General features: G+C 37.4%; 1 protein-coding gene across 4 annotated transcripts; it reads right to left on the bottom strand.

The window, feature by feature from the left end:
- Positions 1-58,577: 58,577 nt before the first annotated feature.
- EPS8 (EGFR pathway substrate 8, signaling adaptor) lies at positions 58,578-246,487 on the bottom strand. 4 transcript variants are annotated; one of them, XM_066355181.1, is made up of 22 exons: positions 169,178-169,234; positions 164,877-164,964; positions 134,821-134,900; positions 132,863-132,930; positions 121,435-121,502; positions 118,202-118,363; positions 115,979-116,128; positions 113,049-113,131; positions 112,356-112,492; positions 109,065-109,138; positions 106,918-107,044; positions 105,360-105,448; positions 104,907-104,981; positions 97,950-98,098; positions 94,390-94,573; positions 88,717-88,853; positions 83,754-83,862; positions 82,720-82,863; positions 71,003-71,225; positions 63,116-63,296; positions 61,492-61,621; positions 58,578-59,846 (listed from the first exon to the last, which is right to left on the bottom strand). In XM_066355181.1, the coding sequence occupies exons 3-22, from the start codon at positions 134,877-134,879 to the stop codon at positions 59,733-59,735; spliced, it is 2,463 nt and encodes an 820-aa protein (XP_066211278.1). In that variant the 5' UTR covers positions 134,880-134,900; positions 164,877-164,964; positions 169,178-169,234; the 3' UTR covers positions 58,578-59,732. The 4 variants fall into 4 exon arrangements, with proteins under 4 accessions (XP_066211278.1, XP_066211271.1, XP_066211263.1 ...); XM_066355174.1 differs by lacking the exons at positions 164,877-164,964; positions 169,178-169,234 and adding an exon at positions 246,231-246,487; XM_066355166.1 differs by lacking the exon at positions 164,877-164,964 and having other exon boundaries at positions 169,178-169,279.
- Positions 246,488-288,358: the final 41,871 nt, after the last annotated feature.

Genomic DNA, 288,358 nt, shown 5'->3' with positions numbered 1-288,358 from the left:
CATCAGAAAGAGCAATATAAAAATAATGGATATTTCAGAAGAAGAAGTGAAGGAGAAAGGAATGGAGAGCCTATTCAAACAAATAATTGATAAGAATGCCCCAAGCCTATGGAAAGAGTTAGATCCTCGAATCCAAAAAGTAAACAGAACACCTAGTTACCTCAACCGAAACAGACCTTCTCCAAGGCACGCTGTAATAAAAATGTCAAAAATTAATGACAAAGAAAGAATCCTCAAGGCAGTTAAAGAAAAGAAGAAGGCCCATCAAGTTGTCATCATACTGCTAAGCAAAAACTCTGCAAGCCAGAAAACAGTGGACCCAAACATTCAAAGTATTGAAGAGACAAATTACCAACCAAGTATACTATATATAGCCATCAAAGTTGTCCTTCAAATATAAAGGAGAAATAAAAACTTTTCCAGACATACAGAAGCTGAGGGAATTTACCACCAGAAAACCTCCATTGCAGGAAATACTCAAGGGGATCATTCTACTGGATATAAAGAACAAAACAACACAAAACTACAAGTAAAAGCTACAAGTTTACAATATAAACAAAGATAATCTGTGACAATAAAAACATAAAAGGAGAGAGAATAAAGATCTGCAGTAGCAAAGGAGGATGGAGTACAGAAGCACTCATAAGACAAAGGACTCTTGTATATTTGAAGTTTTTTTCCTCAACAACCTAACACTCATGAAAAAAACAACTAAAATATATCACGTAAAAAAAGAAGAAATGGAGGGGAAAGCATGGAATACCACCAAACAAAAACAACTGACAGAAACAAAAGAAAAGAACCAAAGCAGATACAGAGCTACCAGAAAGCAAAACATATAATGGCTACAGGAAATCCTTGTGTGCCAATAATTACCTTAAATGTAAATGGACTGAACTCACCAATAAAGAGACACAGAGTAGCAGATTGGATCAAAAAAAACAAAATCCAACCATATGCTGCCTTCAGGAGACTCATCTAAGCTGCAGGGATAAATGTACACTCAAAGTGAAAGGTTGGAAAACAATTCTCCAAGCAAATAAGTACCAAAAGAAAAGTAGGTATAGCCATACTTATACCTGACAATACTGACTTCAAGACAAGAAAGGTAACAGGAGATAAAAATGAACATTTCATAATGATAAAGGGGCACTATATCAAGAAGATCTAACACTTCTTAATATATTTGCACCAAATCAGGAAGCACCAAAATATATATGGCGTCTACTAACAGATCTAAAAATAGAAACAGACAAACACACAATCACATTTGGAGATCTCAAGACACCATTGTCGGCATTAGATAGATCATCCAAACAGAAAATCAGTAAAGAAATATTGGCTTTAAATGACACATTAAACATAATGGACATAATAGACATTTGCAGAACATTTCTTCCCAGAACATCAGATCATACATTCTTTTCCAGTGTGCATAAAGCATTCTCAAGGATAGATCATATGTTGGGCCACAACACCAACCTCAACAAATTTAAGAAGATTTAAATTATACCAAGCATATTCTCTGACCATAAGTCTTTGAAATTAGAATTCAACTGCAAAAAGGAAGTAAATCTACAAAACTGTGGAAATTAAACAACATACTTATAAAAAAAAAATGACTGTGTCAAAGAAGAAATAATAGCAGAGGTCAAAAGATATATACAGACAAGTGAGAATGACAATACCACATATCAAAACTTCTGGGATGCAGCAAAAGCAGTAATAAAAGGGAAGTTTATATCATTACAGATTTATATCAAGAAACAAGAGAGATCCCAAGTAAACCCAAAAGTCAGCAGAAGAAATAGTAAAAATTAGAGCAGAACTAAATGAAATAGAGAACAAAAAAGGTATAGAGAAAAATAATACAGCAAGGAGCTAGTTCTTTGAAAAGATCAATAAAATTGACACACTCCTGGCTAGACTCACAAAGGAAAGAAGAGTAAGGACTCATATAAACAAAATCTGAGATAAAAGAAGAGAAATTACCACAGACATCATAGATATACAAAGGATCATACTAGAATACTATGAAAGACTATATGCCACCAAATTCAACAATTTGGAAGAAGTGGATAAATTCCTAGAATTATACAATCTTCCTATGCTAAGTTATGAAGAAGTGGAAAACCTAAATAGAACTACTAGCAGAGAAGAAATAAAAACAGCTACCTTCCCAAGCCCTGGCCAAATAGCTCGGTTGATTAGAGCATGGTCCCAAAGTTCATAAGTTGCTGGTTTAATTCCCTGTCAGGGCACATACAGGAGCAACTCGATATTACTCTCTCTCTCTCCCTCTCTCTCTTCCCCCCTTCTCTCTTGCTAAAATCAATAAATAAAAATTAAAAAAAAAAACTGTTCCAAAATAAAAGTCCAAGACCAGATAGCTACACTAGTGAATTCCACCAAACATTTAAAAAGTATTTGGTACCTATCCTTCTCAAAGACTTCCAAAAAATTGAAGAAGAAGCAATATTCCCTAACATATTTTATGAGGCCAACATAGCCCTGATATCAAAACCTGGCTAGGACATTACAAAAAAGAAAACTACAGGCTAATATCTTTAATGAATACAGATGCAAAAATCCTAAACAAAATTCTAGCAAATTGAATACAATAACACATTAAAAAAAATAACATCACAATCAAGTGGGATTCACTCTAGGAGCACAAGGATGGTTTGGCCTACACAAATCAATCAACGTAATACACCACATCAAAGAACAGAAATCATAATTTTTTCAATAGATGCAGAAAAAGCATTAGATAAGATACAACATTCATTTATGTGTAAAATAAAATGGGTATAGAAGGTATCTCAACATAATAAATGTCATATATGACAAACTGTCAGCCAATATCATACTAAATGATGAAAAACTGAAAGCTTTTCCTCTGAAATCAGGAACAAGACAAAGATGCCCACTCCACTCTTATTCATTATAGTTCTGGAAGTCCTAGCCAGAGCAATCAGGCAAGAAAAAGAAATAAAAGGCATACATATTGGTAAAGAAGAAGTAAAAATATCACTTTTTAGAGATGGCATAATCTTATATATAAAAAACCCCAAAGACTCCACCAAAAAACTATTAGAAACATTAAACAAATACAGTGAAGTCACAGAATACAAGATAAATATAAAAAAGTCTATGACTTCCCTATACACCAACAATGAAACTTCAGAAAATGAATCGAAAAAACAATTCCTTTTACAAGCACAACAACAAAATAAAATAAAATACCTAGAGATAAACTTAACAAAGGATGTGAAGGATCTATATACTGAAAACATAAAGCATTATTAAAATAAATTGAAAAAGATACAATGAAATGGAAAAATATCCTATGTTTATAGTTAAAAACTATGAACATAGTTAAATCAACATAGTTAAAATGGCCATATTACTCAAAGTAATATATTCAATACAAATTTGATTCAATCCCCATTAAAATCCCAATGACATTGTTTAAAGAAATAGAACCAAAAAAATCCCCAAATCTGTATGAAACCATAAAAGACCTTGAATAGCCAAAGCAATCCTGAGAAAAAAGAATGGAGGCAAAGGTATCACACTACCTGACTTCAAATTATACTATAGAGCCACAATAATCAAAACAAAAACAGCATGGTATTGGCAGAAAAACAGATATACAGAGCAATGGAACAGCATCAAGGCCCAGAAATAAAACCACAGATATAATAAACTTTGGACAAATAAACTTTGACAAAGGAACCAAAAACACACAATGGAGAAAAGAAAGACTCTTTAATAAATGGCGCTGAGAAATTTGGAAACCAGATGGAAAAGAATGAAATGACTACATCTTGTTCCCCTGCACAAAAATAAATTCAAAATGGATCAAAGACCTAAATATAAGATCTGAAACAATAAATTTCACAGAAGAAAATGTAGGTACTGAACTCTTGGACCTTGGCCGCAGAGAACATTTTATGAATTTGACCCCAAAGGCAAAGGAAGTAAAGACAACAATTAATGAATGGGACTATATCAAACTAAAAAAACTTCTGCACAGCAAAAGAAACTGACAACAAAACAGACAACCAACCAAATGGGAGTTACATTCACAAACAACAGCTTTGATAAGGGGGTTAATATACAAAATACATAAAGAACTCAACAAACAAGCAAACAATCCAATTAAAAAATGGACAGAGGACCTGAACAGACACTTCTCCCAAGAAGAGAGATGATGTTAGATGATATTGATCGACACTGGCCAGACCTTCCATGGGGAATCACAAAATATTCTTCTTCCCCCAAACTAATCAAATCTTCATGCCAGGACTTGCTATTTTCAAAATTTGAAGTTATTTGTTCTCTAGGGGAAAATATCATGTATTTCTCACTTGATCATAGAGCTGAAATAGGTTATATTCCTGCTCTGAAAAATACTTGAACAGTTTTGACAGATCTGTTGTATTATTATTTGCTACTTTTCACACATGAGAAAAGGATGTAAAGAGAAGTTAAACAATGTCTATCAATTTAAGTAAATGATAAACAGAGAATAAAACTTAGAACTTCTGCTCCCATTAAGAGAGGAGGCGAAAGGGGGGACTAGATGAAAGAAGCTGAAGGGATTAGTCAAAAAGCATATACACAAAACACATAGACACAGGTAACAGTGCTGTGATAGTCAGAGGGAAAGGGGTGAGGACTAGGTAAAGGTGGGCGGAAATGGGGACTGAAAGAGACATTGCTTGGTGCACGATGCAGCGTCCAGATTATGTTTTGTTGATCTGTATACTTGAAACTTGTATGGTTTTGCAAACCAATGTCATTCCAATAAATTCAATTTAAAAAAAGAATGGAGGTGTTCACAGCAGACCAATGGTCCTAGTGCTTTGTAAATAAAGTTGAGGACATCTATCAGGCCATCACTGATGTCAAGCAAGTATCCTGGAGAACATTCCTGCCTGCCAGATCCTGGTCACCTGCACCCTGCTACGTGACTAACTGCATGCTCAATAATAAATCACTAACCTCCCCAAAGATATATAACTGGCCAGTCAGCTGAGAGAGACTGTTAAGGCAATTTTTCAGACCTGAGATCCCCTGCCTTCTCAGGTTTCTGACAATTTGTTTGCTTAGTTTTTTAATTTTTTCTGCATTGGTTGGAGAGAGAAAGGGAAAGAGTGAGAGAGAAACAAGAAATTGATCTCTTTCTGTTTATGTCCTGATGGGGGATCAAACTGACAACCTCTGTGCTTCAGGACTATGCTTCAGCCAACTGAGCTATCCAGCCTGGGTTAAAAGACACTCTTATAACAGGGGTCCCCAAACTACGGCCCGCGGGCCACATGCGGCCCCCTGAGGCCATTTATCCGGCCCCCGCTGCACTTCCGGAAGGGGCACCTCTTTCATTGATGGTCAGTGAGAGGAGCACATTGACCATCTCATTAGCCAAAAGCAGGTCCATAGTTCCCGTTGAAATACTGGTCAGTTTGTTGATTTAAATTTACTTGTTCTTCATTTTAAATATTGTATTTGTTCCCGTTTTGTTTTTTTTTTTATTTTAAAATAAGATATGTGCAGTGTGCATAGGGATTTGTTCATAGTTTTTTTTATAGTCCGGCCCTCCAACGGTCTGAAGGACAGTGAACTGGCCCCCTGTGTAAAAAGTTTGGGGACCCCTGCTCTTATACATACTTGGTTGGTCCCTGTCTCTCATGAATTGGGCTTGAAGGGCGACAGGCAACACAAATTCCAACTTGTTTGAGTAACAATATCACAGAGAATTTTTTGCCCCCAAGACAACCATAATCAGAACAAACCCTTCACCTAGGAATAATTGTAGTTTCCTGAAACATCGTGGGAGTACAGATTATAAATTAGTTTAAAAATTAATCCTCATTTTGTAATGCAGCAATCTGCACCTGACAGTCCAGTCTTGATAGTCTTGATAGTTAGAAAGTGCATGCCCTCCTACTCTTGGGTCCTCTTTCCAACATTTCTGTTCCTATGCCTTCCCTTTGGTTTATTTTCATAAAAACCAGTTAGTCGGCCCTGGCCGGTTGGCTCAGCGGTAGAGCATCGGCCTAGCGTGCGGAGGACCCGGGTTCGATTCCCGGCCAGGGCACACAGGAGAAGCGCCCATTTGCTTCTCCACCCCTCCGCCTCGCTTTCCTCTCTGTCTCTCTCTTCCCCTCCTGCAGCCAAGGCTCCATTGGAGCAAACATGGCCCGGGCGCTGGGGATGGCTCTGTGGCCTCTCCCCCAGGCGCTGGAGTGGCTCTGGTCGCAACATGGCGACGCCCAGGATGGGCAGAGCATCGCCCCCTGGTGGGCAGAGCGTCACCCCATGGTGGGCGAGCTGGGTGGATCCCGGTCGGGCGCATGCAGGAGTCTGTCTGACTGTCTCTCCCTGTTTCCAGCTTCAGAAAAATGAAAAAAAAAACCAGTTAGTCCACCTTCACATTCTTTTCAGGCCTCTTCAAATAAATAAGGTGAATCTTATTACAATGTTTGATAATGGAATCAATTTTACACAAATTGATTATCTCACCATTGATAGCAATAAAACAAGTACTGTTATCACTTCAAAATATTTTTAAGATATAATTGATACTTAACACTATGTAAATTTAAGGTATACAATATACTGATTTGATATATTTATATATTGTAAAATGATTACCACCATAGCATTAACTAACACCTCTATCATATCACGTAATTGTTGTTTCTTTTTTTGTGGTGGGAAAATTTAAGATGTAATCTCTTAGCAACTTTGAGGTTTATAATACATTATTGTTGTCTCTAATCTCTATGCTGTGAATTAGATGTCCAGGATTTATTTATCTACTGGCTGCAAGTTTGTTCCTTTACCCAATTCACCCAGCCTAGCCCTTGGTAACTGTCACTCTGGTTTCTGTTTTGAGGGGATTTTTTGTTTGCTTGTTTTTTATTTCATATATAAGTGGTACTGTATAGTATTTGTCTTTCTCTGTCTGACTTATCTCATCTAGCATAATGCCCACTTAACATTTCATCTCACTTGTTAATTTTTGCATTTGTTGTTTGGGTTTTTGGTGTCATATCCAAAAAATTATTTATTTCCAACACAAATGCCAATGAACTTTTCTCTATTTTTCTTCTAGGATATTTATGGTGTCAGGTCTTATGTTCAAGTTTTTAATTTATTTTGAGTTGATTTAAAATAAGAGGTCCAAATTCAGTTTTCAACATGTGATTATCCAATATTTCCAATATTTTTGGAAGTGACTATTCTTTTTCCTTTAAATATTCTTGGCTCTCTTGTCATACTAGTCAACCATATATGTGAGGGTTAACTTCTGGGTTTTCTATTCTGTTCCATTGATCTATGTGTCCATTTTTATGCTGGTACCATACTGTTTTAATTACTACACCATTTTATTTATTTTTAATATTTTATTTATTTATTTTAGAGACAGAAGTGGGGGAGGAATGAGAAGCAGTTGCTTCCCGCATGTGCCTTGACCAGAGCAAGCCCAGGGTTTAGAACGGCGACCTCAGCATTCCAGGTTTGGAATCCGGAAGTATAAAGCATCTGGCTTTGTTCTTTTTTTTATAATTGCTTTGTCTATTAGATTTTTGTGTGTGTGTGGTTCTATATAAAATTTAAGACTTTTTTTTCTATTTCTGGGAAACATACCATTGCGATTTTGATAAACATTGTGTTGAAACTAAGATGCTTTGGGTAGAATGGACATTTAAACAATATTAGTTCTTTTAATACATGAACATTGGATATTTTATTACTTGTTGTTTTTGTTTTTTTACAAAATTCTTGTAGCTTTTATTGTAGAGATATAATTTTGATTCATTTAAACCGTGCAGTGGTTTTTGTGTTAGCTGTTGTCATTTTTATAATTTGACAGTCTAAGGGAAAAGAGGTCAATGTCCCTGACTAAATAGTCGGTTTGCATGTTTTAAATATTTTTGCAGCACACTGGTTGAAAGTTGTTGGTCTAATATGTGGTTTAAGTCTAACATTTCCATTTTGATTTTCTTTCCAGATGATCTCTCCATTGCTGAAAGAGGGGAATGAAGTTTTCTTACTGTTGTTGTACTGCCTATTTCCCCTTTCAGATCTGTGAGTATTTGCTTAATATATTTAGTTGCTCCAGTGTTAGGTGTGTGTATTAATGGTCACTATATCTTCTTAATAATCTGAGCTCTTCATTCTGTATAATGACCTTTTTTGTCTCTTGTCGCTGCTTTAGCTTAAAGTTAATTTTTTTGTGTGTAAGTACAGCTACCCTGCTCTCTTTTGATTTGCACTTGATTGAAATATCTTTTTCTATTTCTTTCAATTTGGACAATATATGTCCTTAAAGATTAAATGAGTCTCTTGTAGGCAGCATAATTTGGGTTTTTCTTTCTTTCTTTTTCTTTTAATCCATTGAGCTACTATGTGCCTTTTGATTGGCAAATTCAATTTATTTACATTTAGAGTAATTACTGATATGTAAAGAATTACTAATGCTATCTTATTGTTTACTAGTTATTTTATATTTTTTATGGTTTCTTTTCTCTTTTTTTCTGCCCACCTGTTAAAATTAATGATTTTCTGTGTTAGTATGCTCTCTTCTTTTAAACACATTTTGTGAATCTACTCTAGAATTGTGCTTTGTGGTTACCATTAGGCCTACATAAACCATTTCAGTGATGACAGTCATTTTAAATCTATAACAACTTACCTTTGTTTGCCTATTAAGACTGCATGCTTTCATTCTCTATTTATATTTTTGATGTCATAATTTACCTCTTTTTAAATTGTGTATTTGTTAAAAATTTTTAGTAGCTATACGTATTTTTAATAATAATTTTCTTTAACCTGTATACTATAGCTAAGTGGTTAACAAACCATTTTATTACAGAGTTAGAGTTTTCTAAGTCAAACTGCATATTTACCTTTACCAGTGTGTTATATACTGTCATATATTTTTATGTTGCTGATTAGCATTTTTTCACTTCAACTTGAAGAATTCCTTATAGCATTTCTTGCAAGGCAGGTCTAGTGGTGATGAACTTCCTCAGTTTTGTTTGCTTAAAAAATAATTTCTTTTCCTTCATGTGTGAAAGTTAACTTTGCTGTAATCTTGACTGATTTTATTTTTCTTTTAACCCTTTGGATATGTTTCTCCTGGCCTGTAGAGTGTCTCTTATTAGTTACAATCCTTTTTCCCGATTGCTTTTAGTATTCTCTTTACTTTTTATTTTGACAGTCTCATAATGTGTTTTGAATAAATTCTCTCTTTTTTTGCATTGAGGTAATAGGGTGATTTGTTAGCTTTGTGAACTTGGATGTTGAAGTATCTTCCCAGGTTTGGGAAATATTCAGCTATTAATTCTTGAAATAAATTTTCTGCCTCCTTCTCCCTTTCTTCTTTTTCTGGAAACCTAATTATATCAATATTAGTTCTTTTGATCAAATTTCATAAATCATGTAAGCTTTTATTCACTTTTATAAATCTTTAATATAATGTTTCTTCTCCTTTGACTTAGTATTTCAAAATTCCTGGCCTCCAGATCACTTATTCTATCTTTCACTTGCAGAGTACTGTTGCAGATACTCTTTATTACATTTTTCATTTTGTTTATTGAATTCTTCAGTTAAATTCTATGTAATACATAAATTCTATTAATTTACTATGTAATACAATTACATAGTAAAATTTTATGACTTTGAACTTGAGTACTGAAGAATTATTGTTATCTTTTGCTGCTGATGTTTCTTTGATTTCTTCTCTCTTCTTTCTTTTTTCTTTTGCTTTTTGTATTGATGTTTATTCATTTGAAGTAGTGGCAGACACTTCCTTAAATCTTTACCAGTTCTCTTCAGATAGGTTATACTGTTTGTTGATGCTATTTTATTTGGGATATTCTTCACCTGTATGGACATAGTGCTCCACTTTTCTGTACTCTCTTGTGGCAGATTTCTTAAACTTTTATGTCTTCTCTTCTTACAACTCACCAGGCTGGTACTGGAAAGTCTCATTTCTTTTTCTGCTGACATCCCAGGCACAGTATCAGGAATTATGTCCCTTAACACTCTCTGTTATTCGTAACTATCTCTTTCTTAATCTTTCCACCCCCGCCAGAAAGGATGACCCTGCATAAGTATTTTAGGTGTTTCTGAAGAGAAATGCGTTTCTTTAACTGTGTCTTGTTCAACTGGGGTAGCTGGACACTCACTCACTGCTCACCTTTTCCCCAATGGGAGGGGTTGCTGCTGATGAATAGTTCAGGTTTGTGCAGTGTCTTCTTGCAATGTTTGTGGTGCTTGCAATGTTTGTCTTACCATCCTCATTGCTTCCAAATGGGCACACCAACTCAAACTGTCTTTCGATTATACCGCATATAATTATGTTGAGAAAAACAAAGTTCCAGAGCTGCAGAAGTTTTCCCAGAAATGTAATGGTGTGTTCATCCACCTGAAATGAAGCCTGCCTGAGCAAATGCCTTACTGGACCACCATGGCTCTGATGGGGCGGGGGTACCATCTACCGCCTGATTGCCCTTTATGTGGTTTCACAGCCCAGAAGCAAATGAGTTAAGCTGTAAAGGCTGGTTTGCTTTTTGGCATAAACCCTTTGAAATTTTGTTTCTGTAAAATAATTTTTTTAAATTGGGTGGCTAACTTAACATTTTGAAAGGAAAAATAAAAAAATAATAGGACACTATTTTGGTTTCTTTATGAAGTGCATATGGCCTATCAGAGCTCATTTGACAGTTAAAACTCTTGTTCAAAGAATTAATTTCCCTGGAGGTTCTGGGTGAAGGTTGCAGACAAACTCATTAATGACAGTCTGCTCTGAAGTCCTTGGGTCTTAAGGTGGCACTTTTGAGCATGAGGTGCAGAAACCTTTCTGGATTTGGATGTGTCTGAGGAAGAAAGACAAAAGTCAAGATCAGGTGCATAAAATGATGAGTTTGAGTTAGATTTTTATCATCTTGCAATAAAGTGTTAAAAATAAATTATCTGTAGCATGCCACTATTTATTGGGCAGTTACTTTCCAAGGAGTTTTTGTTGTTTGTTTTGCTTCATCTTAGACCTTTACTGAAATGTTATGTGTAAATGTTATGTATTTATTGCATCACAGAAGCAGAACACTTGTTTAGTTTTGCATTTTAGGTCTATGTCTGTTTTATTAATACAACTGTGACACAGACTCATTTACTTTTTAAAATGTTATTGCTTTTAAATTATGATTTATTTTGATTGTGGAATAAACACTTGAAGGAAATACTGAAAGAAAGAAAAAGAAAGAAAGAAAGAAAGAAAGAAAGAAAGAAAGAAAGAAAGAAAGAAAGAAAGAAAGAAAGAAAGAAAGAAAGAAAGAAAGAAAGAAAGAGAGAGAGGCCCTGGCCAGTTGGCTCAGTGGTAGAGCGTCGGCCTGGCGTGCGGGGGACCCGGGTTCGATTCCCGGCCAGGGCACATAGGAGAAGCGCCCATTTGCTTCTCCACCCCCCCCCCCTTCCTCTCTGTCTCTCTCTTCCCCTCCCGCAGCCAAGGCTCCATTGGAGCAAAGATGGCTCGGGCACTGGGGATGGCTCCTTGGCCTCTGCCCCAGGCGCTAGAGGCCTGACCCCCAGGAGGGGCAGAGCATCGCCCCCTGGTGGGCAGAGCATCGCCCCTGGTGGGCGTGCCGGGTGGATCCCGGTCGGGCGCATGCAGGAGTCTGTCTGACTGTTTCTCCCGGTGTCCAGCTTCAGAAAAATGGGAAGGAAGGAAGGAAGGAAGGAAGGAAGGAAGGAAGGAAGGAAGGAAGGAAGGAAGGAAGGAAGGAAGGAACCCAACTGCAATGACTGACAAGATCTGTAGCTCGTTTTACTAACCTTCTTCCTGCAAGTTTCCTCAGACTAAGGAGTGTGTAAGAGTCCAACCAAAATAAGCTATCAGAACTTAATGAATAATGTATACTTAACATATAAAGTAAATGAATCAGAGGGGAACCAAGAGTGGCCATGGAAAATGCCATGGTGTGACCCTCTTTCTGACTAAAACACTCATTTCTCAGCTGCTACAGGTGTTGATGGCTGTCCCCTCCTTGGGGATAGTTTCTATCTAATGACTCTAGTACATGGGTATCTAGGCCCAACCCATTTGTCTTCATTTTGGACAACTAGGAAGGGCCATGCTAGTGTGAGACCAACTGAGGCTTTGTTGTGACTGTTTGCATAGTTCCACTCATCCCTCTCTCCAATTTGCATTTTTTAGTCTCTGAAGAGAGTATTTCTCATTAAACTTTCTGTTCTCAAATCATCGTTGCAGGGGTAGATCACTCGTCATGCACATGGGTGCCATTCCTTTAGGGGAAATTCTTATCCTGAATGGGAACCCTCTGAGCTTTCTCCCTGCTCTGATGTGGGTAAGCCCTATCCCTGGAAAGAGGGCTGAACATGATGCTTCTGAACCAGTTGTGAAACTTCCTGACATTACTTACAATGGTCTTATGTAAACTTTTCAGAGTAGTATAGGATGGGGCTGAGGTCTGCAAAGGACAGGGACCGAGCCCTGCCAGGCTCTCACAATCTCCCATTGTGCTTGAAGCTATGACTTCACTATTCTGAGCACCCAACTGGTGACAGTAGGGGGCAGGATTCCCCCATGTTTTTTTCTATCCTGAGAATATGTTTTCTTCAGGGACCCATTCAGACTCAAATCTTAACCATGGGTTCTTATTTGTGACAGGTATCCTCAGTTTCATCTTGGGACCCTGCCTGTTTCTTTGTCTCCTTATCTTGGCAGTTCGGCTGTGCAGAAAGAAAAAGTGCAAAGGTAGGCTCCGAGGAGGACTTGAGGGTGAGGGAAGCCTGTGGGCAGTGAAGGAGAAGGGAGTCCATTGTGATGAGGGATAAATCGGCAGCTTATATTTCTGGAAAATGATACCTTTACTTCTGTGGAATCTAAGCCTCAGTAACTTTGGATGAGGAGTGCCAAGAAAACCTATTGTACATGACAGCAGTAACTTCAGCACCAGGGATGGGGACACATGACCAGGTCAGAAATTCTGGGTATATTCACGAAGGGATAAGGGTTCTGATGAGCTGAAAGCAGCCCTGGAGACTTCGAAGGTGGTTCTATATAAAGGTGTTTCAAGATGTGAGTTTCAGATTCAGATTTTTGTGTCTACCTTTGCCTCCATGTAAATATCTATGTGAGGACATAGATGATGACCATGAGGCTGAGAAGGAGAAACAGCTGGAGTCAGATGGAGGCCGCTCACCTTGCTCACATATTCTGACCATTAACCATCCTCTGGGGTGATTTTGCAGCATCTGCAGGCACAGCAGCTATTTACAGCACTACTGTGTCCCACTTTGGAACCATAGCTCTCTGCTGATATCAGCATATCTCTCTGGGCCCCAGTGAACACCGAGTCTTCTCTTCAGAAAGAAAATATTTTAATTCTGAGATTCTGTTCTAAGGGTTTATTTAGTTTTCACTTGTTCAAATTTCTCTTTTCATGTCTGTTTTTAGAATATTTCTTACTTGTCAAATGATTCTGTGGCCAAGGTGTCACTGTGCTCCAAGGAATGTGAAGACAAAGTTGGTTTTGGACATGGCCCAGCCAAGGCAGGCCAATCTGCTCTTGGGAATGGGGATGAGGGTAGGAAGGTCTTGTGTGGAGAAAACAATGAAGGGACTCGAGCTTTGGGAAACTGAAGCCTCAGTCCTCTGAAAAGGAAGGTCTGGTTTTCTAAGGACCATTGTCTGAAAATCAAAGGACCATTTCTCCAGCTGGCTTCAGGTCTGCTTTTTTCCTGACATCTCATTGATTGCCTCGTGACTTCAAATAGACTGAGTTCTCCATGTGCATAGCTGCTGTAACAGTTTCAGATATGTGTTTATATATAGATAATGTAATTGTATTTTCCAAACCAAGATATCTGGTTAGGCAAAAAAAATGTAAAACTTTTAAAAATAATTTTTAATTATCGTTTTCAATTAGAATTGATATACAATATTAGTTTCAGGTGTACAATATAGTGATTAAGCATTTATATAACTTATGAAATGATTACCCCAATAACTGTAGTACCCATCTGACACCATACATAGTTACTACAATACTATTGACTACATTCCCTATGCTGTACTTTACATCCCCATGACTGTTTTCATAACAGACGATTTGTATATCTTAATTCCTCCTTTAAAAATTCCTTTAGGGTGGGAGAAATATTATCTTACTGAAATATGTTGAGATTTGGTGAACATTTTCACATTTTATGGGCATGATGTTACCAATTACCCAGAATACCTTTAATTATAGATTCTAGGATTTGGTACTTGAAGGGATCAAAGGGATTATATGGCCAAATACTACTCCATAAATAAAATAACAGAAAGTAGATAACATGTGACTTTTTTGAAGTCACACAAAAAAGTCACTGTTAGGTCCAGGATGACACTTTTTCTCATTCTTAGGGATAGGTCTGCTTTACCTACATACTTTCTATCTGAGAAAGATATTGCTGTTACAGGCAGAAGACAGGTGATCTAGAATGCAATTACAAAATGGAGGGTTTTCTGTGCCTAAAAGTCTTCCTGAAGCCGTTTGTATGTGAAATGGATGAGATGGAGATGCTGAGGGCCACCTTCATGGGAAGGAGACCTGTGCAGTTGCAACAGGTCATCATGCTAATAGGACCCAACTTCATACTTGGTTTATTGCTCTCCTGCCGCATCTTTAACTTCTTGATAGTTTTTGAACAAGAAACTCTGCATTTTATTTTGCACTGGACTCCATAAATTGTTTTTTAGCCCACAAGTAGAGAGCTTTAATCTCTTGTAGTCTTATTCTTATTTCCTGGGAAATAATAATATTTATTATATATTATATTTATTTTTATATATGATATCTAAAATTTTTATGTATATTTTAAAATTTTTATTTTATATATAATTACATATAAGAAAATATTATTTCCTGAAAATCCTCCCTGCAAAGAAAGTTTTTGAGTGGGTCTATAGTTCTTAATTACAACCAGTTACCTTCTGGTTTCTACAGAAATGTAAAAAAAAATCCTTTTTGTCATTTTTTGGGTATCTTTAGGGAGAGTGCGAATAACTAGATTTTGTGATGGGTACATTACTGCAGTTACAGCCACACATGTTTTTTTGATGCTGTGGTTGTATTTTCACAATCACTAAACATACAGAATTGAGAGATTTTGGGAGGTTACTTTAAGGTGCAACAAAGTGAGAAATACAGTTAAGATGGCAGAACATTAATACTAGGCTATATTTTGATACTGTATAGTTATTAATATATTAAATTACTCTGATAAGTATGTTCTCATGGGGGCAGGTTTGGGATGAAGGGTGAGAATTATTTCTTATATCCTTAAGATCCATAGCAGAATAAATTTCATAATTTTCAGGGGCCAATGCAAAATGAAAACATGGGATTCCTTGCCCAAAAATTATTAAGACTTTGAAGAAGACAGTGACAGCATGAGTGTTTGCACAACTGCATAGGTTGCATGTCCATGAAACTGGCTCTAATCTACAGAATTTTGGAGCTGGAAGGCCCAATAAAGCATCTGCTGCAATAGACCATGTAAGGGGTGTGGGTCCCTTGGAGGAGAAAAATTACAAACTGAAGCAGCTATATCCACTTGAGGACTTTCAGAACAGGCTGGGATTACTGTGTGAAACATCTGAGAAGTCAGGATCTGGTTCTTAAGTGTCCTTATGGAAAAGATACTAATGGAATTATATCTTCCTGTTACCAAATTCTTATAATTAGGCCCAATCTTACTGGGGAAAATAGGATGTTCACAATTATTTTTTCCTCCAATTTTATGTCTCTGCTGCTTAAATAGACTACAAAATAGCTCTTCACAGAGGTTTTTAGTTTTTATTTTAGGTATTTCTTAGACAATCATTATGAGACCAACAGTTTGTATCTAAAAAAGATTTTCCTGATATGTTTTCTGCTGTGCAGAAATTATCTCAATCTGGGGCCCCAGAAATGCTGTTTTCTCCTTGCTCAGCATTATGATGCTTCTAGAGCAGCAGTTCTCAACCTGTGGGTCGCGACCCCGGGGCGGGGGGGTCGAACGACCAAAACACAGGGGTCGCCTAAAGCCATCGGAAAATACATATTTATTATTCAATACATTTTTTAAAATACATATTTATTATACAATACATTTTTAAAAATACATATTTATTATACAATACATTTTTCAATAAAATATGTATTTCCGATGGCTTTAGGCGACCCCTGTGTTTTGGTCGTTTGACCCCCGCTGGGGTCGCGACCCACAGGTTGAGAACTGCTGTCCTAGAGGACACTGATTCATCTTCAAGTTATAACCAGGCCCTGAATTTTCTACTGCAGGTTGGTTTTCACATTCTTCAAGGAAAGAAGATCTTGGAAAGGAGAAACTTCTGAAAGAAGAAGATGAGGTTGACTGTGGGGATACTGAGCTTGGGGACAGTGGGATGTCCTATGAACAAATATGCTTCCACTGAAACTCCTGTTACATTTTGGTTCATACTAGAGTTTCAGAAAATATCATTGTCTATATTCTTGTGTTACATTTTCATACAAATTGTTCAACAATAAATACTTTGGCTCTTTAAGACCAAATCTGTGTTATTGAGAAATCTTTGTGACTTTCTAGAGAATTTAACACAACTGCTTCTACAGTAGTCATAACCTAGACATTTTAACTCAGAGTATATATTTTCTTCACCTGGGTGAAACTTTAGGTGAGTGATCTAAAGTCAGACTGAGAGAGATGCTGAGTCTAGATCCAGAGTTGAGATGCCTTTCCTTCTAAGATGACCTCACAGTAAAAACACTTGAATATTCCAGAAATGTTCTTTCCTACCTACATCATCTTTTTTACATAATTTTGTCTCTTTTTCCTATACACTCAGGAATTTGATTTCATTAACATAGATGTAAATGTGACAGAACTTCCATTTTATTATTATTATTATTAATTTTAATGGGGTGACATTGATTATTTAATTAAATTAATTTTACCTAGTTTAACTCATTAAAATATTAAACTGATTATATATTTAATTTTTTTTTAATTAATTTTAATAGGGTGACATTAATCAAATCAGGGTATATAGGTTCAGAAAAAACATTTCCAGGTTGTTTTCACATTTGATTATGCTGCATACCCCTCACCCAAAGTAAAATTGTCTTCCGTCACCTTCTATCTGGTTTTCTTTGTGCCCCTCCTCTCCCTACCCCCTCCCTTCCCCTCCACACTGCCGGTAACCACTACACTTTTGTTTATGTCCCTGAGTCTCATTTTTTAAGTCCCACCTATGTATGAAATCATATAATTCTTAGTTTTTTCTGATTTACTTATTTCACTCAGTATAATGTTATCAAGATCCATCCATTTTGTTGTAAATGATCCGATGTCATCATTACTTATGACTTAGTAGTATTCCATAGTATATATGTGCCACATCTTCTTTATCCAATCATCTATTGAAGGGTTTTTTGGTTGTTTCCATATCTTGGCCACTGTGAACAATGCTGCAATGAACATGGGGCTGCATGTGTCTTTACGTATCAATGTCTCTGAGTTTTAGGGGTATATACCCAGTAGAGGGATTGCTGGGTCATATGGTAGTTCTATTTTTAGTTTTTTGAGGAACCACCATACTTTCTTCCATAATGGTTGTATTACTTTCCATTCCCACAAACAGTGGGTGAGGGTTCCTTTTTCTTCACAGCCTCTCCAACACTTATTATTACCTGTCTTGTTGATAATAACTAATCTAACAGATGTGAGGTGGTATCTCATTGTAGTTTTGATTTGCATTTCTCTAATAGCTAATGAAGATGAGCATCTTTTCATATATCTGTTGGTCATTTGTATTTCTTCCTGGGAGAAGTGTCTGTTCATGTCCTCTTCCTATTTTTTATTGGATTGTTTGCTTGTTTATTGTTGAGTTTTGTGAGTTCTTTGTAAATTTTGGATATTAGGCCCTTATCTGAGCTGTTGTTTGAAAATATCAGTTCCCATTTAGTTGGCTGTCTGTTTGTTTTGTTGTCAGTTTCTTTTGCTGTGCAAAAGCTTCTTAGTCTGATGTGGTCCCATTCATTTATCTTTGCCTTCACTTCCCTTGCCTTTGGAGTCAAATTTATAAAGTGTACTTTATGGCGAAGGTCCATGAGTTTAGTACTTATGTTTTCTTCTATGTAATTTATTGTTTCAGGTCTTATATTTAAGTCTTTGATCCATTTTGAATTTTAGTACAAGGAGACAAACTGTAATAGAGCTTCATTCTTTTGCATGTGGATTTCCAGTTTTCCCATGCCATTTTCTCCATTGTGTGTTGTTGGCTCCTTTATCAAAGATTATTTGACCATATATATGTGGTTTTATTTCTGGGCTCTCTATTCTGTTGCATTGGTCTCAGTGTCTATTTTTCTTCCAATTCCATGCTGTTTTGATTGTCCTGGTTCTATAATATAATTTGAAGTCAGGTATTTAAATGCCCCCAGCTTCGTTTTGTTTCCTTAGGATTACTTTGGCTATTCAAGGTTTTTTTTTTATAGTTCCATATAAACCTGATGATTTTTTGTTCCATTTCTTTAAAAAATGACATTAGAATTTTGATGGGAATTGCATTAAATTTGTATATTGCTTTGGATAATATAGTCATTTTGATTATATTTATTCTTCCTATGCAAGAACAAGGAATATTTTTCCATTTCATTGTATCTTTCTCGATTTCCATTAACAATGTTTTGTAATTTCATTATATATGTCCTTTACATTCTTTGTTATGTTTATTCCTAGATATTTTATTTTTTTTTGTTGCAACCATGAAGGGGATTATTTTTTAAGTTCGTTTTCAGATGTTTTATTGTTGGCATATAGGACAGCAATAGACTTTTGTATATTAATTTGTATCCTGTGACCTTACTGTATTGGCTTATTGTTTCTAGTAGTCTTTTTGTGGATTCTTTGGGGTTTTTGATGTATAGGATTATATCATCTGCAAAAAGTGAAACCTTTACTTCTTCTTTTCCAATATAAGTGCCTTTTATTTCTTTCTCTTGTCTGATTGCTCTAGCTAGAACTTCCAGCACTACAGTGAATAAGAGTGGAGAGAGTGGAAACCTTATCTTGTTCCTGATTTTAGAGGAAAAGTCCTCAGTTTTATGCCATTTAGAATAATGTTAGTTGATGGTTTATCATAAATGGTCTTTATTATGTTGAGATATTTTCCTTCTATACCCATTTTATTGAGTGTTTTAAACATAAAATGGTGTTGTACTTTATCAAATGCCTTTTCTGCATCTATTGATAGGATATAGTTTTTGTTTCTTGTTTTGTTGATATGGTGTATTACATTAACCGTTTTATGTATGTTGAACCATCTTTGTGATTCTGGGATGAATCTCACTTGATCATGATGAATTATTTTTTAATGTGTTGTTGTATTTGATTTGCTAGTATTTTGTTCAGTATTTTAGCATCTATATTCATTAGTGATATTGGTCTGTAGTTTTCTTTCTTTATGTTGTCCTTGCCAGGTTTTGGTATGAGGGTTATATTGGCCTCATAAAATGTGTTTGGAAGTATTGCTTCTTTTTCAATTTTTTGGAAGACTTTGAGTAGAATAGGAACCAAGTCTTCTTTGAATGTTTGATAGAATTCATTAGTATAGCCGTCTTACCCTGGACTTTAATTTTTGGGGAGGTTTTTGATAGTTGTTTCTCTTTCCTCCCTATTTTGGGGTCTGTTTAGGCTTTCTACTTCTTCATGACTCAGTCTAAGAAGATTGTATTGTTCTAAGAATTTATCCATTTCTTCTAGATTGTTAAATTTGGTGGCATATAGTTTTTCATAGTATTCTACAATAATTCTTTGTATATCTATGATATTTGTGGTGATTTCTCCTCTTTCATTTTGGATTTTGTTTATATGAGTCCTTTCTCTTTTTTCTTTAGTGAATCTTGCCAAGGGTTTGTCAATTTTGTTGATCTTTTCAGAGAACCAGCTCCTTGTTTCATTGATTTTTTTCTATAGTTTTTCTGTTCTTTATTTCATTTATTTCTGCTCTGATTTTTATTATTTCCTTTCTTCTGCTGTTTTGGGTTGCCTTTGTTCTTCTTTTTCTAGTTCATTAAGATGTGAAGTTAAGTTGTTTACTTGGGCTCTCTCTTGTTTGTTCATATGGGCCTGTAGTGATATGAACTTCCTTCTTATTACTGCTTTTGCTGCATCCCAGAGATTCTTATATATTGTATTGTTATTTTCGTTTGTCTGTATGTATCTTTTAATCTCTGCACTTATTTCTTCTTAGACCCATTCATTTTTTAAAAGCATTTTGTTTAATTTCCACATTTTTGTGGGTTTATTTACTTCCTTTTTGCAGTTGAATTCTTGTTTCAAAGCTCTATGGTCAGAGAATATGCTTGGTATAATTTCAATCTTTCTGAATTTGTTGATGTTATTTTTGTGGCCCAACATATGGTCAATTCTTGTAAATCTTTTATGTACACTGGAGAAAAATGTATACTCTGGAGCTTTGGGATGAAATGTCCTGTAGATGTCTATCATATCCAATTGTTTTAGGGTTTCATTTAAGGCCAATATTTCTTTATTAATTTTCTGTTTGGATGAATAATCTAGAGCTGTCAGTGGTATATTGAGGTCTCCAACTATGCTTGTATATTTTTCAGTTTTTGGTTTTAGGTCAGTCAGTAGCTGTCTTATACATTTTGGTGCTCCTTGGTTTGGTGCATATATATTAAGAATTGTTTGCCTGACCAGGCGGTGGCACAGTGGATAGAGTGTTGGACTGGGATGTGGAAGAAGTGTTATGTCTTCTTGATTCAATGTCCCCTTAATCATTATGTAATGACCATTTTTGTCTCTGATTACCTTTGCTGTCTTGTAGTCAGCATTGTTAGACATAAGTATGGCTATACCTGCTTTTCTTTGGATGTTATTTGTTTGGAGAATCATTTTCCAAACTTTCACTTTTAATTTGTTTTTATCCTTATAGCTTAGTTGTGTTTCTTAAAGGCAGCATACATTTGGATTTTCTTTTTTAATTCATTCTGCTACTCTGTGTCTTTTTATTGGTGAATTCAATTCATTTACATTTAGTGTAATTATTGACACTTGAGGGTTTCCTATTGCCATTTTATATATTGCTTTCTGATAGCTTTGTATCTTGTTTGGCTCTTCTCTTTTGTTTTTTTATCATTTGTTTTTGTTTGGTTGTATTCCATACTTTTTCCTCTATTTCTTCTTTTTTTAAGCCATGTGTTTCTGTGGTGATTTTTTCAGGGGTGGTTACCATTAAATAATAGAAAGGATACATTTCATGTTCATTGTAGTACATTATCTCATGAGTGCTTCTGCACTCCATCCTCCTATGCTACTGTTAATCTTTGTCCTCTCCCCTTTTTTGTCACAAATATTAATCCTGTTTTTATTGTGATCTTGATGGAGCTTTTACTTGCAGTTTTGGGTTTTTTTGTTCTTTGTGTCTGGTTGGAAAACCCCCTTTAGTATTTCCTGAAGTGGGTGTTTTCTAGTGATAAATTCCCTCATCTTTTTGAATCTGTGAATGTTTTTATTTCTCCTTTTGAAGGAGAAATAACATCCAAAGAAAAGCAGGTATAGCCATACTTATGTCTACATAAGTATGAAGGGTGGCTTTGATGGATATAGTATTCTTGGCTGGAAGTTCCTCTCTTTCAGAATTTTAAATATTGGGTTCCACTCTCTTCTAGCTTGTAGAGTTTCTGCTGAGAAATCTGATGATAATTTAATGAGCCTTCCTTTATATGTTGTATTCTTCTTTTCCCTGGCTGCCTTGAGAATTTTTTCTTTGTCATTGGTTTGTGATAATTTCATTATGATGTGCCTTGGAGTAGGTTTGTTACAGATGAGACTAAGTGTTCTGTTTGCTTCTGAATTCAAGGCTCTAATTATTTCCACAGGCTTGGGAAATTCTTGTCTATTATTTGTTTGAATATGTTCTCCATTCCATTTTTTTCTCTCTTTTCCTTCTGATATATCCATTATTCTTATGTTGCTCTTTCTGATGGAGTCTGACAATTCCTGTAGGGCTTTCTCATTTTTTTTTAATTCAAGAGTCTCTTTTTCTCTCTGTAGTTGCTCTAGTTGCCTGTCTTCTATGTCACTAATTCTCTCCTCTATCTGGCCTGTTCTATTAGCTTGTTACCTCATTTTTCAGTTTATGAATTGAGTTTTTCATCTCTGTTTGATTCATTTTCATAGGTTCAGTTTCCTTGGTGATGTGTTTTTTCTGTTCATTGAATTGTTTTTTGAACTCCTTAAATTGCCTTTCTCTGCTTTCTTGTATTTCCTTGAATATTTTTAGGACTTCAATTTTAAACTCTCTGTAATTTAACTCCAAGGTTTCCAAGCAATTGAAATTTTTTTCTATAAATTTTTCCTCATCTAGCTGAGCTACATCTCTGTCTTTTGTAGCCATGATATATGATTTATTTTTCCTTAATGGCATTTGAAAGTGGTGTTGTTAATAACACTAATAAGAGATGATAAAAAAAATTAAGAGAATACTGTGAAAAAATAAAAATTCTATTGTGCTAAGTGGATCAAAAACTATATAGAATGAAGAGCCTCAGTTGGGGAGAAATGACAAAGATGCAAAAAACAAAGTAAAAACACACAAAATGCCACAAAGAAAGAAATTTGAATCAAGAATAAAATAATTTGTTTGTAAGTGATGATTGAGTGAGAGAAAAAGTGAAAGAAAAATGAAGAAAAAAGAAAAAAATGAAAAAATACAATGAAAAATGAAAATTCTATTGTAAGTGGAACAAAAACTACATAGAATGGAGAGCCAGAGTTGTGGGGAAATGATAAAGAGATAATAAAAAAACAAAGTAAAAAACACACAAAATGCCACAAAAAGTTTGAATCCAGAATAAAATAATTTGTTTGTGAATGACAACTGAATGGGAGAAAAAGTGAAAGAGAAAAGAAGAAACAAGAAGAGAAGGGAAAAAAATAAAAAGAAAACAAAAACCAAAAAAAAGAGTTAAAGTTTTTGGAAGGCAATTCTCATAGGAAAAAAAAAAACAATGAAAAATGTAACACCTATGGGTAATGAAGTTTAAAGTGAAAAGGAAAGAATAAAACAGAAAGAGGATAAAATGACCAAGGTGGGAAAAAAAAGATAAAAAATACAAGAAAAAAATGAAAAAAGTTATAAAAAATGTGAGGGTTTTTTGGTTTTGAGAGCTTTTCTTCTTTTTCTTTTTGGCTGGTGGCACTGTACCTTAGGTTCTGCCCCTGTGACACTCTTGAGTAGAGATTTGCAGTTAATGTGTTGCTATGGTGATGACATAAGCTAGGCCCCAGTCTTGTTGGTAGGCAGGGCTTGTTAGCATTGGCAGGCTCTGACAATAGGAGAGTCAGTTTTCCCGGTGCCTCTCCCCACATCTCTCCTTCCTGAGCAAGAAGCCTGGGGACCCAGCTGTGAAGTTGCTTGCAGAGCAAGAGGCTCTAAGAGCTGCCAAGTCCTTCCTCCAGCCCCGCTCAAATCACAATGCTGGCTAAGGTTTTTCCAGCCAGAACTGCCAGTGTATGCAGGCAGGACTGGGAGCCAATTGCTTTTCAGGTGTCTTTCTATAACCTGTATTGGCTGGCAGAAAGATGCCCCAGCCACTGCCTGCAGAGCAAGAGGCCCCAAAGCTGCTAAGTCCCTCTTTCAGGTCCACTCAAAGCACAGTTCTGGGTAAGGCTTTGTCAACCACAGCCACCAGTGTAAGCAGGCATGGCAGTGAGCTGACTTCTGGTCAGGCTCCTTTCTAAGGGTATGTCTAGTACATTTCAGCACTCCATGGGTCTGATCTCCACAGGCTTCTCCCTTATGCCCTGTTTGGGAAGCCCACAGCCCAGCCTGCCCAACTTTCGCAGTGCTATCTGAGGTCTGCTCCATGGGAATGTGCTCTGTAACCTGTATCAGCTGGCGGGAAGTTGCCCCAGCCACTGCCTGCAGAGCCAAGAGGCCCTAAGAACTGCCAAGTCCCTCCTCCTGGTTCACTCCAAGCACAACTCTGGGTAAGGTTTTGTCAACCAGAACCATCAGTGTAAGCAGGCAGGGAAGTGAGCTGACTTCTGGTCAGGCTCCTTTCTAAGGGACCCCAGGTATGATTAGTATGTCTCAGCACTCCACGGGTCTTCAGGCTTCTCCTTTGTGCCATTTGGTAGCCTGCAGCAAGCTGCTTGTATGCCCAGCCCCCTACGAATTCCACAGGTCTGCTCCACAGGAATGTGCTTTGTAACCTATATCTGCTGGTGGAGGCACCCTGCCCGGACAGGTCCAGGCATAGGGAACCTCACCCTTGCGCACTTCCTGCCCTGTTGCTTGGGGATCGGGATCACACAGAAACTCTGGCTACAGCTCATGCAGAAGGCCACTGCTAACAGTCTCCAGCCCAGCCCCTCCATCCGTGAATGCGCACATCCACACCAGAAGCGCCAGGTGGAACCACTGGCACACCGCCCGCGATCGCAGACTAGGAATAAACATAGCCCAAAGCCACTCTGGTGCTGGCCTCTGCAGGCAACCCGCTTGCCCACCTCTGCCAAGGTCTGCCGCTTGCACTAGCTCCACAACAGCTTCTTCCCTCACCCCCCAGCCCTCCCTTCCTCTCAGTTCCAAGTGAAAGCAGCCCTTCCTCAAGTCAGTGAGGAAAGCGGAATACTCCGTTCTCCATCTTATTTCCTTCGTAGTGGATTATATATGCAGCCATCTTTTTGCCCAATCATACCTATGTTTGATATATGTGTATTTCAGATGCTATTGAGATTGTTTTTCTGTCTCTAGTTGTTGAATCTTGAAATATCAGGGGGAGATATCGCAAGCGCTCCTCATGGTGCCATTTCTCTGACATCACTTAGAACTTTCTTAAAACTTTTCAGAGGCACAGTCAGAATAGGGAAGTACAAAGTTACTTGGAAGCAGAATGATTTCATGTTAACTTTGTGGCTTTGGCTGTGAAGATTCTTAATCTTCAACTTATTTCAAAATCCAATTCTGTCTTTTCATGGTTGAGTTACTGGTGTGGCACATAATGTATGCTGTATGGTTACTTAATATGAAGATAATTTCTTATATCTTCAAGTACAGTGATCTTTTAAAATGTAAATCATTTCGAGTTACCCTATATTATGGCTAGATTTTATTGGGAAAATAATTTTCAGTTTCTTGTTCTCCCTTGCTCTGGCTATAAAAAAAGATCAGAAACCATGTGTCTCTTGGACGGTGAGAGGAGTGCTGGAAGCTGGATCAGGATCAGGGTTCATGATGTCCCTTTAGGAGTTGGGCCATTCTTGTTCCCTCAGCATGGCCATGATGAATTTGAATGGTCTTCTCAATTCAGAACCCGGAAGACACTGCTGCATGACATGTTAGGAAATAGCTCTATTATAAGTATTAATACTCTCTCTCTAAAATTATTCTCTATTCCAATATCTCTGAGTAGCTCACTTATTTTGAAGAAATGAAGTAGCTCCCTAGATCCAAGGTAGGAATATAGGAAAGTCAAATGATAAACTCTTACAGGCAAAACGTTCCTACACTTATCTCCAAATTCCATCCTAATATGTGCCTGTCATTGGAAAAGGGAGGAAATGAGGTCTTTTTATTTCTGAGCTATTGTGTTAGGGTAAATAGGATCCCATATTAGACAGACTAGGGTCCGACTTGCTAAATTTCTGAGCTTCCTGGGAAAATTATTAGAGTTCACATATCTGATGGGAACAAATATATCATCTATTATACATATAACATGTCTAAGTTCTCAAGTCTTTTGAGTAATAAGAACTATAAAAAATGTGATTTGAATCATTAGCTGTGCATACTATTCCTACTATTTCTAATAATTCTTGAGTGTGTTTGGGCTACCATACTTCTATTGCCTCCTGAAAGTGTGGTTTTTTTGAATCCTCTGTATTCTTCCTTTTCCCCTATACGTCTCCTATCAACTCTCTGCCCCATCACCATTTAACGTGTGAATGTTTTGTTGCTTCTTCCTCCTTCAAAACATTGCTATCAAAAAATTATGTTATGTAGTCAACATTTATTGAAGTCCAGTGTTAAAGGGAGGGGTGTGGAGAAAATATAGCTTGGCACAATATATAAATAGAAAATCTGACTTAATCTTGATATCTCACTATTGTTCTCTCTTCTACTTTGCTCAAGGGAATTTTTCTTTCCTTTTTAACCCCAACTGTCACCATGACTTAGCCCACATGCTCTGTCTCTCTATTGACCTTTCCTAATTTCTCTCTCTCACATGTTTTGAAATGCCTCCCACAGGTCTCTTGAAATTGAGCATCTTGCCTCAGGGAGGTAAGGGGAGAGTAAGTCAATAAAACATTCCTCCTCCAACTGAGACAAAGTAGAAGATTTTTGTCCACTTGATACTGTATGTTTGATTTACGGGCAAGGAATCAGAGAAAGGCTTTATTTTTCTAGCACTCACTGCCTGGCCAGCTTTTGGTTCCCTGATTCTCATATTTGAGGTATTTTTGTGCACAAGCCGTCCCCACTAAACAGGATTCGCTCATTTTGCCTATTTGGAGTTTAAGCCAGCTTTGTGCTTTGGTCTAGCAGGGATTGCCTAAATTTGTGTATAAGAACATGACAGAGTTTTAACATATAAACAGATTATTCCAGTTAGTAGGTACTCATAGAAATGTTGTCCACATAGCAGATTTATTATAAAAAATCTAAGTCCAATTATAATCTTTGGACACTAGGCAGACCTCCTATAATAAAATACACATATATTAATAGAACATAAACTTTTACTACTATTACCCAACACCTACCCGTTTTCCTGAATTGGAACACAGCTGCTGATTTTGTTTTGTTTTGTTTTGATATAGCAAAATTTTTCTTCCTGTTACGTACCACAATGGTTATACACACAAATAGGCCTAATGATGAGCAGAAAAACATCCTGCATCTTTGGTAATATTTGATTAATAGTAATGTCAGAGGTCTTGCTGATTTCTACCTGGCAGAAATTTGTGCGTTTTGTATATCTTTGAGCACTCTTAGAGATTTATAGTTATCTATAGATTTTCCTAAAATAGCATTTTAACCATTGATCCATCATAGATATAAGGGGTAATTAAAAGATTTGAATTTGATGTATTATTTGCTAATATTTTTGTAGTTTGGGTCAAACATGGTAAATATTTATGTTATTCTTAAAATATTTCTTCTTCAATGGGATAATATTTTATATATGTAATGACAACCTTTTCTTACCAAAATGGTGAATCAACAGGGACTGTCAATTCCCAAAACCAACTCTGAAGATACAACAGAGAGAAAGGGGAAATAAATAATTTAAAGAATAAACCATATCAGAATGAGACCATTTCCTGAAACCTAGATTGAACTGGAGAGTGGAGAGTGGTGGCCGGCAGAGGTTGATGAAGGGCAGCCACCTGGGAAGGGAGCTGAAAGGGGAGAAGATGAAAGTCTAGACTGGAGGCAATTGCTGATCTTGCATTTCCTCCAATTAATTTTATCATATATTTTATAGTCACAGAAATCTGTGGTAGCAATCTGAGCTACTTGCTGTATCCATGAGTAATACAAGGCAAATAGTGCTACCAAGCTAAGAATTAAAAAATAATAAGAAATAAATAGCAGCATAAGTGTAGCTGATGAACAAATTAGTGAGTTGGAATATTAATTTGATTAATTTTCCAGGAAAGTAAGAGAAAAGAATAAAGGTATAGAAAATGTAAAATGCTAAAGAATATGGAGGACAGAAACAAGGCACCAGCAGATACTTAGCAATCATCCCAGAAGTAAGAGACATAAAGCTGGAGAGGAAGAAAAAGCTGAAGAACCAATAAATAGAAATTGAACAGAATTTAAAAAAGAATATATATGGCCTACAAGTCATTGGGAAAGACTTGTAGGTTGCCACTTAAGTAAGGTAAGAAAAAATAATCACACCCAGAAATACTATAAATATTAACAAAAATTCCAAGTATCCAGAAAAAGGAACATATTCTCTATTACAAAAGAAGAATCAGATTGACTCTAAACTTCTCAGTGGCAACATTTTTTTCTTTAAATTGAACTTTTTGGGATGACATGGGTTAATAAAATTATGCAGGTTTCGAGTGTACATGTCTATAAGGCATTATCCATATATTGTATTGTGTGTTCATTTCTTATAAGAAGACAAATAATATCTTAAAAAGAACCAAGAACATTGTATTTGGAATTGCATGTAGAGCAAAAATATCATTTCTAAGTGAGAGGAAAATATGTGATATAAGCCAAAATTTCATAATGCTGTTGTCACTTAAGAAGAAACAGTGAAACTAAATTCAACAGTAAGAGTAATGGAATTTCAGTGTTATTCAAACATCGATCTTATTAAAATAAAGTCCTAGATGGTTTTCTTGGTAAATTTCATCAAACTATTAAGCAATAATTACTATTTTGTACAAAATAAGTTACACCTCAGAAAATAAGAGTCCCAGTTTCATTTAAAAAACCTAATGTAATACTAATTATATTTTTTATAGAGTTATAACCTTACATAGAGTCAACTTCACAGAGACTAAGTGTATAATTCAAGAATTGTTACACATCTATAGACCCATACATATATATTCTAGATAAAGAATATTTTCTGTGCCACTGAAGGCTTTCTCATGTCTGCCTCCCCTATCAGGACATTGAACTCATATTATCCTAGATTAGTTCTGCCTTTTTTTGAGCTGTTTAGACAGTGAGAATTCTTTCTCGCCCGGCTTCTTTTACAACATAGTCTATGTCTATGAGATTCCAGTATGTTGTTACATGCAGCAGTCTTTCTTTTAAATTGCTATCTAATATTCTAATGCAGGACTATATCACAATTTATTTATTCTATTATGTTTTTGACATTAAATTATTTTCATTTTTTGGTTATTTTATGTATAGTTGATGTTAGAGGTAATAAGGAAGCAAAACAATAATTTTCTCTATTTACTAGAATATATATACAGATATTCATATCAACCAAATATTACCCAAAGTTGATCACAGCTTTTTCTAGGAGTACACTTAGAAGAGGAACTGCTGGGTTATAGGTTATAATTATAGTATGTGTACATTTTGTAGACCTCAACAAAATGTACAGGTTCTACACTGACATGCTATTTGGCCTTCTATGTTCATTCTATTACAAGTGTCGAAAGGAGTTTTCCAGAAGGTCCATGATGTGTGAGATCATAATTGACTGAAGGGAAAAGAAAATATGGCAATTTAGCTGTCTTTTATTAGACCAGATAATAAATTTGTCAAAATGTTAATGCCATTCATAACTTTGGCTTTGAAGAATATGCTTACTTTAAAATTGATATATGCCGTTTATATCAACATGTAATGGGATTACTATTATTTTTAAATGAATTAAAAATTAAATATTTAAAATTTTATGCAAATATTTAATTAATTTTTTTTTTTTTTTTTTTTTTTTTACAGAGACAGAGAGAGAGTCAGAGAGAGGAGAGAGGGATAGACAGGGACGGAGAGATGAGAAGCATCAATCATTAGTTTTTCTTGCGCATTGCGACACCTTAGTTGTTCATTGATTGCTTTCTCATATGTGCCTTGACCGTGAGGCTACAGCAGACCGAGTAACCCCTTGCTCGAGCCAGTGACCTTGGGTCCAAACCAGATGAGCCCGCGCTCAAGCTGGTGACCCCGGGATCTCGAACCTGGGTCCTCGGCATTGTAGTCCGACGCTCTATCCACTGCACCACCACCTGGTCAGGCTGCAAATATTTAATTTAATATAAAATTTTAATATAAATATTGACAGATATATAACCTATACTAATAAACCTTTTGGTCTGTTCTCCATAATTTTTAAGCATGTAAAGGGGTCCTGAGGCCAAACATTTGAGAATGCTGTTTCATATAATGTTGGAATCTCAATTTATTTATTTTTTGAAAAGAATAAAGTGACTTTTTAGTAGGCTTTATTTTGTAGAGTAGTTATAGCAAAGTTTAGTGGGAAGTATGGACATTGATTGAATTTTCAAATGTTAAATCATCCTTGCATTCTTGCAATAAAATTTTACTTAGTTTACTCTTCATGAATACTACTGGATTCAGTTAGTGAATATTTTGCTTAGCCTTTTATAACTATGCTCATGAAAGGGTTTGATAGTATTCTTTTCTTATAAAATATTTTTCAAGTTTTGTATCAAGGTAATAATGATGGCCTCATAAAACATGTTGTATACCATGAAAGTGTTTATTTAAAAGAACTTTAATTCCTGATTTAAATAATTGGGAAAATAGTTGATAAAGTTATGTGAGCCTAGAGATGTTTTTAACAATGGATTCAATTTTTAAAATACATATAAAACAATTCAGCTTTTCTCTTCCTGTTTCTCTGCCAGTTTTGGTAATGTTTTTTTCTCTTTTCTTCTCTCTCTCTCTCTTTTTTTTTTTTTTTTGGAGAAATTTCCCATTGCATCTATACTGATATAATGTTCTTCTGTCTTCATTTTAACATCTGTAAAAATTTGTAGTGGTGTACTCTCTTTCATTCCTGATAGTAGCAATTTGTGCTTTCTTATATCCTATAACAGTCTTACTAGAGACTTTTCAATTTCATTAATCTTTACAAAGAACCAGTGTTTAGCTTTAACAAATACCTTCATAAGAGCTAAGGATTGCAAGTGAGGGATTACAGTACCTGGTTGGAGCACAGATATAAAAAAGACATATTGAAGAGGATAAGGAATATATTTTCACATTAGCCTTGTCACCCTTCACCCATGGCAGGCAGTCAAACAAGGAATGAGACAATTCCCTCCATGGAGGACAGAGAGTAAAGTGTATTCTTGGAGATGGTATTCGTCAAATCTTGGGAGCTGGCAGACTATGGGGGCATATTGGCATCTTGTCATTGGGTCTGCATTGGTCACCTTAGAAAGGTTGAGTTCCAACCAGGAATTGAGGTCATTGTGTGCACTAAGTGTTCCCTGTGGCAGTGGGCTGGGCATTCCTCGTGCAAATGACTTGAAGCATTAGACAACTTCTGCTGTCAGGTGCTCTTTTGAATGGGGAAGACTCTATTGGTCTGAATTCTTTTAAAAATGTTGGATAGGTTTGTGTAGTAGTTTAGAAATAAGGAGTTATTCAGGCAATAGCGATATCCAGAGCAACTCTACTGCTTTAAGTTTTGCTTAGTGCAGAGGACAACATAACCCCCATTCTTGAAAAGAAACTGTTCCTTCCTCATTGACACATGTGACTAGGGAGATACTCCAGGATCTAGAATATATATTCCTGACATGACTACAAAGACAAGGTTTTCCAGAGCTTTTAGGGAAAGATTTAAAATATTTTTTTTTATTTATTTTTGGTGACAGAGAGAGAGAGAGAGAGAGAGAGAGGAGAGAGAGAGAGATAGGGACAGGCAGAAAGTGAGAGAGATGAGAAGCATCAATTCTTTGTTATGGCTCCTTATTCTCCTTAGTTGTTCATTGATTGCTTTCTTATATATACCTTGACTGGGGGGCTACAGCAGAGTGAGTGACCTCTTGCTCAAGCTAGCAACCTTGGGCTCAAACCAGCGACCACAGGGTCATGTCTATGATCCCACGCTCAAACCTGTGATCCCATGCTCAAGCCCGCGGCCCCGAACTCAAGCCCGATGAGCCTGTGCTCAAACCAGTGACCTCAGGACTTTGAATCTGGGTCCTCTGCATCCCAGTTTGATGCTCTATCCACTGCACCACCTCCTGGTCAGGTTGATTTGAAATCTTTCCTCAGGAAAATCTGTCCTTTAATTTAGGTATCTTTTTGTTTAATAAGATTGGCCCCAGGACTGTGAAGTTTAGGGAAGTAGTTCTTTCATTTTGTGCATGGATATGATTCTGATGCAGTGAAATGCACACTCTAAAGAGCAGTGTAGTAATATATTTACTACACAGTCTGGTATGTTGGTTTAGTACTTTTGGTTCAATGGAGCTGTGACAGAAGTAAAGCTCCCTGTGATTATTTGTTCTTATATAGCATATATGGAATGAGGTTTGGCCAATCCCCACCCAGACCTTCATCACTCCTATTGTGCCTGAAGCTGTGACTTAATCACTCTGATCACCTAGGTGACCAAGGAGCTGGGGCAGAGAATTCCACATCCTGTCTTAGTTCTCAATGGCAAAGTTTAAATCAGGGGTCAGTTTATTCCCATATGGTGCTCCTTGGCTCTCTGCCCTCTTTGCTATGCTCTTTTTATTTTTTATTTTTGTCATGTTCTCTCCCTTTTTACTTGAGATGGACCAACATATAAAGAAATGTAAGTGCTATGGTGGCCATTAGGGCTCAGGGGACCTATAGTGAGAGAATGGGTCTAAAGAGGAGGAAGATAGTATGAAGTGGGGAACATGTGAACAATGTTTGCCCTTTTCTGATCTCTAAGGTTTTGATCCAGGGATAAAAGGTCTTAGAAATCATAATCTTATATATGATAGAAATCCCTGGGGGACACAGGTCAGAACTGGGTTGGGGAGCCCAATCCTGGTATACCGTGGAGCATAAAGAAGTATCTGGAGCCCTGCCTGAGCTGACACAATGTCCAGTTATAAGGATAAATGGAAACCTGTAGAATCTGGGAATAGATGAAGAAATTTCTAGATGACTATCTCTGACCTAGTATGTTTTGTCTTAGTCTTGATTAGATGCAGATCACTTCTGCGTAACACTGTGCATAAGAATAAAGAAAACAATATACAGGTGGACCACCTGGGAAGGCCCTGTGAGTATTCTTTGCCCTTCACCTCTGGTTCATATAGCCATAAGCTGGCAGCCCAGTTACTCAGATGGTCCACATGCAAGATCGCCGAGAACCCCATACTAAATCTGGTCTCAGTGACACAGCCTCCTCAGGCTCTGTTTAGCCCAAGACCTCTGAGTCTTCTAAGGAGAACATTTTCAAGCAGAAGTTTGTGGAATCCTTTATAAACTCCATCATAAATGCAGGTTTATTATCCAGGGTCTCCTATAGCTGGAAAAGTGTCTCTTTTTTCATCTATATATGAGATGTTTCTCTTCCAATCAAGGTTCCCTCTCAAGTGACTCAGTGACTAAACTACAAATTTTTCATTCTAGACAATGAAAAAATAAGGCAGTTCTTCTCCAGGCACTTGTAATGTTGCCTTTGTGATAGGGATACATGCAAAAGGACTTTGTAGAGACATCATCATATAAACAGCCTGGGGAGACTCAAAGCCCATTTTCCTAGGGAACATTCTGACCATAATCTGTTGACTGTAATCCCTGCAGATTGTGTTTGTGAAGTGACTTGCCTCTCCAGTTAAGGTCAGCTCTGCTCTCCCTTATATTATTCTATGGCTCCCTTGTGACATCACAGGGGGGGACACACAAGAATTCTTGTGTCCTCTGTGCCCACAACATTGTCTTTGTGAATATATGCTACAAATTGTCTGACCAGGTTTCCCTCACACAAAATTGAAGTGCCTGGTCTCTAAAAGGTTGTTATTGGGTTGATTTCAGGTAAGTAAAATAAAGTGTGTGTGGTTTTATTGTAAGCAACCAAAATGTCTAGCTCAACACTGCCATTATAGAAATAAGAATATGTAATTTAAAATGAGAATAATTTATTACTATAGTTGGAAAAATTAAGCAAATTGCCCCAAATTTCACATGAGGTCACTCTCTCAGTCAATATGTACAAATGTCTCTACTTCCTCAATTTATGTTATATTTCACCTCTGCTACTGCTCTTGAGACCCTTGTTTGCCCTTAGAGCCTGAAGTCACAACAACAAAACCCTAAGTGATGATTTCTAAGGGGTCAAATGGGTGGCTTTGTCTGAAACCTTTCTTATGCCAGCAATGAATACCTCCCTCATGAAGTGTAAAGAGACACAGGGTTATCACCTAGGCCCTTGTAAGTGGCCAAGAAAGTTGATTTTTTCTGAGAGTTAGGAATCTCAGTGGGCTCCTATCTCCCTCCTATATCACTTTTGCCCTTTTTAAGGCTTTTTTTTTTTGTCATTTCTCTGTATACTTTTGGAGGCTGGGTAAATCTTGGGTTCTGTGATTATCCATTCCTCCCACTCCCATTCTTGGTTACTGATGCACAGATATTGTGCTACTATGACTATATTTGTCAAATTTGAATAATCGTCAAGTGATCTTTGCACTAATTCTGCATGTGCACCAAAGTGTAGGGAGTCTGGCAAGATCTAAAATATAAAAATTGTTGTGACATTTCTTACCTTATAATGACCATTATCCCTAATATACTATCCAGGCGTCCCCAAACTACGGCCCGCGGGCCGCAATGCGACCCCCTGAGGCCATTTATCCAGCCCCTACTGCACTTCTGGAAGGGGCACCTCTTTCATTGGTGGTCAGTGAGAGGACCACTGTATTTGGCAGCCCTCCAATGGTCTGAGGGACAGTGAACTGGCCCCCTGTGTAAAAAGTTTGGAGACCCCTGCAGGGAGAGCCTTATTTTAGATTTTCTTATAAACTCATAGAAGTGTAGAGCTAGAAGAAGGATTAGTGCTGATGTGGGAAATACCAGTTAAAATATTTTTGACTGGTAAATGAGAACACTTGTTTCTCTTTACTGTATAAGGTGAAAGTTGTGGGCTCTTTGATGAAGACTGACTTTTATAGCTCACGTAACAGCTCCCATGATACAACAACTGTTATAAAAGTTGGGATTATCTGCCCAGATATTTTGGGAATTAGGACAAAGTCACAAAGGAAAGATTGGTCTGTCACTGAAAAATGAGTGTTTTAAAGTTTAAAACATTTCTTGCATATTCATCTTAAGAAATAGTAATCTCTTGTGACAAGTATTTCCCAGACTGTGAGTCGATAGTCATATAGTCTTGTTCTAATGGGATTGTTCTCTTTAATGATGTACAGAAATTTTTTTTTTATCTGTATCTCTTCCATTGTTTCTGCTGCTTAAAACCAGAGTTGTCATTCTGCTAAGTCACAGGAATAATCAAGCACTTTTCTTCTTATTTCAGCCTGTCCATTGGAGTCACCAAGAAGAGAAGTTCTGGGAGGGAAGGAAGATGGGATGGGAGAAGATCCCTCACTATTTGTGAGGGTAGCAAGAGAACCCAAGGATTCTGAAATCTGTACCCTTGGGTCATCAGTTTGAGAGCAGTTTAGGCTGTAAGCTGTTACCTGTGACATCGTATCCCAGCAGAGGGCTTTTGAGACCCTTATTCTTCATGTTTATACAGAAAAAATAAAGATAATAAATACTTTGAGCCTCAGAAAAATTGTGTTACCAGAAATCTTTTGTTTATAGTTTCTTATACATAATTGCTTCTATTTAATTATTCAATTATAGTTGACATTTAATGATATTTCATATTATTTTGAGGCTAGATGACCATGTAATTTAAGAAGTAATAACTCCAATAAGTCTAACACCCACCTGGCAACATACATAATTATTCCAGTATTATTGTAAACTCAGTTGCTTTTAATAAATCCAAATCTGAAACTTCTTGCTTCCAGATGTAATCCTAGGGAATGACTAATTTTCTCTCATTCTCCTAAAGCAACATGTTATAGTCACTTTTACACAGGAGTAAATGCTCATGGTCCCTATAAATCTAAGAAAATATTTAATCCAGGACCACAGCCGAGCCTTTTCTGTCTTCACCCCAGATGATCACACAACAAAATCATCTGTACATTCTCAAAGGTTCTATCCAGATGGCACTATTTTTATATAAGTGCCATGCTCCTTTCTCATCCCAGGGTAAAATGTGGTTTCATGGAGACAGATGCACAGGGAAGGAATTACTGTGGATTCTTTTCTACCCAAAACTTCATGGCCCCTCTTCAATATTACTTCTTTACCATCAAGTGAAACTATTTTATTATCTCCTCTCTTCCACATTAGATTTTCTTTCCTTTTCCAGGCTTGTTTTTATTATTTATTTATTTAATTTTAATTTATTGTGTTTTAGATTTTCTTTACTTACGTTCTTGCACAGTTCACCCTCATCTTTTCCTCCCTCATCTACCTTGCATACCAATTTACCTGCTCTTTCTCTTTCTCTCTCTGTTCACCTCTTTTAACAAAGTGCAATATCTTCATCGAATAGAGTCACTAATGAGTCCAAGTGGAAACCTCTAGCTGCAGAGATATGTAAGAGATGGTGAGAAGAAGGAGTAATAATATGACGCAGAGAACAAGTATTTGGTCTTTTCTTTTTGAAGATGTCCATTTAATGTTCCTTGTAATACTAGTTTAGTGGTGATAAACAGTTTAAGCTTTTTCTTGTCTGGGAAACGATCTCACCTTCAATCCAAAGTAATAGTTTAGCTAGATAGAGTAAGCTTTATTATAGGTCTTGCCTTTAATTGCTTTGAATATTTTGTGCCATTTCCTTCTAGAAGGTCTCAGAGTTTCTGTTAAGGAATCAGATGATAGTTTAATGTGTGCTCCCTTGTACATACCTAACTACTTTTCTCTTTCTACTTTCAAGATTGTTTTTTTTTCTTTAACTTTTGGCATTTAATTATGATATCTTTTAGTGTGGGCTTCTTTGGGTTCATCTTGTTTTAGACTCTGTACTTCCTGGACTTGTATGTCTATTTCCTTCACCAGGTTATGAAAGTTTTTAGTCATTATTTTTTTAATTGATTTTTTTTTTTCTTAAGTGAGAAGCGGGGAGACAAAGGGACAGACTGTCGCATGCACCCTGACTGAATCTACCAGGCAAGTCCCCTACCAGGTGATGCTCTGCCCACCTGAGGCTGTTGCTTTGTTGCTCAGCAACCAAGCTATTCTAGCGCCTGAGGCAAGGCCATGGAGCCATACTTAGTGCTTGGGGCCAACTTGTTTCAACTGAGCCATGGCTGCAGCAGGAGAAGAGAGAGAGTGAGAAAAATAAGAGAGGGAGGGGTAGAGAAGCAGATGGTCACTTCTCCTGTGTGCCCTAGCCAGGAATCAAACCCTGGATGCCCATATGCCAGCCAGCACTCTAACACTGAGCCAACTGGCCAGGGCCCAAATTGGGTCAATTCTTTGTTTTCTCACTTCTTAAAATACCCTTATGATGCAAATGTTGGTATGCTTGATGTTTGTCCCAGAAGTGCTTTAAACCATTTTAAAATTTCTTTTTCTTTTAGCTGTTTCCATTGGACTTTTTCATTACTTTGTCTTACAGATTGCTGATTCAACTAATGTGCTGTTGATTTCCTCTAATGTTTTGTTCTTTTTGGTTATTATATTCTTGATTTCTGTCAAGTTCTTTTTATGTTTCTCTCTTTTTACATTGTTTTTAAAAATTTCTTTGTTGAAGTTTTCACTGAGTTCATTTATCCTTTCCTTAAGTTCATTGAGCATCCTTATAAGCAGTGTTTTGAACAGGAAAGTTGCTTGTCTCCATTTTATTGTTCTTTTTCTAGAGTTTGGTCTGTTCTTTCATTGGTATATGTTAATTAGTTTCCTTATTTTGACCAACTCCCTGTGTTTGTTTTTATATATTATGTAGGTCTGTTACATCTCTTAGTCTTTAGAGATGGATTTACCTAGAAAGTGTTCTATGGGGCCCAGCGTGCTACACTATCTCCCAGTTCACTTGAGCCAGGTTTTTCAGAGGTGTACCCTGTGGGTTGTGTGTGCCTTTCTGTGCAGTTGAGCCTTGATTGATATTGGCATGCTCATGGGTAGGGTTGACTCTCAGACTGAGCAGCTGTGAAGGCTGGCTATGATTACAAAAGAAAAGTTTTTGTGTGGGGGCTGACCCTATGGAGTAGCAGCAGTCAGTTTAGTGGGGCTGTGGTGTTAGCTGAAGCTATCCTTAAGGTGTGTCTTTTGTGAAGTCAGTTGCATGGTGTGCTGGTGTGGTCTAAAGCTGGCCAGTGGGTGTGTTGTTTCTGGAGACTCTTGGGGCAAGCTCTGGTGCAGGCCAAGGTAAGTTTGTTCCAGTTTGGAGCCTCTTGATGGAGCTACAAAGTGAGCTGAGGTTGTTTGCCACTTATGCTGCCTTAGAGGTGTTTGGGAGAAGCAACACTGAAAACAGGCCAGTCGCCACTTGTGCCAAGTTTGAGACTCTAGTGAGAATTACGTTCCAGGCAAAGACTGGCTGCCACCTATGTCAGGCTTGGGGCCACACAATGGGAATTACAATGCAAGTTGAGAATGGTTGCCACTTGTTTTGGGTTTGGGGCCACTTAGCAAGAGCTACAAGTCATGCTGAGGCTAGCTGCTGCTTTTGGAGTTTGTGAACCTTTGAGAGATTTTGGAAGTCTGCAGCACAAACTAGGTAGGCTGCTTTTGCAGACGAGTTGTCGGAAGAAGCTCCTTCCCAGAGAGTAGGTGGGTGGGGCAAGGTCTCAGGTTATTATTAAGGAGGGTTGAATGATGTTAGCCAGGTGAATAGAGTACCAATTTGGTGTCTGCCTGTGCCATGCCAGCTGGATGGGAGCAGAGCTCAACATTGCCAGTACTTTCACCCCTGGAGAGAGTTGCTTCAATCCCTCTCCCACCAGCCCGTATCCTAAGTTTAGTTAATTTAGTTCCTCTCCATATGTCCATTCTGCTTTTCAAGCTGCTTCCCCTGCACTGAAGCTTAGAGTGAGTCAATGAGAGTGAATCTGTGTGCAGGACCTTTCAGAGGAGCACCTAGGTCTCTGGGAGACTGTTGTCTTTCTTGGCTGCAATCCCTTCTGGTTTTCAGCCAGATGTTATGGGGACTTCTCTTGTTGGCATTGATATCCCAGGTTGGGGAGCTCGGTATGGGTCTAGGACCCATAAAGGAGATCTCTGCAACTAGGTATCCACCCTGATTTTTAATCAACCCACTGTTTGTGTGGGACTTTCCCCTTCCACATCTTTGACCCTCCTACCAGTATTGGTGTAGCTGCTTCTTTATATCTTCTGTTCAGCTAGTCGTCAGGTAGTTTTCAATGATGGCTGTTTGCTAATTTAGTTGTAATTTTGATTTGATTGTGTGAGGAGGTGAGCAGAGACTTTATTCTGCTATCTTGACCAAAAGTCTGTATCAAATTATGACATAAATTTAAGAAGACCCAAAGAACGAAGGAAATGTATCTAATGGACTTAGGACCTAGCACGAGGGGGCTTCTACTAGTCAAATGTAAGACACTTTGTGTACCAATGCTAATAATGTTAGTAATAGACTATAATCCTTCAATAAAAAGAAACTCGTGTATTCATATTGAAAATTTTTTAAAGAAATGGGGAAAAGAAAAAGCTTTTCTTTACTGTAGAATTTTAACAAATAAACAAGATAGAACTAAACATTTAAATGTGAATGTTTAGTAATCATCATAGTAATAATTGATTCAGGCAAGATAATGATGAATGCTAATATTAGTAAGAGAGACATCATGGAGTGAGAAGCTTGTCAAATTCTGCTCTCCAAAGAAACTATAAACTAAATATAGTAGTTAGAAAATACTATTTCAGAACTCTGGAAACTAACCAAAGGCTAACGCCAATCTGAGAACTGTCTACTCATGTCCTTCGGGTTAAAACAGTGGGAATCTGCCCCCAATATTGCTGCTACTCTAAGCTCCACAGAACTTCTGATATTGTATTTCTAATTTCTTTCAACTTTGGTCCTTACTGCATAATACTTATATCTACTCCTACTGTGTCTGCCCTCTCCCAAATAACAGAGCAAAATAAAAGCAAACCTTACCAATATGCCAAGAGTTCTGAGGCAGCATCATTACAAGACTATACTTCCCTGCCCTAAAAAATAATTCCTGGATCCTGTTTTATATGTCCCCATATGTGTACTCATGATGGGAAAACAGATTTTTCATTGGAAATAAGAAGTCTATAAAATAGAGTTCCTGGTATTTGAAAGAAGTGATTATAAAAGCTAGTGTTTTTTATCCTGGTTACTTCTTTATCACATTTGGATATGTGACAACAAAGGAAGTTTTTATCTGCAACTTATGTACTCTTATTGATCAATGTCACCCCACTAAATTTAATTTTTTTTTTAATAAATTTTTATTAATGGTAATGGGATGACATTAATAAATCAGGGTACATATATTCAAAGAAAACATGTCTAGGTTATTTTGTCATTAAATTATGTTGCATACCCCTCGCCCAAAGTCAGATTGTCCTTCGCCACCCTCTATCTAGTTCTCTGTGCCCCTCCCCCTCCCCCTAACTCTCCCCCTGTCCTCCCTCCCCCCACCCCTGGTAACCACCACACTCTTGTCCATGTCTCTTAGTCTCATTTTTATGTTCCACCAATGTATGGAATTATGTAGTTCTTGTTTTTTTCTGATTTACTTATTTCACTCCTTATAATGTTATCAAGATCCCACCATTTTGCTGTAAATGATCTGATGTCATCGTTTCTTATGGCTGAGTAGTATTCCATAGTGTATATGTGCCACATCTTCTTTATCCAGTCTTCTATTGAAGGGCTTTTTGGTTGTTTCCATGTCTTGGCCACTGTGAACAGTGCTGCAATGAACATGGGGCTACATGTGTCTTCACGTATCAATGTTTCTGAGGTTTTGGGGTATATACCCAGTAGAGGGATTGCTGAGTCATAAGGTAGTTCTATTTGCAGTTTTTTGAGGAACCACCATACTTTCCTCCATAATGGTTGTACTACTTTACAGTCCCACCAACAGTGAATGAGGGTTCCTTTTTCTCCACAGCCTGCCAACATTTGCTATTACCCGTCTTGTTGATCATAGCTAATCTAACAGGGGTGAGGTGGTATCTCATTGTAGTTTTGATTTGCATTTCCCTAATAACTAATGAAGCTGAGCATTTTTTCATATATCTGTTGGCCATTTGTATCTCTTCCTGGGAGAAGTGTCTATTCATGTCTTCTTCCCATTTTTTTATTGGATTGTTTGTTTGTTGTTGAGTTTTATGAGTTCTTTGTAAATTTTGGATATTAGGCCCTTATCTGAGCTGTTGTTTGAAAATATCATTTCCCATTTAGTTGGCTGTCTGTTTATTTTTATATCAGTTTCTCTTGCTGAGCAAAAACTTTTTATTCTGATGTAGTCCCATTCATTTATCTTTGCCTTCACTTCTCTTGCCATTGGAGTCAAGTTCATAAAATGTTCTTTAAAACCCAGGTCCATGAGTTTAGTACCTATGTCTTCTTCTATGTACTTTATTGTTTCAGGTCTTATATTTAGGTCTTTGATCCATTTTGAATTAATTTTAGTACACGGGGACAGGCTGTAGTCGAGTTTCATTCTTTTGCATGTGGCTTTCCAGTTTTCCCAACATCATTTGTTGAAGAGGCTTTCTTTTCTCCATTGTGTGTTGTTGGCCCCTTTATCAAAGATTATTTGACCATATATATGTGGTTTTATTTCTGGGCTTTCTATTCTGTTCCATTGGTCTGAGTGTCTATTTTTCTGCCAATACCATGCTGTTTTGATTATTGTGGCCCTATAATATAGTTTAAAGTCAGGTATTGTAATGCCCCCAGCTTCATTCTTTTTCTTTAGGATTGTTTTGGCTATTCGGGGTTTTTTATAGTTCCATATAAATCTGATGATTTTTTGTTCCATTTCTTTAAAAAATCTCATAGGAATTTTGATGGGAATTGCATTAAATTTGTATATTGCTTTGGGTAATATGGCCATTTTGATTATATTTATTCTTCCTATCCAAGAACAAGGAATATTTTTCCATCTCATTGTATCTTTTTCAATTTCCCTTAACAATGCTTTGTAATTTTCATTATATAGGTCCTTTACATTCTTTGTTATGTTTATTCCTAGGTATTTTATTTTTTTTTGTTGCAATCGTGAAGGGGATTATTTTTTTGAGTTCGTTTTCTAATATTTCATTGTTGGCATAGAGAAAGGCTATGGACTTCTGTATGTTAATTTTGTATCCTGCGACCTTACTGTATTGGCTTATTGTTTCTAGTAGTCTTTTTGTGGAGTCCTTCGGGTTTTCGATGTATAGGATCATATCATCAGCAAAAAGTGATACCTTTACTTCTTCTTTTCCAATATGGATGCCTTTTATTTCTTTGTCTTGTCTGATTGCTCTGGCCAGAACTTCTAGCACCACGTTAAATAAGAGTGGAGAGAGTGGACAACCCTGTCTTGTTCCTGATTTAAGGGGGAAAGCCTTCAGTTTAGTGCCATTTAATATGATGTTAGCTGATGGTTTCTCATATATGGCCTTTATCATGTTGAGATATTTTCCTTCTATACCCATTTTGTTGAGAGTCTTAAACATAAAATTGTGTTGTATTTTATCAAAAGCCTTTTCTGCATCTATTGATAAGATCATGTGGTTTTTGTTCTTTGTTTTGTTGATATGGTGTATTACGTTAACCGTTTTGCGTATGTTGAACCATCCTTGAGATTCTGGGATGAATCCCACTTGATCATGATGTATTATTTTTTTAATATGTTGTTGTATTCGGTTTGCCAGTATTTTGTTTAGAATTTTAGCATCTGTATTCATTAGAGATATTGGTCTGTAGTTTTCTTTCTTTGTGCCATCCTTGCCAGGTTTTGGTATGAGGGTTATGTTGGCCTCATAAAATGTGTTCGGAAGTATTGCTTCTTCTTCAATTTTTTGGAAGACTTTGAGTAGAATAGGAACCAAGTCTTCTTTGAATGTTTGATAGAATTCACTAGTATAACCGTCTGGGCCTGGACTTTTATTTTTGGGGAGGTTTTTAATAGTTTTTTCTATTTCCTCCCTGCTGATTGGTCTGTTTAGGCTTTCTGCTTCTTCATGACTCAGTCTAGGAAGGTTGTATTGTTCTAGGAATTTATCCATTTCTTCTAGATTGTTGTATTTGGTGGCATATAATTTTTCATAGTATTCTACAATAATTCTTTGTATATCTATGATGTCTGTGGTGATCTCTCCTCTTTCATTTTGGATTTTATTTATTTGAGTCCTGTGCCTTTTTTCCTTGGTGAGTCTTGCCAAGGGTTTGTCAATTTTGTTGACCTTTTCAAAGAACCAGCTCCTTGTTTTATTGATTTTTTCTATAGTTTTTCTGTTCTCTATTTCATTTATTTCTGCTCTGATTTTTATTATCTCCTTTCTTCGGCTGGTTTTGGGTTGTCTTTGTTCTTCTTTTTCTAGTTCCTTAAGGTGTGAAGTTAAGTGGTTTACTTCGGCTCTCTCTTGTTTGTTCATATAGGCCTGAAGTGATATGAACTTTCCTCTTATTACTGCTTTTGCTGCATCCCAGAGATTCTGATATGTCGTATTTTCATTTTCATTTGTCTGTATGTATCTTTTGATCTCTGCGCTTATTTGTTCTTTGACCCATTCATTTTTTAGAAGTATGTTGTTTAGTTTCCACATTTTTGTGGGTTTTTCCCCCTCTTTTTTACAGTTGAATTCTAGTTTCAAGGCTTTATGATCAGAAAATATGCTTGGTACAATTTCAATTTTTCTAAATTTGCTGATATTGTCTTTGTGGCCCAACATATGGTCAATTCTTGAGAATGTTCCATGTACACTAGAGAAAAATGTATACTCTGTCGCTTTGGGATGAAGTGTCCTGTAGATGTCTATCATATCCAGGTGTTCTAGTATTTCGTTCAAGTCCACTATATCTTTATTGATTCTCTGTTTGGATGACCGATCTAGAGCCGTCAGCGGAGTATTGAGGTCTCCAAGTATGATTGTATTTTTGTTAGTTTTTGTTTTAAGGTCAATAAGTAGCTGTCTTATATATTTTGGTGCTCCTTGGTTTGGTGCATATATATTAAGGATTGTTATGTCTTCTTGATTCAGTGTCCCCTTAATCATTATGAAGTGACCATTTTTGTCTCTGAGTACTTTTTCTGTCTTGTAGTCAGCATTATCAGATATGAGTATTGCTACATCTGCTTTTTTTTGGGTGTTGTTTGCTTGGAGTATTGTTTTCCAGCCTTTCACTTTGAATTTGTTTTTATCCTTGTTGCTTAGATGTGTTTCTTGTAGGCAGCATATAGTTGGATTTTCTTTTTTAATCCATTCTGCTACTCTGTGTCTTTTTATTGGTAAGTTTAATCCATTTACATTTAGTGTAATTATTGACACTTGTGGGTTCCCTACTGCCATTTTATAAATTGCTTTCTGTTAGTTTTGTATCTAGTTTGATTCTTCTCTTTTGTTTTTCTATCATTTGTTTCTGTTTGTTTGTGTTCCATACTTCTTTCCTCTGTTGCTACCTTTTTTAAGTCATGTGTTTTTGTGGTGGTTTTTTCTAGGGTGGTTACCATTAAGTAATGAAAAGGGTACCTACCATATTCATTGTAGTACCCTATCTTATAAGTATTTCTGCACTTCATCGTCCTTTGCTACTGTTAATCTCCATTCTCTCCCCCCCTTTTTTTTTTCCTTTGTTGTCACAGTTTAAGTTTGGTTTTATTGTGTTCTTGGTGGAGCTGTTACTTGTGGTGTTGTTTTCTTTTGTTCTTTGAATCTGGTTGGAAAACCCCCTTTAGTATTTCCTGGAGTGGGGGCTTTCTCGTGATAAATTCTCTCATCTTTTCTGTATTTGTGAATGTTTTTATATCTCCTTCATACTTGAAGGATAGCTTTGATGGGTATAGTATTCTTGGCTGAAAGTTCCTCTCTTTCAGGGCTTTAAATATTGGGGTCCACTCTCTTCTAGCTTGTAGAGTTTCTGCTGAGAAATCTGATGATAATCTAATAGGCCTTCCTTTATATGTTGTACTCTTCTTTTCCCTGGCTGCCTTGAGAATTTTTTCTTTGTCATTGGTTTGTGTCATCTTTATTATGATGTGCCTTGGAGTGGGTTTGTTGGGGTTAAGAAAACTCGGTGTTCTGTTTGCTTCTTGAATTTGAGGCTTTAGTTCTTTCCACAGGCTTGGGAAGTTCTCGTCTATTATTTGTTTGAGTATATTCTCCATTCCATTTTCTTTCTCTTCTCCCTCTGATATACCTATTATTCTTATGTTATTCTTTCTGATGGAGTCAGATAATTCCTGTAGGGCTTTCTCGTTTTTTATTATTTTTGAGTCTCTTTCTTCTTCTCTCTGTTGTGCCTCAAGTTGTTTGTCTTCTATTTCACTAATCCTATCTTCAATCTGGGTTGTTCTGCTAGCTAAGCTTGTTACCTCGTTTTTCAGTTCGTGAATTGAGTTTTTCATTTCTGTTTGATTTGTTTTTATAGTTTCAATTTCCTTGGTAATATATTCTTTGTGTTCATTGAGTTGTTTTCTGATCTCCCTATATTGCCTTTCTGTGTTTTCTTGTATATCTCTGAGTATTTTTAAGATTTCTATTTTAAATTCTCTGTCATTTAGCTCCAAGGCTTCCAATATGTTAAGTCTTTTCTCCATAGATTTTTCCACATCTATTTGTGTTACCTCTCTTTCTTTTGTATCCATAATATTTGATTTCCTCTTTCTTATTGGCATCTGAGGGTGGTCTTGTTGATAGCACTAATTCGAATTAATAAAGAGTAAAAAGTAAAAAACAAAAAAAAAACACAAAAAAAAACACACAAAAAAAACAACAACAACAACAACAAAAAAACAAAGGGTAAAACACCCCACAAAAAAAAGCAGTAATAATTTATTATTTCCCCCTTTTTTTTTTCTTTGTTCTCCTTCCCTCCTCTCCCCTCCTCAGGGAAATATCGTGCCTATAATGGAGGGCCTGGTTTGCGGTGAAGAGTTCAAGGGGGCAAAAAATTAAAAAAAAAAAAAATAAAAAAAATAATATAAAATAAAAAAAAATAATAAAAAAAAAAAAAAGGAAGAAAATCTTAGACAAGCATAAGTTGATCTGCCTGCGGGTGACGGTCAACCAAGAGATATAATGAGAGGGACAAGAGGGAACCAGAAAAAAGGACAAAAAAAGGAATAATCAAGAAGAAAAAATAAAAATAATAAGTAAAAATACGTTGTATTAAGTGGAGCAAAGACCAAATACAATGGAGACCTTGGGTTGGGAGGACCCAAAATGCCACAAAAACAAACCAACCAGAAAAAAACAAAAACAAAACCGAAAAAGAAAAACAAAGCCAAAAAAAACCTTGAGTCCCAAATTAACTAATTTGTTCGTGATTGAGGATTAAATGGGAGGAAAGTAAAACGAGAAAAGAAAAAACGAATAGAAAGGAAAAAATAAGAAAAAGAGAAAAACGAAGGAAGAAATAAAAAAGGAAGAGAAAAAGACAAAATAAGGCAAAAAAAAACAAAAGAGGAGAGAGTGAGAATTAAGTGTCCTGGAGTATAACCCCAAAGGAGGGTGAGGATGAAGAAGAGAAATAAAATGTAACACTTATGGGTAGTGTAGTTCAAGAAAAGGGAAGCATAAGATGGGCAGAGAATAGAAGGACTGAGGTGGAGGAAATAAAGGCAATAAGATAGAAGGAACAAACAACAACAACAACAACAACAAAAAAAAAAAACAAAAACCAACAAACAGTGGAACAAGCTGCAAAGTCTGTGGATTTTTCCTGATTTTGAGATGTCAACCTCTTCCTCCTTCTCCTCTCTCCCTCTTCCCGGTCGGCGACTCTGCACCCCAGGCCCTGCCCCTGCGCCACACCCAGGCAGGGACTTGCAGTTGATGGGGTTCTATGGCAATGTCACACAATTGGCTTTAGTCTTGTTGGTAGTCAAGGCCTGCCGGCGTCTGCAGGGTCTAACGACGAGAGAGTTCGCCTTCGTGGATTCTCTCTCCCAGTCCCCCCCTCCCAAACCAGCAGCCTGGCGATCCAGCCACAAGGCTGCCACTGCTTCTGCCTGGGGAGTAAGAGACTCAAAGAGCTGGGAAATCCCCACTCTATCCCCACTCAGTGCAAGGCTCTGGGAAGGGCTCTGACAGTCAGGGCCTCCAGTGTAATCAGGCGGGGGTGGGAGTCAATTGTTGTCAAGGTGATTGTTCAGCGCCTAGCATTCCGTTGGACCTCTCAACCCAGGCTTTCCACTCTTTGTAGCCTGTTTTGGCCGGTAAGAAGAGGCACTAGTCTCTGCTTGCGACTAGTGTGGTATAGATCTTATTATCTGCCAAGTCCTTCTTGTTAGCGTTTATCCCTGAATATGGAGGCTCTATCAATCAGAAGTTGCCCCCGCCCCTTTAGCGAGAGGCACCAAAAAATATCACGCCTCTTGTCTTGGGTCGGTGAACTGAGAGAGATCTTATCAATTAGAACCGAGGGTGCGCAGATTTCACGGGTTAAGTTAATTTTAGTAATTGGGTCGCAGCTGTGCTCCCGAAGGTATTTCAGGCTGTCTGCGCGCGCCCCTCCCCCAACGCTTGATTGTTAGCTTGAATGGCTGGGTGAGGTGCCCCGCCCGCGGAGAGAATCTCCCAAGTAGGGAATACCGCCCTGGGGCTTCTCCCACTCCCCGTGCGCGGGCCGCTGGGAACGTTAGCGGTGCTCGGTCTGCAATGCTCGGTCTGCAACCAGACCGGGAGCACGCCAGCGGCTGCTTGCCGCTCGCCCTGCAACCGACCCGGGCGCTGCTCGCGGCGGCTGGCGGCGGCGGCGGCGGCTTCCGAGTGCGGGATGACTTACCACAGGCGCACTTTCTCGCGGCTTGAATGAACGTCCCTGCGGTAGCTTCCTCCACACCCTCGTCTCTCAGATTCGAGTGATAACAGTCCTTTTGCTTTCAGTTTGCTCCGAAGATAAATTTTCCTGTTTCTAGTTGATAAATTTGTTGTGATTTTGGGGAGATCTGTCGGACGCGCTGCTCACGGCGCCATTTCCGTGACGTCACTCGGAATTTAATTTTTTTTAAAAAAGGAAAAAGCTCTGCCTGCACACTACAACACAATAAAGGGAATTCTAAACTGCCACCCTGTGCTGTCAGAGATTCACAATCAGCAGCAGTAAAAGATTTATATGAATTTTACTTGAAAGACAAAATATGTGACCAGGTTTGTTAATTTTCACATATATATTACAACAACCTATGTTAAAGGAATCAGAGAGAAATTACAGTGCTTAAAAAATGGATTTTAAATGAAATTTTTGTTGATGTCAACATGTACCTGGATGTTTTAAAATATTCTGTAACCCTATGAATATATATAGAATGGAGTTCTTGGAAAATCAGTGTTTAGTATTAACGATAATGTGAAAGAAGAAAGTTTAGTTCTCAAACAACAGCATAGATGGACCTGGAGAGTATTATGCTAAGTGAAATAAGGCAGTCAAGGAAAGACAAGCCCCGTATGATTTTACTCATTGTGGAATCTGATGAACAAAATACACTCACCAAATAGAAACAGACTCACAGACACGAAGAACAGACTGAGAGCTGTCAGAGGGGAAAGAGGGTAGAGGGCTGGGTGGAAAAGGTGAAGGGATTAAGCAAAGAACAAAAACCTTTTAGACACAAACAACAGTTTGGGGATCACAAGAGTTTAAAAAGGGGGTGGAAGGAGGTGGAGGAAGGTACTGGGGGACAGATGGTGATGGGGGGAGACTTGGGGTGGTGAACACACAGTGCAATATACAGATGATGTATTGTAGAATGGTGCACCTGAAACCTATATATTTTTATTAACCAGTGTCACCCCAATAAATTTAATAAAAATTTTTAAATATGTAAACACAATAAAAAAGAAAACATTGACTTAACAATTTGAAACTTTTGGTAGAAAATCAGAAGTGGCTTCTCAGCTTACAGTGATTGTTCTATGTTCTAATGGACCTATAAATCTTACCCAGCCTATTTGGGAAAACTTTTTCTCCTTGATGTTGATATATTAATAATTAGAGTTCACATCTTACAAGCCCTAATTATAGCACTAGGGTCTAAGGGAAAGCCAGTAACTCCATCAGGGTGCTTATCCAGATCTTCTTCCATGCTTCCATACAGAGAAGGCTGATTAATAAAAATGAAGCTATCATACACAAATTAAAATGAGATGTAAAAAACAACAAAAAAACACTTTAGCTAAATAAGATAGCCATACGCGGTGCAGCGCACAGATGATGTGTTATGGAACAGCACACCTGAAACCTATGGAATGTTATTAAACAATGTCACTCCAATGAAGTCAATTTTAAAATAAACAAAAAAATAATGACTAACTAATTTTAGTATATTTAAGACAAGAAAAATATCCACTGCTTAATTCAAGACCATGTTTTTATTGTCTTTTCCTTGTTAACCTGAATACATGGCAGACCACAAAACAAAGGTTAAAGTAAAATTATGCTCAATTAACACCAAATGTATTATGAAAAAGACCAATTAAATCACAGGGCTTGCTTGATATGAGCTAGCTGTGCCTCTGACAGTCTCTTTCTGTTTTATCAGAGCAGAGGTAAATGCCCCAAATCAGAAACAATCTGAAGAACAGGGAAAACTTTTTCTAGAAAAAGTTATATATAAATCATGCATCACAGAAATGTACACTTAAAATCTATATAACCATATTAATCAATGTCACTCCAATAAATTTAATAAAAATAAAAAACATTTTAAATTACAAAAAAAAAAACACCCCAAAACTAAAAAGCAAAACAGGTCAGGGACAAATCTGATTTATTATCCAGAAAAAGGTCGTATGATTGAGAAAATAAGGGAGACAAAGAGAGGGTACTGAAACTTGTTCAAGTACCTAGCTTCTCAGGCAAAACATCCTGAAATTTTCAAATTACAGAATGGCTAAAAATATTTTTACTTCTTAGACATTTTCCTGCTGACACAGTCCAGAACCAATGCTGATAAATGTTGGAACTTTGACCTCACAGAAGTTAGAACTAAAAACACGAACCGCCACAAAAACCTGATTATTGATACCCTTTGGCAGAACATTTTTATCAACATCTGTCTACAACAAATCCACTTGTTTGGGGATTCTTCCATTTATATAGTCTCCAAAGTTATCTTCCTCAGACACTTGACAGCAGATCTTAATCTAAAAATTTAAGTCTCTTTCTTACATTTATAATAGGCAAGGACGATGAATATAATAACTTGCTATTTTGGAGAGTAGTTGGGTATTCTGCTTCGAGGTCTCTCATAAGGTTGTAATCAAGTTGTAAACTGGGGCTTTGAATTTACTTGAAGACTAGAATGAAAAAGGATCTGCTTTCATGATTACTTTTATGGACAAATTGTAGCCCCCTAGTTGAAGATCTAACCCCCAATGTGACCTAGTTGGAGACAGAACATATAGGAAGGTTATTAAGGTTAAATGAGGTTTTAAGGTTGGGGCCCAAATCCAATAGAATTGATGTCCTTATAAGGAGAGGAGGAGACACTAGTGAGCTCTCTCTCTTTACTTATGCAGATGTGAGAACTTGGTGAGAAGGTGGCGATTTGTAAGCCAAGAAGAGAGCTCTTTCTACATAGTAAATTTGCCAACACCTTGATCACAAACTTTTAGTCTCCTGAACTGTGGTATAATACATTCAGTTGTATAATTCACCTAATCTGTGGTATTTTGTTATGGTAGTTCAAGCAGGCTAATATAGTTACTTGTGAAATTGTTGGCAGGATTCAGTTACTAATGGGGCGTTGCACTGAGGGACTCTGTTTCTTGCTGAGTTAGACAGAGGCTGTGTTTAGTTCCTTGCCATAATGACCTCTGCACAGGGTAGAGAGAATGTAAACTCTTGCAGCAAGAGAGAAAGTCCTAGAAATATGAAATTATAGTCATTTATAATCTGATCTTTAAAGTGACATCTCAACAAGCTTGCCATACTCTATTCCTTGGAAGCAAGTCACTACTTCCAACCCACAAGGGGAGGGAATTACACAGGCATAAATTCCCATAGACAGTACTGAAGAAATATTTAAAGACATTGGTAATCATTTTGAGAATAATAAAAAATGAAGTGAGAATAAAATTGAACAGGACATTTGAAGCATATAGTACAATATGTAACAGTGTAACATATCTGTAATTGGAAATATCAGAAGGAAAATGGTGATAGAATGGAGCAGAAGAAATAGTTGGAAAATGATAGTAAGAATTAATGACAGACTCAGTGGTAGAGCGTCGGCCCAGTGTGTGGAAGTCCCAGGTTCAATTCTCAGCCAGGGCACACAGGAGAAGCGTCCATCTGTTTTTACACCCCTCCCCCTCTCCTTCCTCTCTGTCTCTCTCTTCCCCTCCCGCAGCCAAGGCTCCATTGGAGCAAAGTTGGCCTGGGCACTGAGGATGGCTCCATGGGCTCCGCCTCAGGCGCTAGAATGGCTCCAGTTGCAATGGAGCAATGTCCCAGATGGGCAGAGTATCGCTCCCTAGTGGTCATGCTGGGTGGATCCCAGTCTGGCATATGTGGGAGTCTATCTCTCTGCCTCCCTGCTTCTCACTTCAGAAAAAAAAAATTAATGACAGACACCAAACCACCAGTCCAACATACTTAAAAAAACCCCACAAACAAACAAGGAAAGAAATGCACACAAAATTTCTACTTAGTTATCACTTATTCAATTGAGAAAGAAAGGAGTGAATGTTGAAATTAGCCAGAGAAAAAAAAGACACATTACAAGAGGAACAAAAATAATAATTACAGTATGCCTTTTGTAAAAATTATGCAGGCACGAAGGCAGTGAAGATGACACCTATTAAGAGCCAAAAGAAAGATAACCTGCCAACACAAAATTCTATGCACAGTGAAAATATATTTTAAAGTTTAAGGAGAAATTTAAAAATTCGTCAAAAAAAATCGATAGAATTAACTACCAGTAGACCTCCATTAGGCTTAGTGACTTATTTCTAAAGACTAAAGTATGGAAAAGGGAGAATAACTATGGTGGATAAATAAAAAAAAGAACACACCTCAACCAAATGATCAAAGGTTATATCCCCAGGGATGACATGCATATATCATGTATTCACATTATGTCATGATAAGTAGAGCTAGTCACTTTTGTGGTATTCTTTCAAAACTCCATTATCTTAGTCTATTCATGAGAAAAACATTAGAAAAATCCCAAAAGAGGGAAATTCTAATAATACCTGACTAGGAGGACTTCTCAAAACTGTTAAGGTCATAAGACACAAAGAAAGACTGAGAAACTGTCACAGACCAGAGAAGACTAGGGAGATAGGACAACCAAATGCATTGTGATATTCTAGATGGGATCCTGGAACAGAAAAGAGACATTAATGAAAAAAATCGGTAAAATCCAAATAATGTCTGGAATGTATTTCATAGTGATTATATTAGTTTCTTAGGGCTGCCATATCAAGGTATCACAAAATGGATGGTTGCTGGAACCTTAGGCATTTCTTGTCTTTTGGAGTCATTATTCCAATTCCTACCTCTATCATCCATCACATGGCATTCTCTCTGTATATACCTGTGTCTAAATTTTTCTCTTCTTACAAAGCTACTTACTAGTCCTTAGATAAGAACACAAAGTGATACACTATAATCTTATCTTGATTACATCTCAAAGACTATGTATTTCCAAATGAAGTCATAGTCACAAGTACCTGCAATTAGGACTTGAACATACCTCTTGTGGGGGACACAACTCAACCCACAACAGTAATGTGTCAATGCTGGTTTCTTAGTTCTGGCAAATGTTCCATAGTAATGGAAGGTGATAACATCAGGGGCAATTGAAAATGCATAAGGAGAAAATGAAAACTCTTCAATGTCTTTCCAATTTTTTTGTAAACTTCAAATAATTCTAAAATAAAAAAATTATTTAAAAATGAGAAGTGTACCTTTGCGGACAGAGGGAAAGGGGATGATAGGATGGGATCGGAGAAGGGAAAAAGATTGGTGAAATAATATGGACATAACACAGCATTATAGAGAGCAGAAAAGCAAATCCTGGAGGGAAAAGGGGGAGGTCATTGGAGGGAGGGGAGCAAGGGGGATGTTGAGGGAAACACAGGGGAGGAGGGGATGCATTCGAGGGGACACTGGAATCTATGTAAACACAATAAATTTAAAAAATGAGAGTGTACCTTTGTGAAAGCTATGCTTATAAAATGTTTGAGAAAATAAGCAAATGGGCAAATTCTTTTAGATCTGTGAGTGCAAACAGTGTAGTGAGAGGATTTATGCTATTACTACAAATCAAAGAAGTATGTATAACAAAAGTTTCTTAAGTCATAATATAATCCTCTTTATAAGGATATTTATAAGAAGTTTTTATAGTCCAGTTTAGTCACAAGTCAAAATTTATTTAGGGTAGATGAGAAGTTCTCTTTCCTTTCCCTCTAATTTATGTAGCATTGTGATAGATGGCATTGCAGAAATTTAGGGTAAGCTATATTGTGGTGAGAAGAAACGAGGAAGATATAAAATGCCAGAGATATAAAAAATATTTTTCAGGTTTTAGAACTTTTCTCCCTAACTGGCAGATGTTTAGCGGAGAATAGGACAAATATATAAATAAGGTTGTGAACAGGAGGACTATTTACAACTTTTTGGGGTACCAGTAGTACACAAATTAGACATATATGTATGTATAATGTATATATTTATGTTCTCTATATGCATATATGTGTATATACACATAAATCAAATATATACATGTGTATATACATATATGTGTGTATATATTTGTACACATATATATTTAGTATCTGATATATAATTGAGTAGTAGAAAGGGCCAGACTAGAGGGTGTGGCTCAGTGGGGAGGATATGGCATTTGCTTCTGATTTGAGATGTTGAGGACAGATTGCAGAAGAGAAGGAAGGAGCTAGAGCAGCAGTTCTCAACCTGTGGGTCGCGACCCTGGCGGGGGTCGAACGACCAAAACACAGGGGTCGCCTACAAAACAAAACAAAACAAAACCCTTTTGGCGTGAAAGTCCTCCCCCAACACACATTAGCATAACCACAACCCTCCCTAAGCAAGAAGGCAATCAGCTGCCCCACTTGGGCAGTGGCCATCTTTAACAGGGTCAGCAAAATATATCATATCTGCCTGACAGGCGCATACTGGATTCTGTCTCTCTTACCTCCCAGCTTCTCACTTCAGAAAAATACAATATATATATAAAGTAAAAAGAAAAATTCTCTAGATTGTCTTAATAGCATATTAGAAAACAGATCAGAGGAGAGGGGGAAAAAATCTGGTGAATTTGAATAGATATCAAAAATTTTCCAATCTGAAGAATGGGGAAAAATATTTAAAAAAATTACAGAGGTTCAAGAATCATTTTTTTTTTTTTTGTATTTTTCTGAAGTTGTTAATGGGGAGGCAGTCAGACAGACTCCCACATGCGCCCGACCAGGATCCACCTGGCATGCCCACCAGGGGGTGATGCTCCGCCCATCTGGGGCATTGCTCTGTTGCAACCAGGGCCATTCTAGTGCCTGAGGCAGAGGTCATGGAGCTATCCTCAGCGCCTGGGCCAACTTTGCTCCAATGGAGCCTTGGCTGCAGGAGGGGAAGAGAGAGACAGAGAGGAAGGAGAGGGGGAGGGGTGGAGAAGCAGATGGGCACTTCTCCTGTGTGCTGTGGCCGGGAATCGAACCCAGGACTTCTGCACGCCAGGCTGACACTCTACCACTGAGCCAACCGGCCAGGGCCTCAAGAATCTTTAGAATGATTATCAGTGGCCTAACATACATGCAATAGGAGGCTGAGAAGAGTAAAAAAGAAAGGAGCAGAAAAAAATTTTGGAAGAAATAAGAGCTTCCAATAATGGCACTAAACTCACTGAATGCCACATAGAATAAACAAGCTGCTAAAAATAAAAGACACAGAAAAGAATCTTATAAGCAGCTAAAGGAAAAAACCATGAATGATGACTAACATCAAAAACAATAGAAGCCAAAAAGTCAGTGGAATGACATTTTTGGACATTTTTAATTCCTAGAATTAATATGGGCAACCTAGATTTCTATAGTCAGTAAAAAATATATACATTAAAAAGGAAACTGACTTCAAAAAAATAAAAAATAAAAAGAATAAAAAGGAAGCTGACTTCAAGTGTGGGCTCAGATAAAGTCAGAGAGACTGGATTTATCTCCTAGCCAAAAACAATTTTTAAAAGTGCACAAAATAAATGAAAGAACAGTTTTCAAGATAGTGAACACTGGGCACGAATGACAGTGATCACTGAAAAGTGAAAATTAAATGAGAAAAATTGGCCCTGGCCGGTTGGCTAGGTGGTATAGCGTCGGCCTGGCGTGTTGAAGTCCTGGGTTCGATTTCCGGCCAGGGCACACAGGAGAAGCGCCCATCTGCTTCTCCACCCCTCCCCCTCTCCTTCCTCTCTGTCTCTCTCTTCCCCTCCTGCAGCCAAGGCTCCATTGGAGCAAAGATGGCCCCGGCGCTGAGGATGGCTCTGTGGCCTCTGCCTCAGGCGCTAGAGTGGCTCTGGTCGCAACAGAGCGACGCCCTGGATGGGCAGAGCATCGCCCCCTGGTGGGTGTGCTGGGTGGATCCCGGGCAGGTCGGGTGCATGCAGGAGTCTGTCTGACTGCCTCCCCGTTTCCAGCTTCAGAAAAATACAAAAAAAAAAAAGAGAGAGAGAAAAGTCCTACAACTGCTCCAGGTTTTTGCCTAGAGATGGTTCCCAAGCTTCAGTGCAGATACATAGAACCCCTGTGGAATTAGCAGACTCCTTGTGGTGAAGGCACAAAACTTCAAGTATGGCAATAGGAGGAGAGCTAAAGATCACAGTACAGGGTAATAGAAGGCTGCATAAAGAGAGCTCTGGGGATCTGAATAAGGTCCCCACAGAGTCTTATGCTGAGTATGGATCAGTGCTTGTATGTGAGAAAATTGCTCAACTTAGGAAAGAACCACCTGCAAGGATTAGAGGAATAATTCTCAGAGCTCACATAAGACCAAGAATAGTTCTTATCACCACCTGCAAGGGTGGAAAACATGTTAATTCATGGAACAATAGGTTGAGTATTCAGAAGGTTTTGCCTCAATAGTGGGATAAAATTAGCTCTAATGTAAATGCTGCTCTGGTGTCAATTAACAAAGTTTAAAGGCAAGATCAGAAAGAATCAAACTATTTCCTGGTAACTTCATAGCATTCTAAAACAAAGAACAATGATATTTTATGGGCATACAAAGTACCCAGCACTTAACAAGGGAAAATGAACAATGTCAGGCAGCCAATTAAAAATGACCAGACATACAAAAAAAGCAACAAAATAAGTCTCATAATAAAGAAAACTATCAAAATCTACCTAGAAGGTATGATGATGATAATTTAATAAATAATACATTAAGACAGATATTTTAAATGTATTTGAAATGGTTGAGGAAAGTAAAAAATCGAGCAACTTGAGACATGAAAGGTATTTTAAAAAATTAAGTTAAACTTTTATAGATGAAAATGCTAGAATGATATTAAAAAAATACAATGGAAAACATTAAAAGTAAATTAGAAACTACAGAAGAAAAAAGCAGTGACCTTGAAGAGAGAAACTACCCAAAATGAATTACAGAAAAAAGATTGTAAAATTTACAGAGCATTGACAAGCTAGGGCAGTGGTCGGCAAACTTATTAGTCAACAGAGCCAAATATCAACTGTACAATGATTGAAATCTTTTAAACTTAAACTATATAGATAGGTACACTCCTTATTGAGGTAGCGCCCGCACGTGGTTATTTTGTGGAAGAGCCATACTCAAGGGGCCAAAGAGCCGCGTGTGGCTCACGAGCCATAGTTTGTTGACCAGGGAGCTAGGGAAAGCTTCAAATGGTGTCATACCCATGAAATTGGAATTGCCCAAGGCTAGAAGGCTGGAAGTAGGGACAGAAATATAAATGAAGTTGCTAAAATTTTGCCAAGTTTAACAAAAGCTATAATCTCACAGTTCCAACAAGCTTAATAAACACTAAGAACAAGAAACAAGAAGGCCACAGCATAATCAGATGGCTCACCAACAGTGAGAGATGTCCATTTCGCTGGCAGCAGTTGATTCCAGGAGCAGTAGGTGATTCTAGTTTCTAGGTCTTTTCTTTTACATTTTCAGAACCAACATCATTGCACACCTTAGAGATGTAAGCATGAACTGTCCAGAATCCTGCTGTCAAGGCTCTCTGTCCCAGCACTACAGGGGTCTCCCCCATGTGTTCCTCAGGCATCAACACCAACACTAGACATGCCTCCTCCAAAGGGTCTGAGTCCAAGTTTCACAGGGACCTCCTCCAGGCTTCCAAATGCTGAGAAACTCAACCCTTTCCCTTTGGTCTCCTAGCTCAAGGAGTAGAAATTGCTATTATTACTACCTCTTGGTGTTCTCTTCTTCCTTGTTTAACCTATTCTTTACATTATTTGCTGTTTAAATAACAGAGAACAATGATTGCATCCTGTTAGGAAAAGGCATATATATTTCTTTATTGTTTTATGTAATTAATACGCATTGAAAAGTATAGAGGCTAAGTAGCTAGAGTTGGAATGGGTTAGTCATTGCACTTTTCTCTCTTTCAAATCCATCCTTTTATTCTCATCTTTATGATTTGGGGCTTTGAGTGGTGTGTGCCAAACAGAGCCTGCCACAGAGAAATAGGAAGCCAGAGGGAGATGAGGGACTTGATCCTTTTTGTTCTACTTCCTGTTCCCATCATTATCATCATCGTAATTCATTCTGTAAGTTGCAATTGATTCCCAGTTAGTTCCAGTTACCAGTTGGGTTGGTGTTCCCCAGTTCCCAGAAGCAGACTTATTGTGCCCTCTCAGAAATCTGAGTACCAGCTGGCTGGAATGCTCTACCCAGAGGTCCAAGTCTCAGTTCTGAAGATCTGTAAATTCTTTCCTCAATTCCTGAGGCAACAGCACCAGTTAGGCTGTGCCCTCTTCTCAGAGGTTTATTTGCCAGCTGTGGGGTAAATCTTTTCTTCAAACCAGTGACCAAACTCCTCAGATGTCTGGGTCCACATACTGTAGGACCTCTCCTTCAAGAGTCTAAATTGCATCAAACCCAACTCTTTTCTTTGTTCCCATGGCCCTGTGACACTTTCCTTTGGAATTTTATAGCATAAAGACATAATTATAAATTATACTAATTATTTTAGTTAGTATAGTACATTACACTCAGTTTATTTTAACTTTTCTATCTTACTTTGTTTTATCCTTATATCTTCAGACATCTTCAATAAGGACTAAGTGATAAATGTGTATCAGTGCTTACAAAATAGAAAAGATCTACAATAATTCTTCATCATTGTCATGTTTTTTTCACTTTCTCTGAGGGGCAATGTTATGGGGAGAGTGAGAAATGAAAAATGGGAGACTCCCATATCCCTTGTAATTTGGGGGAGAATTTTTTTGTCTATAAAATACAGCTCGCTCACAGAGTTACTGTAGATATCTAATAAAGCATTCCTGTGAAACACTATGATCATAAGTGCTGTGTAAATTTGTTTTTACTACCGTGACCAACTGTGACTAGACAACAGAAGGAAAAGTTGATAAAATAAGAGAGATGAAAAGAAGAGAAACAATTGAAGAAAGTACTCTAGACTGGTTTCTATCCACTGAAAAATATGCTGAAAGAAAATCACCTTTTAAAAACCTAATATAAAAGGGTGAGCCTCTGTTTTTCCTATTCCATTCAACCTTGATACCCCGTCTACATACCAAAGAACCCTGCTACCAATGATGCAGAAGCCACTGATTAACATACAGCAAATACTGTTTATTGCAGACTTTCTAGCTGACTCATGTGAAAAAGGCACTATGAAAATTAATGAATCTAGATAATTTCTCTAAATGAATTTAGGTTAAAATATACAACATTCTTACATAACATCTGTTTTATATACGTGAAATAATATAACATTTAATGACAAAAATTGTGTTTTCAAAAATAACATTTGTTGAAGGTTAAGTATCTTTCTTTTCTATATCTAGAATCTTTCACAGGATTAACATATGTGTAAATTAAGTGTTTCTTTAATTCCAGAAAAACTTGACACAGATAAACACATAAAATGGCCCCAATTTCCTCTTAACTACTAATATCAATATTCATAACAGAGATCTTCATTAAGCAAAATACTGTAACTCACACCAAGGCAGGCTACATCCTGTGACATATTTTGAATATATATGACCTCTTTTCCACTTGTGCTTTCTCATAGATAAGAACACAGAATAGATAATAAGCAGAATATAAGCTAAATCAAAATACAAGCTATACAAGTAATTGCAATCAACAAAGCCACGACAGATAAAATGCTTGGGAATGCTCCATGGGTTCCTATTTGCATGTCCAAGGCCTTGCTGTATTTTACAGCTCAGTAAATGTTTTAATTTTTTAAAAAAAGTGTTGGCATTAAGAACTTTAAATAAGTTGAAATATTCTATCATTAAGTGTGTCAAAAAGAGACTCAAGTAAGCAGAGGTTAGCCTAAAATAACTATACCCTGAATGACAGACACCATAGTCACAGGCAAGTCTGGAACTGTTTAGATTTTGAATCATGGGCAATTATCTTTGTTTTGCTGCAATACATAAATTCACCACGTCAAAAATGCCAGCTTATACACTGAGATGAGGATGAAACGATCAATCCAATAAAGAAAACCTCACCTCAGTAAACAAAATATTTCCAAAGGTCAAAAATTTCTATTAAAAATTTTTCAGTTTTAATAAAAATAATGGGCCCAGAAGCAAGTCCTCTACTTACTTATGTTTGCATTATTACTTTATGGCGATAAATAAAGTATACAAGAGATAAAAATGTGACATTCCCTTCATGGCTTCTTAAAACAAAGCACGTTGGAATAATGCCAAAAATTTAAATGGAGTTTAATGACAAACAAAGAAATTAGTGACTGCTTCCCTCATCGAAAGACTCCACTCCTGAATCACTAGCAGCAGCACTGATTTTTTCCTGTCGCCTTCTCATGATTTCTTGCAATTCGGAGCTGCCGCTGCTATCCTGAAAAATAAACATGGTTTGGACAAGATGGTTACTGGTGTGTTCGTAGGCTGCAGGTCACATAATTAAAGAGCCTGGGGTAAAAGTCCTTTGTGTTTTTCTTCTAATATCTCTTGGAGGAAAAGCTCAAGGCTGCCCTGGGAGAAGGAAAGCATGTGCACAACAAGCATACTAAGATGGAAAATTAACAACGAAGCCTGGTTAGCTCAAGGAAGATACTCATCGCCTTTAGGGGAGTCTAAATTGAGCCAAAGACTGGGCTCAAAATACCTCATTTCCCTCCGTATGGTCCTGACTCTCTGACAGCAAGTTAGGTTTTCTCCTTTCCAAGCCATCCTAAATCCCTGTGCATCCTCCTTATCCTGCTCTTATCAATGAAAGTACCCGCAAACACAGTGAAGTAATCTAGGAAATGAACTAGATGCAAGAGAAGGGCCTGGTGGGAAGGTGGCCCCAGAAGGGAAGGAAGCTCAGGCAGTCAGTCTCTGCCTCAGCTCTCAGCCAGAGGCCCAGGAGCGGAGGCCAGGAGGACGTGCACAGTGGGGGCAAGTGACAATGACAAGGAGCCTGCACTAGCAGAGTCCAGAGATGCTAGGAGGTGAAACTTCTCATAATACCCCTAGGAAGTCCTTTATACATATAAAATTTTCCTCCAAGAGATATTAGAAGAAAGACACAAAGGACTTTTATCCCAGGCTCAATAAAACTAGAATGCATTATAATGGTAAATTGGTTCAGAAAAGATATAATTCCTTATTCAGATTCAATATGTAGAGAACCTAATTACAGATCAATGTTGCAGGGAAACTTACCAAGGGAAATAGAATTCTCCTACTGAGAATAGTGGCAGGCAGGGTTGTATGCATGAAGCTGCTTTATTCTGAGTGGATTACTGAATTTATATAATATACCTGCTAGAGAGAATTATGTACCAATTTCACATCAAAGCCTGTACCCTTCCATGAGTCCCAGTAAAACGTCCATGAAAGCTATTAGAGATGTGAGACATAACAATTGAAAACCACTACCCCTACGAAGCCCACTTTAAGTAGAGAAGGATATTAGAAGCTTAAGTATGTCCAATCTAGAAAACATTTACTTTTCTGTTTCCCAACGAGCAACTCTAAGTAATTACTCTTCAGGGCTCCCTATATTCATGAACCCTACCTAATATTTTCCCTCTGACTATTCATATGTATAACCAGGACTAAGACACACAGCTAGGTTTTAAGACCTTATAACCTCTAAACCTACTAGAATTTCTAAACTAAATATAAAGAACAGGAAAAGAGTGCCAGCTTCTTAAGGCATTAACTCATTCAAGAAGTCCATTACTGTGTCAAAATAAAAATTTCTACAGAAATAGCTAATGCATATAAAATGAGAACATTATGTTTTCATTAAATGTCCAAAACCATATGCTAGAGCTGCATGTTACATGAGCATTTATAACGCATTAATCTCCCTGCAAATGGTCACTGATGGTCTACAGTGACAAATTACAACAGCTAACTCAAATTTAATTCAGCGCCATATGAAAGGGAAACTGACCAATATGGACACAAACAGATGACTCCAGAGCTTTCAATTAGCAGTCTACACTTCTGACAAATGCAGACCACCACCCTAGGTTGACAAGTCATACCTCTAATGCAGCTTTTTGCACGGTGATTTGGTTAAAGACTCTGGCCCCTTCAGGACAGACTGTCTTCAGCTCATCTTTATTGAGAGAGAAAAGTTGTGCACCATTTAATACTCCAAGGCTGTTGACAGTCCTGGAAAAAAAAAAGAGAAAAAATAAGTAGAGCATTAGAAATACTGTCTAGAAAAAAGAAAAGAGAAAAATTTCTGGGCCTGCTATAACCTCTTTTCTAAGTGTTCCATACATCGGAACTCATAAAATGGTATTACAGTGCTCAGTCAGGACAATGACAAGGGATGTTCATGATGGTGACCCTGAGGTTAGATGATTATGAAGGAACAGAAAAGGGCCAATTAGGTTTAGTATCATTATTGTTTAGGACCAATTTCTTAAAATTTGATGCTTCATGTGAGGAAGAGATAACTTTCTAGTACTCAGGTAATTGACTAACCAGTGTATCTTGCTTTTCAGTTACTATAATATTCAAGTTCTCTTGAAGATGTATTAGTCAAACAATTCACTGTAGCAAAACACATAAGCTAAAGGAGTTCATCACCACCAAACCAGTATCCCAGAAAATGTTAAAGGGTCTTCTTTAAGAAGAAGAGAGAAGACCAAAGATATGAGTAATAAATGACCGTAAAAAGAATGAAATCTTACCATTTGCAACAGTGTGGATAGACCTAGAGAGTATTATGCTCAGTGAAATAAGTCAGTCATGAAAAGACAAATACCATATAATTCCACTTATATGTGGAATCTAACAATATAAATGCACAAACAAAACAGGGAAAGACTCATAGACACAGAGAATAGTCTGGTGGTGGCCAGAGGGGAGGAGGTTGGGGGACTGGGTGAAAAAATGAAGGGATTGAGAAGTACAGATCGGTAGTTTCAGAATAGTCATGGGGATGTGAAGCACAGCATAGGGAATATAGTCAATAATATTGCAGTAACTGGAAATACCATGGGGAACAACTTTGTAAAGAATATGATTGTCTAACCACTGAATATGATTGTCTAACCACTATGCTGTACACCTCAAATTAATATACAACAATATTGAATGTAAACTGTAATAATTTTTTTTTAATTTAGGAGGCTGTACAAAGATTCAAAATCAGGTAAAGTAAGTTTTAAAAAATGCATAAGTTGTTAACAAATTATAGGTAAATTAGAAACTTCACCATGGGTTTACTAATGGAAAAGCCCTATATGATCTATGATAGGTAGTAAAGTTATCTATTTTTATTTGCCTGGAATCTATAATCTGCAGCAGAAGCAAAGATTCTGCTCTATGCCCTGTGTGGTCTGGGGAGTCCAGCTAAGCCCAGTCCTCTGCTGTGTAACTGAGGAGAAAGCCACCAGCCTCAAAGCTGCTGACAGATTACTAATAGGATGGGTGATGAACAGATACCACCATTTAGAAAATGGGGTGCCATCAAAAGATAGTTATTGCGTCTTCTTCCACTTCTTTGTTTGGCTGTAAACAGCTAGTCATTTCCTGAGCATGAAACAAAGGCAGATTGGGCCTCACATTCCTACAGTCATTTGTGACATCTTAGTGACTAAATTGAAAACAATCATGTTTATACACAAAGTGTAAAGTACTCCCAAAGAGACTTACACAGGGCTGAACCCCTTTGACTGTAACCATGTCTTCACATCTTCCGGTGTGGAGTCGTAAGTGATGTTGACAACTGGCACACTCTGCCGTGGCACATGGAACTTCTTCTGGGCGGCACTCCGGCCAATGGTCAGTCTGTGGATGAGCTCGTCCTGCACCTCCTCCATCTGAGATTTCCTCCCTGCACACCAACATGGAGTAGGTTACTTGTGAAAACTCCTAACATAGCTCACCCCCTCCAGAACACCAATGCCAATAAGCTTTCCACTCCATAAGACTTATATGAATGGAAGTATTCTTAGAACTAGTGTTCTAGCCGTCATTCAGTATAAATTCCATGATCAATTATTAAAACCACTCCCTAGCTTTTCTCTCTTCATTGTACTCATTTGGCAAAACACCAACCCTTGTTAAGTCTAACTTTCTGCTTATTCTGCATCTGCACCTGCATACCGAGTTTAACACATCAGTGCTGAAGGATCTCATGTTAAATTCATGAATATGAACCTCAGCCGGGTTGTTAATGCTCTGACAGTCGTACCACATTTCCTTAGGCCAGTGGTCTCCACTGGGAAAATTCTGACCCCATGACACTTCTAGCAATGGCTAGGGAGACTTCTGGATGTCACAATCTGGGGTGGGGGGAGGATGCTACCATTATATAGTAGGCAGAGACCTGGAGTACACAGAACACTCAACAATGCACAGGTTAGCCTCCTGCATAGAATTATCCAGTCCCAAATGTTAGGAAGGGTCAGGTTAAAAAATCCTGTCCTTGGCCCTGACCGGTTGGCTCAGTGGTAGAGCATCAGCCTGGCGTGCGGGAGTCCTGGGTTCGATTCCTGGCCAGGGCACACAGGAGAAGCGCCCATCTGCTTCTCCACCCCTCCCCCTCTCCTTCCTCTCTGTCTCTCTCTTCCCCTACTGCAGCCGAGATGGCCCGGGCGCTGAGGATGGCTCTGTGGCCTCTGCCTCAGGCGCTAGAATGGCTCTGGATGCGACAGCAACACCAGGAGATGCTCTGGAGGGGCAGAGCATCGCCCCCTGATGGGCATGCGGGTGGATCCGGGTCGGGCGCATGCGGGAGTCTGACTGCCTCCTTGTTTCCAGCTTCGGAAAAATGAAAAAAAAAAAAAAAAAAATCCTGTCCTTGACCATACAATTGAGCACTGTTACACAAATATTTAATATTGCCTTTCTCTGTAAACCTCCTAACACCTATTCTCCAATCCTTACCCTAAATTGATGATCTCACCTTCCTAATTTCTGAAAAACATAAAGTTAGACTATCTCTGTAAATTTCCCTAGCATCTGTCTTCCCCTGCCAGCACATTCCCTATACACACTGCCTGCCTGCCTTCCTATTACATTATAGATAAGCTGTCTCCATGCTCCTAAGCAAGCTTCTTAACATGTGCACTAGACCCCAATGTCCTCTATTTAAATACTTGGACAATAATGTCTCCCCTACTTGTGCTGTTATCAATTTTCCTCTTTTACTGAATCATTTCATCAGCATACAAACACGCTATTATTTTGTTATTATTTCTTTTGCCTTTAAATAAGCCCATGCCCCCTTTCAGCTACTGCTCATTTCTCTGCTCCTCTTTTAGCAAAACTTTGTGAAAAGCTGTCTACACGAGGGAATTCCTGTTCTCCAATTTTTTCTTAATACTGTTGTAATCAGGCTTTTTGGCCTCCTTCCTCTAAGACACTGTGCTAAATTTCAGAGGTCAAGCCCAGTCCTTGTCTCACTTAGCCTATCAGCAACGTGGACGGTGATCCCTCCCAGAAGCACTTGTCTCAGCCTATCAGCAACGTGGACGGCGATCTCTCCCAGAAACACTTGTCTCAGCCTATCAGCAACGTGGGTGGCGATCCCTCCCAGAAGCACTTGTCTCAGCCTATCAGCAACGTGGACGGCGATCCCTCCCAGAAGCACTTGTCTCAGCCTATCAGCAACGTGGACGGCGATCCCTCCCAGAAACACTTGTCTCAGCCTATCAGCAACGTGGACGGTGATCCCTCCCAGAAGCACTTGGAGCTTTCAGGGTGCCATTCTCCTGACTGTCCTCCTATCTGCCAGCTTCGCGTGCTCAGTATCCTGTCCTGAATATTCTCACACCCCGTCTAGGTAACATTAAAGTGCTCCAGAACACACACAATCCCGGGACCTCTTCCGTGCCGCATTCACTTCTTAAGTGACCTTCTTAGTCTCTTGCCTTTCAATGCCACTTAAAAGTTAATGACTAATTTCTCCGTCCAGACTGTCCCTCAGAACTTTAGATCCACATGTGCCACCTGTCTCCTTGACATGTTCATCAGGTGTCTCGAATATAATGTCGAAATCTGTACTGCTTGTCTTCTTCCTGAAGCTCACTTTTATGCCAGACTTCCCAACTTAAGTTAATGATAATTCTGTTTTTCCAGTTCTTATGGCAAAATAACCTGGAGCTATGATGAGTCCCCTCTGTCCTCAGTGACATCCAATCCATCGGCAAATCCTGTTCATTCTATCATCGAAATATACTGAAAATCCAACCACTCCACTCCATTTCTTTCTGTTGCCAGCTTGGTCTAAGCCACCAGCCTATTCACAGGTCTCCCTGCTGCTCCTCAACCACTCGAGCCCTCGCTCCTCACTCTCTTCTCGCTGTAACAGCTGTAACGAATCCCTTAGAATCTAAGTCATATATTGCAACTCTTCTCTTCCAGACCTTCCCAGATGATTCAAATTACTCCCAGGAAAAGGCCATACATGGCCTCCAACTACACTGCCCTCTTCCTGCACACCTCTCCTGTCGCTCGTAATGGCTTCCTTGGTGCACTTCACATTTAAGAGCCTTTGCAGGAATCCTTCCCCCCAACATAGCCACGTGGTTCAAGCTTCCCTTCCTCTAGAATTCCCCATTTAAAACTGCAAACTCCTCCCTGCCAGCACTCCTAGTTCATAGGTTTCATTCTCCAGAATATTTAGCACAGTCTAAGGTTTGCTATCAACTATTTATCTATCTTCTTTCATTAAAATATATGCCTGAGGTGAAAAGAAAGTTTTGCCTGTTTTATTTGCTTTATCTGGAACAGTAGGGAGTCAAATGACCTCTGAATATATGAATGAATGAGGCATTCTGCTGACTTTTTCACTAAGAGCCTTTGAAAAGCATTATTAAGAAAGCCCTGAAAATAATTAGACAAGAAAATAAAGGCCAAAGAAGGAGAAATGAAGTGTCGAAAATCACATTGTTAATTAGTAGCAGAATTTAGCTGGAACTGGTTTTCCTGACTTTGATTCATAGCCATATTATGGCCATAGTCATTGAAACGACTTTTGTTTGACTCACCTGCTATATCTCTCCCTTACTTATTTCATGCATAAGGAAAAAAATGCATATAAACAGATCTTTATGAGAAAAATGGGAAAGAAATAAATGTATAGAGAGGAGTCTAATACGATTCTGTTTTTAAAAAATACACACACACATACACACACACACACACAGATACATTAACTGTATATCACTTTCAAGGATTAAGTACAAAGATCTGCTATAATAATCCATTTAATTAACTTTGCATGTGGCAAAGACCAGGTCACTAAAGCAGCTTTTTTGACCATTATACTATAATCCCCCCTCCCCAAGTATTTTAGAAAGGGCTTGGTGTCTCTGGAAAATAAATGTGAAAAAAATCATGTATTGTTATTCCAGTTCAATTTTTTTAATGCTTCAAGATTTCAGGAAGCTTTCTGAAGAAGTCATCAAAAGAAAATAAGAGAAAGGAAGGAGGAGGGGGTGGAGGGAGGGAGTGAGGGAGGAAGAAAGAGAGAGAGTGAGGGGGGGAAGAAGGAAGGAAGGGACAAGAGAGGGAGGAAAGAAGCTAAAGAAAGTGAAAGAGAGGTTGCCAGTTCAAAACCCTGGGCTTGCCTGGTCAAGGCACATATGGGAGTTGATGCTTCCTGCTCCTTCCCCCCTTCCTCTCTCTCTCTCTCTCTCTTCCCTCTCTATAATGAATAAATAAAATCTTTAAAAAAATAAAGTGAAAGAAACTATTATTAATTACAGCATTTAAATAAATAAATAGCCCTTTTTGTTTAAATTAAAATTTTTTAGCCTGACCAGGCAGTGGCACAGTGGGTAGAACATTGAACTGGGATGCGGAGGACTCAGGTTCGAGACCCTGAGGTCGCCAGCTTGAGCACAGGTCATCTGGTTTGAACAAAGCTCACCAGCTTGGACTCAAGGTCGCTGGCTCGAGCAAGGGGTTACTCAGTCTGCTGAAGGCCCGCGGTCAAGGCACAGATGCGAAAGCAATCAATGAACAACTAAGATGTCACAATGAAAAACTAATGATTGATGCTTCTCATCTCTCTCTGTTCCTGTCTGTCTGTCCCTATCTATCCCTCTCTCTGACTCTCCGTTTCTGTAAAAAAAAAAAAAAATTAATTAATTAATTTAAAAAAATTTAAATACTATTTTGTTAACTCTTTTAAAACACTACATCATATACGGCCATATAGCATATGAGTAATCTCTAAGGAATAAAAAAGAAAAATTATCACCACACTAAGATTTATTTTCTTATCTACTGACTGAGCTACTGCATAATCACCTGCTGTCCACAGTATAATCACCGTCCAGGGAGTACAAAAACCTCTTGTAATGTGTTCCTAGCTTTTGGTTTCCATTTGCAATGTTCTAGTACATAACAACAAACCAGACTAACTTTACACCTCTTTCTAAAGTAACACTTCTGATTACGAAAGATTAAACTCAAATAATAAGGTCTAACATTTCAAAGGAAATGGAAGAAATGCAAAACAACTAAAGCATTGATATCTTCAAAAGTGATGAAAGGAAAACCTTTTGAATCCCTGCAATAAATCAATCTGAAAAGCTTATATGACACATGGCTCCAAGCAGATATTTTGAATGGGCAACATAGCTACACTTCTGTAAAAAGAGTCTGGCTCTTGCTACTTGTTACATTTTAAAAACAATCATGTTGACTTTTTTCCTTGTTCCTGGCTACTTGGTAATGTTTTATGAGAAAGTATTCACTTCATAGTTCTTTTTTATTTTTATCACAAGTCTAGGCTGTAAGCAGAGAATATAGGTATAAGGCCTATTTCAAGAGAAATCTGGCTGTTAATGAATATCTAAAAGACTGCTGAGAAGCCCCAACATTTATTCAGAAAATACTATGTTCTCCAAAAGTGCTCAAGAAAAAGCTATAAAAAAACTTTTATAAAAGAAAATTTATTTACTTAATGTCAAACTATACTTTTGAGATATCTTTAAAAGAAACTTTATATAAGTAAAAGTAAGTTTTTATTATTTTAAGAAACAAGTACATGGGTTAATTTTGGGAGAGAGGTTATGTTTTCTATACCAATGTGACTCTTTTATTTATGAAAAACAGACTTGAAAATGATGAGTCACAATTATCAGGAGAGTTCTCTATCTTTAAAGTATTCTAACTATGTCTCTTTCCCATTAGGTTATTCTTAGTTTCTTAGACTAGGACAAAGAACAAACTGTCTCAGCCCACAGACTGTCCAAATGGGGGCTGGATGCCTATGAACTCTGATCCTACGCCTGGGAAGAGCGCCACAGTGTCCAAGATTATTGTCCTGACATATCAGCAGAGGGAAATGGTACAAACTTGTGGTAAGAATGAAGAAGGAACAATAATTTCTAACAGGAAATTTTTTTTCCGTAGGGAAATCAATAAAAACATCTTTCTCATCACAAAACTATGTCTTTAGTATCTTTGAAAAAAACATAAACATCTCTAAAAAATATACAAATATTTTTTTAATTTAATAGCATATACTTATACACACAGAGACACACACACAGTGGTTTTTCCTGCAAAGAGTTGAATGTTTTTCCCTAAACTTCATTTTTCCATTAGTGTTTTTGGTAAGGTCAAGATGTAGATAAGAAGGTGATTTTAACTTGGCTACCCCGCGGGAGAGATAGTAATGTATAAAATAGGCTTATGCTTCATGCATTTAATGAGGATTTCTAGAACAATTAAATAGTAATAGTATTAGTGTTCTCTTTTTTCTTTTTTAATCTATCAAAAATAACCACAACTGAATGTGGCTAGGATTTGCAGCAGTGAGAAAAACAATAGGATAAAATGAGAGTGAAAGATTCAATGATTTGGTTTTGAACTTGAATCTTAAGCATTAAATCTCAGCTATAACATTAATAGTTGAATACATACATCTGGATGTCGGATGAGATTTGATATGAAGATAACTTTGGGAGTCATTCCTTTTCTTTCAGTACAGATGGCATGGCAGGAAAGGGGAACGGAGGGATCACCTCCAGTAAAGTATGTTTATAGAGAAAAGAACCCAGGACTGAGCCCTAGGAGAGACCATATTGAAAGAATGAAAACTGTCTCTTACACACATGCATGCGCACATGCACACACACACCCTTTATTTACTTTTATTATATTAAAGAAATGCCTTTCTGTCTTTAGTTTTCCAAGAATTTTCATATATCAAGTACAGGTAAGGCAAAGTAATTTTATAATATGTTTTAAAACAACAAAGATTAAATACACCAGCTCTATGCAGTAAGGAAAAACCGGATATAAAACTGAGACACATGGACACAGATAAAAGTGAAGTGGTTACTAGAGGGCAGGGGACATCGGGGAGGGGAATGTGGGGAAGGGTGTGAAGAGGGACAAATATAAAGTGATGGAAAATGATTTGACTTTGGGTGATGGGTATTCAACAGTTCAAATGCTGTAGAAATGTTTACCTGAAACCTATGTACTCTTATTGATTAATGTCACTCTGTTAAATTTAATTTTCTAAATAAAATTAAAAACAAAATAAAGCAGAAAACCTTAAAAAAAATAGAATTAGATTCAGTTTCAAATGATCTACACTGCTGTTCCCAGTACTAACAAGGATGATCCCAGGTTAGCCACAGTATCTTTTCTTTTTATTTAAATCTGGTTTTCATGGAAACCATTCAAATAAAAATTCAAATTTAAATTTATGAAAGAATAAAGCTGAAATCTAAATTCCATGAAATCTGGATTTGGAGAGCACATTTGAAACTGCTATTGGCAGCGTGATTATATTAAGCTAGTGCGCCTGCGTGTGTATATATGTCAGAATAGCAAAGACAAGGAAAAGGGGCAGGAAAACTATGATGATACAGATAAAGAGACCAGCAAATACTTATTGACTACTTACAATATGTCTTATTGGTCAAAATCAGTCAGGGCTTTTCAACCTTAGCACCACTGGCATTGTGGGATAGATAATTCTGTTGGGAGTTTGGGGGTGTCCTGTTAACTGAAAGACATTGCTAAACCTCCCTGGATTCTACCTATTAGATGCCAATAAGCATCTACTCAACTGTGATCAACATATGTGTCCAGACAATAGCAAATGTCCCTGTAGAAAGAGGTTAAATCATCCCTGACTGAGAACAACTGATCTAAATGCTTTACATGCATTATCTCATTGAATCTTCATCCTATGAAGTAGAAACCATTATTTCCCCCACTTTTCAGACACTGAAGTAGCAAGGATTACTGAATTGTTGACGGTCACACAGCCAGTAAGTGATGTGTCACTCTGCACCCTAAAGTTGTCTGGCTCCAGTTTTCATTCAATGACTACAATACTTAGAATATGTATAGAAATGCACACGTCGGAGAACAGAGAGAACTTCCTGTTTCTCAGAATTATTTGAAGAATAAAAAAACTAGGTGAAAAGCTTTGCAGTCTATCAAATATGCAAATATAAAAGACATTTATATTTGATAATAGATAATAAATAACATTTCACTAAGTGGTACTTTTAATTTTCAGAATGCATTGTGTATGTTCTGCCTCCCTGTGAAACTTACGGTCCACAGGAAGTTGTTTGTGTCTCTGGCTATCCCGCACAATGCTGCCACCACTGTCACTGGAGCTGCTGTTCTGGCGGGTAACGTTCGCCGGGACCTTTGACACAGGAACAGGTGCTGGAGTGGTTGGTGGGAGGGGGACAGGAACAGGAGCTGGTGTTGGAGGAGGTGATGGAGCAGAGGGGGGATCAGTTGTTCTTGGACCATACTCCATCCTTTGTTTCTATAAAACAAACAAACATTTCCTTTGAAATCATAAAACTGTAAACTTGGCCTAGGAAAACAAATTATACTTTGATAGGACATTTTTGGCGATTTATTTGTAAACTTACTTGCAATCCATAGCAAATTTATGTATATATGTGTACACATACACATGTATACATCTCCAGTATACTAATCATTAAAAATCATCTTTGAAACACTTGACGTATTTGTTCAAAATCAAAATATAAATTGAGTCAAACAAAAATACCCATAGGAAAGAGGAGTACTAATAATCATTAAAAAAATGTCTAGAAAACTAAATATGAACTGGGAATCACATACCACCTGGGTAGGTGAAAAATTTCTAATTATTTTATAATTTCCACTAATAAAACTTCTAATTGCACTGGAAGCCTAAATATCCATAACATAAAGCACTATTTATTCCTTATTTAAATATGTTATATTAAAAAATGTTTAATTTTGTTTCTAAGTAATTTGTTAAGAGGGGCAATATTTCAGTAGATAAAAGAACTTTTTGCTTTAAACTAAACAAGTAATTTAAAAATGTTAATGTAGTCAAGTCAGACCATTGTACTGTCATCTTAATGCTAATTTATTAAAATTAAATGTTTTCCACCCTACCAGGCGGTGGCACAGTAGATAGAGCACTGGACTGGGACGCAGACGCAGAGCACCCAGGTTCAAAACCCTGACGTCGCTGGCTTGAGCACAAGCTCATCTGGCTTGTGCACAGGGCCACTGGCTTGAGTGAGGGATCACAGGCATGACCCCATGGTTGCTGCTGGCTTGAGCCCATAGGTCACTAGCTTGAAGCCCAAGGTTGCTGGCTTGAGCCCAAGGTCGCTGACTTGAGCAAGGGGTCACTTGCTCCACGGTAGTCCCCCATGGTCAAGGCACATATGAGAAAGGAATCAATGAACTAAAGAGACTAAGGAGTTGCAATGAAGAACTGATGCCTCTCTTCTCTCTCCTTTTCTGTCTGTCTTTAGCTGTCCCTCTGTCTCTATCACACAAAGAAAAAAATTAGATATTTTCCTTGTTAAAATGGGAATGCTGTGGGACGGATACTGGTGAAAGGAATCGTGTGGTCGAATTAAATAATGATGACTGAAATTCAGAAACATATATTAAAAAAAAGGCCACGTGAGAATTTGTATTAAAAAAGGTAGATGTGATAGCATACAATAACTTTCAGTAACTTGCAAATCATTATGGTTATTATAAAACAGTATTTATGTTTATTCTCTCTTGAACTACACACAATAGTTAAAACTTTAAATAAAATAATTTTAACAAACAGAAAGCTGCATTATAACAAATTCCAAATTCTCAAAAGGCGCCATATATCATATAATATATATACACACATGTGTGTGTGTATATATATATATATATATACACACATACATATATATTTGGTACAACAATACAGAGAAATGGACTTATAATTTGAGTAAAGTTTAGATATTGCAGTCACACAATTTTAGTTACATATTCTCAATCTAGGATCAGAAGATAAAATGCAAAAATCAGGCCTTTTGGTAATCTGGTGCTTTGGGTAGAACAGTACTACTAACTCTTAATTTCTAAATTGGCCCAAATATAAGGTAATGGCAATTTTAAAAGAGGCCTCCCCAATTTCCACAGAGATCAAAAACATAAAAACACACACCACACAAAATATCACTTTTAATTAAATCATTATTCAAAAAACAACACACCAACCATCCTCATAGTCGCCTTCACAGCAAATGAGGAACACCTGTGGAAACCAGCGTGGGCAGGATCCTGGTTCTGTTCTACTGTTTCTTTAAAAGCTACTACTCAACAGCCGGTGGGTGGAGATGGTAGGAAGAGTAGAAAGCAAGGATGAAAGCAGAAATGATAGAAGGGTTTACAATGTTGTGAGACTTAGGAAGGGGAAGGAGAGAGGCGGTGGGGAAGGGAAGGAATAGGGCTTGAGAGCATTGAGCAAGCCACAGCGTCCAGTGGGGGAGAAGCAGAAAGTGCTGACTCCCTCAGCAGCCAAGGCCTAGAATCATTTTTAATATATTAAAGAGTTTATTTTATTATGATGATAATTCCCCCACAAAACAACATTCCTATATTTGGGCCAATGAAATACTTAAAGCAATCAAAATACAGCAAACATTACCAAAATGTAATACTTAGCACACACCAAAGTCATCTGATAAAAATATATGCAATGCTCTCTTGACAGGAATGTCCTTTGCACATAATTACATGAAGGGTTAGTGAATTCTCACAATAGGATTTCAAAAATGTCAGAGTTTAAATTGCTGTTTTTAAAGCTTAAACAAACAAACAAAATGCTATTAGCTCTGCATTCCATGCTATGATTCATATTTTCTTCTTTCATAAAAACAAGAACAGCTAGCTTTGCTATCCATCAAATAATGCTGTGAGAACTGAGCCCTCCGTGTGTTACTGTCCCAGTCAAGCCTGGAGACAGGCTCACTGGGTCTCCTGTGCCTCATTCCGTTCTGCTGCCATTGCTGGACGTGACACTCTATCAATACAACCCAACAGAATCACGGCTTAAATAGTACATATGCACGTATGTTGGATGAAGATACAGAAAAACCATATGAAATTTTTTCATAAATTACACTGTAATTTTATTTACTTGCATATTTTCCCCTTTCCTTGGTCCTGTTTTCCTGCCTTGGGCTTCCAACCCCTGAAATGAAAAGGGGGAAAAGTGCCTTCCTCAAATCCTTGCACCCTCTTCTGAAGTAGCAATCTGTCAGCTTTACTTTGGAAACTGACTTGTCATTCCTGGTGTGGAGGAAACAGAATCAGTATTGGCCCTTGAAGTCACTTTCCTGTGTCCTTCCCTGTCTTCTCCCCTCCCCTTCACCAACCATTTAGTGTGTATCTGTTGGCTATTTTTTGGTTGGTGGTAGAAAACTGATGACTCCAATGTACCCACAACTTATTGAAAGTTTTGGAGAGAACTGCACCCTTTACTTTCCTCTCCTGAACCAAGGGTGTTGAAACTTCAAAGATAAAAAAGAAATCCTGACCAATTTTCTGTTTCCCCCCAAATTTCTCACTGTTAACACCGAGAGGCCCATGTCTCTGCAAACCCCTCAGTTATGAGCATACTGGGTGACTGATTACCTTAGTGTTGATCTACTTTTACATCACAACTGTCACTTCCCAACTCTTGCCTTTTATTTCCCACAAATATATTTAAATTTCTGTTTAAAACAAACTCTGTCTTTTCTCTTTCTCTGAAATAAGTCAGAATTACTACACTCCATGGAAAATTTACTTTCTTATTGATCATTAAGTCAGAATGAGTCACTTTTCTTCAGTTACTAAAGCTGAGTAGAAATTCTCCAGGATTAAAGAAAGTTATTTAGAGATAAGCTCTGATTCATGCAAGCCACTGTTTCACAGGGGAAATTATGCAAGCAAGTCCGACAAAGCTATTAAAATTGAACTGTTCTTAAAATTTTAACCTACACATTTTTCTTCTAAATTTAGTCTCTTTGGAACTCTGTGGTGAAAGCTAGGCACAGCTGGAACATTTGGAGGGTGTTAAGTCCAGAGATTGAATCCAGAAAATTATATTAAAAAGAAGTGCCATGAGGGAACAAATGTGGTTACCTCTGACAGCTCGCCGAGTAACTGCTACTAGGAAAATGGAGCAGATCACGTCAAAAGAGTGAATGAACACGGGAGACGGAACTAAACTAATATCAACTATAAGTCACATCAAATATCAGAAAATGTTAGCAAATTAGGCTTTGACAGTAAAACTACCTGCCCACAAATCAACCAGTGCAGGAGCCTCTAAATATATAATTAACTTCCTTCACTCTTATCTAGTCATGGAAAACTAATTATACAGACTCACTTGACAGTGTAAACATTATTAAGTATTTCAGTAATTATTTGCGTACTAGAGTATTGTGGTTTTAAAATATGAAAATATCAGTTCAACTTATTCTTATAGCTTATAAAGAATACACACAGAGTACATTAAATGTAAGACTAATTCTTTTATAAAGCTGATTTTACAAAAGGAAACATGTATCTATGTTTTAATGAGCTTTAGTTTTGAACTTGTAAGTAGTCTAAACAGGAAATTTTATAATTTTGTACAGGTGCATGCTAGGCAGTAATTTATATACATATTTATATACAGGGGTGGGCAAAAGTAGGTTTACAGTGATAATACAAATAAATAATAAAAAATAACATGAGAATAAACTTTTCACATACAACTATGAACCTACTTTTGCTCACCCCTGAATAGACAAATAGAATTTATTCTTGAAAATGTCAACATATAAGACAAAATAAAAGTAATCATCCTTGCCTAAAAACCATACCTCCAATAAAAGATGAATAGAATGCTCTGAGCTTAATTTAAAATGTTTTAAAATAACTGAACATTATCAGTTGATCTGTTGGAATAAATATGAAAGCATTTTACTAAAATGGTAACTCTCTGGCCAGTAGTATCTGAATGTGTAGATTAAGCTTGAAAAAAAAAGCATTCGAAACATTCATAACTTGTAGAGCTAGTGGCTAAATTGCTACCTGTAGAAAATATTTCCATTTTTAATTTAGGGCTATTTATATATTATGTAGAAAATAACAAGATATTTATATTTGGACTGGATTGTAGAAATCATGAAACTTGATGTCTTCCATTTCACAGCTGAGCAAACCGGAGCACATAAGAATATAGTGCTTCCATTAAGGTCACACAGTTAGTTAGCGGCACAAGTGGGATTAGAATTCTTGTCTACTAATACTTAGGTTGGGGCTTTTCCCACAGTGTCATAATATCTTTTGCTAAGAAATAGAGAAGACAAGAAAATTTCTACTGAATTCACAGGACCATAATGACCAGAAATTCATCGTTATTTGTATCTTGATAGAGTCAGAATTTCTATAATAATAATAAGCACATAGACTTAATAATGAATAGTAAATATAAGACTTCTTTATGAAACCTTTGAGCTTATTAGAAATAACTGAGGGGAAGGGTTGGTTTCTGCTCTTGGCATATAGCATGAAAGTCTATATAGGCAAAAGGGTAATTCTAGCAGAGCTAGAGATCTGGGATTCAAGTCAAAAGATATGTGAGAAATTTTATGTAGTATGTAGACTTCAAGTGGGGACAAAGTACCGTGATGTCCATCTGTTGTACAGCTAAAACAAAGGGCCACAATGCTCTACAACGGAATTTTTATCAAAAGAAAGATATGCCTTTAACCTTCATTTCTTCATAATCTTTATTATATGCGGCTTAAGTGTCTGTCGCCGATAGCTTATTGGTTGCATGCGTAACTGTACTAGCCAATGGTGTGAAGTTGCCACGGTTGAATGCAAATTGAGCAGGTCAGGGGGAAGGTGAACATTTGTTTGCATTGGCAATCATCTGCTTTTGAAACAATTTAAGGCTGAACGCAAACTGAGCATGTCAAGGGGAAGGTGAACATTTGTTTGCATTGGCAATCATCTGTTTTACATAAAAACTACGTCTTAACGTAATTTCTTTTAAGAATGCCTCCTAGAGAATACAGCACTGAAGAGGAGAGAAAAGGAACTAAAGCTGCACAAAAACGGCTTTCTCGACAAAAAGAAACCACTGAGCAGAGAAAGACAAGGCTTGCTTCAGTCGCAGAGCAAATGTGTCTTTCTCGGCAAAATGAGACTGATGAGCATAGAGAAACAAAGCTTGTCTCAGATGCAAGACAAAAAAGCCTGTCTCGACAAAATGAGTCCCTTGAACAAAGGCAGGAGAGAAATGCAAAAAAATGACAGAGTAATGCTGACTGAAACGCAAAAAGGATTAAAACAGTTTCAAACGGAGAAACTTTAATTTTTGAGCATTCCTCTGGTGACATGAATATTAAATGTGAACACTGTCAGTCCTTAAACTTCAAGTTAGAAACTAATCGATTTGACCGTGGCAAGAAAGGATTTTCTCAATGTTGCAAGTACGGAAACATTGTAGTTCCACTAATTGAGAATTATCCACCACTCTTGAATAAATTATTGACTAATCAGCATCCAAATAGCAAACAGTACATGGATAGCATTCGATCCATTAATAGTTCATTTGCTTTTGCGTCCATGGGAAACAAACCAATTGACTTGCCTGGACCAGGACTTTATTGCTTTTGACTTCATGGTCAAGTTTACCATCAAACTGGAACTTTGCATCCTTCTGACGGGAAAAGAAAGTTTTCTCAATTATATATACTTGATCCCTCAGAAGCCAGTTCGGCACGTTTAGATAGTCTGTCGCCTTCTGGCATGCCACCTCACAAATTGAGGTTAAAGATTGGAGCAATTATTATGCTGTTAAGAAATCTTAACACCAGAAGGGGTCTTTGCAATAGTACAAGACTAGAGGTTCTCCAATTGAAAAATAATGTCATAATAGCTAAGTCTTTGACTGGCTCCTCTAAAGGTGAAATACATGTCATTCCAAGAATTGATTTGGCTCCATCTCAAACAGGGTTGCCATTTCAATTGAGACGTAGACATTTTCCTGTAAAACTTGCCTTTGCTATGACCATCAATAAGTCTCAGGGCCAAATGCTTAAGCATGTTGTTATTTTTTTACCTGAGCCTGCATTTAGACATGGTCAACTTTATGTTGCCTGTTCAAGAGTTCGTGAAAAAACGGACATAAAATTAAAAATAATTGATGGTCCTCTGCAAGGTGAGCTTAAACATGATGGAAAGATCTACACAAGAAATGTTGTGTACAAAGAGATCTTTGACATGTGAATTAACATTTTATTATTTAAATCACTTTTATTTATTGAGCTAGCGGTGGCTCTTAAGAAATATACCGCCAGTGGTTTCCTTCATTGCACTCTACCTTAAGCAATTAAGCAAGTAGAAGGGGGAAACCCCGTGGGGCACTAAGCAAAGGGGCGTCCTCGCCGTCTGCCCTGGGTAATACAGTTTGAATTAGCAGACACCTTTGCACAAATCATTTTAATTACAATTTATAATATCTAGAACAGCGGTCATTTCGTATGACTGCAGGGCTTTCTAGTCTCTCATAAGCATTTACTATCTTGTCCCTAGTTTCACTTAATCATTTTTTATGTTCCATATGCTTCATACATGCTTTATCACCACCTCTCTTTTATTTTTAAAACTTTGTTAAAGTCATGAGGGAAATAAATTAGGTGGGAACTGTTATCTTTCCAGAGCTGTTAAAAATCACTCCAAAAGTGAGGATATTAAATAGGATGATTCTCAGGGATATCAGGTGGCAATTCACACCTATCCACCACTGGTGCCAGGGACTAGCATCCCTGCCATCAGAAGACAAGCTTTAACTGAAAGTGTGAACAACAGGAAGGGCTGCTCTTGTGCCCTTCCCCTAGGAGCTGTCATTATTTATATATACATACTTCACTTTTACACAAGACAAGCTTTAACTGAAAGTGTGAACAATAGGAAGGGCTGCTCTTGTGCCCTTCCCCTAGGGGCTGCCATTATTCATATATACATACTTCACTTTTTCCAAGGGCAACATAAGGGTAAGAAAATAGACACCACTGCATGTACCCCCAGAACACTGGGTGACCTATAGATACTCCACAGAAATAATTTATATTTAATTCCCTTATTTCCACCATTCATTCACTACACTCTACATAAGTGTTATAATTTGGATTATTTTCTCAAATTAAAAGAAAAATAAAAAACATATGCATAAGGTAAAAATCCAATTTCAAGGATGGTGACAGATGAGATCAACTTTTATCACAGTACAATGCATGGTAAAGCTATGCTAAGTGCCCTTTAAGCAATCACACAGCAATAAACTATACCTATACAAAATGAGATGATAATCTTTTCTATGCACTATTCCCCATACGAGCTGTGTACATCAGAGCATGGCTGTTGGAGCATTCCACAGTCCTGGGTCCCGATCCTGGCTTCACACAGCTGCGTAGCTATGGGCAAGTTAGTTCTCTATGTCTTAGTTTCCTCATATGTTAAATGTGCCTACTTCTGAAGGGTGTAGTGGGAATTAAATGAATTAGTATTTGTGAAGTGTTTTTAAACCATGCCAAGCATACTGCATGAGCAGCTATCACTGGACTATCTACCTTGCAGTATATCACTGCTCTCTGTGAGTATGAAGGAAGCTTAAGCAATGAATTATAAGGCCCTTCTGTGCAGTCCAGCATAGGAACATAAAATGCTATTTAGAAAAGAATCTTTTTTAAACTTCTTCAAAATTTTGATATCTTTGGAAGGAAGAGACAGGGAAAAAGTGTGTCAGCCATTTCTGAGGAAGAGGCAGGTCACTGCTCCTAACACTCAGCACAAAGTGAGGATAGCAAGCTTTCATGGAAGATTTGCTCAGTGCCAGGCTTTCAGTCTTCCCTTCTATCAAGTGCAAGATGCTGGTATCCGCCCTGGCTGGTTAGCTCAGTGGTAGAGCGTCAGCTGGCGTGTGCATGTCCTGGGTTCAATTCTCAGTCAGGGCACACAGAAGGAGTGCCCATCTGCTTCTCCACTTTTCCACCCACCCCCTCTCACTTCTCTCACTTCCCTCTCTCTCTCTCTCTCTCTCTCTCTCTCTGCAGTGAGTTGGCCCCAGGCGCTGAGGATGGATCCATGGCCTCTGCCTCAGGTGTTAAGAAGAGCTTGGTTGCTGAGCAACAAAGCAATGCCCCAGATGTGCAGAGCACTGCCCCCTAGTGGGCTTTCTGGGTGGATCCCAGTCAGGGTACATGCAAGAGTCTGTATCTCTGCCTCCCTCCTCTCATTGAATTAAAAAAAAATGATGCCAGCATTCAATTAATATTTGTGGCACAAATGAATGAGAAGATGAATGTAACATAGAATTGCTTTGGATTTGTTTGTAATCCAGTGGAGTTTATGAGGTTAGGGTGTTAGAATCACTGGAATCTACTTAAATCTTTATTGTCAATCTGAAGTAAGATGCAGGAATTTTTGTTAGATATTTTAGATAAATATATCTGGTAACACTGTTGTAGAGATATCAAATGACTGACACATATTTCCAAAAGCGCTTTTTTCTTTTCCTTCTTACTCTATCTAATCAGTGTGTGTGTTATACCGGCTTTTAGAATAAACATCTTTTTAGAGTAGTATTTATGCCAGATAGCAGAAGGCAGATTGTCAAGCTTGCTTATTAAAATTTTATAAGATTCTGGTGGTTTTGTTAGGCTCAGCCCCAAAATTTTCAGAAAGTGTTAAAAAAATAGATTGTTTTTAATACCAGGGCCCTCAACCTACACCCCCTGCACACACACACAGAGCTTCTATACACATTTCCACATACATCACTGAACTCAGAGTTGCATCCAGAAATTTTCAGAAGACAGTCAAACACTGTTAAAAAGTTTAAAAGGGAGCGGACCAAACAGGCAATCCCCACCATTTCTATTTACATAAAGTAGCAAAATAAACTGCTGAAAGTTGTGAGCACTTAAAAAACCTTCCTAGTTGTGCCAAAGTTGACACAAATATAAGATGAGGCTCTGTTCAGAAAAAGAGGGACAGAATTTACGTGCTCAAAAAGTACTCTCTCTACCTCTAATATGTATTTATAGATTGGGTTCAATTTTAGACAGAAGCAACCTTTAAACAGAAAAGTCAACTATGGCTCAAGCCAGGAATCAAAATTCATGAAGAAGACAAGCCTAAACAGCAAACAGGAAAAAGTAAGAGGATAAACTCCTTAGGAAATCTCAGGGCACGGGAAATACTTAGAATTTACTTTATTTGCAAGTTTTGGATATTTTATCAGTTTGCCCATTCCTAGCCACCATGCACACAAATGGAAATAAATTTGGATAATTGTTTTTAACACCTAAAATATAAACTCTTGCCTTTCGCTCACATACAGCAACTAGCGATATCCTTCGTGAATAGTGTCTTTTATAGTCCATCATGAGTTAAATATTAAAAATGTTCCATAGAGCTCAAAGAGGATACACTCTATCACTGTTTTTGGCCTACATTTCAAGCCTACACACTTTAATACTTTTTAAGGAATTCAGTTAAAACCTCTATAGGAAAGAACATGAAGAATTAACATTTATACACCAGACAGAAGCCTCTACTATGTCAGGAAACCACATCTCAAAATCAGAAAAGTAAGAACGCAGAAAAGAAAAAAGTATTAAAACCAAGTTAGAAAATCCACTTCAAAAATCCATGCAAAATGGAGTAAACCATACCTTGAATAACTCAAACTCCTTCTTTGGCATCAACAGCTAATGATAAATAATGAACATAAAATAAGTACATAATATGGATGCACATCGGGCCAGTCAAAACATAAGCACAGCAAACAGAATTTCCATTGCCATCCCTTTACGTGATTGATATATAAACTGTACAGTAAGTCTTTATTTTAGATGTTTGTTTGATTCTTGGATTCAAGTAAGGCCAAAATCAATCTGGGTAAGTGCAGGTCCTTACTAGGCTCTAATGCCATCAGGAGCCAGAAGTACTCAAATGCGTGGTCAAGCAGCACAGGACCACAGTTCCAAGTTTGGACTTTCTGTACTTATCTAAGCCGAGGCATGAAAACTATTTCACAGCAAATTCTATGTAGCTTCTTCTCAAATTTATAATATTAATATGTGGCCAGGTATACTCTTTTGCTCAAGGTTCTGAAGATTACAAGAATCCTTCCTGGGGACATGACAGAGGAGCCTCCACAGGTTCAGGAGCTATATACATGGGACAGTCCATCCATTCTGTCTCAGTTGGCAGATCTGACTCTGGAGATCCAGTCACACCAAATCCTCCAGTACCAATTCAGATGTTAGGGTAACTGAGATAACCAGGATCACTTAAATTATGGAAATGTGGCACAGGACTCAGATCAAAAAGAGAAAAACTGACCCATGAGACCTGGTATCATATGTATATTTTATTCTTAATTAAAATCAATAGAGAAAATATAAATAAATACTCAGGTAAAAGGTGAGAAAAGTGCAAGTTCAAGTTGGTCAGTGGCTGAACATTTAAGAGAATGAAAGCAGAGGATGGTGTAGATGAACCACTGGGTCCTCCGGCCACCCGCCCAGCACCGTCGTCTAACAAGAGGAAGCCACTGCACAGGAAGGCGATGGGTAAGAGCAAAAAGGCAGAAATACTATTTCTTCAAATGTCAGGAACTTTGTAGAATGAAAAAAAAATAACGCAGTCAGAGAAACAGTCATTTACTGGTAAATATTTTGAGGCTTATCCTAAATATTTAAAACATAAAACATATATATATATATATATATAAAATTCTTCTCTGGCTCTCACCATTGTCCCTGAAAATGCCCTAGAAAAAAAATTGTATAAATTGACAGATTTGAGACCAGTTAAGTCTCAAAATGATCAACACACAAAAAAAGTGTTTAAATTTTATTTAAGAGTGAACAACTTCAAATTTGTTAAAGTTAAATTTTGCTAAAAAAAAAAATCCTAATTACCTGTATGGTGTGCGTGTACGGTGGGTCCACGCGTCCCAGCCCAGACTCTGTAGGTCTCACAATATCCAGAATGTTATTTGGCACAAATCCAGAGTCTCCACTTGCATTTCGAACTTTCCACCACTGCTTTCTGTCATCAAGGATCTGTCATTAGGCAAGAAAACAAAAATGTCATTTCTGTACCACAACCAATCTACGAAGGAAGGTCAATTTTTACTCCTAGACCAAGAAACTTTTTAAACATCTATTAAGTTGACTTAGCATAAACATGTTGTAAAATAAATGATTCCTAGAATTTACACTATTACAACTATTAGTGAAAAACAGGTATGGGACCACAATCGTAAATCTATCCAAGGCTTTTATTACCTCTCAAAAATGTTTATTTGCAATATATCTGAAGTACTTATAGATAACTAAGATGATTTGTTTGGAAAAGTCTACATGTTGTCTCCATCCTTGAAATAGAAAGGAAAAGTATAAAAACCTCATTTATTTATTTATTTATTTATTTTTACAAAATCTGCTGTGATTATCCTACCTTATAATTATAAAAGATGGACACTCAGCTATAAACTAAGAATAAAAACTTGGGAGTCATGGTAGATTATCCCTACAACCTAGAATTCACTCAGTGCTAGAGATTTTTGTGCCAAGGATGCTAGGATAGTAAGAAGAACAATGTTTTCTCTTAGTAAAATATTATGGTACATCTACATTTGAATTGATAACTAGTCTTTATTCTACAATGAATAAAGCCCAGAAGGAGAAAGACAGCAAAGTAAGCCAAGAAATACAACCCAGCCCAACCTCCCTAAAAGAAACAAATTGACCAATAAACAGATAAAGAAGCTTCCCCCCTAAATAGATACAGGTTATCTGTGACATGCTCTAGGCTTGGTAAAATAAAATAATACTACAGAATAACTTCTTGACTTCATCATTTCTTTGAGAAAGATTTAAGTATATACCAAAAGAGGAATATAATAAATCCACTTTATTAAGAGTAGATAATGATGATAAAATTCTATTACCTCTAAAATATCATCCTTTAGAACTGAGAGTTCACTGTTGTTCCTTGCCACAAAGTCATACTTGGATTTGGCATATTTTTTGGGTTGTGTTATGAGGGAATCATAATTTCTACAAAAGGAAAGGAGAAAGATTATTCTGCCAGCTCTTTTTAAAGGCTGAACACAGAAGTAAAACACTAAGGTCAATTCCTACCAGAAAACATTCTGACAAGTTATTTTGACAGTAGTTTAGTTTTATTATATTTTAGAGAATATAAAAACTAAAAGAAACTTTGTAGTTTTTACTATTAAAATGAATAAATTATGGCTAGGGCAAAAATAAACAATGCAAAATCACATGGCTAGCCAAATCTAGAATGCAAGTCTATGAACTTTTTAACCACTAAATACACACTCTGGATATTGCTTTGTTAATTAGCTTCTCCACCATGAATAAATAAAATAAAGATTAATGTATTTTACATATTAAAGAAGACTGAAAATAGTTCTCATGGTGGTAACTTAACACATATATTGATTTCACTAATTCAAGCATTATGTTCAATTTATTAACCAAATATATATTTTAAAATTATGGTTATCAATGTTAGGAAATCTTCATCCAGTTATCTAAATTGCAAAGGAAGGTATGGATTAAGTATAAACCAATAATACCTACTAATTTATTAATACTATAAACTTAGTTTAACAGGAAGAATATGTCAAAGGGTTCAATATTTCAAGAATAAAACTTTCTTAAAAAATCAAATATTTTTATCAATCATTAAATTACCATTATATTTAACTGTATAAGTGTTTATATATAATAAATACAATTAACCTGATGTATATCAACAATGAACAAATATTATTTTCTTCTTTTAATAACAAAATAACTTTAACTGTTTTTAATTAATTTTATTCCCCAATTTTCTCCTCCACTTACATTCCACATTTTCTCACACATCTCTACAAAATAAAAGCAAAAGGACAACAGATGTTTGGTTGTCCTTCTCCGATTAAAGTGGCCATTCTTTCTGCTGCCCACCAAGATCCTCTGGACTACTGAGTAACAACAGCAGCACCTTCAGGACAACTGTGGAGTCAATGTATCCTGTCACCATAGCTAAATGGTTATTTCTTAGATAGTAGCTCCAGAGCAAGATGTTCAGGGACAAAGAAAAGAAATGAACTGTAAGATACGCTACCTATTGGCTATTCTTGGTATATTTTAAAAATGAGAAAAACTGGCAAAAGTGAAACTATGGCCAAGTAAATCTTACATATTATTAAGAAGAAATTTAAACTTTATAAAATCTCATTCTATTAAGATTTCATTGGGGTAGCGGTGGAGCGATAAAGGATTTGCTCACTCCAAAACTTACAAAAGTAGTCATTTCATTTTCTTTTTCCTCCCTGTTATTCCCTTCCATGATCTAGAAAATAATCACTACTAACAATGGAGAGTTGAGTACCATAACACAGGGTGGGTGGAACAATTCTCTGCCACTGTGTATCTGAATTAGTGGGTTAAAAGAAAACTAAGTTGCATTTTCTCTGTAGTCTTTTCTATTTTGCCTTTCTCAGAAGTGACTGCACAGCATCCACTTAAAAGTACTTGAGAATTTACAAATCTTTAGTTTCTCACTTTTTATAGATTAAACCTGGATATCACACTGATCATAGCTATCAATCTGAAAAATCACAACTTTTAATTCTTCAGATGCACCAAAGTTTCTTAAAAGACCTAGAATGTATAAAAAGGATATGATCTCTGTTTCTGATTTGGAATGATATACACTGATATAGAGTAGATATGGACTGATCAATAATCTGAGACTTCTCTAAAACACGAATTGCTTTGGAAGAGCAGTAATCCATAATCCCTCGTGTGAGGGCACTCAATTCAACAGGTGATTTCTCTAACAACAGCAATTTCACTGAAGAGTGACTGTACCTCATATGGTATTTATTGCATTCTGGCATATAACAGAGATTAAGATTAACAATACTTATTATAAAAAAAACTCCAAACCTGTGTGTATTTCATATCAGACACTTTCAGATTTTGCAATAATGATGACTAATTTTCTTAGCAACACAGATAATCAATGATCCAGGTGTCTGTCAATTATCTCGCTCCTATTATAACAGCCCAACTAAGGCATGGGATCCAGAAAGACACTGAGTTATACCATCCACCTACCATTTGGTGGGTTTTTAAAAATCTTTCTCTGGCTAAATTTTGGTAACTCCAAAATCAATACACTTGAATATACTTTCATGGAATTTCCACCACTTAATCCCACTTAAATTTTTTATTCATCAAAGATTACTAAAAAAAACTTTATGAAATTCACCACAACATTCTCTGAATAAGGTAAAAATATATAATATCTTCAAAATAATGTCCTTTACGTCATCTCTCACAGCTTATAAAAAGTTCTTTGAGAAAAACATTTGAGGAACAGGTTGAAACCTCAAAGACAAATTAGAAATTCAATCACTGTCAATCTATACTTCAAAAATTTTAATTCTCATTCTCTCTACTCAATTTTTATCTTGTCATTTAATTTTAACATTAATATTACTTTAAATGTATGTAATTTAAGTTAGCAGCCTGAGTCCATTTTGAAAGTAGATGAGGCACAGAGATATAACTAAATCAATGAGTCAAAGGTAAATTCCCCTGATATTCTATAAAGATCAGGGTAAACATTTAAAAGACTCCGTGTTAAGCTGCCCCAAATAAATGGCTGAGGTTTTTCACCAGTAATGCTGCAGACCTTACAGATTTGCGAGTGAAGGACAGAGAGATAGTGACTCTGCAGTGTTGGATAGGCTATTCCATACTCATTCAGTCATTCAATAAATCAGTCAAATAAATCTACATTTACTGAATGACAATGTGACTGATGTGGTCTTAAAGTGGAACGTGATAAAAGTTTTCTAGTATACATAGGTATTACAACTCAACACTCTGTACATGAGACATGTACTGAGTTTTCTAGTTACCTAGCTGTGAATACCATCTCGATTTACTGGAGTTACGAAACCAAAAACAAGGTAAGAATCGCTGCTCTGAAATAACTTCTCAATTGTTGACAACTATGATAGAAGAAAAGGAAGGAGAAATTATTAGGATGAGTAATAAGTTAGTCAAAAAAGAATTTCAATGAAATCATTTTTAAAACTTCAAAATTGATTTTCACCTATATCTACTAAAAATTGAACCTATAATTAAAAGGTTTCATATGTTACCATTTTCAAAATGTATTATTCATTGCATACTTTTTTTGGTACTCTATTTTATATGTTTATTGTCCACAGAATAAACCTGTAAAATTTCCACATCATTTTAGTTAAGTATTAACTCTGTCATCACTTCCAACAGAAAACAAAAATTTTAAATCCCATCTTCTTTAGATTCTATTAAGAAAAGAGCAAACTGAAAAAAATAAAGGTATGCAAAACTCTGGTGAGAGAGGCTCTGAGGCAGGAAAGTTCCAGAACAAGTTCTCTCCCCCATTTCATCTGAGTGATCATTTTCTAACATCCTCAATACCAATATTTCATCTTCTCTTTGTCTTATGTATACAGATTGGCCTGTACTTCAACCTCTCTTTCAGTGGCTGGAAAACAAAATTGAAAAAGTGAACTGCCTGACCGGGCAGTGGCGCAGTGGATAGGGCGTCGGACTAGGATGTAGAGGACACAGGTTTGACACCCCAAGGTCGCCAGCTTGAGTGCAGGCTCATCTGGTTTGAGCAAGGCTCACCAGCTTGAGCCCAACCAAGGTCACTGACTCGAGCAAGGGGTCACTTGGTCTGCTGTAGCTCCCCGGTCAAGGCACATATGAGAAAGCAATCAATGAACAACTAAGGAACCGCAAAGAAAAATAGATATTTCTCGTCTGTCTCCCTTCTCTCTCTCTCTTTTTTTTACAGAGACAGAGAGAGAGAGTCAGAGAGAGGGACAGATAAAGAGAGACAGGCAGGAGAGAAGAGAGATGAGAAGCATCAATCATCAGTTTTTCATCGCAACACCTTAGTTGTTCATTGAATGCTTTCTCATGTGTGCCTTGACCATGGGCTTCAGCAGACCAAGTAACCCCTTGCTCAAGCCAGCAACCTTGGTTCCAAGCTGGTGAGCTTTTTTTTTTTCTTCTCAAACCAGATGAGCCCGCGCTCAAACTGGTGACCTCGGGGTCTTGAACCTGGGTCCTCCACATCCTGGTCCGATGCTCTATCCACTGTGCCACCACCCGGTCAGGTTCGTCTCTCTCCCTTCTTGTCTGTCTGTCCCTATCTGTCTCTTTCTCTGACTCTCTCTGTCTCTGCCACACAAAAAAAAAAAAGAAAAAAGAAAAAGTGAACTATTCCAACTCCTTTATTTTGGCCCAGTCTAAATTCCCCACCTCTACCTACATTAAATCTTTTAAGAGAGAAAATATGGGAAAATTAATGAAATCTAAAACTGGAAAGTGAGAATAAAATACAAAAATGAAATGGCAAAAATGGCATTGACTCCATTTAAATATTTAGTTTATCTTTAGTTCAAATATTTCTATCTGAAGGAAGGTTTGTTTGTTTTTGCTAGGGGAAAGGAAAAATTGAAATTATTTTCTTTAAAAGTTAGAGAGCTGGCGAAATCCTTAGAGACCATCTGATACAAACTAGCTAAGAATTACAAAACAATTCTTTCTTCTTAATTCACAGATTTTGTCAGAAGTATCTTCTTTAAAAGGGAAAGTCATCCAAAGGCAGTTGCACTTAGTTAGAATTATAGTCTGGCGGTCCTCCAGTTAGAATGAGAAACTGAAGGCTCTGTTCATCAAAACCCATTCTATAAAGGAGAAACTGAAACTTTTTCAAACGATTGACAGGAAGTTTAAAGGAGTGAACAATGCATACACCGGCACCTCCTTTTGCAGTAAATTAGACAGTTATTCTCAAGTCTCCAAATGATGCCCATGAAATATTACCTGTCTACATGGCGATTAGGAGTTGGCTTAAAAGCAACAGCAGCTTCCCCTTGGTCCAGATGGGTTCCTCTTGTATAAATGTTATTGAATGCATAGCCATCAGGTGGAGGTGGAAGATATTCTGATACACTGGATTGCTGCAAGACAGAGAAATAAAGACTAAAGAATCACCAACATCAATTAACTGAATGAGCACTGACCTCAATCAGTAAGAACACTCTGCTATACCGTGATCAGCTTTATTTTCAAATGACTGACCATTAAGTTAATAAATTATAAATGGGGTTCAATTATAAATTATACATTTTGTCCATAACCCACTTGTAATAAGAAAAGAAATTAGAGCAAAGGCTAAATCTTAATTCTGGAAATACCCAGGTATAAATTGGAGATATTATGGGTGCGGTTCCAGACCCACAATAAAGCCAGTATCACAACAAAACAAATAGTAATATTTTTGCTGGTAAAGAGTCTGGCCTTAAACTTGTAAAATATGCAACATCTGTGAGGAGCAATACTGTGAGGCACAATGAAATGAGATATGTCTATAAATTCTTTCCTCAGGAATTTTATATTATTATTATTATTATTATTATTATTATTTACAGGGACAGACAGAGTCAGAGAGAGGGATAGATAGGGACAGACAGACAGGAACAAAGAGAGAAATGAGAAGCATCAATCATCAGTTTTTCGTTGCGACAACTTAGTTGTTCATTGATTGCTTTCTCATATGGGCCTTGACCGCGGGCCTTCAGCAGACGGAATAACTCTTTGCTCGAGCCAGCAACCTTGGGTCCAAGCTGGTGAGCTTTTTGCTCAAGCTGGAGACCTCGAGGTCTCAAACCTGGGTCCTCCACATCCCAGTCCGACGCTATATCCACTGCGCCACTGCCTGGTCAGGCTCCTCAGGAATTTTAGTAACAGGTGATTTGAGTATTAGGCTGACTTTAATAGCTTGCATAAAACAAAACTGGTTTAAAAACAACAACAAAATCTTAATTCCTGCTTTCTATGTTTAAAAAACTATCCTTTACACAACTCTAACAAGGTAAATATTGTCACATGAAAATCATCTGAACTCTATGCATTAAAATTATACCACTCTTTCATTCTTCCTTTTTAAAATATGCTAAGACACTTTTTGTTTAATTTTTTTTTAAATTTATTCTTTTTAGAGAGGAGGGGGGGAGAGAGAGAGCGAGAGAGAAAAGGGGGAGGAGCAGGAAGCATCAACTCCCATACGTGCCTTGACCAGGCAAGCCAGGGTTTTGAACCGGCAACCTTAGTTGCCGACACGACTGCTCCGTGTTTGGCAGTGCAAGCGTTGCCCAGCTGGGCGTTCAACAGTGCGGACCAGCTTCCGGCAGCACTACCATCTCCGTGTGCACCATTTCAACTGTTATCCCAGACTTGGTACAGCAATTTGTGTTTTGTGTCTTGGATATTTTTCATCAAACCCCTCCCAAGATGTCTACCAAGAGGAAATTGTCTTTTGCAAATATTAAACCAGTTGTACTGGTAATGCAGTGTTTTACGTAAACCTGACGAATGTAAAAATAAGAAACAAAATGGTGTAGAGATGATAGAAATGGCATAAAATGAACAAAGAAAATTATGATATATAACAATAATGAAAGAAAATTATGATAAAATATGACTTAAAGACTTTTATAACATCATTTCACAGTACTGTACATATAGCCTACTCAACTTACGACCAAATCATGTTATGACTGGTCTGTCGGAACCAATCGTGGTCGTAAGTCGAGCACTAGCTGTATCTATGCAGTTCCTCCACTCATTTTTTAATTAGGTTGTTTGTGGTTTTTTGTTATCGAGTTGTATGAGTTTTTCATATATTTTGGACATTAAACCCTATAGATATATGATTTGCAATTATTTTCTCCCATTCCATAGATTGTCTTTTAACTTTGTTGAAGGTTCACCAAGGTAATTAAGTGGTGAAACTGTTTATATTTATTTGTGTGTTAAGTGCAGTATCCTGATAACCTAGTTATCAGTAATATAATTTGGTATTCAACGTCAACACTGGTCCATGGGGACACCTAATCTACTCTGTCTATGGATAAACTCAGTCCTACTCCTGCCAACTTTGCCATTAGAATTAGCTATAGTAAACATGTGTCCAATCATTTTCTAAGACACTCCCAACTCCAAGTATGTTGTGTGAGTAAATGCATAAACAGTTGAAAGAGCCCAGGAATTCCAGTGCTTCAGGGTCTATCATGCATTCCCCCATCCTTCATCTTGTGTAGGTAACAACACAAAACCTTAAGTGAATGTTTTTTGCTTCTTTGTTTTTTCCCGTAGCTTCAGAACCATGCTGCTCAGTGAGAACCACAGACCTCAGTTCTCTTGGTTAGCCCAGTAAGCTCAGGCCGAGTTGTGCTAACTACAAAAGGAAGTAACTCCAGCATCGCCTTTTTCTGGACTATTTACTGTTGAGATCAAATATGTTTCTGCCTTTTTGTGTTTTCCTTAACAGTAAATCTGATAATAGTGCTGTCATTAAAAAAAAAGTGTCTTGGCCTGACCTGTGGTGGTGCAGTGGATAAAGCGTCAACCTGGAAATACATATTTTATTTAAATAGGAAAGCCGATGGCTTTAGGCAACCCCTGTGTTTTTGTCATTCGACCCCCGCCGGGGTCGTGACCCACAGGTTGAGAACCGCTGATGTAGACAAAAGAACTCTTGTGCTGTTAGTGGGAATATAAACTGGCATAGTCATTATGGAAAACAGTATGAAGGTTCCTCAAAAATTAAAAATAAAACTAATACACAGTTCAGCAGTACCACTACTGGGTATACTACTGAAGAAAATAAAATTAGGATCCTGAAGAGATATATGCACTCCAATATTCATTTCAGCATTATTCATAATAGCTAAGATATGAAAATAGCCTAGGTATCCATCAATAGATGAGTAGATGAGGAAGATGTGATATATATATTCCATTGCAGTATATGTGTGTGTGTGTGTGTGTGTGTGTGTACACACACACTGGAATATTACTCAGCTGTGAAAAATAAGGAAATCCTACCATCTGAAACAACATGGATGAAGGGACCTTATTTCACTTATGCTAAGTGAAATAAACCAGGCAGCAAATTCTGCATGGTATCACTTATATGCAGAAACTTAGAAAACAGTCACAGAGAAACAGTAGGAAAGTGGCCGCAAGGGGCGGGGGACACCGGGAGAAGCTGGTGAAAGGGTATCAATTTTCAGTTGTGAACTACTAGGTCTGAGGATCTGATATGAAACAAGGCAACTGTAATTTATGACACTGTATTACATAATTAAAATTTGCTAAAAGAGTAGAACTTACATGTTCTTAACAACAAGAAGAAAGATAAATAAATATAGTATGTGGGGTGATGTATTAATATAATGTGTTAATTAACTAGATGGGGATGCCTTTCACTGTATATCAAATCACTTTAAAACACTGTGATGATACTTTATGTAAAGATAGTTTAAATGTGTTAGTTTTTTTGTAAACTAACCTAAAAAATGAAATAAAATAAAAACCAAATGGCTTAATTAATTCAGTTTATCAATTCCCTAGGAGAGAGTAGAGGAAATAGATGATTAGGTAATTTTTTATTAAAGGATGTTATAAAGGGAGGAGTTCAAAAACTGTTAGAATCACCCACACCTTTTTCCAGGCTTAGACTGTAATGGCGTGAGGTCAGCCAGTATGAAATCACTGGGCCCTGAGGGTGACCGGGAATATTAGAAGGGAGGAGAGACACGACGCCAAATGACTATGATGACTACTTAACCTTGTTTGCACTGCTGCTGGTTCAGAGGAAGTTAAGGAACTGAGTATTGCCACCATATCTGAAACAAAACTTGAATCATCCAAGTCTTGTCCTGAGTATATTTACAATAGTAGCAATAAAGTATAATAAAATCTCTCCTCTGGGGACGATTGCATTTTTTATGCATTTTAAATCACCACTACTTGGCTTCTTTTCCAACAAAATCTTAGGGTGTAAAATGTCCTAGAACTGCTGGCAGGCACCCTTAATTTTATTTTTTTAAACCTCTGAATAAGTTCTTAAGCATAAAATGGAAAAAATTTACAACAGGAAAATGATAACTCATTATAAGAAAGAAGTCTCAATAATTCTTTTACAATTACACATTCAGTAAGAGTAGACAAAAGACTTTTACACTGGAAGGCCTGAATACATTACCCTCTCTTAAAACACACAAACTGAAAACGAGAACTCACAAAAGCAAATTTCTGAGGCATGATTTTAGAGTAGATATATTTTCTTATTTAAGATATGACTACTGCAAGCTGGAAATTTCTATAATTTGAAAATAGCTATAACTATAGCAACAGCAAGTTTATCATAATTTCATGTTTGATTACAGTTTTTCCTCTAAAAACATTGCCCTTGATGAGGAAAACAAATTTATAGTGATGAGGTCTGAGCTATAAAATTACAGATAGGAACATTAGGCCTGCCAACCAATGTCTAGAGCTATGAGATCATCTTCTTAATCACACAATTAAGAGAAAAGGACAGTTATGAAATCCACCTATACTCTAAATGCAGCCAGAGGGGGAAAAAAGGTTACATTAGAAAAAAATTATTTTCAAAGCAAAATGTTTGTTTTATTTTGAAAGTTTCAGAATTTAACCAGTCTTCCATAATATTATGGTTAATGTCCACGGGAAATATCTTAAGAAATTTAATTTACATATGGTAAATGTTTCCTTTAAAAGTAAGAATTTATTCTGGTTAATTCATTCATTAATATCATATCTGCCACATTATAAATACCCACAGTAGTTCAAGAAATTAAATAAAGGAAACTAGCTTCAAAGAGGATCATTTCCTGCTCCTCCTTCAAACTAGACCTCATTCATATAATTCCTTAGTTCTGATTATCCTATTTGGTTTGGTTCAACGTTAAGCAATATTTAATTTTATTTTTGGATAGAACAAGAAAAGTCATGGAAAAATCATTTTTAAGGCATGTAAAGATATAACGTACCCAATTTCAACCTATTAATTGCTCCCCAAATAGGTTAACTCTGAAACTTACTAAATACATAAAATTTACAATAAATTTTATCACCTCCTCAAGGTTTAGTAGTGTTATAAATAATTATTTGAAGCTGGGACTTCCTCCTAATCAGGCTGATAGGACGCCAGAGATGTAAAACTATGCCTAAATAAATACATAAAGAGAAAGAAGGAAGGAAGAAGGGAGGGAGAAAAAAAAATGGGGCATTCAAGAAAGAGCTGCTTGGGACAGGCATCGAGAACTTGGGTTCTGGGAAATGTCTTGAGGGTCTGATGATGGGCGAGGACAACAGAAAGAATAATCCCGTGGCAGTGGGGCAGTTCCTTGACAAGGAGAGAAAGGCACCCACATTAAGAAGACAGGATCCCTGGGGCCTGGGGAGGGCTGGCAGTCTGGAGGGAATGAAACGGGCTCATGCTGGGCTTCGCAGGGAAACGACAATGACAAAAAGGTGAGAGCAAGAGGTAACTAAGGGCAGCAGAACATTTCATCATTGATTCTAGAATAATCTTTAGATAAAATGCTAACTCACAATCAGAATTTTAAGAAAATGCGCAGATCGTTGCATTTTCTGCAAAAGATATGTCATAAAAAACTTTACCTCCGTGGAGTATCTTTTTGTTTCATGTCTGTGTTGATGCTCTGCTACATTCGCCACAGTCCCAGCCAACTGATAAAGGTCTTGTTCCATTGGAGCTCCCATGAAGTTCAGCATTGGAGGCTCCCAACCATTGCGGAACCGGGGAACATATGGTGGGATAAATTGTTCTTTTGGCCACTCTGCTCTGTAGAAGGACATTAACACACATAAAAAGTAAAATTAAGAAATGTATTCATGCTCAAGATTATGTTTTGTAAGACTAGCCATAAAACACAAAAACAAATGCTTAAAATAACAAAAACAATGCACACTTAATCTGTTCTCTCTCCACCAAAAAGGGAAAGTAAACATGTTATACTCATATATAACATATAGATGAAAGGAAGGTTGAATGCTGCTTCATTACCTCTTTTTACCACCACACCTCAATTCCCCATTAATTAAACTTTCAACACAAATATAAGTTTTTGAAAATTTGGGAAGGGAATGTGAAGCTAGAAATGTGCTAAATATTTAGAAATAAGTTCTCCAGCACCTCCAGATTGTCATCTCGTCATTCATTATCCCCAACATCATGAAACCTCCTGATATAGACATAATTTCCAAAAGAGAAACAGCAGAAAATACTCTTAACATTTGTGATTTTTTAAGTTATAAAGTCTCCTCATATTAAACATTACTTGTTTTATAAATTAAATATATCAAGTACATTTTAATCAATATAATAAAGTTAGGAATAATCTGTAACCATCATCACTACCTATTTGTTATTTAAAAACTATTTTAAAGAACTTTTTATTAAACTTATTGGGGTGACATCAGTTAATAAAATTATACAGGTTTCAGGTGTATAATCCTACAATGCATCCTCTGTATGCTGTGTTGTGTGTTCACCACCCCAAGTCAAGTGTCCTTCCATCACCATCTGAGTCACACTTATTTCTATAAGCTCCTAATCACTCATGAACCATAAAAATGACTAAGACAGAAATTTTAGTTTTCTTTCTGCTAAAATAATAGGTTGTTTCATCTTTCACACATAATAATTCTTTATACAGTATCATACTTCTACTATGATGAAATTAGCCATTTACATTCAGATTATTATGCACCTTCAAGATTATTTTTAACTTAATGAGTTTTTAAGTGGGTATTTTCATTTCTTAATACTTTTTTTTAAATTGATATTTAGAAAGAGTGAAAGGGGGGTGAGGAGCAGGAAGCACCAACTTGTAGTAGTTGCTTCCAGTATGTGCTTTGACCAGGCAAACCCAGGGTTACAAAGCTGTGACCTCAGCATTCCAGATCAATACTCTATCCCCTGTGCCACCACATGTCAGGCCATTTCCTAATACCCCTAAAAATTAAAATATCTTACTTAGGTTTATCATAAAATCACAGTCTACATAAACCTAATAGATTTAAGAAATCTAATCATTTTTACATGATATACAAGTTATATTAATATGTAAGTATCAAATAATATTTTCAATATAAAATAATTACAGTGTTTTAAAGAGTTTCATGCTTGGTAAGCCATTCAATGTGCAAATCATATTCTAACACAAGCAGTTGCCAAAGCCCAAAATATCAGTAGAAATGGCTTATATGTTTCAATAGAAGAAAAGGAGAAATAAAAACATGTGAACTGGCCATTACTTTTAGGTTAGCTCTTTCAAAAGCATTAGGAAGAAAAGCTTCTCAGTGATCATAGTGAATGAGATTCTACCCTAAGTATTGAGAGAAAGAAAAAGATTTAGAAAAATGAGGAAAGTAAAAATTATGTATTAACATTTGATAAAAAGAGAAACACCTTTTTTTGTGTGACAGAGACAGAGAGAGAGATAGAGCGAGGGGCAGATAGGGACAGACTGACAGAAAGGGAGAGAGATGAGAAGCATCAATTCTTTGTTGCAGCACCTTAGTTGTTCACTGATTGCTTTCTCATATGTGCCTTGACTGGGGGGCTACAACAGAGCGAGTGACCCCTTGCTCAAGCCAGTGACCTTGGGTTCAAGCTGGTAAACTGTGCTCAAACCAGATGAGCCTGTGTTCAACCTTGGGATTTTGAACCTGGGTCTTCTGCATCCCAGTCCAATGCTCTATCCACTGCACCATCACTTGGTCAGGCTTTAACACTGAAATAATTATTGATTTGTTTTCCACAATCACTTCATTGAGAAGATACAATTCTTAAAATTACCCATTCCTCATTTCCATTCCCACTGCCACAATTCTAGTCCAGGATCTGACTTGGGGTGGTGAATACACATTGCAATATGCAGATGATATATCACAGAATTGTACACCTTAAAACTATGTAACTTTATTAACCAATATCATTCCAATAAATTTAATTTAAAATTTAAAAAATAATGAACCTCTACTAAAGCATTATCATTCCAAGGGGCCTCTGCCTCTAGCTACCTCTGTCCTTGTCCTTACTAGACTCCACTACCAGAATGATCTTTCTCAAACGTGTATGTGTTTATGTCACATTCTTCTTCACCAAGTTATTGGTCCTCTGCAGCCTACAGACCCTTGCTCCAACTCCAGAGCGTGGCATCAAGAGCCTTCACAGCCCAGCCTGCTGCTCTCTGGATAGCATGTTTACCACCGTTCCTCCTTCCCATTCCCACAATCACCCACTACCTAAAGCCGTGATGGCGAACCTTTTTATAAAAACCAACCACTTTTGCAGTGCTGGTCAACCTGGTCCCTCCCACCCACTAGTGGGCATTCCATGTTTCATGGTAGGCGGTAGCGGAGCAACCAAAGATCGTGGCACTGGCCCACCATGAAAGCTGGAATGCCCACTAGTGGGCGGGAGGGACCAGGTTGACCAGCACTGCAAAAATGGGTGGTTTTTATAAAAAAGGTTCGCCATGGACCTAAAGTCTACATTCGGGTTAAACCCATATCCATACTCCAATCTCCTGACTTAGTGCTTTCATGCCTTCCTCTGAGCTTCTCTGTCCCCTGGGAAAGCCCTTTCCAGGCTATGTATTTGTGGAAATCCTACTCTCATCCTGCTGAGAGGCAGCTTAGCCAAAAAATTGTGAACACTGACTATAGGGCCAAATTACATCCCAGCTCTGCCTCTTACGAGCCGAGCCGTGTGGCTTTGGGCAAATTACTGTAAAACAGGAATAATAACATACCTGTGTAAAGTGAATGAAAGCGTGACTAGCAAACTATATATTTACATATGTACGTATAGAAACATATATACCTAGGTAATGTTATCTGTTGATTTTAAATGCCACCTAGTCTTTGAAAGTTAACTGCCCTCCTTTCTCAATCTTCTTCCAGACTGTTCCACCTTATCAAGCAGTAGCAGTTTGTGAGTCACCCTGGCACTTATCCTGCCTTCTATTCCGAAAAATGATAGCTCCTCCATTAGCCTCTCAGCCTTTTTTTGCGTTTAGGCTTTTTCTTCTATAACACCAAGTACTTCATCCATAGAAGGTTAAATAAATGTCTTGTTAGATCCATGCAATAAACAAAGAATAATGCTTAAAGTATTATAAGTATTAAATGCTAAACTCATACATGTTTACCTGGCTTTCATCCAAGTTTCTCCCAATGACATCCACAGCTGCCTTTCATCGGTAGTGACAGTATAATTTAAGAAATCAATTGTGTCCTTAGTCAATAGGGGACTGAGTACTGAACTGGCTAGTTCAGAACCTCCTGTTGCCTGCACCACCTAAAATGACAATAAATAATTTTTTAGCAAGATGATGACTACTTACATATTTTCAAAAGCCATACCAAAAACAAGCCCTAGTTTCATACACTCAAATTAAACATTGACGTTGTGCCATGCACTACTGTATGAAAAACAGCTTGCCAAATAATTTTGTCCAGCCCAATAGTGTCTAATAATCTAAAATAAAAAGTTAATAGTTTAACAGCTTTCACAGGATGTATTTCATATGACTGTAGCTTACTTGGAAAATACTAATGTCTATCCAGAGAATTCTAAGTCAGACGATTTAACTAACTCGGCTTTTTGTTGTTGTTGTTTTAAATAGATGTACCCCTACTGAAAATCTATTATGCCAAACTTGAAAAATACGGTTCTAGAAATGAAGACTATGGAAAGAAATATGCTCAAGTTAACAGCCTGTGGCTATAAACATACAAAAATAAAAGGGTCACAAGAGAAAGGTGAAAGAATGGGAACTGATACTCTGAATCTAAGTATTTATCCCCACAATTTAATTCCAGGAAAGTGTCCTGATTTGCAACTGACAAGTTAACAACTAGCGGAAACTGACAGGTATAACTCTGTGATAAACGAAGTGATGATAAATGGATATCCAAAACTGCTCCAAATTTACTTCTCAGGGGTTATTTCCTGGCTAAAGAATGGTAGTTATCTTTGAGAGCAGAAACCAGAGCCCTTTTATACAAATCTCACCTTCCCAGAGATATGGCACAAGAAGAAACAAAGTTTTTTGAATGGTGCCAGACCAAGAGTCAATTTCCCTGTGGTCACCCAGGTGTTCTGAGCCTGCCCACTTCTGTGTATTTGTACAGGCTGTTCCCAACTTCCAGAGGCCCTCCTCCATCACTGAGAACTCGACTCAGTTACCACATCTAGGAAGACCTTATGAACACCACAGTATAATTCTGATGCACCTCAGTGTCCCCAAAATCATTTACACATTTTAGTAACAAATTACATTGTAACTTATGGCTTATTTTTCAGTTCCTCCTCCCTTGGGGACTTGGACCAGGATTTATTTGACTTTGAACTGCAGAAGACACAGCATTAAGGAAATGAATGAGAATAAGCAAAAGAAAAAATAAAGGATAAGCGAGGTACGCTCTTATTTAGAAACAAAATCTACCTTGACAGCTCAGCACAGTAATTTTTTACTTCCAAGCCCTTTAAGCAATTCCAGTAAATATGCAGAATGACTATGTAGAAGAAGGAAAAGAGTAAAAGGAGTAGAGGAATATTAAAATTTTCCTTCTAACAGAGGGAAGAGGGAATAAAACAGAAGAAGGTACATAAAAGGCTATGGGCCATAGTTCCCTCTTGAGGAGGTGAGCAGCCACGTGCTGGCATGTGCACCGTGGGGATGCTTGCTTAGTGATGCCTAGGGGAGGAAGAGGGACGCACAGGATTAAAACCGCTAAATGTTGTCTGGCTAGTAGTCAGCCCTGAATAAATGTTCCTTCTCATGTCAAAGTAAAATGCCTGGGGCTCTATAGGCAGAACATTAAAACGGAACAAAAGAAGTATTATGATTGGGGAGACCATTAATAAGGAGTTGTTTTTAAGAAATAAAAATAAAATCAATGTTTTCAGATTCATAGCAGACTAAATTTTGTATGTCATGGAAACAAGTCCCATTATTTTATGTTTCTACTCTATGTAAAGGCTAGTTATCTATTTACGATCTATGACAGTGTGAATGAATGAGAGGAGGTGGCAAAAGTACTTTATGAACAATATACTTCCTAATACTCAGACTAAGATTGTATCAAATGTGCTAAAGACTAAAGAATATAAATTTTGTTAATGAACTAGTATCAGTTTTCTGTATATGAATGGCCTTGACCTAATTTTTGAAAAGAGTTTAGACAGCAGGAATTATTCAACACTAATTAGACGAGTAGAAATCTGGTGTTCTATATATAGCAGCAATAATGGAAGCATTCATAATTGCTGATGTGGTCTTGGACTTTCATCTTCTAATCTCTTATTGCCTGGTTCTGACATTCACGCTGATAAGGTTTCTTACTGTCCTACGTTTGTACAGCAAGATCCACTTTGTATTCTACTTCAGTTCTTGTCTAGTTACCATTGGTGAAAAAGAATGAGATTTATTGCCTTTTATTACTTGGATTCTCTTTTTCCCCCCCATTTTTGATATTCAAGTAAAAGCTATGAGAAATACTGAATTTCCTCCATTGTTGATGAAGATTCAATAACTAAATGATCATAGTTTTCATATGCTCTAAATCAAAAAGTGAAATTTATGTTTCATGGTTACTATTCTTACTCTTTAGAAAAATCACAGAAATAATACCTAGAACAATGCTTACAGTTGTTATTATTGCTTTTGTCATTTTATACAGTAATCATTTGCTCTTTTGACAGCGTGACTCACTCATAATCACGCCACACATTTCTACCTTGTCCCCAAAAAAGGAAACTTTGCCCTCCTGGAAGTTTCTAAAAGAAAGAAGTTCTGCCTTCCTTCCACTTCTCTCTCTTGCCCTCCCCACAAAAAAAACGGAAAAGCAGGCACAATACTGTGCCCATTTCGTTAAATGTATAATATAAGGAAAGAGCATAGCTGTTAAAAATCTAGGAAATAAAGATTTGTATCTTGGATCCTGGCCTATGAGAAAAGCGGTATGACCTTTTGTTGGATAACACTCCAACTTTTTCACAAAGGGAACTGTTCCCAACACACCATTTGTTAACTCTAAAAATTATACCTTATGCAAAAACAGACATGTAACAGAAGGAAGTTTTCGGGGGGGGGGGGTGTTACATGCGTATTACCCTACCAGGAACAATGTGTGCAGACCAAAGACTGCTAATTGCTCCCTAGTGTCCTTTCTCTTCTTCATTCTAGAAAGAGAAGCTTTTGCATTTCAGATGGACACACAGCCACTCAGGTGGAAACTATAATCCTTTACTGTTAGGTGTGGCCCTATGAGGAAGTTCAGGCCACCTAGATAATGGCAGAAAGTACCTGTTTAAATTCATTTACCTCTTTAAGGACAAGGCTGTCTTTCTTTGCCTTTGTAAGGCTGTTAAAAGAACATGAAGGTAAATGAGCTTCTATCCTTGATATTTAACATAATTGCTCAATTCTTCCTCTTAGAAACATTTTCTTCATTTGGCTTCTAGAATACCACAATGTTGTTGTGTTTCTTCTCCTGACTTATTTCTTGTCAATCTTCTTTGCTGGTCCTATCCATTCTCCTGACACTGAAACTGCCTTGAGCTCCATCAGTCCTCACTCTTCTTTATTTATAATCACTCCCTTGGTGCCATCATCCAATTTCATGACTTGAAATGCCTTCTTGTGGGTCAAATAAGTTTGCAAATATGATGTATATGTTTGCTCGCTTATAGTTTGCATTGGTTGTGGGGGACAAACTGTAAGCAGACAGGATCCTTATAGCCTAAGGCTTAGTTTTAAGACTAAGCCTTTCCCACTCTTTTGTACTAAGATCTTCTCAACACTAAGCTTTTCCCCACACCCTTACCTGTTGCATGACGTGGGGTGATGCACTCTTATGAGGAATTCCACTTATGCCTCAGAGAAGTGACTTTGTATCAGAGACTTCTTTATTTGTATACTGGCTTAAAGCCTTTAATTTCTACACTATAAAATAAGGGAGACCAGGGGCTCACTCTCTCAGTTCCTGAAATTAGCATTGCAGAGGAGAAGCAGCCAAGATGGCAGAGTGCTGAAAAAGAAGCCAGTTTGTGCAGAGAGAAGGAGAAGAGGAACAGAGGTGAATAAGGCTGGTGAGGTAGAAACCTTTGATTCTAGGAATACTCAGATGAGTCAGTGGCTTTGGGAGCCCTGAATGGAAAGGGAAGTGTTTTCCTGCTGTGTATATTTTCTCATCCGCTGGGTGTGAGCTAGGATTAAAAGTAATGGCCTGCCAGTTCTTGGCTCCTTCATCACTGTATGTCTGAATCGAATGCGAACCTGCATGGGCCAGGCAGCTGTGATAGTAGCCATGGCTACTGGCTTTATACTTCTATAAGTAGAAAATCCTCAAATTTGTATCTTTAAGCCCAATTTAACCATTGAACTCCAAATTCAAATATTCAACTACCAATTCCAGTTTTTCCATCTGAATTCCTTATCTTCCTCCAAAAATCTATTTACAGCTAGTGCTTGACTTATGACCACGATTGGTTCTGACAGACCAGTCGTAACACAATTTGGTCATAAGTTGAGTAGGCTATATGTACAGTACTGTGAAATGATGTTATAAAAATCTTTTAGTCATATTTTATCATAATTTTCTTTCATTATTATTATATATCATAATTTTCTTTGTTCATTTTATGCTATTTCTATCATCTCTACACCATTTTGTTTCTTATTTTTACATTCATCAGGTTTAACTAAAACACTGCATTACCAGTACAAATGGTTTAATACTTGCTAAACATACAACATTACAAAATACAGGTGCATACAAAAAATACAAGTTTAAAAAATACCATAGGAAACATTTTCCGAATTGCAAAACATATCAAAATATATAAACATGTATGAAACATTTCATTGGCCGCTGGAGCTTGGCTACGGATCGTTGATGTCATCATCTGAGGCAGCAGTTGGGGTTACCGGAGTTGGATTTTTCATAAACATGTGCGATCACATTCACTTTCTTTCTTTCTTCGTACTTGTTCATTGATTGCTTTCTCGTATGTGCCTTGACCAGGGGGTTACAGCAGAGCAAGTGGCCCCTTGCTCAAGCCAGTGACCTTGGGCTCAAACCAGCAACCATGGGGTCATGTCTATGATCCCATACTCAAGCCAGCGCCCCTGCCTCAAGCTGGTGAACCCATGCTCAAGTCGGATGAGCCCATGCTCATTTTCGTGTTGAGATCGATGGCTTTCTTTCCTTCTTGGCAGGCTGAGGCATAGACAAAGACAATTTCCCCTTGGTAGACATCTTGGGAGGGGTTTGATGAAAATTATCCAAGACACAAAACACAAATTGCTGTACCAAGTCTGGGATAACAGTTGAAATGGTGCACGCGGAGATGGTAGTGCCGGGAGCTGGTCCGCACTGTCATACACCCAGCTGGACAACGTTTGCACCACCAGACATGGAGCAGTTGTGGCTAGTGATTGTGGTCATGAAGTTGAATGGTCGTAAATTGCATAGGTCGTAAATCGATCAATATCTATAATCCATCTTCACCATCTCAGTTAATAATCAGTCCATAAGAGCCCTGGCCGGTTGGCTCAGTGGTAGAGCGTCGGGCTGGCGTGCAAGGGGTCTCGGGTTCAATTCCTGGCCAGGGCACACAGGAGAAGCGCCCATCTGCTTCTCCACCCCTCCCCCTCTCCTTCCTCTCTGTCTCTCTCTTCCCCTCCCACAGCGAGGCTCCATTGGAGCAAAGATGGCCCAGGCGCTGGGAATGGCTCCTTGGCCTCTGCCCCAGACGCTAGAGTGGCTCTGGTTGCGACAGAGCGACGCCCCGGAGGGGCAGAGCATCGCCCCCTGGTGGGCGTGCCGGGTGGATCCCGGTCGGGCGCATGCGGGAGTCTGTCTGACTGTCTCTCCCCATTTCCAGCTTTATAAAAAAATAATAATAATAATCAGTCCATAAGGCCAAAACCTTTGGTGATATCCTTGGCTCTTGTACAGCACATCTAATCTACCAGCAAATCTTGTTACTTCTATGCTTGAGAACCAGAAACTGACTTCCCATCACCTCCAATGTTACTGGGCCAAACACCATAATCTCTCATTTGGATTATTTTAATAGTCACCTCAGTCTCTTCTTTCCCCAAATTTCTAAATATTGCAGCCTTTTTTCCCCCAAAAAAGTGTCAAAGGTTTCACAATCACCTATAAGGATCAGCAAAGTATGTCTTATCTGTTAATTTGCCAACCTCGTTTTCTTCTAATTGCGATTTCCTCCCTTACTCTGTTCAAGTCACAATACCTATTTATTCCAAGAACCTGATTTGCATGTTGTCATCTAAGAACATTACTTTAGCTGTTCTTTGTCTGGAATTTTCTTTCGCAGAAACCCACATGATTCATTCCTTACTTTGTTGCCTCAAATGACACCTTTTCAGTGCCTTTTCCTTTAACCAACCCTATTCAAAAATTGTAACATATACACATACACCTGAAACACTCCCTTGTTCACCTTCCCTGATGTATTTTATCTCATAGCATTTATTTTTAGTGAACTGTATTAGTTATGAATTTATTCAGGTTACTGTTTGTTTTTCCATTCTAAAATATGAGAAAGAAAGAATTTATGTCTGTTTTGCTCCTAGTGAGCTACTAATAATGCCAAGCACATAGCAGGCTGTCAAATATTTGTTGAATAAATAAGTAAATGAACAGATGACTGGATCAGAGACAGCTCAGGGAATGGAGGAACACCTCAATGGAAAAAATCTGGGTCTCTGAATACTATCCTGGAGCAGAGCCATCTATCCAGCTCCGGACTCCGCATGCCTAGCCCCTGCTGTGAGAAAGAGAAAAACTTCTCTATCAGTCAAGCCATGTATACTACACTGATACCAACTGAAACATTAGTATCCAATAAATTTTTATTTCTTTGCTTTTCCCTAGCTCTATCAGAAACATCAGTTTCCTCAGATACAAAGTAAGGTGTTCGAAATATATAATTTCTAAGGTTCTTTTAAACTCTCAAATTTCACATTCTCAGTGTTTATACAAATGGCAAGGCAAGAAATAATCTAAACAGACACATGGGGTTAAAAACATACTAAGATGATTACTTTCTTAAATTAATAAAATCTTACCATATTTAATGGAGTAAATAAAAAATGAACCAAATCTGCAGCACTAGGATTCTGAATATGAGACTTCAATTTGGCCTGTAATATTAAGAAAGTAGATAAACATATTACTATGGTATAATTGAACAAAAGGCAGACATTAAAAAAAAATGTCCAAAATAGACTCACATGAAAATTTCTTTACTTCTAGATTCACTTTCAGTATATTTATTAGCATGGGTAAGTCAGATTAGGAAAACTAAGTTTTTTTTTAAAAAAAGAAGTATTTCTTTGTTGCTCAAGTCTCTCAGATATACATGATTTATTATGTTGTCTTAATTAAAGGTAAATAATAACATACATACAAAAAAATTTACAAGAACAACTTTCTCTCTTAATTTAATCAGGATCATCCTGGCTAGACATTGATCTCTTTCATTTGTTTCTTTTCATTACATATAAATAGATTTGACTTACCAGAAGGTTAAATGCATGCTTAAACTTTTGAAAACAATCAATAAATTCATCAGGAGGAGGAGGTTTTGCCCGCAGTGTTAAAACACCCTCTAAAGAAATAAGTAGGAGGAGGGGTAGATGAGAACCAATTGCCAAAAAAATATATATTAAAAAAAGTTTAAAGAAAACCACATGTATGTCTGTAAAATTTGATGATCACACCAGGTAACAGGCTCCCCAGTTACTCGACTACATCTCATACTCTGACTGTAACAAATTAAGATGATCCAATATTTGAAATGGATTCCTCTACCTTTAGGTACCAAGCCTTCATTTCATTCCATAAATATATATTGTCGTCATTCTAAATGCCAGTCATTGTGCTTATCATTGTGAAGACTATAAAAATGTGTAAGTTACCAACCCTATTCTCAAGGGCGTTAAAATCTAAGAGAAGATATGAATTAGATAAGTAACAAAGATAGACCAACTGAGATGTACAAAAAGATGTACAAACTAGAAAGGCACTGCACCTGGTTGGGAGATAGAGGAATATGTACCTAAAAGATATTTCATGGGAAAAGCAGTTTTAAAGATGGGATCTGAAAGTTTGTTCCAGGGCAGTCAGTTAAGTTATGCATAAAAACAGCATAAGCAAAAACATGAAAAAAGGAAACTGCGCGTACATAAAATAACAACATTAAAGCAAAGAAACATGAGAATGGAAAAGTACATTAAGGGTAGACTGAGGATGACCTTGATGGGCAGGGTGAGTGAAGAGTGGACTTATGCAACAGAACAGGAATTAACATGCCTTTTAGCAGTAGAATGAAGTGACTGCCCCAGAGCTTTAAGACAACCATCCTCACATAATAAGACAGGCGGCTTGAAAACTGCTTAGAAAGCTGGGCAAAAAAATTGATGCTAGCTTGAAACACATTCTGGTATGACAATAAAAAGGAAAACAGCTGAATAAAAGAAACATTGAAAGGTTAAGTCAATGTTGGCTACAAACTAGAGAATGGAGTCATAGAAGAACTATGGTTTCAAAACTCAGTGACCATGAGCATAGTATACCCTTCAAAAAGAAGCACTAAGTTTGAAATATTAGGAAGCAATAATACTTAATTTCAGAATATATAAAGGTGAGGTATATCCAGATATACACATCTGGAAGACAACTCTACAGCTCATATGCTTATGATGTAGACATTTAACAAAATAATGAGGTTCTATATTTACAATAAAACAAACCAAATATGAGAAAAATAAAGGTATGACTTTCTTTAACAGACATTAACTTTATAATCACTAAAAACACATAGCCTCTACCTGAATCTCAGATCTCTGTGATTGAGGTAAAGTATCCTAGAGGCTTTCTTTAAAGTTAGCCAACTAGGAACGAAAATGGACTGTTCCCTGGGCCCGTCTTCGTCTCTGCCTAAATCTCTGGTGCTTTCCCAAAACTGGAAAAGAGACCTTGATTCACAATAGAGTTTTGCTAGGCAGTTCACAGGGCAGAAACGGCCTGCCACTGGGTTCAGAGTAATCTTGAGAAGATAGAGAGTATCAAACTTACCTCCTGGTCCTTTCCTTTTACTCTTCTTAGTTTTCTTCCTTTTAGAAAGCTCAGAAAATGCTTCAGCTGCTTTTTGGAGTTTTGTGATAAAAAATTCAATGTCATCCAAAATGTGGTTTAAGATTTGCTGAAATTAGAAATTACAGAATTAAATATAAAACAAAGTTATTTTTGCTTTGGCTATATACAGTAAAAAAAAAGTCAGAAAGTTAATAAAAAAGGAAGAAAAATACTTTCTACATGCATATTTCAAGTTTTCTAATTTTAAGAATTGAACTAAATAGACTTGTAGCCAAAGTCTGATATTTACATTTTTCTTTATTTTTATTTTGCTCTGTTTAAAGTGCCACCAAGAAAGTATCTACAATGTATATTCAGATCAGAATTATTTTCAATTATTCTAATTATCTCATAGTGTTCTGCCACATAAAATTAGGGGAAAATAATTCTAAGAAGCATTTCATGGCTCCAGCCAGTTGGCTCAGTGGTAGAGCACTGGCCCAGCATGTGAATGTCCCAGTTTCAATTCCTGGTCAAGGCACACAGGAGAAGCACCCATCTGCTTCTCCACCCCACCCCCCCTCATTTTTCTCCCTCTATCTATCTCTCTCTCTTCCCCTCCTGCAGCCATGGCTCAATTAGAGCAAGTTGGCCCTGGGTGCTGAGGATGGCTCTATGGCCTTGCCTCAGGCGCTACAAAGAGCTGGGTTGCTGAGCAACAGAACAATGCCCAAGATGGGCAGCGCATAGCTCCCTAGTGGACTTGCTGGGTGGATCCTGGTCAGGGCGCATGTGGGAGTCTTTCTCTGCCTCCCCTCCCTCCTCTCACTGAATAAAAAAATTAAAACATAAAAATATTTCATTAGAAAAGTACTGAGCATTTTTGTTTTTCTATTAAGTGTTCCAATAAAGCACCAACAATATTGATTTATGAAATTAAAGGTATGTTGTGATTGCCTAATAAAGAGATAGGTCATCTACAATAATAGGCATTAAGAAGAGTTTCTACATGGTAAAATAAAGGTAATGATGAACTGTGCTTTCAGGATCATCAAATTAATTTTGATTATCTCATATACTCTAAGTCTTAGTTGACTTTCTCTAATATGTGTGAAATTCGACATTTTTCTAAAAACTAGAAACTAGGATTAAATGAACATTTAAAGCATAATCAGTGTGTAATATAAAATTAAACTCCAAACTTCAAATTCCTCTAAGTCTGTTTCCAAATTAAACATGAGTATAGTATAAAAAATAATTGTACTAATATATTTTGTGATTACATCTCAGGGCATTGTCATTCAGCAAGTAGATTTACTATAGAGGAATAAAAATAAATAAAGCCTTATCCTTTACAAAAATTAAAATTTACATCTCCATCCTTAAAATGCCACTTAACTTTATCTTTAGGCATTATAAAATATTTTAAATAAATGTCAGTAAGACATATCTTAAAATATTTCAATTATGAATTACAAACTATAAAAAAGAAAAAATGCCTTAAAATTGAAAATTCTGTTCAAATTCCTTTGCAAACTAGTTAATATGTTAAATTCTTCTATCACTAATTAAAGTTTTGCATAAAGTATATTAGTTCAATATTGTCATAAAGGCAAAAATCATTAAGAAAAAAAATTCAGGCCTTGGCCGGTTGGCTCAGGAGTAGAGCATTGGCTTAGCATGTGGAAGTCCCGGGTTTGATTCCCAGTCAGGGCACACAGAAGAAGCGACCATCTGCTTCTCCACCCCTTCCCCTCCCCCGTCTCTATCTCTATCTCTCTCTATTCCTCTCCCACAGCCATGGCTGAATGGTTCGAGCAAAGTTAACCCCAGGTGCTGAGGATGGCTCCATGGCCTCACCTCAGGTGCTAAAATAGCTTGGTTGCCAAAAAAAACAGAGCACCAGCCCAAACAGGCAGAGTATCACCTGGTAGGGGGCTTGCACGGTGGATCCAGGTTGGGTGCATGCAGGAATCTATCTCTGCCTCTCACTTAATTTAGAAAACAAAAATTCAAAGGGCATACTACTAGACAGAGAAAATATAATTTCCACAAAACATCTTTATTAAATCAACTTCATTTTCTCTGTAAATAATGTTTCCTCTTTTAAAATAAAGCTGATGACCTAAGGAGAACGCTGTACATACCACGTCTCTGTCAATCCGGGCTGCCATCATCTCGGGTGTTTCTTCATGCCCATGGTACTGCCTTAGCTTCTCAACTAAAAAACAAGAATCAGAACACTTTCAACCTGTTGCTTAAGTAATACAAATATAGCTACTCAAAGATTGGATAGAAAACAGGCTAGAAAAGAGTGCCATTGCAAAAGGGAACACCTCCACGGGATACAAAACCAAAACTCTGCTCATCGACTATGGTGTGCCTCCTAGCCGCCACTAACAGAAGCGCCTGAAAGAGCTGAAGTACTTACTTTCCACCTTCATGTGGATGTACCCTGTAGTTCCCCTTTTGTCTCCCTCTTCCCTATGTCAGCTGCCTATAAAACCAACCCTAAAAGAGCACTCTGTAATTTGTGAATGGTAGTCAGTTAATTCTAATGCAATGAAGCTTCTAATTTTTACATATTTCAACACTGTGATTACAATAAGCTTTGAGGGTTCTAATAGTAAAGAGTTTCTTAAAGTTCTTGTTGTCATTAAACTTAAAATTTACAATGTTGGGCTCATTGATTTTAAGCCATATACTTTAAAAAGTATAAATATTGACAAATTTGGAAATTGAAGAATAAATGTCTTAAGAGCATTTAAGATGTTAAGTTAGCTGATCTGGTTAAAGCAGGGTGTTAACCATGAGGTCATTATCATAAACTCCTTCCTGGTATGAACAGATTAAATCTACCACTAAACACAGATACAGTACTTGTATTTCACAGTAGATAAACTATTTCACTACAGATAAAATGAAAAAAAAAAAAACCCCAAAAAACTATGTATGGAACAGGAAAAATGTGTCATCACTAATGGAAACACACCTCTTGATACATAATTATGACTCATGATGTTCAATATAGAGAACTGTAAAAAAACTGAAAATGCTGTATTGCTATGTCTATTTTACACCTGACATTCACCATAAATGGAAAGAAAACCCTAAGTCTTATGAATCTTTATTAGTGGCTATTACGTAGTTTAAGATAATTAGAATATATATGTACAAAATCTTGCCTGTTAACTGCTATTTTACCTGTAGGTCAATATTATCTTGGGTATAGTATATACTACAGAAAGCAGCAAGCTGAACTCGAAATATGACTTTTAGGAACTCCCAGATTGGTGTGGTGTGGTGTGGTGTGGTGTGTGGTGTGGTGTGGTGTGTGGTGTGATGTGTGGTGTGGTGTGTGGTGTGTGATGTGTGGTGTTATGTGTGGTGTGGTGTGGTGTGGTGTGTGGTGTGGTGTGTGGTGTGGTGTGGTGTGGGGTGGGGTGTGGTGTGGTGTAGTGTGTGGTGTGGTGTGTGGTGTGGTGTGTGGTGTGTGGTGTGGTGTGTGGTGTGTGGTGTGTGGTGTGGTGTGGTGTGGTGTGGTGTGGTGTGTGGTGTGGTGTGGTGTGGTGTGGTGTGGTGTGGTGTGGTATGGTGTGGTGTGGTGTGGTAAGGTAAGATGAGGTGGGGTGGGATGAGAGGCTGAGGTAAGGAGCAGATGTGATACGTCTCAGACTTTCTCAGAGTCTGGGGCATGACTAGCAACTCCACCGCCATTGTCACATTCTACAGATTACTTTTGGCTGTCCAGGTAGAGGTAGCTCAAGGATTCAAAGGAGCTGTTCAGCCTGAGTCAGCCAGAGCCTTCAGAGGGACCAAAAAGATACCCCTTTGGGGGATCTTTCCAACTAAAGCTGGCCTGGATCCAGACAGAACCTCACGTGATAAGTATTGTGGACTGTTTGGTTTAGTGGTATATTAATTCTGAAAACCTTGCCTTACACAGATGAGGTTGCACAGAGTAATTTAGACAAAATCTAATGAGAGCCAAGAACCCTGGGGGTAAATATTCTCTTTGTTGTAAATTATATTAGGTTTTACAGATGTTTTTCCAAGTTTATTCCTCCACGAAAACAACAGCAACAAAAATACCATAACTACTCAAGAAGTAGAGAACAATATAAACCCCTAACTATTTGCAAACAAAATTTATAGACAACGTGGAATAATATAAATTTATATAACTCTTAAAAATAGGAACTGCTATAAAGTTAAAATAAGTAATAATTCTGTTCCTTTAGTTTTGAAAAATGTTTCAAAAATGTCTTTCCTTCATCTGTTTGGTAGCTGGGCTTACGTGTAAACCTCTGATAATAATTTAAAGGATATGAGAAATTTAAATTAAATGGAAACCATTTCAGAATTAAAATGATCTCAATTTGTTTAAAAAAATAAAGAGAGAGAGAGAGAACCACCACAAATTATGCTTGCTATCCCGTATCAGGTACTGTTATAAACATTATTTGCTTTCGGATTCACAACAACCCATGAGTTATTATTGCCATTTATTATCTGTGAGGTAGAAACACAGGTAGATAAACTGTCCAAGGTCACTCAGATTCCAGTCTTGCTCCCAAGCCCAACTCCTGACTCACTAGACTGAAAGTACAGTCCAATGTCACTCATTTGGGCAATCAAGCTCTATTGTTTAACTACACTGCTGGGTTTCCTGTATGAATAATTCTTTATTCAATAGAGGATAAGTATTTTAAGAAGTCTCGCTGAACTAGGAGACCTAAGAGTGAGGCTCTATTCCTCATCAAATTCAAACTTTCTGGGTTACAATTTATTCAACCTTAAAATCAAGAGATTAAACCAAGCATATTTTAAGGTATTTTCCAATCACAGAAATTACAGATTTGGTAAAGCAATCTGACATATAAAAAACTATACTAAGTTCTATGCTTACGATTATGTTTCTACATAAAGACTGTCAAGTTAAAATAACAGTGCACACAAAGGGCTCATCTGACAAGGTTAGCCAGATGGAGGATGCCTCTTACCCCTTTTCTACTGTCTTACCACCAACCTGACATCCTTTCCTTGTGACAACTAATTTGTCCAAAAGAAAACAATGATAAGATAATAATAATGGAAAGAATTTGAAGTATGATCTTAAATTAGAAAAACCTCAGAGTTTTTTGTTTCATATATATGCTATTCCCATCCTATTGTTAGTCAACTCAAACTTCCTACCTTTGATTACACCGGGAAAAAAAAGACTCTATTTTTCACGACCGTATTTATTAAATGATTGGTCTGAACTCATACACAATAATCTTACAGTGTTTAAGCTTACCTTTCATTTATCTAAGATTTAAATTTTTAAAGCTAACCTCAAGCTTCAGCTCCGAAATTAGCACCAGAATTTGAAAGCAAGAACTACGTCACAATCCTAAGTAAAATGTTCATTAAGTATTGATTTCTAAAATACTTACAGTCCCCTTGGTCAGCTGCCCATGCGGACCAGGCTGCCACCCGACTTCTAACATCCACCTGTGTAACAGTCCCAGGGGGCACAGGGGCAGGTGCTCTGGGTGGAGGTGGAATACCAGGGTCTGCTTTGGAAATCATCCTAAGAACAATGAAAACAAATTGAATTTTTACCATCTCTATTTCCATTACATCAATTCTCTCAGTTTACGGTATTAGTTCTCCAACCTCATGAAGAACTATGTCAAACAGTAGAGAAGTAAGGGTTTCCTAACTATTCCTTACTACATATATTTATACATGTAGGAGAAACACAAAAAATTTAAAATCATCTGAAAACTAGGTTTAATCAGTTTCTGGGTCTCCTGCGATACAGAAAGGCTGTGAACCAACTCTACTCCTAATATTTACTTGTATTCCCTTAGACCACCTTCCCTTGAAACACCACTTATCCTGCATGACTCTATGACAACACAGGAGGCAGAGCCTTGTCAGAGAAAGACCAGGAACGTGGAGAGAAATGGTGCACGCATGCACGCACACACATGCATGCGCACACGTGCACACATACACACACACACACGTTAACCTGAGAGACTACAGGTAGTAACTGTAAACTACTTCTTCACGGAAAGTAATTTTTACAAATATTTAGAGGGAAAACAAAACTACCCTTTAATTTCTTTCATTGTTTTTACCTGAGGGCATCGGGCCGCCTCTTCTGTTTCCCTCCTTTGCTGTCGCTGATTGCACTTTCGATATCTTCAGTAATTAGGTTTGCCTGTGACGAAAGACAAGTTAGCTTGGAGGTTATAGATTTTCTTATCTTGATATGTAGGTTAAAACAGAAAAGGAGATTATGTTCCCTGTCTGAATCTATAAGTGTCTTGATGCAAAAGAAAAAAAAAATTTTTTAATGTGCTTTCAAAACATTTTTTGATGCTAAAGTTTATAATAACAAGAATTTTAAAATATTGTTTAATCTGATTCTACTCTCCTCTTAGAAAGTCAAATAGAAAAAGGATTTGCATATGCTAAAAATATAATCAAATGCTGAAAATGGCACTAGGTAAATGTGTCTTCTTCAAGACAGGCACACGTATGGAGGGTGGATTCCCTCCCTTTCTCCTCCTCAGGATCCACTGGGCACCCGTGTACCCACTGAAACAAATCCATCGGTCCAGGCAGAGCTACTTTCAGTGCAGAATAAAGCCACTATAATCATGGAAGGGACCCCAATACTAGGTTGCAACCTCTTACATAAGTACTTTATTTTGTCATTTCAGGTAAAAAATTAACATTCTCTAAACAACTCTTCCCACAAGAACATTTGATTCAGTTTTCTTGGGAATCGATGTGCGATTAGCAGAAAAGAGGTTTATTTTGTTTAACTGAAGTTTCTTTATAGCCAATGATTAATATTACAAATAATATTCTTGATGAGATGCAGTCATCTGTTTTTTGTTCCACCTTGTTCTCTGCAATTATGTTTTTTCTCTATATATATTCTTTTACCATAAGGACAGGAAGTCATAAAATTTTAGAGCTGAAAGGACAAAAAGATTATCTTATCTGTTCTCATTTTATAATTAAGGAAACTAAGGGATACTCATGATAGCCTGGTCAAGGTCACATTGCCAGTTAAATGAGAGGGCTAATGCAACCCAGCCCAGTATTATTTCCATAAGAACATCCTAATTTCAGGGAGACGCTACTACACACATCCTGTCAAAGGCTTTCTGTTATTTGGGAGATTAAAACTGAAGATGCCTAGAAACCTTGAACCCTGCTATTGGGGGCGTATGTCTAAGAAACATTTTACTACCAATGTGGGCAGGAACATTGTAAAAATGCCAAAATAAACTTTAAAAGTCAAAAGTGACATTGAAAGGTGATCCATGTAAAAGAAACCACAGCATATTTCATTACAGGGGGGTCCTCAGGTTACAAGTCTCGACATATGACATTTTGAGTTTATGATGCTTCCATAAAAACTTTTAAAAATTGAGACGTGAATGTTTCGGCTTACACCGTTGACCGTTAGCGTCATACATACAGACTATGTGGGGAACTAGTTTGCACGCAGCAAAAGAATATGCAGTAATGCGGTATAGGAGTGAGAAGCTAGCATCCCCAGTGCATTCCCTACGACACTGTTAAAACCGCAAGTGTACCATTTGTGTTAGGCTACGGTGTGTTTCGACTTACATCAAAATTAAGGTTACGTCATTGTCATAAGAACGAAACTGTGTCGTCCTATCTTGAGGAACCCTGTATATTTATATTTTCAATAGGGCTAGAAAAAAGTCTCAGGTGTGAAATATGGCATCAATGAGTAAATGCATAAAGTTACACAGAGTGATACTTGAGTTTTTAATGAGGATGAAACAGTATTCAGTAAATCAGTTTTGAACCCATCAATATCACTGTCCCCTATCAAATCAAGCAAGCCCTTTATTCTCAAAATTGAAATCCAAAAAATTAATAAGGTTCCAAAGGGATTTGGGGGATAATGAAGCAAATCCCAGATTTCAAATGTCTTTTAGCTTAGTCCCCTGTTTTTAAAATGTTTAACTTTCACTATTTCTTCAAAGTTAAATATTCACTTTAATATTTACTGATTTAAATCTAAACTTGCAAAATTCTTAATATACTTTATAACTTTCAAAAGGCACTACACAAAAACCTGGTGAAACATTTCATATACAAATTACCTAAGTGCCATAGTTCTTTTCAAGTAAGATTTCTATAAAGTCATCTATGACATAAATTGAAAAAAGAATAAAATTATTAAATATACTATTTACAGTCAGTCTTAATTTATCTTATCCAATTTTAAAGTCAAAGAAATACAGAGAAGATCAAGTGACACTTTCTGCTAATCTCCCAGTATTTCTTTATAAGGTAAAAATTACCTGTATATTTTATAATATTCAGTGATACATCACTACTTTTGTAAAACACAACCAACTAAACCCAACATGATTTCCCTTTTAGAGAAATCAACTCATGAAATAAAGATATTCAAGGTTGAAAGAAACTTAATGTCCAATAAAGCATCACAAATTATAATCGCTTAAAAATTATGGTGTACTTCAAAACACAAACCTTCAGGATATAGCATGTTTTTACTGGTAACTTGCTCAACCATTTTCACATTATCACTTAAGAAATTACAAATATTGAGTGATTATTCAAGTTAATTATTCACATAATTAAATGGTGAACTTTAAATCAATATCCTGAAAAATCTCTAAGTGCTCCAATAAACCCAGCTTTGTGACTGGTATAGAATAAAATAATATTGCGTGATTATTTGTTGCCCATGAAGCATGATTTCTGCAAAATCAATTTTTAATTATAAGTCCAAGTCATTAAATAAAAAATTTAATATATTATCGACACTTTCTTAAATAAACAGACTGCATCTGATTTTGTTAATACCATTCTGTCTCCTCTTTATTTACTTGGCCTGAAAACCCTAAGGAAGACACTAAGGGATTTGTTTTCCTTTCAAAATTCTAAGAAACTAAAAATCTGGTTCCTATTAGCCACATGATTGAGGCAAATAATTTAAAAGCTGCCAGAACATCTGCTTAAAGGGAAAGAAAGTTCACCCTTCTTTTACCTTAATTTCATCACACTGGAAAAGATGCAGATCGGGCTTGTTCTGAGTTGGCTCCTTGCACACCAGGGCAAGGACGGAATCATAGTTACAGGAGTGCATCACAGCTTGGCAGTGCTGGATTGTGCCTAAAGGGAAGTTCTCCAGTTCATTCTATAAAGTAAAAATATAATTAGCCTTACTTTTTACTCTATATATAAAATCAATTCCACAAAGAGCTCTGGGCATTGTACAAATAATTTTTAAGGTGTACAAATCATATTGACAATGAATACTAGTAAACACTTGTAGACATGGAGGATAAATAGGTACAAGGCTGGGCTAGATGGTAGATGGGAGAAAGAGCAACAAAAATAGAGATAATTAGCAGAGAAATGCAGTTACGTTCTTAATAAATATTGAATTTAGCATTACTGATTTCCTCTGATTATGAGGTTGAGATAACAACGCCTTTAACAGCAAAAAAAGTAAACTGAGGGCTCTTTCCAAAATTATTCACCATCTCACATGGTATTCTTTTCCCTCTGGCTATGAATGTCAGATTTTTTTTACTTGAACACTGTATAGTCATATATACAAATATGTGTACATATAGACATATACATATGTATATACAAATGTTAGGCTAAGAATAATATATCATTTATACATTTTCTATTTAAGTGAATCTCTTAAAAGCAAAAATTTGCTATATAGACAGAATCAAGCCAAAAAATGTAAAAGAGCAGGGTCATAGGATCTCTGTAAGAAATTCTCCAAAATCATTAAGGTATTTGGTGATACAAAAGTGGATACTCTATAACCTATAAAGAATCCTACAAATAAAATACCAACAGATTAGAATAATCACAGTACTTCTTAAAATAAACTTTCTGCTCACAATTAGAATTCTGTACTTAATGAGATATTTAAGGTGTTTATCCTTACACAAAGGCTTTACATAAATTTTGAGTGGTGTCATGATATGATTGAGAGGAGAAATCATGATTTTTCTTTTAAATACATAAAATACAATATCCCTGGTAACTGGAACATAAAAACCAACAGCTTGTATTATGGACACCTACAGATATTCATCACACCACAAATTTAGTTTAACTCCTAATGCCTGAGGTCCAGCAGAGGTGAAACAAGAAAAGCTGATTCCGTTAAAACAGAATGTTATTTCTAAGCCATACCACAGAGATAATACATTTTCTTTTTTTCTTAAAGCAAATTAAATAACATCCTTTCTCTGTAATTACTTGAAGCCACGAGGATCAGGGAAGCACTCAGTTGCTCTTCTATAGCACATGTGGATGAGACTACACAATGGATGAGATGAAAGAGCAAATTTTATCAAATAATGTGATTACAATACTTATTTTCTTTACCTCAGGAGCTCAAATGTTAGTAGATGTCAGGGCTCAGAAAGTCCTCTTTTAAGAGCTCCAGCATCGTACCTGCCAGTGCTCATGTGAAAAAGAGGTGCTTCCCACAGAGCTGATGAGATGTTCCCACACACAACTCCTTCCTTCCCGATTCCCTCATTTACGGGCATACAGCTCGGCCTAGCACGTAACTGATTTCTGTCATAGAGTACTATGCCCTACTGGGGCTTTATTTCAGTATTTTATTCCCTCCGTTCTTCCATCTAGCATGTGTGGTTAAAAAAAGTCTCTATCTCTAGCTTAAAAACTGATTTTCTACATATAATGTATATACAGTATTTTTAAAAAAAAAAATTGACAAAAATATTTTATTTGATCATTCACTCATTTGCCAACAATCAGATCTAATTATAAATATAAATATTTGTGGAACTTTCTTAAAAATAAAAAGTATAACTCTGGCCGGTTGGCTCAGTGGTAGAGCGTCGGCCTGGCGTGCAGGAGTCCCAGGTTCGATTCCCGGCCAGGGCACACAGGAGAAGCGCCCATCTGCTTCTCCACCCCTCTCCCTTTCCTTCCTCTCTGTCTCTCTCTTCCCCTCCCACAGCCAAGGCTCCATTGGAGCAAAGTTGGCACAGGCGCTGAGGATGGCTCCGTGGCCTCTGCCTCAGGCGCTAGAATGGCTCTGGTTGCAGCAGAGCGATGCCCCAGATGGGCAGAGCATTGCCCCCTAATGGGCATGCCGGGTGGATCCCGGTGGGGCGCATGCGGGAGTCTGTCTGACTTACTCCCGTTTCCAACTTCAGAAAAATACAAAAAAATAAAAAAATAAAAAGTATAAATTTTACAGACTTGCCTTTGATTCTAAATCAATCAGGCTCACGGCTCGGTCATCCACTTGAAGAATCATATCTTGAGTCCACACTTTGCCCTTGGCATCAAGCAATTTCAGCTTCCTTATTCCATCATCAACAGTTATCATAGCATCTTTCCGATCCAGAACAAAGGTAGTCAAGTGCTTATGATTGGCAAAAAGAAAAAATATTTGTAACATACACCGTCTCTTAGTACACATTTTTCAAAAGAGAACAAAGTTAACTTTAGTGAAGTCAACTAGCAAAGAGGTGAGGGCCAGGTTGCTCTAGCATTTCACGGTTACCTTACTGAAATAAAGTCAAGCAGGTTTTGCTGAATTGAGGAAATGATACCTTGAATCATAAAATAACTAATGTGTTTAATACTGAGTGATCCTAAACCACATAAACATGTGATAAAAACAAATTCTAAACAGCTTAACTAACATTCTCTGAACCTCCCCCCTTTTATTCCACTGCCGTGATTGGAAAGCTGAACAACAATGGGTAATCTACCCAGCAGTTTGAAAAGTCTACACCAGTGGTCCCCAACCTTTTTTGGGCCACGGACTGGTTTAATGTCAGAATATATTTTCACAGAACAGCCTTTAGGGTGGGACGGATAAATGCACAAAATAAAATTATGCGACCGGCGTAAAAACTGTGGTATCTTTAAATATAATTGTCGAACTTACGAGACAAGCATCAAGAGTGAGTCTTAGACAGATGTAACAGAGGGAATCTGGTCATTTCTTAAAAATAAAACATCATTCAGACTTAAATATAAATAAAACGGAAATAAGGTAAGTTATTCTTTCTCTGCAGACAGGTACCAAATGGCCCAAGGACTGGTACCGGTCCGCGGCCTGGGGGTTGGGGACCACTGCTCTACACAGGTAACTGAGAGCAGCAACAGCAAGTCTAGTCTGCAACAACTGTCAAACTTTTTACTCTCCTAAAACCATTTAATTAAGCAAGCTTGAAAAAGGTAAAAAACTGAAAATAAGAGCAATTTAAAAATTATCACACTTCCCCATCGTACAATGTCGTGGGAGTGGGATTAAAATTTGGCACAGCCACTATGTAAAACAGTATGGAGGCTCCTCAAAAACTTAAGAATAAAACTAAAATATGACCCAGCTGTTTTACTTCTGGGTGTTTATCTGAAGATATAAAAACACTAATTCAAAAGGTACGTGTACCCCTATGTTTACTGCAGCATTATTTATAATAGCCAAAATATGGAAACATATAACTGATTTCCTCAAATTATATGTGTGTGTGTATACAGAGAGAGAGAATGTATGTGTGCATGTATACACACACATACATATACACATATACATATATACACTACTGGATATATATAACCAATACTACACCGTCATTAAAAAAAGATGAAATACTGACATTGCAACATGAATGAACCCTGAGGATATTATGCTCAATGAAATAAATCAGCCAGAAAAGGACAAAAATGGTATGTTTTCAATCACATGTAGGATATAAAACAAAAAAGAAAACAAGACTCATATAGGCAACAGGTTGGCGGTAACCAGAGGGTCAGGGGTTGGGGGGGAGGTTGAGATATATGGTGGCAAAAAGAAAATAGACTTTTGGTAGTGAGCACGTTGTAGTATATACAGATGTCCATGACCAATGTAACCTCGATTTAAAAAAATAAAACTGCTTTCCTACTTAAATATTTCCTATTATAAGAAAGGACATCTAGATTCTAATTAAGAGCAAATATCTTAAAAGATAACAACAAAGGAATGAATACATTTTTAAAACACTGCTTAAATAGATCCAATAATGACAATACAAAACTAAAAATAAAACAACTCACCGAAACTATCAAAGGCTTAATTCAAAGAAAATGTTCTAATAAAAAACAGGAGCTTTTGACTGGTCTTTAACAGAAATAAGGCTGACAGTGAAAAATGAGTAGTTATTTTAATTACTCTCTATGAAAATAGAACCCAGACCAACAAAATACTTTCATATTTAACATCTGTTTTCCAAAAATCAAAAAGAAAAAGGTTAACACAATATAGAATAATACATCATAGGAATGAAATAAAAACAATTATGAATTTGACTTCCCTTCCAAAGGCAAGGGAAGTGAAGGCAAAGATAAATGAATGGGACTACATCAGACTAAGAAGCTTTTGCTCAGCAAGAGAAACTGACAACAAAACAGACAGTCAACTAAATGGGAAATGATATTTTCAAACAACAGCTCAGATAAGGGCCTAATATCCAAAATATACAAAAACTCATAAAACTCAACAACAAACAAACAAACAATCCAATAAAAAAATGGAAGAGGACATGAACAGACACTTCTCCCAGGAAGAAATACAGATGGCCAACAGATATATGAAAAGATGCTCATCTTCATTAGCTATGAGAAAAATGCTAATAAAAACTGCAATAAGATACCACCTCACACCTGTTAGATTAGCTATTATCAACAAGACAGGTAATAGCAAGTGTTGGAGAGGCTGTGGAGAAAAAGGAACCCTCATCCACTGTTGGTGGGAATGTAAAGTAGTACAAACATTATGGAAGAAAGTATGGTTGTTCCTCAAAAAAACTAAAAATAGAACTACCATATGACCCAGGAATCCCTCTACTGGGTATATACCCCCAAAACTCAAAAACATTGGTACATAAAGACACACGCAGCCCCATGTTCATTGCAGCATTGTTCACAGTGGCCAAGACATGGAAACAACCAAAAGCCCTTCAATAGATGACTGGATAAAGAAGATGTGGTACATATATACTATGGAATACTACTCGGCCATAAGAAATGATGACATTGGATCATTTACAACAACATAGATGGATCTTGATAACATTATACTGAGTGAAATAAATAAATCAGAAAAAATTAAGATTTATATGATTCCATACATAGATGGGGCATAAAAATGAGACTAAGAGACATGGACAAAAGTGTGGTGGTTACGGGGGGTGGGGGTGGGGTGGGGAAAGGCACAAAGAAAACCAGATAGAAGGTGATGGAAGACAGTTTGACTTTGGGTGATGGGTATGCAACATAATTAAATGTCAAAATAACCTGGAGATGTTTTCTCTGAACATATGTATCCTGATTTATTAATGTCACCCCATTAAAATTAATAATAAAAAATAAACAATTTTATTGGTGGTAAAGTGAACCCTTCAAGAGCCATTCTAAATTTTAGCAAATGTTAAAGCATCTTACTTCAACACGGTACTGGGATATATCTGACACGCTGCTGATACTGTCACGTGCATAATTCTTCCTTTGTTCTGAAAGAGAAGTTTAAAAAGACATTATTTACCCATCAATGAGCTGAAGTTTTACGTCAGGGTCTTGTGGTCATCTCTAAAATTAGTCCATCTCACATGTAAATACAGTATAAGACAAGTCACCATTGTGTTGTGTCTCTGAAAACACTCATTATTCACTTAAAAAAAAACTACCAGAAAGCTTAAATGAAATGTACAATTTGACCTAATATAAAATTTCACAATCCCAAAGGTTAACAAGAATATTATAGTTATAAGGAAAAAAGTTATTTTGTCTAAAGGTTTTATTAATCCGGGACCTATGATTTAGAAAAAGGATAAAAACTGGCTTATAAATTTCATCTTTTAGTACACTGAGAACAAGTTAGAATTATAAATACTGTCATAGATACTGTATTATATGAGTTAGACTATTAAAATAATAGGCACTGCAAGAAACATCTCCTTTTACAATATCCAAACTATGGAGAGTGTTAGAGGAGATTGAAACCATGATTCAGTCATACTGATTGCCTTTAAACTATAATAATTTTCACATGTCTATAGAACACAAGAATGATACTCAGACTTGTAAATATAAGCTGTCAGAAAAAAGAATAAGGAAGGTACGTAGAAAGTTACTGCACCAAACTATTTTAAAAGCAAAACAAACCTTTAATTTTCTTTTGTAAAATGCTGCAAAACCAAAATAAAATATAAAATATGTGGAGGTAACATTTTGCATTTGTTCTTTCTAAACAAGCAAGTTGCTTATTTGTAAATTAAGAGAAGCCTACTTCTTCTAAGCAGAATGCAATGATAAACTCTAAGTGGGCACTGTCACTTAACTGATAAACTCTAGCCTTGGATCTTTCACTGAGCAGGAGACTAAGTTTGGGTAAGACAGTTAACTCTGGGCCTTCCACCGTTATTGTAAAATAAAAGGATTAAAAATGATCAAACTTTGCCCTGGCCGGTTGGCTCAGTGGTAGAGCGTCGGCCTGGCGTGTAAAAGTCCCGGGTTCGATTCTCGGCCAGGGCACACAGGAGAAGCGCCCATCTGCTTCTCCACCCCTCCCCCTCTCCTTCCTCTCTGTCTCTCTCTTCCCCTCCCGTAGCCAAGGCTCCATTGGAGCAAAATTGGCCCGGGCGCTGGGGATGGCTCCTTGGCCTCTGCCCCAGGCGCTAGAGTGGCTCTGGTCGCGGCAGAGCATCGCCCCCTGGTGGGCGTGCCGGGTGGATCCCGGTCCGGCGCATGCGGGAGTCTGTCTAACTGTCTCTCCCCATTTCTAGCTTCAGAAAAAATACAAAAAAAAAAGATCAAACTACAAGACCCTCCAGTACTAAGAGTCACTCCACAAACATACACGTGTGCCAGCGCTTGCGCACACATGGTCCTTAGCTTTCCTAACAACAAATTTTTTGAAATAAAAACATGTTCTTTCAGTTAATATAGAAACCTTTACCTCTTCATGCAACAGTTCAAAGTTGTGCCAAACATAAAAGCAAATCAAGTACGAAGATATAAAGTACCTATACAAACTCAGAATGGTAACACATTTAACTAAGAATGTCAATATATTTTTGTTTCATAATGCATATAAAAGGAATTATTGTTTCATTTATATTTACCTTAAAACTGAGATAAAAATATATGCATGCCTTATATTACATCACTCTGATATTATTCCAATATATTCTATTTTTGCTTTTGCAGCATTAAAGTTACTTAATAAAAACACACACACTACAAAATTCATTATCTTCTACCTTTCTTTTTTTGTTTGGATGATGACCTGAAGAAGTATGATCCATCTGTTCCTACCAAAATAATGTAATCAAAAAGAAAGACCTGGTTTCACCTTAAATTTTCTGTTCCAATATGACAAAAACATAAACCTTCACTTACATGACTACATTGTACATATTTTAAAAAATGAACAAGTATGATTTTTTTCTCACTGTTAGTTAAGAATTAACCAATGTGAGATATTAACAAATGGATAACCATTGTTGGAGAAACCATTATAAATTTTGAAAAACAATATATAACTCAGGGATATATCTAACAAAAGTACTTTTAGAAATAATCACTATTTCAGAAACACTGGTTCATCAACTTCTAAGACAATTCTCTATGGTAGACTTAGAACATTAAGAAAGTTCTATTCCCTTTGGTGTGACCTGAGGATAGCAAAAGAAATGGCAATGGTTGCCAGGGTATTTAGTTATAATATGGCAGCTCTGAGATGTTCAAATCTGAGTCTTTTAGATAAGTGATAAGCAAATAATTGAAGGTCAAAACTACTATATTTTTTGTAAATAAATATTCTCATTATGACGTAGTAAGAATCCCCCCCCAAATTTCCTAACACAGTTTCTCAATCCTACAGAGATATTCTTTACAGAAATAGAAGACACCGATTATTTGACCGTATCTGTAATTAGTATAATGCTAACTGAACACTCAGATTGCCTAAAAGACATGGTGGCATTTCAATATTCCAGACTCAGAATCCACTGCTCTCTCTCTGATGTTATACAATAAAATGAGAAAAGCATCCTAAAAATGTAGATATGCCATAAAACAGATTAAAAAATAAACAAGTAGTTCCAGTGATTTAAGTCAATGAATAAATGAAGGTTGAACGTTTTAATAGAAAATTTTGAAAGAAAACTTTTAAAAGGCCATTAGTGCATCTTTTTTATGAGAATCATATGTACTCTCAAGTATAGTTTTAAATAGCAGTTATGCTCTTAAGTTATCTTACCAAAAGCTTTAAAATAGTGTAAAAATCCTAAATAAAGTCTCGATAATACTCAAGATAAAGCCTCTAATGATGTTGACTACTTTCTCTAACAAAGATGCTCAATCCTGGGCCCTGGCCTGGTGGTGCAGTGGATAGAGCGTCGTCCCAGTGCACTGAGGTCATGGGTTTGATCACTGGTCAGGGCACATAGGAAAAGCAACCAATGAGTACACAACTAAATGGAACAACGAGTTGATGCTCCTTCCTTCCTTCCTTCCTTCCTTCCTTCCTTCCTTCCTTCCTTCCTTCCTTCCTTCCTTCCTTCCTTCCTTCCTTCCTCCCTCCCTCCCTCCCTCCCTCCCTCCCTCCCTCCCTCCCTCCCTCCTTCCTTCCTCCCTCCCTCCCTCCCTCCCTCCCTCCTTCCCTCCCTCCCTCTCATCCGTCCTCCCTCCCTCCCTCCCTTCCTCCCTCCCTCCCTCCCTCCCTTCCTCCCTCCCGTCCTCCCTCCTGTCCTTCCCTCCTTCCCTCCCTTCTTTCCTCGCTCTCTCTCTTCCTCAAATCAATGGGTAAAAAAAAAAAAGATGTTCAACCTTGGCTTCACATTGAAATAAACTTTAAAAAATACTGCCAAGGTGCCACTGTCTAGTGGTTCTAATGTAATTAGTCTGGGCACAGGGTTTATAAAAGCCCCCAGGCAATTTTTATGTACAGCCAGAGTTGAAAACCACTGCTGTAGAACCAGTGCAAATGCCAATACATCTACGATATCATACTTCTTTAAATAGAAAAGTTTTCTTTCCAAATTAATAGTGTACATAATAGTCCAGTAATGTATTACATAGTAACAATGAATTGGGCAGTAGAGTTTTGGGTTTCTAGTGTTATAAGATGCTCAGCTCCCAATAAAAGAGCAATCTTGGCTTCTGTTTCTCTTCCTCTCTCTCTGAATCAATCAGAACCAGATTACTTGATTATAGTACCACAGGTTATGTTTTACTATTCTTCCTAATAGCTTTTATCCACTGGACCAGAATATACAGACTCAAAAACATGAACTTAGGTGAATTCAGTAACCAAGGATGAAAATTCTTTACATATTTTAACATTATTGAGTTGATAGGCTGCCACAAAAATTGATATTCAACTTCCAGATCAGAAACATTAATTTAGTTTTCAATGGACTTTGGGTGATTATGATATACATCAATGTAGGTTCATTAATTATAACATATATACCACTCAGGTGGGGGAATGTTGATGGTGGAAGAGGCTATTCATATGCAAGGGGATATACGAGAAATCTCTGTATCTTCCCCATAATTTTTTTGTAAACCTGAAACTGCTCAAAAAAAATTAAGTCTTAATAAAAAAATTAGGTCTCATTTAACTTTTCAATTAATACAATGATATCTACAATATGCAAATCTCAGTATTTTAACTTAATTTCCTTTTGCCTGTATTGCTGTAGATCTGAAACAGCTAATAGTCAGAATATGTTTACTTTATATATTTTTCTCTGGAAAAAAAATAAAGAATTGCTTAGAAAGTAAGGATTTGGTAATTAAAAAAGGGGAAAATTAACATGAGGCTGCTTTCTCTCTCAGAAAGCAGCTGCTGAGTATTTCTCTCTTTAAATAAGACAGGGGTCTACAGCTCATATTACTTTTCATTAAAAAACTTTCAACCAGCCGGACCAGGCAGTAGCGCAGTGGAAAGAGCATTGAACTGGGATGTGGAGAACCCAGGTTCAAGACCCCAAGGTCGCCAGCTTGAGCGTGGGCTCATCTGGTTTGAGCAAAGCTCACCAGCTTGGACCCAAGGTCGCTGGCTCAAGCAAGGGGTTACTCGGTCTGCTGTAGCCCCACGGTCAAGGCACATATGAGAAAGCAATCAATGAACAACTAAGGTGCTGCAACGAAGATTTGATGCTTCTCATCTCTCTCCCTTTCTGTCTGTCCGTATCTGTCCCTCTCTCTGACTCTCTCTGTCTCTGCCACAAAAACAAACAAACAAACAAAAAAAACAAAAAAACCCTTTCAACCACCAGAGAAAGAGAAGTCCTTTCCCACCCTCTTAGGGAATCACTCCCATGAAGGAGAGATGCTTGTGGGAATCGGGAAGGAGTGCTGAATAGGAATGAAAGGCTCTCATTATCTAGGTTACTACAATTGCAGTTTGACAAATCAGCATCTGAACCAAGATACTGCTGTTAAAAGCAAGTTCAATTTTACAAAACTACATTATTTCAGAATTTTACTTGCCTGTTCAACAAATTGTTAAAATAGCCTATTCCATGAGGAGAAAAGAAGCTTCAGAATTTTCAGATGAGTTGGGAAAATTACCAGACTATCCCTCTGAGACGCAGGCTCTGGCCCTCTCTGTGACGCTGAACTGTGACTGTATCATTGCACAACTTCCTAAAAATAAAAAATTCAGGGCCAGTTTTCTTAAGAATTTCAAAAAAAATATTTGTTTAAGAAATATATTGCGGCCCTGGCTGGTTGGCTCAGCGGTAGAGCGTCGGCCTGGCGTGCGGGGAACTCGGGTTCGATTCCCGGCCAGGGCACACAGGAGAAGCACCCATTTGCTTCTCCACCCCCTCTCCTTCCTCTCTGTCTCTCTCTTCCCCTCCCGCAGCCAAGGCTCCATTGGAGCAAAGATGGCTCGGGCACTGGGGATGGCTCCTTGGCCACTGCCCCAGGCGCTAGAATGGCTCTGGGAGCGAAGCCCCGGAGAGGCAGAGCATCGCCCCCTGGTGGGCAGAGCATCGCCCCCTGGTGGGCGTGCCGGGTGGATCCCGGTCGGGCGTATGCAGGAGTCTGTCTGACTGTTTCTCCCCATTTCCAGCTTCAGAAAAATACAAAAAAAAAGAAAAAAAAGAAAAAGAAATATATTGCCTGACCAGGCAGTGGCGCAGTGGATAGAGCATCGGACTGGGATGCAAAGGACCCAAGTTCGAGACCCGGAGGTCTCCAGCTTGAGCAAAGGCTCACCAGCTTGGACCCAAGCTCGCTGGCTTGAGCAAGGGGTTACTCAGTCTGCTGAAGGCCTGCGGTCAAGGCACATATGAAAAAGCAATCAATGAACAACTAAGGTGTCGCAACGAAAAACTGATGATTGATGCTTCTCATCTCTCTCCGTTCCTGTCTGTCCCTATCTATCCCTCTCTCTGACTCTCTCTCTGACTCTGTAAAAAAAGAAAAAAAAATTTTTTTAACTGTTTTCTCCACGTACAATACATATTGTAAATAATGAGTATAGAGAAAAGAGAAATGGATTTTAACTCTCCAGTGCCACGTATTGTGCAAGAGATTGCTTGGGCTTCAGTTATGACAATTAGACTCTCTCACAACGAAGATCAGGAGAATGAGAGGGACACAAGGAGAAAGAGAGATACATATCTGTGGGGTAGATATCTGTTATAAACAGTGGTATATTCAGGAATTTTGTTCTGAGAAAGGTGAGTTAAATACTGTGTACAAATACAGTGAAGTTTATAGTCAAGCCCATTATTCAGAAATTGTGCAGTTCATAGTTTACTTATACTCAGTTCTTATCTGTAGCTCCCTGAGAAGAAAAATAGCAGGAAAAACACAAATGTATTTTCCTACTTGTTAACATCACAAAAATGTTCAAACCTTAAGGGTAATAAGTGAGGCTTGAGAGAGCGCCTGTCCATCCTTTTTATCCATTAGTACTTGGCTCCAACAATATAATCTCAAAGTTACTATAAAGATTGGTAAAGACAACAAAGTATTATTAATTGGTTATTCTGAAACATGAGTTTTTCTGGAGCTAGGATGAATATGACTTTAAACAGCTAATTACTAATGGTAAATGGTCATTCCAAATTCAGCAATAACTAATTTAAAGGGAAGTTACTTTCCTAAGAAGTTCAGCTAATCAGAACACAGTAAAGATTACACATTTAAATTAGTTCTCTGAATGACAGATTGAGATGTCACAATGTCTATACACTAAAAATCGTATGTTTGAATGTATAGGCTGTAATGAGAAAGATCCTTAATTCCTCACGCAGAATCTATTTACTAACAGAAGTTTCAATCTAATTTCTGAGCCCTTACATATCAGAAGCAATACTAGAAGCAGGCAAGTTAACAACAGGGAAAAGTGACAGGCTTGGGACCCAATAACATGAAAGAAGCAGACCCAAATATTCAAAAGTGAAAAGATTCTGAACTTGTTATAAAGGTAAGGGATATAGCCTGTGAGCACATCAAAGTACACAAGTTAGCGTGCACACCGATCACCCTCCCTATGAGTCATTAACAAGAGGTAACAGGGTCCACACTCTGATGGGAAGGCATGTTTAAGGCATTTTACAAGTATTTCCCTTAAAAACAAATTAAGTTTTAGGGCTTAAATACTTTAATAGGCTAGCCAGAAAAAATATACAAAAGTTTCAACTCCCGGGACAGAGTAGCCAAATGATATGTTTCCATCATAAGTAGAGAAGAAAAAATTAATATTTATCTTCCTAAGCAAAAAGCCCCTATGTTGTCAGGGACTTCAGTGATGCAGAGCCTCTCACATGCTGGCTTTGGAATTTCTTGTATAATAACGAAGAAATGACAAAATAGGTTATTAAAACTGCAGCATATTTCAACTGTTTTTCTTTAATAAACTAGATTAATACACATCCAAAGAAAGAAAATTTGTCATAACTGTATTACTTAACATACAGTTATAGATTTATAAAAATAATTTGTGGAACATAAATTTAAAAATATATCATGAAGATGACCTCTTGATCCTATCAAAGTATCACTGTGATTAGATATACAACATCATCTGGATGTATTAAAATATTAAATTTGAGAGCCTTGATTACTCTGAGAAGCCAGGATTAAAAGTGACTTCTATATCAATCCCCACTGCCATGATAGGCTCATTACTTCTATTTTCTCATATAAACTTATCACAATCATATTATCATTTTCTATTTTATAGATGAGATAACCAGGTTAATCTTCTGCTCAAAACGGCAGCCCTCTAGCCATGTGCCATGATTCACCATGATCACATGGCATCCAAAACCCACGCTGCCTCTCTGATCAAGTCACTGACATGCTGTCAGATTTGAGAAGTGTTTTCATAAAAAAAGACAAAGTACATGAGACTCTTGATACAGTATCTAGCCTGTGGTCAGTGTGTAAAAACAGTGGCCATTATTGTGAAACTCATGGTCCAGTAAACTGAATAGGATCCTCATATCCCAAAGAAGACAATATACCATCTATGAAGGCAATTAAGTCTTGAAAGTGTTATTCACTTAGTTTAATAATTATAAAAGGAGAAATTTTAAAGAAAATGTATACATTGTGACAAAGTAAACATTATAAATTCTCCTTCCCAAACTTTCTAGTTACAAAAAGGATGTTAAAACTATGCAGAACAGGAGGCTAAACACTCCCAATATTGACTAAATATAGTTAAAATTTCAACTAGAATTTGTTTATTGCAAAGATTTCTTCAAAACATGTATACATTTCACTATTGCCATAATCTACTTATCCATTCATTCAATAGCTGCTTACTGAGAGTGTTGGAGGGAAAGTGTGTGTGAGTTTGTGCATGCATGTGTAAATACAGTGTGTTGGGAAGGAGTAGTAGGTAGCAGATACAAAGACAGGAAAACATTGTCTGTAACTTCAAGGAACTTAAAACTCTATTACTTGTCAGCCCAATACATTGCTAAGTCTTCTTTTTTCTTTATAAATGCTATTTGCTTTTGGCTCTATCTCTCTCTTTTTATGCTCTGTTTTGCCTAAACACTGCTTTTTCATCAGGACACAAAATTGTTTCTTACAATCAAGATGTTCCAAGTTACGTGACTTTGAGAAATCACCTCACTTTAAAAAGAAAACAGCTTGCTTTATATGTAAAAAGATGAAAATAAAAATTTACTTCTTAAAAGCTAAAGATTTTCAATCCTTGAATCCATGATTTTATGAAGTTGCTGTTAATAGAACACAAACATTAAAATTTGCAGATGAGTCCTACCATTTTATCCCTTATTCCTTTCTTAGCTCTCTGAAAACAGATTTTGGATGTATGTTATTTGTGAGAAGATTAATACTCTTTACACTTAACAAGTCTTAGGGCTATTACATAGATGTCTGATTCACCTATTTCTACCCATATGCACCAAATCTATACTCAGTACTGTTACTAAAGGAACCCAAGACAAATGTGACCTATTATTCCCCTGATTATAACACTTCAGTGGCTGGTCATTCCCTGTAATCAATGTCCAATTCATTAGTATGATTCTTCCTAATAAGGATCACGTGTATTTTTCCAATCTTATTTCTCAGTGCACCACCTTGTACCCTCCAGTTAACACCAAGCTATTGTAATCATATGCTAAACTTAGGGAATCCTGAAGTAAACATGGCAAATATGGCCCTTCTTCATAGAATTTACAGTCAAGTTTTACAAGAGTCTGTGCTGCTGTTTACAGCACCTCCTGTCCCCCCCACCCACCCACCCACCGCCCCATGTCTGGAAAACACTCCTTAACTCTCCGAGTTCACTTCAAGGCTGAACTCTTTCACAAAATCCCACCTGACTACCTCCCCCCCAACCCATGTAGAAGAACTTGAACACCCCAGTGCACCTCATACACACTCCCATCCAAGCTTATCTAGCTCTTTATTATGACAATATATTTACTAATCTACTTCCTTACCAAAATGGTGTACTAGCAGTGACTATCTCTGTTTCCTCTTTGAAATGAATGAAAGAACATGGAAACAGAGACTGTAACGATCAAGGTATAGCACACAGAAGCACTTAAAATAAATACTTATCTAGAAATTGAGATACTGAAGAAAATATTTTTACAAAAGAGATTCCTTTTCCATTTTCTTTAAGTTATTCTTTAGACAGCAAGTACCGTAAAGTAAGGGACTATGTATCACTGGCCCTGTTTTAAGCATATATTAATCACAAAGTAAGTGTTTGCTGAATATATTCTTTAGCTCTACAATTCATGGCTACTGGACCATAGTAAGGATGTCACAATATAGTACCCAAGAAAACTAAAATCAACACAAATCAGCCTGACAAAGCCTGAAGAAAATATCTTCATTTATGGTATAAAATCCATTGTCTCAATGTATCATTTGAGTACTAAAGCACAGTACTCACTGAATATATAGGCAGAAAAGAATCACAACACCTTAGAGTTGTTCATTCTTACCACACATAGTCAAGGAACTGTAGATCTAGATAATATTTTTAAAAATTCAAATTTAGAAGATGCTGTTTGTTCCCAGATGATAATAATAATAATGATAATGTCAATAATAATAAATAATAGTTATAGAAATATATAGTGTTTTCAACTAGTTGGGCACTGTTCTAACCATTTAATATGTAGTAATTTATTTAGTTCTCATATCAACCCTATGAGATAGCCCCATTATACAGATAAGCAAAACTGAGGTACAGACAGGCAAAGTTATCTGTCTAAGATCATTCAGCTAATAAATAGTAGAAATGGTTTTGAACCCCGGAAGGCTGGTTCCAGAGTCTTTGCAACTAATCACATCATATTCTGATTCTTGATGTAACCTAAAGACCCTATAAAAACAAATGCCTTCCAAACCACACGTGTCCTCAACTTTTTTTTAGTTACAAGTTTTATAACTGACATACTCAGTTTCAATTATTATTTTTAGCCTTCAACTTCTTTTTTGTAATAACTTCTAAAATTAAAATGTAAAACACATTGTTTTTAATGTAAGAACCATCTAAAGAAAACAATGGAAGTTACAGAACATGCAGAGAGAAAGCCTGCTTGTTCTGCAGTGCAGAATGGAATTATATAAATGCTATTGGTCATACTGTAATACTACCTAAAATGGTCAAGACTGACATAGAAGTTCCGTCAACTGTCTTCCCACAATCAACTAAATCAGTCATGAAGATCAACAAGCATACCCTAAATAATTAGATGGGAAAATCCACCAAGCACATTGGTGCAATGCAGAAGACTCCTTGCAAAGTACTGTGATGCATTTCATCTGTAACTCTAAATCACACGCCAACAAGCAGAGGTCATAGCTTTGATAGTTTTTGTAAAAACACTTTTTAAAATAATTCTGATCTATCACTTCATTCCAAAAAATACAAAACAAAGCACGGGATAAAACTATGACTCTGAAATTTTAATTTGTCAACAAAAAGAAAAAATTGGTTAAAATAGACCATAGACCAGGGGTAGTCAACCTTTTTATACCTACCACCCACTTTTGTATCTCTGTTAGTAGTAAAATTTTCTAACCGCCCACTGGTTCCACAGTAATGGTGATTTATAAAGTAGGGAAGTAATTTTACTTTATAAAATTTATAAAGCAGAGTTACAGCAAGTTAAAGTATATAATAATAATTACTTACCAAGTACTTTATGTTGAATTTTCACTAAGTTTGGCAGAATAAATTTTTATAAAACAACTTACTATATTTAAATCAATCTTTTTATTTATACTTTGGTTGCTCTGCTACTGCCCACCATGAAAGCTGGAACGCCCACTAGTGGACAGTAGGGACCAGGTTGACTACCACTGAAATAGACTGATACCCATATCAAATAAATAAACATACCATAAAGGGCCTTTGCACTTGTTTTTGAATTTTGTTCTCTGTCCATCTGGGAAAAGGATCCGTAGCCACTGTAATAAAAATGGTCATTGTGTCATTGTACTGGGTTAAAGTCCAAAGTAAGTAATAAAAATTCAAAACTGCAAATAAAAATTCCAATGCACCACAATCATCATGTGCTTTAAATAAACAATTGAATTAATGTTACCTAGATTGCTAAAATAAGACAGAGCTTGCTGTGGTGAGTGGTCAGGAAATAGAACATAAACCACACTGCCCAAATGAGGTCTCAGGCTGGTGCAAATCAAAGCATCCTCTCAAATGCCAAGTTAGAACTATAGTCAAAGAGATTCATAAAGGTTGAAAGTATCTTACAATAGTTTAAATTTACCATATTAAATCGAGTTCAGAGCAGTGATCAGGTAATAAAGGGCTCTTTATGATTCAAGCTATAATGGACTAATCATTATTTTCACACGTACTTAAATGCAGATAACACTTTTTCATTAAATTTCATCAAGTATTACTTTATATCTCATCTCCCATTACTAATACGTTATATGAAGTAAAGATAACATTATTTAAATTTTTAATGTTCGTCCCATTTATTCAGTAAATATTTATTGAGCCCTAAAGTAGAAGAATAAGTAGTATGAGGATTAAGGAAACTGGGTACTATTAATGAAACAAGTCGGATAGTTACAATAGAATGCAATATCTGGGTAGAAGTAACAGCTATAACATGTAGGATCAAAGAAAGGCTAACTTTTTATCCGGGTGCCCAAGAATTTACAGCCAAGTTGACATTTAAGCAGAGACTAAAAGATTGGAAAGAAGACCTTTGGGCAAGTGGAGAATTAAGTGAAGAAAAGGCACTGGAACCAGCTCAAGAACAAGCATGGTGTCTGAGGAAAAGGCACCTACTGCACGTGCCCGGTCAGAGGAGTGACTCGAAGAGAGAAGGCAAATAGAGGGCTTTATAATTAAATGTTTAACTCTAGATACAGCACACATGTTTATACAAGGAAGTAACATCATCAAATTTTTTTAAAAGAAGACAGTTGAGTTAGAAAGATGAGGTAAAAAATCAGGTAGGAGAAAATGGCCATAAATAGGGCTAGAATAGAAGAAAGGGATAGGAACAAGAGTCCTTTAATAGGAGAAATTCTTATAAATTCATTATTAAATGGATATCTGTTGTAAGGAAAAGGAAAAGGAAAAAATCAAGGGTGTGGCCAAAACCTTCTGGCCTGAATAACTGATGAACAAGGAAAGATGGCCCCTGACACAGCCCTCCCCACCCCGTACTGCGTTTCTTAACTGATCAACACTGAAGAGATTTGCAACTATCTTTGTAAAAAGAAATGGGGAAGCATAACTCTTTACAATGTGAATAATGTGGTTTTGGAAAATGATAAGCAAACTATATACCGCAATGGCCAATATAAAATAACAACAATATTAACCACAATATGTAAGACAATGGCCACCCAAGTCAGGCTGGTAATTTCAAGTTATACCTGGAGCCATAGAGATTGCTTTGTTTGTGTGCCTGATCTTGTTTGTTTTACACAATGGTAAGTATGTTTATAAACTGGACTAGATGACATTTAACTCTCCTCAATGTCAATATTTTATGAACAGCATTAACAGAATACGCCAGAGGTGCTGAAAGCTCTGAAGTAGAAATATACTCAGCTATAGAAAGCAATAATACTTAAATTACCAGAACAAAACACCTAGTAAATCACTATTACTGGAGTTGGTATTACCTAACCATTCTTTTCTTACCAGAAACAAACTTATCATAAGACATGTTAATGTTACAAACACATTACACATATACTAATGAGGAATGAATTACATAAATAAAACTAATATTTTCATTAAAATATAAAACAAAAACAACCCAATCAAATTTTTTAAAAAACAACAAAATAAATATAAACCTTCCAACTTACTTCATTTGAGAGGTATACATTCCAGAACCACTGGGATGATTAGAAATATGACCATTCATCGTGGCTTTCACTCATATGTTCTAAAAAATGAAAGGTACAAAGATTGAAGGCAATAGAAGAGTCAAGATACCCCAGTTTCGAGGTTATTCATTCAGCAAGCACCAGCCACTGCTAGGATGATGCTACAAATACAAAGACAAATATCTCCACCCTTACAGAGCCCAGGCACAAGAAGTACGAATGGACATACAAAGATCCAGCTGACATTTAACATTATCATACTAAAATGTTAGCAAATTTAGGCAAGTAAAAATATCTAAAATACAGTTCTGAATTCTCTAAATATACAGGCACAATTCTATATTCTGCTCAAACTTATAATCAAACATTTTGTGAAATTGTATTTTGTTTATTGTTTCATTATAACAATATAGATTAATTCAATTTAAAGACTTGAGAAATACAGGAAAGTGTACATAAAAGTGCAAAGGGGAAATATATCACCCTGAGTCCTATTATTTAAAGACAATTATTTAACAGTCCTGTCAATTTCTTTAGTCTTTTTCCCTGCATCTAACTTTCTTTTCTTCCTCCCTCCCTCCTTCTCTTCCTTCCTCCAAAGCACATTAAACAATATCTTATACATACACTCTTGGATACATCATTTTTAGAAAATATGTTCATTTACACATTTGTTTTATATTTCACAAGAAAAATTTTTTTTAAATAATACTAGATATTTAACTTCAGAAATATTTTTTAATGTTTTACAAAATGAATAAATTTCCTTCAAACAAGATACTGGTAAATAAATAAAACTTCCTTATCTCCATATCCAATGGCTTTTTCTTTTTTAGACAATACTGCTAATGAACTGATATAAATCAATACCTGCATAGCTGGTGTCCCCTGAGTTCTGTAGCATTAAACTATTTTGGATTTTGTCTTATTTTTCTGACTTTCATATATAGAATGGGGCAAAAGTAGGTTTACAGTTATGAGTACACAAAACAAATGTTTATTCTTGTATTATTATCTATTAATTATTGTATTATATTCTATATGAACAACTGTAAATCCCACCACATATATTACTATGTCTTCTCAATAAATGAGGGGTAGGTAGGACATATTCCAGCTTTTTTATAAGACACTAGAAAAGGGAGTAGGAGTATTAACAACTACCAAGTGACTACTATGTGTCAGGTACTAGCAAGGTGAACAAAACAGACATAGTCCCAGCTTTGGAAAAATACACTAATGGAAAAAAACATTTAGTGAATAAATATAAAAATAAAAATTGTTGCTACTTTTAACAGGGAAAATTCAGAATGATATGGACGCCATATAATTAGGAAACAATTCATATTGGGAAGGCGTAAAAGTCTATATTAAGAAATGATATTCAAAGACCTAGTAACTTCACAATTAATTCTTTCTCACTCTTCAGATATCAGTTCAATCACAGAGTCCTCAGAGAAGCTTTTACTGACCTCCATGAACAGATAAAAACCCACTATCAGACACCCTCAACACTATAAACAATTTATCAAAGTATTTACCACAGTTATGTTTTTCATTTGTTTAATTTCATAGACAAAAGTGAAGTGGTTACTGGGGAGGGGGGTGTGGGGGCAGGAATGGGGGAAAGGGAGTAAAGAGGGACAAATATACGGTGACAGAAAATGATTTGACTTCGGGTGATGGGCACACAACATAATCAACAGTTCAAATGATATAGAGATGTTTGCCTGAAACCTATGTACTCTTACTGATCAATGTCACCCTGTTAAATTTAATTTTCTAAATAAAATTTTTAAAAAATTAATTCCTTACTTGCACTAGACTATAAACAGCATAAGAGCATAGACTTTAGTTTGACCACAGGTGTTTCTCAAGCAGGAAGAATAGCAGCAGGCATAAAATAGGTGTTCATTAAATATTTATTTGAAAAAAGAAAGAAGGAAGGAAAGTCCATGTCTTGCTCTTCAAGTTTACTGTATTCTCAAGGAGACAAATTGATCCACATGAAACACACAATGTACGAGGCTCTATTGAGGTTCAGAAAAGGGAAAAGCCATACCAACTGCTGTAATTTCTGCAAGGACTAGAACTTGATCTGAATCTTAAAAAATGGTTAGGATTTTTAAACATTCAAGTTTAATTAAAGCTTCCCTGATAGTCTTGCCTGTGTTTATTTGCTGCTTAAAAGCAAATTTCTAAATTAAGGAACACAGAAATATTGATCTACCCTAGATAAGAACGGCATTTATAAAATTATATTTATACTAAATTGATCTATTCTGTTTTTCTTCTTCTACGGAGTTATACAGGTAAGCCATTTCTCAGAGGAAAACAAAACCCTGATTTGTAGTGCTTACTAATTTCCATAGTATTAAAATTTTACCATGGTCCATTTCAAGCTATTAATAGTTTAACAGTAGCTTACACAATTCCTAAATGTTTTACAATTAGATCTCATAAGCCTATAGAATCCAGAGAGAACATATCGCTATTACATTCTAGAAGTTTGGCCAGGACAGAGGATTGTGATAATGGTATGTGAATCTAGAGCTAATGATTAAGACACAGGCATTCACAGTTGAAAGGCCGCAATTCTAACACTATTTCTGGCACAGACTAGCCTACCCAAGTCAATTCAACCTCTGTCTAAATTTTCTTATCAGTAAAATAGAGATAATTTCTGGTCTTCTTAGCTCACAGGGCTAGTGAAAGATCAAATGAAATATATGTATGGGCAAGTAAGTTTCTTCTAAAGTGAAAAAAAAAAAAAGCAAAAGTACTCTTTCAAAACAGGCTAGTCCATTCAGAATTCACCCTGGCAGAGTTTGTAACAATTTTGCTGGTTTGCATTTTAAAACCACAGTGGCTAGTTTTAATGAGAAGTGATAACCACAGTATCTTGTATTGTTTATGTTTAATTCTTTATGACAATCTAATAAATGCATGGTTTGCATTTTGTTTCTTTAATAATGATCTGTCTGAATAGAATAGCATTAGAAAAGGGAATAGAAAATGTTGATTTGCTAAACTGAATTTAAATATAGAAACTTTGTCATTTGGCAATCACAGTTTCACTTGTGACAATACACATGTAACACTATGGAGATTTTCAAATATTTAAACACAGCAATTACAATGCACGCCTTCCAAAGGAAACTCCTACAAGTATGTGTTTGCTTTCCTTCAAGCTTTTAAAAGACACATCCAATTTATACCTCTATGGACCATACACATACTTTAGAACCATCAACTTACTGAAAAATTAAGTTTGATTTTTCATTAACTGTTAAAACAACTTAAAAGCCAAGGAGACAAATCTTATCTTTATCACATTAAGTTTAAGGACTCACAAAATCAGTTAACTCTACTAAATTATCTACTTAATTCTGCTAAAAGTGCACACTATACTATCATAACAGTTTCCAAAAGGTTTAAAATAGAGCACTAATTTCTTTATGAAAACACTTTTTATAAGTCATAGTTACTATAATTTTCATCTTAACTTCTATAGAATATTATTTGGTAGTTACAAGATAAAAATAAAAAATATAAGATCTAAGTTAAGCACACCAAAAATGTTAAACACTGACATTTTAAAAGGAAATAGAACATATAAAAATCACTATGACAAGAAATAAATGAGGTTATAATAAGCTAAATCAGTAAGTTAAATCTGTATTAGAAAATTTTAAAATCCCAACAGATAGATAAATAACAGATAGATAGAAAAGTAATTCAGACTTCCTTTTCTTTACTCTTGCTTGCATCTGATATAAATTTTCAAACTGATGGCTGTGTCATCATGACTCAGTGTTAGAACACCTGACCTACCCAATTTGGCTAACACAAAATTAGTAGCTCTTTGTGTACTGAGTTGTCCTTAAAAATAACTTGTTCTTTGAAAAAACATCAGAGACTTTTTTTTGTTTATTATAGGATTTGTTTGCTTGTTTGTCTGTTTGGATTTGACAAAGTATCTTGAACTATGTATAATACTTCAGTTTCAATTTAATTTAATTCACGTCTCTCAGTCTAAGCTATAACCAAGATGGGAGTGATTATCATCATCATTTAAGGTATTAACTAAAAGGCCATTTGATTTTCATTTTTTAAGCAATACATTGTGACACTGTCTTCCAATGATTGTGCTTAAAACATAAAAATACAAAGAATCTGCTTTAAACCTTCTGAATCATTATATACTGTCTCCTACAGGGTCTTACAGAATGACTATTTTTCAATACTTCTTACCAGTAGTATCAGTAGAGATGTTACTATCTACTTCTCTCTGTCATTTGGCCTAAGACTTAGAAAAAAAAAATCTGTGTATAAATAAACTTGGGAAACAAATAAAAATTAAACTGTTATAATAATAGTAATAGTGATAATAATGTTAATAGTGGCTAACACTTGTGAAGGCATTACAATAACTTCTAGGCCACATAGAAACAGTATTTTCTCAAGGCCAAGAAAGAGTAATTTTATGTCTTTAAATCAACACACCGTAATCAGTTAAAATAATTATCTATGTTCCCCCTTTTTATATAATTATAAGAAAATTCTTAGATTGTTTCTAAGTTAGAACATAATTTGAGACTTGACCAGGCAGTGGCACAGTAGATAGAGTGAAGGACTAGGAAGCAGAGGACCCAGGTTTGAAACCCTGTGGTCACCGCTTGAGCACAGGGTTGCTGGCTTGAGCAACGCATCACTTGCTCTGCTGTAGCCCCCCACCCCCACCCTGGTCAAGGCACAATGAACAACTAAGATGCCACAGCAAAGAACTTATGCTTCTCATCTCTCTCCTTTTCTGTCTGTCCCTATCGGTCCCTCTCTCTGACTCTCTCTCTATCTGTCAAAAAAAGAACATAATTTTGGGGAGAGACTATGTTCAAATTAGAATGCTGGTTTAACAGCTAGCTAAAGAAAAATACTCATTACTAAAATTCAAAGACTAAAAAGAAGCACTTCCGCACTAATTATCTATATGTTCAATATTATGACAGATTTCACACAAAGGCCTAACACAGAGCATAGCAATACATACCCTATTACTACTGTTCAGTATTTCCCTCTAATTCTTGTTCCTACAATGACATCATCAGCCCACATACACTGCTTGGATGTTATACTTGGAAAATGACTACTATCTCAGTTCAAAACAGTGTTCATACTGTACTGATATGAGAAAATACACTAATTTTAAAAAGAACAACTGCTATTTATTGACCATTTACCCTGTACAAAGTTATTGTGGTAAATGTTTTCTATCCATTATCTTCATGTTCACATTATTTTTTGAAGTACTATTTTTCATTCTCATTTTATAAATGAAAAAATTAAGCTAAAGAGACTAGGTGCCATTTGTGTGTTATTTTCAAAGTCTTAGTTTCTAGTGCCGTGAATGATTGACCAGTAATATCCTATCTTGTTTCTTGTATCAAATATAATCACAGGCAGAGAACAAAAAGGAGAAAAGAAAACATCACTCAGTGAGCCCTCACTTCATATGAGATTTTATAAACATCACCTTATTCTAGCCTGAGAACATGTTGAGGTCGTTATTAGCTCTGCCTCACAGAGCTAGTTGACAGGCTCACATAAGTTAAGTCATGCCCAAGTGGTAACACGAGCAGCTAGAATTAGAACCAGGATTTAAACACTGACCTGGCTAACTTATACCCTATTTTCTTTCCAGTAGGTTACACTGCTAGTTAGACCACTGTGTACTCCCAAAATTTTTCAGTTCTTTTCACTATGATTATTTCAGTGATATTCTTTTAGTCAACAATTTTTTGTAAAATAAAGTATTAATAAGGCACTAATAAGGCTAGTGTAAAAAAAGAAGGAAAGAGGATTTACTTTATGGAAAGGGATACTACAAAAACAATAGTACCACTATTTTGTCAAATGACTTTATTGCTTAACATACTGCTCATGGAAGAATGTGGGGGGAAAATGTCATCATGTCTATAAATACTACATATTAAAACAACTTTAGAGTGTTGTAAGTATATTAGTTAAGCTGAATCTGGCTTTGAGTAATAAGTTTTCACTAGTTAGATATCTAAGTACTGCCTGACCAGGTGACGGCACTATGGATCAAGAGCTGGACTGAGACACGGAGGACCCAGGTTCAAAACCCCAAGGTCACTGGCTTGAGCGCAAGCTCACCAGTTTGAGTGTGGGGTTGCTGGCTTGAGCATGGGATCATAGACGTGACCCCATGGTTGCTGGCTTCAGCCCAATGGTTGCTGGCTTGAAGCCCAAAGTCACTGGCCTGAGCCCAAGGTTGCTGGCTTGAGCAAAGGGTCACTTGCTCTGCTGTAGTCCCCTGGTCAAGGCACATATGAGAAAGCAATCAATGAAAAATAACCAATGAACAACTAAGATGCTGCAACAAAGAACTGATGCTTCTCATCTCTCTCCCTTCCTGTCTATCTGTCCTTATCTGTCCTTCTCTCTGGCTATCTCTGTCTCTGTCAAAAACAAAATAAAACAAAAACCTAAGTACTTATTTGTGTGACTTTGGTTGGTTAAACTTTTATCACAGTTGAGACAGTTTCTAAATATAAAAGTGAATCTATTGAGCCTGACCAGCGGTGGCACAGTGGATAGAGTGTCAACCTGGGATGCTGATCCCTGAGGTCATCAGCTTGAGCTCCAACTCATCTGGCTTGAGCACAGGGTTGCCAGTTTGAGTGCAGGATCATTGACATGATTCCATGGTCACTGCCTGGAAAAGGGGTCACTGGCTTGCTGGAGGCCCCTGGTCAGTGCACATATGAGAAGCAGTCAATAAACAACTACGTACTGCAACTATGAGTTGATGTTTCACTTTCTCTCTCTCTCTCTCTCTCTCTCTCTCTCTCTCTCTCTCTCTCTCACACTCACTAAAAAAAAGTGGACCTATTGAGTGTTTTATATTTATGTAAATAGCATGTGATATCCATAAATTTACCCAGATCATTGCATTTCTTCCATTATATAAAAGAGGAAAAGGAAGAAAGCCTCCAATTTAGCTGGAATATTTCCAAACCAATAAAGGAAAATAGGACAGGAAATGATTTGGACAGAGAAATTGTCTCAACCTCTCTATTATCAGGCATTCTATCCCACTGGGGTTGGGTATAGGGAAACATGGTGGTTGGTTCAGATCTTGAACTATTTCTCAGAAACTTTTCCATCATATTTTACATATGAGAAATTTTAATTAAATCTCCATATATTTATTTATATATGAGTTTTCCTTCTTACATGTATCTTGCCAATACAGGCTTGAATTAAAACCTTATATCAGAAAATGTATATTTCCCTGATTGTACTCTTCCATGATTAACAGTGAACTTACAGATAACCTCATGTAATGTTTGCAATAATAGATTAATTTTTAAAAGGCTATATACCAGCTCTGGCCGGTTGGCTCAGTGGTAGAGCGTCAGCCTGGCGTGCAGGAGTCCCGGGTTCGATTCCCGGCCTGGGCACACAGGAGAAGTGCCCATCTGCTTCTCCACCCCTCCCCCTCTCCTTCCTCTCTGTCTCTCTCTTCCCTTCCCGCAGCCAAGGCTCCATTGGAGCAAAGTTGGCCCGGGCACTGAGGATGGCTCTGTGGCCTCTGATTGCTGCAGAGTGACACCCTGGATGGGCAGAGCATCGCCCTCTGGTGGGCGTGCCGAGTGGATCCCGGTCGGGCGCATGCGGGAGTCTGTCTGACTGCCTACCCGTTTCCAGCTTCAGAAAAATACCAAAAAAATAAATAAATAAAATAAAATAAAAGGCCATATACTTTTTTCGTGGGATAGAGCACCCTGTGATGTAACTGATCAGCTGAAGTCTAGTAGGTTCAGGAGCCTCCTCACCACTGCCACCATTTTAAAGAGATTGTCATTTACTCCTTTGCATATGGTTGAGGTCTAATTGAAACTGCAGCTAAATTCTGTTTTTTTTTTTAAAAAAAAATTGGAATCATTTCAGATTTACAGAAAAGTAAAGAAAGGTATTACAAAAAATTCTACCCCACACCCCCTTTCGTTATTGTTAAGATCTCACATTAGCATGATATAGTTGTCACAATTAATACATGTACAAATCAATATATTTTATTATTAACAAAGTGAATACTTTACCCAGAGTTGCTTAGTTTTTAACTAATATATTTTTCTTTTCCAGGATTCCACCCACAATACTACATTACATTTAGTCTAGATTGTGACCATTTGTTGACTTTTTTTTTTCTTTTGCTGACTATATTAGTTTCCTTGGGCTGCTGTAACAAATGATCACAAACTGGGTGGGTTAAACCAACAGAAATGTTTTCTCTCATAGTTCTGAAGGCTAGAAAGCCAAAATCAAAGTGTTGGCAGAGCCAAGCTCTCTCTGGAGGCTGTACGGGGGAACTCCTTTCTCGCCTCCTCTAGCTTCTGACAATTACTAGCAATCCTGACTTTCTTTGGCTGTAGATGCATGACTCCAATCACTGCCTCTGTCTTCAAGTGGTCTCTTCTATGTGTCTGTGTCCAACTTTCCTTCTTCTTATAAGGATACAAGACAGTGGATCAGGGTCCACCCCAATCCAGTATGACCTCATCTTAACTTGATTCCATCTACCTTATCCAGATGAGGTCACATTCACAGATATGGGGTGGGGAGTAGGACTTGAACATATATTCTTGGGGGCCACAATTCATCCCACAAAAATGACCTTGACAGTTTTTGGAGGACTGTATTTTGATGATCAATGATGTCTGTCAGTAGGGATCTGTCCAATGTTTTTCTATTGACTAGACTGGAGTTATAGGTTTTGGAGAGGGGGACCACAGAGTATGTGCCATTCTCATCACATCTTATCAAGAATACCTGCAATTTGCATGATTTACTATTGTTTATGCTAAACTTGGTCACTAACTGAGGCAGCATTTGGCAATTACAAGTGTGTCCGTAAAGTCAAGATGCACTTTTGACCAGTCACAGGAAAGCAACAAAAGATGATAGAAATGTGAAATCTGCACCAAATAAAAGGAAAACTCTCCCAGTTTCATACCTATTCAGTGCAGTTTGATGTGGGCTCATGCACAGATTTTTTAGGGCTCCTTAGGTAGCTATCCCGTATAGCCTCTACAGACTCATCACTGACTGATGGCCTATCAGAACGGGGTTTCTCCACCAAACTGCCGGTTTCCTTCAACTGCTTATCCCACCGAGTAATGTTATTCCTATGTGGTGGCACTTCGTTATAACCGCATCAATATTCACGTTGCACTTTGGTCACGGATTCGAATTTAGCGAGCCACAGAACACACTGAACTTTTCCTCTGTACCGTCCACATCTCGACTGGCATGACCATAGGCTGCTCCGCTGTATACACGGTGTTATGTCATCATCTGCACATACAGAAACTGGGAGGGTTTTCCTTTTATTTGGTGCAGATTTCACATTTCTATTGTCTTTTGTTGCTTTCCTGTGACCGGTCAAAAGTGCACCATGACTTTACAGATACACTGTATTTACACTGTAAAGCGATTTGCCTCATCACCACTATACAGGACTCTTTGGAAGGAAATCATTTTATGCAGGCCACACGTAAGGAATAGTTATGTTCTACCTCCTCAAAAAGAGTGTCTGCATAAATTATTTTGGATTCTTCTGTATGAGAGATTTATGTATTTTCAACCATTTATTTATTTTGTTTTTTTTTTTTTAATTGAACCAGAGAGATGGAAAAATAAAAAGAAAGGGTTCAGATTCATCAATTAGAAACTCCTGATTATCCCCTGTAAAACTCCAATTTCAGGTGGTTCAGACAAGAATTGAATTTTGAATTAAGCTTCGGTTTTGTGCTGGGTATCAAGAGGGAGAAAGAAGGGGAGGGAGAAGGGAAGGGAGAGGGGAAAGGAGAGGGGAAGGGAGAGAAATCAGAGCATGAGAGAGATCCTAGCCCTTAACAAAAGCCTTAGCTAACACTACCAAAAAAATGATCAGAATTTTAAAAAGTAAACATTAGCTAGGAAGTTTAAATTCTCACAGAAGCAAAAAGTTGTTGAGTATGGATTCTCAGATGGGGTAGAAGAATATCCACTGTTGGCTTTTTTCTCCCAGGATAAGAATAAAAGCTTAACTTTTTCTGCCAATTCAGTTCTCAACTGAACACAGTTTAGGGAACAACAGTTTGGAACAAGAAGTACCCATCCCCACTCCCCAGTAATTTTTTTTTTCAAATCAGCCTTGTAGGTTATTTTCTGATATTCTAATGAAGTTTAGTTAAAAGTTTCTAAAATTAAACTTTTTATCACTAACTAATGCAAACAAAAACGACTGAGAAAATTAGCATTTCATATGATATATTTTTTATTGCTGGATATCCTTTCCCATAGGAGTGCCAAGTGCTAAATGAGTACAGTTCAACATATTTTACAAAGGCAAACATAAGAGCTACCTGGGACTGATGTAACACAGCAGGGTAGAAAGACAGGATATATTCTAAAATTATCTTTAATAAAATAGAAACTCTTGAATTCAAATTTCATTATGATGTATTAAATGGCCTCTAAAAATAGTAAATCATAAAACCATGCAGGTATAATGAGAAGAATTCTAACCCACAGATGAGCTATAACATTTTAATATTTAACTACCCTGTTGCCACGTAACTACCTCCCTGTGTGTTACCTTGAGCAAAGGACTTTAAGCAGTCTACAAAATACTGCAGATAATACACTCCGCATTTTCAGTACAGTTCCTTAAGAGGATCAATGGTTTCCACACTGTACAACATATCTTTATACTTGGTTACAACCTACAAAGTATTCCTACAGAAAAAGGCATCTTTAAGCAATTGTACTGAATTCATCCTAGTTTTCTAAATCATAAATACATCTCCCTAAGATTATTACAAGTAAAAAAGCTTTATTGTTAAAATATGCAGCACTTTCTTAGGCAATGCAATTTTGTTTAAATGAAGGCTAAATAAAGCTTCTATTGTATTATAAAACACATTTTTATTGCCCTTCCCAGGTATTTTATAAAAAGATACTACTCACCTCATCACCTTCTCTTCCTGTCTGCCATACTGCTCAAACATTGGTTATTTTAATAAGAGGATATGAAATATCATATTTTATCAAGGTTTATTCATTGTTTCAACTTATCTGTTCTATTGTAGCAAGATAAGGTTTTACAGATCCAGCATAATGGTTACATGGGGGCAGGTGTTTGCTCTAATAGAATACTTTGTGTACTGCGTTAGGTATCAGAGTGTATCAAGTTCAACATATATAACTTTGTAAGTCAAGGAAAGTTCATGAGTGGGTAGATAAGGTGAAATTCTCAAATCATTTTTTTTTTAGGATGTGGACATCTTTTATTTTAAAAAATTTTATAAATTTTATTTTTCAATTACAGTGCATATTCAATTTGCTTTGTATTGGTTTCAGGTGTACAGAACAGTGGTTAGACAATCACATACTTTACAAAGTGTTCCCTCTGATATTGCCAGTACCCACCTGGCACCATATGTAGTTATTACAGTATTATTGACTATCATAACAGCCGACTTTATATAAGGTAAATTTCCTTCATTTTTTGTGTTACTTTCACTCTGGCTATTATGGCACTTTTATTTTTAGTACAAACTTGTACTCTTGTTTTGTAGTCCAACTTAAACTCAAGTTCATAGTAGAGGTGACTTGGTTTTTTCTCCTAAGTTTTCCGTTAACAAATATGTGCCAATGTTTAGACAATGAAAATATGCTACAGAAAAAGGCATATTGAGGACATATTTATTCTACTCCCTCCAAATAAAATGTCAGTAAAGGAATTTTAAAAATGCAGACAATGGGACTCGGGAAAGCCTGTGGATGGTTGTAACTAACCTAGAGAAGCCAAAAAACCGAGTGAGAGATACAAAGAAGCAACAGGACTTTCACTTCAGAACCTCAGAAAGGCTCAACAGTGAGTGTGAGGCTGAAAACAGGAGGATTAAATAGTAGTGTTTTCAAAGTAAACTTAAATCCCAGATGCCTCCCCACACTCCAGTTAAGAATGGAAGATTATTCTGTGGAGAATATAAACTGGAGAACACTTCAGTGGGGGATACCCAGGCACAGACTGAGGGTAGAAGACTAAATGAAATAGTTACTAAACAGAGAGACGTCACCAGCCTATTCCTTCCACTCATCGCCAAGATTTTGGCAGTCAGGTATACTGTATATTCTCCAGGTATGAAACTGGAAGGTGCTTCCTTGAAGAGTCTGATAAATCTGTGCAAAGGCTCTGTGGATACTAGTGGTTGGAGGTCTCCCAAAGGAAAAGGCCAGCCATATTGCTTTGCAATGAACCACACCCATCTACACAGGCTTTCTAATCAGCTTTCTAGTGCTCTATCCTTAACGTGGTTATTTTTTTTACCTTTCTGTAGTTCTGGAGTTATGGGATTTTCATTGTCTTCATAACTACATTGGCATAGGTGTTTTTTTTTTAAAGATTCAATGTAGTAGAAACTCAATAGACTTTTCAAAAAATATTGTCCCCCTGACCAGGCGATGGCGCAGTGGATGTAGCGTCGAACCAGGATGTGGAGGACCCAGGTTTGAGACCCCGAGGTCGCCAGCTTGAGCACGAGCTCATCTGGTTTGAGCAAAAAGCTCACCAGCTTGGACCCAAGGTCGCTGGCTCGAGCAAGGGGTCACTCGGTCTGCTGTAGCCCCCTGGTCAAGGCACATATGAGAAAGCAATCAATGAACAACTAATATGTCACAACGAAAAACTGATGATTGATGCTTCTCATCTCTCTCCGTTCCTGTCTGTCTGTCCCTGTCTATCCCTCTCTCTGTCTCTGTAAAAAAAAAAAAAAAAAAAAGAAGAAAAAAAATATTGTCCTTAAAGTCTAAAAAAAATATTGAGTTATTTTTTTGATAAGTTTCTTCACTACATTTTTTTGAAATTTTCTTTTTCAGCTTTTCAGTACTCTAGGTTAGTTATCCACAGGCTTTCCAGAGTCCCACTGTCTGTATTTTTAAAGTTCCTTTACTAATATTTTATTCAGAAATGATAGAATAAATATCTGTAATTAGTCTGCTTTTTTTGTACCATATTTGCACTGTCTAAAAATTGACAGATATTTGTTAATGAAAAACTCAGGAGAAAAAAACCAAGTCACCTCTACAATGAACTTGAGAGTTGAAGTCGGACTATGAAATAAGAGTACAAGTTTACACTGAAAATAAAAGTACCATAACAGCCAGAGTGAAAGTAACACAAAAAACTAAGGAAATTTACCTTACATAAAGTCAGCTGATATTTTGGTAGTAAATGTTGAATTATCTATTGTTGTTATAATAACAAATGTTGTTTTCAAATCTCAGGGAAAAAAACTATAGCATGTAAAAGTGAGGCAATCTCTCCAGGACTATCAGGCATTATAATTGATAAAAAATGCTTTAATTATTTTCTCTTGAAATTAAATCATTGCTTTAAGTATACAATTATGTGCTTAAATGAATCCTGAAATTCATCCTTAGATAAATAATGACTAATTTATATACTTTAATTATTCAGAACTCTTTTCCAAAAAGAAGCCCATTTAAGTGAATATAGCTTGGGAACAAATTGTTTTTGAACTATCCCCCCCCAAAAAAAAAGTCAGAGACGTTTAAACATTAGTCTTAAAAGTCAAGGTGCCTATAAAACAACTGTGAAACTTTATTTTTATTTTTTTTAGCAAGAGAAAGACATACAGACAGGAAGGGAGAGAGATGAGAAGCATCAGCTCATAGTTGTGGCACCATAGTTGTTCATTGATTGCTCTCTCATATGTATCTTAACCAGGGGGCTCCAGCCAAGCCAGTGACCCCTTGCTCAAGCCAGCAACCTTGGGCTTCAAGCCAGTAACCATAGGATCATGTCTATGATCCCACACTCAAACCAGCAACCCTGCACTCAAGCCAATGACCTCAGAATTTTAACCTGGGTCCTCAGTATCCCAGGTCGAAACTCTATCCACAACGCCACCACTTGGTCAGGATGAAACTTTATCTTCTTAAGATATTAGATATTTACATAGTCATAAAAATTAAAAGAAGAGAAATTTAAGTTCAAGAGAAAAAAATTTTAATTAAGGCTATTAAATTTCATATTTAAAAGACAGTAAATATAAGCTATGATTGTACAATAGTACTGTCATTAAAAACTGTCTGCCAAATTATAACAATGGATGTTCTCAAAAATAGCCGAGTTCTTCCTAACTATGAAATCATTCATGAATTGGGGTAAATTTAGACATGTCTGTTTATTACTGCAAAAAAAAATGCCATTCATTAAGCATTTTAGTGTGCCCATCTATGGCAAGCACTTTATATGAATTATCTTACTTAATTCTTACCACCTTATGAGGTTATAAGAGCTTATTTATCCCCATTTTAAAGAGGAATCTTGGACTGATAAAAGTTATTAGTGAGGGTAACCTGGTCCCGACACCTAGGCTCCATGGCTAAGATTTGACCACAGCATGTTTTCATCCACTACTACTGCAGTGATTTTCAAACTTTATCTCATGGCACACATAAACTAATTACTAAAATTCTACAGCAAAATTCTGCTAATCTGACAAAAATAAAGAATAAGTATAATTTTGACTCATTCACACGGGATGCCATTGTTGTGTTGGCAGTTGTCACTTTTTTATTTGACAATCTAGGGAAAAGATGTCAGTGCCCCTAACTAAATAGGTATTGTATATTTTAAAAATTCTTGCAACATACCAGCCGTAAATCCCTGCGCTATTGCGTACTTTCCTTTAACTAATGATAAAACCAGTATTTTGAGGTTGGCTGGGATATATGGACATTGATGAATTAAAAGCCAGAATGATCTTTTGTAGATAATTATTCAAACAAGATTCATTCAATATTACTTGGCAGAAGCCAATAAAAATACTAATTCATTCAACAAGTATTTACTATGTGAGCGTTACTTGACCACTAGTGCTCTAGATAAGCACTATCAAAAATAACTTACTCCGATGATAAAAAATATACTCTATCATCTCTGCTCAAGACAAGTGCTGAACACCTGAAGTGTGGAGAGGGCTACTGAGACACTGAAATCTTAATTATATTTAAATTTAAGTTAGTTTATATTTAAGAGCAAACAGCCAACTCTGGCTAACAGCTACAGTACTAGACAGGGCAGCTCTAGATACAGAGTCCACAGTGAACAAACAGACACGGTTCTTACCTTCATGGAGCTTACACTCTAGTAGTGGAGTCAACACGAAATAAGCAAAACAATAAATATAACATTACAATTTCTTTTAATAGCTTAGAAGATGGTATTTAGAAGGACATAAGGTCAGACTGAGCTTCTAAAAAGTATGAGACTGAGTAATTCATTCTGAAAATGTTATTTCAGGATTTCCTCATTTAAAATCTAGAATAACTAACAAACCATTGAAACAGAATTTTTTAAAAGTGATGTCCATGTTTCAAGACCGATGCACAAAAAGAGGGCTCTGTTGGGAAGAAATCTATACAAAAATAACGGAACAAGAATGTTGTTCTTTTTATTCTATTTCAGGTAAGAATTTGAATTTAATCAAATAAAATGAAATGAAAATTTAAAAAGAATTACAAAAACTAAATCTGTAAAATTTATAAAATGCTAACCTTATATACTTCAAGTTTAAGAGCCTGGATTTAAGGAGAAGCAGGAAAGCGAGAGAAAAACAACCCAACTCCTACTCGGGCAGCGAGGGGATGTTTTTTATAGTAATGTCCACTTTGGGGCCACTGTCAATTTATAAACCAAAAAATATTTTTTTGCCAAGAATTATATTCCCGGACTTGAGCACCTGGAATTGGAACAGAGCAAACACAACTCTCTCCAGTGAATTACTAAGCAAAAAGAAGTACTTGAATCAGCCAGGGGACGTAAGGATCTCCAAAAACCTACATGGTCCTGGATCACATTGTGTGGATTTTTGTTTGGGAAGTTAAGATGGATTTGTTTGGGTAAGTAGGATATTTGAGGTCAGAAGGAAGAGGAAATTTGAGGAGGGAATTATCACAAGGGTTGGTAATGCCACATTTGCATTTCTTTCTTCCCATGCCCACAGTTCCCATCCCTAAACACCTGGGAAAATGGCCCATGAGTGAGGTGGGGAAAACGGGAGAGAAGCACAATCTGCTTTAATAAAATGTGCTGCTCAAAAAAAGGGAAGTTTCATTTTAATATTTCTAAATAGCTCCCCAAAATAATTCAGCTCTTTATTAAATAAACGGCATATGATTTAGTTAGCATAACCACTGTCCCCATTTTAAGCCAAATGATTTTATAAAATCAATGCACTGAGAGAACTAACCTACTACTATGCTTGCTATAGGAGCGACAGGAGAAAGAGGAGTAGCAGCAGCGAGCCGTAGTAGCTAACATTTAGATACCACTACGCACAGGGCACAATTCTAAGTACTTTACATGTATTTATTGTCTTTTAATTGTCACAGCAACTTCATGAGGTAGGAATCATTATTATCCTCACTTTACAAATGAGTTAAGCCAGGCAGAGTTTAATAACAGGCCTATGTCTAAGAGATAATAGTAGTAGATATTGATTGAAATCCAACCACTTTGCCACACAGAGGAAAATGATGGTTAAAAAGCTGTTTGTTATTTTTTCACCCCAACTAACACGGTCACAGAGCATCTAAATAGAACTAAAAAGATTTTGTTCTTTTGTTATAAATTTATTATACATGTGAGTACATATATTTGTATAGATAAGAACGAAAAGTCTAGCTTTACATATAAACAAGAAAGAAAAGAAACCGGATTTGGGAAGTTTATGAAGTAAAGGCAGGAAATAACCCAGATGATTAGCAATAGTTTCAAGATAGAGGCAAAAGCAGCACCAGAATAAAGACAACGGACCCTAGGATTTCAAGAGGATCACAGATTTCTAAACTGGAATGGCATTACCTTGACTTGAGTTCAGCTAAATCTATGCCTATTACAGAAAATTTATCTGTGGGAACATATTTCCAATTGTGGAACGGCACTCAAGATAAACTAGACTTGATTCTTAGATCCAGCCATGAAGCAGCACATGTTTTTACAAACATGGGAATATAGGAATTATTATGAGAGAAATATAACAATAATTTTTTTAAAAGACTGTAATTGCTGAGGTTTTCCATTTTACCTCTGAAAAGAATGATACATTTGTAGGTACTTTTCCTCCAACTTCTGTGGGAAAAATACTCTCGTAGGAATTTTCACATATCAACTTAAAAATATGTGCTTTTTCTTTCTTTTTTAAAATTTATTTATTCATTTTAGAGAAGAGAGACAGAGAGAGAGAGACAGACAGAGAGAAGGGGGGAGGAGCAGGAAGCATCAACTCCCATATGTGCCTTGACCAGGTAAGCCTAGGTAGGGATTTGAACCGGCAACCTCAGCATTCCAGGTCGCTGTTTTATCCACTGTGCCACCACAGGCCAGGCCAGTGCTGCTTTTTCTAACAAAATCTTGTTTAGCTATACTGAGTTTGATGGAAAAAAAGAGCTAACGGTTTTCCTCAAACTAATAAGCTGTCAGCACAGCTTAAACGCAGCAATCTCATATAGTTTCAATATATTACAGTTCGAAAGAGAAACATGATTGTTTCTGATAATACATGTTTACACATATTTGATCTTATTCCTCAAAGTAGTTATTGAACTCCACACATTTGTATTATGTAAGTAGTAAAAAATCTAACAATGAAGAGCATCAAGATCGTAATGATTTTTTTGGTCTTTTGATGATCCAAAATGAAACATTTCAGAAGTTTTGGTAGACAACATTTGACTCAATCTAATACTACATACAACCTTCTAAAAATACTACATACAACCTTTCTAAAAAAATTTTTTTATTATTATTCTTTTACTTAAATCTATGCAAGTTCCCCACCACCCTCCAGATAACACCCAACTCAACTGCACAGCCAAGTACTCTTCTGTGCTCTGGTCCTTTCCACCTGTATAGCTTCTTCCTTTGCCACCTCTGCCTTCTTGCTATGCACCCCACCCCACCCTCCCGCACCCTCTCAGGCTCATCCTCCTCTTGCCTTCAAGAGATATCATCTATCTGAAATACCCTGTCACCCAAACACCTCTCTGCTACACTCAGCTGGCCAGCCATCTCCTACTGAAACTTTACATCTCAGTCTTGGGACACCCTCCCTGATTTCTCTACAGTAGGATAGATGTCTTTCTCACAGTTCCCATAGCACTTGAGTCTAACTCTAAGATTCACTTATCATACTGTAGTAACTTTCTATTTTCTTGTTTGTATCTAAGATTTTAAGTTTCTGGAGGGCAGGGGCTAAATAATTGGAATGAATACCAAGTGCTAAACATAGCTCCTAACATGAAGTTTTCAATAAAAAACTACTTAAGAAATAAAAGAGTATACCCTTGATTATTTTTTACTTGACTAAATTAAGATATTTATTTCAAATCATATTAAGGAAAGACAGAATGAAACAATTCTCTAAAAGCAAGAAAAACTTATAAAAATTTTAACTAATTGAGGAGTTAAAAAGCAGAAAAATATTTAGTATCACCACCTTCTAACAAGAGCCACTTAGGGAAAAGAATAGGCAGTATCAACTCTACTCCCCGAAGTCTCTCCAAGTCACCCCATTCACATTATAAAACAGACATCTTCCTCCTGCCTCCCATCTTAACTTCTCTTATGACCAGCCATCTCCCTTCATTTGCCCAAAAGGATTGGGAAATGAAATCCTCATCTACTCACCTTCTCACCTCTCCAAACCTGCCCCAACACTCTCTAATGGTGAACAGCATTCCTACCAGAACCCATCCACTTTCTGTGAGTGTTGAGAAAACATCATCCCTGGAACATCCTAGATGTCAGCTGATTTAAGTGAATTTAGAAAGAACACTGGATGCCGAAGTCAATACTACTCTTCGCTTTGCCTGTCTTGCATCTAACTCTGTGCTCTTCGACATGTCAACTAAACTGGTGGGTCCCCTATTAGTATGCTGATTAGGTGGGAAACTAGGGTAATTCCAAGAGTTCTTCACAGCTCTAAAGTCTGATGCAGCAGCTCAGTGACATCATTGACAAAGGCCAGCATATTAGCTCAGTGATCTGCTTTCTGTTATATAAATTTACCTATACAGACCACCTGACAGAAAAGAGCATAAAAGAAAGGTATCCTATTTTTTCATTTGTGGGGAAGTTACTTACATACCTTTGATGACTGGCCACATATTTTAAACTGTAATAAGTTACCCTCATAAACTCCAACCTTGACTACTGTTGGGCAGATAAAATGTATTATGCTCACTTAGTTGGAGTGGCGCTGCCCGCGTGGAGGCCGTTGCCCAGGTGATATTAATGTGTGTCTTTGGGCAGGCAGAATCCCTGTAGCCTGGGGCTTGGTTTTGGGATTAAGCCTTTCCCACCTGTCTTGATGTGGGGTGGTACAATCCAATCAGGCCTCACAGAAGTGACTTTGTATTAGAGACTTCCCTATTTTGTATATTGGATTAAAGGTTTTGAATCTACACTATAAAATGGGGACGGAGCGGGAGCTTGCTCTCTTGGTTCCTGGGATGATTAGCATGAGAGAGCAGAGGGAGCAGAGCAGAGAGCAGAAAGAGGCCATGTGGCCAGGAGAAGCAGCCAAGATGGCGGAGTGCTGAGTGAGATGCCAGTTTGTGCAGAGTTTGTATCTGGGATAAGGAAGGAGATAGGGAACTGAGGAGAATAAGGCTGGTGAGCTAGAAACCTTTGATTCTAGGAAACTCGGATAAGTCAGTGGCTTTGTGAGCACTGAATGTGAGTGGATTTTGGAGCCCAGTGTGTGTTTTTACTTGCCCGCCGGGTGCAAGCTAGAATTAAAGAAAATGGCCTATCAGTTTTTGGCTCCATTGTTTCTTTACCGACTGTCCGAATCCAATGCGAACCTGCATGGGCCAGGCGGCTGTGATGGTGGCCCTGGCCTTGGCTACTGGCTTTACAACTACAAATGACATATTTAGTGACATGATGATGAATTTTATACTTACTTTCTTTTTTTTTTTACAATTTAGCTGCTAAGAATTCCTGGGAATAATGGCACATAGCACCACACAATAGCATACTCCATCTAGGAGTTGAGAAGAAAAAGATGAATTTCCCTGCTGTTCCAAGAATTTAAGCTATTTGATTCTGGGATGTTAAACCAAAATTTTTCCAGGAAACAAGTGTTTGAATTTTATGAGACATGAGACTCAGTATTCACAAGGGTGGTGCTCAATCTCTACTGTCACAGCTGTCACTTCAAGGAAGCCAATTTTGCCTGACCAGGCAGTGGCACAGTGGATAGAGCGTCGGACTGGGATGCGGAGGACTCAGGTTTAAGACCCTGAGGTCGCCAGCTTGAGCGTGGGCTCATCTGGCTTGAGCAAAAAGCTCACCAGCTTGGACCCAAGGTCGCTGGCTCAAGCAAGGGGTTACTTGGTCTGCTGAAGGCCCACAGTCAAGGCACATACGAGAAAGCAATCAATGAACAACTAAGGTGTCACAACAAAAAACTGATGATTGATGCTTCTCATCTCTCTCCGTTCCTGTCTGTCTGTCCCCATCTATCCCTCTCTCTCTGTTAAAAAAAAAAAAAAAAAAAAGGAAGGTAAATTTTGCTAAGAGCCACATGGCTGCTTCCCTGCTGTGAAGGAAATAGGATGAAACAAAGTGGCATGTTCTTGTCAAGACTGTAGGTGCCAAGACAAAATAACCTGACTCCAACCAAAGCCCAATTCTTAAGATAAGAAAAATGAAACATCAGCAGCTATAAGTGGGCAGAGGATTCACAGCATGGATCATCACTAAACAGGAATCACCACAACTCATAAATTATCCCTAAACAAATTCAACTGTTCTTGAGAACTTTACAGAAGAGCAATGACACAATTCTGCTCTTAGAAAAAAGACACTCCTACTTGCTGCTCCCTAAGAGGAGGGTTGAGCACACTTGCTGTAAGGCCAGTAGCCATGATCGTCATGGCCATTCACATGCAGGTTCTCATTAGATTCAGACATACAGTTAAGAAACAGTGGAGTCAAAAAATGGTGGGTTATTCTTTTATTCAAGTCTTGTTTTGGCCAACGAGCAAACACACAGGGAAAAGCACTTCCCTTTCACTCAGGGATCCCAAAGCCACAGATGCATTATCTGGTTCCACAACCAGGAGAATCTTCTCTGGTTCCTCCTAGGATCAAAGGCCCCACCAGTCTCAGGAGAGCTCTCAGAAGCCCCCCCCGCCCCCCTCTGGTTCCCGTCTGCACACCTTCATTCTGTTTCCCTGCCATCTTGGCTTCTCTCCCTTCAGCACTCTGCTTTCTCTCTCCTCTCCTTCTGCAAAAATGGCTTCCTTCCCTTTTTTTAAACTTTTCTGGCACCAAAACCTCTCCTCCAGCACACATTAGCACAACAATGGCCCTTCCCTAGTAGGAAGGTAATTAGCAATTTCACAGATCACATACCTGCTGCTACCCAGCGCCACTTCTAATAATAAGAGTGAGCAAACTCAAAAAACACAAATTTTATAAACTCATTTGCCCAACACTTGCCTATAAGGCAATTTCCTAGTACCCAAAGAGCACGTTCCTAGCCCCACAAAAATTAATAATATTTCTGCCAAGAAGGAAAATGCTTTGTGGATATTTTTCTCAGAGCTACTGGAAACAATAAAAACTTACCAAGTAACCCCAGTGCTTTTATTGTGCTATTGTGGTACAGTGAAGAGAAGGTGCTATGACAACAGCAGCCCTGAATGTGAACTGTGACTCTATCATCTCCCTGTGACTTTAGACAAATCATATCCTCCCGAAACCTCTGTTTACTCATCTGTAAAAATGTGAACAAAATTGTTAGGTAGATTACATGCCAAAGCATTCATAGATGAGTTAAGATCTATTATCTTCATCTGTTGGTTCCTTTATGACTGACCTTCAGGCTTCTGCTCTTACCCTAAATACTCTTTGTACTAGCAATTTTATATCTTATATCTATCAGTCTCTTAATTCCTATCCCATTTTTAAAATCTTCCTGACCAACTCAACATTAACAACATCTAGTCACCTGGTAATTATCATATTTAGTATTTTTTTAATGTGACTATGAAGAACTGCTCTGATTTATTCTTTTGTATCTCTGACACAACTCCAGGCTTTGGTAAACTAGCACAGTGTTTTGCAAAATACCATATTTCCCCATGAATAATAAGACACTCCCATGTATGTATACGATGCACCTTAATTTGGGGGTCCGAAATTAAAAAAAAAAATCACATAAAGTTATTGAACTTAAGTTTTATTCACTATAAAATTCATACAACTCCTCATCACTGTCAAAACTCCCATCCATTAGCTTGTCCTCATCTATGCCTGATGACAAATCAGTGTCTTCAACAATGAGCGCAAAAACAAGTGCGAAAAAGTGGGACATGCAAGTGAAAATAACTACAACCACTGTATAAGATGCACCCAGTTTATAGACCCCAAAGTTTTTGGGAAAAGGTGTGTCTTATTCATGGGGAAATATGGTAATTCCTATACTAAAGTGTTATATAGTTTTATGTGTGTGTGCTAAAGAAAGTTCATAGAATTTTAGTGACCAAAGCAGATTTTATAACCAACATAATTTTTCTCTAAAATTGACACAAATGACCACCTGACACAAATGACTCTTACCTCAAGCAAAATTTATGCAAAATAGAAACTAATTCAGAAGTACAGAATTGCATTGATTTTCTTTTAATTTACTTAGCAGAATTTCTACAGTTACAATTAGATAAGACCCCCCCCCCCCAACAGTGTTAATTGACTTGAAATACCAATGAAAGTATTGCGGTTGCTGTGGTAATGTATCAATAATAATTTCAACATCTGATCTGAAAAGCAGAACTTTGGCAAAAGTATGCCTATTTATATCAAGGAGGTTCAGAACTGACTCAGAGGAAAAAGTATTATCCTCTGACTCACTAAGACCACTTCCTGAAACACCCAATGCTTTTCTTGGAAGGAAGTCTAACAAGTGCCATTTCTTTCAAACACTGATTAGACAAAATCAAAGTCAAACAGAAAATGGACAAAAGACATATTTCCCTAAACCTGCCAGGTTTCAAAGTGAAGATCATGCCATAAGCATATATTATATGGTCATGAAAGAGAAAACTTTTAAGTATAGTAAAAAATAGATGATTCAAGGTATATTATAATGAATAAAACCACTGACAATTTACAAATAATCTTTTAATAATAGAAAAACAACTTTGTTATTTTAATCTGCAAAAATAACTAATGTCTTTGGCTTCAAAACAGTCACATTTTTTTCAAGGTAATTCTGTTTTCCTCTCTGAATCAATTGTGTTGCCAATATTTAATAACAATTTATAAAAAACAGTAAATAACACTTATTAAATGCTTATATGGGCCAAACATTTTTATATACTCTTGACACGCCATTTAAATGATAATCACATTCCTCTAAGAGGTAGGTACTGTTATTTTACAGATGAGGAAATTGAAGCACAGACCATCCTTACCCAAAATCACACACGGGAAGCCACACACCCAAGCAGACCAATGGAAGAGCCCAAACTCTCAGTGTCTGTGATACGTTGTTAGAACACTTGCTAAAACTTAAACATACTCAAGCACACCGAGACACATACATATGTATAATTACACATACGTATAATATGTATTAACATTTCAAAATCTGTGCTGATATTTATGTATGTCCTTCTCATACATTAGTTTATTAATCTTAATGTGACCATTATATCAATAGGTCTTGGGTACAAATAATACCAAACCTTTAATCTAAAAGAACAATTACTGAGATAAGCTTTGAAACATTCCACTGTCCAGATACATTTATGCCAGTCTCGCTTGTTTTTTAGTTCTAAAACATTGGAAACGTCTCACAGAACTACCAAAACACCAAAACGATTCTGCCCTAGACAGAGTCCTTGGGGGAGAAAAATACACATAACATTTCCTTCTTCAAAATAACAAGCAATTAAACTGAATCTTGCTGTTTGTTTCCTCTTGAGTAATCTAGACTGGAAAGAGTTCAAACACCTGACTTGCAGTATTTTGCTTTCCGTAGACAGACTATCCTTCCATATGTCAAGTCAGCGAATAAGTGTTCACTCCTATCTATAACTGATTACAGAAACTAGTTTAAAAATTAAGTGATTGCACATTTCTAGCTCTAAATATTTGAAAAATAAATTTCAAGTTAGCTAATCATACTATGTACTTTGAACGAAGCCACTTCACTCTGGCCTTCCTATTATTAAGGAGCAGTATAGGAGAAAGGCAGATTTATCTCAGAAGGGTGAAACCCTTAAAGCAGCAACCTAAGGAAACAGGATATTCCCAGTGCTAACACCACTCTGGAGGTGGTGAAGATTCAGAGGTGCTCTTGGAAGCCTGCCTACCTGCCCAGCGTGAGTTCAGGGCCAAAACAGAGTCATCCTGCTTCCTGAATGTATTATTTACCCAAACAACACAGTGAATGAAATTCTACCATTGGAAATTAATTCATTCTTTTGAATTAAGTATTTTCATCCCGAGGAACCACTTTAAAACTACAAACACTTCTAGGAGTAATAATATATTATGTCATTAACATTTAAGTATGAATTATCAGATACTTTCTCCTAGGGTAGGAGGAATCCAGCATAACGTAAGAACAGCTGTGAAGTCAGTGTGACCTGAACTGTAAGAAATCTGAATAAAAAGGAACAGTAGCAACCTACTGAAGGGAAAAAAATTAGCCTGTTTGGTAGTTTTTCCCATGATAAGATATACCCAATTAATAATTATTGTTGAAATTATGGAAGGAATTTCAGCTTACATATGGAATGTTTAGTATAAGCAAATGTCCTATATAGTAAGCAAAAGCATTAAGAAATTCATTCAGTATTTCTTGTCTGCGCCCACCAGGTGTTCTGCTTTGCACGAAGGCATATGACAAACAACATGGTTTCTCTCCTTTGGGAGCACTCAGGTTAGTGAGACATATGCAGAGATGATGACAGTGCAAGCTACTGTGATCCAAACAGAGCATGGACCGAGGACAGCCGTTGACAGGTTTCCCAGAGGAGGAGACTGTGGAACAAGGTCTTGAAAGACACAGAGGGGTGTGCCAATCAGTGCGTGTAATGGTCGTGAGAAGGCATTCCAGACCGTTGCAAAGTCCGGTACGTGGACAGACATCAGTTTCAGGGACCACTATTCCTTGTGACTGCAATATGGGGTATAAAAAGGGCATGTGGCAAGAAAAACTGGATGCCAGGCTGTGCGGGGCCCAGTAGAGTATGTAAAGGAATTTAGACTTAATCTTTATGAAAATGGTAAACCAGCAGTCATTACTAATTTTTAATGAAATAATGATGGGGGCATTCTGGAGGGTAGACTAGATTAGGAAGCAAAGTGATTTAATTTTTAGATAATATTATCTCCTTCTTTCATTCCTGTGGGAATCTTCCCACAATTGTATTCTACTCTATACATTTTTTTTTTTGGAAAAACTATAAGAGTCACCTATGGCACCTCCATTTTTTCTTCAGACTCCTGAATTCTCCAAAGAGAAACAGGAAGATAGTTTAAATGTGCCTACCAATAATCTATAAAGACACATCCATATTCTTTTTAGCTATTAGTTACATAAGAAATCCAATCTATATAGAAATCCAGCTATAGTCATCCTATTTTAAAAAAGTTCATTTTAAAAATCTAGAGACTAGCGTGATCAGATGATGGTGGAGTGGATAAAGCATCAACCAGGGACGCTGAGGTCCCAGGTTGAAAACCCTGAGGCACTGGCTTGAGTGCAGGCTCACCAGCTTGAGTGAGAGGTCCCCGGCTTGAGTGGGATCATTAACAAGATCCCATGGTTGCTGGCTTGAGCCCAAAGGTCAGTGGCTTGATCCCAAAGGTCACTGGCTTGGCTGGAGCCCCTGGTCAAGGCACGTATGAGAAGCAATCAATGAATGACTAAAGCGCTGCAACTATGAGTTGATTCTTCTCACCTCTCTTCCTTCCTTTCTCTCCCTCTCGCAAAAGAAGAAAGAAGGAAGAAGGTTGGAAGAAGGAAGAAAGGAGGAGGAGGAGAAGAAGGAGAAGTAGTAGTAGTAGTAGTAGTATTTGAGTATTTAACTTTGAATTAAACCCCCAAGCCTGATTACCATGTGTTATTTGGTTACCTAGTGACCACCCAGAGAACCTGGGATCATGTGTTTTAAGTAAAGAACATCCCCACCCTAAGCTGATTATTTTTAGAAAAGTGGCCATTTCATTCTATCTCATATTCCTGACATGGTAATAATGCAAAATCACTTTCCCTTCTCAGAATCATATCCAGTTAAAGCAATCTACATTCCTTTTCCCTGACTTTTCTGTGCAGACTGTCTTCAGGTCAAACTCCATTCTGATACCATGACAGCACTTAAGGTTTGAGAAAGCTAGGCCGCAAGTGGCCTTGGGTAATGAGGGATCATGACCAACAGGGAGTAGGTAAATGTAATTAGGTAGGTTTCAGAAAGGATAGGAGTAGCCTTCATCCAGGCAATCCCTGTACTCATAATTATACCATGAATTGCAGAGTAAAATGTCCATTCATTCTTTATGAACTCAGTAAATCTTGCTGAGGGCTTACTGTGTGCCAGCAGTTACTAAATGTATGAAACTGGATACACAATGAAGAAAAATGATGCAATTCCTGACTTCAGGGTTGTTAGGAGATTTAGGCCATTTTTGATATTCCTTTGAATATGCCAAGCTACTGCCACCCTGAAGGCCTATCACACTCCGTTGGGCATAATTAACCTCTGTCTTTGCCTGCCCCTGCCCAACTCCTGTATCTCAGCTTAAATGACCCTCTGGAAAAGTCTTGCCCCGACCCACCTACCTGAATTAGATCCCTCATTACATATTTTCATAGCACCCTGAAATCTTCTTCATACAACTTTACAATTAAACATACAGGCCACGTCCTGGCCAGCTGGCTCAGGGGTAAAGTGCTGGCCCAGCATGTGCAAGTCCGTTTTGATTCCCAGCCACCACACCCAAGAGAAGCGCCCATCTGCTTCTCCACCCTTCCCCCTCTCCTTTCTCTCTATCTCTCTCTTCCCCTCCTGCAGCCAAGCCTCCTTGGGAGCAAAGTTGGCCCAGGTGTTGAGGACAGTTCCATGACCTCCGCTTCAGGTGCTAGAATGACTCTGGTTGCAACAGAGCAACCCCCCAGATGGGCAGATCATCACCCCCTGGTGGGATGCCAGGTGGATCCCAGTCGGGCGCATGCAGGAGTCTGTCTCTCTGCCTCCCGCTTCTCACTTCTGAAACTCACACACACACACACATGCACACACAAAACATATGGGCCAATACTTGTTTCCTATCTGCTTTTCATAAATCCACTGCTGCCTGGCACATTTTCTATTGACACAGAACACACTTTTCTATTTTGTACTTTATATTGAAAGTATTTTAAGTCTCATATTTCCTTTTGGTGACTATTATTTTAAGTTTGTAATAGAGACTTGATTTTTTTCTTTACATTTTCTTTATAACTCTAGTTGCAGTTTATCCAAAGATCTTCCTCCATATTCAAATGTTACAATAAAATTACATAGTTCTCCAATCAAGCCTTCTTTTTGTGTGTAAAAATTTACATGTTTTGTTTATATTTTAGGTACTAAGCTAAATTTATTACAAATGTCCACATATGATACCTATTTAGATGTTTTCAAGCCAGAATTGTGAATAGTCACACTCAATTTTTACAAACAAATTTTCACCAATTTCTTATCTGGGAGACTCAGACAAATGTGAATCCCACTACTTACTAAACGTGAAACTGTAGACTTACTCAGCCTTGATGAACCTACCTCCTTTGAAAAGTAACTGTAATTTTTCAAGGTTATAAAGTACACAAGGCCCCAGCAATAGAACATACTAAATAAACATCAGTTTCTTCCTACATGTGGGGGGATGTACATGCCTGAAACTGTAGCCCACTATTTAATATAATACCAGTTTCCATTGCCTAATCAGATTTCCTTAAAAAAAAAAATTATATATATATAGATAAAACTTTTTATATATATATATAAATTTATATATATATATATAAAACTTTTTGCTTCATTGGCTACTACAGGTCAGGGGGTAACAAACTTTCTGTTAAGGGTCATGACACTTTGGAGTTTCTGGGCCATATATGGTCTCTGTTGTTATTCTTCAATTTCATTTCTTTTAATACTTTTATTTACATTTTCATTTTTGTATTTAGTAACCTACTAAAAATGTAAAAACCATTCTTGGTTAGTATAAAGAAAAATAGCCCCACTAGCCATAGTTGGCTGACCCTGTTCTAAATTCATCAACACTTACTAATTCTACCATTACTTATCCTATTACTTATATGTATAATATTTGGCTCTTAATCTAAACTCAACTAAAGAACTACTACTCTCTCTACATTTTATGAAACCTCCAGTTTAATAGTAATTAAATACTTGTTTATATGTGAGGCAACTACATAAAGAAATAGCAATACGTACTATAAAAGAAGTACAAAGACTTTTGAAGATTTCCTCTAGTGTCTTTCTTCTCCTTTGTGTTTCCTTTCCTGAGCCTATTATGTATTAGGATTTACAGCATAATCAACTTATTATGCTCATGGCCTCAAATTTCTCTTACTATATTCTGTATTAAAACTGGTGCTAGTTTGAGTTTCTTTATGAGAATGTGATTGGGCTTCATGTACCAGAGTTAGCAGTCCCCTACTGTTTATTGTCCATGAAGCTCCCTCCTTTCAATTGTGACATATCCTTATAAACTCACTTTTTTGTCCCCAACTTCCAACACAATCATTTCTGTTTCTCTTCCTTAGTTTAGTTCACCTCTTTATTGCTAACGGTTCAAATTTTCTCCCTTTATACGTGTAATCCCAGTGGGATAAAACTCTGAATTAGGTATCTACTATTAGTTTCTTTTTGCTCTGCCTCTGACCTCTGTGTATTTCTTTTCTTAGTCTGAGAATCTTTCTTTCTTCAACTATCATAAGTGTCAAAACAGTTTGTGATGCCAACCAGACAGAGTTAAGTGCAGAGGGAATAACATGTGCGGAAGTTATTTATTTATATAATCTGTAAAGTAGTCTAAGAGACCACTAAGGTCTATGGCTATGAAGTTTCTCTTGATTTAAGAACTGGTTCTGCCATATGTATCTATGAGTTATTGACCTTGGGCAAGTTAATTAACCCCTGTAAGCTGTTTATTTTTCTCATCTATAAAATAAAGATAGTAATAACACCTACTTTATACTGTTTGTAAAAATTACATGGCATAATCCATGTCAAGCACTTTTCATAGTGCCTACTACCTAGCAAAGGCTCCAAAAATGTTAAACATAATTATAATTATTTAAAGGTAAGATATATTTTTACTCCAGGGGGCCAGAGGCCTTTGATGTTAACTTTTCCATCTCTACTTGTTTTTGAGCCTACCTATTTATTTCCACTGGTGTGTATGCTCTTTTTTTACAACACTGGTTAAAGAAGTTCTTTGAGAATTTGTTCTGAGGTTCTGCACTCCTCCTTACAGGGACCACTTAGTGCCTTTAACCATTAAAAGAGAGCAGAGAGAGAGATGGTTAAAATGAAAAAGAAAGAGAGGGAGAGAAAGAGAAATGGAGAGAGAGAAAGAGAAACAGAAAGAGAGAAAAAGAATTAACAGTTCTTACCTTGTATGATATCAATTAGTACAATCAGTTCTGTAATAATGCAACATATGCATTACTAAAAATCATGATGCTATGCAAAATCACATCATTAAAACCACAGGACTTATGGGTAAAATGGCCATAACTGATACATAAGAAAAGAATCTAATAAAGACAACAGCACTGTTTTGCATATGTTAAATGGTTAAAAATCAATAAATGAAAACTACAGTAAATATGGCACCTTACCTTGAAAAAGACCTGACCTTTGTTTGTGGAATTGGCTGTCCAAAGGGCTGTAGCTTGTGAGTTATTGTGAAATGGTAGAAGGAGTTATCTGAAATTGATGGAAAAATTATAAAACCAGATATGGATGGTTGTGGCTTATAACATGCAGTGAATGAAGTAAGGTACCTGGAAGATAGCTGAGGTATGTGCGTGTGCATTTTGTGTATTCCCACGTGGTTTGGTTCAGCTAAGTGAAGTTTTCTGTGTTCACCTACTACTGCTCATATAAAGTCCCACATAACAAGTATAAGATTTATATTATACTCAAACTATTCCCTAATATTAATAATGTAGGAATAAATCCTCATTTTCCAAACAAGCATGTTAGCAGAACTGATAGTATTTATTCCCAAACTATAAACTTTTGAAAAACATTCTCTGACTCAGAACTATAGTCATTATTTACAAAGCCAGTGTTACTCATTGATTTCTTCTTCAGTTCAAAGCTTTTACCTAGAAAAAGTTATTCTTTCCTTGTCAGTATTAAGCCACTAAAAATAATCTAAGAGATTTTTTAACTGCACTTTGATTGTTTCTTCAGCTTTCACTCTTGAGAACAGCTCTGATTCAGACAGCCATGCCAGACTTGTTTAGATCTCCAGGTGCTTCTCAGTCCCTAAATGTCCATTCCAGCAAAGCAGTGGTCAATAACTCACTCTCATGTCATTCTATACATTCAGTCACCCACATTTACAATGAGCATCTACTGAATACAAGGTAACACAGGAGATACAAGATGAAACCACACCCAACCATCAGAGTAAGAGATAGAGACTTAACTCAGGGGATGATTTAAAGTCATTGAATGTTATATAGGAAGTGTGAAATATTGTAACACATGAAAAAATAACATTAACAAAAGACAGAACAGGAAGTACAAGACAACACAGAAAGTACATAATAGATGTACTCTGAATGCTGGGACCAGAAGAAATTTAATGGGGTGATTGGTAGACCTTAAAGATGAGGTAAACTTTGGCTACTGTGAGGTGGGTTGGCAATGGGGGAAGGTCACATGAGGAACCAAGTCCGAGGACTTTAGCTGAAACCACCCACACTCATGACCGCGGAAAGAAATGGCACAGGAGCAGTTTGAAAAATCTGTCAGCCAATGAAATTTCGCCACGTCATTTCAACTCGCCACCACCTTACCGACACTATAAATCACACACACACACACACACACACACACACACACACACACACACACACACACACACACACACACACACACACACACACACACACACACACACACACACACACACACACACACACACACCCCCCCCCCCCCCCCCCCCCCCCCCCCCCCGCGCGCGGGAAAAACTGTGCGACTTCCCTGGCCCCTGTCTTGCGGACCAGTGAACCTCGCCGAGGATGCACTCTGAATAAAGCTTTTGCTTGCCCACACTTAGTGGCTATGTCCTTCTTTCTTCCTCGGCGGGAAATACCTTACAGCTATGAGGCAGAGACTTTCTAATTGTGGTATAAGGGAAGAGAAAGACAGGAAATGTGAAGTGGAAAGCACAAAGATCAAGAAGGATAGGCCATAAATTAAGCTATGTGGCTACAAATGATAAGTTACATATTAGACTTTGAGTTTCATACGATGGGAAATGGGAAAACCAATTTTTATCCAGAAGAATGCAACACCAGTTATGAATGGGCAGAAGGGAGCCCAGTTGGCTTTCACAAATCCAGACTCTGAATGAATTGAGAGACTACATTCAGAGTTTTTGGAATGAGAGGCCTGAGCAGCAGGAGCGCTTTCCCAGCACAATCCCAGGCTTTGTGTTCAAGATTGATATTCATCGGCTCTACTTAATGGATACTAACTGTGTCATTTGGTCTGGTAAATTGTATAAAATAGTGGGGTAAAGAAAAATTACCTGCAAATAAGGGCAAAGTTTTTTTTTTCTGAAGGAAAACAAAGGATGCCATGAAATCTAATAGTAATGATAATAATGTCAGAGATTTAAATCTGATCATCAGGATCGTATAATTAGTAAAATTCAATAATATGGTTCTGAATTACATAAATATCTAACACAATGTGTTTTTAATACTGTACTGAAGAAACCATACCCCAATGTTCCCAAAAGGAAAGCTTTCTTGGACAGATGATTGTGTGCAATCAATCTACAGCAAGCTTAAGAAACCCACATAACTATTCAGCTCCAAGTTTATACTGTATTACCAAGTACAGAGAAACAATTATTCACAAATTATTGTAGAATTTTAAAAAATATATTGAGAATTAAAACTATCATAAGTTTTGGCTTATCAGATTCCCAAATCTAGTTAATATAGTCTATACACAAGATTCTATATACAAATGGCACAACTTTTAACTAAAAAAAAAAAGCATATGTAGTTTTTTCATATAGCTGAAAAGACCATTTTAAGTGCTTACATGTTATATGAAACAATTAAAAACACACACATAAACTTAACTCTGAAATTAAAAAAAGTTTTTGTTTTTGAAATAAAAAAATTTCTTAAAGGATTCTTATTTAATTAAATTAAAACTACCCTATCAGTTAAATGGTCAAAAGACTATATGACAACCTATTTTATTATATATCATCTGAACAAAATTTTTATACAATTCAACTATACTGTTACTTAAAAGTCTAAAGTACAATGAGCTGATTTTTGTCCTCGTAATACTCCAAGGAAGTTCTCTTAAGGCAACTTCATACCTACCTTGATGAATTAATGACATGATTTCATTGAAAAATAAACTAAAAAGGAAACTTCTCTGCATAATTTATTTCAGAATTATTTACATAGAAAATGAGTCTAAACATCTTATCTTTTGCACAGTCATTTCCGCTTATATGCAATTTACTTAAACTGAAGAAACTGTTTTCAAGTCTAGCTGCTGAATAACAGAAACCTCTTTTAAAGCACTCCAGTGGCAGTAGGTGCAGGGTCAGCATCCCTTAGGTGAGAATAGGGAAGGTCAAAAAACCAAAATATTTTATATACTGTTCCTAGAGCATATACAAAATATATACCCAATGTGATACTAACATTTGCCTTTAAATTTGGCCTGTAAAGCTGACCAAAGCTTTGTGGCAAGGGCAAAACTAAATCAGACCATAAACATCTTAACCTCACCTATATATGCTACCAAAAAGCTGCATTTAATGCCATAAGAGTAGTGAAAATTTGTGTAAATTGGTTAATTTTCTTTATGACGTAGAATGTCTTAATAATGAACAGACACAATCCTGGAAAATAAACATTTTCAAGAATGTGTTTCAAAAAGGATCAATACAGCCATAACCACAGCACTTGAACTCAAGAATGCATTATACCTCCCAGCACCAATCAGCGATGTAATCAGTTATTTACTTTTGTTCTCTATCTAGTGTAGTCTGATACAATATTATTAGTTCTTATTTGTTTTTAAATAGTAAAACTTAGCCTTGTACCCAATTCCTAGTAACAGAACAATAACAAAAAGACTCTTCCTGAATTAAACAAAATGTAACAAATAAATCAATAAGGGCTACAAAAATAGATCTCTATATATTAAGAATCATATATTTTTGTCACTATGGTCAAACTTTATATATAAAACACCATAATTATAAAATTGGATTTTTGAAAGAGTTCTTCTTTAAAAACTTCCATTAATTGACTATTTAAACATTTACAAGTTCCATTAATATACATGGATTAAAAAAAACTTTAAATACACATATTCTACATTTTAGGCCCAAGAAAATGTTTACACAGAAATTTGGCAGTGTTAAGTCTGTGGACTCAAAGCCAATAACAACCTAAGAAAGTTGAACTTAGTTAAAAAGCAAATTTTCACAGTACAATTAACATTGTATAAACAATCCAAAACAGTTAACATTTATAGGATAATCACAGTATTTGGCATATCATATTAATTTAAAAATAATTTTATGAAAGCATGATATGTGTATACTTTCCCAACTGTTAATAGTCAACAGATTTCTTCTTTGCTATGTTTGGGAAAAATTATTCTTGTAAACACCATGACCTAAAGGAAGGAAATCCTTTACATCCCCATCTCCATAAGCAAGAATCCAGCAGGCAGGACCCTTTGGAACCTGCAGTACCAGTTTCACCAATTTCAGAATCCACTTGGAATAATAATTTACCGGGACTAAAAAAAAAAGTATTACTACTACACGTTTCAAAGTCTACAAATATCCTCTATAATAATTATGACTTTGAGAGCCCTCCTTAGCAAAGAAAATATTCCACAAACTCATACTTACCTATCTATCCACACAGTTCAGGCAAAACATCTCTAAGCAATCCTCTCGGGCAATACTGAGAGGACATTCCTAGTTCACTCTTGCTGCCAAGTGACCTTTGGCTTATCAACAGAAGGGTGGGGCTGGAAGCTTCAGCATGCACTATACTGAACAGTTTCTCCTCTGGTTTCTCTGGGGAGTTAACTAAGACTTCCTCTTCTTGTTAAATAAGTAAACATAGCCACTACTACATTTCCAACTCTTCCCTATAGTGGTAAATTAAAGCTTTAACTGGTGCAAATAATGATAGCCAACACTGATTGAGAGCTCACTATGTGCTCTACAAACACTATACACATAGCCACTATTATTACTAAGGTGACCAATCGTCCTCCTTTAGGGAGAACAGTCTTTTTTTTTTTTAAATTCCGTCCACCCTCGAAAAGTGTCCTCCTACATGTCCTCCTTTTTGATATTGGAAGACTAATCTGTAAATGTCCATATTAGATCAATGCAGTAGATCCATTGCGAGAGATATGACATATTTGTATCTAAATGAGTACTTCTTTCTTACAATTATTATTAAAAATTAATAGGCATGTAAGCATAATTACAACATAAAATATTACAAATGTTTTTATTATGCATTTATCATATTAGAGTGTATTATTGTTGCAATGAATAAATTTTTTCTTTTATTTACAATATTGTTTTCTTCAATTTATTTTTGTTCTCCTTTTCATTGTAAAAAATTTGGTCACCTTATTATTACTCCCATTCTAAAGAGGTGGAATCTGAGGACTAGAGTTACTAGTGGGAATTTTGGATACAGCAATATGGTCAACAAAACTAAGGAAGAAGGTGTTCTGCTATAAACAGAAAAGACTAAAAAGAGTGTAACAAAATTTAAAAATTAAATACATAGTTTCACTTGCTATAGAGAAAATCCCTGGTGCCAATCCAAAGCTAGAACTGATGGCCTAAGTGGTAAGCGCAGAAGCTAATACTGCCGACCTTGGCTGCCAGGAGGGATCACTGGAGGCTCTAGTGCTTCCTGCTAATTGAAATCAGTAGGAGAGGTGCTCTCAAGGAGCAGAGAGCAGAATAAAATGCTGTCTCGAGAGAGCTAGATTTCTGGCCCTGCTTTTCTTCAACACAGGCCTATATATATGCAGCAACCCTGATGGCCATGCAGGGACAGAAGAGGTCTTGAGGGTATAAGGTATAAAGCTGGTACTGAGGTCTTTCCATAAAATCAGAGCTGTCTTGCCTGACCAAGCGGTGGCATAGTGGATAGAGCATTGGACTGGGATGTGGAGGACCCAAGTTCAAGACCCTGAGGTCGCCAACTTGAGCACGGGCTCATCTGGCTTGAGCAAAGCTCACCGGCTTGGACTCAAGGTTGCTGGCTTGAGCAAGGGGTTATTCGGTCTGCTGAAGGCCTGCAGTCAAGGCACATATGAGAAAGCAATCAGGAAACAACTAAGGTGTCACAACAAAAAACTAATGATTGATGCTTCTCATCTCTCTTTGTTCCTGTCTGTCTGTCCCTATCTATCCCTCTCTCTGACTCTCTCTGTAAAAAAAAAAAAAAATCAGAGCTGTCTTCAAAGGACTGCAATCCCAGTAAAAAATGGTGAAGAGGGCAGGACCAATCCATCACTGTCTTAGAAAGACATCAAGGGGACTTGTCTCTGAGAATCTGGATCAGAGGACCAGGGAAATGTTAGATCCAGAAATTAAAACCCTAAGCCTGTCTCACAACAGTTCTTAGGTGTGAATATTTTGGTGTAACAATTTCTACGTTAAGAAATTAAGATAAATTGGGTTCTGGACTAATGATATCCTTAAACTATCTGGAATAAAGAAACACAAAAGCATTTTAAAGTAACATTCCATAAAAAAGCCATGTAGGATTTCTTAAAGCTATAAAAACAAAACAAAACAAAAACAGATAAAACAATACCCTTGAAGATAAGTTTACAATTTAGGAATTACACAATATGTAAGGAAATGATTTACTGTTATTGAGCATTAACAGATATACCAAGCAGAGAATTTAGTACTCAACTATTTTTTATATGAAGATGCAAAGAAAAAAAAGGTGTAATTATTAAAAAGATAGAGGAAGTGGGAAAAAAAGGTAATAAAGGAAACTGAAAAAAAAAATAGGTAGGTTTTACAAAAACCAAACAGAGTTTATATAATTAAAGATATGCACATTGCTCTGCAAAGGGTACTCAGTTTTCATCAGGTTTCTGTAACTTAAAAAAGGAACAGCATCACTGTAGACAGAATTTTCTAACCTTTTTAGAAAATCAATAATCAATGCATGAACTCGATTATCTGTCAGAACCCACTCCACTCCACTCCACACCAACTTTCCTCTACCATCTCTCAAGCTCCTGACCAGTGTGCCCTGCAACTCCCCATTCCTGGAAATTCTCGCCCATCTCCAACACCTCTGCAAAAAAAGATGGAATAGAAACAGTGATGTACCAACGAGGTCCCCTTTGCAGGACTGATGGAGTTATTTCCCAGGTGCTATAGTGCTGCCAGCAGACAGCCCTCAGCTATCAGCTCTTCGAGAACAGCCTTGGCTGAAGAGTTTGCTCACACAAGCTCAAGCGCCCTTCCCAAGGCAGCCCACATTCAAAGATTGGTTGACATAGGGAATATAAGGAGTTGGATCCTCTCCCTAACTAGAGACAATGGCGAAAAGCCATTACAGCCTCAGAGCTCCCCAAGGGGTCAGATCCCCTCTGCCCATACAGCTGTTTCTTTCTTCCCTTCCACAGGGGCTGATCCCAATAGAACTTTTTAATATACTTCTGCACACTAATTTCCATCTCAGAGTCTGTATGTTGGGGAACCAGGGCTCCCTGCGACAGAAGAGCATCAGGAAAAAAGGGCAGAATATAGAGTAGCACTATCAAGAAAGTGAGAAGAAACATAATAAAGTCTTGGAACTGAAGGGGAGAACATCAGCAAGTACTAATACAATCTCTTCCATGAGAAAATCCGTAGCAGACATAAAAGCCTTTTTCAAAATGATAAATACAATCACAAAATTCCAACTCAACATTTCAATGTACAATGTATCATTGAACCAAAAGGAATGTTAAAAGCTATCCCAATTCCAATCTCTGTCATTTTAAAGATAATATCTCCTAGGCCCATGGGTCTGCTAAATGCCCAAAATGTTAATGTTTCAAAATAGGCCCATTTATTTTTTTAAGACAGTTATTTTCCTTATAAGTTAACAAGTATATTTAATGCCCTGCTGTTAAAGTAACAGAATTTTGACATACCTTTTGGCTCTGAATCATTGGTAAAGATGTTAATGATATTTTCATAAAAGGCTAATCTGGTACACGACGGCATATGACTAACCATTATCCAGAATACTCATAAAAAATTGCATGGACTAAAACCATAATCATTCATATACACACTCAGGACACAAACGACATGGGACAAATCTAAGCAAGGTATAAGCATTTATTGATTCCCTCAACCTTCTAAGAAAGGCATTTAACAGAAGGAACCATAAGAAATATTATATGTTTGGAACATTATAGATTTGATTATAATACATTTTTTCATTAATTACTGAAAGAAGCTGGAAATTGCATAAGAACACGTGTGTGTGTGTGCACACGCATATGCACCCACACACACTTTTTTTTTACACATATACTTCTATTAGTAAGCTTGCCCTACATTCCACACTTTGTAACAACAAAAATACTGGTAGACAAGACAGGCTGTAGATAAACGTATCAACTAAGACTACTGGATCCAAAATGACATGTAAGTCATTCACATAAATTGTTGGTACAGCCAAGTAAAATGAATTAGCAAATGTCGCAATCCATTCATCTTGGAAATATAAGCAGAACTGTATTCTTAGTTCCTGTACACTTCAACCCCAGATCCTCATTTGTGTATCATTCCTTCCTCTTCTAAGATTCACTATCTGCTTTGTCTCTCTAAAGCAACAATTCTTCTCTAACTTTAAAACTGTTCTTTTTAAGTAGGAGTTAAGAAATTCATATGCTACTAACAAGAAAGAATCCAAAAGAGGCTTCTAGAAGCAACTCTAGACTACATATTACCAGATCTCAATTATATATAAATTATTAAGCTAGCTAAATGAGTTTGGGTAGAATAACCAACCAAATTCTTAAACAACTTATTTGGAGAAAGAATAGGAAATGCAATATAATTCCTATTTTGGAAGAATCACGTCTATTATAGGCATGCAAGAAAAAACAAACATGCATGGTATGTGAATGAGAAGAAGAACTAATTGGTTCATATAAAAAAGATTAAGTGAATCACTATGGGTTTGGAGCTAGGTCATAGAAACTAGATTAAAAGCAGAAAACAAAAAGCATACAAATGGGTACTTTGTGGGGTCAATAAATATAAAGAGCAAGTCCAACATTATTCATTCTTCCATAGAGTGGGAGAGTGAGATCATAATTAAATCTTCATAGCTACACAAGGCTTGAATCTCTTATAAGTTAGGGAATACTGATTTGACAAAGATGAATTGCAAAATGATGTAACAGGGTATAGACGTGAACAAAATGGTAATCTGCCTCAAATTGACAGTGTTTAGGCATATACTAACAGAAACACCAAACAAATAAGTTTGATTATGGATTTTAAATATCATTTTCAGTGTAGGAATCACCATATAGTTCCAATATATCACAATCTTATTTGGCAATGTCAATCAAAAAGCCAACAAAATTTTGAAGGAAATGGTGAAAAAAATGGAAAAAAGTGATTTCTCATTTCTATTCACATTCTAATAACCAAAGACATGTGAAGTGTAAAGCCCTCGGCAGTAGGAAACCAAAGGCTGTGTCAGGCTCCAAGGCTGCCATCTTCTAGCCCTGTCACCTTGAGCAGGCACCCCACCTCCCCACCTCCATTTCCTAACCTGGAAAATGAGATCAATGAGACAGATCTGTAAGATCTCATTCTGATCTAACATTCTAGAATGTTTTCCTAATTCAAATTTGAAAAAAGAAAAATCTACTTAATTAGATTTTGGCTAAAACACAGTAATTGGCAGTTTTACTCTTTTCAACATAAAATGGTAAGTCTCCAGAAGAATTAAATTGCTAAATAGTTGCACAACCTAATGATAGATGAGGGGATATTATTAGTTGCTAGGAGGACATCTGTGAAACCACCTCACCAATTAGCAAACAACGCTTTTGACAGACCCTCAAATTTCTGCTGAAAATCTTCCATTTAAATACAGACTCTACTGAAACATAACGGGCACAATGAATTTTGACAGGGAAAAAGGAAGCTTTTGGCATGTAGTACCAGTGTTTCCCATCATGATTAAGATTTCACTTGGAGCATCTTCATTTCACCTAACTAAAGATAGTGTCAGCAGTCTACATAATTGGTTCAGCAGATACATATCAAAAGAACTGACAAAATATTTAATATAAAACAGCATTTTTAAAATATGTCATCCCCCATACCTGTTCTTTCCATGAGATGTTTAACAACAACAACAAAAATGACTGGACTATTTCAGTTTATTAAAATATCGAATACTTCTGGATTCGTAAGTGCTATTTGGAAAGAAAAAGGCAATTCATATGAGAGTACCAAGGCTTCCCAGAGCATTTTCCTTGTAACTCTGTCATAGTCAGGAAATCATCCCATCAGGCAGAGAATGAGACTTAATCTCTCCTAAGCGTAACCTCATGCTGTAGCACTGGGAAGGCCATGAAGGTGTAAGAAAGTGTGGAGGGAGCAAATTAGCAAACAGAGAAAATAAATTGTGAATGTTTATCAAAAAAAATCAGGAGAGCCGCCCATCTGCTTCTCCACCCCTCCCCCTCTCCTTCCTCTCTGTCTCTCTCTTCCCCTCCCGCAGCCGAGGCTCCATTGGAGCAAAGATGGCCTGGGCACTGGGGATGGCTCCTTGGCCTCTGCCCCAGGCGCTGGAGTGGCTCTGGTCGCAACAGAGCGACGCCCCGGAGGGGCAGAGCATCGCCCCCTGGTGGGCAGAGCGTCGCCCCCTTGTGGGCGTGCGGGGTGGATCCCGGTCGGGCACCTGCGAGAGTCTGTCTGACTGTCTCTCCCCGTTTCTAGCTTCAGAAAAATAAAAAATAAAAAATAAAAAAATCAGGAGAAATGCCCAAGTGTAATTTCAAAGCCTGAACCCACTAAAAGACTCATCATATATATACTTTAACAAGCTAATACTGAGCAAGCAGCCTTGGACGATTGACTCAGGAGACCTTTCAATAAATAGAATGAAATGCTTGCTTTCAGAGAAGCCATTTAGAAAAAGCTGCGCAAATAGCTGTTAGAATAATACAGCTTATGTCATCGTTTGAAAATAAAACCTGCAATTAAACTTGCACATCAAATGATCCCTGAGGTTTGAATGTGACCAGTATATGTGTGTGGGAGAGGGGGCTTAGGTCTGACGAGCTGTATCAGTGGCCTCCAGAAGAACTGCAGTCCTACAACTGAAGTCATGACAGCAATACTTCCACGTGATCTGAGCTGAATGCCAAAATGACACACTGACACTAAACTGCCAGAGGCTAGATCAGTTTTAAAACTGATTTAACGTCTTTGAATATCACAGAACTAGAGTTTGCACAGGCAGCGGAATTTAGATATGGCTTTTGGCTGCAAAGTGTTAATGCAAGGAAGGTTTACCCTGGGTGAGGGAAAATATTAAGGGTCATTTTCAGTCAATAAAATGTTGATTCTCCAAAGCAATCCTTAATCTTTCCATTTGTACTGTCAAGGCCTTGTAATGACCATTCTAACAATAGTATCTCACTCACTACTTGGTATTCCTGAATGGACCTACAGAAAATAGATTAAATAAACCTATGTCAAGAGGTGGCAGGCTATGGTCAAAAGAGCCATGGATTTAAAAACTAAAACCTTATTTTTTCCCCCTTGGGTCTAAAATTTAGATTTACATGACCAATCGTTAATATAGGTTATAAAATATATTGTAGTTATAAAGAACTCAGGTTCAATGCAAAACAGGTTCAAATACTAGGGCTATTGCTCACAGATGTATGACTCTGGCCAAGTTGCTTCACTAAGTCTGTTTGCTTATCTGGGAAATGAAAATAAGAGTATCTTCTTCACAGAGACTGAATAAAACAATGCACATAAAGAGCACAGCATAGTGCCTTATTGTTAATAAGTGTATCTTTAAAAATATCACTACTTCTCTGAGTTTTCTTTACCTTTAAAAAAATCTGCCTCAGAAACCTAGATGTATCTTAGAATATGTTCCTATGCTTCACATTGTCTTTCTCTGGCCTTTGGTAGCTTAAGAAAACTCAGTCTTCACATTATTAAAAGAGGTAAGTTTTGTTCACAACCATGTAATAATCTTCCACATTTGCTTAGAAAATCTTTTTCACTTTGGTGAAATAATTAAGCCTCACTTCATAATGATATATGATTCTATTTAGTCAAGTGTCCAAACCTTTTTATATATTTTTTAAAAATTCCCAAAATAAAATCTTTTTCACCTCAACTAATGTTGAAGTTTGCCAGAGGGACCCTGGAAAATCGCCAAGGATTTGCCTCTCACCTTGTGAGAGATGTTAAAATAATCAAGTTCATTTGATATGTTAAATTACAAGGGAAACACAGGTAAATAAATAGTGATGATAAACCCTCATACATTATATATGCATGAATATATATTCATATAGGTATTCCAGAAACTGTATGAAGTTCATAGATTTCTGTCAATACCCTCTTCGTCCAATTATTATTGTTGGATGTCACAGAAATTACTAAACTCCCTTAGCAAATGAGCTCTCATCAGAACTTGAACCATGACTATTTTTAAGTCATTTGTCATTTACAGTTATTCTTTTACTCTGATTATTCCCTTAGGGGGCTTACAATCAGTTGCTGTGAGAATGCTCCACACAGCTGTGTAACTCTTAGTCTGGATTAAGAGTTTCCAGAACTAATGAAGAAGCTGATAGAGTCATGGGACTGCTAACCAGACATCGAGCAGAACAAGAATTACACAGAACTGAAAAAAATGATGTGGATAACTATAATTTCTATAGCTTTTGTTTGAAACATTGATGGTTCTTTAATGTTTTGTTTTCCGAATTTACGAAAACTTTCTTTTCTCTTAAGCCACTTATAACTTACAGCAATTTATTAAATTAATACTTTTTTAAACAGAATTGAAACATTTATCTTTTCTCCCTACCTTATCCCTCCAAAATTTGGAAACTCTTAATAACTAATCTTTTTTATTTTCAAGGCACTATAGTTATTTGAATAAGTTCAATAAGAATCTGTTCTTCTTGTAATAGAACACAATTGTAAACGTTAGCTGTATTATCAAGGCTTTGATTGGAATGTTATATTTGAGACTGTTGTGCACAGAATCAGATATCACAGACACCTTTAAGAAACTAAGGGTGACTTTAAGGAGCCGATGTACATAATGCTCCTCTTGGAAAAACCACCTGGTGTCTTGCTTACAGAGTTCCTGCCTAACAGGTAAGTTAGGCAAGTCACTTCCTGCAAGACCCTGGAACCTCAGGATATTTGGGGGACTTCAAGAACAAAGGAACTCATTCATTAGTGTAGCTTCCTAGCCTCAAGTGGTTTTTAAAAGTCCAATCTGAGATTCCTTTTTAGAACTTCCAGCAAAGCTGACTTTAAAAGAGCCTATTTTAGTCAACCGCTAATCTTGCTGCACTAATATAACTAATCAGGCCACGTTAATAAAACTAATCTTATTTTGCAAACCAATTAGTCTTACATTGTTTTTGATAGAAATAGGGGTGACTATAGGAACAAAAACTATGTTTCAGTGGAAAACGATAGCACACCCTTGTGGGTATTCAATTCTAGTTCAGTTTATTGTCTTTAAGGTTTTACCTACTTAAAAACTGAACTAAATACTGAATTGATCTAGTCTCCTCCAATATCTAGTTATAACTCTCCAAACTAATATTTCCAATTTTTCTCCCTCATTTCTGACATGACTTACTAAAATTAAAACTGCCTCTTTCCCAAATCCCCGCAAACTGAAGCTGAACAACCTGACATAAACTTCAGAGAAATCACTACAGCTCATGCCACCACTCGGCAGGCCTGTTCTGTGGGCCACTCAGAAAGTTTATTAGCATACTTGGTGACATCACCAGACACAGTCAAATATAAACCAGGAAAACCTACCATATTGCCTGTCTCACACCATCTGAAGATGCTTTGAGTCCAACATCTAGAAATATTCTCAACTGACTGTCCGGTGGACTCAAAAACTGAGTTTAAAGTTTGTTCTAACGATGAACTTTTTTTTCTTTTCTTTTGTTTCCATAGAAATATCCAGGACTTATACACTGGTTCAATGGGTAATGGGATGATCTACTAACATAGTGAAAATTTTGGGGAGAGTTTCAGACAAGGGACTGAATAACAGGGTTCAGGACACACCGTCCCCAAAACAAGGCACCTTGGCATACTGAATACTCTAAGGTGAAGGGGTTTGAGAAAACAGCAAAAGCAGATCGGTCACTGTGACCGTTCCTAAGCCTTTCTCCCCCAAAACAAGTCATAAAAGCCTCACGTGGCAGGTGCCCTCCCTCTACCCAGAGGAAAGAAGCATCCCTGTCTCCAAAGACAAAGCTTTGACCACTGAGAAGAATCTGAACAAAGGCCTTGCTCTGTTTCCCCAGGTTTATTATACTTACTCAGACTCTCTGACCTCTCATATACTCACCTGTCCACTCTTCATCAAGCCTAGCATAAAAACACTCAGGTCTAACTCCCCTTTAGTTCCTTATGACACTGTGTCACATAAAACTTTTTTCAATAAATATGTGTGTATTTCTCCTATTAATCAAGCTTTGTCCCTTTAATTTGTAGATCCAGCCAGGGACCCTAAGAAAGCTGAGGAAATCTTTTTCCTCCCCTACACACCACAGACATTATATTAAACATTCTCACCATTAGTGTATGAGATTTTATTTTCTGTTCTTCTATACTCTCACCCAAAAATTGCATATCACTTGTTTTAAAATATCTATTTCAATTTAATGGAGAAAAAATTCACACATCTTTCAGCAGTAATATTGATCTCTTTTAAAACCATTCCCCCATACCTTTTTTCAAAGTTTTCTTTTTTCTACTTTTAGATCAACAGGATTCATTCTGTTAGCTATCAGCATGGTTTTAGCATTGTGTATCTATAAGGCATGCATAAGATTTTCCCTCTAGACCAAAATAAACATACATCTGGGACTTATATTTTCAGTGTGAAGTTCTAACTTAGAAAACATACTGTAGACCTATTCTATATGTATACTTTTTTTTGAAGAAACTAGATTAGGTCTTTCCATACTCTCAGCAATAATATCAGACATCCCTAAATTAAAAACACCTCTGTTTGTCTTTTTATAAATCTGATGCACGTGGTAATCCTTTCTGCATACCTGCCTGGATTATTCTAATTATATATAATCCAAAACCAAACATGCCATTTTGACTAATTCCCGAGTTAGGGTCATTTGGTACTTCAGAAGATAAACCTTACAGATTAACCTAATGATAACTTTTCTATACTAAACAGGGTTCATCTTAATTTTTACTAAAAATAGAAAATTAAGTGTTAATATACTGGTACTAAAGCATCACTTCATTTATTTAAGGATACCTGTTGTCGTTCTTTCTTTGTTTCTTATTGACCTTGAGTATTACAGTATTTATCGATATAATAAAAAAGTTAAATGGCTTAACATTAAATCAAAATATCACCTGTGAGTCAGTCAATCCCTACAGTTTATAAACTTTCAAAACTTGATGTCAAAATTGAATCCTCATCCCAGACTTCCAGGATAAATTATGCTCTTGACATATATGACATGTTTCAAATACAACCAGAAAGTCACTATTAATTGACTTCTACATTAGAGAAGACTAAGATCCAGAAAGAACAAGCTAGCTTTTCTAAATATGAATAAATTTTATAAAAAATTATCTACATCTTTAAATATAGAAATTAATTCAAGTCAGCTATAATTCTATTTTAAAATTTGTCTGGTATAGTATAATAAGTACATATTAAATAGTCACTTATATGAGTTTTAAGTAAATTTGTATATGGATCTTTTAGAAGGACACATACATATGCATAACTCCCAACAAATTCTTTTGACATTGCTCCATTTCATGAGAGAGGGTCCTTACAGACATCTCTCAGTATCTGCAAATAGTGGATATTGCTTTATTTTTAAAACCTATCAATATTCAAGGTCCCTTCCCCCAAATTAAAATAACATACAATGCATGAAAATGAGTCTTCAATATTCTGTATGTCATTTTGATTCATTTATTAATGAAATAAAATTCAACATCTACAAAAAAAAATAATCACTCAATCCTACATATCCTGTTAGGGAATATTAAACAAATCCTCTTTGTTTACTTCAAGGCAAACACTATTTTGCATACCCTTAGGATACCATAATCCATACCAATAAATCAGGACAAGCCACCATATCTTATACTTACCTGCTAGATCTCTAAACCAATTTCTACTCATTTATGGGGACTGTCATTTTTTTTTTTTTTTTGTATTTTTCTGAAGCTGGAAACGGGGAGAGACAGTCAGACAGACTCCCGCATGCGCCCTACCGGGATCCACCCGGCACGCCCACCAGGGGGCGACACTCTGCCCACCAGGGGGCGACGCTCTGCCCACCAGGGGGCGATGCTCTGCCCCTCCAGGGCGTCGCTCTGTTGTGACCAGAGCCATTCTAGCGCCTGGGGCAGAGGCCAAGGAGCCATCCCCAGTGCCCGGGCCATCTTTGCTCCAATGGAGCCTCGCTGCGGGAGGGGAAGAGGGAGACAGAGAGGAAGGAGGGGGGGAGGGGGGGAAAAGCAGATGGGCGCTTCTCCTGTGTGCCCTGGCCGGTAATCAAACCCGGGACCCCTTGCACACCAGGCCGACGCTCTACCACTAAACCAACCGGCAGGGCCGGACTGTCATTAATTATAACAGCAACATACTTGAGCTCCTACCACTGAATGTGCATTGCCTGAAATCACTCGCAGTGTGTGTGTGTGCAAGCACTATATATTTATACAGCACTTTCACATTCATTGTGCTTCTGAATTCTCATATTTCTGTTACCCTATCAAAAATCATACAATAGGCCCTGGCCGGCTAGCTCAGCGGTACAGCATTGGCCCGGCGTGTTGATGTCCCAGGTTCAATTCCCAATCAGGGCACACAGAAGTGACCATTTGGTTCTCCAGCCCCTTCCCCTCTCTCTCTCTCTCTCTCTCTCTCTCTCTCTCTCTTTTCCCCTTTGGTAGCCATGGTTCAAATGAGCAAATTGGCCCTGGGCACTGAGGGTGGCTCCATGACCTTGCCTCAGGCACTAAATAGCTCAGATGCTGAGCAACAGAGCAGTGGTCTCAGATGGGTAGAACATCGACCCCAGACATGGGTTGCCAGGTTGATCCCAGTTGAGATGCATGCGGGGAGTCTGTCTCTCCACCTCCCTGACTCTCACTTGACTAAAAAAACAAAAAAAACAAAAAAAAAACAGTCATACAATAGGTCACATCAATGACTCTTAGTCATATGGTGACTCACCCAGTACTCAATTCTAACCTTGGACATCAGACTCATCAGACTGGACATCAGACTTGTAAAAAGCCATTACAACAGCCCAGCCCAGCTCTGATGTATCACTAAAGAACAGAGAGATAAAACACGGGGAAAAATATAAATTTTAAAAATTCTTAAGTTCTGTTAATAAACAAGTATTATAAATTTACTGTGTGTCTTAAGCAGTTGTTGAAATCTGTCACACATGAGTATGCTAATTGGTTCATAAATAAGATACAGAATTTGAGCCATGACTCAATTGATTCCTTTAGGTCAGTCTGTATTACAGATATAGGCACCCATACTACAAGTATACAAGTCACACAGGTATACATATAAACACTGAACACAACATACATCTAATGAAATTACACTTAAGTATAAATAAAAGATCAAAAGATAAACTATGCGAGCAAGTGAGGAGTTAGTCATAAAAACTGATCTAATGACAGGTTTCCGGGAGCAAACTGCCACTTCTCTTCCAGGAAGGTTGCAAAGGCTTTGTGGGAGCTGATATGTAAAGGTGATTTTACAACAGAAACTAAAAAGCCTGATAAAGCAAGAGGATTAAGGGTTTCTTTCAGAAGAGGACAAGTTGAAGAACAATGAATACATGCAGGGAAACAGCAAGAAACAAGAAGGATGATTACTGTCAAAGTTGACAGAGTAATGGGATTTGGAAAGGAGACTGATAATTTCATATTCATCTGTGGGCTATAAAAGCCAGCCCCAATCGTTCACAGGGAAAAAATACCTTAGAAATAAAATCACAGCCCTGGCTGGTTGACTCAGTGGTTGAGTGTCGACCCGGCATAAGGAAGTCCCAGGTTCGATTCCCAGTTGGGCACACAGGAGAAGCAATCATCTGCTTCTCCCTCCTCCCCCTTCTCTCTCTCTCTCTCTTTCTCTTCTCATGCAGCCATGACTCAATTGATTCCAGTGCATTGACCCCAGGTGTTAAGGATAGCTACCTTGAGCCTCTGCCTCAGGTGCTAAGAAAAATTAGCTTGGTTGCGACATCCACCCTAGACAGGGTTGCGAGGTGGATCCTGATCAGGGCACCTGCGGGAGTCTGTCTCTGTATCTCCCCTGCTCTCACTTAAAAAAAAACACAAAGAAAATAAAATCACTTGAAGAAGGCAACACTGGCTCAGAATTCAAATACTGCATGTGCCAAAGTCCAAGTAAAAGAACTAGTACAAAAGTTCTATAGTGATACATGCCAGGTGGATTTGTGAAAAACAGTCAAGAAACAAGAGCCAGGTTTGTCAAAAGCCTGGACATCTATGGAGTAACAACAAAGAGTGAACAGACACACACACACACACACACACACACACACACACACACACTCTCTCTCTCTCTCTCTCTCTCTCTCTGCCTTCTTCCTGGGACATGAGTGATCCAGTGCATATTCCTCAAAATACTGAGATGGCAATAAGAGGTTTTGAATTGATTCTGTAGCTTTATTTTTTTAATTTAATATAAGTTAACGATTAGATACTCTGATTCCCCTTTGCCTCCTGACAGAATGACTACATCAAGATTTACTGAGTGCCTACAATGTAGTATGTACTGTATTAGGTATAAATGAAATATAGTCATTCTAGAAGCAGAAATAATTTCTAGTTTTATTAATAATATAGAAGTGAAAGAAACAAAAATCTCTTTGCTTCAGACTAATTAAATGCTAAACCATACTGATTATGAATTAGGAGTTACAGAAGAAACTAAACTAATTTAAACTAATATGATTCTTCAGATTTAAATTAAGTAGATAACAATGACTATAATTCAGTAAGCAGTATTTTTTCAGGGTTTGAAATTCACTAGCTCTATTAAATCATCATTCCACTTAGGAAATAATATTATTTTGTTTGACTAAATCTGGGTTATGCACTAGTAACTACAGTTCTGAATTTTTCACAAGGCCTGTGGCATCTGGGGTTCTGTTTTCCTGGTTGATTTAATTTCTAAACATCTAGGACTTTATACAGCTGGGCTTGCTATAGGAGCATCGACCCCCAAGTAGGAAACTGTCATTCTATCCACTTTGACCATGTGGCATATGATATATATGTCCCAATCAACAACTCATTTTATTACTCCAAATTCATTGTTTTGCTTGTGCTCATCACTCCTCATTCTTGGGTTATATTTTAAACTTAACTAAAATACCTCAACATGTTGTTTTATGACTGTGGATACTGGAAGTTTAACTTGAAGACAGCCGACCGCCCTGTCAGAGCTTATGTAAACAAAGTAAAGCAAAGCATTAGAAATGTTGACTCACTGAAATAAAGAATGGAGCCTGACCAGGCAGTGGCATTGTGTATGGAGCATCAGTGTGGGATGCTGAGGACCCAGATTCAAAACCCCAAGGTCGTTGGCTTGAGCGTGGGCTTACCAGCTTGAGCACAGGATCACCGGTTTGAGAGTGGGATCACAGACATGACACATGGTTGCTGGCTTGAGCCCACAGGTCACTCACTTGAGGCCCAAGGTCACTGACTTAAGACCAAATTCACTGGCTTGAGGCCCAAGGTCACTGACTTGAGCCCAAGGTTGCTGGCTTGAGCAAGGGGTCACTGGCTCGGTTGAAGCACACAGGTCAAGGCACATAAGCAACTAAGGTGCCGCAACTATGAGTTGAAGCTTCTCATTTCTCTCCCTTCCTGTCTCTGTCTCTCTCTCTCTTGATTTAAAAAAAAAAAAGGAATGGATACACCTAATTTCCCTTATCAAGATGCTTTTATTAGTTTTATTCTTCCTCTCCCATAATGCTTCAATAAGTAATGGAACACTGACAACTGCATTATAGGATAATAATTCCGCAGGAGTTCTGACTGCAACTGAAAGGTTTAAAGCTGTATGAAATGCGCAAGCTCATGCCAGTTGGCGCTGAAAGAAAATCATCAACAGATTAAGAGCACTGATGTAGCTAATTCTACTAAACTACTAGTTTTGCATTCTAACTACTTGCTTTTTAGTGATGGAAATTTAACTAAATGGAAAAATTAATCCAAAGTGTAGGCAACTGGTAGTATGGAAACCCAGATGACCTAACCCGGAAGAATCATGCAAACCAGAACACTAAGCAGACTATTCATCACCATAGGAATAACTCTTAAAAGACACAGAAGCCAATATACAGATTCCATTTTCAAACCAGGGAGTGACTTGGGGGTGTATGTATGTATATAATTTACAGTGGCCTGTGCTAAACTAGTAACAACAGTCCAAGAGAAGAAGCTTAAAGAAACTACGGCAGTGGCCATTTGAATAATATTGATTCCTGATGCAATGGAAAGGTAATCTGTTCCTCAGGACAAAGAACTTTACGAATGGATGTTCGTAAAGTTACGAAAATAAAGGATGTTACGAAAATAAAGTAATAAGAATCAGAAACATTCTTCTGGTTGCTGAGTCATTAATTCAATTTGAAAGGTCAAGCATTACTCCTAACACAACTATATCTACTTGAGAAGAGCACAGACATGTGATGAAGAATTAGGCACCAGAAACCTGTATAATATGTTAACCAGTGTCACCCTAATAAATTAAACATAAAAACAGAAGAGCACATTCTTTTGCATGAAAATATAACGCTTCTGCCTTGTGACTACTTTGAATACAAAAGAACAACATATATCCAAGATTATGAATAAGTTTAAATGAAAAAGATCATTTCAGGCATACTGTTTCCAGAAATACTTGAAGCACAATGCATTTTGAGATCAAGCTTTGGTAATTAAATACTGACACCAATAAAAATGTGCTAAAAGAAACATAGAAAATAAAAAGAACAAGCCACAGAATGGAATATTTACAAATCATATTTCTTTTAACATTTCTTTCCAGGCAAGTACACACGTGACAAACTCCTATTGTGGCGGTGGTGGTGACAGTGTTTTTTTTTAATTGATTTTAATTTATTGTATTTACATAGATTCTAGTGCTGCCCCAAATGCATCCTCCCTCCCCCGTATTCCCCTCAAAATCTCCCCTTTCCCTCCACCCGATTGCACTCTGCCCTCTTCCCTTCAGGTTTATCCCACCCTATCATCCCCCTTCCGTCTGTCCTCTTTTCCTCCGGTCCCTTTGATCTCTCCTCTGTCTCGACTCTGTTGCTCAGTTCACATTGTTCACTGGATTCCTCAAATGAGTGAGGTCATATGATATTTTTCCTTTTCTGCCTGGCTTATTTCACTTAACATAATAGTTTCGAGGTCCATCCAATTGTCGCAAAAGGTAAGATTTACTTCTTTTGCATGGCCCCAACATATTCCATTGTATATATGTACCATGACATACCTTTTTAATCCACTCGTCTAATGAATGGATATGTGGGCTGTTTCCAGATCTTTGCTATTGTGAACAATGCTGCCATAAACATGGGGGTGCATTTCTCCTTTCAGAACAGTGCTATGGTTTCTTAGGGTATATTCCTAAAAGTGGGATAGCTGGGTCAAAGGCATGTTCGATTTTTAATTTTTGGAGGAATCTCCATACTGTTTTCCACAGTGGCTGCACCAGTCTACATTCCCACCAGCAGGTCAGGAGGGTTCCCTTTTCTCCACATCCTCGCCGCACTTATTCTGTGTTGTTTTATTGATGAGTGCCATTAAGACTGGTGTGAGTTGCCTGACCTGTGGTGGCGCAGTGGATAAAGCGCCGACCTAGAAATGCTGAGGTCACCGGTTCAAAACCCTAGGCTTGCCTGGTCAAGGCACATATGGGAGTTGATGCTTCCAGCTCCACCCCCCTGTCTCTCTCTCTCTGTCTCTCTCTCTCTCCTCTCTAAAATGAATAAATTAAAATAAAAAAAAAAGAAGAAGACTGGTGTGAGTTGATATCTCATTGTGGTTTTAATTTGCATTTCTCTAATGATTAGTGATGTTGAGCATTTTTCCATATGCCTATTGGCCATCTGTATGTCCTCTTTGGAGAAGTGTCTATTCATTTCTTTTGCCTATTTTTTGATTGGATTGTTTATCTTCCTGGTGTTGAGTTTATAAGTTCTTTATAAATTTTGGTTAACCCCTTATCAGACATATTGTCGAATATGTTCTCCCATTGTGTAGTTTGTCTTTTTATTCTGTTCTTATTGTCTTTAGCTGTGCAAAAGCTTTTTAGTTTGATATAGTCCCATTTGTTTATCGTGTCTTTTATTTCACTTGTCAGTAGAGATAAATCAGCAAATATACAGCTGCGAGATGTTGGAGAGCTTACTGCCTATGTTTTCTTCTAAGATATTTATGCTTTCACGGCTAACATTTAAGTCTTTTATCCATTTTGAGTTTATTTTTGTGAATGGTGTAAACTGGTGGTCTAGTTTCATTTTTTTGCAGGAAGCTGTCCAATTTTCCCAACACCATTTGTTGAAGAGGCTGTCTTTACTCCATTGTATGCTCTTACCTCCTTTGGCAAATATCAGTTGTCCATAAAGGTGTGGGTTTGTTTATGGGTTCTCTGTTCTGTTCCATTGATCTATATGCCTGTTCTTATGCCAGTACCAAGCTGTTTTGAGTACAATGGCCTTGTAGTATCAGGAAGTATGATGCCTCCCACTTAATTTTTCCTTTTCAAGATTGCTGAGGCTATTCGTGTTCTTTTTGAGTTCCATATAAATTTTTGGAATATATGTTCTATATCTTTGAAGTATGTCATTGGTATTTTACTTGGTATTGAATTGAATTTATAAATTGCTTTGCGTAATATAGACATTTTAATGATGTTTATTCTTCCTAACCATGAGCATGGTATATGCTTCCACTTGTTTGTATCTTGCTTGATTTCTTTTATCAATGTTTTATAATCTTCTGAGAACAAGTCTTTACTCACCTTGGTTAAATTCACTCCTAGGTACTTTTTTTTTGTTGCAATAGTGAAGGGGATTGTTTCTTTAATTTCTTTTTCTGACAGTTCATTGTTGGTGTATAAAAATGCCTCTGATTTCTGAATATTAATTTTATATTCTGCCACGTTCCTGAATTCATTTATCAGGTCCTGTAGTTTTTTGACTGAGACTAGGATCTTCTATATATAATATCATATCATCTGCAAATAATGATAGTTTTACTTCTTCTTTTCCATTCTGGATGCCTTTTATTTCTTCTTCTTGTCTGACTGCTGTGGCTAGGACTTCCAGGACTATGTTGAATAAGAGTGGTGAAAGGGAGCACCCCTGCCTTGTTCCTGATCTTAAGGGGATTGCTTTTAATTTTTTCCCATTGAATATGATGTTGGCTGTGGGTTTGTCATAGATGGCCTTTATCATGTTGAGCTATGTTCCCTGTATTCCCACTTTACTGAGAGATTCGATCATAAATGGGTGCTGGATTTTATCAAATGCTTTTTCTGCATATCTATTGAAATTATAATGTGGTTTTTCTCCTTCCTTTTGTTTATGTGATGAATCACATTGATTTGCGAATATTGTACCAGCCTTGCCTCCCCAGAATAAATCCCACTTGATCATAGTGTATGATTTTTTTCATATATTGCTGGATCCAGTTTGCTAATATTTTGTAGAGGATTTTAGCATCTAAATTCATCAGAGATATTGGCCTATAATTTTCCTTCTTTGTGTTGTCTTTGCCTGGTTTTGGAATCAGAATTATGCTCGCCTCATAAAAGGAGCTTAGAAGTCTTCCTTCCTCTTTAATTTTTTGAAATAGCTTGAGAAGGATAGGAGTTAGATCTTCTTTGAATATTTGGTAGAATTCACTTGTGAAGCTATCAGGCCCCAGACTTTTGTTTGTTGGGAGTTTTTTGATAACTGTTTCAATCTCATTTGTTGTAATCAGTCTATTTAGGTTTTGATTCTTCCAGATTGATTTTTAAAAGACTACATTTTTCAGAGAATTTGTCCATTTCATCTAGGTTGTCTAATTTTTTGGCATACAGTTCTTCATAGTACTTTCTTACAATGCTTTGTATTTCTGTTGTGTCAGTTGTTACTTCTCCACTCTCATTGCTAATTTTATTTGAGTCCTCTCTCTTTTTTTCTTGGTGAGACTGGTTAAAGGTTCATCAATCTTGTTTACCTTTTCAAAGAACCAGCTACTGGTTTCATTAATCTTCTGTGTTGTTTCTTTAGCCTCTATGTCATTTACTTCCACTCTGATCTTTCCTATTTTCTTCCATCTACTACCTCTGGGCTTTACTTGCTGTTCTTTTTCCAGTTCTTTTAGATGCAAGGTTAAGTTCTTTATTTGAGCTTTTTCTAGCTTTTTAAGGAATGGCTGTAATGGTATGAACTTCCCTCTCTGTACTGCTTTTGAGTGTCCCATAAATTTTGAGTTGTTATATGCTCATTATCATTCATTTCTAGGAATTTTTTAATTTCTTCTTTGACTTATTGTTAACCCATTCGTTATTTAATAACATGCTATTTAGTTTCCAAATTTTTAAGTATTTTTCAGTTTTTCTGTTGTGGTTGATTTCTAGTTTCATGCCATTGTGATCAGAGAAAATGCTTGATATGATTTCATTCTTCTAAAATTTGTTGAGACCGCTTTTATGCCCTAACATGTGGTCTATCCTAGAGAATGTACCATGAGCACTTGAATATGTATTCTGCTGCTTTAGGGTGAAAGGTTCTGAAGATATCTATTAAATCCAGTTGATCAAGTGTGTCAAGTCTCCTGTTTTTTTGTTAATTTTCTTTCCTGAGGATCTCTCTAGTGATGTTAGTGGGGTATTGAAATCCCCTACTATTATAGTATTGCTGTTGATCTCGCCCTTTATATCCATCAAGGTCTGCTTTATATATTTAGATGCTCTTATATTAGGTGCATAGATATTTATAATGGTTATATCTTCCTGTTGGATTGCTCCCTTTATTATTATGTAGTAACCTTCTTTATCTCTTATTATAGCCTTTGGGGTTATTTTTGTTTTGGGGTTTTTTTTTTTGTATTTTTCCAAAGCTGGAAACAGGGAGGCAGTCAGACAGACTCCCGCATGCGCCCGACCAGGATCCGCCTGGCATGCCCACCAGGGGGCAATGTTCTGCCCATCCTGGGGCCGTTGCTCTGCCGCAATCAGAGCCATTTTAGCGCCTGAGGCAGAGGCTACAGAGCCATTCTCAGCGCCCGGGCAAACTTTGCTCCAGCGGAGCCTTGGCTGTGGGAAGGGAAGAGAGAGACAGAGAGGAAGGAGAGGGGGCGGGGTGGAGAAGCAGATGGGTGCATCTCCTGTGTGCCCTGGCTGGGAATCAAACCCGGGACTCCTGCACGCCAGGCCGACGCTCTACCATTGAGCCAACCGGCCAGGGCCTAAGCCTTTGTTTTAAAGTCCATTTTATCTGATATAAGTATTGCTACCTCAGCTTTTTTTTCATTTCCATTTGCATGAAATATTTTTTCCATCCTTTTACCTTCAGTATATGAGTATCTTTTGTTTTAAGGTGTGTCTCTTGTAGACAGCATATGTATGGGTCCTGTTTTCTTATCCACGCAGCTTCCCAATGTATTTTGATTGGATCCCTGTTGGGCAGATAAAATGTATTATGCTCACTTTGTTAAAGATGGCGCTGCCCACATGAAGGCCGTTGCCCAGGTGATATTAATGTGTGTCTCTGTGGGCAGGCAGGATCTTTGTAGCCTGGGGCTTGGTTTTGGGATTAAGCCTTTCCCACCCTTTTTGATGTGGGGTGGTACAATCCCATCATGGCTCTGATAAGTGACTTTGTATTAGAGACTTCCCTATTTTGTATATTGGATTAAAGGTTTGGATTTCTACAGTATAAAATAGGGGCAGAACAGGAGCTTGCTCACTTGGTTCCTGAGATTAGCACTAGAGAGCAGAGAGCAGAGAAAGGCCACGTGGAAGAGGCCAGGAGAAGCAGCCAAGATGGTGGAGTGTTGAGTGAGAAGCCAGTTAGTGCAGAGCTTGTGCAGGGAGAAGGAAGGAGATGGGGAACAGAGGTGAATACGTCTGGTGAGCTAGAAACCTTTGATTCTAGGAAACTCGGATAAGTCAGTAGCTTTGTGAGCACTGAATGTGAGTGGGTTTTGGAGCCCAGTGTGTGTTTTTACTTGCCCGCCAGGTGCAAGCTAGAATTAAAGATGACAACCCATCAGTTTTTGACTCCGTTGTTTCTTTACCGACTGTCTGAATCCAATGCGAACCTGCGTGGGCCAGGCGGCTGTGATGGTGGCCGTGGCTTCTGGCTTTACTATCCCTTAATCCATTTACATTTAAGGTTATTATTGATATGTAGCTGTTTACATTTTATTCTTTAAAGCTGTATTCCTCTTTTGCTATATTATTCTCCTACTTTGATCTGTTTACAACATGCCCCTTAACATTTCTTGCAGCACTGGTTTGGTTGTAATGAATTCCTTAAGGTTTTTTGTTTGTTTGTTTGTTTGTCTGGGAAGCTTTTTATTTCTGCTTCAATATTAAGCGATAGCTTTGCTGGATAAAGAAGTCTTGGTTGTAGGTTCTTGTTCTGCATTACTTTGAATGTTTCTTGCCATTCCCTTCTGGCCTCAAGTGTTTCTGTTGAGAAATTGAATATCATCCTTATGGGGGCTCCTTTGTAGGTGATAGCCTGTTTTTCTCTAGCAGCTTTTAATATTTTCTCTTTATCAATTACCTTTGGTATTTTAATTATGATGCGTCTTGGTGTAGATTTCTTTGGGTTCCTCTTTAATGGAGTTCTCTGTGTTTCTTCAACTTGTGTGACTTTTTCCTGCATCAATTTAGGGAAGTTTTCAGCTATGATTTGATTGAACAAGGTTTCTATCCCTTGTTCTTTCTCTTCTTCTTCAGGAACCCCTATAATGCAGATGCTATTTCTCTTCATGTTGTCACAGAGCTCTCTTAGAGTTTCCTCAGACTTTTGAGTCTCTTTTCATTTTGCTGATCTGCTTCCATGCCTTTGTTTATCTTGTCCTCTAACTTGCTGATGTGATCCTCAGCTTCATCCATCCTGCTTTTAATTCCTTCCATTGTGGTCTTCATTTCTGATATTGTATTTGTCATTTCTGACTGACTCTGTTTTATTATTTCAATGTCCTTTTTTATTCTTGCTATCTCTTTATTTAGGTGTTCATTATGTCCACCCATTGTTGTTCTAAGATCTTTGAGCATCCTAACAATCATTATTTTAAACACTGCATCCAGTAATTTGGTTATATCTGACTCATTCAAGTCCTTTCCTGGTGATTTCTCTTGATTCATTTGGGTTGCATTTCTCTGCCTTCCCATTTCATCTGTGTATAAGAAGGGTGTGGCCTCTGGAGAGCAATGGGTGTAGCCTCTGTGTTCCCAAGGTGTGATCTGTCTGCAGACCCACTACCTCCTCTGCCAATGACTCAGGCGTTCGGGTATGGGAGTTACCGTCACCAGCCCACTGAGGCTGTCGCTGTGGTTTCTGCCTCTCCTCCATGGGAGGGGCTGTGTTCACACACCCAGGGACTACAAGCCTCATCTGGCCTCAGCCTTAGCCATGCCCCCATGGGTGGGGTTCTGCACCACACCAGGGCCTGCAAGCCTTGGCACCACGAGCAGGGCTGCACACCTATGCTCAGCCGCATGTCTCCACCTACTCCCGGGCTTTCACCCTGCTCCTGCAGGCAGAGTTGTGCTCGCATGTAGGGCCACAAACCCCGGCTCTGTGGGCTGGGTGGGCTGCCCGCCGGCGCTCAGCCTCAGGTCTCCACCTGTTCCCCGGCTTTCACTCCCCCTCCCCCCACCCCAGCAGGCGGAGCTGTGCTCGCACATCTGGCTGCAATCCCTGGCTCCACGGGCCGGGCTGGGCTGTGCGCCCACACTCAGCGGGGAGTCTCTGCAGTTACCAGGCTTTTCTTTGCCCTGCAGGTGTGATTGCAGGCGAGACCACTCTTGCTCACCCGGCCCTGCAGCCAGGCTGGACCGCTTTCTTGCATCCCCTCTTCCCCCATCGGGCGAGACCAGGCCTCAGTCTTGGCCAGCCCCAGCTTCCGTCCCCTCTGACGGGACCGTGCATTCATGTCCCACTGCTGCCCGCCCTCCGGCGAGCCCTCAGCAGTGTGGGTGGGTGTGCTCCAGCTCAGTCCTAAGCACAGAATACTGTATTCCTGAAGGCTCCCTCCTTCTAAGCGACTCTGCTCTGAGTGCCACGGGAGAGCTTGTTTGGCTGGTGTCCTGCTTTCCTTGACTGGTATTGCTGGTTCCAGGGGAAATGTTCACTTTAGATTTGGGGGGTGATTCAGTCCAGGGGTTAGGGTGGCTGTCCCTCAAAGTGTTTCTCCTTGTGCCTCCTAGATTACACTCTCTTCCTATTACTCCGGTCCTCTCATCTTTCTCCGTCCTCAGGAGCCCCGGTTGAGTGGTTGTGAAAGAGGTTTTCTGCACAGTCCCTTTAAGAAGAATCCTGGGTCTGAGAAATCTGTCTCTTTCTCACAACCAGTATCTTGACTTGTTTCGCAGCTAAATACTTTTCATATGCTTCTTCTAGGCTCTGGGGCTTTGTTCCTGGGGCCCAGGACCCTCCCCTCTCTGCTAAACTCACTTCCTGCCATGCGAGTCTCTCTGAGCTGCTGTTTGCTCCGGGAGCTAGGCAGCCCTCTATGCGTTTCTGCGTTTCCTACCAGTCTCAGTGTGGCTTCTTCAATGTTTCTTGGTTAAAAAGTCCTCTTAGTTTAGTCCAAAGTTGGTTTTTCCAGATGATGGTTCTAAAAATTAAGTTGTAATCCACTTTGATTCTGGGAGGTGAAAGTTGGTACGTCTGCCTACTCCATCGCCATCTTGCCACCCAGTGGTGGTAGTGTTTTATCTGAGAAAGTATTTCTCCTTCAGTTTTGAAAGATAATTATGCTGGATACAGAATTCTAGGTTGGTGGTTTTGGTTTTGGCTTTCTCATACTTGAAATATTTCACTTTATCCTTTTTTCTTGTTTATATGGTTTCTGATGAGAAAACTAACATAATTCCTCTATAAGTAAGATGTGTTGGACATTGTTAACCATTTAAGTATAATAAAAGCCTTTCCTTTTAGCACCTCACTCCATTTCGCCATCTTAATTTAATCAGTATATATTCTAAGCACTGAACTAAGTACTTGAAGTTGAAAAATACTTAAGATACTTTGGAACTAGATTGCTTGTGTCTTTAGTGAGCTCAGAAACTAACAGGCTTTACAATAGATGATTCTCATTTGAAAATGAAATGATAGCTTTTTGAGGGCAGGGACCTTATCTTTACTTTCACCTACTACTACCCAACCTTCTCTACATTTCCTTCCTGAGTTAATATGGAGAATTACAAACTTGACAATTAGGCTCACTATAAATTTATATCAGTACTAACTGTACCCGGCCACGTGTTGCTGTGGCTCAGTCTGGTTAAATGGAAAAGAAAGAAAAGAGAAAGCACATGTTGCTAATATGTTTAATTTCACAATGCTTGTGGGTATACAATATTTTTTGTTGTTCCATTGTCTGTGCAGATATAGAGATTGTCTGGTTTGCCAAGTCTAGAACATGCAACATATAATTGTCCATGTGACAAGCAATCCGTGTGTAGATCTAAAGCACACAATTCTAAAGACTGGCCCTGAGCTTTGTTGATGGTGATTGCAAACGCCAATCGTATTGGGAATTACAATCTCTTGAATGGAAATGGCATATCCATTGGAATCATAGGAATGCGAGAAATGAGGACATCTTCACCTTTGAAAGGTCCTGTCAAGATTGTTGCTTCTACGATGTTGCTCATTAATTTTTTACAGTGCACAGACCCAAACACTTCATGTTTTACCATGAAATCCATCAGCGATTTCAGCTTCTATCTGAAAACACGTGCTGTGATGTCATGCCTATCCACCAGCAATTGGCCAGAAAGTAAGAACTGTTGTATATTGTTCCAAGCTGGATTGCATGTGAATGTAATGAATAGATCTGGATGCCCGTAGTGAGGAACATACACAATTGCATCTCGAGCATACTCATGCATATGACGTGGACTGCCTGTATATGAAGATGGTAAAATCATTAGTCTTCCAATGTTAGTTGTATTACTGTCATTTACTACTGCATTTCACAAATGAACATATTCTTCAGAGCGAATCTTGGTCTGATTCAAATGGATGAATATCAAACATCCTGTTTCGATTTTTGCATACATATCTATGAAGTATTGACGGCATTTCAAAATGTGATTGTCTTCGTTCTCTCAAATCATTAATTGGTATGAATAATAGTTCATTGTGCTGCATTTCATATTTGTTTCTTCGCCACTGACTGGATTTATCATCTTAACGTTGAAGTGATATCCATCGGCACCATCTCAAAAAATAATTGGATATTGCAGGGTATCGTAGCATCGATGAGTTTCTGCAAGTTTTGTCAACTGATTGTTTCTCCGATGAAGAACAATATCTCTAGGTTGGAACTGATCTCCGACTATAACAATTGCCATTTTGTCTATAGTTGGAGCATTGAATCTTCGCACATGGTCTCGAGTAGCTGTTTTGTCAGCATGAATAACAATCTTGTGTGTATCAGATGTCATCATGTCAATTACTGTTTTGAACAAATGCACTAAATTGGTTTTTTTGTGAAGAAACTCTTGCAGTTGGAAAACAATGGACCTTTTTATGCCGGTAGAAATTCTGCAGTATGCATTCAATTCATCATTGCATCACTGATGAAATACATTCGTAGAAATTTATGTTGACCATCTGGGAATGAAAGCAGGGAGCCAGCTCTATGATAAATTTGTCCTTTCACTTTGAAAGGTGGCATGAATTGAGGTGTTACAATTTCTGTGCTGAACGACGTCATTTGGAAGCATGAGTTCTACTTTCTGATGTTAGATAGAAAATGCTTTGATTAGGCGGTATATCTGGCAAGCAAAGTTTTTAATGGCTCTGGCGGATCTCCAAATTGAGGCAGTTTACTTTTTCCAGCGGCACAACACATTCCTTTTGTTTCTCCTTAAATTTCAGAGCCTTGCAATAAGGACACACTTCAGTCATAGTGCCGATGAGAATATGCTGGCTCAAACTATAATCATCAGCTGGGTTGTACCGGAATGCAAGGTGATTGTAATCGCGTGATTGCTGAGCACGGAGTCGTGTTTGACGCTGATCTGCTGTTTCTCATTGACGTCTTTCAGCCGCTATCAGCCTGTCGACTTTATTCTGTTGTGAATGAAGCAGATCTGAAGCTGCAGAATGCAATTGCTGTGCTCACAACCATGCATCCTCAAGTCTGGCTACACGTAAATGGATCGTAAATCGGAAACATTGAAATGGAATCGTAAAATATTCAGCATAGCATGTGTTGCTTTTACATCCAACAGATGGCACTGTTTTTCCAAAAAAAGCATGTTTTTACCTGTCACAGGTGTGACATCTATATCTATATAATAGTAGGCATATAAAAAAGAGTGCATATTTGAATGCAATATTGTCAAAATTTCAAAGCAATTGGTGAAGAACTTTCAGAGATTAAGATTTTGAACAAACATACATTTACATTTGTATCTACATAGATTATCTGGTTTCTGAATTCTGCTCATCAGCATTTAATTTCTTGTTGGTTCTATAACATATTCCCTACAATAAACATGTTCTCAAGTTATAACACATCCTTCTCTTTACCCCTCATCAAAAAGTAATCGCACCTCCCATATACTAACTTAAAAATGAAAGAAATGAACTGCATGACCTTCCTTATCTACATGCAAATAAGAAAATCTTCAGTAGCACAAGAGATCTATCAGATGTTAAATATTGCTTTAAAGATGGATTCACAAAGGACAAACTCCCATATGACATTCAAAATATTACATGTACACATTGCAGAAGTGCATCTCAGGCAAAAAATATAAGTACGTTTTGGATAGAACAATCAAAATGTTCTAGGCAACTGTTATCTACAGTTTTAAACCTATTTAATCAAATCCCCTAAATAGGATCCTGTATTCTGAGAAATGTTTATTTTCTATTCTGAAGAGTTAAATTCAGGGTATAAGGGTATAAATTTTTTATATAAGTTTTTCACTGTTTTAAATGTTTTACTCACTTGGGACTTCTTCACCTCGTGTGAATTTCATCCTAAAGATTCACAATGCTAGAGGAATTCCTGAATAGAAACATTTTTTCTAGTATTCTCCTATTACAGGATTTCATTCAGTTCTGTGTAATCATCAGTAGTTTTGATCATCTCCAACTTGACAGCAAGCAGCCACTGGATGTGGACATGCTGTTATCTAACCCCCACAGCTGTGCAATCGTACACTGAAATGAGGAAAATGAAGTGTGTCTAGGTGTAGGTAATGGAAGCTGGATGATGCATTACTACGTATGTTTGTTCTTTAAAATCTGATTTCATGGTAAAATTTTTCATCATATTCATAAAATAAAAACACACACTGAAAAAAAAATGGATTTTTAAAGAAGTGGTTAATACTTTTTATGTTGCTCTCACAAAGGTCAATAGTTTAAATTACTGCCTACTTCTGAGAGCAGTTAAGTCTGAAGTTAAACTGTACATTTCATAACTGTAACACTATTCCCAGAAACAGCTCACTAGTGACCAATTAACCCATTACCATAAATCTATGGTAATATCTGTCAGAGATTACCTATCTGTAAGCCTGGATTTTGTCATCTTAATGAAGATGAATGGTATATCAAAGAACCTATAGACTATACACAATTTCTTAAGGTGATCTACAGGAACAAGGGACCTTTCTCAATGTTGCATTCTGTTTTGAGCTCACCTGTACAAAACTCCCTTTGGGCTTTACCACATAATCATAAGAATGATGACACAAGCTGAAGGAGGAGAAACCAGCCATGACAATAATTACCTAAGTCCTCATTTAACACTGTCGATAGGTTCTGTGACTTTAAGTGAAACAACATAAAATCAATTTTACCATAGTCTAAATGATAGAAACAAGAGTTAAGTTCCTAAGGCATCTCATCAACATTACAATAAAATGACATTATTCAAGGACTTGTTATATTTGTGCCCCATATAGTATTAGGCACTTTCTATATGCTGTCTCATTTAATCCTAACAATTCTAACACTATCGATAACACTATAGCCATTTTATAACTATGAAGTCTATAGCAGATAGAAGATCATGACCAGACTTTTATAAGAATTAGATGGAGAAGACTATGAACCCAGGCCTTTCTGCTACATCCTGTACTCATTCGCTGAAAAAAGAAAAAGGAAAATTTGTAAAAACTCCCTACAATTATGTTTCTTTTGACTGGTCAATTACTTTTTGGGAAATCAAAGAAATGACTTATAAGTGAAACTAAATAAGCCAATTGTTTACTAAGTAAGAAGCAACATTTCTTAACGATACAAAAGAATATAATTTACAATTTTTGTATAAAGAGAACACAACAGTAGTTGCCAGATGACTCAGCCAAGAAATAAATTAGAGGTTAAAGTGGCTGCAAGAGAAAACTGTTGAGCTAGTTCTGAAAATTAAAGGACAGGTCACCAATCATCATAGAAGGCCCTGAATACAGCCCCCTTAATCACTTTGTCAAGAAATGAAATAATGAGTAAGTAAATTGTGCAAGGAAAATATAACACATTGAGAGACAGCAGCTGCAACATTAGACAAAACATAACCAAATCATCTAACTACAGAGTAACGACCACCACACTAGAAGCAGATTAATACCTAAAACAACAGTATATACATAAAAATAATAATTTTACTACCATCTAACCAGTATTTCCCCTTCAAGATATAGGTAAATACTTTCAAAACACAGTTTCTAGAAAGAGATACAGTAACCACATTTGCTAAATACTGTCCTGACACTATTAAAAAGCCTATGTGTACATTCTGGAGACAAAGAATTAAAGGCTATGTAAAAAATCTCAGCCCAAACAGAGATAAGATGAAAGCATGTACTTGCTGGGTTAAAGAACAAGAGAAATAAAGAAAGTTAAAAAGAAAAACAATAAAAAAAACTGATGGAGTTAGAAGAAATACCCATTCAGTTTTACTGAGCCTCATACCACATACAGTAAGGCATCCAGACAAATGGCTAAAATTCTAGAGAAGGAAAAAATCAGAACAAGATGTAAAATAAAGCAAGGATATGAAATTTAGGATATAAAATACTAAAAATATATGTATAAACAGGTTTTTGATGAAAACTACATTCTTAGTAATCCGTAGAATTAATTAATTCCATCAAATATATTATCTAGTGAGTAAAAAAAATTGTAGTGCTAGAAACTCCAATGATTTCAAGACCATCTAATTGGTTGTTTTAGTTTATTTTCTCTACCACTTCTTCTTCCTCTTTCCTGGTTCTCCTTCTTTTGTGCTTGCCAGTTTTTTCAGAAACAATAGATAAGATGGCTCTGTCTTATTACTTGTTCCAGGGGTATTAGGCTACAATTATATTTAAAATTTTCATACTTAAAAAGATTTTCTACATGTAACTGTTAATTCCTTTTTAATCTATGACAGATTCACAATATTAATACTGCTACCTTACATTTTTCTTAATAAAACACTCATATCGATGACCTTGACAAACTGAAACAAAGCAGTCAAGAAATCGAGGCCTCAGGGGCCATAACAGCAAGGGCACCTGCAGCAGAGTCAGGTGTTGGGGATGGGGGTACTCCAGACAGCCTGGAGTTCTCATCACCTCTCCACGGCTAGCATGTCATGGATAACTATAATTTCTTTGAGTACATGCAAATGACAAAATTCCCTAAGAAACAGGTGACTACTTTAAATACACTAATTTTTCTACAAATGAACTCACTTCAAAAATGAAAATATGCCCTAATTCTTATGTTTCTTCTTCAGTACAATGAGAGCCATATTAAAGATAACCTGTGTATAAAAATAAAGGAATAAAAGTAAAATATCCGGCTCTGGCCGGTTGGCTCAGTGGTAGAGCGTCGGCCTGGCGTGCAGAGGTCCTGGGTTCGATTCCCGGCCAGGGCACACAGGAGAAGCGCCCATCTGCTTCTCCACCCCTCCCCCTCTCCTTCCTCTCTGTCTCTCTCTTCTCCTCCCGCAGCCGAGGCTCCATTGGAGCAAAGATGGCCCGGGCGCTGGGGATGGCTCCTTGGCCTCTGCCCCAGGCGCTAGAGTGGTTCTGGTCGCAACAAAGAGATGCCCCGGAGGGGCAGAGCATCGCCCCCTGGTGGGCAGAGCATCGCCCCCTGGTGGGCAGAGCATCGCCCCCTGATGGGCATGCCGGGTGGATCCCGGTCGGGCGCATGCGGGAGTCTGTCTGACTGTCTCTCCCCGTTTCCAGCTTCAGAAAAAATAAATAAATAAATAAATAAAAATTAAAAAAAAAAAGTAAAATATCCTTCATTTTGAAGCACAGTATGAAAACAATGGTTGCATTTGCTTAATAAATATACTTTGTTCTCTACTTATTTTTTGTCCTCTTTGTACCTAGATTCAAAATTACAATATATGGACAGAAGTGATAAAGAAAAAATAGATCATAAGGATCAAATATTATAATAGGCGTGTTAACACATTATCTGATTTAATACTTGCAATTCGGTGTGGTTGTGAACAAACCAAGATTTTAAGACAACCTAGAATGTTAATACATTTCTAACTCCAAATTCTTCAAAGGTACTTTATTTTGCACTTTTTAATTTTTCTAATATTTTACAATCTATACATAGAAAGACATAATCAATTGTTTCCTTTTAATTTTTCTTCTGAAAAGATGCCCTCAAGCTTGGTTTAGACACTTTTAAATCTTATTTCTTAAAAAGTTCTAATGAAGTCAGTAATCATATTAATTCCTAGCAGGTTAGAAGCACTGGTCAGAAGCTATAAATCTGAATATGGGGCAGTAGAGCTAATAAAAGGTAGCAGAAAGAAAGAATGCTAGGAAGAGATCAATCAGTAGGTTATAATAACAAAAAATAAGACATAAAGTGTGAGGAAAAAATTTATAAGCCATTTTGAGAATATCTGATATAGAAACAAATTACCATGCATATATCAATAGCCTCCAAGAATATACTGCATTACAACCCAAATGAACAGTATGCATAATGATGAATTATATTCTGTTTAAGAAGGCTAGAAAGTGTTTGAGGCTTATAAGAAAAATTACATGTAGTAATTTAAAAATAAATTTTAAAAATCCTAATATCCAAAGGACTATACTTTAACTCATATAATAGATAATAGGAAATTTACTTGTTTGTGAATTTGAAAAGCATATTATTATTAAGCAAACCTAATAAATGAAATGTTAACATAGTTAATGGAGCAAATATTAGGGGCTTATGTCTCATAATTATTACCAAGCACTATATTAGATATAACAATATAAAGTAAGACTCTCTCCTCTAAAATTTCACAGTTCAATAGAAAACACCCCCATACATCTAAATAAATTTTAATACTATTTAGTTTTATAATAGTGGTAAAAACAAGAGATATACACCAACTGTTAATGTGCAATGCCTATATACTTTTTTATTCAGCAGGGGTTACAAATGTGACTTTAAGAAGTCTGAAACAGGCCCTGGCCAGAGGCTCAGTAGATCGAATGTCGGCCTGGCATAAGGACATCCCAGGCTCAATTCCTAGTCAGGGCACACAGGAGAAGCAACCATCTGTTTTTCCCCTCCTCTTCCCCTTATCTCCCTCTTCCCCTACTGCAGCCAGTGGCTTGATTGGTTTGAAAGTGGCCCCAGACACTGAGGATAGCTCCACTGGAACACATCAGCCTCAGACATAGAAAATAGCTCAGTATTCCAGCATCAGCCCCAGATAGGTTGCTGGATGCGTGCAGGAGTCTGCCTCACTATCTCCTCTCCACTCACATAGAAAAAAAAATAAGTCTGAAATATAAAAGATATATATTTTGTTACTTGGATAAAATAAGCAGCAAGAGTTCCCTCCCTCCTCCTTTCTGCTATAAGAGCAAAGAAAAATAATGACAATAGCCAACAATTAACATTTATTGAAAGCTTAATATAGTCTAGGCTCTTCTCTATGTGTATAATATGTATGAACTAATTCAATCCTCAGCAACAACTGTTTGAGGGAGGTTCTATTATTATCCACTTTTAACAGATGAGAAAATTGAGGCACAGAGACATTAAGTTGCCAAAGTTACACTGGTAAGTGAAGGACCAAAACTCTAGTACAGGAGGTCTGGCTTCTGAGCCCAGGCTCTTCATCCCTGTATGCCTACTGATTAACTAAATACCTAATGATGTTACTGTCTTATAGAAGGTATACTTCTCAAAGCATTGCATATTTTTTAAAGCTATTATCCTTAAGACTGTTCCATAGTCTATCAAAACCAATTATTTTCCATTTTTGGCAGTTTATCAATACATGTTTAGAATATGGTTTTATAACTATTCTATATTCTCCAGGAGACTGGCAGCATAAAGTGGGGTAGGGGGAGATAGAACAGGGTAACGGAGGAAAATGGTGATGGACGGACACTTGATTTGAGGTGGTAAACACACAATACAATATACAGATAATGTATTATAAAACTATATCTGAAACCTACATAATTTTGTATCATCCCAATAAAGCCAATAAAAACGGGAAAAAATAAATACTGTATCAAAAATAAAAAATATAGCCTGACCAGTGGTGGCACAGTGGATAGTCAACCTGGGATGCTCAGATAGAAAGTTCAAAACCTCTAAGCTGCTGGCTTGAGGGTGGGTTCATCCAGCTTGAGCGTGAGATCGCCAGCTTGACCATTGGATCATAGACATAACCCCATGGTCACTGGCTTGAGCAAAGGGTCACTGGTTCAGCTAGAGCCCCTGCCCCGTCAAGGCACATACGAGAAGCAACCAATGAACAACTAAAGTGCCGCAACTCTGAGTTGATGCTTCTCATCTCTCTCCTTCCCCGTCTCCCTCCCTCTCTCACTCTCTCTCTCCTCTCTCTCTCTCACATGCACACATAATGCACATACTAAATAAATAAATAAATAAATAAATAAACAGTATAAATAAACAAATAAAAGAAAAACAGACTCAAGGATACAGAGAAGGTGAAGGGATTGAGAAGTACCAATTGGTACTTACAAAAAGTCATGGGGATGTGAAGTATAGCATAGGGAATATAGGGAATAATACTGTAATAACTACATATGATGTCAGGAGCATACTGGAAATATCAGGGTGAACATTTTGTAAAGCATATGAATGTCTAACCACTGTGCTATACTCCTTAAACTAATACAAAATAATATTGCATATAAGTTGTAATTAAAAAAGAAATTTTAAATAAAAAAATTATTTAGCCTTACTGATAATGCTTTTATTGTAAGAAAACCCATACCCTTAAAGATAGAGTATCAACAAAGAATGGCTTCAGTCCAGCTCATCTGACGTCCTAGAGCATTTTGCATGTACCTTAAAGCACATCATATTTCTTCAGTCATTTAACTTATTTGTCCACAGTTGGAATACAAGCTCCAAAAAGAGGCAGACATTTTCTTCTGTATCACCAGCACCTGCAGTGTCTGGCAGTAGCAAGTGCTTAATAAATGTTTGAATTCACATATGAGTATATACACCTTCACCGCCAGGACTTCTAGATCAAATAACTGAGTACCCCATAGTTAAACATTTGTGATGAAGTTGAGTCTACCAAATCAGAGACTAGGACCTCAAGACAATTCCACAGTGGTGTTATCATGACCCCTTAGTCTGCAGAGCGTACATCTACCACAGTCACGCTAACTCAGCTTCATTTACTCTTCCCAGCCTAGCCTTTGGTCTATACAACTAGCATTTACTACTAGCATTTTATGTGCCAGTACTGCACTAAACACAGCACATACCTCAGTTCATGTGATCTTACCTTAATATTACTCCATTTTACAGGTGAAGATGCGGAGGCTTTAAGGAGGTTAAGAAACACGTCCAAAGCCCCAAGGTCATAGAGCGGAGGCAGGATTTGAGGCAGATCTGTCTGGCTGCTGTCTATACTGAGTCCTTGAACAGAGAAGGCTACTAGTAAGCAAAGCTTTTCAAAAAAGACTCTAAAAGTCACTTGAGATGTTTTAAATGAGCTTTTAAAAAGTGATGTTAGCTTCTCTTCCTGAGGCCTTCCCCTTATGCTCTCTCACACACAGAAACCTATCAATACAGAAAACAATAGCCAGCAGAAGCCACTGTGAGATGACTGCAGACAGAGCTGAGGCTGAAAACCATGCTAAGAGCAGGAAATGCAAGAAGTATAGAAATCCTGTGAACAAAAGATTTTGGGGGAAAAAAACAAACTGGTAGAAACACAATCTTACTGCATAGAGGACTAGATCCCAATGAATAAAATTTTATAGAGCTTAAAACCTACAGACCACTTAGAAATACACACACTACTTCACTAAATGGGAAGTTCCCAAACACAAAGCTACCGCCAGAAAGCTGAAAACTATGTGTCATGTAGATCTGACACTAAAATTTTCATTAGAGCCAGTGGAAACAGTACAGGCTAACGAATAAGACACTCTTTCCCAAATTTAAATCTCAGCTTTGCCAATTACTGCGTGGTTTTTAGAAAAGGTACTTATCAACCACTCTGAGCCTTAGTTCTCAGGTATGTAAAATGGAAATTATATCTATCTGGGAGCAAAATTATGAGAAAATAGTTAAAGCATCATGTTATCCAAAACCATCAGGTTGAGCACATCTATATAGATTGGTAATAATAGGGAAAGGTAACACTTGAAACTCTTAATATTCTATCTTTGAATTTGTGCTTCATACATGAAGTCCAATGCGACTATGAATCTTGGCTTAGGTCCTTGGTTCATGTGCAGTCCAACCTCCCATCACCTCCCCACCAGGGCCAGAAATGGGTTGCAGTAACTAGATTACAGGGAGAGGCTGGAAGAAGCATTGTCCATCCTCATTCTGTGATGGCAGCACCAAAGTACACTAGGTGGGCAACTCAGCGGGGTCCTCTTGCCCACCCCCAATTCAGGTACCAAGCAAATCCGGGCACTTGGCGGTCAACCATCTGCAGTATGGAGCACAGCTAATGGGAAAGGAAAAGTGACTTCCCCACCCAAGCTGGACCACTCCCTCCACCTTTGCAATTTGCTTTGGGCCCTACAAATTAACTAGCCTGCCCAGCCCTTCACTTTATGATGGTAACAAAAAAACTATCAATAAGAAATATGGTTGCTTAGCACACTTTTTTTAAGTGTAAAAGCCACGGGGAAACTATTAGTCACCACCAACTCAGATGGAACCAAACTGTTTCTTTACAACACCATACTGAGATGAGTAACATTAAATCTTAGTGACTAAGGAAAAAAGTTTTCACCTAGAGTAGAGCTGAGCAAGGATAAAAACAGCACTTGTAAAATAAAAGAGCTGGGCGCTTCCTGTATCACCTTGCGTCTGTGTGACACCTTCTTCCTCTGTCACCTTTCTTACTCAATTAGTCCTTAAAAATTTATTAAATGCAGACACTGATCTAGGTCCAGGGCATACAAGGATGAACCATGAAGAGGAGTGTGAGTGAAGCAGATTGGCAACAACAGCAGTAATATCTGAGTGCCTGCAATGTGCCAGGCTCTTTCTCAATTGCTTGGTATATTTAATCATTTCACTCTCACAAGCCCAAGAGGTAAGTAGAAATACTGTCCTATCTTAGAGATGAGAAAATTAAAACATGGAGAATTTGAATAACTTGCAAATTCAAACAGTTACAAAGCAGTGAAGCCTGAATTCAAACCTAGGAAGATGATGATACCATAATGTGATAAATGTAGGTTAGGGCAGTGGTCGGCAAACTCATTAGTCAACAGAGCCAAATATCAACAGTACAACGATTGAAATTTCTTTTGAGAGCCAAATTTTTTAAACTTAAACTATATAGGTAGGTATATATTCCTTATCGAGGTAGCGCCCGCATGTGGTATTTTGTGGAAGAGCCACACTCAAGGGGCCAAAGAGCCGCATGTGGCTCGTGAGCTGCAGTTTGCTGCATTAGGTGAACATCTAAGACCAAGAATTTAAGTAAACTGGTTAATAATGAATAAGGTTAATATTGATATATACAGATTTTCATTTGTAAGTATGCAAAACAGAGTTTATTCTTGTATTGTTATTAATTATTGTGTTATTTTCCATATGAACAACTGTAAACCTACTTTTGCCCTATCCTATATGTTTTAAAGTCTTAGAAATCCACAGAGAAGCTAAACAAAGAGACTGGCCCCATCTTTAAAATTTTCAGAGACCATTTAGATAGTGGCTCAGGTTTGCCAACTCTTAGAAACATCAACAGCTGTTATATTTGGTTTCACCCATACACAGAAGTTTAAAAATAACTGATAAGTGACTAGGGCAAATATATTGCCCAAATGAAAGTAATTAACATTATTAAACTGAACTACAAGCACATGTTATCACACCATAAACTATCACAAAGTCACTCTAGGAATGGCTGAAGGGTAACACCACTTTCTGTAACATACATGTTTTACATGTGATTCCACATACAACTAATATACTGTCATTGGAGAAAAAGAAGACTCATACTAACACAATAGGGCTAATAAAATTTTTTTTTAGATGAGTTTACACATACCAGTTAATTAACCCAATCTTTCATTCAGTGACATGTAACAGATAAGATTTTTTTTCTTGAAGCAATGGTCTTAGGGAGACTTTTTCCAGAATTAAATGGCCCTCGGTGGCACTGTGTGAAGGGATTGTCCTATATTATTACACGGTATCCTACTTGTCAATTCTCATTATCTGCAAAATATAATTTAACATCTATAATGTCAGCCCCATACCCTTGTCTGCCTAATAAAATATTTCTCCTGATGTCCCAATTTATTCAAGACTGAATCTGATCTTTCTCACAAAATAGGTTTACTCACCAAATGTACTCATTTATTTTAATGGCACTTCCTTCTCCTTAACGCCCAGCTTGAAACTCCAGTCATTAGTGATTCTTCCATCTCCTTCTCTCCGTATCATCTCATGCCTGAATTATCAGAATAAGTTTAACTGGTTTTCCCTTTTCAAACAACTTCCTTTTCTAAACCTTTTCCTAACACTGAAAATTTACACTTAGAAAAGCACTGCTTTTTTTTTTTTTTTTTTTTTTTTGTATTTTTCTGAAGCTGGAAACGGGGAGAGACAGTCAGACAGACTCCCGCATGCGCCGGACCGGGATCCATCCGGCACGCCCACCAGGGGCGATGCTCTGCCCACCAGGGGGCGATGCTCTGCCCCTCCGGGGCATCGCTCTGCCGCCTGGGGCAGAGGCCAAGGAGCCATCCCCAGCGCCTGGGCCATCTTTGCTCCAATGGAGCCTTGGCTGCGGGAGGGGAAGAGAGAGACAGAGAGGAAGGAGGGGGGAGTGGAGAAGCAAATGGGCGCCTCTCCTATGTGCCCTGGCCGGGAATCGAACCCGGGTCCCCCCCGCACACCAGGCCGACGCTCTACCGCTGACCCAACCGGCCAGGGCCAGCACTGCTTTTTATTTGTAAAGATCTCTATGTTCATTGCAGCATTATTCACGGTGGCTCAGATATGGAAACAACCGAAGTGTCCCTCTATAGATAACTGGATAAAGAAGATGTGGTGCATACCGTATTTTTTGCTCCATGAGACGCACTTTTTTTCCCCAAAAAGTGGAAGGGAAAATGCCCATGCTTCTTATGGAGCAAAAAATACCGTATTTTATTAAATATTTTAACACACTATTTGGTTCAGAATTTTTTTTTTCTTACTCTTTTCCTTAAAACTCTTACGCGTGTGTGTCTTACGCGTCTTATGGAGCGAAAAATATGGTATATACAATGGAATACTGCTCAACCATAAGAAATGATAAAATACTGCCATTCGCAACAACATGTATGAATCTTGAGAATAATGCTAAGCGAAATAAGTCAAACAGAAAAAGTCAAGAACCATATGATTCCATGCACATGCGGGATATAAAACTGAAAGCAACAAATGAACAAACAAGATAAAACAAGCAAAAACTCATAGAAATAGACAACAGTATGGTGCTTACCAGAGTGAAAGGGGATTGAAACTCATATAATTTTATTAACTAAACTCACCCCAATAAGTTTAATTTTTTTAAAAAGCACTGCTTTTATTTTACTGTCCTCTGTCCCAGAACCAACAAGGGCAACATATAAGATAATATAACTGAAGCAACAGTAGCATACTAATCAAGAAGCCTAGATTCCAGCCCCAATGCTTCCTCCACTAATTTGAGTAACTGAGTTTGGTTTCTTACCTGGAAAACATGAGTCCTGGACTAGAAGAATTCTTTACTTTGAGAACAACACATCCTTATCCTGGAATTCACAGTCCACCATAAACCAGCCAAGCGAACTCACCTATAACTATCCCTAAGGCATATTCTCCTACTCCCAGCTCCTCTCTGCATGTTCCTGAATTCTGTCAGTCATTCTAGCCCTGTGCTTCATTCCTTCTTCTAAAATGACTCCATCCTTCTTCTCTCACCAAAAACATTCTCCAACAGGAGGGTTACAAGGAATTATTTTCTTCTTTGTCCTGTTCTAACATCTGCAAATTCTCTACAGTCACTGTGTAGATACTAGTAAATGTTCAGGAAAAAAAAATAACAATAATTTCCTAAACCAGAACTACAAGGTAAAATTATCACAACATATGAATCCTAATCTAGTAATGTTTAATGATGATATATCCTCTTTTTCTCCATAGAGATTATATTTGCTGTAAACATTTGATCCTATTAACTTCAAAACTTAATCTATGTAAACTGTGGCTCCAATGTAATGACTCAATAATTAATGCACTGATTTTATTTTTTTCTCCTAAGTGCACAGTCTAATTTATCAATGCTCAAGTGAACGGGATTTTGAGTATAGCTAATGTGGTTATGTGGAAATACTTGATTAGTATGTAAACCAACACACTCCCTGTTTCCTTAAAGCTCAACCTATTTTTAAATATCAAACAATATTATTTTATGAGTAGCACGTTAATTCCAATAATATTTTTGATCATTTTATTAGTATAATTATTTCTATGAACTGATCTGAGAATCTCTAATTACCATCTACAACACTGCATTGGTAAGAGAGCAGCAACTGGTAACATAATAACTTGGGGGAAGCCCTGAATGTATTGATATTTCCTACCCCCAATGGATATTCAGCTTTCAAAAAGGAGACAGCAATGACCCAGAGACATCATCCAGCTCTCCAGCATCTGTACTGACCTGATTTTGTATTAAAACAGTATAAATATTCATTTAAAAAAATAATCAGGGCCTCACACATATTAAAAAGATCAAAGAATTTGCGGCCCTGGCCGGTTGGCTCAGCGGTAGAGCATCGGCCTAGCGTGCGGAGGACCCGGGTTCGATTCCCGGCCAGGGCACACAGGAGAAGCGCCCATTTGCTTCTCCATCCCTCCGGCGCGTTGGACACATGCGGGAGTCTGTCTGACTGTCTCTCCCTGTTTCCAGCTTCAGAAAAATGCAAAAAAAAAAAAAAAAAAAAAAAGAATTTGCTACTGAAAGGCCTGGGTCAAACCCCACTATATATCTCACAGTCACAGGCAAACTCATAAACTCTCATCCTCAGATTCCTCATCAGCAAAATGAAGAAAATCATCACAGCAGCCTTGACTACTACATTAGACTACTGAGGCTCAAATGATATAATTTAAGCGTTTTGATAACTGACAAGTGCTTCACAAATACAAATTAAGATATTACATAAAGCCCTGGCCGGTTGGCTCAGTGGTAGAGCATTGGCCCAGAGTGTGGAAGTCTCAGGTTCAATTCCCGGCCAAGGCACACAGGAGAAGCATCCATCTGCTTCTCCTCCCTTCCCCCTCTCCTTTCTCTCTCTCTTTCCCTCCCACAGCCCCTCCATTGGAGCAAAGTTGGCCCAGGTGCTGAGGATGGCTCCATGGCCTCTGCCTCAGGCGCTAGAATGGCTCTGATTTCAATGGAGCATCACTGCAGATGGGCCAAGCATCGCCCCCTGGTGGGCATGCTGGGTGGATCCTGGTCGGGAGCATGCGGAGTCTGTCTCTCTGCCTCCCTGCTCTCACTTCAGAAAAATACAAAAAAAAAAAAGATATTATGTAAGTAATATTCATAAGTCAAAAGCTCACCAATTTTAAGTATTTATTTTCAAATAATTTCATTTAGTAGGAAAACTAAAGTAAATAGGATTACAAAGAAAAAAATATCAATTTTCTTTTTTTTTTTTTGGTATTTTTCTGAAGCTGGAAACCGGGAGAGACAGTCAGACAGACTCCCGCATGCGCCCGACCCCGACCGGGATCCACCCGGCACACCCACCAGGGGCGACACTCTGCCCACCAGGGGGCGATGCTCTGCCCCTCCAGGGCATCGCTCTGCCGCGACCAGAGCCACTCTAGCGCCTGGGGCAGAGGCCAAGAAGCCATCCCCAGCACCCGGGCCATCTTTGCTCCAATGGAGCTTTGGCTGCGGGAGGGGAAGAGAGAGACAGAGAGGAAGGGGGGGGGGTGGAGAAGCAAATGGATGCTTCTCCTATGTGCCCTGGCCGGGAATCAAACCCGGGTCTCCCACACGCCAGGCCAACGCTCTACCGCTGAGCCAATCGGCCAGGGCAATATCAATTTTCTAAGTCAGGGTTTTTTTATATCTTGCTTTTTTAAAGTATGACACACAAAACTCTACACAAACAATTTCAGGCAATTAGGTGTCTAAACATCTCTTCTTAAAGATCTCCAAGGAAGCCCTGGACAGTTGGCTCAGTGGTAGAACGTAGCCCTGGTGGGTGATGTCCCAGGTTCGATTCCCAGCCAAGGCACACAGAAGAAGTGCCCATCTGCTTCTCCACTCTTCCCCCTCTTCTTTCTTTCTTTCTCTTTCTCCCACTTTCTCTTCCCCTCCCACAGTCAAGGCTCCATTGGAGCAAAGTTGGCCTGAGTGCTGAGGATGTATGCATGGCCTGTACCTCAGGCGCTAGAATGGCTCCGGTTCCAATGGAGCAACACCCCGCATGGGCAGAGCATCGCCCCCTAGTGGGCATGCTGGGTGGATCCCGGTAGAGCGCATGCGGGAGTCTGTCTCTGCCTCACTTCGGGGGTGGGGGAATCTCCAAGGACAGAAATTTCACAAGTCTCTTGGTATTTTTCACTTGGAACAGAACAACTCAAATGAGATATGAACAAATAACTTCTTATTTCTTTCCTCTGATATAAAGATTTCCCAGATTTCAGAACAGAATACTGACCTTGATACCTGCTAATCTGGAACATAAAACATGGCCTTCCATTTGATCCACACCATGGAACAACAGCATTGCATGCACTTGTCAAATGTTAACATTAAACTCTTGACAAAAGCAAATCTTAAAGCAATTAATACTCCAAAGAAACTATTACTCAAATTTCATTTAACTGAATTTCACAAGATCTAGTCTGTGTTCTTCTGGAAGAGATGAATGTACTGTACCTGGACTATATTATTTTCATTGCTACCAGAATGTATTCATTACTTAACTAGTTTAAGTTATTCCTTCTCACAGAAGACCAGCATAAGAAATAAGACTTAAAAGAATGTTTTTATTCTGGTTCCCAATACTGTTCAATACGTTAGTCAATATTTTCTAGTACAATATATTCCTATAGCACTTCTATCTGTGGCACTTCACTGAGAATTTACATATTAAATTTATTGAAGTTCTTATTTGCTTGTCTATCACCTTCCCTGTATAGTAAATTCAAGGGCAGAAACTTCATCTTATTCAACATTATTTATCAAAACTGAGTACAGTGCCTTGCACATAAAGGAGCTCAATGATTATTTGTTGAATGAATAAATCATACACTATACTTTTATTTTTCCAGGACATACATTGAGTCTGAAATAGAAAATACCACCTTATCTCACATCTTCCATTTATTTTCTCCACTCTTCCTGGAACTTGCTTTACTCAGTTAATAAATATTTAATAATCATAATGATGATAATAATGAAAATTAACAATTAGGATAGTAGAAGTGTTAGGAAGGCATATTATCCTCATCAAAATAACACATAACATATTACTCATCATTAAAATCAAATACAAAAATCTTAAGTGATCATCTTGGTATGTTGAGATTATGGATGGTTACTTTCCTCTTCACTTTCTAAGTTTTCCAATTCAGGTTAGGAAATTTTAGTTGTGCACACACCAATAAGCTTAAAAGAATCAGTTCCTAATGCAAACAAAATCTAGACTGACTCTAGTAAATCATCTATAGACAATGAGTGTCCTATCATAGGATACGTACACTTTAAAACTCAAGCTTCAAGTCTCCTGCCTTTGCCCCTACATCCATAATTTCAGATAGCTTTCCCCTGTTCCTCCTGCTGAGGACCACTGCCCCGAGAACTGGACTCCACCTTTCTGAACCTGTTGGGTGCTTGGATGAAGATAAAGAGAAAGCAGGGTGCCAAGAGTGACAATGATCTCCCACCCTGCAGAGGACACACCTGCCACTCTGGGGCTGTGTGCGCTTGCCACGGTCCTGCCCTAATTCCAACTGCAGCTTTCGTTCCTAGTTGATAGAAGCGATTGCCCTTGATTAGCAAGCCCGGCTTTACATTCTATCTTACAGCAGACACTCATGCACCATATCCACACGCACAAATCTCCTACTGATACATGAAATTATGTTTACCACAATCAAGGGGTGATTTGATCCCCTAGGCAGTCTAAGCACTCAGGGAAGTTAAAACCTTAGGAAGAAATTCCTCTAAGTATATCTATCAAGATAAGCTCTCCTCTTCAATTTGATCAATTGGTTTGTACTCTGGATAGGTTTCACTTCCCTGAGTACTTGTGTTCGACAAGTACACATCCTCATGGCCAAAGATGGTCCAAGCCAGAGTCCAGAGATAAAGGTAGACGAAAAGATGAATCTGACACCTAGAAACACACACTCTGGCGCCCAGATTCAAAGTCTCAGTGAATAATTGCCTAACGTTACAGGATGCCAAAACAGTCCATCAAGAATGAAAACAGTGGATGCCTTTCATCACTTTATTGAGTACGTATTATTCATATGGTATTGAATAGAAATATACTTCTGATATTGATGTGTATAAACATGTTGACTATCCATACAGACAAATTTTTAAAAGCATGCTTTAAAAAATATAGCTACTTTTTTAGATACTGAACTTAACTCAAAAAAGGAACACCTTATGAAAAATAAAATATTTTTTTCCTTAGTAGCAGAAATATTTTCTTTCTAAGACTATACTTTCAGGGATCATTTCTATAGTTTGTCATAATCGTATTTTCTTTTTTTTTTTTTTTTTTTTAATTTATTTTAATATAATTTTATTTTTTTAATGGGGTGACATCAATAAATCAGGATACATATATTCAAAGATAACAAGTCCAGGTTATCTTGTCGTTCAATTATGTTGCATACCCACCACCCAAAGTCAGATTGTCCTCTGTCACCTTCTATCTTGTTTTCTTTGTGCCCCTCCCCACCCCCTATCCCTCTCCCATTCCCCCCTCCCCCCCGTAACCACCACACTCTTATAAATGTCTCTTAGTTTCACTATTATGTCCCACCTACGTATGGAATAATACAGTTCCTGTTTTTTTCTGATTTACTTATTTCGCTTCGTATCATGTTATCAAGATCCCACCATTTTGCTGTAAATGTTCCGATGTCATCATTTCTTATGGCTGAGTAGTATTCCATAGTGTATATGTGCCACATCTTCTTTATCCAGTCATCTATCGTATTTTCTTTCTGACTCCTTCACTCAAACTGAAGTACACTTAGAGAACACAACTCTCATTAAGCTAAACAGTAAATGTAAACAATGAGATTCAGAACCCTGTTTCTTTCTTTGTCATAATATGAATCAAAGCTGTAGGTTAGCATTCAAAAGTTTGCATTATCAATTTCAGCATTAATACCAATACTTATTCATTCACTCATTCAGCAAAAGTGTACGGAGTTATAGTAATAAACAAGGCTGCAATGATCCCCATCCTTAAAAATCACATTAAAGTACCCTCCAGGCAATCCAGTCAATCCAGTGTGTCCCCCAAACAGTCATTCAACAAACATTACTGCCTGACCTGGGGGGCACACTGGATAAAGTGTTGACCTGGAATGCTGAGGTTGCCGATTCAAAACCCCAGGCTGCTCAGTCAAGGCACATACGAGAAGCAACTACATACTATGAGTTGATGTTTTCCACTACTTCTCCCCTTCTCTCTCTCTCTCTCTCTCAAATCAATCAATAAAAATTTAAATAGAAACATTTAAAAAAACTTACTGGATAGGTTAAAAACTGGACACATTTTCAGACACTAGAGATACAGCAGGACACAAAGGGCAAGATTTCTCTCCTTTACAAAATCCCCAACCTTGTGAAGAAATGTCCTTGTGTCCTCTTACGCTGTTTATGTCAGTTTCCGCTCCTTCCTTTCACCTCCCAACATCTTCTCCTCTCTTTAGTACCAGTCCTACCAAATTCCAATTATATGGTTGTTCAGATAACAGGTTAGATGTTCATAAATTGCTGGTGAAGAAACTGAGGCTCAAGAAAGACTGAACTCTAGAGCAGTGGTCCCCAACCTTTTTTGGGCCACGGACCAGTTTAATGTCAGAAAATATTTTCACGGACCGGCCTTTAGGGTGGGACGGATAAATGCACAAAATAAAATTATGCAACCAGCGTAAAAAACTGTGGTATTTTTAAATATAATTGTTGAACTTACGAGACAAGCGTCAAGAGTGAGTCTTAAGACGGATGTAACAGAGGGAACCTGGTCATTTTTTAAAAATAAAACATCATTCAGACTTAAATATAAATAAAACGGAAATAATGTAGGTTATTTATTCTTTTTCTGTGGACCGGTACCAAATGGCCCACGGACCGGTACCGGTCCGCGGCCCGGGGGTTGGGGACCACTGCTCTAGAGCAGTGGGGAGATGGGAAGTACTGAGGGAGGTAGAGGGTCCTACCATTTCCTTCCATTCAGGAAATCAAAGACAGCTAAGGACTTCTGGACAGGAAATCAGTGACTAGGCAGTCGAGGATTTCATCAAACATGCAAGGTAGAAACCCAGCTAGCTACCAAACCAAGATTCAAAGTTCATACAGAACCAGCAGCAATGGTGCTTGATATCAGTGAGAAGCTGATGAGTCAGCACTCTTAAATTCTTCAAGGAACAGAGCTGGCCCTTCTGGACTGGACTGAGCCTTTAATCAGAGATCAAGTACGCTCAACAATGGAATTAAAAGAAATTTATCTTTGCAAATGATATGTTTGAAAACAGGTTTTAATACCCAAAATACATAAGAAACACATACAATTTAATAGCAAAAAAAAGTAACCACATTTTTAAAATTAGCAAGGGACTTGAATAGACATTTTTCCAAAGAAAATATACAAATAGCCAACAAACACATGAAAAGATGCTCAACATCACTAATCATCAGGGAAATGCAAATCAAAACTCCAGTGAGATATCACTTTATACCCGTTAGAACAGCTATTACCAAAAAAAAATATGTATGTATGTATGTATGTATGTATGTATGTATGTATATGTGTTGGCTAAGAGGTAGAGAAAAGAGAATCCTTATTCACTGCTGGTGGGAATGTAAATTGGTACAGCCACTATGGAAAACAGCATGGAAGTTCTTCCAAAAATTTAAAATGAGCCCTGGCCGGTTGGCTCAGTGGTAGAGTGTCTGTTTGGCAAGTGGATGTCCCAGGTTTGATTTCTTTTTAATTTTTTTTAATTTATTCATTTTAGAGAAGAGAGACAGAGCGAGATAGAGAAGGAGGGGAGGAGCAGGAAGCAACTCCCATATGTGCCTTGGCCCAGCAAGCCCAGGGTTTTTTGAACCAGCGACCTGAGCATTCCAGGTCCACGCTTGATCCACTGCACCACCACAGGTCAGGCCCAGGTTCGATTTCTGATCAGGGCACACAGAGAAGTGCCCATCTGCTTCTCCACATCTCCCTCTCTCACCTCTCTCTCTCTTTGTCTCTCTTCTCCCCTCCTACAGCCATAGCTTGATTGGAGCCAGTTGGCCCCGGGTGCTGAGGATGGCTCCATGGCCTCCGCCTCAGGCGCTAAAAAATGGCTCCAGTTGCAATGGAGCAAGGGCCCCAGGTTGGCAGAGCATTGTCCCCTAGTGGGCTCACTGGGTGAACCCCAGTCAGGGCACATGCAGCATTCTGTCTCTGCCTCCCCATCCTCTCACTAAAAAAAAAAAAAAAAAAAAAATTAAAAAAAATTTAAATGGAACTACCATACAATACAGCAACCTCACTTCTGAGTATATATCCAAAGGAAATAAAATCAGTATCTCATAGGGACACACTTGCATTTTTCTTGTAGCATTATTCACAACAGCCAAGATATGGAAAGAACTTCAGTGGCCATCAACTAATAAACAGATAAAGAAAATGTATTACACATACCCACAGGGATATTATTCAGCCAGTGGGGGGGGGGGGGAGTCTGCCATTTGTAGCATGAATAAACTCATAGGATAGTACGCTAAGTGAAATATGCCAGACAGAGCCAGATGAACACTATATAATCTTATGTGGAATCTAAAAGAGTCAAATTCACAGAACTAGCAAGTAGAACAGTGATTACTAGGGACCGGGGAATGGGGAAAATGGAGAGATATTTTTCAAAGGGTACAAACTTCCAGTTATGAGATAAATAAGTTCTAGAGATCCAATGTACAACACGGTGACTAGAGTTAATAATACTGCACTTGAAATTTACTGAAAGTAGATCTTAAGTGTTCTAATCCCCCCCACACACACACAGTATTTATATGAGGTGATGGATGTGTTAATTAACTTGATTGTCGTCAATCATTTCACAATGTATATGTATATCAAACCATAACATCATATATATTAAATATATTCAATTTTTATTTATCAATTATACCTCAATGAAACTGGGAGGTAAAAGACGTTTAGGGACCCAATGTCAGGAATATTATATCAAGGCCTCAGATTTTCCAAGAAAACCAAAATTTAAAAAGTCTCTAACAAAGTCCTAATTACCAAAGGACATGAATTCCCTTCCTTTTCCTGGGAAGTTAGTCAGAAAGTAAAGAAGATAGGTTTAAGAACTTATACTGCAACAGCAAAGATGCAATAATGGTGATGTTGGTAATAATAACAGTAACAGTACAAAAGTTAACTATAATAATCATAAACATCATGTTTCTATTGATTATCTAACACCTTAAAGAATATTTTTTAGGCCCTGGCCAGTTGGCTCAGTGGTAGAGCATTGGCCTGGAGTGTGAGAGCCCCAGGTTCTATTCCTGGCCAGGGCACACAGGAGAAGTGTCCATCTGCTTCTCCATCCTTTTCCCTCTCCTTTTTTTCTGTCTCTCTCTCTTCCCCTCCCGCAGCCAAGGCTCCATTGGAGCAAAGTTGGCCCTGGTGCTGAGGATGGCTCCATGGCCTCTGCCTCACGCGCTAGAATGGCTCAGGTTACAATGGAGCAAGGGCCCAGATGAGCAGAGCATCGCCCCCTAGTGGGCATGCCGGGTGTATCACTGTCGGGCTCATGTAGAAGTCTATCTCTCTGCCTGCCTGCTTCTCACTTCAGAAAAAGAAAAAGGAATACTTTTCAATCTACTACATCATTTCATTCCATAAAATCCTACAGGTCTCAGTTTTATATATCACTTATGTGTGAAATCATATAGTTCTTAGCCTTTTCTGATTTACTTATTTCACTTACTATAATACCCTCAATGTCCATCCATGTACCTGAAACCTATGTACTGTTATTGATCAGTGTCACCCCATTAAATTTAATTTTAAATAAAAATAACTATTCACTAGAAATCCTATAAGGAAGGCAAGGCAATCATTACTTTTCTAATGACATCAACAATAACTGCATAATTTCGGCTACATTATGGTGCAAGAGGCATTTTTAGGATAACTATCATGTACTTATAGCATTGTGTGTTACAGAAATATGACTCAGGCTGTACCAGAATCCTTATGAAATCAGGGTATGTCCTTGAGCTGCAAATCCAGGGTGAACAAGAGACCTCAGTTTGGAATAACAAGAAAAAGTGCTTTCCCCCCCACCCTTACCAAAGTTATTTAGGTTTAAGGAAACTTTACATGTCTCAGAAACATCACCAATAAAGTTCTTGAACTTTTTCTGTTACTTTAAAAAGTTTTTTTAAAAACAAGCAAAAATTAAATAAAATGCATTTGTAAGAATACTACTAATAAAGCGTCAAAATCATAGAAAGCAAAGCTTGTGTTAAAATTAAGGTTCTACACAGATGAAGCGATAAAATGACAAGGTCTTTGTTCTTTGCCAGAATTCCTTCTCTGTCTCATCATATACCTCCAACTACTTCTCAGACTTAAAAACAAATCATATGCATATATATCTATATATACACACCTATGTGTGTATGTGTGAATATGTATATGTATATATATATATATAACATTACCACATATATTATCTCATATACATATGAGAGAGAGAAAGAGAGTACATAAACTGTATTGGTTCATCTAATTCAAGTCTTCCCACTTCCTCTTCTATGCTCACTCCAGAAGATCTTTCAATACTTAAATAGTCTGGGGTTAAATAGACTCTATTCTTGAATTTTGGCAAGCATATGAAGCTTTCATACTATCAATGAAACCATACGGGTAGAACTATAGTTCCAAGTTTAAACCAAATCGTGTAAACATCAAGTAACATTGAGAGCCTTTACTGTTTCCACAAAGTAAGCCCTGCAAGAGAAGAGACAGCTGGGCATTTTATCCTAGTCTTGAGGGGGCTGGGGAAAGGCCAGAGCCAATGGTTCATCTGCCAGGTTGCCATCTGGCTTGGGACCAAGCAGAACAACAGAGCTGGGCAAAGGAGTCACTGTGTTGTGCCTCCACCTGGGCATTAGCTTTATCCGAATGGACACTGTGGGCACACAGCTTCACACCATTCTTCTACTGAAGAAATTCTTTCCCTGGGCCAGGAGGACAAGGGGGAGATTCTGTCACAGTAGGTGTTGGCCTGACCTGATTTAAGATACTTGTCCCATTTGTTTAAAAGAGAGAGAAAGAGTGTGTGTTTAAATGAATTCTGTTCTATAAACGCCCGAAGAGTCCAGAACCCAAACCAAAATTGCAGGCAGAAGAAGGAAAAGATGCACTTGGCAGGGGTTGTGAACTTGGCGGGGAAGGGAAAGCAGGAATGGAAATCCTGAATGTCTTCACACCACACCACTAGAGATCTGAAATACAGGGAGAAACCACTCAGGAGGGATGAGTCACAACAATGTATTCCTGTTTTATTTAGTAGCTGACCTGAGGCTATAGAAGTTGGCATGATTTGGTAGTAAATGGGAAATAAGTGAAGAGGTGTTCTTCTTTAGACCTGGGGCAGAGTAGCAGCCCTATATACTAAAAGAGACAAAACACATCCAAGTAATTCTCAAGCCCTTTTCCCATAATGGGAAATGATCACTTCTTTCCCTGAACATCCAACCCCATTTATTTTAAGCAAACTGTCTATACAATTTAGCAAAAAAATGTGAATGAAATGTATGAAAGAACTCCCCTCCACACATACACACAAAAAATCTCTACGAGCAACAACATTGTTAATATTTTCCTCCAAGTGTTAGAGACAGGGCTAGAGGCTGGCAGAGCAACAGAACATTGTGTGATGTGAGGCCAGGGCAATCATTAAGCTCCATGGGCATTTCTACCACTCGGCACTTTCTACTCCACTTCTCCAAGATATGCAGGGAGGGAGTGCAGCTCCCCCTTGAAGCCTAAGCCTTTGAGACTGCAGCTCCTCTTCCTGAATAACTTCTCCAGCAAAATACCACACTGGCCTGAAGTGCACATACCCAGAAAGCTGTCCAGAAGTCAAGTCTGATTGATCCTGCTGGCTAAATATGTCAGGAGAAAAACTGCATATACAGTGTGTCCGTAAAGTCATGGTGCATTTTTGCCGGTCACAGGAAAGCAACAAAAGACAATAGAAATGTGAAATCTGCACCAAATAAAAGGAACTCTCCCCGTTTCATACCTACTCAGTGCAGTTCGATGTGGGCTCACGCACAGATTTTTTAGGGCCCCTTAGGTAGCTATCCCGTATAGCCTCTATAGACTCGTCACTGACTGATGGCCTACCAGAACGGGGTTTCTCCACCAAACTGCCAGTTTCCTTCAACTGCTTATCCCACCGAGTAATGTTATTCCTATGTGGTGGCACTTCGTTATAAACGCGCCGACATTCACGTTGCACTTTGGTCACGGATTAGAATTTAGCGAGCCACAGAACACACTGAACTTTACTCTGTACCGTCCACATCTCGACTGGCATGGCCGTGGGCTGCTCTGCTGTATACACAATGTTACGTCATCATCTGCGCATGCGCACATGCTGCCACATCATCCTACAGAAACTGGGAGGGTTTTCCTTTTATTTGGTGCAGATTTCACATTTCTATCATCTTTTGTTGCTTTCCTGTGACCGGTCAAAAGTGCACCATGACTTTACGGACACAGTGTAGATGACATCTATCAAAGGTATACGTAGATGACACCCCTCACATATAGCACCATTGCAGAGCCTTTTCAGAATCTTTCAGCCAATGCTCTTCTCTGGCTCAAGATTTTGCAAAATCACTCCTCCTCTTTCACACTTAGGAGTATTCATCTTGAAACCACCTGAAGCAGTGGTGTCTCATTTTAGGGGTCTCCCGTGAAGGAAACCCTTAAACTAGTTCCTCTCCTAAGCACCTAAACCCACACCTCCACTTCAAAATTCAACAAGGTTGCTCTCCTCTCTCCCCCTTTCCTGTCTGGCAACATTCAAGCCTACCCTAACAGTCCCTGCCCCTCCAGGGACTCTCTACTCTGCAGTTTTGCTCCATTTCTTAAATAGTCCCATATTCTTTCACATTTATCTCACACTCCCAGAGTTAAACATGTAGGCCTTCCTATGACCACATCACTCTTAGAATTTTACACTTTCCAGAACTCATTTAAATTTCAATTGCTCTTTCCCCACCTTGACAGCATTATTTGTATATTTTCATAGGCTTCTGAAACAGCTGCAGTCACATTTCTCCTCTGTATAAAGATACACCATTTTACTTAGCAAGAGCTGTATTCTTACTTTTCTTTTTTATTTTTCTCATTTTATTTATTCATTTGGGAGAGAGAGAGAAAAAAGGGGGAGGAGCAAGAAACATCAATTCCCATATGTGCTTGAACAGGCAAGCCCGGGGTTTCAAACCAGTGAACTCAGCATCTGATATACTTTTCTAAATTGTTGATTGATCCTTTTATTCTAGGAATTTTTCCTGCAACCAAAGTTACATGGAAGACAATGTTGCTAGATATTCAGTCTGAGAGCAAGTTAGAGGTGAAACAGTATCATCTACAAAGGAATTAAGTATCATGTACTTGATGACATTAGCAACCTAGTCTATCCAACAGGGTTTCTTAAATAGTCACAGTACAGTGTAGTAGCTGAGAGGAAGCTGTTCTTGAAGAGACAGAATAATCGAATGCAACGCATTTACCTTGAGTAGATCCTAGTTCAAACAAACAAACAAACAGACAAACAAGGTATAAAAGGCAAGTTTTAGAACTAGAGAAATTTGAAAATTGACTATATGGTTGATGATGGTATTGAATGAGTGCTAAATTTTCTAAGTATAAAAATGGCATAGTGGTGATGTAGGCGAATCACCTGTTCTAAGGAAATACAAAATCAGTGCTTGACGTATCCTGATACCTGCAGCTTACTGTGAAATGATTCTTTTCAGTATAGCAGTGGACTAAATGCCCTCTTTTTCTAGTACATTAAAAAACTTTCATACTCACTCACATTCCGCAACTCTAAATACTTGTTACAAATTGTGATATGTCTTGTTCTCTGCTAAATATAGTTGTTATAATAAAGAAATTTAAATGGCTGGTGGCTATAGCTCTCCTTCCAGGAATACCTATCAAAATACCCATTTGTCAGTTTTATACTATCTGGAAATCTATTTTTCCAAAAGGATTTCCCAAAATAAAAACATTTCAAGTACAAAAAGATAGAATCATCTTTCCCCAGAGAATAAAAGCTATTTTTTGGTTGTTATTTCACAAATAAAGTTTACCACTCAGTTTAGTATAATTTTTTAAAATGTTAAATATTACCTTAAAAATTAGAAACATGCTATTTCTAGTTAAGAATAGACCTAAATTAAAATCAAAGACTAATAGCATATTAGACTTGGAAGAAGTCTTAGAGATACCCAATTTTTTAAAGACTGTTTTGGATTATACAATTAATGACTAAATAACCCTGGGGGGAATTGGAGACAATTAGATTTACAAATTTTAAAAGCAGAGGTAATAAATTTCCCATCAAGTTACACAAAGTTGGTGTAGTATTTACCAAATGTTAATTAAAGACCACTTGAAGAATTGGGTTCTTGATACTTTATGTCACAGAATTATCAGAAGCCAGTTTTTTTGAAGAAGAGAAAAATGGTTTTTTCAATATTAATATCAAGCAAATATAATATCCTTCCATTATAGTAATTATCTGGCTATCTACTTACCTCCATATATTAAAAACCAACAAGAAACCTTTCTCCTAACCCTTATAGGTGTATGGCTAACATTAAACAATATTGACAGTTGTCTCATGATACCATCTTAAAGATGATACCAGGGAAAACATGATACAAGTGGGAAAAGACAAAAGGAGAAGGTCTGGCACTCTAAAGATTTTCTAGGTTTATGCATTTTTGATTCAGCAGGAAAAAAGGAAACACCAAAGAAACCAAAACCATTTCTTCAACACGTACTATTTTAATCCAACTCTACTTCTAACACTCTTTAGGTGAAATTAAAATTACCTGGGCATGTAAAAAATAAAATAAAACTTACACAGTGGCAAACAGTTCTCTATGATATTTAAATTCCTTGTGAAGAGATGCTCCATTTCTTTTCCCCTACTCCCCCAAGTTACACCAAATTATTTGTCACTCCATAAAATCCAACTCTATCTTCTGTTAACCAAGTTTCCATGAACTAACCTCAAAGAAAAGGATAGTTCTCTTTCTATAGAAAAATATTGGCAAAATAAATTGAGGTGTGCTTATCAAAAAGAACCCAAAATAAAGGACACAACCAGGAAAATGTTACCAGTCACTCTTCCATCATTAACAGCAATTCTACCTCCATGAATTTTATTGACACACTTTCTCATTAAAACAACTGATGCATCCATAAAACAAGAATGAATAAATTTTCATGGAAATATGTAAGAAAATTATTCTGAATTTTAAGTAAAATAAAAAAAACTAGCAATGTGGTGATCAATTAACTTTAACATGTTTAAACAAATATGATATGATACTATTGTCAAAAATTACAATAAGACATTTCCACAGTAAATCTTAAGTATCATATATGGAAAGCAAAACACACATTAAGATATTAACATATAAAACTCATGTATGATTTTAAATAGTCACTATAAAATAATGAAAATATTTAAGATTTCATTGAATTTCTCTCAAACAATGAATATCTCTAAATAGTAACCGTATTTTCGGTCCTTTGTCTAATGCTAGAATACACCAGAATCTTAGTACCAAGCAAACTAAACTGAACATAGTACAAAAATACCCTCTAGCCTGACCAGGCAGTGGCGCAGTGGATAGAGTGTCAAACTGGGATGCGGAAGACCCGGGTTCAAGACCCTGAGGTCGCCAGTTTGAATACGGGCTCATCTGGTTTGAGCAAAAGCTCACCAGCTTGAGCCCAAGGTTGCTGCCTCGAGCAAGGGGTTACTCGGTCTGCTGAAGGCCCGTGGTCAAGGCTCATATGAGAAAGCAATCAATGAACAACTAAGGTGTTGCAACGTGCAGCTAAAAACTAATGATTGATGCTTCTCATCTCTCTCCGTTCCTGTCTGTCTGTCCCTGTCTATCCCTCTCTCTGACTCTCTCTGTCTCTGTAAAACAAACAAACAAATACCCTCTAACCAAAGCCATGTTTCATTATTTTTCAAATGTTTTTGCAGTTGCACTTATTGTATTCTCAGCAGCTGTACACCCACCATAGTTCCAGTGTTATAATTATTTTTATTCTTATATTCATATTTTAATTGGATTTTATTTATTATAAAATCCTGGATTAAGAATCGCTTAAAAAATAATACCCTACCAAGCAACAGTGAATCCAATTCAGTTAACAACAACAAAAAGGGACAAAATAAATTAGAAAAAGCCTGGGAAAGAATAGATAGCATTATTTACTATTAAAAATATTCATAACTACCATGGAGCTTGCTAAAGACAAAGTGCTGACGATTACTTTTTGAAGCTGTTTTCATGAGGGTTTGATTAATTAAAGTTTCAGAAAAATCTCACTGTCTTACTCATAGGTTGGTGTTTTACACAAACCTTGAACATTGTACTCTAATGACAGGAATGAGTGGAAAAGAAAAGTGTAAAATCGAAATGGTTTCACCTTTATTCACCTCTTATTTCAAGAGTTCAGTTTCTTCATGGAGTAAGTTATAAAGCAGTTTAAAACAATGGCTAATTTAATAAACCTGTGAGAAGTTTAGAGGGAATAATCATAATCCACATTTAAAAGACTAAGAAGAACTTGAAAAACAGGCATGTTTGCCAGTGGTTTCAACCTAAATAACAGAGTACATTCCAACTATCTCTATGATTAAATTTTTCAGAGTATTTCAATCTAGGCTCAGTAAAAACTGTGGGTAGTCTTATAATTTTCCTTTTCAGATTGAGAATTGAGGTGTTATTGGTACAACACTCATAATGGAATACATAAGACAGAGTCTCATTTATTACATCATTTAACAGACATATATTGAGCTTCTATCAGAAATAAAATCACCACTGTAGGCTCTGTGGCCTGTCCACAAGGAAAAATCAAATATGGAGCCTACCTTGGAGACGCTTAATACCTGGGGGCAGGTAAGACAGGCATATACATAGATAGATATAGACAGATACAGAGATATTAAATAGTACATGATAGAAATAAGTAACAAAGGATCCCGAGAAAACATACTGGGAGGTGGCTATCAGAGAAGGTCAAGACTATTCCATGATGGTATAAAATAAATTTGCCAAATGATAGATTAGATTTGCATATGCAGATAGGCTTGAAAGATTTTCCAGGTAAAGTACACAAGAAAAGAGAGAAAAGTAAAAGCAGAGAAACTGGGAAAATCAAAGTATTCTGGGGAAATTTACAGTATTTTGCCTTGGCTAGTCAGTAATTTAAACGGTTTTTTTTTTAATATTTTTTATTTATTGATTTTTTAGAGAGAGAGGAGTGAGAGAGAGAGACAGAGAGAGAGAGAGAAGGGGGAGGAGCAGGAAGCATCAACTCCCATATGTGCCTTGACCAGGCAAGCCCAAGGTTTCGAACCGGCGACCTCAGTGTTCCAGGTCGACGCTTTATCCCACTGTGCCACCACAGGTCAGGCTAGTCAGTAATTTATAGGAAAGAGAATAGTGAGGCTAAAGTTAAAGTTAAATGAAGTAACAGGTTATGAGGGGCCTAAACTGAACCTTTCTCTGTTGGCAATTTTTTAAATAATGGACTGACATGAGCTGAACTCAGCCTTAACAAAACTGAACTGGAAGTAGCGATTTTAAAAAGTTGAAGTAAGACTGAGGCAAATGTAGAGACCATTTAGGATGTAATAGTTTAAGAAAATAGTACATGACCCAAAAATAGTGAACATGAGGCCGACAGGGCAAAGGCAAGGATTAACTTTAATGTAAAACTAGCAGGATTTAGCAACAAATGAATATAGTAAAGGAGAAGGGTCAAAGATGTGTTCTTCTAATGAGCTAGTTATTTTCCCTAGCACTGAATTATTTCTGGAGCTAATTTATTGTAAAGATTATTTGTATTATCAGTGAGAGCTAATTTCAAAATACAAAAGAAAGAAGAAAGCTATTTTGTATAATTTAATCATGAACTCAAATAAGATATTATAAAGAAGTTATCCCAAATTCCCTTCACTCTTTTCTACTTTTTATTTAAACCTTTGGATATGAATTAAGGTAAACATACTTGTCACATACAAGTCATTCAAATGACAAAGGAAACACAAAACTCAAGTGTCATCGACCATAACTTTCTTTCTTTTCAAACTCCAGGCAGTAAGCCACTGAATATAAGAAGAGTAAGCTTTGCCCAAACACCAAGTTGGAACAAGCACAAGGTTAGCACTGTGGAGTAGAAAACTTTTGCTCTCTAGAGAGTTGTGGACTCAATCCATCCATACCGAGACAAGGAAGCTTGACTTTTGGACACCAACCAATGTGCAAGTCCTATCCCAAGCAATCCCCAAAACCTTTGACACCAGAAAGAGCAGAACTATCCCATGAACCATGGCTGAGTGAACTTCTGTCCTCTACGTTTTTTGCCTTATTGTTTTAATTTTAGACCATTTAACCACCAGTGCCTAATTCAGTTTAATTTCAGTCATATCACTTTAGTAGATATGAAAAAAGAACCAATTTATCAGCATGTTAAGATTTTGGAATACAGTTTAGGATGCTAAAAATAATATTGACACATTCAAACTTAAAGAGCATAAACATAATTTAAGATCAAGATAGCTGAAATGACATAAACCAACTTAATCACTTTATCAGACAGAAAAGAGAATCTTCTTTTGGCAAGAGAAGTAGTTTTTTTACCCCTAAGTCAGCAAAGGGGAAGGGTGATGAAAACCCCTCTCACGGGGGAAATACAGATTGTTTAAGCATACGAGAAAGGCTAGGGAAGATATTATTCAAGATTTTTTGGCAAGAATAAGTGTAAGATACGTTTCTCAGGTTCCCAGAAGGATTTTACAATCTTGCTCCTATTATGAAAATAGAAAACTTTACTCACTCTAAATCAGCTTGATTGAGGGTTAAATAAATTTCTGCAAACTCACCTGAGAATATAACATTATTTTACAATGTTTGGGAAAATAATTTCAAGCATAAGACACTTCTTCAACTCAGTCAATACTTTTACAGGGTCTCTACAATAAACCAGATCTACACTTTGGCATTGAACAAAAAAGTGTTTTTTAAGTTACTGCTCTTCAAAATTTTGTATGCATACCTCTACTGGGGTATAAATATCAGTTAAAAAATAGCTTCTCAGTATCAGAATTGATATAATAGAGCACTGTTCATTCTGTTTCAGTTATAACATGAAGCTTTTCCACATAAATCATTTTTCCAGACAACAGTATCTCTTAAGAGAAAAAGTTTTTAATTATTTTGATTACTTTTATTTCCATTTTAATACAAATTTAAAAAATATTATTGTAATGGTTTATGTACTTGTAAAGTATTTTATAAAATATTTCTTATTCCATCACTTAAGCAATCTTATTAATACCTTTATTTGCCAACCTTTCCAGAGAATGAATATAACATAACTATTTTTTTACCCAGTTTTATTGAGATATAATTGACATATAACATTATATAAGTTTAAGGTGTACAATGTGATAACATGCACTGATATATATATTTACATTGTAAAATGATTAATACAGTAAGTTAACTCTATGACCTCACATAATTATGATTTGTTTTGTATGTGGTAAGAACACTTAAGATCTACTCTTGTAGCAAATTTTAATTATACAGGGGTGAGCAAAAATAGGTTTACAGTTGTAATATCAAACAAATACAATAATTTTAATAAGTAATACAAGAATAAACTGTGTTTCATGTACTCTCATTTTCTTTTCTTAAGTGAGAAACAGGGAGGCAGAGAGAGACTCCCGCATGTGCCCCAACCGGGATCCACCTGACAAGCCTCCCATGGGGTGATGGTCTGCCCATCTGGGGCAGTTGCTCCATTGCTCGGCAACCAAGCTATTTTAGCACCTGAAGCAAGGCCATGGAGCCATCCTCAGCACCTGGGGGCCATGACTGCAGGAAGGGAAAAGAGAGATAGAAGGAGAGGAGGAGGGGCAAAGAAGCAGATGGTTGCTTCTCCTGTGTGCCCTGTCCAGGAATCGAACCCGAGACATCCACACACTGGGCCGATGATCTACCACTGAGCCAACCAGCCAGGCCCTCACATACTCTCAACTACTGTAAGCCTACTTGTCCACCCCTGTATAATACCCGTATTGTTAACTATAGTCACAATACTGTACATTAGATCCCTACAATTTATTCATCTTATAACAAGTCTGTACCCTTTGACCAGTATCTCCCCATTACCTCTACTCCCTCAGCCCTGATAAAGCCCCCGTCAACCACCAATCTACTGTTTGAGTTTGACTTTTTTAGATTCCACATGTAAGTGAGATCATACAGTATTTGTCTTTCTCTGCACAACTTATTTCACTTAGCATAATGCCCTCAATCCATCTATGTTCTCACAAATGGCAGGATTTCCTTCTTTCCACGGGCTGAACATTATTCCAATACATGTCTGTGTGTATATGTGCAGATCACATGTTCTTTATCCATTCACCTGTCAAGGATCACTTAGTTTATTTCCATGTTTTAGCTATTGTGAATAGTGCTACAGTGAACATGGTGATGCAAATATCTCTTTGAGATCCTAACTTCATATTCTTCAATCATAGTGTATCCAGAAGTGTGATTGCTGGGTTTTATGGTAGTTCTCTTTTTTTTTTTTTTTTTAAGGAATCTCCTCCATACTGTTTTCCATAATGGCTATACCAATTAATTTTCCCACCGACAATACACAAGGGTTCCCTTTTCTCCACATCCTCACCAACACTTATCTCTTATCTTTTTGATGGTAGCCATTCTAGCAAATGTGAAGTGATATCTCACTGTGGCTTTGATTTGCATTTTCCTGATGACTAGTGATACCAAGTACCTTTTCATGTACCTGTTGGCCATTTATAAGTCTTCTTTGGAAAAATGTCTATTCAGATCCTCTGCCCATTTTTAATTGGATTATGTGTTTTGTTTTTGCTATTGATATATATAAGGTCCTTACACATAGCACATTAACCCCTTAACAAATAAATGGTTTAAAAACATTTTCTTCTCAGCCCCTAGGTCGTCTTTGCACTTTGTTCTTTCCTTTGATGTGCAGAAGCTTTTTAGTTTAACATAGTCTCATTTGTTTATTTTTAATTTTGTTGCTTGTACTTTTGGTGTCATATCAAAAAAACTGTCATCAAGACAAACGGCAAGGAGCATTTTCCTTATATTTTCTTGTAGGTGGTTTACAAGATCAATCACTTAGTTTAAATTTTTAGATCTTCCATTTAATAATCCACTTCAAGTTAATTTTTGTGAGTGATGTAAGACAAGGGTCCAAAATAATTCTTTGGCATGTGGACATCCAGTTTTCCCAACATCGTTTATGGGAGCGACTATCTTTTCCTCATTGAGTATTCTCGGTTCCCTTCTTAAATATTAACTGACCATATTTGTATGAGTTTATTTCTGGGCTCTTAATTCTGTTCCATTGGTCTATCTGGTTTTATGCCAGATCAATACGTTTTGATTACTGTAGCTTTATGGTTTGAAATCAAGAAATACAATACTTCTAGCTTGTTCTTCCTGAGGATTGCTTTGGCTTCTCTGGTATTTGTGGTTCCAGTATTTTACAATTTTCCATTTCTGTGAAAAACACTGTTGGAATTTCAAAAGACTACACTGACTCTATAAATTGCTTTGGGTAGTAAGGGCATTTTAACAATATTAATTATTTGAATCATGAACATAGGATTTCTTTCCACTTAATGTGTATTCTTTAATATCTTTCATCAATGTCTTATAGTTTTCAGTGTACAGTATCATATATTTTAGGGCAATTAAAGTCTAAGGAGCCTGTGCAACATTCAGGAACAGTCAGAAATAATGGCCTAGAGCTCAGGAGAACAATAGCATCAGCTAGAGACAGAGAATTGAGAGTCAATGTTGTAACTGAAACAATGTGACTGCTTCAAGTCACATCGGAAGATAATGAAAAAATGAGTTGAAGGCTGAGAAAAGAATTGTGGAAAATGCAGAAACCTCTCAACCTGTGAGCATTTAGATCAGAGGTCCCCAAACTACGGCCCGCGGGCCACATGCAGCCCCCTGAGGCCATTTATCCGGCCCCGCTGCACTTCCGGAAGGGGCACCTCTTTCATTGGTGGTCAATGAAAGGAGCACATTGACCATCTCATTAGCCAAAAGCAGGCCCATAGTTCCCATTGAAATACTGGTCAGTTTCTTGATTTAAATTTACTTGTTTTTTATTTTAAATATTGTATTTGTTCCCGCTTTGGTTTTTTACTTTAAAATAAGATATGTGCAGTGTGCATAGGGATTTGTTCATAGTTTTTTTTATAGTCTGGCCCTCCAACAGTCTGAGGGACAGTGAACTGGCCCCCTGTGTAAAAAGTTTGGGGACCCCTGATTTAGATTATGAACAAAACCATGAATTAAAACCAAACTAAGAGTACTGAGTCTCCCTGCTACCAACAGATGGTGCTAGAACTTACTTGAGAAGATCACTTTAGATCAGTGGTTCCCAACCTTTTTTGGGCCACAGACCCGTTTAACGTCAGAAAATATTTTCATGGACCGGCCTTTAGGGTGGGACAGATAAATGTATCATGTGACCGAGACAAGCATCAAGAGTGAGTCTTAGACGGATGTAACAGAGGGAATCTGGTCATTTTTTAAAAATAAAATATCATTCAGACTTAAATATAAATAAAACAGAAATAATGTAAGTTATTTATTCTTTCTCTGCGGACCGGTACCAAATGGCCCACGGACTGATACCGGTCCGCGGCCCGGGGGTTGGGGACCACTGCTTTAGATCACCTTTTAGATGATCTATTCAACTCTAAGGAGCAGAGTTTCTGAATTAACATCTAAGTGTAGATGGATAACAAACATAGGATGTAACCCAGGAAAAGGACAGCACCATAGGAACCAAAGGGAGAGAACATTCTTTTAAAAAAAAAAAGTGGTCATTACAAACATGCATCCATTCAGCAGACAATCTACAAAGCATTAGGAATTCTAAGAGATAAAAATTCAACAGTTAACAAAACACCATCCATGTCCTCTAAGAGCTGACAGGTAAATGCTACAGCAAAATCAAGAAAGATAAAAACATATCAAAAAAATTGTTATCGAGACAATTTTAAAAGATTACAGATGACCTAGCAACATGAGCTCAGGCACTTGAGTAGGTTAACTAATATAAGACAAGTGAGGAAGAAGAAACACGCACAAGATTCTTGTCAAGAATATTAGCTTTGCCCTGGCCAGATAGCTCAGTTAGTTAAAGTGTCATCCTGATATGTAAAGAATTTGGGTTTGGTCCCCAGTCAGGGCACATATAGGAACAGATTAATGTTTCTGTCTCTTATCTTTCTTCCTTTATCTCTCTCTAAAATCAATAAAGAAATTGTAAAAATACATTTAAGCCTGACCAGTGGTGGTGCAGTGGATAGAGCATCAACCTGAAGACGCAGGTTCAAAATCCTGAGGTCGCCAGCTTGAGCATGGGGTCACCAGCTTGAGCCCAAAGTTTGCTAGCTTGAAGCCCAAGGTCACTGGCCTGGGCACACGGCCGCTGGCTTCAACAAGAGGTCACTGGTTTGGCTGTAGCCCCTCGGTCAAGCCACATATGAGAAGCAATCAATAAACAACTATGTGCCACAACTACGAGTTGATACTTCTCATCTCTCTCCCTTCCTGTCTCTCTTTCTCTCCCTCTCTCTCTCTCTCAAAAAAACAACAAAAAAAAAAACTTTTAGTATTCTATCCATTTTTTTAAATCAGACCCTCTAGTAATGATTTGTTTGAGACACATATAAGAAGGAATAGCCAAAATGAGGAAATAATAAATTATCTTCTAGAACAAAAGTACTTCTATGTTATGGACTTGGGAAAACTGCAGAAATGGATTTCTACATCTGCCCCTCCCAACTTCTCTTTCCAACTCCCCAACTTGTATACAAGCCGAGTGTTATTTAAGCTAACAGCATGCATCTATAACTCCCTAGTTAAGTAGACAGAGCTTGGAAAATTAGGTCACAAGGTTGTCACTGAGACTCCAAATCATGTCTGGCAAGTCTGTATGACTTCCTCCTCCCTATGATCCTGTTATACACTGTCCAATAGGCAAGATAAGGGGAAGGTTACCAGGGCTTTCTTTAATAGCTACAAAAATATTTGGTCCAAATCACTAAGAATGTGGGAACACTCAGGCACTCTTATCCTTCTAGAGTCAACACAGTACTCAATGATTTGATTAATATTAATTCAGAACCTTCTTTGTGCAGAGAAAAAAAATTTTTTAGGTTCAGTGCCAATCATGGTCCAGCCCCTACATGCTCATGATTTAAAAGCAATTCTTGATTCTGTTTCCAAACAATTAAGTTCTCTGCAATGCAAATACAGGTTTTTTTGAAATAGATAGTTATGAATCTTTCATTCATAGTAGCTACTAGAAACATATGAGCCAAACACATTGCAGGGATCATTTCAATGGTGTGTAACCTAAGAGGTGTGTTAGAAAGCAGCTGGTCCACTAAGTAAGGAGGCATCCACCTTTTTCTTTCTCCTAAGTAAAGTATAACCCAACATTGCTTCATACGCAATCTTAGTTACCCCACATTCCAAATTCAAGATAAGAGATATTTCACCATCTCTGCAGATTAACACTTTATTGTAGGCCTGAGGTTTGCAGAATGACTCCATAGCATGAATAACAGCTTCTTCATTCCTAAATTTCCAGTCTTATCTGATCTTACATTGACATTAATGGCTTAAAATCTTTCAAAGGGAGTACTATAATTTTTCCCAAAGCTGCTCATAAATAATAAATGTTCCTTTGTGAAATTATTATAAAATTATACATTATTTGGAAACCAACTTATAAAAATCCACATCAGCACATGTAAAAAATTATAATACAAAATGTGATTATCTTCACTTTGTTAGAAATAAAAGGGAAGAAAAGAGGTAGTTAGGAGGGAGGAAGGGAAAGAAGGAGTGGCCAGAAAGATTATGCTTTATTTTATACATTTTGGATTGTTTACCTATAATTTGATGCTTCTTTTAAGTTTCTGCCACTGTACACTTAGTAAAGATAGGAATCTTGTCTGTCTTATTAATTATAGTATCTTCATTATTTAGTAATATGTCTAATACTTAATAGGTATTTATTTAATATTTCTTTGTTGAGAGATTGATTTCACTAACTGAAAAAAAAAATTTTCTATTAAATAAAGCTCTGTATGTCCAGGACTGTTAGATCAAAAAATCAAATTGGGCTGAATAAAGCCAATGGGCCTGCTATTGGTTTAACCAAACTTTTTATGTCATACAACTAACTCAGGTCACAAGAAAGATCACTGGAAACGTTAAAAGGGATCAAACAAGATCTATCATCACTATACCAAACAAAACACACCTTCACAAAGGACAGCTCAAAATGTATATTATATTCATATGAATTTGTGTACATATACCTCTTCTACAGTTTTTCTTTTATAAAATTTTCCCTAATATTATCTATTCCAGCCATTGTTACTGTTGGCAGCAGTAGCAAAAATTTAGTAAGAATATTTAAGAGAGAGGGAACTAGGAAGCTAAAACGATCACCTCTAGAAGCTTCTAAAAGTTCTTCTAGAAAAAAACACACATTGTTAGCTAAATTAATTTCTTTGGTCTTAAAAATTAAGCTATGTTCTCAAATCAACTCCTTGCAAAAATCTAGACTTCTATCCTCTTTTGGAAGAGAAAAAACCTCCAGTCTTGAATCAGCTACCTAATCTAAAATGATTTCCCCCAAATTTACATCTGTGCTCTCAAACATGCAACTGGATCAGCCTCCATGAAGAGCAAGCATTGGTTTCACCTAAAGTCTAAAGTTCAATTAATGTCCACATTACCCTAATGAAATCAGTGTTAGCTAGAAAAATCTGGCTGTTAAATCTTACAAGAATAAAAATTTCCATGTTTAGAATGCAGACTTTTTATTTTTTATCTGTTTATTGAATATTTAATATATACTTACATCAAATAATACATTACTCTTTACAGTCTTTATAATCAAAGTTCCCCATATGTAGCTCAGGAACAACACAGCAGTGATTAAAATGGCTTATAGATTCCTGAGAAATATTTGTGTTTCCACTTTGGGTACCACCAAACTATTTCTATTACCTACCATATACAACTAGTTTTCGCCAACATCTTCCCGCTTTATCCATTAGTTTGGAATCTTTTAGTTTGATTATATAAATGCCTTTGAAAACCATAAATGTAACACAAACTATAACTGGTAGCCACTGAGCTAAATTATCCTATAATCTGAGGTCTTCTACTTTGTACTACAGTGATAGCTCATGATTTCACTCTTCAAATATTTGGAAGGCCATAGAATACTCCAAATAAAATTACTTTGAATCTTATACAATTTAATTCGAGATATTTTAAACTCAAATTCTAAAATCCCCTACATTGTTAAGAGGCTCCTACAAAATAAAATGTTAACAAAAAGTCAGTAGCATAAATTGTAATATACAAACAAAACCACAGTGGATTTTTTCTAATTAGCACTAAAAACAGAACAGTGTTAAGATACACTCCAGTTAATCACTGTTAATGTATTTACTCTGGACAAATCTAGATTTTGCTATCTTCATAATGACACTTGACTACTTCCAAAATAATTTACTTACTACCCAAATAAAATGAAGGTGATGAGAGATTCAGTCATTCCTTTGTTTCAAACCCCATAGCAGCCTAAACTGAACCTTCACTGTCATAACTACCATAAATGTCTCTTTTATTTGGCTCACTCTCTCCATGACAGGTTTTGCCAGACAGGGAGAAAGAGAACAGTACCTGGGAAGACAGCAAAGTTATGAAAGATACATTTTCAACTCAAGTTGTCTGGAGACTGAAAAAAGCTGTCAGACATGGAGGCTGGAGGACGGTGTAAAGTGGAGAGGAGGGAGAGGAGAGCAGGGTGGAGAAGGGATGTCAAGGGAAAACCCACATGATCAATCATCTGCTTCAAGGCTTTTATAAGATTATGTTCTATATGAGACTGTGGAAGGAGCAAGTCTTAAGAATGTCGGAAAATGGGAAATACAGTCAAGTATATAGATATTGTAGTAAAAATGGTGCTTTAACTTTGTGTTTCAAGAATGTTGATAAAAACATAGGGAAATTAAATAATATAAAAAGAAAAGATATTTTAAATACTTTATTCTATAATTCTATAAAGAACAAATATACTAATATCTGTAAAATATAGAGCTGATAATTTTTTGTATTATTCTTTATACATTGTTATTCCAGTTTGACTATCACAGACTATTCATCTTATTTATTTTTTTAAATATTTATTTGATTGATATTAGAGAGAAAAAGGGAGAAACAGGAGAGAGACAGGAACATCTATTCCTGTATGTGCTCTGACTGGGGATCAAACCAGCAACCTCAGTGCTTCAGGACGACGCTCTAACCAACCGAGCTATCCAACTAGGATGATTATTAATTTTTATTTTTTATTTTTTGTATTTTTCTGAAGTGAGAAGCAGGGAGGCAGAGACAGACTCCTGCATGCACCGATCGGGATCCACTCGGCATGCCCACCAGGGGGTGATGCTCTGTCCACCTGGGCCGCTGCTCTGCTGCGACAGAGCCATTCTAGTGCCTGAGGCGGAAGCCAGAAAGCCGTCCCCAGCACCCCAGCCAGCTCTGCTCCAGTGGAGCCTTGGCTGTAAGAGGGGAAGAGTGAGATAGAGAAAAAGCAGAGGGGGAAGGGTGGAGAAGCAAATGGGCGCTTCTCCTGTGAGCCCTGGCCGGGAATCAAACCCGGGACTTCCACACGCTGGGCTGATGCTCTACTGCTGAGCTAGCCAGCCAGGCTTGATTATTAATTTTAAAATAGAAGATGAGCCCTGGCCAGGTAGTTAAGTTGGATACACAAAGATTGCGGGTTTGACGCCCAGTCAGGGCACATGCAAGAGTTGATCAATGAATGCACAAATAGTGAAACAACAAATCCATGTTTCTCTTTCTTCCTCTTTACCCCCTCCTTTCTCCCTCTAAAATCAATAAATAAAAAATAAAATAGAAGGTGAGACTTTAAGTAAATCTGTGAATTAATGCATATTAAAATCTTTATAGGGTATTTTCCTCAATAATTAAAAGCACCATCTTTAACATACATTCTTCAGGCATACATATAAATTCTACACCTTTACATGCATGAGTATCATGTGAATAATGCTACAAGATTTGGCCCAATGACTAGATTTTTATCACAGAAAGAATTCCATTGCTTTTGAATTATTCAGAATCTAACAAGGCCCTACAAAAGTGCTAAATAAAAGAACTACCAACAAAATTAATGTTGTCCGTAGACTTAAAGGATCCTGAGATGTAAAAAATGTTAACACTAGTTGTAGTACACAGTGCTGAAAATAAACACACTATGTATCAGCAGTTCAGATAATGGAGGTAAATACACCAAAATGGTAAGACAATTCAACCTTAAGATAAGGTTTCTAAATGAAAGAGTAATATTTTTAAATCCCAATATACAGTTAGTCATAAAAGTTAAAGTTTTGAAAACAAACTGAAAGGAGAAATTTGAGATTATTTATACACATACACATACAAACACAAATGAACTGATAATGCTGCATTGGGTCAGGGGGTAGATCTACACATAATAATGTTCTATTGTCTTCCTTTTAGGAAAATTAAATGTATCTTCCCTCTCCATCACACATATATCTTTCTTCACATTTAAAACAGTCTATTGTCTACTTATAACCATCTTGTCCCTTCATGTCTAAAATTACCATTCAATTTAAAATATAAAAATTATTGTAGAATATTAAACAAATTGCATTAGATGTCTTTTCAAAACTGACAAATTTCACACATACTTTTCTTTTTTTTTTTTTTTTTGCATTTTTCTGAAGCTGGAAACAGGGAGAGAGTCAGACAGACTCCCGCATGCGCCCGACCGGGATCCACCCGGCACGCCCACCAGGGGCGACGCTCTGCCCACCAGGGGGCGATGCTCTGCCCATCCTGGGCGTCGCCATGTTGCGACCAGAGCCACTCCAGCGCCCGAGGCACAGGCCACAGAGCCATCCCCAGCGCCCGGGCCATCCTTGCTCCAATTGGCTGCGGGAGGGGAAGAGAGAGACAGAGAGGAAGGCGCGGCGGAAGGGTGGAGAAGCAAATGGGCGCTTCTCCTATGTGCCCCGGCCGGGAATCGAACCCGGGTCCTCCGCACGCTAGGCCGACGCTCTACCGCTGAGCCAACCGGCCAGGGCCACACACATACTTTTCTTTACTGAATTGTTTTGCCACTTGCACTTTATTTTAAACATTTTATTTTCTACAGAAAAATAGAAACAATTACAGTATCACCAAACAAATATTAGAATCAACAAAAAAATTACAATGTTTAACAATCACAAATACTTCAGACAATGGACACACTTTATTATTGCACTAAACCAATACGTATATCAATAATACACATGTATTTTTAGAATAAGAAATAATATTCTGAGAGGTAATATCCTAATGGTGCTAATAAAATCTAAATAAAATGAAATCCATATACCAATAGCTTTCAATAAAGGACTTTAAAAATGTTCTTCCCGCCCTGGCCGGTTGGCTCAGTGGTAGAGCGTCGGCCTGGCGTGCAGAAGTCCCAGGTTCGATTCCCGGCCAGGGCACATAGGAGAAGTGCCCATTTGCTTCTCCACCCCTCCCCCTCTCCTTCCTCTCTGTCTCTCTCTTCCCCTCCCGCAGCCGAGTTGGCCCGGGTGGTGAGGATGGGTCCATGGCCTCTGCCTCAGGCACTAGATGGCTCTGGTCGCAACAGAGCAACGCCCCAGATGGGCAAAGCATCGCCCCCTGGTGGGCGTGCCGGGTGGATCCTGGTCAGGCGCATGCGGGAGTCTGTCTGACTGCCTTCCCATTTCCAACTTCAGAAAAATACAAAAAAAAAATAAATGTTCTTCCTTTTCCTTAAGTTTAAATTTTTTTCCTTCTGTTAATCTTCATCTTTTTCTATTTTTCTCTTTTTCCTCCCCTTATATTAAAACACAATTTTTCAATTATAGAACTCTGACCTGTTATCAAGCATATACTTCATTCACTAAACAAATTATTTTAGAACATTTGGAAGTATTAACTTTCAGATTGTGGTCAGAAACTGTTCATGGTTATTAGAATTTTGAACTGGTTAAAATAGAACTAGATAATGCACTGTGGGATATTATATTCTACTAAATATAAGCATGGTTTGAGACAGGACATCTGATTTCACCCAAAAACACACAAGCATCTTCCTTAATACAGTCACTTGAGTATCACAAGACTGAAAAAGAACACAAAAATTCATCTACTATATAAGGAATATATTCAGAAAGTCCTAATATTAGAGGAGGAGACTCATGCAATTCTTAAAACAGGTTTGGTATCTTTATTCTCTCCTACTACAATGTAGTGAATAGGCTATTGTATTGTTCTTTGTAAAAATGAAAAACAACTGGTTATTCAGTTCTAATAATCCTGTAGGCTCCGTAAGAAAGTGAAGAATTTCCCACCACTCACATCATGCCTACCCATTATGCACACAATAAACATATTCATCTTTCTGCCTGTAATGCCCTAGAGTCTCACCTCACACCCTCATTCTGGGCCTCAAAATTCACCCTATAAAACTTAAATGTCACATCCCAGAGTAAAGACTCCTTTAGCCACAGTGAGCACTCCTTTCATCTATGTGTTGGGATATACACTTTATTTTTTCAACTAACCTACCCCTTGAGTCAAGTAGGCAGTATTAGTTTCCACTTCTTAGATATGAAAAGTAAAGCAGATAAGGTCTCTTTGATTTCAAAGTCCATACTTGTTTGTTCATTTGTTTAATATATACTACCTTTAGTTCCAACTACTGAAATGTCTACTTCCCTCCATTCTCTGGGTTCCCTGATGACGGAATGAAGAGATCCTGTCTTATTCCCCTTTATATTCCCAGTGTCTGGCACAAACAGAGAAAAGAAGAAAAAAAGAAATAAAAAAGGAAGGAAGGGAAAGAGGGAGAAGAGGGGAGGAAGGTAGAGAGGGAGGGAGGCAGGGAGGAAAATGTAATAATGTTCAATCTCCTTTGTAAGGAAAAACTCAAAAACATAATCTTTTGATTCACTCTCATTTAGCTCAGTATCAAGGACACCCTGATACCATTCTGGCACTTTTTATTTTTATTTTTTTAGTAAGATAACGAGAGGAACAGACAGGAACAGACAGGAAGGGAGAGAGATGAGAAGTATTAATTCATAGTTACGGCATCTTAGTTTTTCATTGATTGCTTTCTCATATGTGCCTTGACTGGGGGTCTCTAGCTGAGCCTTGCTAAAGCCAGCAACCTTGGGTTTCAAGCCAGAGACCTTGGGCTTCAAACCAGCAACCTTTGGGCTCAAGCCAGAGACCACGGGGGTCATGTCCATGATCCCATACTCAAGACAGCGACCCTGCACTCAGGCTGGTAAACCTGCACTCAATCTGGATGAGCCCACAGATTTCAAACCTGGTTCCTCAGCCTCCCAGGCCAACACTCTATCCACTGTGCCACCAACTGGTCAGGCCTGGCACTTTTTATTTTATGAGATATAGCACAGTCAAGTGAAAAGAACATGGGTTTGAAGTCAGAAAGATCAGGGTTCCCATCTAGACTCAGTCCATTTTCTCCCATGTGTGCTGTAGACAAGTCACTTTATCTTTCTACTTCTTACCTGTAATATGAAAATAAGGAGACCTGTCTTAAGGAGATCTTGAAAGAATTAAAAGAGATAATATATATAAGACTTAGGTTATAATACTAGGTGCTAGTTTTATTATGTCAGATCTTTCTAGATGCTTCTTGAAGGCTACTGGTTCTAACTATAGTATTACAATACAACTACTTCTGGTCCCAATCTCAGTAACACAAAGGATTTATTAAAAGAAAGGTACTTGAAATAAGCCATTTGTTGCAAGAGTAGTAGCATGGGTAAGAATCAAGACTGTCTCAAGTTTCGAGATGGTACACACATCATCTGCTTCTTCTCAGCACCCACCCTGCAAATCCCTTATTTCAGATCCTCTTTATGAAAAAAGAAAACTTGTTATTATTTCCTATGGTTAGGTCTAAAAGAATTGACTGATATTCCTCATATTAACAATTCCATTTTCCACATATAAGAAACTATTAGTGAGGAAGAGGAAAATGAATTACAGTTGGCCCTCAATACTCTCAGGTTCTACATCTATGAATTCAACCAACAGATGATCAAAAATATTCAGGAAAAAAAAAAAGTTGTTGCTGACATGTAATATGTAATTAGACCTAGGATTGCTGTATCTATTCTGAACAAGCCAGACTGTAAGAAAATATATATTTGCAAAACACATATCTGACAGAGTGCTTATATCAAAAAAGATATACAGAATTCTTAAAAATCAACAACAAAAAAGAGACAACTCTATTAGAAAATGGGCAATACTTCAGAACAGACATTCAGACATTTTATCAAAGAAGATATACATACGAAAAATCAAATATGGGGGAGGCTGGGTAAAGGTGGTGAGGGGACTGAGTAAAAGACAAAAAGAAAAAGAAACTCATGGACATGGACAACAGTATAGTGACTGCAGGGACAGGGGAGGTGGAAGAGGGTAGAGAGGGGAAAAATGGGGATAAACGGAGACTTGACTTGGGGGAGTGAACACAGTGTACAGAGATGTGTTATAGAATTGGGCACCTGAAACCTCTATAATTATATTAACCAGTGTCACCCTAATAAATTCATTTAAAAAAAAAAAAAAAAGCCCTGGCTAGATAGTTTGGTTGGTTAGAACATCCTCCCAAAGCTCAGTGGTTGCTGGTTCAATCCCTAATTAGGGCACATACAGAAACAGAACAATGTTCCTCCCTCCCTTGCTCTCCCTCTAAAATCAATAAAATAAACATTAAAAAAAATAAACAGAGGAAAGATGATTGACATTGAATGTCATTAAGGAATGGCAAATTAAAGCAATAATTTGATATTACTACACACCTATTAGATGCTTAAAATAAAATTAAAAAACTGACATCACCACATGCTGACAAGGATGAGGAGCAACAGGAAATCTACCCAACTACAATAAGATATAAATGAACCTTAAATGCATGTTGCTAAGTGAAAGAAGCCAGTCTGACGAGGCTATATAATTCCAATTAAATAACATATGGAAAATACAAAACTATAGAGTCAGTTAAAAAAAAATCAGTGATTGCCAGGAATATAAGGTTAAAGGAGTGATAGCGCAGGAGATGTTTAATGTGATATGCTTTGATATTGGAAAAATGAACACATGAAGTATTGCATTTGTCAAAATCCACAGAACTTTACAGAACAAAAAGCAAATCTTAATGTATTCAAATTTAAAAAACAATTTAGAAGGTGAGAGGATCCTAGGATGGAATGCAGACTGTGACAAAAGGATCAAACTGTATTATACATTTCTGCAGCAACCTCACTAAAGGGGATGGGGGAAAAGAAGTCTGTAAAACTAAAAGCAAAAGAAACTCCACATAAGCACTGTACTAGCTGATAAAGTGTTTTCAGCTCTCTCTAAAGGGAGTACAGACTAAGAATTTCAATACTGTTATACATATATAATGGGAAAGAACAATTAAGTAAATGGATGGCAAATGGGGGAGCCAGCTTTCTTCTCACCGTGGGAGTGAGTTTACAAATAAGCAGGGGAAAAGGCCAGAATGATATAGGTGGTAATGAATTAGGTAGAGTAAGAGATATCCATATGAACTCATATTTAGCTTAACATGATATACATAGTTCCATAGAAAAATGTATAGATAAATGTATATCCATGGGTTTGTATACACACATGTATTTCCTACTGTGTCAGATGAGAGGGCCCAGGTGCAATGACGCCCCAGCAGCAACAAGAACACCTAGCAACCACATCTTAGCTTCTAATATCATTTCCCAAAAAAATGAACCAGATTCTTTCTGGCTGAATCTAGGACTGAGGCAGGAAATGGAAATAGAAAAGATGAACCCAAAGCATATTTTAAAGCTAAAAAGTAAGGGAGTGATTTGTAAGGAGACAACTGAAAGAGCTCCCAATTGGCAAAGCTGAAATAATTTGAACAACAAAATAAAGTAGTATTGGATCATAACTCAAAATGTAACACACACACACACACACACACACACACACACACACACACATCTATATTAGTCCAGATCAATATAAGTAAATAACTGATTAAAGAAATGGGTAGAGGAGACAAATCTGTCATGCAGAAGAATTCCAAATAATTTATATAGATATCCACCCTCAAGGAAGAGAACCATAACTCTCCAGTTCTTAAGTATGCACTGTGCACAGTGACTTCCTTTTAAGAGTACAGCCTGAAAAGAAAGAAAAGAATAACTTTTCAGTGCAAAAACCTAACAAACAGTACATCAGGCCAGATGATCAAGATCAATATTAACAGTGATAAATCACATTGAGAGTATGTACCCTTTATATGACGTAATAAAAATAGCACTTTACCTCTGTAATCTTCCTCCACAAAACCCAAAACCACAGTTTGATCCTGAGAAAAACATGAGACTAATCTCAGTAGGGGGGCGTTCTAAAAAATAACCTGACCAGTACTCCTCACAACCATGAAGGTCATCAAAAACAAGCTGCCACAGCCAAAAAAAACCTTGCGGAGAGTTGACTAAGTGTAATATCCAAGATGTAGGATCCTAGAACAGAAAAAGGACATTAGATAAAAACTAAGGAAATCTATGCCCTGGCCAACTCAGTGGCAAAGCACTGTCCAGGCATGTGGATGTCTTGGGTTCCATTTCCGATCAGGGCACACAGGACAAGACACCATCTGCTTCTCCACCCTGCCTCCTCCCCTTTCTCTTCCCCCCCCCCCCCCTTTACCTCTCTCTCTCTCTTACTCTGCTGCACCCATAGCTCAATTCATTCAAGCACATTGGCCCCAGGCACTGAGGATGGCTCCATGGAGCCTTGCCTCAGGCGCTAAGAATAGCTCAGTGGCGAGCATGGCACCAGATGGACATAGCATCGGCCCAAGAATGGGGTTGCCAGTCGGGCCGCATGCAGGAGTTTGTCTCTCTATTTTTTCTCCTCTCACTTGGAAAAGAAGAAGAAAAAAAACTCAGGAAATCTAAATAAACTATAAACTTTAGTTAATACAGTAATGTACCAATAATGATTCATTATCTATAATAAATGCCAATGTAAAATGTTAGTAAGTGGGGACACTGAGTAGGGGGATATATGAGAAATCACTATACTAACTTTATACTTGTTTCTGTAAATATAAAACTGATCTAAAGAATAAAATATATTTTTTAAATCTCATTTAAGAATGTATCTAGAAAACACTGAAGATATTATAGTGAAACACTGATGAACTTCACACCTTCCTAGCATACATATATTAAATGTAAAATGTTTACAACTTTTCTGTTATAAGATTTTTTTAAGAAAATATTTTTCAATCACTAACAGCTGCAAACAATTTCATACAGTAATTCCCCACAGGGGTGTATTATAGCTGAAGGACTTTAACTACAATTTCACTTTTTCCCCTTACATACCATTGCAGATGACTGAAAGTTCGTTACCTAAAACATTAACTTATGTTATTTTCTGATGATCTAAATAACTATCAAATATGCTTACTACAACTCAGAAAAGCTAACCCAAGTTTTATTTAAATCAAATCAGTGCTAAAATACTTATCCAATAAAACTTCAAGTACTAATGAGAGACTTGAGAAAAACTACCATCTTTTATTCTGAATCCTATATTTTCTTATATCAACCATGGTTCAAGTGAGCTGCTGCATATTAATATAGATAAATGAAAACAGGAGTCAGTAGGGGAAGAAGAAACAGTAGTGGTGAACATGTGTGTAGTAGAGTGTAAGAAAAAGGACTAGTATGTATATATGTATGTATGTATGTATGTATGTATGTATGTATTTATTTATTTTGTATTTTTCTGAAGCTAGAAACAGGGAGAGACAGTCAGACAGACTCCCGCATGCGCCCGACCGGGATCCACCCGGCACGCCCACCAGGGGTGATGCTCTGCCCACCAGGGGGCGATGCTCTGCCCCTCCGGGGCGTCGCTCTGCCGCGACCAGAGCCACTCTAGCGACCAGAGCCACTCTAGCGCCTGAGCCAGAGGCCAAGGAGCCATCCCCAGCGCCCGGGCCATCTTTGCTCCAATGGAGCCTTGGCTGCTGGAGGGGAAGAGAGAGACAGAGAGGAAGGAGAGGGGGAGAGGTGGAAAAGCAGATGGGCGCTTCTCCTGTGTGCCCTGGCCAGGAATTGAACCCGGGACTTCTGCACGCCAGGCCGACGCTCTACCACTGAGCCAACCGGCCAGGGCTAAAAGGACTAGTATTTAAAACGTATCAAATAAAAACACTAAAAGCAAAGAACAGAAAACCTATGGCATAGAAAACGACTGATATCTGAAAAAGTATCAACATAGATTTAAAAATCTAAAGCAAGAAAAGTTAGAAATAAAAACAAAATGAAATTTTACATTTGATAAGAAAAAAGCAAGTGTTCAAAATTAGACATTAGATTTCCAATAGGGAATAAGAATAAACTATTTTGAAAAGGAAAAAAATCACCCAAAATACAACTTAAAGTATTCCCCATTAAAAGGCTGAAAATTACTATATAATGATACTGAGTGACATTGGAAAGTGGAAGAAAAAAAGAGAATGTATCAAATATTATAAAGTGTTATCGCAGAATAGTGGGATTAAAAGCAAGTGTTTTTTTCTGCTGTGAAATGAATGACTTGTGGAATTTTCAAGTCTTAACCTATGACTTCTGCACTAAAGGCATTCTATAAAATGTCATTACCTTTGTGATTCATTCAATATATCCTTTATATGGCAAGTCTTGATAGTGCACTATTTTTCAAATCATAAGTGTGAACCCATGATCCAAAATTTTCCAAACCAGCAACTTAAAAACTATAGCAATATGTCCAGAAAACTAGAGTTCAACTAGAAAACCTACACTGGGTGAGAGGATGACACTTTCATTTCAATGACCACATGCTCTAAATTACTAGTGCACACTTTCCAAAGTCCAAGTAGCTGTAGAAGAATGGCATCCTTTCAACGGAAATAAATTAGAAGCAATACTCAACACAGTTGCTTTGTTAATACATATATATGGAAGCCTGAAAATCCTTTCTCCTATCTCCCTAGAATAACAAAGCCAAATCAAGCTATTTACATACATCTGGAACCAACTTTATCGGGTTTAAGATATTAGCTATTCCTCTCATCATCTGAAGGAAGAACTGAAACCTTTAAAAGAAAACCTATGATGCATTTCGTTGAAATATATTTTATAAAGGAGGATTCTGATTCCTAATGCTCTACCGTTCTGGATACGTATGCATTTCAAATCCTAATACCACAGCGACCTACCCCCCCCCCACCCCCCGAGATTCCAGCAATACTACGGGAAAAGAAGGATTTGAGAAACAATACAAAGGAAGAGAACAATCGATGCAAAGATTCTGCAAACAGGTTGTCCTCAAAAGGAAAGGGAGGAAGCATGTGAAGAGTGAGCAGGGTCTACAGGGGTGGGGAAATCCACTCTAAAGGCATTAACTGACAAAGACACCAGAATGGCCATCTTCCCAAAAGTAAAACGATGAGTAAAGTGGAGCAAGCCAAGAAAGGAAAGTCAATAGGAATTAGAAGTGACAACTACTCAAATATAAGGAGCTATATTAATTAAAGGAGATAGGCATTGGTGCGACTTTGTCTCAAAATGTCAACACGGAAAGACCCCCCTCCCCATCTGGGAGTGGGGAGGATGGCTCTGAAACCCCCAAGTCTAAGATAAACCGTGAGAAGAACATTCGTTCTGTAGTCGCCCCGTCGCCCAGATAAGCGCAGGTGTATCTGCGGAAGCTCAGGTTACCAGGAAATATTACAGGGACACAGTGGATCTTCTCTGCCCACCCGCCCGGAGCCCCGGTGCGGCGAGCGGCGCGGGGCAGGCGGCCGAGGGTGGCACTGGCTCCCGGCGCCCCAGGACCCAGCGCGCGGACGCGCACACCTGGCTACCAACACCAGTTGAAAAGCAGTTACAGTGAATGAAGGCGGACACGGCGCCTGGCACCCCTCCATCCAAGCACACAAAGGCGGATTTTTTAAATCGAGGGAGCGTTCAAACCATCCGTCCCCGGCGGGCGCCTTTCGCCGAGGGGCTCTTACCTCGGATCCGCCCTCGGGGCAGCGTCTGTCCCCGGGGTTGCCTCGAGCCCTGAGGCAGGAGGGGGGCCAGGAGAAAGCCTCCGACCTGGACGGCGCCCTCCCAATCCTCCGCGGGCCGCCCTGCCGCCGTCTGCGCCCCGCTGCAGAGAAGCGATCTCCGGGACGCCAGCACCGACCTCGCGCTCGCCGACACCGCCTCGCCCGCCGCTGCTAGTGAAGTCTGGCTCTGCCCGCCCGCACACCCGCTCGCCGCCAAACCCTGCCGCGCGCCGCGCATGCCCAGTACCCTGTGAGGAGCGCGCGCGGGAGCGTGCGCGCGCGCACGCGGTCAGGAGCGCGATCCGCCCGCCGGGTCTTGCCTGCAGCCGAGCCGCGGATTCTCCAGCCAAGTGCTAGAGGCAAATAGGCGGGTGGGACCCGGTGGGCGGGAGAGGGACGGTAGGAAAGTTATCAGGGCGCCCAGTTATCAAGGCTGCGATCAAAGCTGGCCGTGGTTGCCGGCAGCGGACAGTTTTGCCGAAGTGCCCTAGCTGGACTGACTGGCAGCTGAGAGACGCAGGGAGAGGTTCGCCCCGGGCAAGGTTCTGGCTCACAACTCTAGTACCTAACGACCTGCCAGCCTTCTGTCCGCCGTCCCTTCTGGAGCCTTCCAACCTATTCAACCCCACCTCCCCGTTTTGTCCCTTTTCTCTTTTTTGTTTCCTTAACTCCTGCTGTACACTGGTGGCATCGAAGGGCCTTCATTCGGTCCCTGGGAGTGTCTAAACTGCCTGTCCTTAATTCCAGCCAGCAAGTCCAGACCCGCTTCGCACCCTGACCTGCATCACAGTTTTCACTTCGCTCTTGCCAAGGTTTTGATGTGGTTTGTAGTAGAGGCTGCTTTCAGTTAGCGCCTCTGGTAACGTAACCAACCTGTAACCACCGCCTCTTCCCCGAGTCACTTATGGAGCCACTCATGGAGCCACTCAAGAAGACCATCGTCTGTGAACATTGTGTTCATTTTCTTAATCTTCCAACTCATCAGTCATAGCCACGCTCCCAACCTGTTGTAACTTCTTTAAAGTCAATTGACTTCCAGAAGTCAACAAAAGAGACTATATAGTAAACTTGATTAAAATAGATTGGACCTGATCCTTTGTGAAACAAGGGGGGAAAAAACAGGGGAAGGAGATTCCAGGTGAACATTAAAGCCAGTATGCTAAATTGGAATAGATCTTAAGTCGAGTCCACTATCTTTAGTAGGAATCCTCTCCAGTATTCCCACCACACCATTATCCACTTGAATTTTTCCAATGTTGGTGATCTCTATTATTAACAATATCAATTTATTGAATATTTGCCTATGCCAGGAACTGAGCACTTTTTATATATTATTTCTAATACTTAAAATGATAGGCCTTATTATACCTAGTTAACACATTAGGAAAATGAAGCTCAGAAGTTTCGTTCCTTTTGTCAAAGCCAGTGCTGATGCCAGAATTAAAATCCAGATCTGCTTACCTCTAAAGCCTGTGCCATATGATTTGTGATCATCATATCAACTTCCCTTAAGTTACACCGCTAGTATTGGTTCTGCCCCTAGAAATCACACAAATTAATCTCATTCTGTATAGACATTACAAGCCTTAAAATATTTCAATCAAACTATTAAGTAACTACCAGAATATCTTCTAATACTTTTCTTCAAAATTTCTGGTTCTTTACACTATTCCACAAATGGAATGGTGAGTGCTCAGACCTGCACTCTTTTCCTGCCTTGAATGTGCTTTGACTTTTCAATCTCCTCCTAAAATTATACACTCTGGGGGAAAAAAAATATTCAAATACAGTGTGCCAAGAACTATGTCAAAAGGTCGTCAGCCCCTTTGATCAAGCATAACCTACACATAGGTAGCTCATACCTATATTAGGTTTTTCTCTTGGCAAATATATTACCCAGAATGGAAGAATAAATACATGTGCTAACAATTAAACTATAGCTTTTATTTTATGTAGCCTATATTCTTATAAGTCTATATGTTTAAACTTAATTTTTTCTTTTATCCTCATTAAATTTCATCTTGTTTTTTTTAAGGACAATTTCAGGTAAAGAAATGTTATATTGGTAATCACATTTAATTTATAACACCTATAAACTTAAGGAACGTGCCTTCTTTGTTTCCATTTAAGTCTAATAAAAAAAAAGCTAAAATAAAACAGAATTAGATAAAAAGCCTTGCAGCTCACCACCGGAAATGAACTCCAAGAAAATAATCATTTATTAACCAACACTTTTCAATATCAAGCACTTTAGTTTATGTAATCATACTACTTACTGTATAATGACTTCGCTAGAGATTTTCTACATACTTTGCTGAAGTGAAAATTCATTGTCTCATGCATGCCTAAATCTACCAATTCAACTAAAAAAAAAAAAGAGCAAAGCTAGTTAAAAAGGATCTATTTCAAGTTAACCCATTCTGTCATCAGTGATCCCCACTACTTTTTCTAAGTGCTTAGACCCATTGCTAGTGATCTGTTTTACACTTTTTCTAAGAATCAATGTCAAACTTACCTGTTTATATAGTGTCGCCATTTTCAAGGTTTTCGTTTTTGAACTTTTCATCTTAAGAAGTAGCAAAACTTAAGAAACAGAGTCTACAACTGAGTATAAAAGCTAAGTACAGAAAAAGTGAGGAAATTACAATGGCTGAATGTTACCTGGAGAATAAGAGTTATATCTAAACTACCCAGGAGTCAAATGTATTTTTCAAACATCCATCTCTACTCTAATCCCTAAGTCTGATGTATGAATATGAGGCTGCTGTGTATAGCTTTGTAGGCTGTGTTAAGCCTAATAACACAAAACATATCTGTGGAGTAGAGACCTGTGGTGGCGCAGTGGATAAAGTGTCGACCTGGAATGCTGAGGTCGCCGGTTCAAAACCCTGGGCTTGCCCGGTCAAGGCACATATGGGAGTTGAAGCTTCCTGTTCCTCCCCCCTTCTCTCTCTCTCTCTCTCCTCTAAAATGAATAAATAAATAAAAATAATTTAAAAAACATATCGGTGGATAAATCTAGAAAAGGTATAATATAATTTAGAATATTATTGCTATGATCTAATCTAAATCTTCTAAGCATACCTTGATTGACAGGTAATTTCATTTTGGCTACTATTACCATTATTAGTTGGCACTGGTTTTTTTTTTTGGTTTTTGGAGTTTTTTTAGCTAAATTTCTTGGATTATTTGCTCTCATTTTAGGAGATACTTGGGCTTGCTTCTTACTTTGTAATTGATGTTTATATTGATTTATTGTTTGTTGTATATTGATTGTGTTGTTATTATGGGTCTTTATATTCAAGTGTAACAAATTAACTTTTGTTTAGTCTTTCAATGTGAATATATTTTATTCTATACCATATAATTAGATGTGTGAGAACTTAGAAGCATAAAAGAAAGTGAAATATTATTAACAAAGAGGTTTTCCAAATGCAACCTCTATTTCACCTACAAAAAATGTTATTGGTCAAAAATAAATAAATTATAACATCCCTTTATCAAAAATTAACAGATAAAACAGGTAGAAAATCAGTAAGACTGTAGTTAAAATCAACAACACTATCAACTGAGTATAATTTACATGTATAAAGTACTTCCATTCAACCACAGCAAGTTATACATTCTTTTCAAACTCACGTAGAGCATTCACCAACATAGACCACATTCTGCATCATATAACACACCTTAACAAATTTAAAGAAACAAATCATGTAATGTCTACTCTCAGACCACAATAAAATTAAACTAGAAATCAATAACAGAAAGATAACTAGAAAATCCTAAATTATATAGAAATTAAACAGCATAATTGAAAACAACATATGGATCAAAGAAGAAATCTCAGATAAATTTTAAAATATTTTGAACTAAATGAAAATTAAAAGAAAACATCAGAAGTTGTGGAATGCAGCAAAAGCAGTATGTAGAGCAGGAGTCGGGAACCTATGGCTCACAAGCCAGATGTGGCTCTTTTGATGGCTGCATCTGGCTCACAGACAAATCTTTAATAAAAAAATAATAACGTTAAAAATATAAAACATTCTCATGTATTACAATCCATTCATTTCCTACCGCTCACGTTCATGGTTGCGAGTGGCTGGAGCCAATCACAGCTGTCCTCCGGGACAGCACCAAATTTTTATTGGATAATATGTAACGTACACAAGTCATTGTATGGCTCTTACAGAATTACATTTTAAAATATGTGGTGTTCATGGCTCTCTCAGCCGAAAAGTTTCCCAACCCCTGATGTAGAGGAAACTTCATAGCATATATTAGAAAAAAATAGTATAGCAATCTAATTTTCCACTTTAGGACTAAAAAAAGGAAGAGAAAATCAAATCTACAGTAAGCAGGAGAAAAGAAATAATAAGAATTAAGGCAAAAATAAGTGAAAATTTTAAAAAGAAAACAATAGAGAAAATCAACAAAATCAAAAGTTTGGGCTCTTTGCCAAGATCAATAAAACCAGTACCTTTAGGAGATGGATTAATAATATCCAAAATGAAACAGGGGACATTACTACAGATTATCTGAACATTAAATGAATAATAAAGGAATATTATGAGCAACTCTATGTCCACACATTTGATAACCTAGATTAAATTAACCAATTCCTTGATAGACACAGTTTGACAAAACTTTTGCAAGAAGAAATAGACAATTTGAGTAGGTCTATCTACTAAAGATAATAAATCAATAATTAATAGCATTCCAAAACAGAAAAACCAGATCAAGATGGGTTCATTCATGCATTTTTCCAAACATTTAAGAAAAGAAATTATGCAATTTTCTATCATTGCTTTCAAAGGATTGAAGCAGAGGCAATATTTCCTAACTCATTTTATGAAGCCAGCATTACATTAATATGAACACCAAGCAAAGGCATGAAGAGAAAAGAAAATTGTAAGGACATTACAAGAAAGGAAAACAACAAACCAATATCTCTCATGAACATAGGTGGAAAAATTCTCAACAAAATATTAGCAAATTAAACCCAGTAATATATGAAAAGAATTATATATCATTATCAAATGGAATTAAACCCAGGTATGCAAGGCTAGTTCAACATTTGAAAACCAATTAATATAACCCATTATTACATCAACAGACTGAAAGAGAAAACTTTTATGATCATATCAGGAGATCATATCAATTTGACAAAACCCAACATCCAGTTATAATAAAAACTCTCAGTAAACTAGGAATAGAGGGGAAAATCTTCAACTAGATCAAGAATATCCACCAAAAAAATCTACAACTGACATCATATTTAATGGTGAGAAACTCAAAGCTTTCCCACCAAAATCAAGGACAAGGCAAAGACGCCCCCTCTTATCATTCCTTTTCAACATTATACTGGAAGATCTAGCTAAGGCAATAAGACAATAAAATAAAATGTATACTGATTGGGAGAGAAGAAATAAAACTGTTTACACATGACAGGATTGCCTCTGTTTAAATATAAAAGAATTGACCAAAAAACCCTCGTGGAACTATTAAACAGTTATAACAAGGTTATAAAATATACTGCTCACAAAAATTAGGGGATATTTCAAAATAAATATGAGGTGATAAAAAAAGCATTTAATTTTTTTATTAAACAAGAACTTCAGAAAAGCAAACAACAAGTCAAAGAAAGTTTGATTATGCAAATGAGATGCAAAACCAACTTTTATTTTGTTGGTGAAAAGGCAGTATACAAAAAGGCTGAAAGTACTGGAGTATCTGCACTTTCCATGATCCCCTAATTTTTGTGAGCAGGGTACATGGTTAGTATACAAAAGGCAGTTGCTTTTCTACATACCAGCAATGAAAAATAGAATTTGAAATTGAAAACACAGTATCATGTACATTTGCACCCCCCCCAAAATTAAATACTTAATTGTAAGTCTAACAAAATATAAATAAGATCTATATGAGGAAAACTACACAACTGATAAACAAAATCAGAAAAAAATTAAATAAATGTAGAGATATTTCATTTTTATGGAGAGGAAGATTCAAATCTATAGAGTCAATACAATCCCAATCAAAATCCCAGCAAGTTATTTTGTGGATATTGACAAACTGATTCTAAATTCTGTACACAGTGGCCTAAAACAAAAAATAACTATCACAATATTGAAGGAGAAGAACAAAGTCGGAGCACTAATACTTTCTGACTTTAAGACTTGCTATAAAGCTACAGTAATCAAGACAGTGCGTTTCTCTGTCCATGAAGAGTTTTTGATACATTTGTTGATTCTCTAAAGCCAGAAGGTCATCTTTTAAAACTTGGCTCTAGCTCATCCTCTGTCCCCATCTGTACCTATATGATTCTGAAAAGTGCAAGCTGTTCTATGTTGGAACATTTCCTTAATAGCCTGGAAATTAGAATCTTGTTGAAATATGTGGTAGTGGATATTTGGAGTTCGTTGTAGTGTCTATATACTTAAAAGTGATCATAATAAAAGTATTATTTTCTAAAGCAATAAAAATAGGGTATAATGTTGATGAAGGAATAGACAAATAGATCAGTGGAACTAAATAGAGGGCCCCAAAATAGCACCACATAAATATACTTAACTGATCTTTAACAAAGGAGTAAAAGCAATTCAATGGAGAAAAAAAAATCTCTAACATGGTGCTGGAACATCTGGACATCTAACTGTGAAAAAAAAAATTAAACACAGTCTTTAGACTCTTTATAAAATAAACTCAAATAGATCATAGATTTAAATGTAAAATGTGAAACTATAAAACTCTTAGACTAAAACACAGAAGAAAATGATGACTTTTTAGAAACAACACCAAAGGCATGATCCATGAAAGAAATAATTGGTAACCTGGACTTCATTAAATAAACAACTTATGTTCTGTGAAAGACAATGTGAAGAAAATGAGGAGACGAGCCACAGCCTGGGAGAAAATATTTGCAAAAGACACAGCTGATAAAGGACTGTTCTCCAAAATGTACAAAGTACACTTGAAACTCAACTTTTAAGAAAATAAACAACTCAATTTAAAAATGGGCCAAAGACCCGAACATACATCTTAACAAAGAAGTTATAAAGATGCCAGATAAGCATATAAATAGATGTGCCGCATTTTATGTCATCAGGAAATGCAAATTAGAAAAAGAATGAGAAACACTGTCCACCTATTTAAATGGCCAAAATTCAGATCATTAACAACAAAACTAATTTCTGGTGAGGAACAGGAATTCTCATACATTGTTATTGTGAAGGTAAAATGGTACAGATAGTTTGGTAAACAATTTGGCAGTATCTTATAAAACTAAACATACTCTTTTCATATAATTCAGCAATTGTGTTCCCAAAGGATTTGAGTAGTTACATTCACTCTGAAACCTACAAATAGATGTTTGTGGCAGCTTTATTCCTTTATTCATAATTGCCAAAACTTGGCAAGAATCAAGATGTCCTTCAGTAGGTGAATGAATAAATAACTATAGTACTACAAAGAGTGGAATATTACTCAGGGTTAACAAGAAATGAGGTATAGACTCATGAAAAGACGTGAAGGAACTTTATATGCATTTTACTAAGTAAAGGAAGCCAATCTGAAAGGCCACATAATGTATAATTCCAACTCAATGACATTTTAAAAAAGGCAAAATTATGGAGACAGTATAAAGATAAGTGGTCTTCAAAATCTATGTCATCTTCTCCCACCCCATCCTGGGTATAAGGCAGGGCTAACCTTAGGTCTGGAAGAGGGGAGGGGACTGCAGGGCAGATGGGCTTCTGGGCCCGAAGGGGCCACCTGGACTGCTAGTCTTCAAACAAGGATGATGGGCATTCTCCATTATAGGAGAGCCTTTGTCCGAAAGCATAGCCTGCCTGGTCCTTCCTCTTTCCTCCCTGCTGCCCCTGTCATTGGCATTAATCTGGGCACCAGCTAGCTTCACAGCAATGACTTCACTCAACACTCACCTCTCAGTGTTGCCATTTCTTTTTGACTGTCACCCTTCCTCTCAGGACACACTTCCCAGAGACTCCGTGGCCACCTGGCCGGAAGCTGGATAGGGCAGCAAGGCCGGAAGTCTCTGCCCTCCACCAGGCTGGGGAACAGATAGGCCAAGTGACTCCCAGTTTGCTAAACTCCATGGTCAGTGTGGGGGTGGCTGGTTTGGGGCACTTGGCTGTTGGCAGTTGCTACATCCCTTCATTTATTTTTCTGCTGTTTCTGTTCTTAAGAAGTTGGGGGGGGGGGTCCTGCACAGAGGCTACCCCTACTTTTCACCTGAGTTGTACAGTTTTCTGTGATAGGTTTTATTTTTCGTTTTATTTCTTTTTAATTTATAATGACTTTACCCCTGCTCATCACCACCCCTCCCAGGCCAGACTCCATGGCAAGTCAAGCCCTTGCATGCCAGAAAGGGGCCTTGCCAATCTCAGTCTTCCTACCCCCACATCCGAGTTCAGTACTGGCTCTCACCTAGGGCTCTCCCTCCTTTCTCTCCTCCCCACCTCCTGCCCTATAGACCAGTCCGAGTACTCTGAGGGGCTAGGAGGACATAGCTTGGCTCCCAGGCAAGGTGGCCCTTCCTCACCCAGTTTCCTGCTCCTGAACTTAGTTTTCCTCTGGAGCAAACCATAATAAAGAGAATTTGGGGAATCTGAAAAAAAAATCAGTGGTTACAAGGGGTAGTGGTAGGGGAATGAATAAACAGAGGATTTATTTAGGGCAGTGAAAAATACCCCACATGATACCGTAATGATAGATACACATCATTATAAATTTTTGTTAAAATTCATAGAATGTGTCACATTAAGAGTAAACTCCAAGATAGACTATGAATTTTGGGTGAATATGATGTGTCAGTGTAGGTTTATCAATTGTAACAAATGGTCCACTCTCGTGGGGGACGTTGATAATGGGTGCATGTGTGTGGGGGGGTTATGCATGTGGGGGGGCAGGTGTAAATGGAAAACCTCTGTATCTGCCTTGAATCTTGCTATGAACCTACACTCGATCTAAAAGAAATTGAAGTCTTCATTAAAAATAAATGAATGAATATACAATACTGGTTATGCGTAGAAAATACATTTTCTTGCCTTATCTTTTTAAATATTCAACAATTAGTTTTCCATAAGGGAAAGAAAATCCAAATGTTACTTAAGTTGAAAGCATTTTAAAAAGGCCCTGAATCTTTGAAAGAATTTGATAAGTGTGAAGTGGTCATCCATCCAACAAATACTTTGAAGTTACCTAATTATAATTTTAAATAATTTTGTTAAGTCCAAGAGTACAGCTGAGATAAGAGGATAAATACAGTGAAAGAAGGAAAAAGAAGAAAAGAGACTACATGAGACACATAGAAAAATTAATGAAAGTCTAAGAAAGAAGATGAAGCAGAATAGAAAAACAGAGGTCATTGAGAGCTTCTTCAGGCAAGGAGCTCTACATGTATATACTACACTTGTGTGGTTGTACACACATATACATTGATAGTTGGCATGCATATCTATTTGAGCTTTAGATGAGAGAAAGAAAAAAGAGAGAGAGAAACTGAAGAGTTCTCCAGCTACAAAACAACTAGATTCTGCATAAAACATACTTGGATTTGCGCTGATGGACTCTCAGAAAGTGGAGGAAATCTCTAAGTGTCCAAAACAAAAACAAAACAGTCACTGAAACAGGTGTGGTGAGCAGTAGTAATCTTTTAAATAAGTCTTAAACCAGCTACAAGAGGGAGATGCTAATCTTTAAACTCTCATATGTTAGCCAATCACCCTGGAGGGAAATCAGCATAATCGCAAATCCTTGGTCCCCCTAGCTCCTAAAAGAGGTACTCTATATGCAAATTCTATCTGGAGAAAAGTAACTTTAAGTTAGTGTCCCTGTATTCCCATAAATTTATATCAACCAAATAAAAATCTATAACCAAAGACCATAAGGCATATAAGAATATTAATCAGCCTGACCTGAAGTGGTACAGTGCATAAAGTATCCACCTGGAATGCTGAGGTCATCAGTTCAAAACCCTGGGCTTGCCTGGTCTAGGCACATATGGGAAGTGATGCTTCCTGCTTCTCCCCACTCTTTCTTTCTCTCCCCTCTATCTGAAAATCAATAAATAAAAATTAAAAAGAATATTAATCAATATAAATGAGAATAAACAGAAAAAAAGAAACATTAATAAACATTTAGATTTATGAGGCAAAAAATTATGATCTAGCTGTTTAAAGATTTTACTTTTATTCATTTTAGAGAGAAGAGAGAGAGAGAGAGAAAGAAGGGAGGAACAGGAAGCATCAACTCCCATATGTGCCTTGACCAGGCAAGCCGAGGGTTTTGAACCATCAGCCTCAGCACTCTGGTCAACACTTTGTCTACTGTGCCACCACAGGTCAGGCTGATCTGTTTAAAGAAATAACACATAAAATCATTTTTAAAAAGGGGAGGAGCTTTCTAAAATGACTAAGCAAACATGGAAAAGAATCCACTAGAACTTATGGAAAGGAAATATATATTTTTTGAAATTTGAAACTATGTGTTAGACACAGTTGATGAGAAAAACGTAAACTAGACATAAAGAAAATATCTAGAATGCAGGACAGAGGGGAACAAATAGTAAAAAATGAGACAGATGGAAGATAGAAAGTGAAGATATAACATTTATCTAATCAAAATTCCAGAATGAGAGACTAGAAAAATAGAGGCAAGAAATGAAGAGTATATTATGTCCTTTATATTATAGCTAATAATGTTTCAAGATTAATATAACACAGGAATCTACCAACAGAGGAAGTACTGGTATATACATGTACCAAGAAACCAGACCAAAATATACTACAATGAAACTGCAGAATATCAGAGGAAAGGCCATCCTAAAAGTAGGAAAGAAAAGAGAAATTTATCTGCAAGTCCTTATCTACAAAGGAAACACAAGTACCAAAGAATTTTCAACATCAATAATGGCAGCCAGAAGAGAGTGGAGTATTTCTTCTAAATGCTGAAACAAACAAACAAAACAAAACTGTTAACCTATAATTTTGTGTCTAGAACAAATATATTTCCAGAACAAAAATTTAAGACATTTTTCAATAAATAAAAACTTTCTTTTCACCACTTTCACCAAATAAACATGTAAAGCACACTTTTGAATAAAGAAGTAACCCAGTAAGAAATACCAAGATACAAGAAAAAAATGGTACAGGTGGATCCCAGTCGGGTGCATGTGGAGATCTGTCTCTCTCTCTCCCTGCTTTTCACTCCAGAAAAATACAAAATAATAATAATAATAATAAAAGAAAAAGGAAAAGAAAAGAAAAAATGGTAAACAAATAAATTGATAAACATTTGGGTTAATCTGAAGAAACTTGATCTGTATAAAGTAATAATAATAGTAATATCAAATTTAGGGAGATAAAACACAGTGAAACTACTGGACAATAACACATAAAATGGGGATGATGATTTGTTCAACTATTCTGAGGTCCTTGTTTTGAGAAGGTTAATATATTAATTTTAAATGGCTTTAAGAAAAATACGATAAGATTTCAAGAAAAACCACCCATATATTTGCAATGTCTAAATGCCTTACATGTCTTAACTCTTTAAATTTTCATAATCTTCTGACAATCTTCATTTTATGAGGACAATAAACAGAAACATGAGCCCTAAGTAATCCAACTAATATGTGATGAAGCTGGAATTTGAACTCAAAGATCCTAGCTCCAGAGAACGTGGCTTTGACACTTATGTTCTACAGACCCGGCAGGTCTTAAGGATTCTGAAATAATAGGCACAGAACATAGAAACCCACACCAGTAGAGAGAGGGAAGGAACAGCAATAATAAATAAACATAAGAATCAATTTTCTCTACCCCGTGCAAAAAAATAATAATATAAGAAAAAAGTATAGAAAAGGGGATTGAGTAGAAGATAGAAAGTAAAGATTGAAGGGGAAAACATTCAAATATGTAAGTAATCATAACATAATGGACTAACTTCTCCAGGTAAAAGACAGAATCAGGCCCTGGCTGGTTGGCTCAGTGGATAGAGAGTCCTCCTGGCCTACAGAAGTCCCAGGTTTAATTGCTGATCAGGGCACACAGGAGAAGTGACCATCTGCTTCTCTCCTCTTTCTCTTCCTCTTTTGTCTCTCTTCTCCTCCTTGGGCTCAGTGGATCTGAGCATCTGCCCCAGATGGGGTTTGCCAGGTAGAACCCAGTCAGGGTCCTTATGGGAGTCTGTCTCTCTATCTCCTCTCCTCACTAAAAAAAAAAAAAAAAGAGTCAAAGTACTTTTTAAACTTATAAGTTGTATGCTATTTACAAATGTACATGGAAAACATGATATATTAGGTATATGATAATGACAGGAAGGTTGGTGTAACTATATTGATAATCACACGGAAGGGACTTTAAGATAAAAAAGCATCCTTGAGGCCCTGGCCGGTTGGCTCAGTGGTAGAGAATCGGCCTGGCATGTGGAAGTTCCGGGTTCGATTCCCGGCCAGGGCACACAGGAGAAGCACCCATCTGCTTCTCCACCCTTCCCCCTCTCCTTTCTCTCTATCTCTCTCTTCCCCTCCCACAGTCAAGGTTCCATTGGAACGAAGTTGGCCTGAGCACTGAGGATGGCTCCATGGCCTCCGCCTCAGGTGCTAGAATGGCTCTGGTTGCAATGGAACAATGTCCCAGATGGGCAGAGCATCGTCCCCCGGTGGGCATGCCAGGTGGATCCTGGTTGGGCGCATGCAGGACTCTGTCTGACTGCCTCCCTGCTTCTAACTTCCAAAAAAAAAAATAATAAAATAAATTAAAAAAAAAAAAAGCATCCTGGATATTTCAACACCTTCCTATCTATTGAAGTTATTGATAAACTCCAAGTATATATATAAAACATTAAAAATTACAATGCTGGCATAACAAAATTGGAGAATAAACGTTCTCATCAAAACCATAAGAAATATTTACATAAATTACCTTGCATACCTTAATTCATTTCAAAGAATTTATATTACCTATGCTGGAAGTTATAAAACTTTTTTTTCCTGTACAGGGACAGATAGTAAATACATTAGATTTGCAGTACAGTGGTCTCTGCTGCAGTTATTCGACTTTGCCACTGTGCTGTGGAAGCAGCCACAGGCAACATGCTTACACAATTCAACAATCTTTTCCTCCTGCAGGAGCAAAGACAGTAATTAAACAAACAGCTAGGCCATATTTCAGAACAACTTAATTTAGGCTGACTGAATTTGAATTTTATATAATTTTCACAAACTTCAAAATATTATTCTTTGCATTTTTCAACCACTGATAATATGCCAGCCATTCTTAGTTCACCAGTCATAGAATAACGTGTAGCAGGCTGGTTTTGCTGACCCCGGATACACACCACAACCTCTGCCTACAAAGCAATACATTTAGAAATCAATAGCAGACTAATTTTTAAAGATTTTAATTTAACTTAAATTTCAAGTGCTGCACATTTTAATTTCTAAAGATTATCTTAAATAAGTGGGATTTTAAGAAAGACTCCCAGCCTGACCAGTGGTGGCACAGTGGATGAAGCGTAGACTTGTGATGCTGAGGTCCCAGTTTCTTCTTTAATATATATTTTTTTGTATTTTTCTGAAGTTGGAAATGGGGAGGCAGTCAGACAGACTCCCGCATGCGCCCAACTGGGATCCACCGGCATCCCACCAGGGGGCGATGCTCTGCCCATCTGGGGCGACGCTCTGTTGCAACCAGAGCCATTCTAGCGCCTGAGGCAGCCACAGAGCCATCCTCAGCGCCTGGGCCGACTTTGCTCCAATGGAGCCTCAGCTGCAGGAGGGGAAGAGAGAGACAGAGAGGAAGGAGAGGGGGAGGAGTGGAGAAACAGATGGGCGCTTCTCCAGTTTGCCCTGGCCGGGTATCGAACCCAGGACTCCTGCACGCCAGGCCGACGCTCTACCACTGAGCCAACCAGCCAGGGCTAAGGTCCAAGTTTCAAGTCCCAAGGTTGCCAGCTTGAGCATGGGCTCACTGGCTTGAGTGTGGGATCATAGATGTGATCCTATGGTTGTTGGTTGAAACCCAAGGTTGCTGGCTTGAGCCCAAGGTCTCTTTGGCTTGAGCCCAATGTCACTGGCTTGAGCAAGGGATCACTGGTTTGAGCAAGGGATCACTGGCTTACTGGAGCCTCTCAGTCAAGGCACATACGAGAAGCAGTCAATGAACAACTAAAGTGCTGAACTATGAGTTGATGCTTCTCTCTCTCTCCCTTGCTGTCTCTCTGTCTCTCTGTTTGTCTCTGTATCTCTGTCACTGTCTCTCTCTCTCTCACTAGAAAAAATAGACTACCAAATAACTTGTGGATCAAAGAAGAAATTATAATAAATACTTAAAAATGGTTAGAACTGAAAGACAAATGAATTTTATTATATTCAGATCATGAAATACTTCATAGCAAGGAACATGAGAAAACAACATCTACATAAATTACTTTTAGAAACCTGAAGTGAATGAAGGTCATGGACGATTATATACAATAAGTCATCTCTTTTACAAAGCTCAGAAACAAGCAAAACCAAATGATATATTATATAGGAATACATATATATTTGCTTAAAACTAGTTTGTAAACAAAGAAATGTTTATCATAAAATACAGGATAGAGATTATCTCCAATGGGCAGAAAGCCAGATGGAACAAGGAGGCTAACAAATTGCAATAGTATTGTAATCTAAGTCATAGGTGTTCATCTTAACTACTATCCTTGCTCCTGCGGGGGAAAATGTATGTTGAATTGCATACAGCAGAAACTTAGCCATAGAGCCATAGATAGGGAAAGGCTAAAAGAGATAAGACAGAATGCTAGAAGAAGAGAAAAACAATTGTTGCTCTAATTTTCAGTGAAGGTGATCCAGTCACATTCTCTTGTTGACCTAAACAGAGGTGATCAGAATGCCTCATTGCCTGTCATTCCTGAGCTTTAATTTTTTTTTTTTTTTAATTTCTGAAGCTGGAAACGGGGAGAGACAGTCAGACAGACTCCCGCATGCGACCGACCAGGATCCACCCGGCACGCCCACCAGGAGGCGACGCTCTGCCCACCAGGGGGCGATGCTCTGCCCCTCCGGGGCGTCGCTCTGCCGCGACCAGAGCCACTCTAGTGCCTGGGGCAGAGGCCAAGGAGCCATCCCCAGCGCCCAGGCCATCTCTGCTCCAATGGAGCCTTGGCTGCGGGAGGGGAAGAGAGAGACAGAGAGGAAGGAGGAGGGGGGGTGGAGAAGCAAATGAGTGCTTCTCCTATGTGCCCTGGCCGGGAATCGAACCCGGGTCCCCTGCACGCCAGGCCGACGCTCTACCGCTGAGCCAACCGGCCAGGGCCCATTCCTGAGCTTTAAATGACCGATGAGCCCCCACAGGTAAAGCACAACTTTCTGAGCAGGACCGCAGGCATTCTGTTCCTAATTTTATATGTAAAAGTTTATTTTTACAAGGTTTATTTTCTCCAGAAATTCTAATACTTCTGTATAACTAAAGAAATGTTAATTTTTGAATCTGAGCATTATTGATTCATTAACTAATAAGACCTAAACATTCTTTAAAATGTAAAAGAGACTTATATGTTTTACCTTTTTGAGATAATTTTACTGCTCATTCCACAGAACCAGAAATTTGCAATCTGAAAACAGCACTCAATTCACTACTTACTGATTTTTCTAATCCAATTTAAGCCTTTTATTTTTCAACGTTTGTTCAAGCAAGGAAGCAGAAGAGAATCAAAGAAGAAAAATTACCATGGGGAAAAATAAACCTACAAAAAATCATCAGTTTTATATTTGGTATAGCCATAAAATGAAATTCTATCTTGTAATTGAAAAGAATGAAGTAGTGATGTTAAACATTGACTTGAATGGACACCAACTGTTCATATATAGCTGCTAAGTGGGGTGAAAAAGGTAAGTTACAAAGCACTATGTAGTATGACTTACTTATGTAGAAAATGATAACATTTAGAGAATTATAGGCCAAAATTTTAACAGTATTTTTATAAGGAGGTGGGTGAGAGGATAGCTGGGAGTTGCTTTTACTACTCAGTTAATATAGTTCTACAATATTTTAATTTTTAACTATGGACCTGTAGTTTTTTAGCAGAGAAATTAGCAGAGAAAGTTAAACAGTAATTATCTATTGTGGAATTTGTGTGTTTCTAAATGCTTACTCCTGCCAGAACTCAAATAGATTTTTTTTAATTTTCATCCCTAATATGTAAAGTTGCTTTTTTGTATCTTTAGGTTTACTGAGCTAGAGTAACCCTCCGTCTATTTAGCAGTTCCCTTGGGAATGCTCATTGGCATTGCAAACACAGACTTTGCTTCCTTAAGTTGGCACCCAAATTTTTTTCTTCATTGACAGAAGAATACCACGGCAAGCAAAACAAAACAAAAAATTTATCACAAATTTGAAAGCCATTAAAATACAAATTTCAATCTCTGAATAACTTTTTCAGTTAAATATTCTGGTGCTCAAGAAAACTCCAACAATTCTAAAGATTATTTCCCTGATAACAATGCGTAACTCCAAATTAGGGCAAGGCAAGAGTAAAAGTATGCCCCAGATTCCAAGTTTAATTTCATCCTAAAGAACCAAAACATGCACACAGAAAATCTCTAAATGCTTGCTCACTTTCCAAATAACACTACAACTTTCCTTTCCTTGAATGAACACTTTTTTTAAAATGCAAAGCTTTCAAAGTGTTTCTCACGTTTTATCATACTAAGCATAGCATTCCTTAGCAACTATAGTCATCATTATGTGCACTCATGACTGTCCTACACAGCTGCACAGCCCCTTGTCCCAAACCCATGCAACCAGATGTTAGGGTTTTGTGAAGGAATGCGGTGCTTATACCATATATTTATAAGACCCTCAGCAGGATCTGTAATTACCACATTATTCCTGCAGTAAAACATCTTATAGAAATTAGACTGAAGTTCCTAAGTAGCCTCATATCAATTCAGATCAGATTTGCTGTGAACAAGAAAATCAAGTCAGGCTTTGTCACCAAATGCAATTTGAAAAATAAATTTTTTTTTTAAATATTTGAGTGTTTTGGCTTGACATTGCAGATAAAGTATTGAGCATCTGTATAGGAGTGCCACAAGGAGTAACTGCATTGTTTGCCCTGGAGTTAGTGGCTCTAACTGGCTACCATTTTGAATATTTAATAGCTGCTTCTCTGTATTTCTGCCTCCTCTGTGCAGTCAGCATCCTTCTATCTATTTTGATGCTGTGACTTCCTCTTCCTGCCCTTGTAATTTATGACTTTTTCTCTGCTAAGACTTAAAAGAAGTAGACAACCAAATTATTATAATCATGTAGGAAATTAAAGTAAGCCAGTTTTATATAAGGCACTTAAAAACTTATTTTATGATAAGATATGTAAATTTTGCTCACATTCTTGATAAACCTATTTCAATGATCAGAGGGCTATTTGTTTACTAATGATTGTCACCTGTGTACATAATTTTTGAGATTGTTATCCTTCAAAGAATAACTCCAACTTCTTGCTCTAAAAAGAAAGCTTGACCTGTGGTGGTGCAGTAAATAAAGCGTGGACCTGGAATGCTGAGGTCGCTGGTTCAAAACCCTGGGCTTGCCTGGTCAAGTCACATATGGGAGTTGATGCTTTCTGCTCCTCCCCCTCTTCTCTCTCTCTCTCTCTCTCTCTCTCTCTCTCTCTCTCTCTTCGCCCTCTAAAATGAATAAATAAAAATCTTAAAAAAGAAAGAAAGAAAAACAGAAAATAAGAGATACAACATCTCATGTTACAGATGTTACCTACTTTCAGAAACTTATATCTTGTGAAACAGTGTTATTCTAATATATGCGTATATAACCTTTTGATCATATGAAAATAAGTGAATGTCTAAAGTTTATTTACTCTTGCTCAAGAAAAGTAGGTTATGATAATAAATATTAAAGTATTTCTAAAACCTTAAGGTACAATCTCAGGGCGACATACTAAGCAATCACAGGTAGTTGTGGGTATTTTTCTTCTCTGCTCAACTTGCAAGTCCTCTTATATTCTGCCCCACCCTATGCATTTATTTGCATACACCGGTATTTGAGCTCCTGGCAGGAGCCTGCCCACAGCTCCTGCCAGGAGCAGGAGCCCTTTGGTGGCATTGCCCACAAGGGCCACAACACATAAGAAAACTGGGGGAGAGTGGAGGGTCACAGCTGGAGATCAACACAGTAATGCTGTGAGTCAAGGTCCCAAAGCGAAGTAGCCAAAGCTGGTACAGGAGTAACACCAGGTACTAAGGGAGGAAGGTGATAAAAGGAGATTAGTGAGAGTGAAGGGAGTCCAGACCCCCAATCAGGTGACTCAAGCATAAGAAAGCCTCTTGAGGACCTTTGACTTATCTGCTCAGCAGAGGTCCAAGTGCCTGCCAAGCACAGAGATAGGCCCCAGGGATACAAAAAGGAATACAAAATGGTCTCCACCCTTAAGGACTTGCAGCATTTGTAGTTAAGACAGGAACAGTGACAACCTTATGGCATGTTGTAACAGCACAAGGTAACACCAGGCACTATGTGAGCTCAGAGGAATGAAGGCCCAGCTCTGCTGTGCACAACCTGGCTGACATCACTGAGCCTCGTTCTACTGCCTTTCACTGACTGCCTTCCAACTTCCTGGCTATTCCTCGAGCATCCTGGCACGCTCCCACCGAGTGCCTTAGCACTGGCTGTTCCCTTGCCCTGAAATGCTCTTCTTCCAGAGAGTCACACGGCTCAGGCTTATTCTTGCTTCATTTGGGTCTCAGCTCAAATGTTACCTCATCAGAAAAGAATTCTCTGACCAATCTCTTTAACACGGCATCCCTCAACACACACGCACAAACTCTCCTCTCTTTCTCTCTCTCTCTCTCTCTCTCTCTCTCTCTCTCTCTTTCTCTCCCTATTGCCTTACATTTCCTCTTTCACAATACTTCTTTCACAATCTGAAATCATCTTATTCAATTATTGGTGTCTGTTTCTCTCATTTAAATTTTGTGAGAGCAGGGATTTGTCAGTTGTATTTATTGCTATATCCCCAGGGCTAGACAGAGTGAAATGCATGAATGAAGAGAAATTTGAGCTGAATTATGAAGACCACATAACAGTTTGTCAAGGGCATGAGGAAGGGATTGGAAAAGACACAGAATGTACACAGGCACAAAAATAATAAAAATGGGGTCAAGGCACCTTTGAAGAAATGTATAGGGAAACAAAAACGATCCATGCTTGGAACACAACGGGTTTTCATTAAATGCTATTAAATGACTAAGTAAACAATTGAATGAGCAAGTGTGAGCAAGTGAGTGTCAGTGAATACATGATTAAATTAGTAGCTAGGTTTGTGTTTTAGAAAATGTCTGAGCATGAACTGGTGGAACTGAAGATAGGAAGTAAAGACAACTTAGAAGTCCAGTCTTCTATAAAAAGGAGAAGTAATGAAGGTCTGGACTAGGAAAGTGGGGATAAAGAGAAACCACATTTGAGAAGCAAATAGACTTTTCACGTGATTGCTTGTGGAAGAGGTCAGTGAAGGAAGAGGATTCTGCTGTGGGTAGAGGATGGGCGGTTGTGCCACTGAATACAAGGTAATGCCAGGTTTGGTGAGCGGAGGCTGCACTGGGGGGATAATCTAATCCGTGTTAGACCTCTTGGGATTGAAGTATGTTTGAAACAGGTGGAGGCAACTAATATAGAGTTGAAAGTGTAAGCCTAGGAGTAAAGTCAAGATCGAAGACAGGTTTGAAATGGCTCGGATGCCTTCATCTTCAGGAAAATAGTATATATTAGAATAAGAACAAAATTAAAATATAATGTAAGAAGAAAAGAGGCAGAGAGAGAGAGAAAAGGAGCCTCCACAGAAAGGTGAAAAGCATCTAATAGTGTGATAAGAGGAGCGTGAGGAGTGTGAGCCCATGAAGACAAACAAGCGTGTGCTGTCTGTCACCAGTGTAGCCCCACTGTCCTGGCAGAGAGAGAGACACTCAAATACTGGTAAAAAATCAGAAGCAAGGAAAGATAGAAATAGAGAGCTATAGCAGGAAACTTAGAAGAGGGAATTGGTTAACAATACCACAAAGATATCAAAAAAGGTAATGATAGCTGAGAACTCAAATTTATTTTATTAAAGGCTTATACTGTGCCGGAGACCATTTTAAGCGATTTACATGGCTTAACTCATTTAATTGTCACAACAACCCTGTGAAGTAGGGATTATTATTATCAGTTCCACTTTACAGATGAGAAAATGAGGCACAAGGAAGTGAATTTGCTCAGGATTATACAGGAAGTAAAAGACAAAGGCAAGATTTGAGGTCCAGCCATTCTTCTAGGAAGCCCACGTTTACACAGTGTGCTTTGTGAGACAACTTCAAGTGATGGCAATTTTGATGGAGTGTCTGCTCCGTGGCCTGCACAGGTGACAGGAAGGTGAGGAAGTGGAGACAGCAAACGGAGACTGCTGTTGCATGGAGCTTAGCTAGTGAGAGAAAGGCATATATTAGTAGCTGGAAGGAAACATAAGAGCAACAGAAGCTGTTCTGTGTTTTTAATGAGCAAGTCTGGAGCATGTGGACTTGATAGATTCTGTTTACATCACACTCTAGAATTGCTAAAAGAAAAATGAGGGGGTTGGATGAGAGACAGGCAGGTTACTTTTAGCTCCAATTCCACTATTCCACAACTTTGAATTCTTTCTTCATGCAGCCAGATGGAAGAGTTCATCAATAAAAAATAGTTGAAAGAAACAATTTAGTACACTTTTAAAGAGGTATTTAAATCAAAACCTAAGGCCTGTTTATTCTAGTTTCCTTATAATTCATGAGCTTTTAACTTTTTTCCCATCCTGGTCTGTGACATTGCTCATTCTTAAGAGAGACTTAGTGTTTTAGATTTGGCCTAATTTCTTTTCTTTTTTTTTTTTTTTGCTTTCTTTTCTAAAGTTAGGAAAGAAGGAATCAGGGTCATCTAGGTTCATATTCTTGTTCTCCTTTGGCTTTTTCATTTTGTACTTTGTGTCTACTTCCACAAAAATATAATAATTTAAATGCAGGCAGTTATAGAAATACCATAATGTTTCTTTCACAATATGTCCTAAATTAATTACTAGGGCTATTTCCTGCAATTCTCTCTCTACTAAATATCCCTTAAATCACCTCAGGTTTTCTCCCAATCTTCTATCTTTCTCTTATGCTAAACTTCTTTTCTCCTCCTTTTATGAGTCACTGCGATGAACACATATCAATCAGAGAAATTATACTAGAACCTTATTGTATCTCCATACTCACTGTACAAAGCCCTTTCTCAGCATGTGCTCTTCAACTACACATATTTCTATTTTTCTCCTATCTCAATTGCTCCTTTTCCTAGCCACACAGTGTCAGTTTTCAATTATCCACTAGTCGGGCTATAAGATGGGAGAGAGCATGGCTGCAGAAAATAGAGAACTTATTTCTTTTCTGGCTTTGGGATAGATTTTCACACTTACAAAATTGGTATATACCCAATTTTGGAAAATCACAGCACTTCAAACAGAGTAAAGCAATTCTTGGAAAACATGTCTCAGAAGGAATTAGAGAGCTATCCACTTAGCAAATCTTTGCTCCTTGAGTATTTCTCTTACAGGCACCTCCCATACAATGAACAAATAGTGTTACCTCTTAGACAAATGCAAATGCTCTTCAGAGAGAGAGATCCCTATTTTCATCTCTATAGCATGATGTCTTTCTAGCTCACAATTCCAAGCAGCAAAATGATCATTAAAGAGTTACAGATTCAAAGGCATTCTTTCTAAATTTTCTAATGAGCTGGCTTTGGATAGGAACGAGTGTAAGCAGAGATGGTGATGATATAAGTAAATCAGGTTATAAAAGTTAATAAGAAGTTGAAAATAAGACATCTGTTTAGTGTCAATAATTGACTCTATTCTCATTTTCACTGACACATGTGAATCCAAATCCTATTGTCCATAAAAATAGTTATTTTGGCAAACATGAGTACCAAGCAAAGATGAGCAGATCACAAATAAAAAAAATCTGTCAGTGCCGTAGCCTATACCATGATAACACCTTATCATAAAGAGACCTAAAACATTTTGTGACAGCAGGCAATCCTTCTCTAGAAATAGCAGAAATTTCCATATTTCCAAATCCAAGTAATGATTTGCATCCTTTATTTCTACAGGCTGTAACTACAGCTTTTGAAACTATAAATTATTTTAGAACGCTCAGCAGTGATCTGAGGCACCTGAGTACTTCTCTGTATAATATAGTTGAGCAACGTTTTCAAATATTGACAACTCTAATGTTTCTAAATCATTTTAAGCAGCTTAATCAAGCAACTGTTCATTCATTTTATTCTTGGTAAAATTATTTTACATCATTTGATACAATAAAAAAAGTCATTCCTTCCTCCTATTTTCCCCATTTCTGTTTTTCTCTTGATTAACAAAAGCTGAAAACCTAATTTTTAAACCAGGAAAATGTTCTGCTGGCTGAGAATGTGGAACTTCTGACCTTAAGATAACACTGGGGAACAATTTTTTTTCATTTTCTGTTGCATGAGGTTTTAGAACTGTTTCTATATATTTCTGTATCGCTGATTCCAAATCTGAAATCTGTTTTATGGTGCATGCTCGAGTTCTTATGCAATTTTAATATATTTTTGTTATAGTTAATGGCATGCATTGCTTTTTAAATTGGAGTTAAAGGGCAACAACTCTTGGATTGAACATAACCACAAGGCAATGTTTTATAAACATCACTTTTACATAATTGTAGCTGTTTTTAAATGTAAAAAATTATTATCTGATAAAAACACCCTCTTATTTTGTTTAAGATTGAATCATGGCTTTTTCAAGTAGGCATAAATGTAAAAATAGTCTTGACACCTTCTGTTATATATGTGGCTGTTACGCAGTTCAACATCAAAGGTGCAATATTTCATTATTTGTGACATGTGCATATATTGCCTATTTTCAGTGGTTCCAATGGTTATTCAACTCATCTGCAGAAGTTTATAATGACATAAAAACTGTCCTCGACTTTCTTTTTTTTTTTCATTCTTTTTATTTTATTTATTCATTTCAGAGAAGAGAGAGAGAGAGAGAGAAGGTGGGGAGGAGCAGGAAGCATCAACTCCCATATGTGCCTTGACCAGGCAAGCCCAGGGTTTCAAACCAGCGACCTTAGCATTCCAGGTCAAGGTTTTATCCACTGTGTCACCACAGGTCAGGCCTGTCCTCGACTTTCTGAAGTATGAAGAGCATAACTGAATCATTTATGTGGATCTTAAAATGGTAAATTTCCTGCTAGGACAACAGAGAGATTTCACGAAGTCTCCTTGCTTTCTGTGTTTGTGGGACAGCGGAGCTTGGGAGAAACACTGGACAGAGAGGAGTGGCCAAAACATGAAGCTCTGGAAGTAAGGATGAAAAATATTGTGAACGAACCTGTAGTTAATCGAGACAGGATCATTTTCCCCCCACTTCACATCAAACTTAGCTTAATGAGCAGTTTGTTCAGGTTTTAAATAGAGAAAGTGAATGCTTTCACCATATTATTTCTTCTTTTCCTGCCTTGTCTTTCGAGAAGATAAAAGCAGGTGTATTCGATGGACCTCAAATTCGAACCCTCATACGTGACGAAGAATTTGCCAGGAAGATGAATAAGGAGGAGGAAGCAGCATGGCAATCTTTTGTGGCAGTTACAAAGAACTTCCTTGGCAACAAAAAAGCAGAAAACTATGAACTTCTGGTTCAAAGGATGCTGTTGGCTTTCCGCGACATTGGATGTAACATGAGCGTTAAGATTCACTTCCTGAACAATCACCTTGATAAGTTTCCTGAAAATCTTGGAGCTGTTAGTGATGAGCAGACTACTGCTGGAGCATCAAATGAGACTGTCCTCAACAAATACACAAACACAAGAGCTACAAACACAAATGTTTGCCTGAATAGAATTTAAATAAGTTCTGCACAAATTTTATGATTAAAATAAGTGTTTTAATATGTTCTATTTCAAAATTGTAGACAAATTCTGATGCAATCATATCTTTTAGTGTATTAGTGTATTTACTGCATTATATAAATTATTATATTTTCACAAAGATGATGCCCAAGAAGATATTCTACTTCATTATGTTAAACTAAATGTGGAAAATTTTACAATAAGATGAAAACCTAAAATCTTGAATTGCAGAAAAAAAATTGTAGCTTACAAAGAAAAACTAATGTCAGATTTGAGATCAGCACACTCGAATTAGGTAAGTACAAGTGTTTTTGTGGATGCAACAAGAATTTTGTTCCCCAGTGTAATTAATGAGCAAATGACCAATGCAAATGCTATCTATTAAAATTTTATGTATATTTTTAAAAGGCTAAAAACAACTAGAATATGATTTAGGCTTTCTAATAATGAGATTTCATCTGTATTTAAGTGTATCTGAGTGTCATCTGTAAAAGGAAACATTTTTTCTAAATGAGTTCTTGAATGGATCCATTTCCTATATTCGTGAGACAGAGACACAATAGTTTCTGGCTTTTTGACAAAACCCACCTGCCAGTATTTTGGGTAGTAAACACACAATATAATACACAGGTGATGTATTATAGAATTGTACACCTGACACCGATATAATTTTATTATCTAGTGTCACACCCAAAAACTCAATAAAACATTTAAAAAATAATAGGTAAAGATTTAAAAAACCCATCTGCTAGTGCTTCTGACATTTTTTCCTAAAGGCCAGAACAACTCTTGGGTCACTATTCTCTCTAGTGACTTTCTGTCCTTCCCAACTCTTAACTCCCAGGGATCCTGCCAAAGATTACCAGTTGGTTTTAGTCCAACTCCAACTTTTTAACTGAGGCCTTGGAGAGGCAACATAGATTTTTGTAACTTTCTTCTTCTGTTTTATAAAACATGAGACAAAAAGATGATTATAAAATACTGTTTTTCAAACACCTAACTGGCCTTGGCCATGCTTTTGTTGGCGGAGTCTAGGAAAGCACTCTGGTCCCAGGACCCTTCAAGCGGCGGAATCTTATTTCTGAACTGGATCTGGACCATATGCAACACATATAAGAAAGTTGTGTTTTCCTGCCACAGAGGAAAACATCTGTTTTGCTAATGGATTTGACTCTACTTGCAAAATAACTTTCCAGATGTTCTGAAATCTCTAAACAACCTCAGCCCTTCTGATCTGCTCTGGTACAAAATTGATTTGCTAGGAAAACATGTAGGTCTGTGACATAAATGAAAACAATTTTTTTCTTTTAACTAATCCATAATACCAAGATATTTTAGCATGGCTTTGAATTAATGATATTTTATCTATTTTTTTCTTTCTAAGACATGTATACACATAGTTTCTTGGAAGGGATTAGAATGTGAGTAGAAAATTATTCCCATTCTGTTAATGCAACTAATTGCTACTGTGAGACTCTTTATGCTCCTTTGTCATTTTCTCAGCTTTTTTGACTTTCAGTAAGTGATACCCTGGTAAGATACAAAAGCATTTCCAGCCTATATTTGATCTGCCTTTCTGTAAGGACACCTAATAACATGAAAAGTGTTTTACATTACCTATTGTTCAGCCTTCTTTAGCTTCTACCCCAGCTATTTCTTCCCAGTTACCTTCCGGTTTTGTTGTTATTGGTTGCTGTTTGCTTTTTTAAAGTTTGTATAATTTAAAGATACTATTTTTGTTTTGTTCTTTTATGATCAACTGCCAAACAATACAATTCTTTTTCTGCTTTAGTACAACTACTGACTTCACTCTGTGTTATTTTCCTACTCCTGTTTGGATTCAAATCCTTCATTTTCATTTCATTGATGTGTTTTTATTTAATTTTTCCCCTTCCTTGTTTAAAATTCCCCATGTCCACTACAATCCAGGAATGCAAATGCTTTAAGAGAAAATTCTAAATAAAACAGAACAAACCTATTATGTAATAATATTCAATATGTGTTTCCTTTTATAAATATATGCCACCCTTTTATTTGTTTCATTATTTCATATTAAACATATGTTTCCAAATATTGGCAATCTATATTTTGAGTATTTCTTTTATGCTAAAGTTGGTCAGTCACTTCCCATAACTGAAATGATTTTTCATTCATCCCCTAGAATGCAGGCTTCATCTTGTTCACCTTTGTATTTGCAGTGCCTATAGTGGAGCAGCTGGTAGACAATCACCATTTGCTGAATAAATCTAACATTTGTTTGGGGGTGGGATGAATGTGTATTGTGTACCAGCTACTATGCTAAGTAACTTCACACACACACACACACACACACACACACACACACACACACACTTGCATACACACCCTATATATTTCATGCATTTTTCTCAAGAATGCTGTGAAATATTATTATTCCCATTTTATAATTTAGAAAGCAGAAACTCAGGGTAAGAGGAAAGTAATTTATCCAATTTTACACAGGTAAAAAGTTGCAAATTATTTATTTCCAAAGACAGCATCTTTGAATAGCATGAAAGATAAATATGACCCATACAAATTCATTTCTTCTCCATTTTCCTCTCTTGTGGCTTGTTCTAAGAAAATCTTTAAACATAGAATTGATCTTTTATTCTTTTCTTTCCCCTTGAGACCGAATTTTTGGTGCCCAAACCCTTTAACTTTATCCATCCCAACCAATCCCAAAAGCTTCTACTGTGGACATTCCTTCCTTCATCCAGGCCAAATGTGCCTTGGTCTCGATCCCAGCTATCCTCAGCCATACTAAAGTCGACTTGCCTTTATCAAATATTGTGTCTCATTGTTTTATAATATTTAAGGTTTTGAGATTAAAAAATTGCTTATCAGGTAATTATTCTTTCTTAATACTGAAAAGCTAGAAGAGTCCAGAATTACCTGCTCATGATTTTATGGCAAAAATGTCTCTGCTATTGCTGTAACTAAAAGCAGTGAATATAAATTGGGCTGAATAGACAGCAGTATGGTGGTTCCTTACCAGAGGGGAAGAAGTTAGGGGAGCTGGTGACTGGGGTATACTGGACTTCGGGTGGTGAGCACATAATGTAATATACAGATGACGTATTAGAGAATTGTACACTTGAAACTTATATAATGTTATTAACCAATGTTACCCAACAAATTTAATTAAAAAGAGAGATATATCATAATCTGATCTGCTATTTCTTCCTGTCATGTGTAAACTACCCCTCATCTTCTTGTATAAGAATTTGTACTTGAATTATATCATTATAAGTGTATCATAATAACATTGAGGAAACCATGTTGACAGTACACCAAAGAATAAAGTTTTATTCATGCTTGCCAATAAATAAGTAAATAAATAAATAAAACAACTAGAAGCTTAAGGCAGCACTTTGACAGAAATCTGTTTGTTTATCTCCAATAAAACTTGTCTAACCTCTGCTCCATTTTCTAAGAGAAATCTTAGTTGAGATCATACATGGCTTTAAATTTTCTTGTGTAATTTCCATCTTGAAGTCAAAATTAGAATTACAGTATTCAATGGTAGGGTCCAAAAGCGAAAACAGAAATATAACTATGAAAAACTATGGTAATTATTATGGCATTCTGTTAAATTACACACACTCACACATACACATACACATACAAACATCAAGAGGACAGTCCTCCTTGGATATTATGTCTACTTTTTTGCATATTTAATTAATTTAAATACACTAACTTAATCACTAACTCATTCAACAAATCATTATTACCTACTAGATATAAGGCAATTGGTGATGCAAAAGAGAGATTGCAATCTAGTAGACAATATAAATCATGTACACAAATGATTCAAATTTAAAGTATGTGTGATTGTTGCTTTTAAAATAGGACCAAATATTTTGAGATTTTAGAAGCCAGACAATTCAGTTCCTCCCTATATGTCTCTGGCTCTTTCAAGCTGCTGCCCTAGTGCTGGAGCTCAGAGGGAAGGAGTGTCAGTGAGGACAGAAACAAACTACCATAATATTTGGCATTAAAAATAGTCCAGCTTTAGCTGAAAACATCAAATTCTCTGATATGTAAAATATCTAAATTGTACACTTATAATTTTAAATTATGCTAATGCTATTATTTTAAATAATTATTTTGTTTAGGTTTTGTTATCAGAAAGACTTAATTTGATTTTTTTCTCTTTAAAGTTATTTAGACATATTTGTTAATTTGGAACTAAAATTAATAACAGTATCTAATTACAAAACCCCAATTTTTTTCTGAGTCTTTTTTTTGTGTGTGTGGTATCACCTTACCTGTACAGCATATATTGAGAAAGTTATTTTTATCACACTTTTTTAAGGTAATAACAACAAAGCCTAGGTAAGTTAATTAGCTTTTTAAGATTACTGAAAGTATTAGCAACAGAATTAAAACTCAAGTTTAGTGTCCAACTAATGTTTTTGTACTTAGAAAATTGGTCAGAACAAATTCTCGCCGTGAGGTAATATTGTTGTGTTATTTACTATGGTAACAATGACTAAGTAAGAAATGTTACTGGCTTATCCTTCTTTAATTTAATAACTGTTAATTGAGTAAATTTTTTTCTCTTAAGAAGCAATATTTAAATTTTATCATGTTAACTATTCTTTTTGTTTTTTGTTATTTTTTATTGAATTTATTGGGGTGACATTAGTTAATAAAATTGTAGGTTCAGGTGTACAGTTCTATAATATATTATCTGTATATGTTAAATATTCTTAAGCTGTATTTTGATATGCAGTTATAAGAAAGTGAACAAGAACAGGAAATATTTCTACATAGAGTTAAATGGAACCTAGCAGATAACATCTGATGATAATTATTAAATACTTAAAAATAGTGCTGATTCAATAGAAAGTGGTAGTTTTCAATTAACTTTTTATTATTTAAGAATGATATGCTTGGATTTTATAAAAGTTGAAAGATTTCATGATACAGTAAATCAGTGGTCCCCAACCCCCGAGCCGTGGACCGGTAACAGTCCATGGACCATTTGGTACCGGTCCACAAAGAAAGAATAAATAACTTACATTATTCCATTTTATTTATATTTAAGTCTGAATGATGTTTTATTTTTTAAAAATGACCAGATTCCCTCTGTTACATCCGTCTAAGACTCACTCTTGACGCTTGTCTCGGTCACGTGATACATTTATCCGTCCCACCCTAAAGGCCGGTCTGTGAAAATATTTTCTGACATTAAACTGGTCTGTGGCCCAAAAAAAGGTTGGGGACCAATGCAGTAAATGACAAATCTAATGGGTTTTTCTTCTAGTTACCATTTTGTTACTGTAGAGAAGAATGACGTTTTATGTATTTGATTTGTGAGAAAACTCTATGTTCTCTAGTTTTATGGGCATGATTAAAACTAGTTTTACGGGTATATTTGTCTCTTATTGTTCAAAAGCAATGTTCAAGGTTAAGCATGAGCAGTCAAAGCAATAAAGTGAGAGAGTAAAAAGAAAAATGAATAAGTATTTGCACTGGTAGTGTCTTTCCTTCCAAGGGTAAGGTACTCAGAGTTTCCAATACAATCAGTCAGAAGACGATTTTTTCCTTGAAAATTTTGGTGTTACTGCTTTGTTTCCCCCATGGGCTTTATTTTACCTCAATGGCTTGTTCACAGCCTTCAACAGTCTTATGTTCTCTTTCTACCTGGAGAGTGTCAATGTCCTCTTCAATTATAATTCTGTGTTTCCTGATTGCTGCTCCTAATACTTTTACCTTTAGCCCAAACTGCCTACTGAATACCATACCTGTAAGCTATCATTTCTCTCTGTTCATCCCACAAGAATCTCAAACTCATCAGCCCCAAGTTAGAATCATTATCTTATGTTCTTATGATCAACATAACTTCACTACTGAAAGTAAATTGGATATTATTTTTAGTCATAGGCTGTTGAGGCCTAGATCTTTAAATCACACTGATCATATGAATGCCCTCCCTACTCTCTTCAAAAGGAAGCTTAAATTCCTTAGCATGGCACAGACAAGGCAACTGATGGACAGTCGTATTGCTAATGTGTTTTCTTCCACCACATACAGGTCCTCAAGTTCAAACTGACTTTATTATGAGCATTTCTCAAAATACACTGTTCTCTCTTTTGCCTCTGGACACATGAGAAGATCTTCGTGTGTGATTTACTTTTTCAAAATCTTTACCTGATTCTGTTTCTGAAACTCATTCTTGGGGCCCAGCTCAAGAGTTATCTTTTCTAAAAAACCTTTTATGATTAGAATTCATCTTAGGTACCTTACTCTATTTCCTCTTAGAAGCTTATAGAAACTTATACTTTACACATTATCACTCTGTATTGTTATGATATTAACTTATCTGCTTCCTTTTTACACCATGAGCTCCTGGAGTGCCTGGTTTATGGTAGTATGCAAGAATACTGTGTTTGCTGAGTGAATGAATGGCCAGTAATCCTCTCATGCATAGTCACTGCTCTAATCCTAGGAGATTTGCATGTGACCTTTCTTCTGCGAAAGTCCTGTAGGCTGGAGGGGTGGGTTCTTCCTTTCCTTTGCAAATAAGTTTGCCCAAAATTAAAATTAGTAAAGAGGACAGAGAAGGATTTAAGAAATACATTTGACAATATTTTCTTTTCTTTCCTTATTTATATTCATTAAAGTTATTATTAAGTTTTTTCATGTACTATATGAATTAAATTGATGATACTTGTAGCATGTTCAAATGTTTAAAATAAAGGTATAATACTTATAGTTCACAACATGGCTGCTAGAGGAGGTATACCTATAATTTCATGTGTTCACTAAGTGAATTTTCTCATAATGAACATTTTTCCAATGCGCCTATCTCACTTAAATAATAAAAGAAACAATACACTTTTCCTTTAAACAAGATACAGTATCTGAAATGCTCTCATTTCAGAAAACTAAGATTTGATTTAAATTTTCCAACTCATACCAACTATGAGTGACCAGCTCTTTGTCAATACGTCTTCCACCATCATGCTATTTCCTGGCACTGTTTCTCTTTCATGAAGTAGAAGAATGTATTGATCTGATTCTTGACCTAATAATCAAAGTTCATCAAACTTTTTGTAAGGTATTTGTCCCCGCTGAGAAGGAAGGAACAGGGCTCGGAGCCACAAAGTGTGGAATAACAAAAGGCTTTATTGAGTACAGCGCATCCTGCCTGCGAGGTTCCCTGGCCCCGAGGAAAGATGGAGGAGATAGAGGCCAGGGAAGTCACAAGGATTAAACCATGTGGGAGATATTTAAAGGGGTCCCTCTAGGGAAGTCAAGCTAATATGATGTGGTGAAATCTCACTGGCTGGCAGACGGTTGCTTTTTTCCAGAGGGTTCCTGCGAAGCTTCTTTTGGAAGCTTCTTTTGGCGCGCTTGGTTGTGGGTGGTCCTAGCCAAAGTTCGCGGGCCTGGGTTCCCCACGTGTCCATCCCCCATTATCCACCGACCTTACATTCTGACTTTTTTGTGTTAAATAGAAAATGGGGCGACGTTTATTCGTCTGGTACTTCCTGCTGAATAGGGGCATTGTGGGGAGGGGGAGATCAGAAGGTGTGGCTTTGAGGGGTGTCAGGAGGAACATCTGTGTGGCTGTGATTGGAGAAACTTCATGGATGCGGTCCTGTAAGGATTAAAAAAAAAGAGGAGTAATAGGGGAATTTGCAGGGTCCAGCCTTTTGGTGAACTGGAGATGGATGGAGTCCAGTGGTTCCGACTGCCAGTGGTCCTGTAAGGAGGCAAGCTTGAGGCAAAACTGCATGTCAGGGGTGGCATAAAAAGGGGAAAGGAAGGGGTCCCATCTATTCCCATAACTGAGACCTGTGAGGGAATTAGAGGTCCAGAGTGTGATGGCAAAACAGAGAAGGTAGCCCCCGTGTCCATAAGAAATGAGATGGATTTACCCACTTGTTGCAGCATACCCTGGGTTCTCCGAGTCCAGGCCGTGTCCTAGGAGTTTGAGCGATGCATCCACCTGGCTGGATTGGCCTTCCCATTCAGGTGTCTTGTCCTCCATGTAGAGGCACTGAGGAAAAACCTGTTGCCCAAACGGGCAATCGCTCCACCAGTGACTGGGCTGTTTGCAGTCAGGGCAGGGCTGAGTGGGCAGCCGCTGGCAGGGGCCCTGCCGGGACCAGTGGTCTTGCTTGCCACACTTAAAGCAAGCTGCTGGTGGCTCTGCTGGTCTCAGGGTTGCCACAGGAGCCAGGGTTTGGAGCATTACCTACTACTGCATGCAGGCCTGGCGAACAGCCTTGGCCTGTTTCTACTAATTGGGACTGTTAAAAACTTTAAATGCTGTGTTCACAGGTTCTGGATAGGGGTTTGGGGGTTGAGAATAAAAGGAGGGGGCTCATGGGGAGCCCAGCACCCAGATCCTGCAGAAAACACTGGAGCCAAAGGCAGGACAGGGCCAGAACTTCCTGCAAGAAAATTGGGGTTGGATGTCCTGAAAACCGGTGTAAGAGCCAATGCCAGGCTGAGAATGGCCTGACGGAGGAGGAGTTTAAGAACACAGTGGAGAAGGGAGGGGCCCCTGACCAGCAGGGGAGGAGAAAGAGAGGTGGTAGTGGTGAATAAGAAACAGGATTTTGCAAAGGGAGGAGAGGGGGCTCTCAGAGGGAAGAGACTCGAGCACAAAAGAGGTCCGCAGAGGGACCAGAGAAAAGTCCCGAGAGAGGGGCGCCCCCGGGGGTCAGACAAGAGGGAGAGAGAGTTGGGAGTCCATGGAGAAGGAAAGATGAGGAGCATAGGTTTCTCTGGCCAGAAAAAGGCCTGTGCAGTGGAACAGGCAGCACAGAGATTAAGGACGGGTGCGCAAATAATTAGAACCTGTGTATGTAAGAGATCTCCAATCAGTTCCCAGCTTTTTTGGCGATAGTTAAATTGATGAGGGTGTTAACACCGAAAGTCCCTTCAGGAGGCTAATTCAGTGGGTTCTGTGGCCTGGCCACAGCGGAGAAGAACAGTTTCTTTTTCTTTAGGGAGGGAGATTCCTGTGCCCCCATGGCCGCCCTCAGTCCTCGGAGTGGTCATATTTGAGTATTAGCGTCCTAAAAACTCAAGGTCTGGCCACGGACTGAAAAGGTAAAGTGGATATGCTTGGGGATGTCTCCACAAGCACACACACTCGGACAGACAGAAAAGACTTCCCTGATGTAGCTACGGTTTCGGACAGGGAGTCTTGGAGGAAAGAACTGAGAGGAAGGCGGAGGCAAGGGACTTACCACACCATGCACTGAAGTGGGTGGAAGGTCGGAGATCCTGGTTCTTTCTCCTGGTTCTTTCTTGGAGGGGATGAGGAAGAGGAGCGGTCCTTGCAGACTTCTAACTCCTCCCGGGTTTTCAGCACCAAAATATAAGGTATTTTTCCCCCGCTGAGAAGGAAGGAACAGGGCTCAGAGCCACGAAGTGTGGAATAACAAAAGGCTTTATTGAGTACAGAGCGCGCATCCTGCCCGGCGAGGTTCCCTGGCCCCCAGGAAAGATGGAGGCCAAGGAAGTCGCACACGGAGAGACCACATGGGTAAATTTAAAAAGGGTCCCTCTAGGGAAGTTGGGCTAATATGACGTGGTTAAATCTCACTGGCTGGCAGATGGTTGCTTTTTTCCAAATGGTTCCTGTGAAACCTCTTTTGGCGCGCTTGGTTGTGGGCGGTCCTAGCCAAAGTTTGCGGGTCTGAGTTCCCCACATGACCATCCCCATTATCCACCAACCTTACACTTTTAAATAAATTTGAATTACAACAGTCTAGAATAGATATAAAAATCTGTTTTTCAACAATATATTTTTACTAAACAAACTGTTTTTGTTAGAATTTTCTGTCCCAGATTTTATTATTGCTTTACTTTTAATTATCAAGGAAAAGTACCGACTAGCTAGCCTTTCAGTTTCACTGTGTTCCAATGCTACAATTTTGCTAGTATTTTATTCCATAAAAACAGATATGGATAATGACTCATCAATGATGTTGACACCCTTACACACCCCTTTTTTCTAACTGTGAAATGAAGGTTTTATATTGTTATGTAAATACATTAACAATCTACTAACAGCATTTTTTTTTACCACTGATTGAATATTTCTCTTGCTTCATGTTCTGTGTAATTTTGCCCCAAATATGTGTCTGAAAAAATATTTAAAATATTGTTCTTTTTCAATACACACCCAAATCAATGTTAACAGACTTTATATGCCCTTGACCTCCATCTCAAGATTTAATTTGCATGATGTGGTACCATTTTGCATTCGATAGGATAACTATAATCAAAAAGACAGTGACGCACTGGTGAGGAGGTAAAGAAGTTAGAATCCTCAAATATTGCTTATGGGAATGTGAAACAATGGCACTGGTTTGGAAAATAGTTTAGTAGGCCTTCAAAATGTTACACATGACATTACCTATTCCACTCCTAGGTAATATGAGCAAATGTCCATAGAAGAACTTGTATACAAGTTTTCATAGTAGCATTATTCATGAAAGCCAAAAAGTGTAAAACAATCTGAATGTCCATCAATACAAATGAATGACAAAATGTGATGTACCCAAGTAATGGAATATACATGCCATAAAGAGATGAAGTGCTACAACATTGATGAACCTTGAAAACATGAAGTGTAAAAAGCCAGTTACAAAAGAACACATATTATATAAATCAATTTCTATGACAGATCCAGAATATGCAAATCCATATTTGACAGAAAGTAGAGTGGTACTTGTTTAGGACTATGGAGGTTTGCAAGGAAATGGGAAATGGCTACTAATGGGTACATGGTTTCTTTTCAGGGTGATGAAATGTTCTAAAATTGATTATGGTGATAGTTGCATATGGGATATATGCATTTTGTGAATATACTAAAACCCATTAAATTGTACATTTTAAGTTGGTGAATAATAATGTATGTGAATTATATTTTTGTAAAATTGCTAGAAAATATATGGAATGAAAAAAAGCAAACATATTACATAGAGAATATATAGTAGACACCCATGAACATAACTCGAACATTTTTTATTTTTTTGTAACTTTCCAAAGTTAAAAGCGAGGAAGCAGTCAGACAGACTCCTGCATGCGCCTGACTGGGATCCACTAGGCATGCCATCCAGGAGGTGATGCTCTGCCCATCTGAGGCGTTGCTCCGTTTCAGCTGGTGCCATTCTAGCGCCAGAGGTGGAGCCCATGGAGCCATCCTCAGTGCCCAGGTCAACTTTGCTCCAATAGAGCCTTGGCTGTGGAAGGGGAAGAGAAAGATAGAGAGAAAGGAGATGCGGAAGGGTGGAGAAGCAGATATGCAATTCTCCTGTGTGCCCTGGCCGGGAATCAAGCCGATACTCAACTGCTGAGCCAGGGCACATAACTTCAATATTTACAAATATATTTCTTTGCCATTTGTGCATAAGTATTTTTAAGAAATAAAAGACTACAAAATAAGTTGGAATCTCTGCTCTTCACAGTCTCCACCTTGTCTTAGAAATAACCATTATTGGCACAGTGGATAGAGCATCAGACTGGGATGCAGAGAACCCAGGTTCGAAAACCCGAGGTTGCCAGCTTGAATGTGGGCTCATCTGGTTTGAGCAAGGCTCACCAGCATGAGCCCAAGGTCACTGGCTTGAGCAAGGGGTCACTCAGTCTGCTGTAGCCCCCCAGTCAAGGCACATATGAGAAAGCAATCAATGAACAACTAAGGTGCTGCAACAAAGAATTGATGCTTCTCATCTCTCTCCCTTCCTGTCTGTCTGTCCCTATCTGTCCCTCTCTTTGTCTCTGTGACAAAAAAAGAGAAAAAGAAATAGCCACTAACATAAAGTTGAGTTGCACCATTTTAATGAATATTTTTGATCCATTTACTACTGCTTATATATATATCCATAAACAAACTATAAATGTTTTAAAGATTTTGAGATTTTCTATAAATGGCATAATAAAAATATTTTTTATTATGTTTATTTCACAGATTGCTTTTTTACACTTAGTATGGTGTTTAAATATAAAAATGTGTCCACATAAACATATGTAGGCCTAGTTCATCCACTTAAATTCTGTATAGTATTCCACTGGGTTAAAATAGTGCAACTACATTATTAATTATTCTAGTCATAGAAAGTCTAGTTGTTTCCAAACTTTCACTACTACTAAAAATACTAGAAAAATAATCCTTATCCATTGAAATTTTGCTTCCCAGCAGTTGTCATCAGTTTGGCTCAAATAAACTCATTTAAAAAAAAAGTCCTTGAATATGTTTCTATGGGCATGTTTACAAATTTTTTTCTAGAGGTATATACTTGAAGTTGAAAGTTTCTGGGTTAGTGGTCATAATCATTTTCAAAAAAATATAAGCTAGCCTGACCAGGTGGTGGTGCAGTGGATAGAGCGTCAGATTGGAATATGGAAGGACCCAGGTTCGAGACCCCGAGGACACCAGCTTGAGCGCAGGCTCATCTGGCTTGAGCAAAAAAAAAAGCTCACCAGTTTGGACCCAAAGTCTCTGGCTCGATCAAGGGGTTACTCCGTCTGCTGGAGGCCCGCGGTCAAGGCACATATGAGAAAGCAATCAATGAACAACTAAGGAGTCCCAACGAAAAACTGATGATTGATGCTTCTCATCTCTCTCCGTTCCTGTCTGTCTGTCCCTATCTATCCCTCTCTCTGACTGTCCCTGTAAAAAAAAATATATATATATATATATATATATATATATATATATATATATGCTAATTTCCTGACCATTTGTACCAATTTCCATTTTTGCCAGCCAACAATGTCTAATAATGCTAATTCCTCTCAACTTGTCCATTACTTGGTATTATCATCATTTCAAGTTTTTGCCAATATGATAGGGATGAAATAATATCTCATGGTATTTTCATTTTATTTTCTTGAATTCAGGTGTGACTGGGCATCTTTTTGCATGTTTACTGCCTTTTTGATACTTTTATAATTTTTTTCCTATACATTGCTTGTTTTCCTATTGTTATATATGGTACTCTTACTGACCAGACACTCTTCATGTATTCTGGATTATAATCCTCTATTAGTTACATGTATTTCAAGAATATGGGTTTTAAGTTTTAAACAACATTTTTGTTAGGTGTAGATTTAAATTTTCTATAACATTAAATTTAATATTCTTTTCTTATGGCTGTTGCTTTCAGTAACATGAACTTATTCTGCTATGATTTTTCTAAACATTCTTGTCATATAAGAATTTTCATCAACCTGAAATTAATTTTTTGTTTTGTGTGAAGTAGAGAAATACTTTTTTCCTTTTCCTTAAATGACCACTTGTCCCAGAGCCCCTTCCCTACTGATTAATATATATTATACATCATAACTGTTACCCATCAAGTTCTCTGTATAGATTATAGATTACTGATGATTATTTATAGATCATGATCTTTCTACTCTTTGTCTTTTATGTATTACTACAATATTGTTTTAATTACTATACCATATAAATCTTGTTATCCAGCTAGTCTTTCTTTTTATTATTTAAAAATTTTTTTATTAATATTAATTTATTGCTTTAACATGGATTCAAGTGTCTTACTCAATATAACACCCTCTCCCCCTACCCACGTGTTTCCCATTACATCCCTTTGTCCCTTTCCCCCAGCTCCCTCCCCCTCTTCCCTCTGGGATTTGCTGTTTTGTTATCTGTATCTCTGTGTTATGTATATACAATTTCACTAATCCCTTCACCTTCTCTGATCCCATCCCCTCCTCCCCCTTCCCTCTGACAGCCGTCCCTCTGCTCCCTGTGACCCCACCTCTGCCTCTATTCCGTTCTTCAGTTCACCTTGTTCATTAGATTCCACATATAAGTGAGATCATATGACATTTTTCTTTCTCTGCCAGCCTTGTTTCACTTAGCATAATAATCTCCTGGTCCACCCATGCTATTGCAAAAGGTAAGATTTCCTTCTTTTGCATGGCCATGTAGTATTCCATTGTGTATATATACCACATTTTTTTAATCTACTCATTCAATGATGGACACTTGGGCTATTTCCAGATTGTGGCTATTGTAAACAATGCTGCAATAAACGTGGTAATGCATATCTTCTTTTGAATCAGTGATTTGGTATTCTTAAGAAATGTTCCTACGAGTGGGATAGCTGGATCAAAAGGCAGTTCTATTTTTAATTTTTTGAGGAAACCCCATACAGTTCTCCACAGTGGCTGCACCAGTCTGCATTCCCACCAGCAGTGCAGGGGGGTTTCCTTTTCTCCACATCCTCGCAAGCATTTAATCATGGTGTTGATTTGTTAATGAGCGCTACTCTGACAGGTGTGAGGTAATATTTCCTTGTTGTTTTAATTTGCATTTCTCTGATGATTAGTGACGTTGAACATTTTTTCATATGCCTATTGACCATCTGTATGTCCTCTTTGGAGAAGTGTCTATTTAGTTCCTTTGCACAATTTTTAGTTGGATTGTTTACCTGCCTGGTGTAGAGTTTCAGAAGCTCTTTATAAATTTTGGTTATTAACCCCTTATCAGACATATTGGTGAATATGTTCTCCCATTGTGTGGGTTGTCTTCTATTTTGTGTCTTTTGCTGTGCAAAAGCTTTTTAGTTTAAAATAGACCCATTTGTTTTTGTCTTTTATTTCACTTACCTGTGGAGATAAATCAGTAAAAATATCACTACAAGAGATATCCAAGAGTTTACTGCCTATATTTTCTTCCAAGATGTTTATGATTTCATGATTGAAATTTAAGTCTTTTATTCATTTTGAGTTTATTTTTGTGAATGGTGTAAGTTGGTGGTCTAGTTTCATTTTTTTATGCATATACCTGTTCAATTTTCCCAACACCATTAATTAAAAAGACTTGTCTTTACTCCACTATATGCTCTTACCTCCTTTGTTAAATATGAATTGACATAAAGCCGTGGGTTTATTTCTGGGTTCTCTGTTCTGTTCCATTGATCTATGTGCCTGTTCTTATGCCAGTACCAAGCTGTTTTGAGTAGAATGGCCTTGTAGTATAACTTGATATCAGGAAGTATGATATCTCCCACTTTATTCTTCATTTTCAAGATTGCTGAGGCTATTTGTGTTCTTTTTTGGTTCCCTATGAATTTTGGGAATATTTGTTCTATATCTTTGAAGTATACCATTGGTATTTTAATAGGAATCGCATTGAATCTATAGATTGCTTTGGGTAATATAGACATTTAATGATGTTTACTCTTCCTATCCATGAACATGGTATATGCTTCCACTTGTTTGTATCTTTCTTGATATCTTTTTTCAATGTCTTATAATTTTCTGAGTACAAGTCTTTTACCTCCTTGGTTAAATTTACTCCTAGGTACTTTATTATTTTTGTTGCAATAGTGAAGGGGATTGTTTCCTTAATTTCTCTTTCAGACAGTTTATTGTTGGTATATAAAAATGTCAGGATTTCTGAATATTAATTTTATATCCTGCCACCTTGCCAAATTCATTTATCAGGTCTAGTAGTTTTTAGCCTGAAACTATAGGGTTTTCTATTTACAATATCATGTCATCAGCAAAGAATAATTTGGGTGTCTTTTAATTCTTCTTCTTGTCTGATTGCTTTGGCTAAGGACTTCCAGAACTATGTTGAATAAGAGTGGTAAAAGGGGGCACCCCTGCCTTGTTCCTGATTTTAAAGGGATTACTTTTAATTTTTTCTCATTGAGTATAATGTTGGCTATGGGTTTGTCATAGATGGCCTTTATTATGTTGAGGTATGTTCCCTGTATTCCCACTTTGCTGAGAGTTTTGATCATAAATAGGTGCTGGATTTTATCAAATACTTTTTCTGCATCTACTTGTAATCATGTGATTTTTATGCTTCCTTTTGTTTATGTGATGAATCACATTTATTGATTTGCAAATATTGTACCAGCCTTGCCTCCACAGAATGAATCCCACTTGATCATGATGTATGATCTTTTAGATGTATTGAGAATTTTAGCATCTATGTTTATCGGGGATATTGGCCTATATTTTCTTTCTTTGTAGTGTCTTTACCTGGTTTTGGAATGAGGATAATGCTTACATCATCAAAAGAGTTTGGAAGTCTTCCCTCTTGAATTTTTTGAAATAGCTTGAGAAAGATAGGTGTTAGTTCTTTGCATGTTTGGTAAAATTCACCTGTGAAGCCATCCAGTCTGGGACTTTTGTTTGCTGGGAGTTTTTTTCATAGTTGTTTCAATTTTCATTTGTTGTAATCAGTTCGTTTAGGTTTTCTGATTCTTCCAGATTGAGTTTTGGAAGATTGTATGTTTCTAGGAATTTATCCATTTTGCCTAGGTTGTCCTATTTTTGACATATAGATCTTCATAATATTTTCTTACAATCCTTTGCATTCCAGTGATGTCAGTTGTTACTTCTCCACTTTCATTTCTATTAATATTTTATTTATTTGAGTCGTCTCTATTTTTTTCTTGATGAGTCTGGTTAAAGGTTCATCAATCTTGTTTACCTTTTCAAAGAACCAGCTCTTGGCTTCATTAATCTTTTGTATTGTTTTTTAGGCTCTATGTCATTTATTTGTAATCTGATCTTTACTATTTCTTTTCTTCTACTTCTTCTGAGCTTCATTTGTTGCTTTTTATAGTTCTTTTAGATGCAGGGTTAAGTTGTTTGTTTGAGCTTTTTCTTGCATCTTAAGGTTTACCTATAATGCTCTGAACTTCCCTCTCAGGACTGCTATTGCTGTGTCCCATAAATTTTGAGTTGTTGTATGTTCATTTTCATTTGTTTCAAGGAATTTTTTATTTCTTCCTTGATCTCATTGTTAACCCATTTGTTACTTAATAGCATGCTATTTAGCCTCCAAGTGTTTGCATGTTTTTCAGTTTTTTTATTGTAGCTGATTTCTAGTTTCATGCCATTGTAATCAGAGAAAATGCTTGCTATGATTTTAATCTTAAATTTATTGAGACTTGTTTTCTGTCCTAACAGGTGGTCAATCCTAGAGAATGTACTATGAGCACTTGAAAAGCATGCATATTCTGCTGCTTCAGGGTGAAACGTTCTGAAGATATCAATTAAGTCCAATTGATCTGATGTGTTCTTTAAGTCTGCTGTTTCTTTGTTAATTTTGTTTGGAGGATCTATTCATTGATGTTAGTGGGATATTAAAATCCCCTACTATTATGGTATTGCTGTCAATCTCACCCTTCATGTCCATCAAAATCTGCTTTATATATTTAGGTGTTCCTATATTAGGCAAATAAATATTTACAATGGTTATATTCTCACATTAGATTGGTCCATTTATCATTATGTAATGACCTTCTTTGTGCCTTACTATAGCCTTTGTTTTAAAGGCTATTTTGTCAGCCTGACCTGTAGTGGCGCAGTGGATAGAGCGTTGACCTGGAAATGCTGAGGTCGCCGGTTCGAAACCCTGGGCTTGCCTGGTCAAGGCACATATGGGAGTTGATGCTTCCAGCTCCTCCCCCCTTCTCTCTGTCTCTCTCTCCTCTCTCTCCTCCCCCCCTCCTCTCTAAAAATGAATAAATAAAAAAATTTTAAAAAAAGGCTATTTTGTCAGATATTAGTATTGCTACCCCAGCTTTTTTTATGTTTCTATTTGTATGAAATATTTTTTTCATTCCTTCACTTTTAGTCTATGTGTATCTTTTGTTCTAAGGTGGGTCTCTTGTAGACCGCATATGTATGTGTCCTGTTTTCTTATCCATGCAGCTACCCTACGTCTTTTGATTGGAGCATTTAATATATTTACATTTAAGGTTATTATTGATATTTACTTATTTATTACCATTTTATTCTTTAAATCTACAACCTCTACAGCAGGCCCCTTAACATTTCTTGCAGTGCTGCTTTGGTTGTACTGAATTCCTTGAGTCTTTTTTTTGTCTGTGAAGCTTTTTATTTCTCCTTCAATTTTAAATGATAGCCTTCCTGAATAAAGTAGTCTTGGTAATAGGTTCTTGTTTTGCATAACTTAAAATATTTGTTGCCAATTCCTTCTGGCCTCAAGTGTTTCTGTTGAGAATTCAGATGTCATCCTTATGGGGTCTTCTCTGTAGGTAATTAATTGCCTTTCTCTTGCAGCTTTTAGTATTCTTTCTTTGTGTCTTAACTTTGG

The sequence above is a fragment of the Saccopteryx leptura genome, chromosome 1, assembly GCF_036850995.1.
Source record: "Saccopteryx leptura isolate mSacLep1 chromosome 1, mSacLep1_pri_phased_curated, whole genome shotgun sequence".
NCBI classification, from domain to species: Eukaryota; Metazoa; Chordata; class Mammalia; order Chiroptera; family Emballonuridae; genus Saccopteryx; species Saccopteryx leptura.
This window is presented reverse-complemented; position numbering and strand designations above follow the sequence as displayed.

Bases quoted from the DNA above. Each gene is read 5' to 3' on its own strand.
- EPS8 (XM_066355174.1), bottom strand. From the start codon at position 134,879: ATGAATGGTCATATTTCTAATCATCCCAGTGGTTCTGGAATGTATACC. The intron at 98,099-104,906 runs GTAAGATTTTAT...TTGTCATTTTAG, and splicing joins TATTTACTCCATTAAATATG to GTGGTGCAGGCAACAGGAGG. The intron at 63,297-71,002 runs GTAAGTTTCACA...GTTGGTGTGCAG, and splicing joins CAAACAACTTCCTGTGGACC to GGAGGAAATCTCAGATGGAG.